Source organism: Melozone crissalis, unplaced genomic scaffold (genome assembly GCF_028551555.1).
Source record: "Melozone crissalis strain CALT ecotype California unplaced genomic scaffold, PUWL_Pcris_2 ptg000045l_1, whole genome shotgun sequence".
Taxonomy (NCBI): Eukaryota; Metazoa; Chordata; class Aves; order Passeriformes; family Passerellidae; genus Melozone; species Melozone crissalis.
In genome coordinates, this window is record NW_026535823.1 from 18,820,941 (window position 1) to 19,057,311 (window position 236,371).

A 236,371-nucleotide genomic window follows, 5' to 3' on the forward strand; every position below is an offset into this window, starting at 1 on the left:
GCTTCAGGAGGATTCCTCACTGGTGGGGCTGGGTGCAAACAAGGGTTTATTTGGGAGTTTTGTGTTAAAATATACATCAGTGCCAGCAACAGCAGGTCTGACTGTAATGAGCCTAATGAATGTGGCACAAGGGATGTTTCAGGTAGAGGCGAAATGTGGGATTTCTTGTGTGTATAATTAGGACACTTGGCAGCTGGGTAGGCTTTAATTGCCATCCAAAGCTCCTGATCTTGCCAAAGAATGAAGAGTGTGAAGAGAGCTATTGATTTCCATCTGGACAAACAATTTACTTTTTAGTGCTCATCAGCCTGATGTGTATCTTCATTCCCTGTCACTGCTGTGATCAAGCTGAAGCTGCTTTCATCGGCACATTTCAGGTGGGATTTCAGCTGAATATGTGGTTAGAATTGCAAGGCGTTAATGGCAAAAACTGACTCACTCACCACACTGGCAGTGCTCAATGTGCTGTTAGTTTTGAAAATCTCCACCTATCTAGGTCCTCACATAAAGTGTCTCTTTGTTGTAATGTCCAGTTGTGTCCCAAAAATAAAACAGGCACAGAAGGAGCTTTCTTCTCTCCCTGCTCAACACGAGAAAGTTAATGTTGATTTTATATGATGCATGTTTGTTTATAAATGTGGTGTTACTGAGCAGAGGATTAGATCAAAGCAGTGGATTTTGCATTTCTCTTTGAAGACACAGATGTCCATAGTCAACATGATCATTGCTGGGGGAGGCTTCCAAATTTCACGGGCTAAATGCCACATGTTTTTCCTGTCCTTGACAGTTTCATTGTTCCAGGGGGATGTAACTGGTGCAGGTCATGATCTTGAAAGAAAGAAACAAAGAGAAAACTATTACATAGTATTATGTAGTAATGCCACTAGGAAAAAAAAATAAATGGAGTATTTGGAAGAAAAGGTTGAGGAGAGAGAGAGGAGGTAAAATTATTTTTGCAAAGTGATTAAAAACCCACATTTGCTGCAGTTTGCAATATGCAAATAGCATTGTTAGGCACCAACATTTTTATACAGCTACTCAATCTAACTTTGTGCATGTAATGGAGATTGGTGTGCCCATGCAGGGTAGATGTGTGCACAGCTTTTTCTGATTTACCAAGAAAGAGCTCCTTTCCTACAAAGACAGGCTGAGAGAACTGAGGTTGTTCAGCCAGCACAAGAGAAAGCCCAGGGAGACCTCACTGTGGCCTTCCAGTGCTTACAGGGGGCTTATAAAAAAGAGAAAGAGCAACTTTTTACATAGGTGAGATAGGAGGCAAGAAGGAATAGTTTTAAGCTAAAAGCAGAGAGATTTAGATTAGATGTTTGGAAGAAATTCTTTACTGAAGGATGGCTATTCCCTGGAAGAGGTTGTGCAGAGAAGTTGTAGATGTCCCATCCGTGTCAGTGTTTGAAGTTGGCTGGGGCTTTGAGCAGGTGTCCCAAGCCATGGCAGGGGAGTTGGAACTAGAGGATTTTTAAGGTCCCTTCCAGCCAAGGACCTTCTAGGTTCCTTTCTATGAATCTATAAATGTCTAACATGGATTAATAGGGTTATTGACTTGCCATGTCTTGATATATTTTTTTCTTCCTTTAAGAAAGATTTAACTTGATGCCTAGGGAAAAAAGAATTAAATTCCAATAGGCCCTATTGGAAAGAGTTGACTTTAGTAACTAATCCTGTGGCCTGTAGTGGAAAGAAAGCCTTATATATGAACAAGAGAATAAAGATTAAAATGGTGAATTTTAGATTCATATTTTCCAAATTTAAAATAGGAAAATGATGTATTTTCAGTTGGCTGATGTTGAATTATGTCTTGCATTTTAGAATATTTTAGAATCACTACGTTACTTTTGTGTGTGTGTGTGTGTGTGTGTATTTCTTTCTAATCAGAAGGTGACAATATACCCAGCAAAAGTCACCTGGTACCTCAGACAGCTGTTGAAATCAACAGTTATTGATCCTTATCCCCTTTGCTAATCAGGGTTGGGTTATAGTCTCATTTTATACACAGCAGTCCTATTGTTGGTTACAAAATGCTTCCCACATGACACTGTCTTATCATCTTCACTGTTTCTTGAGAGAATTTGAGAAATGAGTCATGGTGTGGTATGTCCTACTTAGGATACTTCAGATGTTGCTTTTTACAAGTGCTTCTCCAAGCCTTTGACTTTCAAAGTCTTGAAAGAAGACTACTCAGAAGTGTAATCACCTGAAACCATTAATTATCCTTAAAAATGTGTCTTTCTCCTGTGAAAAATAAATGAAAGAATGCTTTCCCCTGTGCTATTAAAAAGCTGATTTATATTATTTGCAACTGAAAAGAATAAGTAAGTGTATAGTTCCATTCTTGCTGTTAATGCATCTGTTAAAGTGAGCAGATAATTATACTTTAGATCTATCTATCCATACTCTAAAATTATGATAATAATCATTAAATAATTATATTTTCTATAGATGCACAATAAAATTTCTTCCATCCCCACTTACTGCACTTATTACCATATGGTATTTCTTCCTTGATCCTGAAAGGAATAAGAATATGAGCATTTTGAGGCACTAGTCTATATGTATTTATAGCAGGAAGGAGTAGAACTGCCAAAATGCATGAAATTTTCTGTTACAGCTTTCAGAGAAATCAGTGAGAGCTCTCTGCTTTCAGTGCTGATTTTATCTTTGCAGTTAGATTGTAAAAGGCATAACTGGTCCTCTGCATTTGATTTCAGAAGTACATTACAAACAGACCTGAATTTACCTGGTCAGCAAAGTTACTGGCAGACATTCACTATGTGAACCAACTTCTCCTGGCTGTTTATTGAGACAACACTCATTTCTTTCCAGTAACATGGTTAGCAGTGTTTGTATGTCTACCTAAAATTAAAGCAGTTGGATTTCCACAAAATATTAAGTTGCTATCAAATATAGAAGGACAAAGAAATCTAAGTATCAACATATCAGACAGAAGTGTCAGCACTGGTGCAGAACACCTGCAGCACACAGGAAACAGTAATTTACAGGTCATCACAAGTTCTCAGGATTTCAGGGGGAAAAAGGGCTCGTAGCCATCAGTTTCAAGACAGGACAGGAAAAGGTGATTGAGATATTTTATTGGTGTAACTAGACATAGGTCTCTGGAGCTGAATACAGGCATATTTCCATGGAACTAAGAGGAAGCAGCTGATTTTGGCTAGAATTCCTCCTAAACAAGTGAAAGGATGGTAGGGTTAGTATTATGTATAGAAGGTTGCTGTTGAATACAACAGCAGTAAATCAGTTTAATCTACCTTCTTCTCTTTGTGGTTTGAATATGCTCGATGTGGAAATCTTCATTTTGAGTTGTACTGAAGGTATTGGTGGAAGAATACTGTATTGGTGGAAGAATTCAGATGGACCCTGTGAAAACTGAGCACTGGGCTAACAGCAGCTTCAAGAAGGCCAACAAGGAGAACTGCAAAGATTTGCAAATGGATAGATCTGTACACCACAGGAACTAACCAGGAGCCCTGCAGAGGAAGATCTGAGGGTTACTGAAGGCTCCAGATTCAAAGCCTGCAAATAGTGTACTGGGCTGCACCAGGATGATCATGGCCAGTAAACCAAGGGAAATTGTTATCCTCACCTACTTGATACTGGTGAGGCCATATCTGGAATGCTGTCTCTGGTCTGGAGCTGGCCCATGACAAGAGATTGAGAAACTGGAGGTTGCCCTGCAGAAGGCTTACCATGGTAATTAGGGGTCTGAAACATGTGGCACGGAAGGAGATTTGGAGAGCTAGGTTTCTTTGGTTTGGAAATGAGAAGGCTAAAAAAGGAACTAGAAGCAACCTATGGGGACTTGAAAGACAGTTAAAACACAATGGAGAAAAATTTTTCTCAATAGACATCGTGGGTAAATCAGGCAGAAGTTATGCTTTGAGAGGTTCAAATTGGGCATCATGACAAAGCTTTTGCACTACAAGGATACATGATTCTAATACCAAATACACAGAGATAAGCTCGGTCTTCTTGCTGACATTTGGAAAACAGACTTCAAAGCCCATAGATGCTTCAGCTCAGCAACCCCTCAGAATTAAACATTAGGTCCATCAAGGGTACAGGTTTATCTGCTGAAGATTTATCTGCTGCAGGCAGTGTCCTCTGTGCTGCCTCCAATCTCTGTCATGTGTGGTGGCACTGCTTGCCAGTGACATTGTTGGGAATAGTTTTGCCCCTTTCTGAATTGCACCTCAAGTGCACAATTCTTCCATTCTATTTCAGCTGGTGAGTTATATGCTATGTGTTTGATTGGCTATAAAAGCTAATTCCACTTTAACAAGTTTCATGTAAATTTAAAGCTTCATAGCTGCATTTGCAAGTTGTTGACCAAGCCAACACAAAAAATGTACAAAGCTTTTATAAATCAAGGCAAAAGATGCCTAACTGAAAAGAAAGGCTGTGAATTAATTTTCAGGCAGCTGGCTGCTAGAAGGAATGAGAAATGCAAACCATGAAAAGAAAAAAATGCTACAGCCAAATGTCACTGCCTCTTCCTGCTGAGCTTGCGAGGGCTTTTCAGGCAATGTGAGGGAAGGACAGCCTGCCCCACCTGCAGGGTGCTGCCAGCTGGTCAGCTGGCTCTACAACAGGCAAGTGGAGTCTTGGGATAAACATTAAAGGGTTACTCAAGTTACATTGCAAAGGGCTTGGATCCTTTCAAAAATACTAACTTGCATCCATCAGCATTTCTAAGCACTTGCTTTTTTAGGTGATGGAGACATAGTTTTGGTGATAGATATGAAGGGAAGACAAGAACACAGCGTATGCATTTTCCCTCTTGTATTAGTGCAGCCCAGTTTTGCAGCAGTGATTTAGCAACATGCAAATAGCATCATTAGGCACCAATATTTTTATACAGCTACTCAATATCCCACCCTTCCCTCAGGAAGCCCCACAGTGAGCACCTACAGCACTTCACAGCTGGTTTTGGATTCATAAGACCCACTGAACAGTAGCTGCATAAGTATGAGTGCCATGAACCATTTCTGCTTCTGTTAGAGCTGATGCTTTCTTGCCAAGCTTATAAAATAGCATACTTTATTAAAAATGCTGTTGATAGCAGAAATATTGCTATGTTGCAGTCATAACAAGAACCATTTGCAAGGCACTTATCCTAGCTCTGTCTCCTCCTTCTCTTAGCTGAAGTAGCATTTCTGGCATGTTTCTGGGAAGTCTGTCCATCAGGGACACAAATGGTGCATTTCTATCATTTTCTATAAGAGATATGTTAACTTATGTAATTGAGTATAAATTTCCACTGACTACTAATCTCATTTTTCATCTCATACCTGTGATACCTAACCTATGTTTTTTTAAAAATTCAAGGAGTGACTTTTCTTGCGTAGAAAGAAGAGTAAAAGTGGTCATAAGGCACAGTGAAGGTGAGGAGATAGGAGCACAGAGGGTAAACAGTCAGAATCCTGCAGCTCTTGCCTCAGTGATCTGTTTGCTCAGCCAAGAAAATCCAGAAGTTGATTCTGGTTGTACACAATAACTGCAATCTATTGTAACACAACATGTGGGAAGACTACAAATGTGAAGAATGCCCCGTGCCTCTGCATGTTGTCCAGGCTGCTTGGTGCCCTGTCACAGCAACAATGCTGCCAAAGCTGACTTGCAAAGAATCACCCTCTGACTGCTTTGTCTCCCAACAACTGTGTAGCTGTCAGTTCATGGGAATTCCTCCTTCTCTGCAGGATGCAAAATGCCAGCTGAGGAAACACCCAGATCATTATCCCACAGCAGACAAAATAAATGTCGTGTTTCCCCTGAACCAGCTATATATAGAATTTATCTGACCCCAGTAAGACACTGAGATAGCATGAGTTCATCTCAGGCAAGGGAAAATGCTCCCCAAAAGGTTTTCTCTACAGGCTGACAGATGCACTCTTGATTGATGCCATCCAGAAGAAGTTCTGGATGGCATAAATAGTCTCCTTCCAGAAGTATCTGTTATGGAAAGAAGAGATGGCAAACAAATCTTTTCAGCATTTAGAAAATGTAAAAGCACTTGGGAGCTTGTCCGTGCAGTGGGGTGAAGTGCCTTGTTCAGCTTCTCTAAATGATTATTATCTCTTAATGATTATACTCAATTATTTAGCAGAAATACTGACTCACTGAGTCACTGTGTGTTTTTTACAGTAGAAGAGCAGAAAGAGAAAACTTCTGAAAACTATCTGGGTGAAAACCCCTTTGAGTCGCTGCTAGTGTATCTAAGGCATGATTAAAGTAACATTTTTCTCTTCTATGGCTGTGAGTTAAGACCTGTGGTCATGTACCTCTTCTAAAAGCATGATTCATGGATCATAATGGGAGCTTTTCCAGCAGATCAGTGTTAATGATGTTTGGCTGTGCAGTGGTTGCACAGTTTTCTATCGAGCTGAAGAAATCACTTCAACTTGTCTTCCTTTTCAAAGTGAAATTCAGTGTCTTTCCATCTTTCTGGTGCAGATTCCCTTTCTTACAGTTGGATGTGCTGGTGACTAAATGGTTCACTTGCTGTCTTGTCCTGGCTTTTCACTCTCTAGAGTTTCAAGTAGCATTTCATTAATACTGTGAGAGATGTCCATTAAGGTTTTAGGGACAGTGGTGGTGTTCCAGCATTTCCAAGCACTGGGAAATGTTTTCCAACTTTGCAGCTGCCTATCATGCCTGAGCAATTGCCTGTGTGGTATGCATTTGTATTCAGCAGTGATCCTTTGTCATGGTCACACAAACAGTTCAACAGCAGTGGCCATCTCTGACCTTCAGTGAACCAGGTAAAGGTTTGTTCTTTTGTACTAGTCTCTCCAGCAGGACATAGTTGCAGGGAAATACTGGATATTCAACAAGGCAGAGAATATTTAAATACCATGTTGGTGCCTGTAGCTGACCTATTTTGCATTACTGCATATGATGAATTTTAACAGCACTCCCATAAGACTATGTGAACACATTTTATTTTGTAACATTAATTTGTGAGTAAACTGATATTTGGATAATCTTATTATAAATATGCACCATATTGCTCTGGGTGCATCTGTTCCTAGATTGTTAATGATGCCTTTCTATTCACCATAAATAATAGAACAATAATCACAATCAGAAAACAAATCTTAATTTGTATTTAAACTGCACAGTTTTATACATTTTTGGGAATACAGATGACTTTTTTCTGTAGTCATTAGTTCTGAAAACTTGTTTAAACAGCTACGGTATGTATTTCCAACACACAACTGTGTGTCTAGCATGCTCTGTCTCATAGCACTGTGTCTCACAAAGAGATTCTCCAGCCTTGCTGCCCAGAAAGGTATTAGGAGCTGTCAGAAGTGATACCTGACCAGTTCCCAGGGAGCAGCTGGGGCCACCTGAGCTGGACTGGGGACTGTGCCAATGGGGCAAGCCTCGCTGTCCCAGGGAGCATGTCACCTGTGTATGAGATCACAGTGTAGCATCACTTCATAGCCTGTAATTTCAGTGAGATCTAAAAATTGTCACCACTTACAAATACCTAAAGTGATTGTGGATGTCAAAAACGTCTGCATTGACTATAACTTTCCAATCCATTGGCTGCAGGAAACCTGGCAAGTTTTAAAATTACTGGATAGTAGCACTTTTTCTTCTGGCTGAAAGTGATGCCAACTAAAAGAAAACCAAACTGTGCCAATGGCTATATCCCAAATATGAAATAAGTCCAAATAGGCTTTAACAATGGTGGAAGGATTACATGTTCTACCAGATACAGTATGATACTACTCGTAGAGGTTTTTCAAGAATTTGAAATGTCCTACATGATAGCAACTCAATTACCTGTCCATTTCTTTAAGCAAAGTAATATTTGCACATTATTCAGTGAATGACATTTATTCAAATAACTGCACCTATGTGCATTAAGTAAAAGCAGCCTTTACAGAGTATTTGGAAAATATTTCTGTGAAAAATGCAGATGAAAATCTAGCGAGGTGCCATTTTAGAAACACACTTTGGTATTTCCTTTGTGCTATTCATTAACCATATTCCCAAATGCTGAACATCTGCAGATATCAGTGACAGCGTGGCCAAGGCAGCTGCCTGGGTTTTGTCTGAGCTCTGAAGGGAGAACACAGAGCTGTGTGCTAGCGGGGTCCCCTCCATGACCAGAGGGACGCTTGCAAAAGCCTTGCCAGCAAAAGCAGAGCTGGAAGGAAAATTCATATTTCTTCTTTTTTTCTTGTCTGCTCTGGCGAGGACAAACCTTGGAGGTACCTGGGTGGCTCGGGAGCAGGAGCAGTGCGGCTGAGGACTGGTGCTGTGAATGCTGCCTATGGCGCGAGGTGTGGCACAAAGACAGAGATGTGCTCTGGCAAGGGCTGGCCCTCCTCCGGGATAACCTCCAGTAAGGGTAAAACTGGAGAAAACGAAACCGAGGGAAGCGCTTGTTTAGGGAAAAGTGTGCGAAATCCTGATTGTTTCAGTCCCTGAGGCAGAGGTGGAAAGCACACAGAAGTGGAAACTTTAACAGCATGAAGGAGTGGGAGCAGGTGGACACGCTCTGCCCGTGAGTGCCCTGTAGACAGCCATGACATGAGAGCCGCCTGGGCTTATTTCCTTAGGATTTGTATTTGGAGCTGCCCTTGTCATGGGATATTCTTCCTTTGGTCACCCACATGAACCGCCTGCTCTTCAGCTGTGCCACCAGGGAAGGGGAAGGCAGCGGCAAAGGGTTCGCAGGTGGCCAAGCCAAGGCACCCCCTTCCCCCTGCCCACCGCAGCTGGAACTAATGTAAGAATGCGCCTGGACGCGGGCTTAGAGCGCTGTCAGCACAGCCGTACCCCTTCACAGACCTAGCGGAACGGGGCCGTGCCGCCCCGCCGCCCCTCAGGCCACACGCGGGGCCGGCCGGGCCCGCCCGTACAGGTAAGCGGCGCCGCGCGGGGGGCGGCCAATGGCGCGGCCCGGCCGTCGTCGCCAACCAATGGGGGCGCGGCGGCGGCGGCCCCATGGAAATGTGCCTGGTGGGGAGCCAATGGGGCGCGGCCGGGCCGCGGGCGGCGCTTTATGCGCTGCCAGCGCCGGCGGCGGCCGCGCGTCCCTCGTCCCTCTCCGCCGTTCCCGCTGTACGTCCCCCGCGTCCCTCTCCGCCGTCTCCGCCGCGCAGCATGGCCGGGCTGGGCGGCGGCCTCGCCGCCTTCGGGCGCTGCACGCACGCCGTGGTGCGGGCGCTGCCCGAGTCACTGTGCCGGCAGGCGCTGCGCAGCGTGGCGGGCCCCGAGGTAGACTTCGCCCGTGCGGAGAGGGAGTATCAGCTGTACGTGGGTGTGCTGCGGGGCAAGCTGGGGCTGCAGGTGCTGGAGCTGCCGGCCGACGAGAGTCTCCCCGACTGCGTCTTCGTGGAGGATGTGGCCGTGGTCTGCGAGGAGACGGCGCTGCTGACCCGCCCGGGCGCGCCCAGCCGCCGGAAGGAGGTGAGGTGCGGGGCGGTGAGGTGAGGCGGGCTGCGGTGCGATGAGGTGCGGTGCGATGGGGTGCCGGTGCAGGTGAGCTCGGGGTGCCGGTGCAGGTGAGCTCGGGGCGGCCGCACCGTCGGGCGTGTCCCCGGGCCCGCCCCAGCCCCGGCGGGAGCGGCGGAGCGGGGACCGCGCTCGCAGCCGCAGCCCTGCCCGGCGGGAGCGGCCCCGCGCCGGGGCTCAGCCCGGTACCCGCGGCCGGCAGCCGAGCTCGCTGTGCGGCGGAGCCCCGCTGTGCTGGGCTCACTGGGGAGCGATGCTCCGCTCCCGGAGACAAGTGGATGGGCAGTGTGAACTATGACTCATCCATTCTGGGGCGTGCGGGCTTTCGCTCCGTGTCAGCGTGCCCAATCCGTCCGGCGGGAAGAGTCGCTGGCGGCTTGTGCGGGTTTGTGTCCGCGGTGCAGCCTTGCTCAGTCCACAAACCCCATATTCGGTACACGTTGAACCCGAGCTCAGCCCCAGGCAGTGCATCACTGGTGCCTGTGATAATTGTATGTACTGGCCTGTGCACAAGAGCTGGTGTGTGTTTTGCTGTACTTGGTGCCAGCCTTAATGCCCTTGAACCTGATGTCGCCTTCCTTGTGCAACCATTGCAGGTTCCATGCATGTACGGGGGACTCAGGCCATTGAAGAGAGGTGTGGTGGATGCACACCCACAGGAGCCTTACTTTAGGTCTTCTTAGTACTTTCTTAATGTCTTCAGCCCATTCATAAATTAGTTTCATCAGGCAGTGCATGCATTGAAGTGCCACCCAGTTATCTTCTCAATGAGCAGTGACAGCCTGCCTTCCTGTAAGCGTCTTTTAATGTAACCCTTCTCATGTCTCTTTCAGTTCCCATCATTGGTACCATAGTGCATTGTGAGATCCACAGGCCTGTGCTGTTCTGCCTGTGGGACAGGCCACTAGCTCTAGTACAGCAATGGCTCGCTCCTCTTTGTCTTGGAGTATTTTGCATAGTGCCTTTCTCTTATCAATTGCAAGGTTTTCTTAAATTCTCCCCAGCAGTGTAGTATCTGACATACTGTGTACAACTTGTACATGTGCACTTCGTGTGCATTACCATGTGTATTTACTCTTTGTAACACCCTGAATGCTCTTTAAGGTGACAGCACAAGAGTGAAGTGTTTACCGCATGCTGCTCTCAGAAGCAGCTGTTTCTTAGCCAGAGTCCAAGTGAGTTTTCACTGGTCCTTCCCATGACACACTGATATGTAGCTCTGTGAGTCCTGCTGCCATCTGTACCATTTCCCCTTCAGGAGAAGGGATTTACTTGAGTGACTTGTCCAGGCAGAGTCACAAACAAGAGAGAGACAGAGCTTTCAGGCGTAATTTGAATATTATTAGTGTTCTTGAATGATGGAGCAATCCCTCCCTTGAGTTTTCTATGAAGTAAAACAAAGAAAAAATTGAACAAGTATCCTTTTAAAGTTATAACAATGCATGGCACTGCAGTGTAGTGCTTGTCTGAACATTTAACTCTTATTTACAACAATTCCTCCTCCTGGTAACATCATTACAGCAGTGTTTTGTGAAAAGGGGGAGAAGGGGCTCATTTGTGCAGGATGCTACCTGACTATTCCTGATCTCTCTCCTCTCCAAGGCATCCTCCCTTTCCCAGGTGGTTATTGTCAGTTTTGTTTTTCTGGAGTGTCTGTGTTGAGTAGTTGGTGACCAGGATGTCATATGAAAACAGTGAAATGGCAAAGGCTTTAGAAGGCAGGAGTGCACACATGCCTACCCAGAGCTCTGTGTGCTATGGCAGTGTGTGCCTTGGACATCTTTGCAAACATCTATGATAATGTCACTTTCATAGAGCCCCCAGAAAGAGCTGCTTGTTGTAGCTGCATGAGAGTGTATCCAGAGCTTCTCTGCTCTTATTGCCTCCAACTTTGGTTCTGGAGATACCAACCACAGGTGCTCAGGAACTCCAGGCACTGATGTATGTGAGCCCCCTGTGCCGAGGGAGCCCAGCAGCTGCTCCTGACCCTCCTGCTGATCCCAGTGAGTGTCTGTTAGCAGCCTCCCAAGATAATTTTCTGAGGCTTATGTTCAGTCTCTGAATTCCCCATTGAGATAGTCTCTGGAGTCTGGTGGCAAGTGATGTTGCTGCAGGGTCTGTCCTACCATCTGTCCTGTCAAATCTGCCTTTATCAGTGACCTAGAGGAAATGGAGGCATCTTTATTGAGCTGTGAGTGGCCCCAAACTGGGGCAAGGTGAGAAGTGATACCATTGAGGTCTAGGCTGTGCAGAGGGTCCTTAGCAGGCTGAAGGAAGGGGCTGACCCATGGAGACCTCATGGCTGAACAGGGACAGGTGCCAAGTGCTGCCCAGGAAAGGAAGGATCCTACATCTGTTGGCTGTTACGAAAGTGAACCAAGGCTGTTGCAGTGCACTGTCACTTGTACTGGGTGACAGGGAAGGAGGGTGGAGGCAGGCTGCGTAAGCACTGGTTTCTCAAACTGCAATCTCTTATTCTTTTTATGTAACATAAGTGCAAACCCATGAATATTTTAGCAGTACAGTTGGCGTATGCTTGGCTTAACCCAGTAAAGCCCAACTCCTGATCATGCACTCCTGAGCTGGCCCTTCCTATACAGCAGGACTCAGCTGGACTTGCCTTACTGGTCTCTTAACTGTTGGATGTATTTTTGTCCAGGGCAGGCAGGGGCAGAGACAGAAGGAAAGGATGAGGGTCATAGAGCGCCATTTCTGCCAGTAATTAATAGAGGGAGGGTTTGTGTCCAGGAAGCCTGCCAGAGAGGCATGTGGTAGGTTGAGCTCTGAAGCCTGCTCAGACCAGTGAAAATTGACGAGCACAGGGATTGCTGGGGTGCATCCCAAACACAACAGCCTGGTTGCATTCCCAGCTGGAGCAGTGCTGTTTCAGGTGTGTTGTGCCTTCTGATAAACTGTCTGCCAGATGCATGTACTGAGCAACACTGTCTTAATCTCCTCTGTTTCATGCTATGAAAACCTATAATGCAGTATTCAGGAAGGATCCAGCTTTTTCTTTCACTGACTAGACTCCTTATTCAGAAGGCTTGTCACCAATTACAGTAACACTATGCAGTAGACAAATTTCTGCACTAGTTTGTAATAGCATTGATTGAGCTTTCAGGCTTTATAGATATTATTGCTTATCCCCCCAGCACCACTGGATTCTTTACTGATTGTCTGTCTGGAACAAAACAAAATAAAATCTAGGGTTATGTCTGTTCTTGCTCCAAGTTATTGTAAGGAGAAAAAAAAGAATTGAATTAAATTTGGTCATGTTCAGGCAGTGCTGGGAAAGAGCCCAGTATTTTTTTAGTAAAGTAGAAAAATTAGTCATGCATTTAATGATTTGTTTGCAAATCAGACTTATTGCAAGGCATTATGTTTCTGTGTTATAAGCTTCTAAAGTTACTTTAAAATTCATAGTTTCTGTGGAGTTTTTATTTGGCAGAAAGGTAAAGGCTTTTGAAGTAAGCCAAAAGTAGATTGCTAATATGTCTAAACTGGTGTTTTGCTTAGCTCTGTGCAGTCACCAGTGCACTTGATGCTTAAGTTGAGTAAGTCCAGTGGAAATGTTGTGATCATTGATCAGATTGCCAGTTCCAGCACCTTTTGTTCCAGCAGTATGTTCTCAATTGTTTATCCCTCCTGTATAAACTCTCAACGTCACCTTCTGCATACAGCAGGGTTAGTTGCTGTGAAGAGCCCTCATCAGCACATTGCTCTTGCAGCCTAAGTTGTCTTAATGTGCTTGGGATAGCACAAAACAGCATTTCTACCATTTCTGTGCTTATGCAGACTGATGGAAACCCAAAAGCTCAGCAAAATGCACCCACAGTGACCTGGCCTCTTCTCAGCTGCCAAATAGAGAATGGAGAATTAGTTGGTGCTGGGAAAACTACAGGAGCTGCTGCAGAAGAGCTCAGTGTATTTCCTTCCTTGGTTAAGAGGAAACTTCTACCCAAGACTGTTGTTTTTCCCTACACCCCCAAGACACACTGGGAACACTTGTGACTGTATTCATGTAGTGTAGAAAAGCTGATCCTTCAGCAGTGAGGGACAGAATGAGCAGTGAAGAGCTGTGGTTGTCAAATCTCATCCTCTCAACAAGAATTGGAGAAACCACCTAAGTGCTTTTTCAACATCTCTTTGGTGTCTCCTCCCAAATCTACTTGCTGTGTGGCAGGATTTTGTCGACAGCCCATGCTGTGCTGGGCCAGGTAACCTGCTCCTCAGTGCTGAGCACCCTCAGGTGCCACCCCCTCCCACCCTGTGGAGCCTCTGCATGGCTGTGTGGCTGTGTATGAACCTTAGCTTGCAGCCTGCACTGGCCCCTGGTCCCAGCTGCAGCTTACTGATTGCAGGGATAGTTCTCACACCAGGAGGTAGAGGTTTCTAAAAAAAAAAACAGAAGGTTACTAAGTTATTTATGTATTGTATACACTGGGGTAATACAGCATAGCTGCTGCTAAATGCAAGACACTTTTTCCACTCTCTCTCTAGGTATGGATGGTCCTGCAGGTTAATGATGTCTGTTTCACAGTAATAGAAAAGCTAGGCTCAGGAGAGAGATTTAAGGCTCTGCTGGGCTCCTGAACTTAATTAGGTTATGGGGATTTTGTTTTACAGCATACACACGTAAGCCTTTAGAATCCTTTAGGTTTGAGAAGACCTTTAAGGTTGTGGGGTCCAACTGTTGAGTCAGCACTGCTGAGTCCACTACTAAACCATGTCCCGAAGTGTCCCATCTATGCATCCTCCAAATACCTCCTGGGATGGTTATTCCACTACTTCCCTGGGCAGCCCAAAGCTTGACAACCTTTTCAGTGAAGAAATTTTCCTAACATCCAATCTAAACCTCCCTTGGTGCAAGCTGAGGGCCTTCCCCCTTGTCCTGTTGCTTCTGATCTGGGAGGTGAGACGAATTCCCCCCTCACTACAACCCCTTTCAGGTATCTGTAAAGTGATGAGGTCCCCTCTGAGCCTCCTTTCCTTCAGGCTGAGCCCCCCCAGCTCCCTCAGCTGCTCCTCACAGAACCTGTGTTCCAGACCCTTCCCCAGCTCCATGCCCTTCTCTGGGCTCACTCCAGCCCCTCAATGTCTTTCCTGAACTGAGGGCCCAGAACTGGACACAGCCCTCGGGGTGTGGCCCCATCACTGCTGACACAGGGGGACAATCCCTGCCCTGCTCCTGCTGGCCCCACCATTGCTGATACAGGGGGACAATCCCTGCCTGCTCCTGCTGGCCCCACCATTGCTGATACAGGGGGACAATCCCTGCCCTGCTCCTGCTGGCCCCACCATTGCTGACACAGGGGGACAATCCCTGCCCTGCTCCTGCTGGCCCCACCATTGCTGACACAGGGGGACAATCCCTGCCTGCTCCTGCTGGCCCCACCATTGCTGACACAGGGGGACAATCCCTGCCCTGCTCCTGCTGGCCCCACCATTGCTGATACAGGGGGACAATCCCTGCCTGCTCCTGCTGGCCCCACCATTGCTGACACAGGGGGACAATCCCTGCCCTGCTCCTGCTGGCCCCACCATTGCTGACACAGGGGGACAATCCCTGCCTGCTCCTGCTGGCCCCACCATTGCTGACACAGGGGGACAATCCCTGCCCTGCTCCTGCTGGCCCCACCATTGCTGACACAGGGGGACAATCCCTGCCTGCTCCTGCTGGCCCCACCATTGCTGACACAGGCCTGGAGGCCATTGGTCTCTTGGCCACCTGGGCAGTGCCAGTTCATGTTCAGCTGCTGCCAACCAGGTCCTTCTCCACGGGGCAGCTCTCCAAACATGCTGTCCCAATGTTGTGTTGCATGGAGTTGTTGTGACCCAAATGCAGGATCCAGTACTTCGTAATGGTGAACCTCATAGAAGTGGCCTTGGCTCATTTGGTCCAGACCCCTCTGGAGAGCCTGCCTAGCCACAGGCAGTTCAGTAATGCCTCCCAAGGATTCTATCAACTAGTCACTTAAACAGGCCATTTTCTCCAATAATCAAAAAAATATTTCATTATTTCCATTCCTAGGGTGGCCTTCAGCCTCCAGATCACTCACCAGTCCTTTCTGTTCACAATCACCATATCCAGAGGGACCTAACACATCAGTAACCCTTTGCTGCCACATGGATCTGCATCCCCTGCTTCCACTGAGACAGCAAATGGCTGTCTCAGCAGCCTCACTAAGCACAGCATCCCTCAAACATTGGTGTGCTGCCCCCAGGCTTATCTCTAGTTAGCCTGGGTTTTATCTCTTTTTCTCTTCAAATCTAGTTTAAAACTCTAGGGCTCAATGAGCCCTGCCAGCTCCTCTGCAAGGAGAGAGACAAGTGTCTCCAGCAGGCCTGCTGTTGTGTAAACCTACCCATTATCAAAACCCAAAAATTCTGCTGGTGGCACCAGGCTCAGAGCCAGGTATTGATCTGCTGGCTCTCTTGTTTCTGCACTCATCACTCCCTGCAGTTCCAAAGCTTGTGCTCCTGATCCTTTAACCAGTGGTCCCAAGGCTCTGAGCTCTGTTGGTTGCCCTGAGACTTCTTGTTGGGACTTCATTGATGCACACCTGAAAAATCAGCAAGGGATAATAGTCTGAGGGCTGTAGCAGGGGAGGAAGCTTTCTCTTCCATCTTTAACCAGGGCCCCAGGGGGGCAGCAGGCTTCCCTAACAAGTGAGTCTGGTCTGCATGGGGGGCCTTCTGTTCCCTTCAGAAGGGAGTCTCCTCTCTCATGTCAGTGGCTTGTCTTTTTTCCCTTTATGGTGGCAGATTTGATGCTGGGCACAAGCTGACTAAACCTCAGCAACACCTCCAAGCTGGATGAACCAAGCAGAGGAGCTCCTGTGCTGGGCACCCCTCCCACAGGGATGCCCAGTGCTGAGGCCAGCCTGGGGGAAGAGCAGGGCACTGCCTGCAGCCCAGCTCAGGGTGACAATGTGCTCCCACTGAGCTCTGTCTGGGCAGTTCTGTCAGTCATGTGGGTGCAGAGCTTAGTCAGGCTGTGCCTTTCTGCTCCCTGCTTGAGCTGGCACTGTCAGGAATCTCTCTCCTTTCCACAGAGGATTAGCACTGGCTGGTCACTAGAGAAGCAAGAGATTAAATGTTTTATTACCGTTTTAAGTAATTCATGGTTCTTTAAACGGTCACACAAATTGTGGTAGTCCTTTGTTTTCACTAACCCTTTTGTACATCCTTATTGTGCTTTACCCTTGATGACCCAGACCACCTTGGTGTTCCACCTCGAAAACTTGTGATAGGAAGCACAGAGAGTACCACAGTGTAATTGCTTGGTACCTAAAACAGCAGGTTAGTAAACTTGGGCAACACTTTACATGAAGGCTGACAAAAATTGGAGATGTCACTAGGTACCTTTCCACCTTCTTATTAGATTGAGGTTTTTAATACCTTTCCTGTTCTATACTGAGCTATATGTACATACTCCTGTAGCCTATCTTTTCATAATATTCTCTGTCTAACCTTACAATTAGAGTGAAAGCATACAAGATACTGTCAGCATTTTTCTGTCATTCTGAAGACAAATTAAGAAGTACCAGCCAGACTTTGGATAAGATGCATACCTGAGTTTTAATGTGGGATTTGGTTGTTCTTTGGACCTATAATTGGCAAACCCAAATGTAATGATCTTCTACAAACTTAGTGTTACTTGGCGACTTTCTCCAGGATGGTGTGTGATGCCCATCATGGGTTACAGAAGGCAGTGAAGTAACTGATACCAGAATCTGCTTCAGTGTTTTCCTTTATCATATCAATAGCTTTAATTTTCAGTGTATTCTGTATTAGTACATAAATTAAATGAAAAGGATGCAGTTGAGGAGAAAAGTTTCTTAAACAGTACTGAGTAGTTTAAAAAAACCCCACTCATTTAGGTAACATCAGGTAGACCTTTATCAGGAGCCAGTGTAATTATCAGTATACATAAGAATGGGTGTTTTAGCCTCCTAAAGCAGACTATTTAAAAAATTATCTGCTTCACAATTTAAGTGATGCCTTGTGGTTTGGGCATGTGGTTCTTTGGTCTTAAAGATCATGGCTGATGTAGCTCTGACCCTGCATTAATGAGGCTAACACTTTGGGTGAACTGGCTATGCCAAGAACTGCATTTTTTCATTTTCAGTTTTCCTTCTGTGGTCCCCTTTTTAATGAAAATGTTAGGAAGTAGCTTCTAGTCAGATCAATATAAGTGGGCTGTATTCATTATAATTGATTTCTATTTATAGAAATGTAAAACAATCTTTAAGAACAGTCCAGGAGCAGCTTGGGTTTCATGCTTTTCTAGTAGAAGCCATATTTAGACCTTGTTATTGAATTGTGATGTCAGGACTCTCAGAAATATCCCAGTTGCTGACCAGAAGATTAAAAAAAGTCAGAACCCAAATTAAATGCCTATTTTTTAATCTCTTGTAGATACTTGATTATTATTGTGCAAGCCTGGTGTCAACTTCTGTACTTTGTTAATCACAGTTCCTTTAGCTGTGATAAACAGCCCTTGGTGATCTTATGGTTCAGTGCAAATGCTAAGGGGTTAAAGGTTCCCAATAACCATAAGCATTTCCACCAAGTAAAAAGATCCTGTGCTGCTGCTCTGACTTATACATGTGGCTTGGAGCTACCCTGTTCCTTCCCCCAAGAACTTGCTGCTTGGACTTTCAAATTGAACCTAAATAGTTGATGTTTTGTAGGGGTTTTTTTTGTGTAGCTTGGTTTGTTTTGGGTTTTTTTTGCCTTTTTTTTGTGGGGGGGGGGTTGTAACTGCCTTACTTAAAAGCATTGCAAAAACTAGTTTACCACAGTTACTTCTGGAGTTGTGGTTTCAAGATTCAAAGGTGAGTTCATAATATCCCCAGTGTAGTCTGCCTGGTCAGTTGTGTGCTTGAACTTCTTGTCTCCCACCATCCCTCTTGGTGGGGTGACTGGGGCATGCATCTCTTCAGCAAGCCTGGCTGATCTTAGCATGGGTATTTTTCATTAAAATAAATGCATGCAGACTTTAATTTCTGTTTCTGGTTATTTTGAGGTGATTCTGGAGCAGGTGCTCTGCCTCTGCTGCAGGCTCAGCATAGCTCTGCTGAGGATGCTGTGGGAAGTTACTTTAATAGCAGGTTTTAACTTGCAATACTCTGTTCATGCTGAATATTTAGTGAGCTTAGCAGCTCAGTCTGGGAAAGCAGTATCTATGCTTGTGTTTGTCAGTTTTCAGAGGATTTCTTGTCTTTGTCAGAAGTTTCCTAGTAAATAATGCTGGATCAAAAATGTAGATCTGGTCATTAAATGCTGACCTGAAATGAGAGCTATGTGTACAAAACAGTGTTCATTAATCTTAAATTCCACCAGTACACACACACATCTGTGTAGAAGTCATTGTTTGTGGCAGGCGTGCCAACCAGAGGCTGTGACTACAGAAAATATGTTCCTACCAAGAAAGACATTACTGTCAGTAATTACTGATCATTCATCCCTTTGAAAAATAAACCATTTGGCTTTTTTTTTGGTATTTATTATAGAAGCATATCCCTAATCAAGTTTATGGTGTAAGAGAGCTTCACTCTTGGTGTCAGCTCTGGTCAGTCACAGTTGTAGGGTGACGATAAATGATGTACCCAGAGCATGAGGTGACAATATCTTTGATTGCTGCCCCTTTTATAGCAGTATCAGGAGTTTGTCTTCCAGAAAAAAGAGTGAAATGTCTTATGGCTGAGCTGTACCTGAGTCAGGTCTTGCATTCATCCAAGGCTAGTGATCACCTAAACCACTCTGATGTGCTGTTTTTCTGTCTCAGAGTCAATATTAAAACCATGCAAGTAGATAAAAATCAGCTCATTCACGACTTGCAGAACTCATTTTCATGTCAATAGAGATTCAGTATTTGGCAGCATCTTTAAAAAGGGATTGTGATAATTTGTTTCTGGAGGGTTCATTATGTATGTTCACAGCAAAGGATCTGGCTATCCACGCCTGTCTCCGGATGCCAACTGAAGTTCTCTGGCAAGATGAAATCATCTATCTCAGTCCCAGCTGGCCACTGAAGCAAACCAAACCAAAACTGCTACATAATTGGACACTGTCGACAGTGCTGTGATTGATTTTGCATTTCTCTTTGCTTTTTCTGAGGCTTTTAATGTAAGAGCTGTCAGGAAGCTGAATCCTGTATCTCAGAGAGGGTGATGTTGCAGGATGAGAATCCTGCTTGTGCAAATGTCTCTGCATTTCAGTGTGGTTGATGTCCTTTGAGCTGCAGGCCAGCAGCCATGGAGATGGTCATCTCCATGCAAACCCAGGCTAGAAAGACAAGTGTTTTAGAGATAGAGCTAGTTTTTGACCTGCTCTCCAGAAATAGCAAGCTGTGTTTTAAAAAATAATTTAAATGTTAGTGGTAAACTGCAGACCATGCCTCTGTGTAGAAGTAGAGACATTTAGCAGCCCTATAGGAGTTAATTTTGCAAATGTTAAAAGCACTTTGAAGCATTTCACCTACTGAAGTACTGAGTGTGTCTGTCATCACTGTGCTTAAAATAGTAAAAGTGATGAATCTCACATTCTTCTGACATTTTACAGAGGAGAGGTGGCATGGCTATTGCTGGTCACTAGGTATTCACTGAGGTTTAATTCACTTGTTCTTTGAACCTGATAAAAGGCTGTAATGGAAATACTTGTGCCTGTGCTAGCAAGAGCTGGAGCGAGCTCTTGAGAGGCAAAAATGAACTGATAGAAACAATAGATAGTGATGGAGGATGATATGAATGGAATGCATGTATTTTCCAGTAGAAAAGTCTCATTGAGGGCTTCTGCAAAGTTTGCCAGTTTTTTTTGCAAAGTGGTTTTGGGTGACTCCTGTAGCCAGTACTCCTGTATTCAGAAACTTCAAACTATGGCGCTTCCTTGGAGTAGAGGGTGTTGGACAAGAAGGTGGCACAAGGTTGTCATAACCCTTTTCCACATTCCTTCTGGCTGCAGCAGCTTGAGATGTGTGCAGAGAAAGGTGGTTTTGGTGTAGGTTTCCAAAAGAAATCAAGCAGACGCTACTCTGGTGTTGCCCTTACTGATATTTGTCCCATAGTTCTCGATCCCTTTGATCTGAAAGGTAGCCCCACCAGCACCAGGGCAAGGAAAAGTCAAGGCAGAAGTCAGTGTAGCAGAGGCTTGCTGTCAAAGGAAGGGGTGGGGAGTGACCTGACTGTCTGTGTGGGGGAGAGCCCTTGTCAGCACTTCGTCTGTCATACAGGATGCCATGTCTTCACTGATGCTGCCATTCCAACTGGGGAAATCTAATCCATACAAAATGGAGCTTCTGCATTGCCATACAGAAATCTCTTACCTTTATGACCCTTAAAGCAAATGTTTCTGTTCTGGATTGTGATCTTACTGTCACATAAGATAATGTAAAATTAATAAACCATAATAAGCATATAATAATAAATAATAAACCAACATATAATAAACACATAATAAAGCAACCAGCTGCCTTGACCAGAGAGCTCTGGCTTAGGACAGTTCCTTCTAGATCAGCACTGTATACCTCCAGTATTGCTGAAAGGCCATTTTCTTGACTTGGCTCAAATGATTATTCATCTGGACCTGAAATGCTGTGTGAGGTTCTGGTTACCCATTTTGGAAATGTAGAATAAGCAGAAAAGGTGTGTGGATGGATAAGAAGACCTTGCTGCAGTGTAGAACTGTTTCTGGATGAAGCAACACTAATTAGATGCCTTCAGCTCAAAGTTATTTTGGGGAGGGGAGAAATAGGAGAGTTCTACAGTATCTCAGATGGTACAGAGTAAATGAACTGGGACTGACAGTATGGAAATGACATCCAGAGCAATACCTGGGCAGCAGATTCCAGCAGAAGGAAGTTCTTCATCATGCAGTGCACAACTGAGCTGTCAGAGTCTTTGCCAGGAAGTTGCAAGGTTGGGGGGTGGGGGGGACAAAAGTAGAGCTGGGTGTCACTATGAAAGAGATATCCATCAATAGCTGTTTTAACTCTCTGATCCAGATGCAATAGCTGGCTTTGGAAATATGTGCATTGCCTCTTACAATAAGCTGGGGGAGATATACTGGGGCCAGCAGCACCCTGTGCTTGTTGTCTGTGCTTGTCCCCTTCAGCTGTCAGTCCTGGCTGCTGCTGGAGTCAGGCTGCTGGGATGTGCAGTTCTGTGAGCCCTAAGCTGTTCATGTATTATGAATAAGCTGTAATACTGATAGCTGCTCAGCACACTCCTGGTGAGTCGCTTGCTGTGATCCTGAAGGTCAGAGCTGTTCCAAGCCTGTTTGGGAGGCAGATGCCCTGCCTTAACCTTGCACGGATCCTGCTGGTGTTTTCCTCCCACCTGGCAAGGGAAAACTTGTGTTCAGCCTTAATCAGGGCGTCCAGTGGCATAAGATGGGCCATCACTAGCACCAGCAATGGGTGGTTTGTGGTCAGATGTTGATTTATTTTTTCTTTCCTGCCTCAGGATATCCATCCTAGAACTGATAGCAGGAAATGGAACGATTCCACCATGAAGACAGGCAGAGATATTTTATGTCAACAGTATAAAAGAATTCTGCAGCCCCTCCTTGCCCTTAGCAAGTCAGATTAAGCCGAAGAAACAGTGCACACTTTGTAAAGCAGAGATTTCTCATTGGGAAATGTTGTTTCTAGCTTTTCCACATCAGCTGTGAAAACATACTGCCATCCAAGCTTTGCAAAATGATTCTTAGAAAGGCCTAGGAGTGAATGCTTGGCAAATAGAGGTTTAATATATTGAGAGTCAGGCTTAACGTTATGGAAGAGAGTGTCCTAGAAGAGCCTTTGCAGAAAGCTGCCAGGGGAGAAGAGTCTCCTGTGGACTCCTGGGATCTATTTTGTCGTGGGACAGCTGATGGCAGCTGATGATCTGCTGATTTGTGCTGTGGAAATGATCAATGGGTTTTTCCTGAATAGCATTTTATAGATAAATGAGCCTGAAAACAGCAGCATTGGTAATAGGAAGTAGGTATTCATTTTCTGTGCGCAAGGAGCCAGTTGGAAACGGTGTCACTCTTTTCTGATCTTATGCTCTGGCTTCAAGGATAACCCAATCACAAAAAATTGCAGACTAGACCTGCTGGTCTCTTTATGCCTGCAAATGGCAGTAGTGGAGCTGTTTTTGGGTGGGTTTGATGAATAGAGTGCCAAGGGTGGCATCTCATTGTGTCTGAGATGATGCCTTGAGCAGCCTGAAAGCCATTTCTGACAGGAGAGCATCAGAGCAGCTATGCATGGTGCAGGGCTGGCTGGAGAGATTTTGCAGGAGCAGGAGTAGAGCTGGCGTGGCCAGGGTTGGATGGTGAGCATTTTTCTGTACTTCCAAAGTCTTCACAGACACCAGCCCGTTGTGCTGAAGCCTGGTGTGGACCAATGACATCACTGATCAAGCTGGGGTCATGAGAGCCTTGGTCCCATAGGGGTTACAGGGCAGGGAAGGTGGGCTCTTGTGTTGCCCCTCTGCTTTGGTGCCTGTCACTTGGCTGCAGTAACCCTCCCAATTGTTTTGCCTGACCCAGCAGCTGGAGCCCTGGCTCCCCTGCAGCCCACATTGCTGTGGCTCTGTCCTGGCCATTCAGGCTGAGTGGGGAGTAGCAAAAGTAAATGCAGGGGAAGGTGAAACAAAGAAATCCAGGCACTGAACTAAGGCAGCGGTGTTTGTGGCACTGATGGGAAAATACTCCCATGGCCATGTCCTCTGCTGGCTGCAAGTGTGTCCTGTCTCTCCTGGGGCTTACTGTTTCATGGCCTGACCTTGATATTTCCTGAGCATGACTTTATCCTTCTCATTTCTCTATCCTGAGGGGAACTTTGGCACAGATGTCAGCAGCCACCAGAAACCGCCAAAAGCTTTTGTGCAGTAAAGATGTGCTCTGTCCACGCTTCATCCTAAGGACTAAAGGCACTGCTTATAATTCTGCACCAGGCTTCTCTGAATTTAACCTAGTTTCCACTTTGCTTAGCTTCCTTACCCTTTATACAAGATTGCTGCACACAAACCAGAAGCCTAATGGGAGCTTCTAAAGGCCTGCCAGTCCTCTAACATGCAGCAGGAGTCCTAAAATGTCTTAAGAAATGGGTTTGTGTTTTTCTGGATGGAATGTAAACCAAGGGCTGCTACTAATACAGTAGGTAAGGTCTTATTCAGATTTATGTAAACCCTGAAACTGTGTCTAAGAATAGTGTATTGTTTTGCATTCTTGAAAGCAGAATCACCACAAACCTGCATATGCCATGAACTGCTGTGCTGGTCACAAACTGGACTTCTCAGGAGTTGTATGAAAAGTACTGAAAACCCATTTTGATTTTATTAGTCCTACAAAATACACATGGACAGTCATGTTAAATATGATAACACTTGGAATGAGCTGCAGCTGTGGTTCTAGTAGGAGACATAGGATATGGGAATCTTCCTGGAGAGGAGTCCATCAGAGAAGTGCAAGCATTGATTGCCTGGTCTGGAGTAGGAAGGAGTATGGGGCAGCTAGATAAAGATTTAGCAAATCCTTTCAGACCAGAAAGAGTGAAAGAATAAAAACAGGCAATTGGTGTGCATTCTATGTGTTATGTTAGGTTCCAAGAGAAGGGACTTTTTCTTTTGACTGTAAGGCTTGTGCTTGTGACGCACATGTCTAAGTAGATGGGGCTTAATCCTGTAAGGTGCCAGTGCTTAATGTAGAGCTTGTAATCAGTCTTACTAGTTTAAAGCACTTAAACTCCTTCCTCCCTTGTGTCTGCTTACTTTACCATCTCTCTAAACTGGTCTCATGGTTATGTTTTTCACTGCTGGAAAGTCTGAGGTAGTGTGATGTTTGAGATGTAGCTGTACCTTTAAGGTGTTTCTTAGCCTTAAGTATTGGCTAGGCAATTTTGGGCTGCAGTGTGGTGCCTGTGAAAGCATGTGGTTAATAGCACAATAGAACTCACATCCATAGTAATGCTAAATAGAGCATGTAGCAATGTGAAATATATCCTGCAATTAGTTGTAAGAACAAGCTAAATCCACTTGGAGTGTAGGTCTTTAAAGAATGGATAAGCTTGGCCCCTTGCTTTTTGCATTCTCTTCAGGGCTGTCACGTCATTGTTGATACATCAAGCATCTGACATGTCTCCTGTATGTGTTGGCTGCTCTAGTAATGAGATTTTCTGTAGGTTTGCCCCTTCATACCTGGTAGAAAACGGATGCACTCATTTAGCTTTTTGGAAAGGCACTCCCAGAGGAGATGAGGAGGTGATTGCTGTCAAAATCAGCTTTCCTTGTCTGGCATACTCTGTCTGGTGCAAGGCAGTAACAGACGGAGGCACAAGTGATAACTCCTGTCGATGAGACCATCAACACAATGGTTTTAAAGTGTTCTAACATGCCTGAATAGCAGCTCACACCATGGTGGTGCCTGTCCTTTGACCCATGGCCAGAGCCCTGAGTGGCAAGTACAGGCTCAGCACTTCTGAAAGTCAGGCTCTTTACTCCTGAGCCCTGAGCAGGATTAAGGAGCCCAAACCAGCTATAAAATCTCATATTGGGAAGTTTTGGGCTCCGTTTCTAAACTCATTCTAAAAATATGAGCTTCCTATATGCTAGGGGTGTCATTTTCACGTTTCAAAAAAGTGCTCTTGCGCCCACTTCTCCTGTTTTTGCTACTGTAAGAAAGCTAAGCACGAGGCAGAGGAGCATGCAATCACATGCTGGAGGTTGGAAAGGTGTTTGAAAGTATCTTGACTGCTGCTTGTGTCAGCACAGTCTGTAGGAAGCTGCATTTTCAGTGAAAAACTAGAAGAGTGTCTGAGGGTCACCCCTCTTGAAAGGTGCCAGGACCTTCCACGCTTTCCATTGTGGTCTTTACTTCATGCCAGTGGCATGGGCATACATCCAGACTCTATCTACTGCAAGGTGAGACCTGGGATGAGAAGAAAGTATTTGTTTGAATGTATCTGTATGTGACCCAAATTCTGAATTTTCAGCAAGGCTTTTTTCCCAAGCTGATCTGTCAGTGGGAATTACATTGGTCCAGCAGTGACGCCTTGAAAAATGTTCTCTGAAGTACAGGTGTGAGCTGTAGCAGCCTACAAGTGTCTGAAATATTTAGTGTGAGACATTAGTCACACTGAGGGATGGCCTTGTCCAGCTGTAGTGCAGGCCTGCATGGTAATTCAATAGAAGAGACCAGAAAATATGGAAACTCTGGCTGCCTTAGTTCATCATGAGTAGCACTTTGAGGAGCATGCATGACAGATCTGTAGATCTTGCCTGAGACTCCTATGCAGTTTTCCTCAGCTAGGTCATCTTTATTGAAATGCTTACTGGAAGTATCCCAGGGCTCGTGGAAAACCTAATTCAGTGTACTTGGAGGGTCAGGCATTTGTTCTTTCCATAGTGTTTGCTTCTCTGGAGCAGAGTGCTCCCCCGCCCTCCTGTGCTGCTGTCCCAAGCTGTTTTCTGGGAAGCACATTTTTTGGTCATACCTTCGCACTGTAGTTTCCAAATTCAGTTAATCTCAGTGGAAGCAGTCTTGGAGCATGGAAGCCAACCAGACACCCACGGCAGCATGGGGAAGAGCTATTTTAAAATTCTAAAAATTAAAAAGTGTTTTTTTCACTTGCATTCCTGGGTCTTGGCCTGAGCAAGGAGTAGAGGTGCCAGAGTACTGCGAGAGTGTCTGTTGTTGCAGTATGTCTGGCTGAACCAGAAGCAGGAAATTCTTGTGAGAGCCTGTCTCATCAGATTGCCAGCCAGCTCTGAGCCTTGCTGCTTGTGAGTGTGAGTTGGTGAGGTGGGAATGTGGTTGAGAGAAATATTTGAAGGTAGGTAAAATGGTTCATTGGTAGTGATAGCACAGAATGTGTGTGCAGCATGGTGGTGGTTTTCAACATAAAAACAAGAAGCGAATACATGAAGCAAACTTGCATCACCCTCCTTCTTCCAGTGGAGGAGGAAATAGGGAAAACTCTTGTATGATTTGAGTGCTTCTCTGCCAGAACTGCTCTGCCTCTGTGCTCTGCCTTGAGGTCTCCCTCTGGCTTGAAGGGGACCAAATCCAGCCCTCTGGTTCATAACTTCCTTCTTAAAACTTGTAGGTCAGGAATTTTTTCTTACCCTAGGCTAGACTCTGCTCTAAAACTTTCCATGTTGTTGTGTGCAGAGCTGCCTTGGCAGGAGCAGGGATGCAGGCACTGCAGTGAGAGTCCCAGAGTTTAAACCCCCTGACCAGCAGAATTATTCCACCTTGGCCCCATTTCAAGACTATTTAAAAGACTGTAGCCAGTCTGTGCTGCCCATTTCAGCATTGCTGCTCCTGGTGGAGCTCTAACAGTGGGAGACTTTAAAGAAAAAAGACATAATGGAAGCTGATTAGAAAAGTGAAGAAAGTCTTGGGATAGAATAAAGCATTGCTTAAGGAAAGGCAGGAGGGTGGGTAAGGTGAGCCCTTAAAAGGCGTGTATTCCATCACAGCAGGGCAGGAAATAGCTTTAGGAGAATTTTTTCTTTGGTCCATTCATAACCTGGTTTGTACCTCATTAACTTTCTGTTAGTGCTTTTTTTCTTCTGAAATCCAGGGTAGTTTATTTCCACTGAAGTCAATGTGAAGAGTCATTCAGCAGCGAGCACATGAATCCTTTTGTGCCAATTAAACAAGAGAAGCTCCCAGCGTTGCTTTCATGCTAAAGGATGAGAAGCACATTGAGGATGTGCTGATGATGCATGCTTTATTTACCCCGTTTCCGTGGAGCTACAATGAGCTTCCCAGAGGTGCCTTTTCCAGGGTGCTTGCACCATTTTTCTGTAATTTACTGCATGATCAAATGACAACCCCTGTGAAAGCAGTTCCACTCTTGCCTGTGGTTGCATTAAGCCTGTTAGATTGTTAGAACTTCCTGGTTTATGAAGGAATTGCCATAAAAGCTGCATGGCTTAAAGTGCACCTGATAGAAAAGTGTCCAAGATCTTAAACACTGTCCGCCATTCCCTGCTTACTTAACAAATGCTGGATTTATGAACTCTTGTTCTGCAGTACTAAAATTGGATTCCAGGTAGCTGAAACTGTGCTTCATTATATCCTTCAAGAAAGACAGCTGGGGTTTTGTCTTGCTGATGAAGCCTAATTTGAATGACTTTCCTCATCAAGCCCATTTAATTAAAGATTCATTACACTCTGTGTAGTGTAACAGTGAAACACAGAATTGTCCTCTGGGCAGCCAGCTGCCAAAAAGGAGGGATTAACTGTAGCTAAGATAGGGTAAGAAGTTGTGGGATTAAAATGCAGCAATGTGCAGGTTTGAGGCTGGGGCAGAATGGGAGCGACAGTGAAGTGCCACTGTGTGTGTCTGGGGCCCTGGAGAGAGGGTTCTGTGTGATCTGTGGGATGCACTTTCCCTGCTGTGCATAAAGGGCACACCTCGTGCTGTCTGCTGCTTTCTAAGGCTTATTGTAGACAGAAGGAAGAGGATGGACTCTAGCAGCCTTTTGCAAAGCCTGTAAGGTTTGCAACCCATAACATGGACAATGGAAATCCATAAAATGATGCTCTGAGTTTGCAACAGGAGGACTGGTTGTACACCAACTCCTTGGCTTAGTTTTTGTCCCTGTATCACGACTGTGTTTGTGAATGGGGAAAATAATGGTTTGTTTACTTGTTGTTCAGCAACAAACACTTCCAAAAACACTGAAAATGTTTTATGATCTGATCCTTGGTGGTGGTGGGCTCTACACTGGGGAAATGCTTCATACAATTCCCCTGGGTGGAGGAGTGGTACCACTGGAGCATCCGTCCATGCTAAGTTGTAGATCCATCTGCTGCCCCAAGGCAGCAATGCACAGTTATGACTTGTTTGGCAGCAGAGGGGCATAGGTTAGGGGGTTTTGGTTGGTTGTTTTTTTTTTTTTTCTTGAAAAAGAAGATTGTATGGGTCTTATTTACATCTGAAAAGAGGAACAACTAACTTGGAGAAGAGCATTTTGCTATAAATCTCATGAGCCTGTAAAAAATTCAAGGCTGCAATTAAAAAGCTTGTTTGTACTCTTTCTGAAGTGCCTGTTCATCTTGTTTGCTCTGATCAAGAGGGAAAATCTTATATTACCAAACAAACCATGAGAAAGCCTACCATTGCTGGTGAGAGCTGCCATTCTGTAAGGAACCCACTAAAAACCAACACTTAACTTCTTCTGATCCCAGTTCTTTCTGTCTATTGATGTTTTTTGTTGAATTGAATAGCCTTCCATAGTCAGAGCAACAAAACAGTGGCACAGGTTCTTCTCTAGCATGAGCTTTATGGCTCTCACTTGGTTCCTTAGCACCTTTGAGGGTGCTTTGGTTCTCTGCCTGCAGAAGCCACCAGCTGGTGGCCAGGCTTCCCCCTGCCAGCTCTCCTTGAGCAGAGCTGAGCACCTGTAGCTTCCCTTGACTGAGTCAGCCAGGCAGGGATGCACCATTTCCTATCTATCTTCCCAAGATAATGAAGCTCCTGAACTGCAGGGCTGGGGAGGAATCATTAATTTCAGTAAGGGCACTTGAAAGCTGTTGTTTTATGTGCCAAGTGTTTGTTGATGTGACACTGGAGTTCAGCTGTAATTGGGAATGGAGAGATGCAGTTATGTTTTGGTTCTGTAGTCTGAGCCTTCCACAGCCAGTGTCTCTGGGTGAGCTGAGGGTGTTCACAGTTTCTTTGGGGGGCCGTAGCATCTCTTGGATTTTGGTAGGTGACAGTGTGCAGGGAGCTCCATGTTACTTTTAATGCTGTAACAGTCAGTATTTGGGGTCTGATTTGGTGTAGCACTAGCCCCCAGTCATTTGGATTAGAGGGCAGAGCATGAGCTTGTCCAAAGATCAGCAGCACTGTTTTTTTCAAGGAAAGATCATGTAGCATTTCATAACTAACACTGAAAGATCTGTTGGACAGCTTAGCCAATCATACATTTTTTTCTGAGATTTTCTCAATTTTATTTTTAACCAGATGAATGCAAACTACCAGTGTCCCAGGCACAAGTGCTGCTCCAGGTACCGCTCCGTGGAAGAGGGGGCAGCTGGAAAATTACATATCTGAAACTTTTCAGAACATGATCTGAACGTAGAGATTTCAGCTAGAGGTAAAGGAAACACAAAAATAGTGTTTTTCTGTTGAAAGCTCTGGCATAGTACTGTGACAATGACATGTGGTGCATCTCTGCTAGCATGGGATTGGCTACATCAGATGTGCTCTGTCTTGGGCAGCTTCTTACAGACTGTCTGTTGTATGCAATGGGAACTTGCTGTTCCAAGTAATATTGAAAATTATGTGACATCTCATAGCTTGTGAAAGTTCACTTCTCATTCCCACCCCCATCTGAAAGAATCTCATAGGTACAAATGTGTGTGTAGATGTTCACATGTGTGCATAGTGTATGTAATTATGTACATGTGGGGCTCTTTTCATTTCATGACGCTGCAGGAGCTGCTCATATGCGCCAATGTCTGCTGAGAATTAAGCTTGTCTTTGAGAAATAGTTTAGCTCTTGATCTTAGGCAGGTCTTAGACCTGGGACTCAAAGGTAGGAAGAGGAGTGTGCTCAATGATGACTGTAGCTAATTCTCAGAAATAGCATAGTGTTCTTTCTGCCCACCTTTCTCTTTCATCCTTCTCCTTGACTCTATTCCAGGACGTCTTGTGGAAAAAGGAAAAGTCGTTTCCGTTAGAACTGGCTGTTTTCCTTCTTTCCATAGATGTTTTTTTTACCCCTCTACTCTCAAGTTAAATGGGAAAACAAAGTATGCAGTATTTCTGCTGCAGAGTTAAATATTGATGAAGATTAAGATGCATTAAAAGACTGAGGAAATTCATGGCTCAGGAATAAAAATAAGCAAAACTCAGAAAATTGAAAAAAATGTTCAAGTGTATGAATAGGTCTTTATCTTTCTACCTTCCAGCATTACTTCCAATAAAATGTTTCAGCATCTTGATGCAAACATTCCAGTTTCACTGAGCTGGGGACAAGAAAGTGCTGTACAGTAACAGTTATGGGGGGAAAATGTTCTGTGCTGTGTTGGTCTTGGACTTCCTCGGAGTATTTTTGTTCCAGATGTTAAAGTGCTGTTTTTTTCAGAAGCCTTGTTAAGTTGCCAGAACATTAGGGGCTTTTTTTCTTGAAGGATTTTCCGAACCCCAGCTGATTATCACAACACACAAGAATCCAAACTTGGGCTTGGCTTTGCTGAGCTGCAGCAGCTGCAGCAAATCTGTGCGAAGGCGCAGCCTTACAGCGCCATCATGGAATGCCCTTATAGGGTAAAACTGGGAGCGAGGGAATTCTGCTCTGCTGCCTCTGCAGCGCAGGATTTACGTCAGCCACTGAGTAACATCAGGTTCCCCAAAGCACAAACAGCCTCACATACACGCTGGGGCCACGGTGGTAGCAGAGCTCCCAAAAGAGCTACAGCAGAGCAACTCAGGGATTGAAGGAATTCTATCCCTTCCGCCTCCATCCAGGCAAAGGATGATGGTCTGCTCATAGCAGAGGCAAAATCAGTCCCTGGTGTGTTTTGTTTCCGGCTATAACAGCATTTTTCTAGCTGACAGAATGTGATGGTGCTGGTAGTCCATGGCCCAGACTGCACATTGTTGCTCTACTGAAGTCAAAATGCCACCAGTGACTCCCTGACCCAGTGCCCCAGCTCCCCCTGGCGCTGTTGCTCACATTCTTTTCAGCCCTTTGAACTAATCCTTATGGAAATAGATGGAAAAATCTCCTAAGCTGTTTTGTCTAGTGAGGCTTGTCAGTAGGAAACTTCTCTTTACAAAAGCAATAAATGGATAAGCGCCTTCTACTTTGCTTCTCTCCTAACCTGCCTAATTTTTGTCTTTGTGCATCTACAGAAACTCTCAGCTATGGTATTTTTGTACTTGATGTGTCTACCCAAAGCTTACAGTACCCCCCCTGCTGCCTCAATTTTGCTTTTAAAGGATTGTCAGCCCATATGAGCAGAAACCTGTGAATATCCTAGTATTAAAGACAGCATGGAGCTCAATGTGTTCAAATTCTTTTCCCTAACCACAGTCCTCTTTTTAGAGGTGAATTCTGCCAACCAACTTGGGTGACACACTCTACTGTGCCAAAGAAAGCTGCTGACTTAGCCAAGCATATCTGCTGTACCTGGAAAAGGCTGCTTGAGGCTGCTGGAACAAGGCTCCTGCCTTCTGCAGGACAGATCCCCAGTCTGGGGGGGCTGGGGCACCACTGGGCTGCCAGGGCACATTGCCCAAGGGTGAGCAGATTTAGCACCCAGCAGTGTTTCACTGTTTTGGGTCTGTGCCTGGCCTGTGAGGACCGTGGCTCTCCTTCCTGGGAGCGAGGTGGGGTCACAGCACTCGTGTGGTGCCTGGGATGGGGGTGTGGCTGGGGCTCCCACTGAATGGCACCAGGCTGTCCCCTGCCTCAAGAGAGAACCACAGAACAAGGCCTGCTGAAAAAACTGGCAGGGAAAAGTGGCTAGAAGTCTGTATTTTGAAATGGGGTTTTGTTTGGTGGGTGCTAAGAGAGTGGCAGGTTGAGGTGGTTAAAGTAGGAAGATAACAGTGTCAGCTCTCTTCTGCTGTCAGTACTGATGTCTCAAGGAAGGGATGATGAAAAATAGAGTCCAAAATATGAGATATGAGCAGATGTAATGGCTCAATCACTATAAAATAAACTGAAAAGCTTTTCAGATCTCCAGAGCTGAAGTTTGTGCCACAGATCCAAAGGACCCTTTGCTGTAATGGCATTAAGATGAGACTGGGATGTTAGGGGAGGGCTGTCCCCATCTCCTGGGACCAGGCACTGTTACTCACAAGGGGTTTCACCCTGGTGTCTGGTGTGCCACAGGAAAAGCTCTGCTCATGATTCATGCTTGTAGCTGAAAGGGAAGAGTCAGTGACTTACCCTGTGTCACTCTGTGCCCTCTCTGTGTGGGCCTGATCCCAGGGGAGCTTTTCCAGTTTTGTTTATTTTTTCAATAGTATTTTGTAAAGGATTTGCTTGAGTCTGGTTTTGTGTCGGAAGATAGTCACATGGAGACCAGAGAGGAAATTCTTGCAGAGGAAAATCTGAACCTTGGAGTGAAAACTGGTCAAAGAAGGCAGAAATTTGGCTGTAGAAGTACAAACAATCTTGTCTCTGCTGTGGCAGCCTGATCCTCAACTGGGCTTTGGAGGGTGATAAAGGGAGGATAGCAGTGAGTCAGGATAGATAGTTGCACTCTGTTGAGGTCCTTCCTGCTATTCCCCTCTGACTCATGGATTGCACAGAAATCTCTAAATATTTCACATGCCAGTGGCCCCGGCAGCAGCAGGCGTGAGATTAAGCCCATTTTTTAATCACTGTGACTGGACAGACTACTCCCACTAGCATCCTCAGACTCTTCCTATTTCAGAGCAATGGAAACAGAAGTCATCCCTTATTTACACAAACTGATAGATTTGAACAGTTCTTCTTGAAAGGTACAATTTTCATAATTAAGTGAAAATAACCACCAAAAAGTCTCAATTCTCTTACAATTGAGATGTTGCAGTTCAATTGTATTTCCAGACTCGGGCAAGCTGCTGGAATGCATGCAGTTCAACTTTCCTCTATGATATAATAGTTTAAAAGAGATCAGGGTACATTTTACCATAGTGTCTAGCAATGTGAGTTTATTCAGACTTTTGGCAGGCAGTTCTGCACACTCTTGCTAAAACTGTGAATCATCCATTGTTGGCTGATTGCACTCTAGTTGCTAAGAGATCTGTCAAGTGCATACTGAGGCTTAATTCTACATTTGCTCTAAGAAGGGCTAAATGTATTAAATTGGAGCATGTCACATCCTTCCTAAACAAGTAATTAAGACACTGCTATGAGCCTGTCTGATGGAGAGAAGGAGCTGGGAACAGCTGGAAGATTTAACTTGTGTTGAGGTTGATCTCTCTGTCTGGGAATACTAGACTTATTGCATGTTGGATTTTCACAACCTGATGCATAGTGGAAATAGAAAGGGGAGGGAGACATTAAAAAAAATAGAATTTGCAAAAGAACTTGTTTTTCAGTGTCCTTATATAAACCTCTTAAAATGATCTAATGTTTTTTCACAAAGTGTAATTTTTAGTAATGGAAAGACAATACGTCAGTGTTTCCCGAGCTGCCTTGCCCCCCGTCCCTCCCAAGTGAACTCTGTCACTCACACTGCTCCTCCCCAGCTATCCCATCACTGGGATGTGTTGCAATGTGTACTGCAGATGCCTGGTGCTTTCACTCAGGAGTGTACTTTAGTATTCCTGTTTGCTAAGTACACCTGCAGAAGTGCTGAGTAAATGGTACTGTACGGTATCTTTAACCACCCTGTCTGTCCTAAATAAAGCTTTTCCAGGAGACCTTTTAGTACCTGCAAGAAGAAAGGGGATCCATTTGTAGGCAGTGAGCAGTGCACATTGTCTCTGCACATTGTTTCTGTGAACCTACTCCTGCCTGTGCGAGGATGTATAGCAATTATAAAAAAAAAACAAAAGTAAATGAAAGAAGTTCTTTAGTCAAGATTTTGAGTCCTCTGTTCCTAAAACTCTACATAATTTACACTGACATGAGCCATGTGCAAGAAGTGTCTTAGTTTCTCACCAGACTCTGTATCTTCTACCCCATCACTGAACAAGAAGAAAAAGTCATGGAGTTGTGGTGTCTGCCAGTCTTCTCTGGTACCCAGACTGGTGATGAGCTCCCAGGTTCAGCACTGCATGTATCACCTCCCAGATCCGTGCTGTCATACTGGGGTTGGGCTGCTTGCTGCCCATGGATGGCCCTCTGCTTGGGCTCCAAAGAAGGGAGAGAGTTAAACACAATCCTTGCTTAGTTATCTAAATGATAAATGATCTTCCTTTTAGAAATGAAAGTACTATTCCTGCATCAGCCATGGCTAATGGTTTGCCTGTACAGTGCTTCTAGGTGCTGTATTTTGTCAGAGCTTGTTACTGAATTTTGCTTCCTTGTGTATGTCTTCATAGACATGACTGAAGGCCTTCATAATCCTCTCTGTGATCCCCTGAAACAGATTGAGCTCTGTGAATGCTGTTTGATGGGGATTTTGGGAATGATGCATTCTTTCTGGTGGCTGCTCTCCAAGCTGCCTGTGACTGTGGGATGTTCTCCCTGGCTGGATGTGGCACTGGGGATCCACGTGGGGATGGTGGATCTGTCCTACAGCAGTGCCCTGCCTGTCTGTCCCACAGTCCCTTCAGGTGTGGGGCAGTGCTTGGAGCCCACGTGCAGACAGGGATCCTCTGTGGTGGCTTGGCTGACAGACTGAGCAGATGGGCCATCCCTGGCTGTGGCCCCAGGCCCTGGGCCAGCCAGCAGCCTTTGCACTGGCCATATGGCACCCTGGCTTGGTCACTTGTGCCCCCTGGGCTGTCCCTGCCTGTGACCTGGTTTGCTCAGGTTTAACACTGCCTTGGTGGCTGGCCAGTGATCACTGTGTGCCCTCAGGCTGCTTCTGTGGGACTTGGGTGACCTTGCACTGAGGGGCTTCTGTTTGAAACACACCTACTCAGCGGTGATATTCATTCTCATCAGGTCTTGAGATGTGTGAAAACATTCTGCTTGTATCCCAGCAGCTGTGTCACTTGTATCCAGCTTAACCTGCTACATCAGTGCTAGTGATGGTCAGCATTTCATCCAAAGCTGTTGTAAACTAGATGAGACTGACTTGTTAGAAACATATGATGATTGGTAGTAATAATTTTTTCCTTCTATTTCTTAGTACTCCCCTGTCAGTCATTTTGCAGATTTTTCCAGCATCCCCATAAGGATGATGAACACTACAGAGCTCTTACATTGGTAGGAATCATCCTGAGCTGCTGTTTTAAAACTGCTTGTTAATAGCTGCTGTATCTTCCTGTGTTATGGAAGGCATGGGATGAGAATTACTCTTTCTAATACTCTCTGAATATTTAACTGGCTTTTTACCCATGCAGAGCAGAAATATTTTCCCTTTTGGCGTGAATTTTGAAAGTTTCACCTTTTCCAGGTGAAGAGTAATTTCAGGTAGTAATAAATCAGAATTACTGTTGCTCTTCCTGTTGTTCCTAAGGTAGGGAAATGAAGGAGGGGAAAAGAAGATTCTCATGCATATTGATTCTGATATCCAGAGGTTTTTGCTAGGTCCTTTTGCTTGTATAAATTCTTGTAATTTCTGATACTTTGTTCTAAAACTTGCCATAATTGTTTTGAGGTTTATATCTGATTTAATTTCATCTCTGTACCAATTAACTTAAACTTTATCTCTGATCCTTCATCTAACACAGCATTATTTTTCACATGTGAGAGTCAGTTTTCTGGTCATTTAATGACATTTTCTTATAACTGCTCCTAGGCATCACATATTTTTAGTGCGCAGATTAGCTGCTCAGTGATTTAGCTCAAGTATTTCAGCTTTGTGAAAATAAGGCTTTTGAAAATTATTAAGTCTGTGTGTTACTAGGTCTGTGTTATGTAACTGCTTTTACTTACTAGGAACATCCATTTTGGCTATGGAATCTGTTACGTATTGGGTGTATTTTTCACTTCATCATTTGGTCCGAAAGAGAAAGCGTGCAGAGTATCATCTGTGTTCTGAACAGTTTATCATGCCTTTGTAATGTATTGCCCTCCATCCATGGGTTAGGTTTTTCAGGAGCAAAATCTTTCTGGTCATTGTAACAAGAGGTTTCTGAGGGAGCAGCTGAATGTCTTCCATCAAAGCAAGGGAGTATTGAGAAGTCTTGATGTGTCCCAGTGTATTGGAGGCTTGCTCCCTACCTTTGCCCATTTTATCAGCCTGTTACCTGCTGAAGTGGAAGCTGAATGTGAAGCAGACCAAAGAAAATACCATGTTCATTTTACTCTGACCTCACAGACTGTATTTTTTTCTTCAGCTTCTCTTCAGTGTTGCATAACTGCAGTTATAACTTTATTTTGCCAGCCAAAACAGGTAGGAAAATAAGATTTCTGTATTTACCTTGATCTCTTAGGACTTGCAGGACATGAAAAGCATTCAGCAGTAGGCAGAGACAGTAGGTAGTACTGACATCCACAAAGAATACAGCAGTCATTATTTTCCCAGGTTTCCACCTCATTGCTTGACCCCCCAGATCTGTTAGAGTGCACAGTGTGGAGTCACTCTGGTCCGCAGAAGACTCTTCTTACTGAAGATGCTAAAAAGACTTGCTGTACAGCAAATGCTTGTCTCTGGTCTCTGAAGTGTAACTCAGTGAGTGTGAGCAGTGAATGAGAAACTCCTGAGCTGTCTTCCCTACTTGGGGCTGCAAGTTTTAAAGCTATTTTTAAAAGATTTTTTTTCTTCTCCAGGGTGCTTGCAGGAGATGCACTGAGTGCTCAATGCCACAGTCAAAGGCAACTAGCTGTCCATGGGTCAGGTGCTCATGTTAATGTCCCCCATGCTTGCAACACGGTGCAGGCATTGTTTCCCTCCTCCTAGGTTGGGTGGCAGGGCAGGTACACAACTGAGTCCCTTTGCTGGGGGGCTGGGGCTTGCCTGGCTGGGACTGTGGTCCTCAGGGAGGCTCAGCCACCTTACACAGCAGTGACAGCTTCCCCAGTGGGGCAAGGAGTAATCAAAACCAGGAGCAGCTGCCAGGTGCTCCTGGTGGCAGGAGTGCACTCAGTGGTTTTCATTTAACTTTTTCATGAGTGACTGTCACTCCAGCACCAAGCTCACCTTCTGTTTGCAGCAGGTAGCTTGCATCCTCCTTGCCTGAGAATGCTCCAGTTACAAGCTGTCAGGTTTCTTCCAGGCTCTGATGGTGTTGATAGCATCTGCTTAGGTAATAGTTTCCATTTGGTAACAAATATATAAATTCCAGTGTTTCTCTTTATTTCTGTGTGGTGGTGAAGTTGTGTAGGACTGTGTGGAGAAAGGAAAAGCCATTAGAGTGGCTATAAAGTAAAACTGGAGTCTGATGTATGGTCAGCTCTTGGCTGCTGTTGCAGCAGATGTGCTCCCTGTTCCCACGGGAGTCTGGAAACTCACTGGGCTGGTGTTGCGCTGTGTCCGTCAGTCATGGCACTGCTGCTTGCTCTGTGCCATGGGGTTCCTGCTGAGCTCCTGGATGGCAGGGGTCACTCCAGACAGCACACTGGATCATGGCACCACAGTGTCCCCAGAGCAGGGCTGGCAGCAGGAGGGCAGAGCTCAGGGCTGCCCTGTGTAATCCCTTGGCATCATCGCTGCTGCTCAGCAAAGGGCGCCCACTTGGGTGCAGTGAAACCTGGGCATGTTCTGCCTCAGAGAGAGGAGGCATAATTAGGAAATGTAGGTCATCAAAGGCAATTAGCCCAGTGCAGTGTAGCTGGGAAGAGTTCTTACTGTATTTACCTCCTCCTCAGGGCAGTGCTTAATAAAGAATGCTCCAAGTGAAACCATCGCTTCTAAGATGCACTTTAAAGCCTGCAGAGAGATACTCCCCTCCCAAAATAACTTTGCAAAATGAAGTAGGCAGGTACTGAAGCTGTGTCCACAGTGCCCCAGGAGTGGGATTGGTGAGTGAGTGAAGGAGAGAGGGCTCAGTTGGCAAATGCACACCTTTTTAAAGGAGCATGATTGAGTTAGGAGTCTCATGTCTAAAGTGTCTTTCTACTACAAGAGCTATAATTAATTTTCTCCAGGTTATTTTCCCCTACATCTCTCTACATTACAAGCTTTCCTTTGTTTAAATCCACTTGTATTTTATGCATGAATACTGGAAGATGTTCCTACAGCAGCAAAGTGCGGACTGAGTTCCAAACATGGCAAGGAAATGTAGCTTGTTAAAATGTAACACTGTTTCCACCCCCGATTTCTCTGTACAACCTAAACTGACTGCAATATTTAGCTCTATTGAAAGAATGTGGTCTCAGGATCTGTAAAAGTGTGCAGCAGCTTGTTTGGCAGGGAAAGGAGCAAAACAATGAACCACATTGCACCTGTTAGTGCTCTGAAAGTGCTTTCCTTACAGGCATGCAGACATTTGCATTCTGCATTTATTGTGTCAAATGTAAAGGGGCATCTTGAGTGGGGGGAATTCATCCTCTTCTGCCTGCCTAGAGCTCAGGTCCTGTGTTCAGGTTTGGCTCTCCTAATTCCCACCTGCAACCACATGTTCTCCTGACAGATCTGTGTGGAATTGCAAGCATCATTAATGCAGGTAATCGAAGTGTCCTCTGAGAGTTGGAATGACACTGACTTGAACTTAGAATGAGCACCTAAACAATTTCTTTTTGAAAAAGCAAAAAGTGTAGTATCCTAATCTAGGTTTTGGGTTGAAACTTGATCAGTACATATCCGTTGCTAAGTATTAAAAGGATGTGTGCTGCATCTTAAAAAGAATGTTTCAAGTTCCCTACCCATGTGCCTATATTGCAGAAATTGTTTGGGCAAATTGTTTAAATGTCAGTACATTGAAACTCATGTAGACTTAAAGGTATTTAAATGCATGGCAGCCTTGAAGGAATTCCTTTGGCTTGTACCTCATTAGTATTTGTGGCACAGCTCAGGGCTGTGTAGGTCAGAGTTTGTGCGTGTGCCCCTTTTTGGCTGAGTGAAACATCACTGTGTCAAGAGCAGGTGGCTGTGCCCCTTTTCCAAGGATTTGGATGTTTGTCATAAATCAGAAATCCACAGTTCTGCAGGACTGCTGCTGGTGGATCACTTACATCCAAAGTGATTTTCAGGGCAGACACGTGTCTTTCACAGCCCTTTCAGGGGAAAGGTTATGGAGAGGCTTTGGGAAGGCTCCCGTGCTCCCTCCTCAGGGCTGAGGCCATGCTTCAGTATCTCGAAGGTTGCTGTCCTCTCTTGGGCAGGAGGACTGAACCTTGTCACGTAGGAGCTTTAATCACCATGAACTCCCTGTTCTGTAACTCTCTGGTCTTGTAATCTTTTGAGCAACAGTGTTGCAGTTCCCCTGAGACATTGGTGGGGGAAGGAGGGGAGGCAGGGTCTGAGCAGACTGGCTGAAAGCAGGAGCTCACTTTTGTTAGTGAGCTGTGTTAATATAATTAAATGTCCATTGCAGCGAAGGTGGTCTATGTGCAGTTGTTGGTGTTTTAAAATTAATTATTGTCTCTAGTTTTATGGCTTAAAAATGCAAAAGGTGAGGAGGAGGCATGAACTGCAGACCTGTCTCCAGAGGCACAGGAGGGTGAGGGATGTCCTGGCAAAACAGTCCAAGAGGTGCCATTGTCCCTCTCTGCATTTGCAGGGTGCATGGGAAGCTTCTGGGGGACAGAGGCTTTTCCCAGCCCTGTGCTGTGGGCTGGGCTGAACTCGTGATGAGCCTGCAAGGAAATGCAGGGCAATACATTGATTAAAGTTCCCACCTCTTAAAAGAGACTGCACCAACTGCTGTGCCTTGCATGTGCTCTTCATGTTTTTCTGCTTGCTGTTTTATCCTTGTTCCCTTCTTATGACTGTAAGCCTCAGATGGGAAGCTGGTGCCAAAGCAGGACTTGGAAAACTGGCTCTCTGTTTTCCATAGTCACTGTGAGCTCAAGGAGCAGTAGCCATGTTACTTGCTGCATAGTTTTCTTTAAGAATTCATTAAAATTGTCAGTATAGTACTAGACTGGTAAAGGTTATTTTCAGGTTGAAATGTCCCACCTAGCCCTGTGATAGTAAATTTGATCATTGGATGATGATTCTCTGTTTGCTTTTTTTATATTGAGATGTATTATTGACTGTTTAAAACCACTGGTGTGTCTTCAAGGCTTTAACTCCATTTCATGGCTTTCAGCAAACTTCCATAGGCCTGCTGGCATTACGCTTTTTTGCCTGCCAGTGGAAACCTTACTAGAACTAGCTGGGAGAAGGAAAATGGTCATGATTTAGATTTTCTGCCATTATTGTTGTTGTATATGTCTAGACACCTCAGGGCACTCTTGCAGCATGTGTTAGCATAGCTAAAATACGACAGACAGGTCAGCTTCTCTGAAAGCATGAATGAAACCTATTATTAGAGGGGAAAATGCTGGGTTAGTATAACCTCTGCCCGTGGGGCCCTTGTTATAAAATAACATGGGAGCAGCCGGATGCTCCTCGTGAAAGGCTGCTTGGTGAGTGAGTTCAGTGGGAAGAAAAATATTCTTTGTTGCCTCTGAGGATGGCCATTGCTCCTTGAGCTGAATTGGTTCCAGAGGGAGCCAGGACAGGCAGGTGCCCTCTGGAGCAATTGCCTCTCCTCCCTGCCCATCCTTGGTGTGTGGCAGATGGGGTGGCAACCACTGGGTCATGTCTGGAGCTTCCCACCAGAGAGACTGAATAGGATCAGATGTTTGTGATGATGATTCTTGGCCATTTGTGCAGCTGAAATCTGCAGGTTGGGTCCCACATACCTCAGAGAGATGATAGGAGATGTCAGAGCTGGGGTGTGATGATGCTTTCCTTCTGGGATGGAGCTGGGTGGGAGCTGCTTTTCAGCAGAGCTGGGTTAGTCAATATAAGATTAAAACTTTTAAATACCCTCTGAGAATGACACTGATATGCTTTTCAATGTTAAAAACTACAAAACTTGGAGCCTTGTTGGTACAAGGACATGTGCACACAGCAGATCAGCAGACAATGGCAGACCTGCAGCAGCTTGACAATTAACTGTGAGGAATCTAACAAAATCCATTTTAATGCAAAACAAATACTCTTGAAGTTTTTTAAAGAAGTTTTTTATATTTGATTGATAAAACTAAGATTTAGTGAAGAAAGGATGAAATGAGTTGCTGAACTGCAAACTCAAATGAAAATTCATCGCAGACCGAGCTTGGCTGAGCGCTAGTGAAGCTGGGAGGTGCTCATACCATTTACCACTGTGTTCAAATTGTGGGCACCTTGCTCAAGAAGCTGCAAAGCCCCACATTTCCCTGTTGAGGGTATTTAATTATTTTTCATTTTTCCTTTGAACAGACTTCCCTACCTTAAAATAAGCAGAGTATCCTTGCCAAAGATCTTTCAGCCTCTTTAGAATAGGGCATTTAGATTACTGGGGACAAAGTGAGTGTCTTGAATGCTCTGTGTCAAGGCAGGAACAAATGGCACAGAAACAGTAGTACAGTACAGAGTGAAACCTGACAACTTGGTGTTAAAGGAAAGGAATGCTACTGTATGGTTCGATTGTGATCAACTTATCTTCAAGTGGGTTTATTAGCAATTTAATGGAATATTGGTTATTCAAGAGCCATAATAGCCCTGGTTGAAATGTCCCTTCTGCACGGTTTTCCCATACCCTGTGGAATGAGCAGAATGTGACAGTTGAGCTTTCAACAGGCTTCATGAATTTTAAATACTTTTCAGCTGTAAAATGGGGCACATGGCGTTTGGTCAACGATGGACAAGGAGCTGGCAGCCGCTGAGGGTATTATGGGATATTGAGTGTCTGGGAGATAATGAATGCTTGGCTTATCCAGGTGCATTCTTGGCCTGCTGTGCATGTCCAGACAGAATGGAATATATTTCTCTGTCCAACATTTAACAATTGATCATTTTGTAATTGTAAGCAGAAAGTATTTAGAACATTATTTTCTCAGCATGCCTGTGTCCGACTTAAATTTCATGTCATCGTCTTTATCCGGCAAAATCTTCTCTGTTTTTCTCTAGCAATGCATTCATGCCCCTTAAACTTTTCCACTAACCTGATTTTATGCTTAGTGGATCTCAGAGAGTCTATTCTTCTAGTGACTTTAAATCTCCATCTTTTTAACATCCTTTTTTGTTTCCCAGTGAATTTTTAAAACCTGACTGAAATTATTTCCGCTTGCTGTGGGTTGAAATTTCAGCCCAACTTTTTGTAGTGAGCTGGTTGCTGGCTCCTGCTTTATGGGAAATAGTGTTCTTGATTTTAAAGGCTAAAAGGTGGAAGGCAGGAAAGAGAAACCCAGGCATGTTTTACTCCTGTAAACACCTCAGTTCTGCTTAGATATTAAAACACAACATGTTCAAAGGACAACTAGATTAATTATGTTTTAACTGTATATAAGTGGAAGAGGAGGTTGCTGCTTGTATTCCTGAGATCAGTGAGATTGAAGCTCCACTCTTGCTTGATCAAGAAGCTTTTCTAGGACAAGGAACCCCTTATTCTGGTTTTCCTGCATGTGCCAGGCCCTCTCTGTGGTGCCCTGGTCCAGCTTTTTCCATGTGTCCCTTTCCCTATTAGTCCCTGGTATGGTTCTGTGCTCACCCCAGTCTCAGGGCGCTCTCCTGGGGCAGTGGCCACTCCACACCAGGAACATCAGCACATCCCTTGAGACTGGTGCAGGAGGAGGGCACTAAGTGGGTTTGGATCCATAATTAGCAGTGCATGGGCAGTAACAAATGGGATCATTATCTCTGGTTCTTTCTGAACTCCATGGTTCATAAATGCCCAAAACTGTGCCAGAAACTGCACCTGCTTTTGGTGCAAGCTTTGATTAAGCATGAAATTGTCTTAGAGCTGCAATCTAGAGGCATTAGTGTGGGATCTGTGTATGAGGAGAAACTAACAAGCTGTCATCTCCTTGAGAGTACAGTTCAGGAGTCCCTTGGTGTTCTTCCTTGTCCCTTCTCTGCCCCTGTTTGATGAAAAGTGGTTGAGGCTTGAGGACAGGCTGTGCTGGTTGGTATTTTGGCACAGCCCCTGCGCCAGGAGAGGCTGATTGATGCTGCTGTGTAACCACCCCACCACCTGGTAAGGGCCTGGCCTTGGACCTCCATGTTGGCAGAGTGGCAGGCTATCATCAGCTGAAATGCCAGAAAAACCTTTTTCTGGGGATGTGATGCTCAGCCCAGTTTAGTGAGGTCATGCTCAGATTGCTCAGAGCTGAGCAGAGCAGATGTGATTTGTGTGGGTGTCTGGGAGCAGCATACCCACCCATGGCATCTGGGAGCACTGCTGAGCAGTGCTGATCCACTTTGGGACCAGGCCACTGCTGGTCTTTTCCTTTTCTCCCCTTCTCAAAAGAGGCAGTGGGATGGACACAAAGGCCCAGTGTGGATGAAAAGGGAGCTTGATTGCCAAAGCAAACCTGTCAGCTGGTGGAAGTGGGAATGGCAGGTACAGCCTGTCCTTACCAGGGTGTGCTGGTGGCTGTTTGTAGGACAGAGCTACCCTTTTTGTCTTGCTCTTAACACACTCTTACTGCATGACCTTCATTGAATAGCAGTTCTGGAGCATCTTGTTCTTACGCTCTTTTCCTAATGAGCTTTCAAGAGCCAAGGCCCTTTCTGGTATCAACACTGGGAAAATGAGTTGGAAACTCTGCCACAACCAACATCCCACAAATTTCTGAGATCAATATGCACAAGGGTGTGCATCTGACCCACTTAAAGCAAGAAAACAACCAGGAGTGGGTTTTTCTTCTCAAAACCCCTCAAAACTATTGCAGCACTGCTTTATTTTCTTTGAAGCCTGTGCAAGTCCAGAAGGGCAGTGCTTATCATCAGGAGACAGACTTCCCTCATGTCCAAATGGAGCAGATTCAGGCAGACAAGAACATGGATTATGACCAACATTGGTATCTGGTTTTGCAAAAAGTCTACCCTGTCCTGGCCCCAGATCTGTCCATCTCTGTTTATAGCCTTTACTCAGAACCTTGCTGAAAAATGTATTATATATGGACAGTGGCACTTTGTGAACTCAGAGCTAATGGCTCCAGAAATAATCACCTTTGAGATTATTATAGTCTAACTTTTGCATGGGTTAGGTCTGACGTTTGCTTTGCACAGCTATGAATGCCTACTTAAAACACAATGAAGTAAAGTCTGAAATGCAGTATTTGTGATTTAACAAGCTGGAGAAATGGGTGGTGGATGTAAACTTTCAGGAGACAGTGCAGTAGTGTGTCTTGGACTGAGAGCCCTTTTTGTTGGAGCTGTGGTTGGTCTCTGGAGAGCTGAGCTGTGAGCACAGGGAGCTGAGCTCTGCTAGCTTAGAAACCTCATTTCACCTCTGGATCATGGGATGGTCTTCTGCCCTCCGAATCCCTCTGCATCCTTTTCTTTAAGCCAGGGCTGGAGGCACCTTCCCTCTTTCACCAAGAGCTTGGAGACAAAGGCAGATCAGTCACTGCAGTCATTAGAAGATGCCTGATTTGATACCATCTGCAGCCTCTGCCAAGCCCCAGCTGTGCCCCTGCCCATGGGACATTTTGGGAGCCTGAGTGGCGCCTCACCCATGGCCCCACCACCCAGGGGAAAAGCTGCCCTGCTCTTGGCAGGTGTGAGATGGTGGCTTGCAAAATCATTCCCCTGTTTCCACTGTCTTTTGAAAAGATAATTTCCTTCTTCTGTCAATAACATAAATCCCATAATATGGTTAGTGCACAGGAGACCAGTAAATAATTTAGGAAGCAGCCTATGTTTAGAGTGCATCAAGTACTAATATAGAGAAGGAAAAAATCCCCACACATCAGTTACAGTAATTGGTGGAAGGCACCAGCCCGAAGGGTAATGAGCTCCATTTTTAAAGCACGAGGAAATTAGATTTTTATAAATGTCAAATGCAGTTATTGTCCTCCTTCCTTGAAACAGAGCTGAGCTGGCTGGAGCCCATTGTCTCTCAATCAGCTTTGATATGGATTAGACACATCCCATCTCACACTAGGAATGTGCTTATTAGAAAAATATCGCTGCACAAAGCATACAAGCTTTAACACTCAGCCCATGTACTAATGGATCCACGCACAACGAAACCCAATATCACGTTACAAACCTTAAGCTGACCTGAGATAATAAGGTACAGAAATTTGAAAAGTTGCAGATGAGTGCTCTCTTTGTGTGCAACATTTCTGACTACCAGGGATTTTAGTTTTCAAATAAAGGAGATAAAGTGAGGGAAGGTGACTTTTCCTCTTGGCTGCTTTTAAAAGAGCAAGCAATGTAAGTCTTCTTCATGGTGACAATGCTTGTAATCAGGTAGTGTCCAAATATTTTGTGTATTTTACTGGTGTCTCCTGGGTAACTGTGGTTCCACAGGGGACTTTTCCATCCACTGTTTTTTAGTTCTTTCCCGGAAAAAAGGAAGAGGTGGTTATTTGTTTATACATCAAAGGTAGCTCTGTGAATTACTCTTTTTATTCATAATGAATGAAAATATCACCAATATGATTTTAAGACACCACACTTGAGAAAATGGCTATCAGTTATTTGGAGAGCATAAAATGTGAGCAGAATAGAGGGCTTTGTAAAATCAACCCCCTTTCCTACATCCCTTTTTTAAAACATCTTCTTTGAGGATATCAATCAATCATCTGTCCATCTTTAGCTTGAGATTGTATCTCGTTCCCATCTGTGGAAGCTCTCTTAGAAAGTAGCACAGTACTTAATGATGTGGGAAGGTTTAAGGATGGAGCCAAGCTTTAGAGTCCCTTTTGCAGTGATGAGATAAAACTCAAGCTGCTTGTGTGGACTTTACCCCATGCTAACCCAGCTCTGAATGCAGCATGTGCTGTTTGCAAGGTGGGACTGTGTCAAAGACATTCCATGGACATGCAGTGTTGGAGGCCCAGCTCAGGACTGCTGCAGGATGGCTTTAGAGATCTATGGTGGGCATCATGTGAGTCTGTGCTGTCCCCTCTACAGGAAATTCAGCAGATGGGCTATTCAGTCCTGGTTGTTTTTCTGGAATCCTTTATTTACAAGTGCACTTCTTTATGGAGTTTTCTTTTTAGTTGTCTTTTTAATAATGTCAAATTTTCTGTTCAGTCTTCTTCATCTCTTGTGCTTTTTTCATCTCTGCTTCAACTGATTGAAGTTTCTGATGTTGGCCTATAGGAAAAAAAAAAAAAAGAGTAATTTGAGACTTCTGTTTTACACAAGCAAGGGATGTTGAATGATATTCCTAACATGTGCCATAGGAACATCCACAGCTCTGCTGATGCTTCTGCTTCTGGAGACGTGGTCAAGGAGGAGAGTAGGAGTTCTGTGGGAGAGTGGGGCATGGCAGGGCAGCCCCTGGCTGGATTTCCTCTGGCAGCCCAGACAGCTTCTGCTGGGAGCACCTGCCCAGCAGCACATCTCCTGAAAGGGCTTTCTCTTCCTGGTGTTTTGGCTTTGGAAGCTGCTGCGGGTTGTAGATTAATTGGAGATGGGTGACCATGCAGCAGGCTGGGTAAAGCTGTTTTTCATTGTCATTTGGCCTTCTGCCTTAAATACTCCCATCTGATGGTTTTATTTATTTCTTTATTATTTATTTAGTATTTATTTATTATTTATTTCTATCTGCCTGTGACTGGTGTCCCATTCGGGAGTTTGCCTGTCTGCCTCATGTCAGCACAAAAGAGTGAATCTGTGTTCTTGGAATGGAGCCCTGCTTTTATCATGCTGCATCTCCATTACTCCATATTAAACAATTGTTTTCTTCTTTGGGTTCCATTGACTCTTATGCATGTAGCACCTGCACAGTAAAACCCACTGGGCTTCACAGACAAAAGAAATCTTTCTGCTCTCAGCACAGGGATGTTATGAAATGTTGCCATGTTTGTACAACAGCAGTTTTCCAATATTACCTCAGCTGTTCCCCATTTATTTGTAAAACACCACGTGGGTCCAATCCACATTATAAACTTAATTTTAAAGAATGCTGGAGGTTAAACAACAAGACTAAGAAAGATGAAGCCTTTCTGCTAAGCCTGGAGACTCCTGAGTGCCAGGTTTCTGCCTGAAGTCACTTTAATATCAGATGAAAGATAGAGGAGCAAAAAAGAAGTGTTAATTGTAAATGGCATGCTGTAGGCTCATTCCAGGCTGCATGCCAAGGCCTTAGATAGTTCTCTGTGCATCCCTTGCTATCAGAAACCCCCTGCATGCAGTTCTGAGTTGCACTATAACCCATCAGAGTTCTGCAGGTGGCACAAAGATCTGTCTCTGTCCTTCACAAGTTTTAACTGAGGCACCTACTTTAACAGTGTGCTTGTCCAGGGATTTTTCCTTCCAGTGACTGGAGGATGAGAAGATGCTAGAGGAGAAGAGAAACCTCCAGAGAGCAGATGAGGCCTGGATAAAGTGCTGCCCCCAGTGTATCCCACACAGACCCACATCACCTGTCCTGGCAGCCCATGGGCACCTGCCCTTGCCTTTAGGGCTCAGGGTTAATGGGATCACTCACAAATGCCACATTGCCAGGTCATGGAAAATGAGCAGGGAAAGGAAGCTTAGGTGGATCATGTCTGGCTCTTTCCTTGTTCCCTGAAGCCAGCACTGCTCTTAGGAAGGTGTCAGCCAAACTGTGCTGCCCTTGTGCTGAGGCTGCCACAGTGAGAGTGAAAGACCTGTCACCATCCCGTGTCCTTCCTGCTGTGGCAGGGGTAGTTTGGCAAAGCCCAGGAGCAGGGCTGCTGGGACTGCCTCTGTTGTACAGTACTGAAAGACTAGTATGGTGTCACTTGTTTTAGCTTCACATGTTTTTTCTAGAAATGCTTAATTTAGCCCCTTAAATAGATGAGTGATCTGTGGGACATGCAGAATATAAAAGGAGTTCACTGTGTTTGCCATGTTTATTCATGCTTTCTGGGCACCTCTTGTTAACCATGGTGAGGAAGTTTCACTGAACATGCAGATGCCCCTGTGTGGGATCAAGTTCACATTTATATGGATGAGCTCTTATTTTTATGGACATTCTGCAAGTTGTAGGTTTATGCTTTTGATGAGTGGTTGGTTGTGTTTAGGTTCTTCTTTTGGCTTACAAGGCACCACAGTGATGCTGTTTGAGCACAGCCCCTGGTCTGGATGGCAAGTGATATGAGCCTCTATAGAAACAGATTCTGCTTTAGGCATCCTCATCAGCCCTTAGTGGGAAAGAAGGAACCTACTGAAGCTGCATTCCCTGCTCCTGACACAAGCTTCTTTCAGCAGGAAACAGGCTCTGCTTCAGCCACGTGTGGGGCTCTCCACAGCAAGCAGGAAGCCCCACAATGTACAGGCATGAAATGTCTTGTGATTCTGAAGCAGGGTAGCTCAAACATGCAAGAACTAGTGCCTAGTAAAATTGCAAAGCCATAAGGAATTTGAACATTTACTGACTAGGGGATATTTTTTCCTTTGGGCTGAAGAGGGGCTTGGGGTAAAGCTGGCACCTCTGTGGCTGGCAGAGCCACCTCTTGTGTCTGAGCAGAGTGGAAGGAATGAACCTCATTCCTCTGCTGCTGCTTCTTCTGGCCCAAATCTGAGGGACAAGGTTTGCAAGAGGATATTGCTGTGCAGAGGGACTGGACTTAACATGTGCTTTGGAGCACTTGTCTGTGCCTCCTGAATGCTGCACTGCAAAGACAAGAGCCTGATCTCTGCCCCTTGCCAACCCATCCCCCAGACCACAGAGGCTCTGACCACAGGTGGGGAACTGTGATGGCCATCCATCTTGCTAAAGGTGCATTAAAAGGCTTTAATTCTTGTTATTTATATGTATTTCGGGCAGGTTTTAAAAAAAAATTTCAGCAGTACAATATGTCCTTAATAACTTTCTTTTAAACAGGTTGAAGCCATGAAGAGAGCACTGGAAAGTCTCAACCTTAATATAGTTGAGATGGTGGATGAAAATGCAACGTTGGATGGTGGAGATGTCTTATTTACAGGTATAATAATCACAGGGAGTGAATTTGCTGTTTACATGTTCTGGCTGCCTTAAAGACTGCATGTTGTCTGATAGCAGCATAATAAAATGTCATTCCTGTGGTTTGCTGAATCTGTTGTTTGCTAAATGTCACGAAGGTTGCTGAGAGATGAGTTCTCTGTGCAGCCTTCAATGTCCAGCCTAATACCTGAATAAATGGAGTAGCAGTACGCACACTACAAAGAACAGCACTGTGCATACAGATTTTATTTTAGCTTGTAAAGTGCCAATAAGAAAAATGCTTTCAGTAGTCAGCCGTCTGGGGTTGTTTCATATTTCTTATTACAAGCAGCTAACATTCACCAGACTCATTTTCAGGACTTGTAAAAGCTTGATGCAGACAATTGTCACTAGTTCAATGAATTAAATGGAAAAAAAATTTTTTTTACTTTATCAAGGATGTGGTGGAGTTGCCTGTCAGATGTCATGAGCCTTACATGCATGGTTGACTTCAAAGATGAAGATACTGCCTGTGTTTTTTGTGTCATTAAACCCATTAGGCATTTTCTCCCATTGGCTGCACACAGGGCTGCTCCCTGCCCGTGCTGAATGAGCCTGTTTGTTTTGATCAGCATCACAGGAGGCTGCCTGCCTGCCTTAGAGCACCACAGGGAAAGAAGGGTCTCCTACAGAGGCAGGCCAGCAAGGGAGGCCTTCCTCAGGCAGTGCAGATCCAGCACTGATTTTCTCTGGTGCTGGAGGATGCTGATGACTGCAGATCTGCCTTGAGACCAGAGGAAATCTCAAAGGGAGAGGGAAATGGTTAATCAGTGGTGTACTAATCCAGCCCAGCTGTTGTCTTTCCTGACCCAATGACCACTGGAGAGATTTAGAAGAGGAAGCTATTTATGCTTCTGGTTAAATATCTCTTCTGGCAAAGGATTAATTGCTTTAGATTATCAGCTCACAATTGCAGGTTGCATTCTTTTATGCTGAATTTTCAGTTTAAATACTCATCTTGAGAAGAGAAACATATAACATGAAAATCCTTGAAAGATTGCTTCAGAATGTCTCTAAAACCAGTCTGATTTTTCATTCCAGGCAGAGAATTTTTCGTAGGTCTCTCCAGGCGGACGAATCAACGTGGTGCAGAAATTCTGGCTGACACATTTAAGGTTTGTAGATTCCTTCATGCCACAGGAAATAGGAGCTGTCATTCACTGAACTAATTGAACAATTGTGCTGGCTAAGATGTTTGTCATACTCGTGTACTTTATTTAAGACCTAATTTAAAGAACCCCAAAGGTACAAGTTGCTGAAAGGTTTGAGCATCCTGTGAAGTGATAGATGCTGAAGTTGGATCTGAAATGTGAGATTGCTGCATAACAATTAGTTGGATAGTGGGAGGCTGTTATTTTTTGAGAGCACATAAACACTCACGTTCTTCATGTTCTCATGTATCAGCCCTGTGTTCTTATTGCTGGTTCCTGGAGAGGTTTTATGTACCTACTGTTTAATTAAGCATTTTAGTGTATTTCTTTATGGTTGCAACAATAGAAGTATTTGAAACATGTTCTGGATTTTATGTCAGTCTCCAGACAATACAAGCTGGTCCAGACGAGAGTGTCATACTTAAGCAGTTGACACTCTGCCCCGAGGTAGATAATTTGCAGAGAGTAAAATTAATTATGGAATGTCTCCATATAATTATGGAACTAGGACACTTAAAAAATATTTATAGCACCCTTCTTTACTCCCATACAGGATTATGCTGTCTCCACAGTCCCTGTTCATGATTCTTTGCATCTGAAGAGCTTTTGCAGCATGGCTGGACCAAACTTGATTGCTATCGGATCAAGTGAAGCTGCACAGAAAGCCCTCAAGGTAAAGCACCTAAGGAAATATTCTAAACAGCACATCTCTTTCTGCTCTTTTTAAAATATTTGCTTAAGGATGCTGGAATTTTAAAATACGTATAGATCAGTGAAAGAGGAAACAACAACTTCGTGTTAGGGTCTCCTGTGTGTGCAAACCAAAAAGAATGTCTCTGTCAGGCAAGAGAATGGTGGTGTTGATTTAACTTCATTTTTCTGAAGGAAATAAACAGAATATGCAGGTTATTATTTACAGCTTTTAGACTAAAAATCTGATAATCTGGTGTTAAAAGGGAGGAAGGAGATATAGTCAGACCAGTGGAGATATTTACTTTGGATGTTGCCATGAGGAAACTTGTCTTTTAGAATTCACAGAGAGGAAGTGCAGGTTCTATCATGAAAGGAGGAGGAGGAGGCCCTACACTTGTATAGAGTGTTTATAAACATGAGCAAAATTCAACTACAATACTGGTTGCTCAGTGCTGCAATTTGAATTTGAGCCAGGGCTAATCTGAGAACTCATCAGTTTGATTAAACCCTTCTGCACAGCTCGGCTAATCATGTTAGCATCAATTTAGCCATTGTAACCAAAAGCATTTTTTGTCTAACTTGATCAAATATTGCTGGTAACTAACCATCAAGTAAACACCAGCATTAATCAAGGTAAAGTAATAAGCAAATACATTTTTAAAAGGACATGATAATTACCAAGATAATCTAGCAGTTTCTGATTGTTGGTGGATATATTTTTAAAAATAAATCAACTGTCAGCCTTCAGTATGTTTCTCTGCACTGGACATTTGCATGTGTCTGAGGATAACGTTTGCTCACACCCTGCCAGCTGAGGCTAGGGATTCTGGGCTGGAGCAGGGTTTTGTCCCCTGGCATGTGCTCTTCTCATGCTCCTAGAGAGCTGACAGGTTATATCAGGCAGCCATGTCACAGCAACATATGGAGTTACCCAGAACATGTTCCAGTGAGTTGGATCTGGCTGTTTGTCCAGGAGTCTAAATCTCCTATGAGAAACTATTGGCAAACAAATGGGTAAATTTTCTGTCTTGGAAATGATGGCATTTGCAGTGCTGCTGATCACCAGCTTCCCCTAACATTTGAATTCTTGCTTTCTGACAATGTGTTTGTGTTTGTTTACTTGCCACCAAAGCGAAAAAAATTGCAATCAGCTTCTTGCAGTCTTGTGGAAATACAAGTGCAAGAGGATCTTGGAGGGACTGACACTTGGAATTAAAAGCTGTTCCCTGGATTTCAGCAGATGAGCTGAGCTGCAGCAGTGCTGTCAGCTGTTCTCCTGTCACCCAGCAGAGTCTGTGGCAGTACAGTCCCCTGAGCTCCTGCCGAGTCTGTTGCCTGGCACAGCCCAGCATGCCACTCCTTTATTGTAATAATTTGTTATTTTAAACTCCTCCTTCATTTTTTGTGACTGGAAATGCACTCATACAAGCAAGATGACTGAGCTGTCTTTAACCATCTCTGGTAACTGAGTTGTTTTCACATGTCATCTTAGGCAACTGCTTCTAGAGAACTGCCATATCCTGCTACTCTAACATTTAACATTTACATTGGGTTTTATCTGCTTACATTCTTGTTTGAAATAGAGATTTTTCTTGATTGTTCTTACTGCTGCAACTTATGTATCCTTACAGACTTCAAAAATAGAAAAAGAAATTGCATCTGGTGCTCACATATGGCCAAGTGCAATTGATCTTGAGTTCAGTGCAGTATGTGTAATGTAAAGCTCTGCAAGTGAGCTGGGAAATGAATCCACAGAGTTTAGGATAATGGACCACATGCTAGAAGCAGATAATAAATCAGAAATGACATTTTAACCATTAAATCCTCTTCAGGGTTTGGCAAGTGTAGTGTATTTATTTGGACTGCAGCTGAAAAGTGGCACTTGAGGAAACTTGGTGAAAGAAAGAGACAGATGAAGTGCAGAAAGTACTGGGGCCTCTGGTGACTATCACATCTGAAACTTTAACTTCCCTCTGCTGTTTTCAGCATGCATTTAATTCCTTCTTCTAGTTAAACCTGTTTATAATTCCATACATGTAATTCCACATTTGAACATCAGCCATGGCTGTTGAGAGGATGAAGCCTGGGATTATTTCTCAGGTTCCTTGGAGAAGGCAGGATTTCCTGTAAACATGTCACCTTTGGGCTCTGGTCAGGCACTGCCAGAGTTGCTGACCTTTACTGTGGATGTGAATGAGGACAGATTTGGGCTGTGGCAGTGCCAGTCCCAGTGCAGGGAGTTGATGTGGCAGTGCTGCAGGTGAGCACCCTGCACCACTTTTTCCCCAACAAGGGACACAGCCCTGGGGTCTTGTTGGGACAGCAGAATAGCAGGAACTGGCCCAGGACATAATCCAGTTCAGGTTCCAGCAGCAAAGGCAAAAGCTAGGCAAGGTGACAATGGGAGCTGTGACACTGCATCTGTTGCACACTCCTTTCTGCATTCTCTTGCTCTATACCAAATCCAGAAGAGGCACATTTGTGGCTGTTTGTATTGGTTGATACAGAGCACAATTTCCCTCCACTTTGTGATGAGTGAAGATTGGACAGCAGCAGATGACTGTGGACACAGTCCTTGATCAGACCATCTCTGTCACCCTTTGGATAATCCAGTAGTAATCCCAAAGCATTTGAGGGTCACACATGTTGTTCCTGGCTTTGACAAGCTCAACTATTCCCTTGCAAGCAGTGTGGATTGTATCTGTAGCAAGTTCCTACTAAAAAGGTTGTCATCTCACTGTTGAGAAATGAGTCTGTCCTTTGGGTGGGCTCTGGTAGCAGGCATTGACCAAAGGAGCAGCCCTGGGGTGTCCCCACAGGACTGGCAGGGAGAGCCTTGGTGTGCATGCGCTGCTCTGGGGTGATGCAGGGTGAGGGGGGAATGCTGATGAATCTTGGCAGGGAGGGCACTCATCCCTCCATATGGCCTGGGCTCAGCCCTGCAGTCAGCTGAGTCTGGCCTGTTTCCTCTGAGATCTGGAACAAGGGAGTGGCATGTGAAACATCTGGGATTTCACTTGGTCACTTGAGAGAGTGTGTGCTAATTCAGAGGCAGTGTGGCTGTGGCAGATGTCAGGACTGAGCAGCACTGCCAGGCAGGGTGCAAGACAGAGCAGGTGATGCAGCTGATAGTGTAACCCCTCATGTCCCCTCACACACTTGTCCCAGCAGGACCCAGAGCAGTGGTCACATCTGCACTTTGGTGCTGGTCCTTGGTATCTTGGAGTCCAGCCTCATTACTCAATGGGATTTCTTTATGGTCAGGACTCTGTTGGAATATCTGCAGTAGTGCAATGCCATGACTTCAGTAATGTACCTCTCTTTGTTCCTCCTACTTTCAAAAAAAGGATTGGACATGATTGTCCCTCCTTGTTCTTGACTCTCTCATTCAGTATCTTCTGTTGGGAGTGGAGCTGCTCATTCTTCCCCTAAATTATTCCCTGGGGGATGCTATTGATAATGCAGCTGTTTTGACAGTGATCAAGAGAGGCTTATCAAAAACACATCTTAAGGATAATATAGAAAGGAGTCCCTTTTGGGTAGCTATGCCCTTGGTCTCTGTCCAAGCTGTGATCAGAGCAGAGCTTTTAAAGACTCAAGCACAAGGAGTTGTTCTCGCATTGGCAGTTGCCCCCATTCCTTTGATTAAATGCCTTTTGTTCTTACTCCATCTTGTGTAACTGAAGTGTCAGCAATGTGCCAGCTTTTGAAGAGCTGAGTAGTGTTTCCCTGCATGACAGGAGGGTTATAGTGCCTGGATAAAGCAGAGGGGTTCCCAGCTCTGCCACAGAAATGCCTCCAGACACCTAAGGGACAACTTCATCTCTCTGGTGTTCTTAGAAAACAGTCTGTACTGCCATGCAGCAGGAAAAGGCTCAGCTAAGTCTGCTTTTCCTATTGTCTGTCTAGCAACTGTCTTTTCTAGTAATGCACAAGTTCGCATGAAAACATTATCTCTTCTTCCTTAAGAATTCATCATTTGTGCCTCTGCTTATTCCCCACATGAAGTCATAATCCTCTATTTATGCTATCACAATGGGTTGCTGTGGAAATCATTACTAATATTAATAACCTAAAGAAGATGACATCAGGTAGGGAATTAGCAGAAAGTGCAGATGAATGCTGGCTTTTTTGTAATGTGGGAACAAAGAAAGTTTAGTGAAATATAAAGAAGTGTTGGGAACTTTCCCCTTTAAGCTAAACATTAAAAAATGAGACTTTGGTTCTCTCAGCCTTGTAGACAGGAAAATGAATCAATTTATAATCAATCAATACATGAATCAACTTATAAAATTCTATGTACTTTCCTTTATCTCCTTCTGATTCTTCATTACTTTATTAATTAGGGGTACCTACCATCTCAGAGGATGTAGGTCTTCACTGAGTGCCAGATGACCTCCTACTTTAAAAAGTCAACTCGTGTTTTACTTTGAATTAATTTTAGATTATGTAATAGCCACTGCACTTATCTGAGTGTTAGTGCTGTTCAGTTTGCATATGTGCAGAAGTATCTTTGGAATATAAATATTCAAAAGTATATATTTATATACTAGAGATTATTTATGAATCAGTTTTGTTTGTTTGTTGGTTTTTAAAGGGTGACAAAGTGTCCCTTTCAGTACATGTTTTTCCTCACCAGTAAGGCACAGGAGCTGGGTCAGAGGCTGACTGAGGAGATGTCACGTGCTGTGCGTAAATGGGGACTCATGTTTCTGTTCTTTGCTTCTTTTTTTTCCCTTTGACCATTCTCTCCCTGGGTTCCTGTTCCAAACGACAGGATGTTCATTGGAAGGCTCTTGCTTTCTCCACTGAGAACAACAGCCCACGTAATCTGCTTCCTTTGCTCCTTCTCAGGCCGTGGTTTCCCTTTGCGTGGTCCTTGGCAGAGCTGGCAGTCAGGGGACAGTGTGGCCATGAGGGATGGTGGCTCAGGGGGACACAGCAGTGCAGGTGTGCACGCCAATGACACTTGGTGCCCATCACATCTGTGGTGATGCAAAAGGTGTCCTGTGCCAGGAAAAGCCAAGGAGCAGGGTGGGAGAGGCTGCTTGTAAGAACTCTTCCTTCTGGAAAACATGACTGGGAGGGTGCAGCAGGGAGGCAAAGCCCAAAGCCCAGCTGCTGGGACCGTGGGTGTTGGGCGGAAATTAAAGCAGCACTCTGGCCGTGGATGGACTGAGAAATCTGGCGTGCTGACCATGGCACTGCTGGCTTCACAAAGATCCTCATGTGGTTTGTGTCTGTAGGTCTGGGCTGTCCTGTCCTGGATCCTTATCAGACTTCTTGGAGCCTGACAAGAAGGCTTAGATCATTCTCCTTTGATTTATGCTGCTCACAGTGGCTGTGATGGCCCCTTCCTACTGAGTCCACTACACTGTTGTCTCTTCTGCCTGCCTGCATGTCAGGGGAGACACTCCTGATAGATCTTGACATTCCAGCAAGGTTGCTGGCTTTTCCAGCTCTGCTCTTCTGTCCCCTCTGGCCAGCCCAGCCAAGGATTTCATGGTCACTGCTCTATTTCAAGGAAACTCTGAGAAGCTGCTGAGTCCTGTACGAGGCACCCAGCATTGTGGCACAGGTCATCAGCTCCACTCTGTCCTGCACTTTATTGTGCTGAACCCAAAGGCTGCTGCTTTCTCTCTCCATGCCAGTTGTTTCTCTAAATATGAAGAAATGAAGAAGAAACTCAAAGGACAGTCAGGGCAATAAATCAGTGAATGAATTTTGGTTTCAGTGTAAAGTGATGTGCAGCTGGTATCACTCTGTATGACAGCTGATGAGTTGAGGTCCTGGAAACCATGCACCAAATCTTGGTCACCTCCACTCCCTATGTTGGGATGCAAAAGTGGGTACCTCTCACCTGAGACTGGAGACACCCTACCATGCAGCACTAAAAAAGAAGCTCTTCTGGGTGTTGTGAGAATTTTTAAAAAGCAGATTTGGCAATCAGCAGTATTTTCCATTTGCAAGCATTAATTTACCTTTCTCAGCTGTCCCTCCAGATGGCAGTGGACTGGTCAGGTGCCTGTCCTCATCTTTTGCCTTTGCTGCATGATGACATAGCCTGACACTGTTCCCAGACAAGTGAGAAAAGAAACATGTTGACCTTCCAAACTCCCATCCAGCCTATTGCTCTTATTCTTCTCAGCAGTTTTAGTTGCCCTGCACCATAAAAATACTTCATTTTTGTCATTGTGGGTGAAACCTTGACATAGTGTAATCTTTTCTCACACCTTTCATTCTCTTGGATCCCAGGCCAAAGGTTGTTTAAGCGTCAGTGTCAAATGGGCTGAAGTGCTTGGAAAGAAAGAAAAGAGGTGGGATGGAAGAATTATCTTAAATAATTTGACATTACTAGTTTTCTTTTAAGAATACTTTGACTTGAAGGATTTAAGAAAAGATAGCTGAAAGCTGGTGAGGGAATGATCCCATGGGTGTAGCTCCATTTGAGCTTAGGTTTGATTTTTCTTTTAAGTGTTGGCAGTCAGGAAAACAGTGGCTAATCAATACAAACATCAAACCCTGGAAATCTGGGCTTCTCTGTCAGCATCACACAGGCAATTTAAGTGTGGTGCTCAATGCCCTGTTCGCAAGAAGAACATTCAGTGTATGTTTGGTTCTGCTTGTGGGGAGTTGGGGATAAAAATGTGCATTGCAGGTGGGTTTTGTCGCTCTCTGTCCTGCAGCAATCTGGATGTGAGTAGGTCCCAGAGTGAGCAGGAAGCAGGGCTCAGACTGGGGCCTTCCTCATGGAGGGGGGAACATTTGTAGCTAGGCTTGGCCTCTTTTAAAAGTGCATGCAGTCGTCTTAGTTCTGTCAGAGATAATGTCACACATACACTTTTTCCTTCATGTATAATGCTGCTTCATAGTTAGGATTATTTAGCTTATCCATTACCTCAGTTGTCTGAGGACACACTGTAAAAAAACTATAGAGAAGGCATTTTAGGCTATGTGGATGACTTCAACATAAGGAAAGCATGACTAAGGGCTGAGAGAATGTGCAGTGAAAATTACCCTCTTTAGGCTGAGGAAAATTCCCAGAAAAACGAGGCACGCGGGAAATGCCTGGCTCTTAACATAGCTGGTTGTACAATGTTTGTGCACAGAGAGCCAGCCCTCTGTATATAAATGCATCGTATTTTGGGATGTATCTGATAGAAAATACAATCAAAGGACCTTGCTTTTATCTCCTGTTCTCTGCCCTGGAGTCAATCTGGCCAGGCGCATGTACTTAATGACTTCACATAATACAGAAAACCACATGGGTCTGCAAAGTGCCCTGATTGTGTTGTGTTGGTGCATTTCTGCTGCATCCACAGCCTCCCTGTGGGGCAGGTTTGGGGTGTTACTGCCTGGGCACTCTCTCAAGTAAGTGGTTTTTGAAATTTTACTGCAACAGTCAGGCATAGTTATAACAGCGATGAAAGCTTGCAAATATTATTTCCTTTTTATCTTAAGAGCTGAGGAAGAGAGTAATCTTGTGTTGTCAAACCTCCAGTTAGTAATAAAAGCTTTTTTGTGGTGTTGTTCCAGCTAGCTGAGATCCCAGTCCCACTATCACAGCTGTGTCCTCAAACTCCTGTGCTGCTTTGTCTCACTTTCTCACTCAGGTTTTCTGATTTGTTTCTGAACTGATTCCACCACCGTTTGTGTGCTTTTTAATACTGAAAACAATCCTTTTAATGTGCCCTTGGCATCATCTCCCGGGATCCCAAAGCTGGTCCTTGAGGCACAGGGGCCCTGCCACTTGTCCTTTATCTGCTTGCTGGTGTATTTCCCACTTCAGCATTTTGCAGAAGCAAATGAATGGGAGACTTGTCTTTACCCTTCTGCTTAAGAATTCTGTCATCATTTCATATGGAAACATTTCACAGAGATTCACAATGTATTTCTGATGTTCCTACAAAAACCTACAATATCAGAATTGTGTTTTCAACAAGGAGTGGAGAAAGAACAGCTGCTTGGGAGCTTAGTGAAATCCAGGCATAGTGGCTTTTTTTCTACTGATACATGTATTTTAGTGCAGATTGAATTAATGTTTCCTTAGTCAAGACTTAAAAACATTGTATAGGAAGGAAAAGGGAAGCTGCAGGTGGAGGCTCTGGTTTCCAGGTAGAAGAGCCACACTAGGTGCAGGACATCTGCAACATCAAAGAAACAGAATAAAACTCATCCTGGCAACATAACAGAAACAAAATTATAAAAAAGAAAATCAACTGTGCTAAGCATATGAAAATACAAAATTACATCTGGTGAAGTAAAGGTGCAAGGATTTTTGCCCAGAGAAACACATTAACCTTTTAAGGAGGTAGATGTGTCCTTGGGAACTTGGGAGAGTTTCATAACATGAGAAGGAACAAGAAATGACAATCTGATAACACTTCCTCAAGAATGCATGGCATTCTTTGTTGAGAGTTTCATGTTCTCCACGGGATGTGGATGACTCAGGCTAGAACATGAAAAATGTGGACCTATAAAGGAATTACTTACCATAGGTGTGGGCAAGCATGAGTTCTTTGTTACTTCCCAGTATGTTGTGTAGACCCTGTTCTGAATCAGCTACATTTCCTTAGTAGTATTTCTTTAATGAATGAGAAGTAGTACAGATGAGTGACCTTGGAAGCAACTTAATGGCAAACTTAACTGTGCCTAAAATTGAAGTCTGCTTTCTGTGTGTGATATAAATCTCTGGGTTCTCCCTGAGAAGGGAATTTAGTTGAAAAATGTTGTTAACAAAAGACGAGGTTTTTCTAAAGATACTATTAATGTGAATATTTTAAGCTGAAAAAAAAAGCTTTTTCTTTCTGTTTGCATCTTTGCATGTATGTGGGAACACAGGTGGGCTGGAGGAGAAATGGAAACACTTGCAGTTTGCTTAGGCTTTCAGCAGGACCAAAGTTTTGGACTTTGAGTCTTGTTCAGTTCTGTGTTATTCTTGGTCTCTGTGAGGCTGAAGCTGATGTAAAGCTGGAATGCTACAAGTGGGAATCAGGCATCTTGTCTTCAGGCTTTTCCCATCCTTACTAAAATGGATCTGACCCAAAACATAGGATTGCATGCTTGTCGTATCCTGGGAGTCTCTCTCTCTGAAATTCCAGCCAGCCAGGGTCAACATTTGTGTATTTATACCCAAGCCTCTGCAGGCCAGCAGCTCTCCTGTGCAAGGCAGGCATTGTGCTGTCCCCCTGGGAACGAGGATTAGGCAGACATGCCTGCTCACCCCCCAGCACAGGTAGTTCTCTTAGTGAAAGAGAAACTGCCTGCAAGTTTCAAGAACAGAGGTCCTTGAAAAGAATTAAGATTGGGGTGATATCCGAGCTGGGAACCATTCCTGTCCTGTTTGGTTTAATTCATGCTCATTACATAAATACTGAACAATGGTTGCTTTTTTTTAATAGGTGCTGAGCACCTAGAGTCTCAATCAGTGTCAGGAGCAGTTTTGCATACTCAGTGTGCAATCCTCGAGGAAAACACCCCAAAGAGGATGCTTACCAAGTGCCCTGCTTAATCCTGCTGCTTGCAGGAACCATTGCACAAAGGTTTTCTACGGCTCTTTTCAGTTAGGTTTAGTAGATTCTTCCATAAAGGCAGAGATAAAAGGAAATATCTGTACTTGCTGCATAGCAAAATGGCCCTTGACTGCCTTGGCAATCACAATTAACTATTTCTGAAGATTCTGTTCTCCCATTACTTTGGGGCTGCTTGGTTTGATGTAAATAGCTGCCCTTTGTCTCCTGGCAGACCATGCAGCAGATGAGCGACCACCGCTACGACAAGCTGACAGTGCCTGACGACGCGGCGGCAAACTGCATCTACCTGAACGTGCCCAGCAAGGGCCACGTGCTGCTGCACCGCGCCCCCGAGGAGTTCCCGGACAGTGCCAAGGTGAGGGCTGCCAGCCAGGCCCAGCAGCTCCCTGCTGCAGGGATGGGGTGCTGTCAGTGCCACAGCCAGAGGGACACGTGTGCCACCCTGATTTTTAAAGATTTTCTAAGCCTTCTGATGTTTACATTCTTGTAGCAAACTTTCTCACAGGCTTTCTGTAAATAACTTATTGTTTTGCATTCTTTTATGGCGGAGGAGAAATCTGATGGACTGTTGGTTTGTGCAGTGTCGTTGGAGAGGTGGCACTTTCACTCTCCAATCCACTGTCACTTTTGGAAAACTATAAATGTTGGAGTCAGAAAATAAACTTCCCTTTTTTCTTCACCTTGAGAGCAGCAGTGTGTGCACTTGTGTTGTTTTGTGTCCTGTAGCGACACACATGCACCGTGGATGTTCCTGCTGATTACCAGTGTTGGGATGGCTTGGCACCTGCTGGCAAATCCATGTTCTGTAAATACTTAGAGAAAGGGGAAAACAGAGGTGTAAATGTAATGATTTTTCCCTTACATTTTTTTTTTCCTGAACAGGTATTTGAAAAGCTGAAGGACCACATGCTGATCCCAATAGCTGCCACAGAACTGGCCAAAGTAGATGGGTCACTCACCTGTTGCTCTGTGCTTATTAACAAAGCTTCAGAATGATGAGTTTACAGAGTCCCTCCCTTGTAACTGGCAATAATGTTACACACAAGGTAGATGAATCTGTATCCACACTTTTATTGTTTTTATTGACAATCTACTGTACCACTGTGCTACTAACCCTTGTTTACAGATTTTTTGCATTGTGATTTTTATTATGTCCTTGCAGATGGTATTTAAGGTGGATGTAGGGTTTGTGGGGAGCACATAACTCTGAAGTAAGTTAGTCCCATGGGCTAGCAGAAGGCAATTATAATGGCTAACCCTTAGCTTTAGTGATTTAACATATCTGTGTGAACATTTCATGAAACCTGGCTGATTCTCAATATTTCAAGCACCTCTATTGTCTTTACACTGTTCTCTTCTGTCTTCTTTTCTCTTGCTTCCCTGCTCAACATGTGTTTTTCCTTCCTCAGTCTCCTACTTTCAGTGGTGCAAAGTATTAGGGGGACTGAAGAAAACTCAGTGGGCTCATGAACCTTGTGTGGTAGGGAAGCTTAGCTGGGACACTGGGCAGTGGATTGGACTCACTGTCCTGGCCACATCACAGTGCTGCTGCTGCTGCTGGGCAGAGTTGTGGCTGGAATCCATTTCAGACACCAGGGACCAGCTTTGGAAAAGCTTCCTCTGATGGGAGCATCCAAGGGCAATGCCTGCCTGGGAAACCTGAATGACAGGAGAGAGTAGTGCAGCCACACAAGTTGTCTCCTGCAATTCAGGTTCCAGTTTCCTGATAAGACCATGACTTTCAATGTGGTGAGAATGGAAGAGGAGTTTTTTTTTAAAGGCCAGATCCTAGGAAGCCTCTGCACCACAAAAATTAAATGCAGAGATGCAAAAGAAATCTAAAGTATGGGGGAGTTAAATCTCTTTGTTTACATCTTAAAATTTGTTTCTCCTTTCTGTTTTCTCTTCATTTGGAGGCCATTTACTAGCAAAATTCAAAAGAAAAGGGTGATAGAAGGAGTTGAAGGACAGCTATTCCTGGATTATGCCCATGAATAAGGGAAACTATTTTTTCCTGGAAGATTGTAATTTTTTCTTTATCTGCCCTTGGGACAGTTTTCCTTGGAACAATAACATCTTATATTTTTTTAGTGGCATGAATATTCACAATGGTATTCAGTTAAGACAAATATAATTTTTGTAGCAAATTCCTCAACATGTTTACCCACTGAGTCATGGCTTTTTTTGCCACTGCAAAGTGAAGCACACACCATTGTATTCACATGCTTCTTATTAAATCATTTGTAAACTAAGGATGGGAGCAATTCCCAAACAGAGGCAGCAGTGGGAACTCTCCAGAGACTGACAAATAGTCTGAACATGTTATCAGCTTCCTAGACATCTCCTCCACCTTTCCTGAACCACTTGTGGTGTGTTGCTGAGGTACAGTAGGAAGTGAGTGAGGGGGCTTGGGCAGTGTGATCTGCAGGAAAGCAAACAGAATTAACCAGATGCCCACTGGGATACCCTTTGGAAACCTGTTTTGTGCAGCTGTAAGGGAGGAAACACAAGTCCTCATACTTGTAGGTTCTCTCTGGCACATCTCACACTGCATCTCAGTGGTAATGAGAGGAAAACCTCCTGGCAGCTGCCAGAGTACACCTGATGCTTCGTGGGTGCTCTGTTTGCTGTGATGACACAAGAGAAGAGAGCAGTGATGAGTGAATATAGTGTATGTGTAAAGAACATGGCCCTAAGGAAGTTCTTCAGCCAGCCAAACAGCAAGCTGGGGGGGTTTTCCTATTTATGGCTCTCCTGTCCCAAAGGGTGATCGTAATGTTCCCTCTTTGCCTCTTCCATTCCCATGCACCATCATTTAAACCTGAGCCAGGTGATCAGGCTCTCAGGATGTAAATGTTGCAGTGGGGGATCTTTTTCTGCCTTCCCTTGGTGCTTTTTAAATATTTGATAAAGTATCACACATTTCAAAATAACCTGACATTAGACAGAGATTTTGTGCCAAAAAGTGGCCCTGCAGTATTGAGCTGTGAGCTCCTAAAGGCAAGCTGTGCTCTGTTAAAAACCTGTGCAGCTGTGGGAGCTGTCAAAGCTGAACAGCCCCCCCATCCTGACTTGTCCATTTGTCCCTGGCCCCCATCCATGTCCTTCAGTCCCTCTTCCCTCCTCTTGCTAGGGAGCCAGAGCATCCAGCTATACTGGGAGAGTTAGGCTGTAGGATTTCTATTTTATTTATTGTGAAATATTTCTATAGTGTTGGTTTTGGTTTTTTCTTCCTCCACCCTCTCTCACCTCTCACCTGTCTCCTTCCTCAGACTCCTATTTCTAGTTTGCTCATCAAGGCATGCTATGCACTTTTCTCCTTTAATCCCAAGTGATTTTACCTTCCTGCCTCAGTTCTTACTTGAGTCTTTTTCTTCACTTCTTCTTCACTGTTCACTCCACAGTATCCCAAGCCATGATGGACTATCCTAAACTCACTCCCTCCTTGAGTAGGGGCCAGGAGAGAGGAAAAACTGAGGGGTCTGCTTTGGGTCTGAGCAACTTCTTTTGAGCTAGAGGGATGACAGCAGGAGCTGTAGATTCAGAGGGTAAGAAGGGTGGCTCCTCTTTTTAAGATTTCTCCAGAAAAAAAGAACCATTTCTGGTGACAGTGCTGTCACCCTGTGTCCTTGAAAGCCATAGAATGTGTGACAATGAATTCCTCTGATTCCCTAGGGGAGGGAGAGGAGGAGTTGGGATTTCAGAGCTGAGAAACAGCTGTATAGACAGAGAGATTGGTTTTTCGCCTTTTGCCATTTAGATTACTTTGGCTTCAGGGCTGCATTTTGGTATACAGAAAGCAAGGGAGCAGCTGATCTGAATTCCTGTAGTTGTTGTATTCAAACTGTCTGACTTCAGGCACAAAATTGAGGTGCTCTAAAACCACACCTGCTTTCTCTCTCTTAGCCTCAGTAGGAATCACAGCCTCTTAACATAGATGCTCTAAATTACATCTTAGTCTGATGCCAAAAGTTACCTAAGCTGGTTAGGGGGATCACCCTCACCTCACAGCTTCTCCTGTTAATCTTTATTCTGGCATTAGAAAAAAAAATATTATGAACACTTCAGTTTATGTATTTGCAGTATGGTACTAAGAACTAAAATCATGCCAAATGCTTCTTGTTCTTGCTGTTTGCTGTTTATTTTTCTGTTGCCCAAACAAAGAATTCAGTTGTGAGGACATTTCTGCAGTGACACATGTGCATCTAATGCATTTCCAGTACATTTTGTCACCAGAACATTTCTCAGATGCCTGATGGAAATCATCATCCTTGATTAATATAAATAATAAAATAAAATCCCAAACCAAAAAAGGAGATGAGACACTGAACACTGATAGCTGCCCACATAAAACTCTTGATAACAACTGTCAGGCTGTATGACAGAGCAGACCCATACTGAAGTTCTTGTGGTAACAGCTCAGCAATGGGGCTTGAATTACTCATCAAAGGATTTTTCCTTTCAGCAATCAGTTTAGCTCAGTTGAAATGAAAGAGCCAGAATGTGCATTATAGGTATTTCATGGATGTTATCTTTGCTGAGAGTTTTGGGAGCTGTGTGATATGTGGGTTTCTTTCTTCAACAGAATGTGAATACAGTGTCTCTCTCTGTAATGAAAATGTGAATGCATACTGTACCTTATGAGATAAACTTGAATTCTTCCATTTATGTATTCTTGTGTTTACCATGCTAATATTCCGTTCTAAATAGATGCCACTGTGTGAAGCTATGCTCTGATTTTTTTTGTGATTTCCATGTGATAGGAATAGAGCTCATTGGCACCAATATGTCCAGTTTTGGAAACAAAAAGCCAGTATACAGAATGCTGTTTGTTCACAGCAGATTGGAAAATATGGGGGAAAAAAGCTTTTGATTTTGTTCAGCTTCATATATGTTTTATCAATGAAGTCAGAGCCAAATTAATAGAAAACATCAACATCCACATGGAACCATTTGAGGAAGATAATTTACTATTTAAGATTGTCTATTTTTGCTTTTATCAATAAGGAAGCTGAAAAGATAAGCCTGCTTAAACAATGGTAATTGTTAAGTGATTGTGAACAAAGTATCAGTGAACCTCATGTATTTCAGAGAAGTTTTAACTGGACTGTGATGTAAATTGTATGGAGTTGTATGTGAATTGTGTTAGTCACTGTTTTACTTTGTATTGTTCTGCAGTGCACAAATGTGACTACTGAGCACAGAAGCATTACATTCATTAAACAATCTTGTTGCAGTATATAATTCCCCACTTTTTGTGCCAAAAACATCAATACATTCCATAATCAGTTCTAATAGAGGTTTGCACTTTGATTTAATTTTTTTTGTGATTCTTGCAGTTTCAATACTATATATCTCCATCATGAAGGAATAAAGTGTCAGTTGTACCCTACCCTGTGTAGTTCATGCTTCTTCTTTTGGAACTGAAAGTTTATGTATTTAATTTCATAGTGTTTCATGCTGTCTTTTTATTTCCAAGCTTATTTCATACCTAGAAGTAAAGCCAATTATAGACATTAGCACTAAACCCCTTAATTCTGTTAGAGGAAATCTTGACTCTTTAAAAACAAATTACTCTTAAATGTAGAGTCTACAATTATAATGTGTAGAGAGGAGATACAGCCTGTGAGTAGTCATGGTTAATTTTATTGCCGTCCAAGGTAACAAAACAGATGTTAGCATAGTACAGGATGATTCTCTGCAGTGCCTGCATTTACTGTAATGTACAAAAGGTGAAACTGCAAAGGTTTAGTGGCATTCCATTATGGTTAAATTACTCACACAGCTCTTGTGTCTTTTCTCCCCCACAATCTCAGGAGCGGCGACTGCACTGCAGACATTGCTTTGAGGTAGCCTGGCAGATAACTGCATGTGTTATATCTAAATACTCCTGTGCTGTGCTGCAGGCTGCTCCTGGGGCTGCTCTCTGCTCACACCCTTGGCTCTAATGCCAGCAGGGTGCAAAGCTGGGATCCAGAGCAGGGTGACCGTGCAGTGACTCTGGGCTCTGTGTGTGCAAGGGCTCGTGGGCCATCACTGCCATCTCCTGGCAGCCCGGGAGTCACTGGTTCAAGGCCTCAGTGTTGTTCCAGCTTTTTAAGAAAACCAAGATAATTTAACAGAGTAGGAATTCCTTAACAAACTGTAGCAAAATAATTCCTTTCAAACTGTATTTTGCTAGTATAATAGGACTTTAAATAAACCATCATCTGTTATTCTCCTTGCCAGAGAAGTAGGGACAAAAGATCTTAAACAGAGCCTTCATACTGATTTTACAACATTGGTTAAAAGTATGATTTTTAACTAATGTATTTAAATCAGTGCTGTGTCTAATGTGATTACATTTAGTGTGATGCAATTAGTATTTTAAACTACTTCATTTACATGTCTACAGGAGAGAGTTAGTACCAATTTACTTGAATCTGTTTCTTAATGGCAATGATTAGATGAGTTTTGTGCGAAGAGTAGTCTTCTTCCTGCTGCCTGCACCATTAAAGCCTGGTAGGGTGTTTTGGCATTAAGTCAGCTAAAATATATTCTGCTCTTGTATTCACTAACCACATGCTCTCTTCCTGGCTGCTGAAGTGAAATCATTCCAGTTTGTCTCCTACACGGCTCAGGAATCAGCAGCCTAACCCTCCAGACATCACATGGCTTTGAACTGCACCTCTTGCTGAACAAGGCTATTAACAAATACTCTAAATCCAGAATGCATGAGAGATGTTTTTATCAGCAGTGTTGTATGGAGCCAGCAAAGTCCACAATATAACTCACCTTGAAGGGGAAGAGCTGAAAGGCATGTGATATAATAAACAGGGGTGGGAGTCAGGGGCTGGGAACACGGCTGGCTCTGTTTCAGAAGTGCCACAATCAGTTCTCTTGGAAGCATCAGAGAAGCTGAAAACTTTCCATGTATTTCGGGTGCATAGCACAGATTGGGGAGGATCAATGTAGGCACTTGAACTTGGGAAAAAATGGTCAGCCCTGCAGCTCTCTGAGCAGGAAAATGGGAGATGAATAGGTTACTTTGCAGAGATACACAGCTTTGAGAAATTCAAATGCACTACAGAAAGGATTCTTGGGGTGGGAATACCAGGAGGCCATGGGCTGTGAGCAGGTGTGCCCCCAGATGAGCAGCAGCCAGGGCTGCCTGAGAGTTTGCACTGGCCAGAGGGGCCCTCACAGCAGTGGCAGGGAAGTTTGGGGATTGGCCCTGATTTTACACCCAGCTCTGCAGAGCTCAGCCCTCTCAGCAGGGGCCTAGTCCTTTATTTTTCACATGTCCTGGGCAGGATCTTCGTGTTTATTTTAAAGCTGGGACTGCTAGCACTGTAAAATAGATACTGTCATAATTAATAATTAATATTTCAAGTACTGTTGCATTTACAAAGCATGTTAATCAAAGACTCTGCAAAACTGTAAAACTACTATAAAACTGGCAGGTTTTCCTTACTGACAGCAAACCTCAGTGTTGATCGCTTCTACTTATGTTCATGTTTATCTGCTGAAAGGACAATTTTAGGAGTGCATAAACAGCCCGAGTTCCACCCGTGCCGGCTGCCAGAGCCCCGATTGCCGCAGTTCAGCGCTTCCTTTCCCTGGGGCGGCAGCGCCGTGTCCCGGCGGGGCCGCGGCTCCCTCTGCTGCTGCCTAGGAGCACGACCCCGTGCACGGAGGGGCTTTGGAACACCGAAACCGGCGGGCACCGCCAGCCGCTGTCACTCGTGCCAGCACCGCACGAGCCGCGGGCCCGGCACCGCTCCGCACGCTCCAGCCGCGTTAGCGGAGGGGCTGCCACAGGTCCCGGGAGGCCCGGCGGGGGCGGGGGCAGGGGCGGCTCCGGCTCCGGCTCCAGCCCCAGCCCCAGCCCCAGCCCCGGCGGCGCAGCCCCCGCGCCCAGCGCCCGCCCTCAGGCACCGGCACGGCCCCGCGCACGCGCCGCTGGGCGGGGCCGGGGCGGAGTGCGGCTCCTCAGCGCCCATTGGCCGGGCGGGGGCGGGGCGGGGCCGAGCTGGGGCGGGGCCGCGGCCTGTCCCGGCTGGGGGCGGGGCGGAGCGCCGGCTCTGAGCGCCCATTGGCGGCTGCGGGCGGGGGCGGGGCCCAGGCGGAAGCGCCGCCCCGCGCGGGTTTCCCCAGCGGCGTCGCCGAGGGTTCCGCCATGGAGGGTCCGGGGTCGTGGTCGAGCTCGGGCGGCGCGGGGCGGCCGCTGACGGAGGACGAGATGGCGGAGGTGAAGAAGGATGTAAGTGGCGGGCGGGCCCGGGGCTGGGCGCACGGCCCGGGCGCGGAGCGGCGAGCGGGGCCCGGGCGGGGGAGCGGAAGCGCTGTGGGAGCGGGCGGGGGACGCGGCGCGGGGGCGGCGGGAGTCACCGGCCCGGCCCGTGGCGCGTCCGGGAAGGCGGCGGAGAATCTCGAGCGCGGCTCTGCCCCCCGGGCTTCCCCGGAGCCAGGCTGATCATGACCCGCGTACCCCGGGCCGTGCCCGGCCGTGCCGTGTGCCGCTGCCGCCCGCTCGCCCTGCCGGGGCCGCGCTGCGGGCTCGGCCTGCGGGGCTCGGGCCGCCCGGTGCCTGCGCCGGAGGCAGCAAACGGGGGGAGTAACGTGGAACCCAAAGCTTGGCTGAAAGTGTGTGTGCTGCTCCTGGTGCCTGTAAAACTCTTAGTTAGAAAGCGTGGATTTCTACGTTATGTATACTTAGGGATTTTTTATTGAGGCTTATTGTTCTTTATTTTCTTGAGTTTTCCCCTATACTTATTCATTGATGTCTGGAATCTGATGGAAGACTTCATCCTGATTCGTTCTGGATTAATTTATCTCGACGTGAGACTGGGGAGCAATGTACTCACCAACCTCAAAAAGTGATTGCTTAATTAAAAAAAAAAAAAAAAAAGTAAAATCACAGTTTGTCACTTATTTATTGCCTATCCATTGTTCTGTTTGTAATTTACAGCCTCTTATGTTTGATTCATTGGGATTTTTTAATATTCTTTTAAAGTACAGTGAATACTGCTTGCAGTTTGGTTTTTGTTTCTTTCTAGTTTTATGCTTAAGTGATTTCCTTTGAATGCTTTGTCATAGTTCTGTGAGACATGTTTTCAAGCTAGTACTCGTTTCCACAGGGCAATACTGCAGTATTGGGTAGTTGCACCAAAAAAGGATAAAAGCCATTTGAGTCAGACACTGTAGGTGTAACATGGCAGGTGTGTCAGTGTGGGTCAGTGACTGAACCCAGGGCTGCAGCTCACAGAAATGCACGATTGTCACTTCAGCCCTTAACCTTACAGGTCCTGCCACAGTACTTGGAGGGGAAAGGATGGAAATCTTAGGTAGAAACAAATAACATTTTATCATCAAAATGCAGTCCCATAAATCTGACTTTAGAGCTTCTGCACTCAGATTTTAAATGCTGTGGCTTCACAGCTGACTCGGCTCTCTCAGAGCTGTTCAGGTAACACCGATGGGATCTCTGCAAGCCAGGGTGCTGTGTCACATTAGCACTGTGTGTGACAGGGGACAGCACACCTCAGGAAGCTACAGCTGCCAAGGATATCTTGGTCTGGGCAAGCTTGACTTGAGGAGGAGTTATAAAGCTTGGAGTCTTGCAGTTAAGAGCTGAGAAGGGTAAGGGTGAGCCACATAAAATCACTCATACAATGGAATAGGGTTACAAACGACACAAAGCAGCCACTGATGTTGTTGAGAGTACATACATTTATGGATGAAAGTACATGTGTTTTGGATGTCAGTAATTTGTTGAACCTATCAATAGTATAAATAAATAGGTTTAAATTTTGTACATAAATAGGTTTATTCAAACATTTTGAACTGTGAGTACGTTCATGCTGCTGCTTTGAGACCACTTTTGCTCAATGCACAGAAAACATCAGTAACTGCAGTATTTTGGGGTTGTGTCTCAATGTGGCAATCGGATGATCAGTGAAAATGGGTGTATTTGTAGACAAAGTGAGTAGGTGCTGTTTGGTATAATTTCATTTTTACTTGACTGTTTTGAAATGTGCTAACCTCAGACCTTATGTAATCACATTTTCTTAAGTTGTCACTTTATTTCTTAACAAGCATAGGAACTCCTGAGTTCAGTCCAAGAGTTAATGAAAGTGATAATTAGGGAACAGTTTTTAAAAAAAAAATTTTACACTGAGAAAAATCTCAACTAAGTAACAGAGCAGCAGCCTTAAAAAATCTCTTGCTAACCTGCATGAAAATCATATGTTCCAACAACAGGCTTCTAAATAATTTGAAATGTTGGCTCATAGCAGTTTGTTTTGCTTTTCAGGCTTTGGAAAGGATGCGTCCTTACCTGTGTGATAAGATCATAGCCGAGAGACACTTTGATTACCTGCGCTCCAAGAAAATACTCACCAGGGAGGACACAGAGGAAATTTCTGCTCGATCTTCCAGTAGGAAAAAAGCTGGGAAGTTATTGGACTACTTAGCTGAAAATCCAAAGGGACTAGATACTCTGATTGAATCTATCAGGCGAGAAAGAACACAAAACTTCCTGTTACAAAAGATAACTGATGTAGTGCTGAAAGTCAAAAATGAAAAGCTTGAAGCTCTTAAAGGTAACAAATTTTTAATAATGTTGTGTAAGACATAGGTTTTATTTGGAGGGGCTGCAAAATTAAAATCCAAAACTAAAATCTTCCTCTGGTATTTGGAACAACATGTTTGGAAATATTATCAGTTTGTGTTTAAGATCCTAGTGCATGTACCCTGGCTTTATCTGAAACATCCACCATAATAACAAGTAGCAAAAAAGTCCCCTATTGTATTGTTATGATGGATGAATCTGTCTCCACATTTCAGTTTTGCTTTTCAAAAATGGGTGGTTATGTTCCATCTTGCATTTCTCTTCAAGCTGTTTGCTGCAGGGGCAGGATGCTCTGGTTTAGTTAAACTTTGTGTCTCAGCAGATGTGCAAGCAAATGCAGCTTGAGGGGAGTTCCCCTGTATGCCTTCACTGCCACAGCTTTAAGGAGACACTGTAAATACATGTGTGTGTTTTTCCATAGAGGCTTAGAGGTTTTGTTGACACCCAAACCTTGAAGTGACTGTGTGCACTCATAGTTTAGGGCAGAGAAAGAAAGTATAGGCTTTCTACACCAAAAGTGTTACTTCCCCTTCCACACCCATCAAAAGGCAAATAAAGAAGGAAGAAGTATGGTCTAACCACAGAGATGAAGGGCCTGAGGTTTGCTCTGGCTTCAGGTAAAATAGCCTTAAATGCTGTCCATGTTGGAGCAGAACCAGCAGGTGAAGCTCTTAGAAGTTTGAAGAACACAGTGAGAAAAATCTAAAAAAAGTTGGACCAAAGGGCTAAAGTGACTTTCTAAAATGAACTTTAAGTTGTAGTGCATTTTTGTCAAGCACTATCTGGTACTGAGTACAGAGAAACCATTCATATCAGCCTACATAACCTGCATGTTTGTTTTCCAATTTGTCAGGAATTCTGGATGTCACAGGTGAGATGAAGGGTTAATCTGTTGAAAATATGGACAGTTGATTTTTGACAGTCTTACTGATATTAAATCACAGCACAGTTTAAGATGTCCTCATGTAATTAAATCCACTATCTGGTTTTTTGTCCTAGGTGTAAGCTGCAGCACCTGTATGACCTCACTGTATGGAGGAACAAATAATCTTTCTAGATCATTTTCTGATGAATCAAATTTCCTGGATAAAACAAAAGACAAAGAATCTACCCAGATACATCACCCAGAAGAAGATTACAGCACCGCCGCATTTGTGTCTGCTGTGTCTCTCCATTCAATGAATTTGCCAATTGCAGAGATGGGAAGTTCACAGTGCAGTGTTTTCTCAGCCACCCTCCCGGGGCCTGGGGACCCTGGTGCACCCCCGCTGCCCCCAGAGCTGCAGGCAGAGCAGCAGGAGCCATGCACCAGTTCAAGTGACAATTGCTTTTTGCCTCTAAGGTCACGTTCTGTTCAGCCACAGTGAACGCAGAGACTTTCCTCTGTTCCTCTGAATGGTACTGAAACTTTGTGGGACGGCTCATAGAGGCTAAAAAATGTTTTCAAACTGTTAGGAAAATTGGAGGAAATAATCTATGCAATTTCTGTTTTAATTTTGTAATTGTGTGATGCTGGTGCTGCTTGACTTTTTTTGTTTGTTTTGTTTTTAGGGAGCTTTGTACAAAATACTGTGGTGTTACAGCAACAAATGTTTGTTTCTTAAACCAATGTCTATAAGATTTCACATTTAGTGTATGAGATTTCACACCAGCAGATACTTCAGCTGGAATTACAGAACAAATGGGTTTTTTCTTTCTGCAGAAACTAACAAATCAACTTTTCTTAATGTTTCTGGGAAAGATGGTTAGGAAAAGTACTGAATATGGAAAAAAAATCTGAACGAAGAACTTAGGCTTACTTACCAAAAAGCTTAAACTCATTTACCGAGTTCAATGTTTCTCACTAGGATAAATTCTGCTCTCCATGTATATGTGTGCTGCTCCACTTGCAAAAATCCTCACAAATCTGGCCAAATCATGCTTATTAGCAAGGAGTTTCTTCCTTGTGTGAGCTTTGTCCTGCTGGTACATCAAGAGGCATCAGTATCACAAATACACTTCTGCAGCCCTCAGCCCATTCTTCTTGTGTATTAGTTAAAGATTCCAGATTTGAGATGCACTTTAAATATAAATCCTCTTTAGTACTGGAAAAGGAATGTAAACTGCTCTACTGGCATTGTGAGGGCTGTAAGAACACGTTACTGTAGGATGCTATTAAGGAGCAAAGCTTGTATGCTTTGTCCCACTAGGGAAGTGGAGGAGAAGCTGTGTGACACAAAAGTATCTGTACCTGAGGGACTCTTGGAAATGTGGCACTTCAAATACCTCCTCTTCAAAGCAGACAGACAGGTTTACATTTCAAATTGTTTAGAGTCAAATGCATTCTTTTTCAACATGGGAAGGTTCTCATTTCCTGCCACCATGTAACACACTGTATTCCTCTCATACTGGAATTGTAGCCTACCTTTTGTGCAGGTGCCTATAATAATTTCAAAATGACCTGGTGCATTCTTAATTTGACATGTGTACAGCTATGTTCTGCAGTACTACACTTTAAAGGGATGGGATGTTTTCAGTATATCAAAGGGTAGGTTTGTATTGAAGGTCCTCAGTTATTCTGGCTCTCATAGTGTGTACAGCCATGGAATGCCATTGCAGTGCACACCAGGGCAGTATTACTAAACTGTTCTCCTTGTGTGGAGACAGACCATCTGCAGGACCTCATGATAGTCTCCATAAATTGTTCTTCACAATTATTCTGTTTTGGAAGTAGATGAAAATAAAATGCGATGTTCAACTACCCTCCATCCCGAGTGTATGACCATCTTACACATGAGAAAGATGTGTTTATAAAAATCCTTGTTTTTCTTGTCTATATCTACAATCATATAGTGTCCAGGCAGTGAAAATGCTTTTCAGTGGAACTGCTTAGATGGGATGGCACTCTGGAAATTAAGTGCCTAAATATGCAAGCCAAACTTTGTTCTTTAACATGAAATTAAGGATAAGGGTGAACTCCCTGTCTTCCATTAACTTGAATTGTAGTTGCCTGTACTTGGGATGTCTAGAAAGTGATTTGTCTAAATGTAACCACTTAAAGAGCTCTGCTTAGGCTTGAGTCCCTTCCTGGGTTCTTGTAAAGAGAAGAGAGTGAGCAGGGTTGGCCTTAACAGAGAAAATGCACCAGCTCAGGGTGGAGGCTGCCTTCCTGCTCCCCATCCTGCCCTGTGCAGTGTGCAGGGACCACTCCCAGTGGAGCCTGCAAACCTGAGACCTTGAGTGAATGTATTGTCTTTCCAAATGTCTATAATGTGCCTTTTTAAAATGTATTTTTATCACAACTTTTGGAATAAATTCTTTTGTACAATTGCCTGTTTTTCTGTCTGCCTCTCTCATTTTAAAGATGTGCAGGTTGCAAGAGCAATTCATGCCATTACCTTGATGTGTGGTTTTGGTTTTGTGTGTGCGGGAGGCTTTTGTTCTCCTTGTCTTTTTAGAGAAGTCTGGTGGAAAGAGTGACTTAATGTGAAAGGCCTGTGCTGGTAGGACTGCACTTGAGAGCAGTCTGTAAGGAAAACATGCATGAGAAATCAACAGCTCTGCTGCTTAAGTAGTTTCTGCAGTTCATGACTACTATTACTAACCTGATTCTTGCTTTTTTTCAAATGACTCTATTGCTCAACTTCCTACGGATGTGAGAAGAGTTGCTTCCAACCACGCATACCGATTTCATTCTTAAATTAAGATTTTTATTAATAGCAGGGGAGAAACAAAAACTTTGAGTGCTGAGAAGCATGACTTGAAAAAGGATTTGCAAATGCTGCAGGCACTGTGGTGTCTCACTTCAGCGACTGTTTTCATTGTACTTTGTGTATAGGGCTTACTTCAAAATAATGACATGGAATTGATTATGAGAGATCAGCTGGATATGGTTTAGCATCTTTACAGTAAAGGAAGTGAGCATAGTACAACCAAAACCCCTTCCTCAGATCTTATCCTGCTTCTGGTAGTAGAAGTAATCTGAACATAGGATCATAAAATGTGCTGAGTTGGAAGGGACTCATGAAGATCCCGGAGTCCAGTTCCCAGCCCTGCACAGGACATCCCCAAGGGTGAGTGACATCCTGTGCCTGAGTGTTGTCCAAGCCCTTCCTGAGCTCCGTCAGGCTGTGCTGTGACCGCTGCCCTGGGGAGCCCGTCCCAGACACGCTCTGGGTGAAAAAGCTTTTCTGACACCCCACCTGAACCTGCCCTGCCCTCCCTCCCCTTAGAGCAGCACCAGTGTTTTAGCTGATGCAGTATTGTGTGCATGAGTCAATCACAAGGGAGGTCTAGTACAAACCTGGTCCAACAAGTTTGAAAAATCTGTTTTGGTACAGATACCTCCTGGAGCAGTGATGACCAGCGCTGTGCCTGCCCTGGGTTAGCCGCTGATGGGACATTAAGGAAAATGTGTTTTCCCCCCGCTTAGCCTGCAGGTGTGGAAAGGGAGAAATGAAGGTTGGCTCGGTTTCGTGTCAGATTTTCGCTCTCTGGTCACTCGAAGGGAAGCCCCCGGTACGGCGGAGCCCTCAGGCCCCGTTTCCCGCTCCGCCGGCCCCGCGCGGCCCCGGGCCGGGCTCTGGCAGCCGCGGCCCGGAACCCTCGGCGCGGGCGCGGTTTCCGCGGGCGGTGCGAGGCGCGGCCCCGCCATGGCGGCGGAGGGGGAGGACCCGCTGGGCTATTTCGCGGCCTACGGCAGCTCCAGCTCCGACTCGGAGCCCGAAGAGCCGCAGCCCGACGAGCGCCCGGCGGGAGCCGCCGCGGCCTCGGGGGGCACCCCGGGGCGGTCGCGGCTGCCGCCGCCCGACGAGCTCTTCCGTCGGGTGTCGCAGCCGCCCGCCTTCCTCTACAATCCGCTCAACAAGGAGATCGACTGGGAGAGCCGCGTGCTGCGGGCGCCCGAGGAGGTGCGGGGGGCGCGGGGTGAACCCAGGCGGCGCCGCGGCCGCCACGGGCCCCCCGGGCCGCCGTGACGGGCGCTCTGCTCTCTCCCGCAGCCCCCCAGGGAGTTCAAGGTGTGGAGGAGCAACGCCGTGCCCCCGCCGGAGACCTACAGCCCGCCCGAGAAGCCGCCGCCGCCGGCCCCCACCCTCGACATGGCCATCAAGTGGTCCAACATCTACGAGGACAATGGCGACGACGCGCCCCGCCAGGCCGGCAAAGCCAAGTTCCTGCCGGACGAGGAGCAGGAGCCCCTGGAGTCGGGTGAGCCCCGGCTGAGGCAGCCGTGCCTCACACGGAAGGAGGCTCGGGCGCTGCCGGAGCCCAGCGGGCGGGCGGGAGGCGGCCCCGGGCCCCGAGGGAGCTCTGCCGGCCTCTCCTGCTCCACCGCTGCCCACGGCAGAGAGCCTGGCCGCAGGGCTGGGGCACTGCAGGGCCGGTGCTTTGGCTGTGCTGGATCCAACACAGACCCTCGAGCAGCCCCTCTGCTCCTCTCCCCCTCTGTCAGTAGCAGGGAAGCATTAGAGTCTGTGGCTCTGTAATTCTGTGAAACCAACAGGTTCACTCATGGTGCTGCTAAAACAGAAGGTGGTGTAAAAGCTTCAGGTGTTTTACACTAAGGTGTTGGCCTTAGTTGTAGATGTAGGTCAGATTATTTCTATAACGTTTGCAAAATTGGGGTCCAAAAGAGGAATCAAATAGAAGGTCCGTGGGGCAGATTACTGAAGAAAATATTTACTATCCTGTTCACTTTCTGTGATGGTAAAAGCTGTAATGGTAGTTTAGGTAGTAAAGAAATGTTTGATAGGTGGGTGGATTTTTTTGTTTTTAATTGCTGGAGAAAGAGAATAGCAATAACCAAGAGAACAGAACCAGAAAAAGAAATTCTGAGCTTTCAGAACACAATGCTTTCATTCATTGGTAAAGTTGTGAACAAAGCTTTTCCAAAAGAAGGATTTTTTTGTTGTCTTGCCCGTTCTTTGGTTCTGGGTGTTCTTTCCCAGTAGCAGTTTTTTTGTTTTTCTCCGTGTGTTCTATGTTTTCCCTGTCCATGCATTTCTCTTAGTCAGCCTTCATCCAAAGGAAAAAGGTAAAACGTTAATTGATTTTGACATTATTTCCTGCTTCAAAAATGTCATTTTCTAGCTTTTTCTGTCAGCTAGTCAAATAATAATTTTTTTTAGAACAGGTACTGTACAGTATCATAAAGCCTCTTTTCAGTTACCTGCAGTGGTTTGTGGCAGTGGTAAGAAGTAACCATTCCTGTTCTGCCCACATATTGTCTGCATTCAAAAAATGAGGATGTTGTCAGTTAATGCTACAGTGTCTTTTTTCCAGCCGTCTCAGATGTGGTTAAGTCAGTTATTCTAAGACAGGGTGGTGTTTAAGACAAAAAGCTGGCTTTGCTGATCTTGATGAACTCTTTCTTTTATTTAAAGATGGTGAAAAAGACGAGGAACCAGCTTCTGCTAAGAAACGTAAAGTAGAGTCTGGAGAACAGGCAAAGAAGAAGAAGAAGAAGGTATAAGCAGGGTGTTTTGGATTTAGACATAATGAGAATTTCAAGGAACTTGGATTCCTCTGCTGAGATGGGAAACAAATACGTGTTTACTGCATTTCTCTCTCGGGTAGGGAATTTTATTTCTGTAGTGTGCTTGCCTTTTGGAAAGCACAAAATTAAATGGACAGTGTTGTGGTAAAACTTGTTTACTGACCAAAATTTAAACCTGTTTATTTGAAACAAGGATTTAGATGAAAGATTCATTGCCATGGATACTTGTGCTCATGCAGGTTACAGGGCTTCACAGTATTTTGTTTATCAAGAAACCTGGTAACGTGCGTTCTTCTGGACTGACTTTTCCATTGTGTCAAAACCTTTTATAAAGGAGTATATACTAAAGATTTTTTAGGTACTGGTCTGTGATATGTTCACATAATGTTGTTTTTAAATATATGTATAGACTGCAAATAGTCACTGGAATAAAACTACATTTGAAAACATCTATGGTATAAATATTGCATTGCATGCTTGGTGAATAGGAGCAATGAATTCTGTATTATATGCCATTCACTGATATGTGACGTAACAGATTCCTCAGGGCTTTTTTGTTCAAATAAATACACAACTACAAACTGAAAAAAAAATGGACCTAAAACTGAGTTTAATATTTTACAGTTATTTTATTGTTATGGTATGTTCATCAGTGAAACATGAGACTAACTGATGGAAGGAGAATTGAAGCATGTAATGTGTTCTTCCTGAAACAGAAAATAGAATCAAGATATTTATGTGGACAAAAATTATGACAAAGCTGTGATAGAGTCTTTGCTGCCAAATTGTATTTATTTCAGTACAAACAGTTGGTATTCCTCTCAAAGTGATAGCCAGTATATGTTGCATTTGTGGTATGCTGCTGAATGGGGTTTTGGGTCTGTATATGACAAGGTACCAGCAGGTATCAGCTTGTACTGGATTGGAGAAAAGGTTGCTGTATGTTTTCAGATAAAGATTCTGTGCCTTAGAAAATCTGCAGTGAGATTAGTGCCTGCTAATAGAGATTCATGTAATTAAATTGTTAATGTAAAAATTTTTGGTTTCTATTTTTCCTCTGTCTTGGACTAGCTTTACTTTAGCAGAGCAGATTCTGTATACATATGTGCTAATATGATGTTAATATTTCTAAGTGATTTTAAGAGATTTTTTTTTAACCTCAATATATAGAAATTGTGGTCTATTCATTTTCAGTGAATATATGAAGTTGTTAAGAAGTTATGAGTTATGCAATTGTAGCCTTGGCAGTGTGATAATGCTTTCTCTGGATCCTTGTCTACCTGCAGACTGCATCTGCTCCTTGCCACTTTCACAGGCTGTGGGGCCAAATCTGTGATATTTGACACAGATGAGGGCTCCACCTTTCCTATTGCAACCCAGACACCAGCCACTGTCCTAGCAAGCTGCAGGGTGAGGGATACTGTCATGGCAAAGCTTGTGGAGTGCCAGCTCTCTGTAGGGTTTCTCAAAATACTCCAGCTGCCTTTTTGGGTTTTACAGTAGTTGTGTTTGCTAGTGCAGTGCTCCTTGAAGAGTGTTACAGCTGAAGGTTAATGTCACCAGCTCTGGAGATAGGATGCATTCCCATGACTGCTGTGACCAACGAGGCTTTTGTCCATTCATTTTTTGCTATTCCACAGGGCAGCTCAGGAAGTTATCCTGCCAATTGCTCCTTTTGTTTCCAGACCATGTGATATATGTAGTATCCAGTTTTCTTGAAGATAACACCATCTGATACTCACTTTCCAAGGAGAAAACCAGCGTGTCTAGCTTGGGAGAAGAACAATTAATTGTATTTTTTGCAGGTTGAGGGAATCTTCATGGTAAGCAGAGACCATGGCAGCTTCCCTGTTCAGGAGAAATGGCACAAAAACTCTTTGCCTTTTTCTGAAGTAAGACATCTGAAACAAGGTTGTGAGAGCCTGTGTGAAGCTGAATTATCTGGATAGATTGGTTCTGTAACTGGAAGTTTTTTGGTAGAGATGCTTCAGTGCATCTTTAGAAAGAGATGATGAGAGAAGTGGTACAATGCTGCAGCTTCTGAAGCAACTCAAAAGACTTCAAGAAACAGAATTTTCTTCAGGTTTGGACAGCTAATAATGAAAATTTGTCGACACATCAGGTACTGTGAAATGTGAGTAAACACCAGCTTAAACTGATAGCTCAGATGTTCAGAAAATCTCTGACTATAGAACAGTTTATCCTGGATTGTCTTTCAAGGGAAGACTGTGATAGTGGACATACACCCTTGCTGACAAATGGGGAAGATTGCCTCTGAAAATTAGTGCTCTATGAACTCATCATTCTACTGTTTTTATGATGAATCAAAGTTGGTTACAAACATTATGTGTATTGGGGGGAAAAGGCAGTAAAATTGCATACAGGTTTGATTTGACGACATTCTCTTAAAAATCTGTCAAAATCAGAAAAATAGTGTCTGGAATGTAATTAATTTGCAGTGAGCACATTGCATTGCTTCAGATGGTGGCACAATAGCACCTGCAGTACTTGGCTTTCCTGGAGATGCAGGATGATCTGGAAAAGAAGAATCCATGTCAGTATAGAAGTAAAGGTAATGGTGAGGGTAATGGCAGGCAGTGCTCCTTCCCAGAAGAGCTGTCAGGGAGGTTGTTGAAAAGCATCCCTCTGTTACTGTGCTGTTCCTGTTCTTGATGCAGACCACTGCTCTTGAAGTGCTGATTTGTTAACAGATAGTTTGGGATAAGCTTAGTGTAGCCAATATCAAAGTAAGCCCAGAGAAATGTAGTGTGTTCCATGAGGAGTGATTTATTGTGGACCTGTAGCCAGCACAGGAAGAGGGGTTTTATCATTGGAGAGAAGGAGAAGCTGTGCAGTGCTGGCTCAGTCTGGTGACAGGAAGCTCCTTTGCCAGCTTGCTAATCTTAGAGAATCAGGACAAAAAGATGCAATGCTTTCAGTCTTTGAAGGCTTGAAAGGTTCTTGTTCCTGTTTATGTGTTAGTTTGCTCATTTTATCCAAGCCCATTTGGCCACTGGTCACAGATGTTTGTGCTTTTGTTTTGGGTGTGGATTGGATGTGAGAACAGTGCAGGACTGTCTTAAAAGCATGGAGGACGATTACAGCTGAGCTGTGTGTTCTTGTAGGATAAATGGTTGTACCAGGGAAAGGGACCCTGGCAATGGCTACAGCTGGGCAGCATTTCCATTTCCATGTTGTTTAGGGACAGCCACAAATCCTTGTTAGACTGGAAGAATCTGAAAGGTTGTTTTCCCAATGCTGGACAAACGCCAGGACCTCGGGCCTGGGCACAGCCATGGTGGTACCAGTGCCCTACAGAGGGGCACTGCTGACAGGCCAGTTGCTCTTGCAGCAGCTGAGTGGGAATGGCTGTCCAGGCATGCTCAGGAGGAGATGCCAACCCCTGTGTAATTCACAAGAGGGCAAATGTTAGAGGAGAAGAATTCTCAAAAACACTAGCATAAGATGTGATTAGAAAACCCTTGAGCAAATGGAGACACCTTGCTTAGAAATCTGATTCCATTACTGCCAAAGGCATTTTCTGGCTGCACTGACTGAGGTGAAGTCCAACAAATGATGTAGCAAGAGGCAGTGATTAGCTGGGCAGGCTGTGGCTGTCTCAGAATGTCAAGACTGAAGCAGAAGCAGATTTTTGTACAACAAAATATTGACAGAAAACTGCTGAGAAGAAATACTGTGTTTTCATTGCACAGGAGGCTTCCTGTGAGACGTGGGAATCTCAGGGAGTAGTTCTGTTCTGGGACAAATATGTTGGTAGCAGTGGGCTGCTTTCTAAATGTTTGAAAGTCATAATCAGGAACCAATAAATAGCAGGAATAATGGAGGGATAAAGATTGCAGTGAGCTAGTTCTTTATGCTGAGAATATCAGACCAAAAGGAACATCATCTCCAGAGGAGTCCACAGAATTTGTGTCACTGTTAGAAATGTGTAAAGATTGTTTGGGGCTGGAAGGCAGAGTCACAGCAGAGATTGGAATGGGTTTGTGCTGCTGGGTCCTTTGAACTGTTTTCTTCAGGGCACTTCTGAAAAAAGCAGGAATTTTCAGGGAAGCCTGTGCCTGTGGAGCTCAATTGATGTAAGAATGTAATGAATTCAATGAATGGAGATAAGCATTTTTAGTCCTTATCAAATAATTTTATCAAGGCTCTTCATTTAGAAGATGAAGTGGTCTTCATCTTTAGAATGCTTTAGTCTTGGTAGCTTCAGAAGACAAAGATGTATTTGCTTTGCTGTAGCTGTGAGCAGCAGCACAAGAACTCTGTATTTTCTTGTCTTCTTACAAAGTAAACTTGTTCTAAGGAGCAAACCCTGATTTTCCATCCCTTCCCATAACTGCTCCCACCCTATGTTTCTTGCTGCAGATGGACTGATACAGAAACAAATAGAGGATTAATACAGGGTAACCCCAGGAAATTGTAATGGGGACTTAAACCTAAACCACAGCACTTCTCAGGGGAGGATTAACACACTCTCCTCAAACCAAACCACCAAACAAACAGCCCTGCCAGCAACAGGCTCACAGCAAAAGTTATTGGGGAGTCTTTCTGATGGAAGCAGAACATGGTTCAGCTTTGTTTAAAAAGTAGCTTCTCTGACACTGGTGAGGGATGTTCTGAGGAACCAGGCCAGGTAATGTGAGAGACTAATTTCACTTCTGTTGCAGAAAGGATCACTACTATTTAATGAAGACCTAAAGAAGGGTTTTTTTTACACACACAAAAAAGTTTCTCAGTTAGGCTTCTGATCTAGAAATGTATCACTTTCTGTGGTAATCCCTTCCTTAGGATTGATAAAATTGTATTCTGTGAGACTAAGAGTTTATACATTGTCTGAAATGATTCAGAGTTGCATTATTTAATGCAATTACAAGGTTGGTAATGGCAAGGACTAGTTCAAAACCTAATGTCTTAATAGTTAGGGATAGTGGGGTTTGTACAGGATCTAAGGTTTGCTTACATTAGTGGCTTGTTCTCCCAGGAACATTTATGCATGGCTCTTGGGTCCTTGTAAAGAACCTGTCTGTCTGGCAGCTGTGTCACCAGGATCTTAGGCAATAGCAATGAAAAACTGCTTCCCCCTTGAAAACCTATTCTTTTTAAAGTATCCCTGTAAAGGCTGTTTGCAGGTTTTCCAGCTGTGCTGCTCCAGCAGAGAGCGCTTTTGTTACTGCTGGCACGGAGCCTGTTGAATCATCTGCAGCTCAGCTCCACTCCACGGAACCCAATTCCCTTCAATTTTCTTTCTAATGCTTGGTTAAGTGTCTCTTGAAACAGTACACATCTATTTTGTTTACTTTCTTGATATCTTGCCCTAGACAAAGGCATTTTAAGCAGTTTTTGCACTGTAAATTTCACATGATTTTTGAAGGCTGTGTGGGGAGATTACCATGATCTTTGCTTTTTAAAAAAAATAATTCTTATATTGATAGATCATGATGAAAAAAGTTATTTGGCACACAATTTTAGTCAGATGTGTTTGTCTCAACCAAGCAGTGAAAATCAGTATGAAAATAATGAATGGTTAAATGTTATGCTAAGTGTCTATTTCAGACAAACTACGGAGTTTCAAGGTTTCTGACTTAGAAGAGGAAAGCCTAAAAAGGGGTTTTTGATCTTGTGCTTGAAAAAGGTATAGTTGGTTTAAATTTAAGAATACTCAAGAAAAACTCTTCTTTCTGTAAAATGTGAAAGTGAGGAAGAATTGGCTTTGAAAAATTGCGTTTTTCTTATAATAGCACGGACTTCTAACCTTCTTTCATGGTAGGTTACAAAAATAAGGCTGGAATGTGCCTTCCCAAGGTGACCCAGCCCCTTGGCTGCCCCAGGCCAGCCAGGCCCACTCCATTCCTGTCAGCCTTCTTGGCTTCGAAGCAGTGCTGGAAGGGGAGGCAGTGATGCAGTGACAGTGACTGCTCAGAAGGGCCCCAGCAGCCCTTCTGCCTGTGCTGGCAGCTAGCTGCTTTAGTGAATCAGTAGAAACCAGCAAAAACATGCAGATGAACAAGAGAGTTTAACTTTCTTCATTTGGGGAAGCATATAACCCTCTCTAGCAACTCCAAGTTTCCTTGGAACAGATTTTTGCTGAGGATTGTGTTGCTGCTGAACTGGGGTATCTCTGGACAGCATTTAACACTAAGGCCCTGCAGTTCACTCAGAAGTTAAATTTAAAACCAACTTTTTCTTCTCAAGCTTATTCAAAAGGAATGAAAATACCATTATACTCGAGAGAAGCAGTGGGGATTCTAGAGATGGAATAAACCCACTATATGTGTTTAGGGTTTTATTTACAGGACCCAATTTAGTTTTTCACAACATATAGAGCTGAAAGATAATGATCTTGTTCACTGAAAATACCTAATGTGATTTGCTTATAGGGCAAATGCTTCCAGGGCTGGATATGCCATATGGTAGGAAACTTCACCTGATGGCTGCTTTGGCTGCAGCAGGGCAGTAATGCTGGGGTGATGCAGCTGTTTTCATGGACTGCTCTGAAATTCTGAGTTCAATCAATAATGTGAAGGGGCTTAGATTAATCAGCTGGTTTATATTGGGAATATATTGTAGATCCTGATTTTTTCTTCTTATGCTGCAGAAAGCCCTTAGATTTTAATAGCATTCTGCTGAAGTTAACTGAAAAACTGTCACATTTAATAACAGCACTAATTTCCATGAAATTCTCCCAGATTTTCTATCAGAACTGTGTTTATATTCCAGATTGTGCATACAAACATGAGCATTAAGAACCAGAAATACTAGCAGCTGGAAATTTGCTCCCCTGGCACTTGAGAAGTAATCCATTTCAGGTGATCAGTTCCATCTTGAACATTTGTTTGTTTTTTCCATTATATTGCTTACAGCTTTTGTTTGCTAAATTAGTAGCTCTCCTGTTTTATAAGAATAAGGTTTACTGACTCTCCTGGTTAATGCTATAGGGTTTGGGGATGCTCTATGTGAGTGGTTCTATTTCTGATATCTAAAGGATGCTCTTTAATCTGGGGCTCTATTTCCCTTAGTAAGTCACTCAGCACAACAGGGGAGTGTCTGTAACGTGGCCTCGTCTGTGCTGGGGGCTTGCTCAGCTTTGTTCCCACAGGAGCAACACCCAGCAGCCATCCAAGTGCATTCAGTGCCCTCCTAGAGTGCATCCTCTGATGGCAGTTTCATGTGAAAGGAATCCAGCTGGTGCACTCTGGAAACCGAAGTGGAGTCTGCCAGGCTGATAGGGAGAGTCACTTCAAAAGCTGCTGCTGCTCCAAAGCGAAATACCTGGGCAGGCACACCCTGCCCGTGCGAGGGCCCGCTCGCACAGCACCCAGCACACGCCTCTGCCCCCAGAGTACGCCCTGCTGGGAAAACAGCTCTCTTCAATGCTTCTGCTCTTGGTAGCACGCCAATACCGCCCTCTAAAGTCAGCTCTTTCCTCACCTTAGCTTGTCTCTTTCATAGCAATTGATTCACTGGTTCTTATATTACAAAGGGTGGTGGGGGAGAGTAAATTGCAGCGCTGCTCATTGCTTGTGGGTTCCCTGAATGGTAACGTTTTCCTTAGAGGTGCTGCATTCATTCCTGCAAGAATCTACACATGTGGATGCAATTCAGCTATGTATTAATCCCACCACAGGCAATGGAAATTCTGCTATCTATGAACTAATTCACATGAGAATTTACAGTGCTGGGACAATAGCAGTGAGCCTCTGTTTCTTGATGGGGGTGATGCTTTGTTGTGCACCTTGCAGCAGAGTAAGGAAAGGGATTTGTGCTTTTTTACTCCTAGAAAGAATGGATTCCTTTACCTTTCTATGCTTTCTTCTCAGGAAAACTTTGCTGAATTGTGAAAGCTTACAAATGCATTTTTTTCATTTTAATATAGATGTCTTAAAAGATTAATTTCTCCCTGAAGACATTTGGGCAAGGTGAAAAGAGAGATTGATCATTTCCAGATGTTCTGCACTGACAGGCAAGAAAAATTCTGCTTCAGGTTAACGCTTATGAATGTACTTTAAAAATACACATTTTGTATACAAACCTGCCAGGGAGGGCACAAGCCAGTGCAGCAAGGACTGAGATGCACAGATTTGCAGTGTCATAGCTGCATTAATAAGGTAGGGCTTGCCCCTGCTGACTGGGCTAAAAGCCTTGGGAACTTCCCTCCCTGTAATCTCCTGTGGACAGGCAGGGGAGATGCATGTGCTTTTCAGACAGAAACACCACGTGCAGTGTGCTTTGAGGTAGACACTTGGCTCCATGGTGTTTGCTGAATCAGATATATTAAAATAGAAAATTCACTGTTTCTTTGATGTTCTAGGAACATTTCATACTGGGATTCCTAAACATGGCACACTACATTCTGGGAAGACTTGGCCCAGTGAATGACAAGTAGTTTGACTTCAGGCTTCTGGGAAGTACCCCAAATTAGCAAAGCAGGGGGAGCTGGTGTCCTACATGTCCTACATGTCACCTGGGAGGACAGGCAAGCCCATGGAGCAGCTGGGCCCTGGTGTCCTGCTCCCTGTGTGTCTGTGTGGCTTCCCAAGCAGCACTGCAGCATCACCCCTGCAGTTCCTGCCCCCTGCCCCATGGAGGCTCACCCTGCCACTGGCTGTCTTGCCTTGCAGTAATCTCCAGTGGCTACAGCCTGAGGACTTCTTAGTGGGGAAAGATAAACATCAATCAGTTCTGCAGGAAACCCTGATGCCTGGGAAGTGCAGATTCTTCAGTTTGTTCTGGTCTCTAAGGCAACAGCAGCCTGAGCATGAGACATAACAGAGCTCCTGCCTGTCAGCAGCAAAGGAAGTGCCTCCTTGGGAAGCAGTCCTTCCTCACAACTGTTGTCCTTCTCAAATGGTGTGTGGAACCAGAAATGCCACTGGAGACCAGGATGCCTTCATGAGTCACAAGCTGGTTTTCACTGGGTGGGCAGAGGAGGTGGGGGCAGTCAGCAAACCAGCCCTGCGTGTTGCCTCCATTGAATCCTGAAGGAATAGGTTCCATTGGAAGCTCAGTAAACCTGTCTGCTTTCTGAGGTTGCTGACTGCTAGGACTGTTTTAAGTAACTGACAGACGAAAGACTGATAAACCCATTTTCCTGCCTACAGAGGCCTCTGCCCCTGTTAGGGGCAAAGCTCAGAGCCCTGGGAGCATTACAGGCAAAGCCTCTCTGAAGGCCTAAGGAACAGGAGTGTGAGGACTGCCATGGATGTGAGGTCTAGAGATGGTGAAGGTCCACTTCAGGAAATGAATCTTCTATGGAGATGTGTCACGGCACTTGTCCCAGTGTCCCAAACATCAGCTATGACAGTAAGAGAGAGAAAGGCAGGAAGTAAAACTAAGTGGGGCATGATTCTCTGGGATTTTTCAGGTAAACATCTATGGGTCCTCACTGAGCCCCTATATTCTTTAGAAAGGAAAAATATGCTAGCTTAGGGCATTAATTGATTTCTTGTGTCTCAGGAGCAGGCAAAGTAGATAGGGAAGATGACTTTGAAGTCAAATTTTGGAGTGTTTTCTATGAAAGAAAGATGTTGATAGAAGGAAGGAGCAGGACTGGGGAAGTAAAAGGAACATTCCAGGTTTTGTCTGTAAAGAAGGACAATGTGCTGTGCAAAAGAGAGCTTTGAATCCTGAGACAAGGTGTTGATGATACTGAGGTGTTAAAGTTCTGAAACTTGATACAGTAGTTAACAAAACATCCATTTTACTGCCTCAGTAGTGTTGCTGAACTGATCTGTCAGTTTTGGGATTGTTCAGAGAGCAGTGCAGGAGGCAGTCTCTGGTGTTTGCTTAGGGTTCTTTTTTTCCCAAAATACATGTATGAAGATCTGAAGAAGCACATTCAGGGTGTGTTTCCTCAGGGTTTTCCTTTCTCAGCCTGCTTTGCTGCACCGGTAGCTGCCCAGGTGGGGTCCTGCCTGTCACACACATGTGCAAGGTGTCAGCTCAGAAAGGCCAACTGGTGATGGGCTCTCAGTGCATGATTCAGCCTGTGACACCTGATGAACTGCATGCACAACTAGAATGTGCTATTTGGGGATACATCTTCCAAAATTTGCAGCTTTACAATTTTACCTGATTTTCTTTTGTTGCTGGTCATAAAGACAGAAGCCACTACACAGTTAAAATCTGTTTTGGTTGGGTTTTATTTTGGGAAGAAGTGGGATAATTTTAGTTCTTCAGCACTAAAAATTAGATCAAAATCCTGGCAACTGTACAACATAAATGAGCAACCTTGCAATAAAGGGGTTTTTGTCACCTTGGAAACACAGTTTGAATAAGCTACTTGGAGTAATTTTAGTTTCAGACTTTCCTCTGCCCTTGTCCCTCCCATGCAAATTCTGGTTTTACACTCAGTATATCCGGTTTAAATGTGTTTCTTTCATAAATAGACAACAGGGGAATTTGCCAGACAAAAGTGGAAGTACACTGAAAATGACCTCGCACATGATGTTTCAGAGCAGACACTGGTGTTTGGGAACATACAAAGTTAAACCCATCCAAAAATAGATTTTAAAATCAGTCATTTTAGATCTCAGAGCTCAATGTAAAAAACCCAGAAGCTTAACTTTAAATTATTGTTTTTTATATACAGTGGGTCTTGTTATTCTGGAGAATCTGGCATTTAGGAAACAAATTTTAGCACTAAGAAGCAAAGCTGAGGGGTTAAATAAGGAGAAATACACACTGAAAAGTTGATATAATCTATTAGATATACATTCTTTCAGAATCCCCAATATTGTGATACTGTGATATTGTGAAATTTGTTGTATTAAAATGCTGTGGGTCTTTGTTGTCAATGTTACACAGATTATCCTGGGGCATAGCTGGAAACTCAAGTAATTAGAGAAGAGATTAGGATAAAGTAGTGCTTCTATCCACTAAAGAATGTAAATATTTTGAATATTTTCAATAGCTCCCACTTCTCTAACAGGTCTCACCTGAAGAGTGCCCTTACTGTGAGTGCCCACTAGAGAAGCCTTTGTAGCCTTTTCTGAATACTTGATCAGCTGAGACACAGTGACTTTCCTCTCCCATGGAGATAATATTTCAATTTACTCTTTTAAATAATTGATTTTCAATTATTTAAAAGAGTAAATTGCATTTGAATATAGATATTATTGTCCAGGTGATATCCCTGGAAGCTCAGAGGAATCCATGCAGCACTGGCTGGTGGTCCCTGGCCAGTGCCTGGTGTCACCTCTGCCCCCAGCAGAGTGGTTTGCCAGGCTGGGCAGGGAAAGGTGCCCCCCAGGACCATGTGCCATGGCCTGAGCAGCCACCAAAGACCAGCAGGAAATTACTCCAGTTCATCATGAGGCACGATGAGACAGAACAGCTGACTAACATTGGGTTAAATACTTGGAAATGCTTCCTAACTACATGACCACAGGACGAGGTGAGGTCGTTGGGATAATAATAGGACCACATAACTCAAGATATTTAAACCCAGATTGATTTGAATACGAGCAAATGGAGGACATGTGTGATTAAGGGAGCACAAATGAGATTATAAATCTATTTTTCACCTCCATTTCTATGGATTCTGTTTCGTCTTCCAGGAGTGATTGAATGTTATGATGGACATCAATAATGCAAAGAAGCTTGACCATAGCACCTTCCCATGAGCTGCTGGCTTTTACCATTCCTTGTTATCACAGCAGTGAGTGAGTGCTGGGAGAAAGCTGTCAGCAGACAGTAGGCAGCAACTCTGGCAAGTTTGCAAATAAGGGACTTTCCCTGCTGCAGCCAGCTGGCTCAAGTATTAATCTCCTTGCTGCACTGCTCTTTACAAGTCAAAAAAGCTCATCAGGTCAAAACATGTATCCTACACTGGCTGTCCCAAGCAGGAAAACTCTTTCTCTGATGAAACACAGTTTTACTTGATAGGTGCATTCCAGGACATGCAAAAAAACCCTCCATGGTTCCTCACCATTAATGTCTCTGATTGCTCCATTTGACATACACACAATAGAGAGAATGAAGAGAATATTTCAGGTATGAAATTCCACAGATCTCTCAGCAGCCTAAGGTGATATGCTGTGTTTCTCTGGCTTTTTTTACCCCCACATTTGTTTTGGCTTTGTAACATACAGGATAACTATAATGAAATTATCTTTATGCACACTTGTAAAGTTTTTTGAGTAATAAAATTATTTAACTTATGTAAAAAGAAAAATAGACTAGGTCCTTTCACCTTTTAAAAGTCATTGCCAGATTTTGCCTACAGAAACATCTGTTACTTAAAATTTAAGATTATGAAAACACATCTTTAAGGCATCCTTGTGATTATCTTCAGTATTTAGAGCACCACACAGTATATTCTGTTCTTTAAAAGGATCAGTCTTTCAACTGAAGGATGTTTCCACTTTTTTTCCTATATATTGCTTTTCCTGATACCACATTCAGAAGTCTCTTATACTTTGTGAAACTTTGTCTCTTATACTATGTGAAACTTTGAGTTTGAAAGTTGATTATTTGAAAAATGGCTATTTCTAAAGGTAGAAGTGGAAGAAAGGGGAATCTACTTTCTGAAAGTTCCTAAGAAGATGCTCATTAACTGTGTTCCCCCATCTGGCACTGTGTTGGCTGATAGTAGGTAATTGGAAGTCATTCAATTCGTACAGGGTTGTAAGTTTTGCAGACTTTTTAATAAGTAAATTTTGCATATGCTGCATGCTTTAAGGCCCCATGCATAATGTGATTTATGACAGGTGGATCTTGCAACATCCCCTGGGCTGTGTTGGGTGGCCTGGCAGAGCCAGCTGTGCTAATGGGTCTGCAGGTGTTACAAGCTGCTGTTCAATATTAACAGGGACACAGCTTGAAAACCTTGTAGCTCCAGCTAAGTGGGGGATGAGAGTCACAAATGTTGTATTTAATCTAAATTTGGATTAACAACCAAATTCTGTGAGAGCCTGAATGGTGGTGGAGACTTTGTGAAGGCACAAGGCCAAGTAGAATGATGGACCACAGGTGGACATGGATGAGAGCTCTGCTTCTTCTCTGCCCTCATGGGGCAGAAATGGCAGGACCATGAATATGACATGACAGACAAGTGCTTATTTACTGTTTTCATTTCCATCACAGAGAATCTCCTGATGTTTTGAGCAAAAGTTTGGAGCTGTTTTTCTTTTGACCAAATATATTACACTATTTTCTAGTATTTACTTTCACTTCAGGCAAGGTTGAGTGCCACCAATCTGCTGTTTTTGTCTCCATGTTAGGAGAAGGTAATTGTGGTGATGCTCATGATACGGACTATTTTTACTGTGTGGGTCATGCTTTGGCTTCTTTATACCCAAAATACTTTGGTATTTTTAGCATATCTTCAGCGAGACTGACATCCTACCACAGCACTGGCATGTTGTAAGACTGCAGGCAGAGGTGGTAATGACAGCCCTGAAGTTCAATGACGTGTTTTGAAAAAGTCATAGAGATGTTAACTTGCATTTTCTAAAACGTCAAATGCTAACTTAAAAAAATACATGTAAGATGCTAAAAAGAGCATGAATTACTGTCTTATTTCTGCTTAAGCAAAGCACAGAAGGCAGAGCTGTGAACATTCCAGGTGGTTAAGTTAGCTGATAACTACGAACAGAAGAATTTCCATCACATTGCTCATTTGACTCTAGGTTTACCTTATATGGCTCTTCAAATCCTTTCCTGTTTCATTGTAATTACAGTTTACCAGGACACGTAGACCATGCCCCTGGAAGCGATGGGCTCAGCACTTCATGTAAAGGCAAGGTAGGCATCCTGATGCTGCGGGTCCCATTGCCAGAGCCCAGGTGGCCCATGCCACTGGGGTCAGAGAAGGACTGATGGTGGCAGTGGCTCCTCAGAGATGTGTTACCTCCTGGTGACAAGGCACCCACGTTTTGTTGGACATGGCCAAGGAACAGCAATACACATGCAGCATACCAGGTGTAAGATCTTGGCAGCAGTGCCTCAAAGCTGTTCTGGTTCAGGAAGGTGTCTGGCAAGGATGCTCTCTACAAGGAGGCAGTGGTTTGAGCCAAACACTTCACTGCTCTTGGAGTCTCTGAAATCTGCTTTTCAAAAGGGCTACTCCAACTGCAAATCTTTCCAGTGACCAGGAAGCAGATGGTGGACCCATTTTGGCAATGAACACCTTCAGCTTTGTCCAGCCTGTTGTCTATCAACCTCCTCAGGTTTAGAATATAAATGTTTTATTCTCCCATTGGTTTGTCTTCCTAAGATAAGTAGCTGTATTCTGGGCCTCTGGGGTGCCTTGGCTGGCCAGTTCAAAATAGAGTATGGGGGTAAAAAAGGTCTGGATGACTGTAGTGGTGTCTAGGTCTGAGAGAGATCAGTCATTTGGCAGGCTGGAGATAAGACACACAGCTATTAGCTGCCTGATAGAGTTTCATGGGACTCTGATTTCAGTCCATTTTGATGTCAGGAAGGCAGACGCTTTCAACAAAAAGAGTGCTCATAGATTTTATTGGGGCATTCAAATGCTTCCAGTTCCCAGCTGTCATCAGCTCCACTTTAGTCATATAGTTGTCACTTTATCCCTCTGTCTGCAACAGGTCTTGAGAGAAGAAAGATACTGATTTGTTAAGCTTTAATGAAAAGGAGACTCATTCATGTTTGCAGACACTTTTAGCTTTACTCACACAAATGAATCCCACTGAAGGAAAATAAAGTACATCTTTCCACAGGTACATCCAAAATTAATAAGAAACTGTCATTTCAGATCCATCTGAGGAGATCTTGTACGCTGTGAGGGATGGAATTTTCTGAAGTCAGACCGGAGCAGTTCAAACCCAGTCCCCAAGTGTGTACAGAAATGAAAGCCTGTGTACTTAGGAAAACACAACTTCTGCTGAGGCAGAGCTTATTTCTGGTGCTGTCAGCAAGGCTGGAAAAGGTTATTTTTCAGTCTTTCATGAGGAAATATTTAGCTGCATAATTTCATTATTCAACTATATCAGTGCCCAAACATTGCTACCTATGCTCCAGCATCTTCACCAGGGATATTCTTCTGATAAATGCATTTTTTTTTTCAACTTAAGTTGGACTTTTTGCCTGTTCAGTTATGTACAGTTCTTACATTATCAGCTTGTAAAAAAATTAGTAATTGGTGAAATCTCAATCTGTTAATGAAAAAAACTTTTTAAAAGATTTCTCTTTGTACTATCAGAAGAATACTGTTTTCTCTTTGCTAAAAGTTACACTGTTTAACTGGTCCTAAATATTTGCCCGTCTCCTGACAAGAAGCCCCTTCAAGTCTATGCAAGCTCTAGTCCCATTCTCTTAAAGTAGCTTTTACTTTTTGTAGAAGGCCAAAGAAAAGGACTCACATTCAGCACTGTGTGCTTTGCAGCTCCTGAACAAAACAGGCTGAGCTGAAAACAAAAGCTCAGCTTTGACTCTTACTCCACTGGCTCAAGTTAGCTCCAGCCAGATCCTTAATGTTACTTTATCTGCAGTTTGGGGTTTTAATGTGTGATCAATGCCAACACTGTTGGACAAATACAGGATGCATAGGGATGTTAAAAAATCCAGCTGCCAACAAGAAAAAGTGCTTTGTAACCATAGTTTGGAATGGAAACAATTTTCTAAGATACAGATCAAACTGTGTTTATAGACTCAACTATTGGCAGCTTTTCACCAAGCTATTTCCTGTGTGCCTATTGCATAGAGAAATAATCTAAGTGCTTAAACTAACTTTAAAACCATACAGAACATGAAGGAAATACTGTGTGAAGCAGCATGGAAAACACAATGGTGTTGAATTTTCTTTTGTTTTCATAGCTAAAACTGATGGGAGAAGGCAGTAAGTATTGCACACCAAATGCCAGTACTCCAGTTCTTTACAGGATTTGGTCCTTACTCTGGCCAGTACTTGCTTTCTACTAATATTTTTGTAGTTTTAATTGCTGAAATATCCAAATAACAAGCATTTTCAAAAATGCTTCCTGAATTAGACAAACTCACTAAATGTTATGTAGTTGCTTTAAGTGCAGTAAGTTATTACTCCTTAGTAAAATAATTCAGACAATCAAATGTACACATGAGCAGAAGGAATCTGATTTCCCATTAGAACAGGTGGAAAATCTGAAAGTCTGAAGATAAGAGTCAAGGTAGACATAAACTGGTTTGCTCAGTTTGAAATGGTTGCAGCAAAAGTTTCTTGCAGAAAAAGCCCAGAATTCAGCTGGTAGCTGTTTGGAAGCTGTTTGGTGTTTTTCAGTGGGGCAGGTTTCCTCTCCCAGATTTCAAATTAATGCCCTTTGCTTCAGGCATGCATGTGCTGGTGGCACATCTCACCTCCTGACAGCACCTGTAAGGTCAGGGCACTCAGGCTGCATGGTGCCCATGCAGAATTTTAATGGGGTTTTTGTTGCTGATGTTCTGCTTGGCTGGGCTTCATTCCTTTATCCCAGCCATGTCTCAGCTGGAGAGCATGGCAGCTCCAGCAGAGGGAAGCTTTATGGTTAGAGGAGTAATTTAGGTTGGATGGAACCTCTGGAAGTTGTCTGGTCAGCCCCAACACAGAGCAGGAGCCGTGCAGGTGACTTTGGCCAGGGCCAGACAAGTTTCCAATGTCTCCAGGATAGAATTCCCACAGCTTTTCTGGGCAACCTGTTTTGGCATCTAATTATGACATGCACAACAAAAATATCAAATTTGTTTATACTTTCTTCTTCCTGTATCCTTACAGATCAGTTCTGGGAGGTATAGTAAAAGGCTTAGCTTTACATACTGATTCCAGCTAGAAATTTTTGTTGGGAAAGAAAACCACCTAAACAGGTAAGATCAATTCAGGTGACGGGGTGCTGGGCTTTTCCTTTACCTGGGCCCTTGTATAATGAAGAAAATATAATTGTGGATGAATTTCCTGGAGACAGATGCATGCTGGAGACAGACATGGACTGTACACAGCAAGTGTGCTGTCAGGAAAGCATTGCCAGTTTTGGCTTTGTGCATTTCTTGCACTCTGATTTGCCTGAGATGCAGTTCCAAACCAGTCCATGGGTGCTGCAATGCAGCTGCCAGAAGGAGCAGGATCTGAGGCTACGGGGGCAGATCCATTGGGACTCACAGTTTCCCATCTGCACAGCAGTGAGTATTGGGATCATTCCAACCACCACCATTGCTTCTGGGATTTTTCCCAACCAAAGGCATTCTGGAATGGTTTCACATCTTGCTCTGAAATATGTTTATGACACAGTTATTTCACAATATGTTTATTTAAAGGAATGCAAATGGTTTCAAAAGACTGGATGGCAAAATAGCATTTCAAGTTGTTGTGCTGTGATATATGGTAACTACTGTGAGATTTATTTTAGATGAAGAGAAAACACAACTACTCTGTAATGAGTTGTTTTTACTTTGTAGAAATACAGGTATTACTGGGTTACTACTGTTGGTGTATCACATTTAAAGATTCAAAAATTTAATCTAATTTGGTTCTTCAGGAAGATTTAGTTTCAGATGAGCAACTTGTTAGACCTTCCTCAAAATCTAGTAAGAGAGGAAATCTATGAATATGTGCAGGGCTCTTATGTGGCATGGTGCTTTCTCCAGAACCAAACAAGCACTTCCTTTGGTCCAGGACTTGAGTGCTGTGCTGGGCATGCAGAATGCATGGAATGTCTGGCTGCTCCTGGCTGCCTTCCACAGCGAGGTGACAGCCAACGGGTAGTAGATGGCAGTGGTCCTGTGCTCTCACCCACCACAAGACAGGTGTACTGCAGATTGTTTATAAACTATGCACATAAAAAGCTGCAAAATATGGTCCTGAAGTTGTTAATTATGAAATTAAATATAGGAGGTGTAGACTCAGGTACACATTAACCAACAAATCCGTCTCAGTACTTTATCTTGGTAAAAAATCAATGCCGTATCATTTCCTAAGATCGGTTTTGTAGGGCTGTGCATTTACTAATGGAACCAATGCAGGATGTAGCTGAACACCACGTATACCAAAACTGGATTTTTGCCCACTCGAGCAGCCTGAGCACACTATTTGCCCTGTCCTAATGCGGTTTGTCTTCCACCGGCGTGGCATTTGGGCTGGGCCAGTAACAGCTGCTGAGAGCGAGGCCAGCTCCATCCCCACACGCCAGGCCCTGCGATGAACCTGCCGGGAACTGAGACCTGCCACACGCACAGCCTGAGCCCAGGAGCAGAAATGGGTTTTCAGCCCAGGGACTTGTTGCTTTGGGGACAGGGGGAGCCAACAACAAGGGAAAACAGGTATTTAAAATATGCTGCGATTCTTTTGGTCTTGGTCGAGAAACGCCACGCACATGGTGGCCGAAGGAGATGATGACACTTGGGGCCGCCGTGGGGAACGGGTACCGATGGGGAGTCCGTGCCCGCACAGCGCCCGGGGCCGGGGGTACGGCACTCCCGTCTCGGCTCCGGGGGCTCGGCACTCCCCCGGCGTACACGCCCGCCCCTCAGCCAGCCCCCTTCCCCCGGGCCGACCCCGCGCGCAGGCGGGGCGGGGCGGCGGCGCATGCGCGGCGCGGGCGCCCTCTCACCCCGCTGAGCTATGCCAAGTATGTGCGCGGCGGAGCCGAGGCCGGGAGCGCGCGGCGGCGGCGCCATGGGGCGGTCGGGGTCGGGGCTGCCGGCGGGGCGGCCACGGCGCTCGGGGGCTGCGCGCTCCCGCGGGCCGGGGGGCAGCGCCCGCTGAGCGCGGCGCGGAGGCAGCGCCAGGCATGGCCGAACCGCTCCGCAGGACGCTCTCCAAGCTGCGGGGCAGAAGGTCCCAGCGAGGCGCGGCGGCGGGCGCCGGGCACCGCCACGGCGGGGTCTGCGCCCCGCAGGGTAAGTGCTCGGCCGCGAGGCTCCGGCTGCCCGCCCGCGGCCGCTCCTGCTCCTCCACCTGCCGGCCGGCGCCGGGCGGGGGCTCCCGCGGCACCGGGATGCTCCGTGCCCGCTGCCCGGGGCCGGCGGGAGCTTGGGTCGCGGGTGGCTCCTCGGCCGCGGCAGCGTGCCATCGCTACCTGCGCTTCTTCTGGGAGCGGGAATTCCGTGAAAGCGAGAGCTCCTGGCGCTCCGACCAGCGCTGGGTGCGCGTCCCTGCTCCTTGTCTTGGCTCCCACATCTGCCTGTCACTCCTCGGCTGCTGTTTTCCCGCTGGGCTTGGTTGGTTTGTTCGCTTTTTAAAGATGCACTCGGAATCTTACAGATCAATTTTCAGTTTTGTCGTTGTTCCATTTGAATATATAGTAGTTGTATCTTACACTTTTGTTAGAAAACTTAGCGAAAGAGAGCGTGTTTAAATATCTGCCAGAAGAGCTGAGACTTGTTTGATCCTTATATGGAGAGGCTGGATAAAGCTGTTCCCTGCTTCCATGCAATCTGCGAAGCAAGGCATGGGATCGTGGTGAAGTATTTTCTGTGCCCACGGAGTTGGCATAAGGTCAGCTTTGACTGCAGTTAAGTTGAAGCATTGTAGCTTTGATTTCTGTGCATACACGTGTTGGCACAGCTTAACTTGAAATACTGATTTATTTAATTTTTCTGTCAATGGAGTGAAAGATGAAGGAAATACCTGACTTTTTTTTTTTCTTGAACACCATATTGAAGCCTTTTGTAAAGGAACTGTTGTCATGTTTGGTATTTGTGTGGAGACACGGTCTTAACTATATTAAATGTAATATTAAATAAGTATGTGAAAATGCTAATAGTAGGCAGCATTCTTCTGAATGAAGCATTGCTCTAGAACAAAAAATATATTCCTGACCTGTATGTCTCTCAGAGCTTTGTATTTATTTAAAATTGACTCACTCCTTTAACAGCTAACAACATTGAAAACTAGCTCTGTGATATTGAACCACTGGTTGTGCAGATACTTGCATGTGAACCAGTTTGTTACTAAAATAAACACAGGCATAAGGGCTTTCAGGATCAGGGCCAAGTTCGAATAAAGGCAAAGCAGTGCTTGCAAATACTGCTAGCAATTGCAGAAACTGCAGCTGGGAGACGTAAGTGTATAATGTGGATAAGTTTCAGTGGGCATTTCCAATCAGTGACCTCTGGCAGCATGTGGCTGATGAGTTGGGATCATCCCGAGTCCTGTGGAAGGTGGAGTGTCCCTGTGGGCAGCCTTGGCGGAGGAGGCTGGAGGCTCTGCATTGATGGCTCTGCACTAAGCTTTTGCAGATGGCTCGTTATGGAGATACCTGGGTGGATGTTGAAAACAAAGTTTTCTGCTGCTCAGGCTGAAGGGCAGCCTGAGGCTCACACCAGATGTGTCCCTGGGTGTGTGTTTAGGCACACTGTGCTGCTCGGGAGCTGTTGTTTTGGGAATTGCAGCCTGCCCTAAGCAGTGCGGAAGGACCCGTGTTTGTGCAGCAGAGCAGGAAGTAGCAGATATTTTTGTTTGTGGAAATACAGCTCTCGGATGCTCCATCTATTTATGTCACCAGAGCAGGGACCAGCCTTGGAATGAAGCAAGGACTTTGGGATATTTGTCACTGGCAGGAAAATGCCTGCCCGAGAAGTCCCTGACCCAAAGAGACTTCTTGGAAACGTAGGCATAGCCCTATGCCCATTGCAGATTAGTTTCCTGTCCTTTTGGTTAGTTCTTACATGAAATTGTAGTGTGACGGTGTGGAAGGAGGAATCATTACAACAGCATGCTTCCATTTCCAGGCTGTGGGTGGGGGCAGGAGCATGATTGCTGCCAAATCACTGAAACTTTGACAAGACATCTGCATGCACATTTCCCTCAAATTCTGTTAGCTGCCTGACTTAGGCCCCAAGTGTAGCAAAGCACTTCAGTGGAGGAGTGCAAAGGCTTCAGAAGGAGCATGATTAATTCTGTTAATTCTTTGAAACAAGTTAGTTCTTCTCATCACAAACAGTGATAACACTGCAGTTGAGCTGAACAAGCAAACTGTATGCTTTTGAAAAATCACCAAATGATGAATCTTTCATCAAATAAAATGGTGGTGTTTCAGATCTTATCAAGGATCTCTTCTATCATTAAAGTACAAACCTAAAAAGAGGGTCAAAGGGAAGGTGTTCAAATGAGTCTTTTTCATGTCTCCCTTTCTATAGCAAACTTGGCTGGATTTACTGAGCTGCTCCATGAATCCTCCAGAAAGGTGCCCATATTTTAACATCCATTATTGGTGTGAAAATAATTCTTTGCTAAGTATAATGTTCAAGCAGTAATGAATTGCTGCTTCCATCTCTAATATCCAGTTGCAGAATGCTTCATGTGAAAAGAGGTTGTCTGTTTATGTGAACCCCAGTATCCCCCTTCAGCCTCAATGGCTGACTGAGCCCAGTGTGGTGTGTCCTGGTGTGCAGAGCAGCATGAGGGTTACCTGACCTGCTCCCTGATTTTAATTTGGATGTGTTTGCAGCTTTTCTTCCAGTCCTAGTGCAGGCGTCATAGCTCCCCAATGTGCTGCAGCCAGGGGGGTATGGCACTGCTGCTGAGTGGAGCTTGGCTGTGCTCTGACAGGGGGCTTAAGTGTGACCAGCACTTTTCATGGACAATTAAATGTTTGTTGCTTCAATGAAACTCTCAAGTTTTGGGAACAGTCAGTGGAATTTGTTTACTTCTTGTGTGAAATTTTTGTTGTTTAAAAACTTCTCTACATTTCTTCTTTCTCCTTCCTTATTTTCATGATGGTGTGGTTTGTTTTATTCCCCCCAAATCAGGGGATGCTTCTGTCTTAATTGTTGGATAAAGCTGGTAAGGACAGGAGGCTGAAGGTTCTGGTGTAGGACATATCATCACCTTTATACAGAAATCTAGAAATTAATATATGTGGGGATTTTGTAGCCATTTAAGCAGTACATTGGGACTGTTTCTTCATTGGCATAACTAAACTGGAGAAGTACTGTAGTAGTAACTTTTCAGACTGATTGCACCTGAACTTGGCAGAAAAAAGCAGCCGTTTCTTCGGAAGTATGCATGACCTTTCAGCAGAGCTATCTCACTGCCATTTATCTAAATTATGTGGTGTTAAAAATACAGCCAAACATGCCTGGCTCTTTATTAGTTATGTGCACATTCTGCTTTGATGGGTTGAAATCTAATTTTGTGCTCATATCACCTTATCTTTTGTCCTTTCGGATGAGGTCTGATGCAAGTGTTGTACGACAGCAAATGTGTTCATCTGTCAAAAGCCAAACGATATTCTAAACATTTGTCTTTCCCTCTCTTTTTGCCTTCAGATTTCATAGAAAATGTTTACATAGCTTCGAGAAGCAGGAAGGAGCCCGAGTGCCCCCAGGCCGGCGAGGTGCCCGAGCACAGGCCGCAGGTGAACAGCATCACCGTTTCCAAGAAACGCAGCTGGCTGCAGCAGAGCACCCACCGGCGGCCCCCTCCTCCCCTGGAAGAAGAAGATGCCTGTCAGGAAGTGCCCGGGGCCGTTGTCCCGGTGCCCAGGTCTCCCGTGCCGCTGCCGGAGCCCGCCGTGCCCTGGGCTCCGTGCAGGCCGGCGCGGAGCTGCGCCCCGCCGGGCCCGGCCGCGCTGGGCAGCGCCGCCCCCGACTGCGGCGAGGACGGCGACGCGGATGATGAAGGAGAAATATGGTACAACCCCATCCCTGAAGACGATGAGCCCGACTTGCCCGGGGTGCACCCTTCTGCTGTGAATAGCCTTGTTGCTGTGGGCTCCCCGTCGGTTCGGTACAAAGCCCACACCGGGGGTGACTCTGGGACGGCCGCGAGTCCCCATGAGGGAGCCGCACGCCCCGCGGAGGGCGCGGGGAGCGGCCGGGCGGCACAGCCCGCTGAGGGCAGCCCGGCGGATGGCGCCCAGCCCGGGGAGCACACACAGCAGCCCCTGCCGAGGTTTGCCTGCAAGGCTCCCCCTGTGCCAGCAACAGAGGACAATCCTGCCTTCAAGTGTCCTTCCACAGGTAAGACTGCCCAGGAACATAGGTGTTCCTTTGTTATGTCTCTTTTCTTTTTCTCCATCTCTTACATTACCAAGTAAACTTTTGGTGGAAGTGCCTGTTGAGTGTATTGAAAGTGACTGAGGTTGTGAGGCTGATGCCTGCTAAGTGCAGAGGTGCACAGTTGTTTTCCAGTCAGTTTGTTCAAGGCATCTCCAGGTGTGCTTGGCCTGGGTTCTCTCTGGCCCCCACCTCACTGAAGACAAAGGTTTTACAAAATGAGCCTGGTAATGTGAGGACACACTGGGTTTCCTTTGTCAGCTGGTGTCTAGCCCTGGCCTTGGATTCCTGCCTCAAAGCTGCTTAATGTCTGCAGAAGTTTCTTTAACTTGCTGTCTGGGACTTTTTAATAAAGACCTTTTGGTAGACCATGTAAATGCTATTCATCACGTCCCTTTCTGTAATTACTGTCTTGTTGACTGTCTCAGGCTAATCTAATAGACTGCAGAAGAGTGGTTTTCACTTTCAGAAGGCAGCCTCTTTGTTCCTTGTTATCTTTGGCTGTGTTTGATAGTCTCGTTTCCATAATTCCATTAGTGTGTGAATTCAGCATCATATTAAGGATTTTTCCCACTCTGTTAAAGAACCCCAAACAAATATAAAACCACACCAAACAAAAGTAAGTAGAAAAAACTCTCCCAACCCTTTCCAAAAAGGTATTACTTTTAATTACTTATGTGCCTCATATTATCTCAACCTCCTATTCAAAGTTAGAAACAGCATAAAGTTCAGGAGACAGGGAATGCCAGGTTTCTTTCTTTGGAGAAAGGTTACACTTTACACTGACATTTAAGAGCCTGTCATTCTGCCTGGTTCCTCAGAAAGGACCTGAAACTTTGGTGTGGAAGGCCAGGTGTGCATTGCCTTCTGCAGGGGCTTCTTTTTGGGTTGTCCCCATCCTGGCAGTCTCTGGCCCCATGTCCCTGTGTACTGGGAGCTGCTGTGCCTGGATTCCTGGTGTAGAGATATTCCTTCTGGGGATAGGGTTTGTTTTCAAAGCACCAGAGCAACTGCTGTTAACAGCAGAAGAAAAACCTCTTGGTCTTCTGGGGCTCACATTTTGTTCTTTTCATGGAAATGCTGCAGATACAGGCATATTTTTAGTTGCAAAGTGTGTTAAAGTTTTTGGGCATTTATTACAAATAGCTCACTTTATAGCTGTTTAAAATACCTAGACCAGTTTTATTTGCTTGCAAGACAGATGAGATAATATGTTCTTTGGTAGATTTTTGTTGTTGTTGGGGCTCTAGATGCTTTGCAGAGGTCACTAAGTGTGGTTATTTAGGAAAGCTGTGTGTGTCCTGCAAACTGCTTGACCTCCACTTAGTTGGTTAATCTCTCCATACGTGGGTGACTATTTCTTTTTTAAAAGAAGTTAGTCCCTTTCTGTAAGAAGAAAAATGTCAAACTTGTTTTCATACTGCATTTATTTCTGAAAGCAAAGTTGTTGATTTCAAGAGTTTCCTGAAGCTGGGAGGGAAGTTACGAATTTCACCTGATAGTTTGTTATGCATTTAGTTAATTAAGGTGCTTCAAATGCAGCTCTCCTTCTCCATGTGTTGGGTGGTGCTCACATTGAATAGATTAATTGATGATGAAGTGGATCCCTGCTGCTTGGTAATTGGCTTTATTATGGAGAAGTGGCTTAGTTCTTTTTAATCCAGTTAAAGTATCTACAGTTATTTTCAGTCAAATTTAAAATGACAGCTCATCCATATAAAATTACTACATGAAAGGCACCATGGCCAATTTCACTTTATTTGTGATAGGACCTTGTTTGAATTATAGAGCTGGTATGAAATGGATGTCTCTCTTTGCAGAGAGCTGGTACATTAAGCAGTAACTCCTGTCAAATAAGAAATTAAAGCTTTGGGGAAAAGTCTGCCTACCTTTCTTATTGATGTCATATATAATATGTCAATACTGGTTAGCATTGGAGCCTAAATGTTAGATTTCTGGAAGCACAGACAGAAAAAAGTGGGGCAGTAGAAAATCCAAGAAAATAAATATATTTGTTTATTTTGTCATTTGGTATTTTGCTCTTTGGACAATGGAAACAATTTTACCTTTAAAATTTTTGCCTTACTTGGATTTCCAAATTGTAGAGTGAAAATAGTAATGCCTTTTTTTTCGTTTTGCTTGCTTTTTTGAGTCTTTATTAGACAGGAGATTTCTTTATGAAAAGAATAAATGATAGAATTCTGTTATTGTGGGTCTTTTGAAACAGAGCACCAAATAGGTATTTCCTGTAACTGGAAATACTGTTTCCAGTACAATGGATCATAGTTGTAGAGGTGCTAATTTGTCCCATAGTCTTAATTTACATTGCTAGCTCCTGGTATTAATCTGGTTACTTTCTACAGTAAATGCCATTTATGTTAATAGGATTTGTCAGGTAATTCCTTAGTGAATAATTCTAGCCTTGTTGGCTTTAAAAAAGAAACTGACTAGAAATAAGGTATTCTTATAGCAGAGCTTGGGAAAAAAATAATGTATTTTCTTTATAACCTGCATTCAAAAGATAGGAGTAAGAAGGTAACTTGGTTCCAAGTTAATAATGTAGAAATAGCCCAGCTTAGGCTCTTAGGTCTGTGGGAGAAGAATTTAAGTGGAAAGAACCCTGGAGGCTGTTTTTAATTATGTGTCTCCTTGCACAGACAAAATGATTATGATTGAAAAATAGAATTTTTTTTTTGTTACAAATGCAAGATGAGAATTTTTTTCACTGTAAAATGTTGAAGTAAATTTTTTTTTATAACTCTTTAGGACTGAGCTCTTAACTGTGTGTTTTTATTGCTGTGTGTATCACCTGCAAATTATTGAAGAAAAGCATCCCTTTGTAATGTTGGCTCCTGAGACAGATTTACACCACAGAGCTCTGAATAGTGCCTTCTGTTTCTTACAATATTTACAATATTTTTGCTTTTGTGGAGGATAACTGTTGGTATTAGTGCCTGCCTAAGGAATGGAATAATCTTGTGTGTCTGTATCTGAGAGACATCCTGGTAGGATTGGTGCATTGAAGGCTGCCAGGAACTAGATTGTGCTTTTGCTACTAAAAATGTACTTGAGTTAGTTGTCTGGGTGGAAAATCCTGGTAAGAGTCACTGTAAACAATTTCTTTCCAATGTTATGGCAAGTGAAGATGGATCCCACATTCCCACTTAACCCTGATATGTGCCAACTGGAACTTGGCTTAATTCCTATTAAAACTACAGGGCTCTTTCTCCACTTAGGCTGTGACCATTATCCTGGTTTCCAAATACATCTTTTGGGGCCAGTGTATGCAAATATTTTGCATGCTTACATGTTGCAGGCAAGCTTCCAGCAATATACATAGAGTGTACTGGGCAAAAAATGCTATCTACACCTTTCCTTTCACATGTTACAAATACTATTTTTGAAATTTAATGCTCATTTCCCAGATGGGAGATGCTTTGTGGTTTACCTGTTTTTCAAGTGCAAGGAGCTTTGGTTTCACAAGACAGAAGTGCCTTGATGTGAAATGAGTTCATCACAACTTTATTAGTATCAGTGTGTATAGTAATCAAAGAAAACAAACTATCTTTACAAAATTCTGAGATTTCTTTTTACCATTTTAATAATTTCTCCATTCCTTGACTCTGAAGCAGTATGTGAGATAGGGACTGCATTGGTCAAAGTAGTAATTTATATAGAGGTAAAAAAGACTTTTCTTTATGTGTTAAATGCAGAGATTCTTCTATTCAATTAGATAAGTAATTAACATTTACATAGAAATAATTGTTTTTTACACAGTTTTTAAAAGTGCTTTTTAGTTTTTTAATTTTCTTTTGCCCACTTGCTGATGTAGATAGAGGTGATGCTTACCTTACATCTTGATTGAAGTTGCTTCAATTTGATATATCATGAGTTGTTCTCTCAATGCCATTTACAGTTCTGCTCTGAAGTTTTATATCAGAACAGGTCTAGAACTGTGCCTGCACCTGAGAAACTTAACAGCCTTTGACATCAGTAGAGCTGATGTGCAGTGTGTCAGCTGAGGATCCACATCAGTATCTCCTGTGGATTCTGCCGCAGAAAAACAGCAGCCCTCTTTCACCTATTGTTTGCTACAAGAATGGTTTTGAGATATTTGGGCTCTTCTATTTTGATTTTCTGCTTTTTCACTTTTAATACATTAACTCAGCATTTCCATTAGGTGTGAGAGTGGCTGTTTGATACTTCAGTAGCTTGGTATAGTAAGCAACTGATAGCTTTCTGACCAACTTATTCACCTCAACTTGTTCCCCAAAAATAAATTGCAGGTTTTCTGAGTAACTTTAAAATAATTCAGAAACCCTATCTTAAGCAATGGGGAATGTGGCATATATGACAGGGTAGTCAAATGTGCCTGTAAAACAGCATGTGTTGCTGGCAATGGATGTGACAGTGATAAATGTGCCCAAACACATAAACAGCATGAAACAGGGGCAGACAAGCATGTTTACTGTGCTAAATCACTGCACATGTCTGGCAGGGCCTGTGTTGGAGGTGCTTGAGTCTGAGCCCTCTCTTCCCTTGGGGCAGTGTTGTGTAGGGGTCTGCTTGGCTGAGGGGACACTGGTGACTGTCCTGTGGACGCCTGGATGGATGGGCTGGCAGAGGGGCCTGGTTTGTGAGGCACTGTGGGCTCTTCATGTTTTGTTTCTGTGGCCATGGAAAGGCTCTTTGCTTTCACAGAGCCACAGTGCTGAGCAAAGTAAAGGGTGGCTTTCTGCTCAAGCTGAACCCACAGCTGATGTTACACACTGTTACTTAGGGTGTCAGTTTGTTTTGACTTGGATTGCATTGTCCTGCAAAAGCTTTTTTTTTTTTTCTGTATTCATACTGCTGAAGTGTCAGAAGGCACAAGGCAAATATATTAAAGCCAGTATAATAGAACAGCCCAGGCTGGAGAGGGATCAGATGATCATCTGGCTCACCCTTCAGAGGAACAAGGAGCCTAAATGAGACCACCTACCCCACCCTGTGCAGCTGCAGCTTGGAAACCTGCAGGGGTGAAGACTCTACCAGGTCCCTGCTTATTTCCAGGGGTTGAGTGTTCTCACTGTAAAAGATAAATGTTACATACACAGGGTCAGCTGTGTATATAAAACTGACCATCCCCATGCTGTCCTGGTGCAACAGGTGCCTCTGGCCTTTCACCTTCTCCTATCACCCTTCTCTAAGGATATTTTTAATGTCTGACTGCTGTTTGCAGCACAATCTTGTAACTTGGATGAGAAAAGAGGTGCAACTCTCAGTTTTGCTGTCACCCTTGTGAGAAAGCTGGGTAGGCTGGGCAGTGAAGTGTTACTGGACTGTGCTACAACTCCTCCTGCAGCTTGTTCAGAGCTGTCATGTACACTCTTTTAAAATTGCGTGCATACCTCAGCACATTGCTGGCTTTAGTGGAACAACATGTGGCTCAGTGCTGATGGGAATACCATCCTGCATAATGCTCCACTGTTGAGTTTCCTCCAGCCGCATATTTCACTTTAACTGTTTGCTGCTGAACGCAGCACAAGTTGGACACAGAAAAGTCATAGTGTTAGAGTGACTCTTTGGTTTTAATGAGTTGGGGTGGGGGAAGTTTAATTTGCTGGCTTGCTTTTGCAAGCCTGTGCCAGAGAGTTTTGACAGAAAGGGGAGATTAATGTTAGAGGCTGCAGTGTGGCAGTGATTGCTGTAGAGCGCTCCACGCCAGCCCACCAGTGGGACCGTGCGGTGATTTGCAGTACAAGGGAAGGCTTTGTCTGCCTTTATCAAACACCACATTTCTAACTAGCTGCTTGCCAGAAAAGCACAGCAGGCGTGCTAGAAATAGCCCTGCCCCTGCAAGGGAACTACTTCCATGAGATGCAGGATTAAATGAATTTTCTTCTGTTCCTCTGGAAAACAGATTCTATGCATTATTCTTCGTAACTGAAACTTCCTTTTCTAAAGGTACTCTTTTAAGCCACCGTCTGCAAAAGTTACTTAATCCAAACTTCTATTGAGACTAGAACTAGCCTTTGTAGGGTTTTTCTTGGAAGGGGGCGAGGGAACCAAAACCACAGCAGATGACTTTGGTCAAAGACCAGATTGCCTGATGTAGCTGTTAAGGCTTGGTGGAGTATAAAAAGTACATTACAGTCCAGTGGTGAAAATTAATTTGAATGCACAAAGCACTTGTAAGAATCACTTGCTGTGGACTTGAAGTGGTTAGTTTAGAATTAAAGTAGTAAGTCCTTGGCAAATCTGAAGGAGAAACTCCTTTAAAGTATGGTTTACTAAGCATCTTGTGAAAACAACCCTTCTTTCTGTCTTTTTATATGCTGTAAACAATCTCCTTTTCTGTGGCTAGCAAAGGGGAATGATGGATGGATAAAGGTGTTTGAGTCTCTGTGAGCTGCCTGGGCTAATTGCTTCACACAGGATTGGTGTGTTTAGGGGCTCTGTAGAACCCCAGCCTGCACAGGCAAGGCTGTCCAGTCCTCTTGGGAGCTGCTAACATTTGAAAATGATGATGGGGATGGCTGTTGCTAGCAAGAGGCACTCTTTGTTTCTTAAGGGGAGGAAAAGTGACTCTAAGTGAAAGTAATCATGTAATTTTATTAATATCTATCTATCATTCTGCCCTCAGCTTCCCTCCTGCATTGTTTCTTAACTAAGGTAAATTGATCAATTTTCCTACAGTTATTGCTGCCTCATGCTGGTAAACGTGAGAATGACGTGAGCAAAACTTGGTATTTGCATTTTCTTGGGTATTAGAGCATGAGGTGAGCCTCAGGTTCCTGTCTGTGTGCAGTACTGGCTTATGTCTAATTGTGTTCCTTAATTAACTGTTCTTTACTGCTGAATTGAGGAAGTGTTGGTTTGTTTTGTTTTGGTTTTTTTTTTTCTTTTGCTCTTTTTAGCCTCAGTGCTTGCTGTTATATATTTTTTTTCATTTTGGTACCTTGAAAGGGGAGTGATTTCCTGTGAGGATGTCACTTGGGAGCTGTCTAACTTTAAAAACTGTTGTGGGGTGGTAGTGCCAGGAAACATGGAAGGTTGTTGGCAGGCAGTGAAATGAGGCAGTGCAGGATGCAGCTTTTGGAAGGAATAAATCTTACATCATGCTGTAGAAAGGAGAGGCTGAGAAAAATGAAAGAAAAGGTGTGAGACTGCCTGCATCTACACAGGAGAGATTTAGGGCTCTTTGAGGTAACAGAGGGACGCAAAGAGCCACATTCTTTCCTAGACACAAGTGTCCTTCCTCTAGACATTAGAGTGGCAGTGCTGATGTGTTGGCTGTGTAGCTAACTGCTCTGCAGACAAGGGTGCCTTTGCCATATTTCCAGGCTTTTTTCAGTCTGGTTTCCTTGCACTTGTGTCCCAGGAATGTGGCTGTGTGTGCTTGTCCGGGGGATGCAGCACAAGTGGCTCGAGCTGAATGCAGCGGGTGCAATTGCTCATTTGTTTATATGTAGTTTCTGGCCCTTTCATCTCCATAAAGCAGAACAAATCTGGCTTTTGACAGTGAATTGCCAAGTTTGGCTGATCGAGTCAGCAGAGCGCAGCTTTCTGAACACTTGTGAACATCTGAGTGAATGAGTGAAGGGTGTCTGAATGAATTGTACTTACCAGGTTTATGACAAATCATACATGTTCTCCCCAAGTTGAAGTTTTATTTTTTCATTGCTGAGAATTGCAGTTTGAAAATGATTATTCCTTTTCTTTCCTTCTAAAGGGTTTGGAGCTGCTCTTGCACGCAAACCTGATATACCCTCCACAGAGGTTTCTCCTCCAAGTCCCAGTCCCCTGAAAAAAAGCGGATCAATCAACTGGCCTTTCCCTGATAGAATTAAATCTCCCAGGACTGTGAGAAAGCTTTCCATGAAAATGAAAAAGCTGCCAGAGCTGAGCAGGAAGCTGAGTGTGAAGGGAAGTTCAAGCCATAGTAGTTCAGATAATCCTCCCTCCCTGCTGAAAAGTAGCTGCCGGGATACAAGCCATACAGTGTCTTTGCCTTCTTCTGGAAACTCCACCACAGCTGCCAGCAGGAATGTCATAAGCCGTTACCATCTCGACAGCAGTGTGTCCTCACAACACACCTACAAAAAGAAGAGCTTGAGGAGCTCCAAATCCTTCAACAAAGGTGGTTACCTCAGTGATGGTGACTCTCCTGAACTTATAACAAAATCAGGTAAACACAGACATGACACCAAGTGTGGGAAAGGAAAGGAGAGCCTTCCAAGTAACAGTGGTAAACCCGAAATAGATATCGATGCCTTCAGACACTACAGCTTTTCTGATCAACCCAAGTGCTCTCAGTACATCTCTGGACTCATGAGCATTCACTTTTATGGTGCTGAAGACTTAAAGCCACCACGAATAGACTCAAAAGATGTCTTTTGTGCAATACAGGTTGACTCAGTAAACAAAGCAAGGACTGCCCTGCTCACATGTAGGACAACATTTCTTGACATGGACCACACATTCAACATAGAAATCGAAAATGCTCAGCACTTAAAGCTGGTGGTGTTCAGCTGGGAACCCACCCCACGGAAAAACAGAGTGTGTTGTCATGGAACTGTGGCTCTTCCCACTCTCTTTCGGGTCACCAAAACACATCAGCTGGCTGTCAAGCTGGAGCCCAGGGGGCTTATTTATGTCAAGCTGTCACTCATGGAGCAGTGGGAAAACTCTCTTGATGGCCTTGACACAGACCGTGAGCCTGTGATGTTTGGGGTGGATGCTCGGAAAGTTGTAGAGAAGGAAAATGCAGGCTTGATGGTGCCGCTTTTGTTGCAGAAATGCATTCTGGAGATTGAAAAGAGAGGCTGTCAGGTACTGTGCCTATTTTTTAATCTCTTTTGTCAATATTTCTGTGTTGAGATAGCTGTTGTTGCAGTGTAAATAGCGAGTGGAAATGGGGGAAATTAAAAACGTCTTTACAAGTCAATTTTTTTTCCTTTGCTCTTGTGTGTATTGAACACTGGCTATTGTAATGTGGGAAGAACAACAGGACTGTGTGCAGTCAGCACTTCCAGCTTGGCCTTTGTAGAGGAGAAGTACACTTGCTCGTGGGAACTGCTCCCAGCAGAGCTTTAGGAGTGGGATTTGTGAAACAAGCCTGCAGCCCCCAGTGTGTAGAGTCACCCTTGGAAAGCAGAGATCAGCTGAGAACTTGAGAATGTCTGACCCCTGAGACATGGGTCAGTCTGTAGGGACACACATCTAAATGCCAAAAGGACATGGTTCACTGTTTGCTCAGACCCAAAGCTGAGACACTCTGTGCAGGGACACAGTGAGCCCATCTTTTGGTGCAGTCTGAAGCCAGTGTGCCTGAGACCCATCTCTGTCACCACTGTGTACACAGCATTAGGGTGAGTCCCTGAGGGGCTGAATTAGTTCTTTCCTCACACCACTGCTCCTTGTCTTTCTACAGGTTGTCCTCAAAATTGGGAGTGCTGCAAAGCAAAAGTGCCCAGTGGTTTTTTTTTCATCCCATTATTGGTTGATGTAATCTAATGAATAAAAATATGCGTGAGAAATGAGGTATGGAAAAACATCACTGGTTGTGGGTGCTAGACAAGAGGTCTGTTAAGAATGACTATGCAGTCTTAAGCTCAGATGTTCCCCTTGGCAATTAATTTGAAACTGGTGGGAGGACTCTTGCCTGCTGTTCCACAGCATATGTGAGCCCTCCTTGTCTTTTGCACCTGTTCTCACTCAGGTGAAATTGAGTAGTAGTCACACCTACCAGTGTTACTATTTTAAATTGCTGACAGGTTGGATATGCTTGCAGGTGTGATGAGATTAGCTCTGCTGTTTATAACCCAGGTCATGAACTATAGAGGGAAATGGAACTTCCATGTGGCTCTTGCTGAAAGTCATCACTGGTATTAGCTGTGTGATTTTTCTTGTGGATACTTCTCCTAACATGCAATTACTGGAAAAGAGAAGTTTTATTCTTTCTAGTATATGTGTCCTATGATTTCAGCACTTTGTTATGGGTTTATTAGCACCTAGTCATGCAAATGATATTGGGTAATCAAGGCAACACTGGTAATGAAGCAATTGGGATTTGAGTTATCTGAATGTACTTGATGCTTTTCACACTGCAACAAGCATGAAATCTATTTTTGTATTTGCACCGAGAGAACCAAAACTGCAAAATATACCGTTAACTTCTTCTTTTAACCACATGCTTGTCTGACATTTTTGACTTTCCTATAGACTAGAAATACTGTCATGGTGCATAATCTCCACCTGAATTTCAGATGTGGCATTAGGAAACTTGAAAGTTTTAAAAGAAATTTTCTTAGACATATACTAGGTCATATTGGTCTTGAGAACAGGGGATACAAATTCCATTTGGTATCTTTCCAATTAATATACGACCAGAAAAATGCTTTTGCTTTCATACCTTCATTCTCATGGTTTTAAAACAGTACAGGTGGGGTTCTTTTGTTTGGCTTGTGATATGGTTTAGGCCTGGCAAAGCCAGAGCCCCCATAAATATACCTTTTACCTGATATCTGCTGTGAGATGTGGCCAGGAAATAAGCAAAGCAGGCTCCAACTTAAACATAAAGAGAAGTTTATTAACTAAACTACACACACAAGGAAAAAAAAAAAACACAAGGAGAATGAAAACTACACAGAAACACTTCCTTATCCTCCTCCCACCAAATTCCCAAGCACATTTACATTTCCAAAAATTATCCACACTCGGTCTGGCACCACCCTTTAAAAAAAATCAAATCTTCAGCTCATAAGGGATAGACGGAGTCCTTCCTTGTGCCACAGACTTCTTGTCACAATCAGCAATCCGCCCGGAGTCTTGCTATCTCGTGACATCTCCTTTCCATGCCAAGGTGCTCTCACCACCAGGCATGGGATGGGGCAGGGGCCTGCCTTCAGGGCCTTTTAAGGATGCCTCGTCTCGTTCCAAGCAGAGCACAGTCTCATCCCTGGGACCTTTGTCCCCCCCATGTCTTCTATACCCCCTGGGCCCGAGGGGTCTCAAAACCAAACTCTCTTGACTCCGAGCCTCCGCTTCCCCCTGCAATACAGCCTCTGCCTCACCAGGAAAGAGTCCATGGATATACAACAAAAAAGAGTCCAGCAAAAACTGCCACTCCATCTTCCTCCATTCCTTCAACATCTCTCTTCTCCCTTTGCCAGACCCCCCTTACTGGCCCGGTTTCTTCCTGCATCTTCAACTCCTATCCCTTTCCCGGGAAAGGCAATGTTCTGCGAAGCCTTCATTCTCCACAAGGGTTAAAAGCTCTCCCAGGCGGCTGGACTGCCCGCTGCACCCCCATCTCCAAAAGGGGGGAGGGGGGATAAACAGGTCGCTCAATGCTACGACACCCTTCCTCCGAACCCAAACCCGGGCCTACCGTAGATGGGCCACGTGGCTCTTCCCTCCCCCAGCCCAGCCAGCAACTGGGCCGGGGGAGAGACTCCATCCCAAGAGAGCTCCGAAGGACAAGAGCCCTGCTTTTAACCCTTTGGGTTCGTAGTCTCAAGAGGCGCATCCAAATGCCCCACTGGTCAAACTAGGTGCTCATCTTAAAATCCCACCACCCATTGGTAACCACAGCAAAACAACATATCCCAGATGTCCCATTTCCGGTCAAACCACGACAGCTTGGTTTTGGATAATTTTTTGTATTGAGTCCATGGTAGTTTTGAATTAATCTTTTACTGCTCAATACACCTGCTGATAATGCTAATTAAAATAAAATTAATATTTCTAAGAATTAGTTTTGTAAGATCATAGTGGTACTTTACATAAATGGTGCTGATGAAAATAATGATAAAATGGAAAATTTCAGTACATGAAAGTGCATGATTTAAATGGCAATTTAGTTCAAGAATGGTGCAGGTTTCACTCCTGTCACCTTAAGCATGCTAAATAATAGCTGTTTTGCAGAAAATTTTTAATATAATTTGAAACACATGGAAGTCAGCATCTTATCAACTTTTAAAACAACATCTTATAGGTGTAATAATGGAGTAGTCATAATTTTCTTGAAATTGGTTAAGGGTATAAAACCAATTTTTTTATTTTTTACTATATAATATAATACTGTAGGAAAATGCTTTCACTTATTTTGGGTTTGTGTTGGTATATTAATTGATTTGTAACTTTGCCCATTTTTAGTATGGAGTCAGTTGTGTGACTTTTCCTTCTGCTGATGATTAATGACTGTATTTGTACTGCAATTTTGCTTACATAAAGCTCTAAACACTTCTCACTTCTTTCTGCTGATGTTTGAATTCTATTTTGTATAATCAAACAATTATGCCAGGAAAAATAATGATCTGCATAAGTAGGGTGAAGAGCAAATATATGCTTAATCTGTATTTCTTTCCTGATTCTGCATAAAAGCAAAACATTAAGCCATTCCAATTTAGGACTTGTGTTACATCAATAAAACACTGCTCAGCACGTTGACTGTTGAGAACACAGGAGCATCCTTCTCTGAGTGCTCCCAGCCCCTGTGTCCTGGGAGGTGTCTGATCCTGTGTGGGGTGATGGCACAGCCTAACTGTGCAAGCCCAGCTGCATTCCCAAACAGCTGCTGCTGCTGGGCTCTGATGGCACAGCACACAGGGCATCACCAGCTGCTGCTGCTGGGCTCTCTGGTGGCACAGCACACAGGGCATCACCAGCTGCTGCTGCTGGGCTCTGATGGCACAGCACACAGGGCATCACCAGCTGCTGCTGCTGGGCTCTCTGGTGGCACAGCACACAGGGCATCACCAGCTGCTGCTGCTGGGCTCTGATGGCACAGCACACAGGGCATCACCAGCTGCTGCTGCTGGGCTCACTGATGGCACAGCACACAGGGCATCACCAGCTGCTGCTGCTGGGCTCACTGATGGCACAGCACACAGTGCTGCTGCTGGGCTCTCTGGTGGCACAGCACACAATGGCAATCACCAGCTGCTGCTCTCAGGCTCTCTGGTGGCACAGCACAGGGTGCAGTGACTGGTCCCCAGGCAGGCAGGGCTGACATGGCTGTGCTTTGTGCTCGCAGGTGGTGGGGCTGTACCGGCTCTGTGGCTCGGCAGCGGTGAAGAAGGAGCTTCGAGAGGCCTTTGAGAGGGACAGCAAGGCTGTTACCCTCTGTGAGAGCCAGTACCCAGATATTAATGTCATAACAGGTAACACATTGACTTGCTTTTCTTCCAACAGAGTTGTGCCATGTTCCTCACGTACCTTTAAAAGGGGGAAATTGTGCTTTGAACTCTTTTTCTGTTGTCATTTTAACAAGCTTTTAACTTCTGCTGAAAGCTGGGTGGGAATGAGTGCAGTTAGTTACTTTGGGGATGTGTAAGTATGGATGAAGCAGCAGTGATTTTTAGGGAGGGGAAGACATGGAAGGACCTGCTTTCAGTTACTGGTCCACCAGGTACAGAGGGACGTGGGAGTCTGAAAGGAGCTGGGGTCCTGGAGCTGGTTAAACCTCTGCATTGGTTTGTATTGGAGAAGATCTGGAAAAGCTTGGTTGTGATCAGGCCTCTCTGCTCTGCTGGTGGATCCTCACCATGTCACCCAGGGCTGCCTTGGAGCAGCTGTTCTCCCCTTTATGTTGGAGACTGCAGGAGTTATGGAAACAGATTTCCCATTGTATTGTGCTGGCTAGTTAGAGCTGCAGGAAAGTGCCTTCATTTGATCACTGCTTTTTTAAAACCTTGCTGGGCTTTCTCCTGCTCCCTGGAGTGGCCCTTCACTTGGTGTCACTCAGCAAGCTCCAGGCAGAGGTAAGGCTGCTCCTGGGCAGCCTGTCTGCATCAGCTCCTTACATGGCTCTCTTCACAGGAGTTGCACTGCAGAACTGAAGTCAGTTGTTGAGGTTTTTCTGGTTTGCTAAAAACTGGAACAGTTTTATAACTATTGATATTTGATGTAAGCTAAAGTTGATCTAATTTCAGGCATCACTGAGTAAGCCAGTTGCTCTGAGAAATTAGTCAGAAGCATTCACTGCCTGTATATCAAGGGATGGAAATTGTAGCAGTAGTTGGGGTGTAAATTTTCTGTGCCAAAACCCTTTGTGTGATAGCCAACATCCAGCTGTATAGAAGAGTTATACCCTGTTTGGAGGTTTATTTAATTTCAATGTACTGGGAATTAATTTTATTCATTACATTTTATAATGATACAACATATCAGAAGATGCTACCCGATGACATTTACTGAGTTCCATAAACCTCTTGGTTCTGGGTGTGCAGCCAGTCAGCTTGCCTTACTTGCCTTGGCTGATTTTGCTGTGGGTTCAGTGTTGTTCATAAGTACCAGCATTGTCAGCATCAGAAACTTGTATTTATAGAATCATAGAATTGTTATGTTGAAAAGACCTTTAAGATCATCAAGTCCAACCTTTAACCCACCAGTGTTTCACTCTGATGTTATACAGTTTTTTAAACAGGGTATCCACTAAAGGTAAAAAGTATAAATGGTCTTTTAAACTGGGTCATTTTCTTCTCTTTACAAATAAATTAATGAGAAAAAATGGTGAGAACTTCTAATATCAGATTGTTCCATGAAATCATTTTGCATCCAGAGTTTGCATTGCAAGAGTGAAAAGACCACAGCTTTGTTTTCTGCCTTACAGAAAGTCTATTGGGTGTCCTTTAGTTTGCCTTCTCTTGCAAGAGCTAGCTTACATGCTGCTTTCCTTACAAGGGAAAAGAGTTTAAAGGAATTACACTGAAAAGCAGCTTCTTTGCCCTGGTAGCCCTGCAGCTGTGCTGTGCAGGTGCCTGCAGTGCCTGTGTCAGCGTTGTGCTGCAGGGACTGACTGTGGGGGCTCTGTGGGCTGGGGAGCAGGGAGGGAAGGGCTCCTGGCATCTGTACCTTCCACTGACCAAATGCAGCCACTCCAGTTATGGGAACTGCCTGCTGTGGATTGACAGGGGAAACTGCAGTTTTGTGGACAGCTGAGTTAGCCACTGTGCCTAGTGCCAGGAATAAGAGAGCCCACAAAACTCACTGCATGTGCTTAGGGAGTTGGGTTGAGAGGGAATGTTTCCCCTGATTACTTAATGCTGAGGCTGATGCACATGATTCATACTTCTATCAGCCAAAACATGTGTTCCACAGAATATGAATCCTCAGCATAAATCTTGGCTGATTTGAAGAGAAGTGCTGCCTTATGTCCTTTTTGAAATTTGAGTAGCGCTCCTTTCCAAGAAGATGAATAATATTTTTTTTGACAGCTCTCCAAAGACTAAAGAATGAACATCAGTTATTAAATCTTGAGTGAGAAATACTCTTGGGGTTGGCACAAGCTGACACACAATGAAGTGGGCTCATGGACCAAACTGATGCGTGCAGGCAGTTCATGGAACTGACCTGTAGCCATGTTGTTGCATCGTGTCTGTTGGCATCCACGTGAATTCGTATCTCTGCTTGCAATGCTCTTAACAGTTCAGTGGGTCAGAAAAATGAGGAATTAATGAAGTGGATGGCAATTTCTGCTCTCTGTCTAAATTTGTTGTGTGTGGTTGTGTCAAGAGGAATGTGCTAGTGGGCTGGCAGCGGCAGGAAGCGTAGATTGATGGAAAAAAAATAACAGCAGCCTCTTAGAGGGCTAATTTAGCTGAGTGAATGGCAAAAGGATTTAGAAAGGTCAAGGGGCATTCATGGCTCTCAAACCATCCTGTTATCTGGAGCTGGACAGGAGAAAGTCCTTTGGCAGGTGGCAGTCCTATGATTGTGGATGCTATTGCAGGAATTCCTGCTAAATAATTATTAATAGACAGTTGTGTTTAGTATAAGCTAATTTGATTAGAACATATAATTTCCTACTGTAAACTGGTTTTGATTTCAGCCTCTGCCTCCAAAAAAAGCACAACTGAAAGAGATCTTGATAGAAGTCAGCATCTCTTGCTAATATTTTGCTTATGAAAAAAGGAAAATATCCCAGATCATGTTGTACAGCATCAGCATCTGTCACATTTGTTTCATAAATATTTTAACCAGCTAATCCACATAGGGAATCTGAGCCTCTAAATTCAGGGAAGAAAAAATATTTGGTGGGAAGGGAGGAATATGAGTAAGTTACTAAACAAAAACTAGCCACTTTAGTGGCCAAGTACCAATAGTGCATATTCTTTTTAAAGCAAACAAAAAAATCCCACCAAAACACCAGGGGAAATATTTTTTCAGGAAAAAGTGGTTGTTGTCATATTTTGTGTTCCTGAGGGGATGTTCCCATTCTGAGCACAGAGTGAGCTCCTGGAGGCCGTGTGGTCTCTGCAGAGCTGCTTTTGCCTGGCTGCCCCTGCTCGTGCTGCAGCAGGAGGTGATGGGCAGCTCAGGTTCAGGGCACTGCTGCAAGGGCAGGATGCTTTTTTAAATGAAAATATTTCTACAGGTAGAAGACAACTCTTGCATGCATTCTGCATGTGAAGGATGAAATGTTAACTTCTGTTCCCTGTACTTTGTTAGAAACTACCCTGTAACAAAGCCCACCCTGTACAGTTCATTTTACAGCTCCATTACACAGGCTCGAGTTGATGAAAACTGTTGCTTTGTTAAATGGCACAGTGTGATGGTAATTGCTGTGATGTGAGATTTTACAAGGTTGTGAGCAGGGCCTGGTAAAAAAATCTGCCTTTCAAAGCAGCCTTTACCTGTTTGGAGGACAGGCTTGTTATCTGCAGTACCTACTTTTGAACAGCTTCTTTTAGTCCAGCATTTCTTCTTAACAAAGTATTTAAATGCAGTTGTGATCTAGCTAAAATTAGTAGATATTTGTAGCACAGAAAGCAAATTTTTAAGGAAAATGAAAACTGCTGGGAGGCAGGCTTGTTTCCTTCAATTTTTTGTTGGCTGTATTGGATATTGCTCCTGGATAGCATCCCACTACGTCCTTTCCAGAGACTGCTGTTAGAAGCCTTAATATTTTGGGTTATTTTATCACTGAAACCCCTCTCAAAATGAAGTGTCAGCCAGGTTCCAAAGCCAGCTTACAAGAATGCAAACCTCAATTCCTCTTTGGAAAGAACAGGTGTTAATGAGGTGCTTGCCTGGTTGTTGCCGTCCCTGAAACAGCCTCTGCCCCAGCACACCCAGCTGCAGAAACGCTGCAGTATTTCTGTGCCCCAGGGAGGGCTCGGTGCTGGGCACTTGAGGCAGTGCCTCCTGGGGGTGTGGATCACATCTGTCACAGCTGGAGGCAGTGGTGTGCTGGGGCAGCAGGGGGCTGGTGGCTCTCTCTCATGAGGACATGTTTGGTTTGTGCTTGGCTGGGTGACAAGGCACCATGTGCTTTGCTGTATGTGCCCCTGGCACTGGGATGTTTGCTCATCATTTTATAGCTGAAAATAAACTGAAAAGAAAAACTAACTGATTGGCTTGTATAAAAGCTGGACTTTGATGTTTGTAGGAGCTCCTTTCCTTGGATTGGAGGTGGACTGCTCTGAGTCCTTTCCTTGCCTCCCCTCACCCTGAAGGAGGGAAGCTTGGGGAGATGCTCACCTGGTGCCCAGTGTCCTCACTGCTGCACACGCAGCAGCCCTGTGCTCCTGCCCCTCTTTGCTGTGCCCTTTTGGTGCTGCCCTCCCATCCCTCACTCCTGAGTGCCAGGTTTGGCACTGACACAGAGGATTTTCTTGTGTAATGGGTGCAGTTGATGTGCTTTAATGCTCCCAAAAATTGCTGCAAAGGGAATCTGCAGCTTGTTAAAGGTGGCTGTTGTGTCCCATTAGGTGTCCTAAAGGATTATCTGCGAGAGCTGCCCTCTCCCCTGATAACCAAGCAGCTCTATGAAGCAGTGTTGGATGCAATGGTGAAAAATCCCTTGAAAATGACAGCCAGTGGTTGTGAGAATGACCCAAGTGACTCTGAGCACACAGCAGCCCTTCTGGATTGCCTGCCTGATGTTGAGAAGGTGAGTTATGTTAGCACGTTCAAGTAAATCACAAGCTTCAGAAACTAAAGGAACATTTTCACACTGGATATGAAATGTCTCACAACACTTTATCAGATCATGGGGCTCACTTGTATTTGTGATGCTCCACATATGTGAAAATAACTCCATGCTGCAAGGAACTGGAGGATCTGCATCGCTGGACTTGCTCTAGTTTTCATTTTATGTTGTTTCTTTAAAACTGAATGAAAGGCTGTGATCTCTACTTTTACAATATCAGATAAATGATAATTCCTGTGTGTTATCCTGCTCCACTTCTGCAGAGCTCTCTGATCTGTATGTTGGAATTGCCTGGGCAAATCCATTCCTCTTTCTTAAGTTTATGCAATAAAGCCTTTGCTTCCCTTGCTGTGCACTGTGAGAGAGCTGTGTATTGTTACCTGCCAAATTCCTGTGTAGCACCACAAACCACAGCCCCTTCTGGGGGGAGAGGGGAGGGAGCAAGGGGCCTGCACAGTATCTGGAATTATCTGGAAGCTTGTTCAGATGCTGACATCATCTCGAGGGTTTCTTTATTTTCTAATGTACCTGGATCGTCTGTGCTGCTTCTGCAGCCTCTCCTCCCTTCCTGATGTACTGTGAGAAAACTCATCCGTGTGAAAATGAGTTCAGATAAGAAACAAACTGAGTTTTACCAGCAAGTCTGTCTTAATTGGTCTGCTCTGTCATAGTCAAATAGAGCTTTTCTAATTCAGCACTTGGATGTTCTGTTGATGAGTGTTGGTGGTAAAACCAGAGCTATCAGCCTTGATATTTTCCCTCTAGAGCTGTGACCTGCACTACTGTTGTCTAGTGTTTGGTTTCCTGAGCAGTATTTTGTTTCTTCAGGCTACCCTGACGATGCTGTTGGATCACCTGAAGCTCGTGGCTTCTTACCACGAAGTGAATAAGATGACGTGCCAGAATTTAGCTGTGTGTTTTGGCCCTGTGTTGCTGAGCCAGAGGCAGGAGACCACCAACCATAACAACAGAGTCTTCACAGACTCAGAGGAGCTTGCTAGTGCCCTGGACTTCAAAAAGCACATAGAGGTTCTTCACTATTTACTGCAGCTGTGGCCAGGTACTTTCATCTGATCAAGGGAAAAAAATCAAACCATTGCTGTGTGTTTGCACTGTGTGACACTGTACATTAATTCACAGGATGATTGAGCAGTATCAGAATTCTTAAAATGTGAGGTACTATGGCATCACTGTTAATCTAAAGAAATGATGACAGTTTCTATTTGGGCACTTTGCTAAATGGGAAGTTTGTTGCTTTAATTACTTTCTTACCGTATGGCAGTGTTTGAGTATAATGAAAGAAATAGTGAAGAATTTATGTGAGTAAAGACACTAGAAAACACTAACTCAGTGACATTAAAGTTTCCACATCTATATTAGAGAAGTGTAGGATTTTTTTCCCCTGCTCTTCAGCTTTGACCTGATAAGGTTAATTTATTTCCACTCTTGTAGTTTGGCAGAGTTGAAGATATCCTTAGAGTAAGGGGTCTGCAACTTCTACTTGTTTTTGCAGAGCTTTGAATAAGGAAAAATGTTGCTACTCCATGATGGGTTGAGGTGACTGAAGGTGCTGCTGCTCACTTGTCAGGTGCAGGTGGGCAGCTCCAAAGCTGCTGATCACCAAAAATGAATAGAAGCTTTCAGTCAGATGAGTGAGTGTATGCAGGAGAGGTGGGGATGTAGGTGGAGGAAGAGGGAGACCAAGAGCTGTTTGGGCAGCAAGCACTGTGCAGAAACTAATCCTGAAACCCTGGGGATGGGTTATGGCATGGCTGCTGTGGGCTGCAAAACCAAGTGGATGCAACTCTGCCCATGGGAGTGTGTATTGCTCTAAGAGGGTAGGAGTAGGGTAAGTAGTAGAGTTTTCCTTCACTTAGAAGAAAAAGCTGAGTCCTATCCCTTGGCTTGCAAGAACTGTGCAGGATATTGTGTTAAAAGAGAGGTAAAACACAAATGCAGAGACCTGAGTAGGTGAATACCACACAGTGTGAACAGCACACTTGGATTGAATGGAAGGATCACAGTCTGGTCCCCTATATTTAATCTCCTGCAGTTTGAGACAGCTTGATAACCAACGTGTTGTGCAATCCTTCAATTTCCGTAGATTTCCAGGCGAAAACAAATAGGCCTTGTTTGGCCAGCCCGTGTAACACTGGCAAGTTATTGTTAACCCATGGCCCTTCTCTTAATGGAGCACAGTCTAAACAGAAGGGGTTTGTTATAGTAAGGGGGGGGAAAGCAGTGAGAGTTATTGCTTGTTACTGTGCAAGACATAAAGCAAAATCCCCTGGAGAGGCCTTACTGTGGGTCCAGAAGGAGAAGGATTGGGCACATTTCAGGACTGAAGCTTTGTGCTTGCATGTGGGGAGTCTAACAAGGAGGGGCTCACGTGGTGAGCTGCATGGGTTTGTGTGCACTGCCTTGTCAGTGGGAATAGGAGGTCTGTGCTGCTCATTACAAGAAGCAGTGGTGTGTATAAACCAGAAGTTTTGCAGCTCAGATGCTTACTAGGCCCAGGGCAGTGAGCAGAGCAGTGCTGTTTGCCTTGGGCTGCAGGTCACAGCAGAGGAGCCTGTCAGGGACTGTGCTGTGCACTTGTGAGCTCAGGTAACCCTGCCAGCAAACGTGTGAGTGTTCCTCTGCTTGTGCTGCCCAGAGAAATTCCTGCAGGGCAGCTCCTTCAATAGCACAGAGCATCAGGGCACAAGAGAAGCGCGAGAGCTCAGCTCAATGTGTTGTCAGCTTCTCTAGGGGTTTCTCAGAGGTGATGTTTTGTTGTGTTTTAACTCTTTTGCTGTGCCTGCTTTCCTTAGCCTGGGTGAAGTGTGTGAACTGAGCAGTTTGCTTTTCTTTGACCAGAGCTGAATGGTGATTAACTCATACAATGAATGTAATTGGTGTTCTGGGAGTTTCTACTTTTAGAAAGGCTTCTCTATTGTAATTTGAATCTGGCATGAATCTTCAAATTAGGAAAAAAGTAGTTTTTCTTAATTATTTTATATCAAACAATGGCAAAAAGTGTGCAATGTGTTGGCTGTAAGATTGCATGTATTCATGCATGCTTAGTGGGACATCGAGGGATGACATTGGGCAGCTGCCATGGACTTTTGTCTTGCAGCATGGGTTCAGTTGTGACTGGTTTAACTTCTCTCTTCTAGTTCGTCACTCGCCTGCCAAAGAGCCAGCACATCTGAGTGTGTTTCCTGAGCACTCCTCTTGCCTGAATTACCTGAGGCCCAAGAGGCAGAGACCGCAGGTGCTGAATCTGAGCAGTGCCGACATGTCGGGGGTGCTCAGACCGAGGCCAGCCGGCCTCGACAGCCCGTCCAGCAACCGCTATGCTGGGGACTGGAGCAGCTGTGGGGAGAACTACCTGTTAAGCCCCAAGGACTGCCTGGGGGAGGCAGACTATGATGATGTCCCTTCCGAGGGCACGGAGAGCGGGGAGGACAGCGGCAGGGCCGAGGAGCCGGACGGCCCCGCGGGACGCCCGCAGCCCGGCCCCGCAGAGCTCCCCTGTGGGAGCTGCCTGGCAGTGCCAGCCATGGACTCTGCAGTGGATCACAGAGCACACCTCAAGGACCTGCAGGAAAGTATTGATACTCTCATAGGAAACCTGGAAAGGGAACTCAATAAAAACAAACTAAATATGAGTTATTAAATCCTGTCCTGCACGACATCTCCTTGTGCCTCCGTGCCCCTTGTTGGGCTTCCCTGGCTGAGTGAGGAGTGATGGTGCCCCTGAGCACCCCGTGGTAAGGCCATGGCCCACCTCGTGTTAGCACATTTGAAGCCATTCCGTAATGTTTCTGCCTTTCTCCTGGAAGGTGTTGTCCTTTTTGTGTTGGAGACAAGCTTAGGCTGTGATGTGATTCCACATAGTGACACTTCTCCCCAAAAACACTATGCACTTAGGTGGCCTGGGCAGTACCTGGTAGAAGATAAAGCAACATCTCTGCTGGCAGTGGCAGCAGAATTCCTCATTCCTGAACTCCTGGCTCTGGTACAGATGTTCCTCTCAGAAGAGGATGAACGCTGCTTGGCCTGAGTTTTGCAGCAGGGACTTCAGATAGACTTGTTTTACTATATATGCAATGGCTGCTATGAAAAATGCTTTATATAATATTTATATATAAAGTTTTAATTGTACAAATATTAACGTATTACTGTATTAACACTTTTCAGTAATTATTTAAACAAGCAAAAATAAATATTTTTCTAACCTTGTTTGTATATATCTATGTATAAATGTGCATGTGTCTGTAGCCATCTTTGTAAAGGAAAGGTCTCAGAATTATGAAATGTTCCCATTTCCAGGAAGAATGTTCAGTGATGCCAGGACAAGGTTACCCTTTGGGTAACACAGCATTTGATTTATGCACAGAAACATGGCCAGAGAGAAGGTAGGGTGAATGATTAATGTAAATGACCTTGTGTATTGCAGGAACAGCCGTTTGCAGGTGTTGACTATTAACTTTCACACACACACACATCACCCTTTCTCTGTTTATTTGGTTTGGGTTTTTTTTTTCCTCCATTGTTTGTTTCTTCCTCCATGGTTTTTTTCACGTATAAAGAAGGTCTGGAAGGTATTTACTTTTCAAAAAATATTTTTTGTTTTTCCTTTATAACATCTTGCTTTGTTTTTTGATGTTTTGGTACGTTTTTCTCTTTCCAGAGTTTCATGTATTCTTCTTGCGGTACTCTTGGCTGCTGCTGATAGTTAGATGCATTTGAGCCCTCTCTAAAGGGTTGTGGCTCTGGAGATACAAGTTCAGCACAAAGCCAGTTACTTTTTTTTTTCTTTTTAAATTACTCTCCCAAAAATGGAAGCCAGAGTTGTCACATGAGGTTGAAGGGGTGGAATGATATTACTCCTGGGGAGTTTGGGTGGGATTGCAGTTCACTGTGACCTTATTAGATTCAGCTATCACCATCTGGTCAGAGCCTCTTTTATCTCTAGTCATTTATGGTGAGCCATTAAACATTTCCTGTTAAGGAAACACATTCTTGATTCAGGTAAAAATAGTCACCAAGTTGTATACAGGTGTTTTGATAGTCCAAACCAAAAGGATGTACACAGTCATTCCTTGTCCTCTACAGGTCACATACACACCCCCAAGGAAGGGGGATTTGGGCAGGTGGGGCTGAGAAGGCTTTGGTGTTTTCAGAGGTCAGTTGCTGCCAGCTGGCAGGGTAGAAATTAATTCTACATCTTTTTGGTACGATTTTTGACATCCCACCATGGCTTTCCATTCACCTTGTGGGTAAGTGCTTTTCTGCTAACCTGTACTTCCTTATACTCCTTAATTGAAGAGTTATTTATTTACAGTAGCAAGGAATTAAGAATTACTATGGCAAACTTCACCCCTCTTTTCTAAGGAATTATTTTAGCATGGTTCCAATGGGTTATTCAATCTCACTAATTTATTTTTATAAGTGTTAAAAGATGCAAAACAATTATTGCAATATAATGATATGAATGAAAATGTAAATTTAACCTGAAGCATTTATCAATAAATCGATGTATTTTTTTAAACTTTTATACCTACAGAATGTGCATACTTTTTAAACTATAAATTTAAATTCTAAATAAAATTTGAATTAAGAACAAAATCTGTCTGTGCCTAGCTCGTGATTATTTAAACCTGTCCCAACTGATGTAATCCATTTGCACTGGCTGAACATGTGAATTAATTATATAAAGACATTTAGCTTTTCAGATGTTTTGTTCTGTTGTCATGTCCAGATTGACCCAATGTTTGAATTAGGTAATTAAAAACAAGCCACTACTCCATTAGCACCCTTTGAAAGATGTTTGCATTTAAATTTACTTATTAATCTTTCATTGCCTGTAATAATCCAGATGAGGCAAGTGGTCACCTCTTGAATGCACGTAAGCTTTTCCTCCAGGACGGCTCTGTAACTCTGTCAACTTTAGTATTTTAATATTACAACAGTGGAAATTAGTGACTCCATAAATTGTATTCATGTTAATATCATGAGGTAATTAAAATACATTAATATATTGCATTACTGTAACATTTCCTGGTAATTTAGTCATAACAATTTGTAAAACACATCTTATATCTTAGAAATCCTCCTTTAATGAGATATTTCCCAAGTGGTATTTTGTTATGTTATTCCTTATATATATATATATTCTTATAGAGACTGTTATATTTCATATAGTGAGTTATAGAATCTGGTCAAGCTGCATTCTTTTTGTGATTGTTACAGATTCTTAAGGAACAGGATTACTGTGGGAATTACCTTAATCTAGGAACACTAAATTGGGAGATTAAAACAACCTGCTTCTGCCAAAGCAGTAATTAAGTTTTTTACACAAAAGGGCGGCCTCTGGCTGTGTGTGGATGCAGGGCAGAGCTCCTCCAGCCCTGTGGCCACAGCCAGCAGCCTCCTTTGCTGCGCTGACCCGTGCTGTTGGCTGCTGGGTGAGACTCCTTTGGCACCAGGAGCAGCTCCTGTTCACCAGGACTGGAAGAGTTAACAGCAGAGGGACAGCCTGCAGTGGAGTTCAGAGAGCAAATTGTCCTTGGAGTCCGTGGACTTCCTTCAGGTGTGACCTCTGCTTCCAGGTAAAGAAAATGGGTGTGGGTGCTTTTACAGAGGCAGTTGCGGGGCTCGCACCAAAATCACAAACAGATGGTTTTACCCAAGCACAAGCCACTGATGGCTATGTGCAGGGATGGGTCACAACCAAGAATTGTAGTTTGTAGTCCCCAGGGAAAAGCAGAAATGCAAAGGTAGGTCTGTGCTTTCTTTGCTGCCAGGGGTTAGGGATATGATACACTTCAGTGGATTTAGGAGTGAACTAGGGCCATTTGTAGAGTTTTAATCCTTTCCTGTTTGTTTAAATAGGATTTTCCACATTCCAAACAGTGTTGGTGCTGTGTGGCTGATCCACCTTTTTGCTTTTCCCTCTATTAGCTTCCCAGAGTGCTCATTACAGGAGCATGCAAGAGGTAGGTGGGGATGGTGTGGGGTGGCATGACCTCAGGCTGGCTTAAGCCACTGGGGACCTACATGCTCAGAAACTTCAGATATTTACATTTGTCTTTTCCAAATGTGTAACCTATGTGTATGTTTGTTAATGCACCAGACAAGAAATGGATCTGCAGTTTAGACACGTTCTAAAAACAGAGGGAAACATCCCCAATGGATATATAGGAGTTTTACAGAATAAATCTATAAATCTGATAAAGCAGAGACATGTGTGGTATTTCCCCTGTCAGATCTTAACCCCTTCCCCTTCATCCCCATCCCAAGGATGGGGATATTGGCATTCTCGACAGGAGGTGTATTTTGGTATCGGAAGCTGTTGTCTCACATTCTGCAGCTAACACCAGCTGAAAGATGGTTATTTGGGGTGTGAGGGAGACTGATGTTACACTGTCATGTAACTGATACATTTTATTTAAATGTCATCCTGCATAATGAATTTACTGTTTCCATTCTGCTTAGAACCAAGCAGGAAAACCTGTGATGTGCCTTAACATCTTCAGGGCAGAGCTGCAACGGCCCGACGGGAGATGATGCAAAGCTGGCCCTGCAGGTATTTGAACATCTAGAAGTGTGTTAGATGAAAGGATCCTGGTGGGATGTCTAATCTCATGTCTCCTGTGTTACTTGGGAACAGAGATGAGGAGGAAAATGGCTCTCAGGAAGATGACTCCCTTTCCATTGGTCATTCCTGCAGCTCCCCAAACTGCTGTAGGGAGGGATTCTGATAAGCAGAATCCTGATCTGCTGTCTCTTTGGCCTTGCTGTTAGGAAAGCCCATCTGAAATCCCTCTGTCTTTTGGGATATTTTTTAAATCAAAACTGTTAAGAGTGCCTCTGTGGTGGGGAACAAGGCTCCTATTGAGGCTGCTGCCTCTTCTGGGGAGTAGTGACAGAGCTGCAGTGGAGGGGGTTGGCTGGGCTTTCCAGATAAGCCATGGCCATCTGATTGACTGATTTATATGTAGTTTGCAGCCCTGTTAATCAAAAGAAATGTGTGGAAGATGCTCTGAGGTGGTGTGCTAATGAAGTCCAAGCCTGATAATAGGTGAGCTTTTTAATTAGTCAGTTGTATGATGTTTACATATCTGTGTAGAGCAGGCTGTTTGTTAGTTAAATATTGATTTAGCAGAGGAGCAGTGTTCTCTTCCTGTTTGCACTCTGACTGCAAACAGTGTGCTGCAGGTGCTAGGGATGTGCTTGTTGAATTTTCCTTGGTTTTAATTTAGAACTAGTTCAACGTGAGGACAAGGAATATTGCTATAATATTTAAACTTCAAAGTAACAAACAAGAGACCATTTTTCAAACCAAGTCCTATCTATTGGCTCCAAACCTCTCTTAATCTGACCAAAGTTCAATCAAAGTGCTAAAAGTACATGATAGAGAGATCCTGGCTGTAGAAAATTGAAGGGCCATGTCTTTAACACTGCCTAACCCCACTTTGCAGTGTTTATTTTGGGATGCAGGAGCCTCACACTGATCCTGTTTTCTCTTTGGCTGTGCTTTACTCTGATGAAGCAGAGCACTGGCGCTGGCTATTGCTTGTCAGCTGAAGATCCTTTCTGCAAATCCCCTGTGTGTCAGTTGTCTTTTGTGCTTTAGTGTCTACTGTGACCACATGGACATTTGTTTGACAGGAGTCTGTGACCCTCAAACAGTTTGGTGAGTCATGGAAAGAGTGAACTCACCCGTATAGGGTTTAATCTGTCCTCCTCTGATAGATTTAATTTCTGCCTGACAGGCTCTGCTCAGTTACATGGTGTCTGACCTGGCTATTGAAGTAGCAGCAGAAGCACTTACCAGAGAGTCCTCTCTGGATGGAGAGTGGGCATTAATATGCATGAGCTGTTACTTATTTACACTGGTAAATATTAAAACTTCTGTATAACACCATTTGATCTCTCTGAGGGGTAATTGTCTTTTGACAGAAATGCACAGCTACAGTGAGCTTACTAAAAGCTGTTTCTTCTAAATAATACTGATTTATTTGAGGGAACAATATATTTTAATGGACTTGGTTTTCTATTTGTAAGGACTTGCCAGGATTAAGTAACAATATGTTTGTAAACTGATGATAGCAAGTAAAAGTAGTTCAGAGTCCTGACAGAGCTTTGAAAACTATTATTTAAAGAGAATATTCATTATAACAGTATTAAGGAAAAATAGTGGGGAAACTGGGTCCAAATCAATTGTTCTTTAACCACACTGTGAGCAAACAAATAGATAAGGTTAATGAAACAATAATCTCTTGCTGCAAGATTCTTTATTTCCAAAGCTAAACACATTCTGCTGAAATAGAGGTCTTTCAATAAGAAGCTTGCTGGTTTTAAGGGGGATAATGGGCTCTAAGCATCCAGTGAGGAAAGTACTTCTTGTTTCTAAATCCATTACTGTCTGCTTCTCCATCTCTAGAAACACAGTATAATGTGCATTTTCTTGATCCTCCATCTCTTCTTCTCTTTTCTGCAGTAGTCATAATCTGGAAGCAAAGAAACAAACCAGGCAATAATGCACTGTTAAGCTTTGAAACTGTATGTGACCCCATTGCTTTTCTAGTGGATTGTGCCAGTGCTGTCACAAATTAATGAAAATAGGCATCACCATGGGCTACATCAATCAACCAGAGAAATGGCAGTTTAGTTATTATGACAGTTTAGTTATTTAGTATTAAACCGTTTACCAAAAAATGGATAAGCAAAATTTTTATGTAAAGAAGTGAAGGCTGGAATCCATCCTTGCTTGAAGGAGCAATAGGGAAGTTTATAGGGAAGTTGATAAAATGTAATTCTTTGACCAAGCAACTGGTGTAAAATGAAAAGCAAATTTATAGTTGTTAATTGTCCATAGGCTCTAATGCTCTTGCAGGGGGGTTCATTTGACCAAGAAATGTACCACATGAACTGGGACCACCTTTTCCATTCTTAAGAACCATAGATATGAAATAAAGAACTGCTAAACAATTCTGATTATGCCCATCCTGATTTTTTGTGGAAAATCCTGTCTAGCAATACAGGTGCATTTTAAAGATAAAAAGAAATATAGAACATTTTAATTCCAAATGTAACATACTGTTTTCTGTCTCTCTGTCTCCAGTTCAATTTCATTTCTGTTTTGGCTTGAAACTTTTGATACTCTTCAAACTCCTCTTCACAGTGCTTCAGATATTTGACTTCTCTTTTGAAGTAATCAAGTACTTTGGCATGCTGTAAACACAGTGACAAACAAGGGTCACTACGTGCTGAAAGACACAGATCTCTTGCTGATGATCTGAATGGTATTCATATTTTATCCAAATTGGAAATAGAGATATCTCTATTTATCCCAGTAGTTTGCAGAAAAACAATTCAAAGGTGTGACAAACTTCAGGCACAAAGAAACCATCAACTACCATACTTTGGTAGTACATTTTGCATTTATTTTATCTGGGATTCTGTGTTTTACTTTTTATTAGTCTCTTCAACAGCCTAGTGTTTTTCAGTGAATACTTCAGTTACAATGAACATAATCTAAATATTAGTGGCTGTTCTTTGGTTGATAATTCTGCACCCTAAAGAGTTTGGTTCCAAAGCACAGGTAATCTGAAGCAATGTGTTTCCTCAGATCAGTCAGCTCCTGCCTTGCTTTGGAGCAGTTGTTTTTACTAAAATGAAGCTGCTGATGAGATGTTTTATTGCTGCCTACTGCATCTCTGTGCATGGCAAGCCTTTATGGGATGTTTACAAACTATTTAAGTGGCTACATAAACATTACACTGCAGGAGAATGGGAAGATGGTTTTGTGGTGTAAGAGTAACAGACTAGGCAGGAGGCAAGACTGCTAGACTGACACACTAGCTGGATCTTTGTCTGGGAGGTGGAGGAAAAGAAAAACTGAAAACTATGTAGAAAAAAAAGGGAAATTAAAACTGCTTGCATTGTTCCCATGGCCTTTTGGTACAGATGGTTCTTATTTCAAGAGCGTGAATGAGTGGGAATGTTAGTAACAGCTTTCAAAATGTGCTTTCACTGAACCAGAACCAGATATAAAGACATGTAAATTGAATGTCCAAATTATAAGGAAAAAAAATTAACACAAATGTGGACAAGAATGTGTAAAGATAAAATAATTCAATATATATACATTGCTATGCACTCTAAAACATTGTTTTACTGCATGAAAGGTGTCATTTTATGGATGTGACAAAAATGCTGGCCTCTTAATTGTGGTTTCATGTAGCCAGGTTGGAACAGTGGAATTCTGCCACTTATCACTGAGATTTCCTTTAGCTGACTCTTATCTAAGCTCTGTACAAAGCCAGTTTGGCTACAGGTGATCTTTGGAGAATATGGCTGTACTGATCTCAGATTAATTGCCATTATCTGAAGATGCAGACTTGTTTTTGTGTTGGAGTTTTCAGGATAAAGTGTCAAAGAGATTTAATAAAAATTCTTACTAACCTCATTACTTGGAGGTTGACATAATGTTTGACAGATTTCCAAAATGTGCAGAACTCCAAGATTGTCAGAAACAGCCAGAAAATGCTGCTCTGCTGAAAGATATTTGACAAAAAAAGTATAAACAATCCAAATTCCACCAGCAACGTGAACATCCACCCAAAGACAAGCTACAGACAGTTCTTGTTTTTTTTCTGGTCTTTTTAGTTTGTTGTTCACTGCAGCAAAAAAAACAACCTTCTTGCTCTGTTATTTCATTAATCCCTTTCAAGTTTTTCTTTTAAAATACTTTTTAAAAAAATTAAATATTTTTAGTTGCCTTTATGCCATGATAGTACACTTAGAACTGAAGTATCCATTTTTGTATGTAGAGTGTTAAATTTGTGGAAGTATGTACTTATATATAAGATCATTTGTAGTAAGATTTGTGTAATTCAGAGTCATGAGCCATTTTGCAAACAGTGTAGCACAATAAAACACAATCACCACCCACATACCTGAGGCAATGGAGGGGCTGATGCAAGTGATGATTGATTTAGAGATGTTCTGGAAATGAGATGGCTCATGAGTTTTCTTCAGTAAGTCCCAAATATCTATACTTCCATTGTCTCTGCCAAGGAAGAAAACTCCTGGTCTTGTTAAGGACCATTGTCCTGCAGTGTATCTTCCTGCAGAGCAGCTTGACTGAAGGATTGGTCCATTCTTAATTTTTTTTGTAAAACAAAAGATAGACCAGATAGACAATTAAACAGCACTATCAAGTCACTATTTCAGATCTTCTGTCTTGGAAAATGCTCACCATTTAAATGGTCCCATTACAAAAATTATATCAATGGCAAAATTCCTGCAACCTGCTGCAGATAAAAAGGATTGTGGGGAAATAAAACCCCTGGTATCTCACTTCCAGTCTCTTCAGGTAATCTGTCTGTCTGCTGTTAAAACCTGGGGTCTGGAGATTTTTTCAGGTGCAGATAACCTGGGTTCCTGCATGAGACCCTTAAAAAACCCCCACGTTTCTTTGTTTTCATGTGCTGAAATAACCTTGTCCTAAAATACAACTTCTTCAGATTTGTTCAGCAGGCATTTCCCTAGCAGGAGAAATGAATAGTTGGTAAGCTATGCCTTTTACAAGGTTGGCATTTAAGAAAGTCACTTCACTTTTTCTGTAAAAGGCAAGTCTACTGAGCTCTATCTAAAATAGTTTTCTGATGTGAAGATGGAAAGCTTCTTTTATATCTGTTTGAAGATATGAAGCTTCATGACTTACATGTTTCTGAAAATACAGCCTCTGAGCCTGTTATAGCAGGACTGTACTCTTGTACACCTATCACAAATGTTACAGCTGTGTTAAAGTAACTTACTGTAACTCCTTCTTTCCAAATGGCAAACCTCTGGCCTCCAATGCTTAGAAGGATGTCTTTAAAAAATGGAGATTTCTGGAGAGTGTTGATAGTTTCAGTGTGGAGGGAGTATTTCTGGGAGTGCTTCTGACCTATTGGAGGAAAAAGGCAGTTGCTTGTTACTAGTGCCTTAGGGATCAAGAAACAGGAGTGCAGGACCTACCACAGCCCTGGAAGATATCAGCCTCTTCTTTTTACTCACAAGGTACAGGAATTGGATTTGCCACAAATCTAGTTACTTTCATGATTTGTGCCAATATCTTTGTACTATTTTCTCATGCCAGCTAAAGTGCTTGCACTTTTGAGGGTGTACTGTTAAATCCAGGTGTTATCAGTGAGAGAGACTATTAGAGCTATGAGTAAGAACCTTAAAAAGATGAAGTATAGACACAAATATTTTCAAGTTAGTCATATATTAAGGCTTAAACAAGCATTGAGAAGCTTGAACTTACTAACTGGTTTTGCTGTATTAGCATCAATTTTCTTTTTCCATTCAGAATAAACAACTTCTCCATCCTGTAATGTCAAAAAATCAAGCAAATGCTAATGTTAGAGCTTGGTGGCTTATTTCAAAGTGACTTGTTTTTAAGCTGAGACTTTTCTTAATTATAACCACTGATGCCAAGATGATTTTTTGCTTTTTCTTTTATATACTTTTTATATAACTTTTATGTATCTTCAGTATTCTTAGCATGCAGACTTGTAATTCCTTAAGTCTAATAATTTAGCACAGTCCTAGTGTTCTGTTAGGCCAGGAGAGCAAACATCCTAAAGGCCTCGTAGTAGGAGGCTGGAAAACCCCACACTAACCTGGGAAACCAAGGTCCTGTCTAGAACATCTCCTGTAAACTGGAGATTTGGCCCATCAATGGGGAATTTCTCAAATAGGGGAATATAATGCCATTCATCCAGGTCTCCCATTTGGGATAAGCTAATTTGGAAGGTCTATAAATTGTATGCAAGATCTGTTGTATGTGTGCATTGGGTCACATTGGCAAAGTGGTGCACCAGTAATGAACCTTATTACATACTGAGGTAAAAACCCCTTATCCCTTAACCTTGTCTGGCTCTCTACTTTTAATACCAGGCAAAGACATCACCATCATTAAATATGATCTGAGTAAATGAGAACCTGAATTTGCAGCCAGTGACTGAAAACACAATATAGTTTTGCATCACCATTTTTCAGTTATGTATTACCAAAACAGCTTTACTTGCCATGATGAATGTAGGCAGTCCTTTCTGCAGAATCAGGTGTTTGCTTTTGATAGTTCATACTTTGCTCCAGTATTTGGGGAAAAGCTGACTGGAAGCAAAAAGGAGTCTAATTTTCCATATGAATTCCATATGGAATGGATGGATTTTAGTAGCATATGGTAGGTAGCAGGTTATGAATAGTTGGAATTTCCTAATGGGAAATTAAGTTGGGGGGCAAACTGTAGAATAAATGTTTTCATATGACATGTGGGGAGACACTAGAAAAATTACTAATCTTATGTGTTCTGGAATAAGGAAATACTCTTTGGATCCTAATAGGTGGTTAAGCTCAACATATTTTGGAAATGTCTTCTAATTCTGCTCTTAAAGTAATGGTTCATAGTCTACTGAATATTGGAGGTTTATTATTTTTAAGCATGTAGCTAACAGTATTAATAATGTAATAATAATATAATATTAATAATGTATAAAGTGGAAGTAAAAGGTGGCATGTTCAGAGAGATCTTTTCAGTTATACCTGAAGAAAACATGCAAGTCCATACATTTGTGAAAAGTCTGTTATTTAACTCTTCAGTCTTTCAGACATCTTGGATTAATATTTTCATTGGTAATTATTATTTTCACTTACTTCTTTTCCAACAAAAAAGTCTGTGGATATATTCTCTAGCAGTTCCAGATTTCTGCTTGAAGAAACACTCATCTCTGCACATGTGCTCTCTTTGACGGATCCTCTTAGTGTGCTCCGAGGTCTTACCCTCCCTGGGAAATGACAGTGACATCTTTTTGTTACACACTGGAAAGGTGGTTTGTGGACAAGGGGAATTTCAAGAAGTTCTGTAGGTTTACTGTTTCCTGGTGGATTCTCCCCATTGCTGCAACTCTGAAGTCAGTGCTTCTTATACCCAGTCAACGCTCAGGGTGTTGCACCATCCTGTTCTGTGCCAGTTTTACACAGCACCAGTGTCCCAGTGGGAGCTGCCCTTACACATCACCCATAGCTGCCACAGCCAGGAGCTAACATCTCTGCTCCAGGGAATGGATTATGTTTCTAAAAATAGTTTTCTGTAATGGCTGAAAAGGACATATTGTTTCAGGGATAAAGAGATTGGGTGAGGGATTTGCATAGGCTTTTAAGTGAAGCTGGATAGAGTCACTGTGTATATGGAATTGCTCAGTTTGGATTTTTGCATGTACATCTCCTCGTAGTCAGTACATGTAGATGACACACTGAATACCACTATACTTAAGAAATCTTTTTCTCCAGATGTGTTAGGCTATACAGTATTTTGTTGCTCAGCTTTTATTATGTATATACTGAAATATAAGCTTATTAAAAACATTTTCCTCTGTAAGTAAGGTGTAATAAAAATGTTACCTGGGGGTTTGAAACGATACTGCAGTTTCCTGAAACTGATTCTCGTGGGACCATACTCTGTGTCGTTATCCCTTTCACGCAGATTGATCTGCTCAGGAAGAAGTGCATTTGCTAAACCATTTTGTCACATCTTTGAGGTACAAGTCTAAATCGCTTTCTGCTGTAATGGAACAGAACTTTGCAGTGTGTTTGTAATACTCCACAATCAGTATTTGCTGCCTCACATACAAGCATGGAAAAAATGGTGTTTGTGTTACCTCCTTCCTGTAAGAATTTTGCTTTGTTTCTGGCAAAAAAGCCCAAACAACCCAACTTTTTGCTTGTTCAAAAACTGTATCAGCTGCAGGTATTCTGAGCAGCACAGATCAGCATGTCTAAAATTATAACTTCTTTTTCTTACCTAACATTGTTTCCATCCTCACTTTTTTTTTCACAACCTGCTATAACTGTTTTTATGAGACTGAATGTTGGTTTGCTGGTAATTATGGTTCTGCTGATCATGACCATGTTGCACTATTTGGAACCCCCTGAGATAGACAGTAGAGCATCTGAAAAGGTTGACAGGAATTTACAGTATTTACACAACTACTTTTGCACCTACTGCAGTTTTTTAGAAGCAGTCATGCTGTTTCTCATGAATTAGCTTTTCAAAATGTATTTTATTGAAGTTTCAAAGGAATGTTGAAGTATTTAATTTCATAATCAGAAAGAAAATCACAAGAAAGTCACAATTTGCTGGAAAAAATAGAGTTGGGAAGCAAAATATGTTCCTATGGAGTTCTGGCCATATCTACAGTTTGGCTCAATCCCTGTGTTCTGTATTTGTGGACACTACCTTTATGAGAGGTTTCCAGGAGAGATCTAAATCCTCATCAGTGTCATCATATGCACCAGGGGGCATCTGAGATCTTTTCTCCTCCTTTATTTTTGCAGATAAAAATTCTTCACGACGTTCCGTGGATGGAATATCCCAAAATAATATTGAGCTGCAAAATAATTGTATAATGTATATTTTAGAGTGTTTTGGTTTGCAGCTACATGCAATTTTCCTTACATTTTAAAGCTTGAGGTTTTTTTAAGCTATTATCTTCAAGCCTTATATAACAATAGAGACTGAAAGTCAGACAAAGGCTAGATAATTAATTGCTTCTTTTGCAAATGATGAAATATATTTCTTCATTCACCCTTTCAGTATTCATCCAGTTTGCTTATGGACAGTTATTGGGTGAACTTACTGGCACTGCCTGGGTGAAATTCCTGAAGGCTGTAGCAGGTAATTTAGTAACTCAAACTGAAGTTCAGTCCCAGTTTTTGTGTACCAATTAATTTGCTGATGTTCAAGGCAAATGGTCCCACTCATATTTGTCATCTCATTGGACTCTTCAGCCCTCTGATTGTTTCTTTTGTTCTACTCTGGACATTCACTCACAGGTTTGATATAGCCAATGAAACTTTCTTCATTGCTGATATCTCTTTCCCTTTTCTAACAGGAGTTGCTCAGGGACATGTGCTCTTCAAGTATGACATTACAGTGACTTCCCTGTTCTTAACTTCAAATACTTTCAATTTGGAATCCTGGTGTGTGAGTAGTAAAAATAATTTCTTCTATGTGTATTATTTATATTACACTGCAAACTTATTAAGAACTGCATTTGCAGTCTTCTCATTTAATTCTTCAAAGTCTTCTCTGTTATTTGATTAGGAAAAATAACTTAGCATCATTATAAAATTTTGCTCTCTCTGACACTCCCTTTGATGTAACTAACAAATATATGATTGAGCCCACCCATGCAGCCTTGATGCCTTAAGCCTTCTGACATCATGAAAGGTAAACATTTATTTCCAATTTTTGCATTCTGCCTGCCTTGCTAGTCTTTCATACAGAATAATAATATAACTATCATGACTATTTTGTCCACAAAACAGGAGATTCACAACGAGTAATTCTGCCAGCTAAGTCTCCAAATTTATATATAATTTAAAGTATTTCTGTAGAAATAAGCCTTGGAATCTTTTAACAGCTTTTTGTGCATGTCATACAAACAAATGTAAGTGTGGGGATGTGGCTTTCCAGGCTAATGTGTGTGATCAACACTCTTCTGAAGGGGGTACACAGAATATAAGCATATGTATGCAAGGGTTTTCAGTTAATAAACTCTTAATGCCTTTACTCTAAAGGGTTTAACTGGGCAAGAATGCAAAGTGCTTGTCTTCTGCATACAGAATTTCAGCCACTCAGGATTTGCTGATAGGAATCCAGAAATGTGCCAGTTAAATTATGGATTATGCCTCATAAATCTTTTCAAAGGAAACTGGAAGATTTCTTGTAGAGTATGTATTGTACTTGCCAATCAGGGGAGCAGGTTACAAGCTGCAGTTTTTTTTCATCTTTGTGTTCAGAAGTACCACCCTTTTGGTTTTCCTGAAAATAATGGTAATAATTATTACAGGGGAAGAAGATGATGAAAGACAAAAATCACACTCTGATATGTAAGTACTTCAACACATAAAACAGGCTACTAGAAATTAAGTCACTGTTTCTGCTTGGCTAAGGTTTGGAAATCAGGGCTCATTAATCTGCAGTTATAAAGTCAAGGTATTTTACAAATATGCTTCGAGTGAACTGATACCAGCTTTGCTTGCTTCACATCTAAAATTCTAAATGAACTTAACAGGATAAATACTTACCTCTTTAATTTTCCATATTTGTAACTTCTATTATGCAGTTTAACCAAAGAGCCAGTAATTGACAGTTCAGTGTAGTGGGAGTGATGTGTCTTTGCCAAGTTTATACCATGGGTCATCTATCTTAAATTATCACTTGGCTAGACCTCACTGTGGGATTGTAGTGGTGCCCTCAAATGTTAATTATTAATAGTTTAGTTTTCGTGTGTGGGGTTCTGCAAGTTTTATACTATTTATTATTTACCAAGTAGTTATTGGTTTATAGCAAATGAATTTTAATTACTCAGGAAAATAAATGAAAGGTGTCAGAGGTAACAAGGGATTATAAGCTAATCAAATCTACCTTCCAGTATATAAAACCAAACATATTTTGGGAAAAACTGTACTTACCAAGTATGTGGCAAAATTTCGGCTATTTTTTTAAAGCCAAATTAGGCTTAAAAATCAATTTGTCTATTTGGAATCACAATGGTAGTAATGCAGGCAGGCAAAGCTGAATTAGATTCTGGATATAACTTTGAATACTTCTTAATTAATATGTAATTATAAAACTGCTGATTTCAGGAACTGGGCCATAAAAGCTGCTGTGTTGTGCAAAGGCTGACACATATTCCATGTTTATATAACAAAAGTATGTCCCAGTAATGTTGCTAAATCCTGGCAAAGTGACTCCTTTGTCAGTGTTATTTATTAAGCATGGGTCTCCTGTATCTGTTATCCCAGATGAAGACAAAAACAGCCTTCTGAGCCTAAAGTTTGACTAAAAAACCCCACCCAAACAACAAAAACCACAACAATGTTCTGCTATCCAATCCCTTTCTTCATGCTTTACATCTGGTACCAGTTAGTATCCATGACTATTACTGTATAAAATAATAATGAACAGAGGGATCAGCTGACATTTCATGATATATGTGTCCCCCTTTTCTCACTTTTCTGGAAATGCCACTAAGGACTGTAGTGTCTGTGAAGTTTTAGATTTTTTTTCAAAAATGAATTGATATATAATTTCCATAAACCGTTTAAAGATTTCAGTTTTCTTCTTCTTGGCCTGCTTTTCCACTGTCATTATTTTGCATTTGACTACATTTGCATTTCAAATGAATTTAGCACCATTTGCAATACTTTGATAGTAAATCAGTACCCAGTGTTCCTATAGACAATAAGCACTTTGGTGCTTTAAAACTATAATGGAAAAAGTAAGGTGACTACAATAATGCCATTCTTGGGTATCCAGATATTTAGGTAATTGAAGTTATTGCTTGGAATTCTTAGTGACAGTCTAGGTTGCTCATTGTAGAAATTCAATACATTTTAAATATGGAAAGCTTACTATAATTTTGAATTATGCTTGTCCATAAAGTTATGGAAATTTTTCCAGTATTAGTAGATTCATATCAGACTGAGAGCACAGCACAGTTGTAAAGCACAATGAACACAACAATAAGCACCAGATTATTAGTATTTACTAAATGCAGTGAGAAATAATGAATACAAATAATTAACTCTCTAGTATTTTCTCTTGAGTTTACATTAGGATTTCTGAGGTAGTAGATTAGAAAAGCAATAAAAAGAAGAGAAATTAATTTTTAAACTCACCTCAACATTACATGGTAGCCATTGTACATCTGTTACTGGCTTTGTATGACAATATGGTGTGGGAGAGGCTGCACAGTTTCTCACTAGAGCTGGCTCTGTGCTATTGTACTGGGCTTGCTTCTTAGGTGATGGCTAGAAATGTTTTAAGAAAAGATACCTTAGTGTGTTTTCAAAATAAAATAGTAGATCAAAGAATAAAAGGTTACTTTGCATTCTGTTAACATTTTTTCATGTATTTCAGATCAGTTTATAGCACTTTTTAGGGGTCTAATACCTTCCATTTGAGGAAAAAAAAAAGGAAAGTATCAAAAAAGGCCTTTGGATATAAAGCTCTAAAAAGATTTCCAACACGCCTCCACACATATGCAGACATCATTAATGTCTCCTCTCCTCTTGGGGCTTTCTTCTCCTTGTCCTCCTAACTGTCTTTTTCTACTGAAATCATCTTCTCATCTTCCAAGCTACCTTTTCTCTGTTCATAAACATCTAGAATACTTTCAGTATTTTTTTCAGTAGAAACAATATGTGTTTGACAGGATTTGTAAGGTTAGAATGGAGGGTATATTGGTGCCCATTGAAGAACAGACTCACTAAAACATAAGTTGCACAAAATGCAGTAAACCTTTTAAGCTGTACTAATCAGGTAGGAATTATACCATGATAATTGTGATAATGGTTTGATTTCATGAACTCATCAGGTTTCTTCTCCTTTCTAGTGTCTCATTGCAAAGATTATCTACTCCCCTCTTTTGAGTCAGGATACCCTCGCCTGTTTTTCTTCCACAGACATACAGATACACTGCAATATACTTATAACAGAAGCATTTAACATATTAATAGCTGTTATCTTGATTTCATAGAATCATAGAATGTTAAGGGGTTGGAGTGGACCTTATAGATTATCTAGTCCCAGCCCCCAGCCATGGACAGGGACATATCCCACTAGACCAGGTTGCTCAAGGCCTTTTCCAACCTGGCTTTGAACACTGTCAGGGTTGGGGCATCCACAGCCTCCCTGGGCAACCTATCCCAGTGTCTCACCACCCTCACAAAACAAACAATTTCTTCTGAATATCTAACCTAAATTTCCTCTCTTTTAATTTTTAGCCATTACTCATTGTCCTGTCACTACAGTTGCACACCAAGAGTCCTTCTCTGGCTTCCCTCTAGATTCCCTTCAGATCCTGGAAAGTTGCTGTGAGCCCTTCATGCAACCTTCTCCAGGCTGAACAGCCCCAACTTTCCCAGCTTGTCTTTGTAGAGGAGGTGCTCCAGTGCTCTTATCAACTGTGTGGCCCTTCTCTGGACTTGCTCCAACAGTTCCACGTCCTCCTTGTGTTGGGGGTACCAGAGCTGGATGCAGTGCTCTGGGGGGGACCTCACCAGAGCAGAGTATGGGCCAGAATCCCTTCCCTTGTCCTGCTGGCCACACTGCTTTGGATGCAGCCCAGGATCCAGCTGGTGTTCTGTGTGCCAGGCAGGGCTCCCTGCTGGGGAACCCCTGTGCCCCATATCCACCCATCAGCACCAGAGTTACCTCAGTCACCACTGCTGCTGTTGGCTCACCCTCTGCAGAGTCAGTGACTTCCTCAACAACAGGCTTTGTACTTTCCAGCCTTTCTTCGTGTTTAGAAATATCCCACAATACAACCTACAATGATAAATTATTATATTACAAATTATATTTGTATATGTGTATTAATACAATGTGCATTAATACACTTTTTTTTTTTCAAATCATGGAGGTTTGGGGAAACAGAAGAAATTCACTTTCTGCACTAGAATTTGTGAAGTCTTTAAAGTATTTTCTCTTCAGCTTGATGCAATCAGAAGAAAGGTTACATATGTCTCTAAAAACAAGTCTTTATGACTTGACCTATTTATCAGTACAACAAAGAAGCATTGTATGGTAATGGCTCAGCTATGGAATAACCAGACATAGCTTCAGTCCAGGATAAGAGAGCTTCAGGACTCTGTGACATCTGTCTTCTGTCTGTCACTGTGTTACTATGGATGTTGAGTACATCTCTTCACCCTTATTTTTATACTGGAAGAAAATACAGAAATATGCAATTTTATTTTTAAAGATTGAAAAACCTGTCCATCAACACAGCCACCAGCAATGAAATTTGGATTGCTTGGACTGAACTGAAAGCAGCAAATGTCTTCAGGAGCCTTCAACACCAACTAGAGAGAAGAAAAACAAGATAGTTGAGAAATAGTCACACCATTTGTTTGTTCTCATGTTATTTAAATACTTGGCATATTTAAAAGTCATGATTAAATACCTGGAGGCAGGAAGGCTCAAATATACTCCAGAGAAGTATAACTGACTGTAGCAATGATTTATTAGAAAGGTTTACTTTTTCTTCATACGAAGGCTGCTCTCTTGCTGACAGTGCTATAATCCCTAATCAAAAGAGAAAATAAATTTTCTTAAAAGAGACAACTCAAGTTTCAACACATTGATAATTATCCTAAATTACTTATATTTATACCTTCTGAATACAGGGAAAAAAACCCACCAAGCAGGAAAGAAACCCCAAACAAACCAACCATGTATATTTCTTTTTTTTCAGATCAGCTTTGAGGAGACTATTTTCGTTACTTAACATTAGGTTATTTTAAAATGAGTCATAGAACCTATGCATCAGGATAAAACTCCTCTTTTTTCACTCATGCTCCTCAATGATGTAATAGTGCACCTGAAATGATGTGACAGACATGTAGACCTGGCCACCCACCATGAAAGCAAATCTTTGTAACCCAATTCATTTTCTTACCCAGGCTGCAGTGTTGGCTAGTAGTATGCTGGGAGCTGGGGCATTTTTATGGAACTTAACTGTGCCTTTGGGTCTGGTTGTGCAGAGCAGTGATGCACAGCAGGGAGCAGGAGTTATATTTTGTGTGTCTTGTGATGCTCCCTGGCACTGGCAGAGCTGTGTCCCGCTGTGGCTGTGACATTCCTCACCAGCATGAGGCTGCTGTGAGAGCCAGGCATGGGCACAAGCACAGTGCTATGCAGGGCCATCTGAAGAGTCTGGCACCACAACCCTGCTTAAATGAGCCTCATGGGGGGAAATTTCTCTTACCTATAATCTCCACTTGTACATTAGGGTAAAGGACGTGGCATGGCCTATATGAATTCTACAAAGAGTTTGTCTCATTTTTCATTTTGCCTCAAATTGGCAATACAAACAGGGATACTAAATCAGTTTTGATTTCTTTTTAAATTTAAAAGTTGATGATTTTATGAAAGATGCCTATTTTATAGCTGTCATATAAATCAGTACTATAACTGCATTACCATAAATGGTTGGATGCCAGCAAACACAGCTAATGGTTCTGTTCTTGAGATACTGCACATCTGTAAATGTTTGGTATTCTGTAAAATAAACATCTGGCTTGCCTTCTTCTTGGTCTTCTGCAAGGCCCTTCCAATCATCAAAAAAAACGTTCATAATTTCATTTTGCTGCAGTGCAATTTCCACTCTGTTTTGTGAAAAGAGCAGTTAAGACTTCAATAATCCAGATGTGACTACTCAGTAGTAGAATTACAAATATTTCTGTAAAGAGGTCGTTTCTGTTTTTCACAAAATTATGGTCACATTAGTTTAAAAATCAAGCGTTAATTCCTCAGTGCTGTATCACTGCAAGGAAACAATCTTCGGTTTAAGCAGAAATAGCTACTGTATCAAGAATTTAGCTTCAGTTCTTTGTGGGCCAAGTACAGAGCAATTGTCCAATTCTTCGTGCAAAAAATGTCATTAAGTAGGATTTGTCCCACTTAATGGGACATGGCTAAGGGCATAGTCAGGGGTAGGACAGCACCTTTGCTCACTGCACAGCCATCTGATGAGTGGGAAGTTTTGCAGTTTGTTTGAAAACATGTATCACTATTAACTTTAGCAGTTCTGATATCTATGTAAAGCAACATTCATATCTGTATAGCACATAGACATCATGGTTATTTTCACATAAAGAAGTATTAAGTTATTGTTTGTTAATATTATAATAATAAAAAAGGAAAAAAGTATATAGAAACATAAAATAAAATTGGTCTTTGACTAGACTAATGATCCATTCAGACAAGAGTACTTGCTTGTGTTCTGTATTATTTCAGGTAGTCTTCAAATGTACTGCTGCAATAATTTTACCTTAAACGTACTGCTGTAAGAAATTTTTTCAGCCTCTGAGATGACAGACTCTCTGCTTTTGCTTCATTTGACAACTGCCTTGGATAATACTGCGTGGATGCATTTTTTGGATACGTCCTACCCAGTTGGAATAAATTTGAATGTAAGTATAGAAAACATTTCAAAGACACAAGCCTATGTAATGTGTAAAATTAAAATACATAGTTTTTCTAGACACTTAAAAATATTTAAGAAAAAATATGCAAACAGAGCATCCAATTTTTTTCTATTAGTCAGTTTATAACTGAGTAACTCCAGAATTTTAGTTGAGATAAGAAACAGTGCATAGCTTAATAAATCAGCTGATAAATGTTTTCTCATGCTTACCATTTTGTCTGAGTAGTAGCTTCTCTTAGTTTTGGAACCATTTGCACCCCCACATCCCTTTCAAGCAGTTTAATACTGAAAGTATTGTCTTCATAGGCTGTGCATTCAGCATAGCTCTCTTTGTCATCTGCAGCATTCTTGTCAGTAAATGTAATGGGTGCACCAAACTGCCTGCGAACTCGAGAGATCTTGTACTTAATCTGCAAAAGATACATTTCCATAGCTGAAAACAGAGAAAGCTTTTGGAAAGCTCATTCTTTAAAATGGCTGCATTCATATAATGGTAGAATTAGTTCCCTTAACAATTTCTGCACTGAGTTTATTCATATTTCTGCATTTTGAAATTCTGAAGTGCTCTTATAAATAAACTACATATGTAATAGAAGACAGGTTTGTATTTGTAAAACTAGAAATTGTAGCATTTTTGGATTACTGCTAGGAGGAAAAAGAATTACATTTTCTAATTCATCCAGTATCAAAACCGCACACTTAATTAATTGATTTACAGAAAGCCTTATGTAATATGAATTAGGCTTCCAAAATCTAGTTTTCAGCTCTTCCCTTTTGGTGGAAGTTCAGAGGAATTTCCTTATGCTGAGAAGGTTTCCTTATGTTGAGAAGGATGTGTCTTGACTTCTGTCCACAAAGAGAAGTAGGCACTTGATTTCAGGCAGTAGAGAGGTGTTGATTTGTCTTGGTTTCATATCCAGGTACTTTTCCCCAGCACCTCCCACAGAATTGGAAAGGAAAGTAAGCTAAAATACTTGTGAGTGAACCTTGCCAGCAATGCAGAATGCAGAATATGGAATTCTTGGACTGTGCATGTATTAAATTAAATGACTATGAAATAGCTTTAGAGCAATCAGACATTATTTTAGGTGTATGCAAGATGTTCAGTTGCTGAGAACTATCAAAACTTAGCCAGTCTTCCCTGAAGAGGGACTTGGGTACCAAGTAAAAATCACTCATGGACAGTTAGATACTTAGAGATGCCCCACACATCACCAATTAGCTGACAGCTGTGAGTGGATGTAGTTTTTGGACATATAATCTCTTTCTCTCTCTCTCTCTCTCTATATATATATGTATAATCTGTAGATGTAATTAATCAAATATGTCCTTCTGTAAAGTCAGCTTATAATACCTATGGATACTTAAAGACTGTTGCATGTTACTTAAATGCCATTCATGTACTAGAACTGTTCCCTGAGCTACATGGAAACAGAGCAATGACTCCCATTGGCATCTGGCCACTTGGTAAATTGAGCAAAAAGTGGCAGAGCTGCCAATGAGCAAAAATTATCAGGACTTCTGACCTTAAGCCTTAAAAAGTGGTTATGTCCAAGGTGGTGATACATGCCTAATTTGCAAGACTTAGAGAATAGAGTTCAAAATAAAAGCTTCTGCAGCACTTTCAGCTTTTGTTAAAAGTTTAGATATGTCTGTATTTCTCTCTGTTAGTTTTCTTGAAAAACCTCAAGAAAAACTAGGATTGCAGCTTCCAAGTTCCTGACTTGTTGCTTTTTTAAAATAAACATAGGAGTTTTATATTTATTTCATTGACTAACATCTGTTGATTCTGACCTTTGTCTCCCTTTCTATAAGAGATTCTTCTTCAACTTCCTTTTCGCTGCCAAGGGAAACCCAAGGTTTGCGGGGCTCTGGAGTTTCCTCTATGTTTTCTTCTTCTGTTTCTTCTTTTTCTTCTGCAGCTTCTAAAGACTGTGATATCAAACAGTGAGAAATGGTACTTTTTCAAAAAATTGTTACAGAAATGTAAGTATTAACTAGAAACTCAGGTTTCAGTCTTAATCACACATTCTTTATTTTGTCTCAGAGCAGTGAGTCTGGGTATACTGTGCCCCTGGGCAGGGCTGGCTTAGGTCCTGTTCATTTGTGCATTAGAATTTTCCAATAATATTTAATATTTAATTATTAAAGAGAGACTGTTGTCTTGAAAGCAAATAATTTTTTATAAAAAGAATTTATAGTGATTTTTTCCATTAGATCCTCTAGCCTGGAACTGCATTTTATTTTTCTTAATTTTTTCTTCTCCTCGTTCCCTGATGCTGGATGGCAAACTCATATTCAAAAATTATATAATCTTTCTATAAACATTCTCCTATGATGCAGTGTACAAGTTCTATTTATCTGGAGCTGTTTAGAACTCAAGAACATTTTCATGATTTGAAGAATATATTAATAGATATTATGAAATATAAGTATAATACTTCTTTGAAAACGCTCTATATGTTTATTTTCTGTTATTTTTATGTCTGAGAAAACTGATTATTGGCAGAGAAAATGAATGCTTATGATAAAAATGTAGCAGTGGGGGTTCTACTGGCCCTCTGAAGTAAAATGCAAAACCTAAATTTAGCCCTTCTCAGAATAAAATATGTCTTTACAGTGATAGACATATTTTTCCATTATCAGCTTAACCATTAGAGAAATACTGGGTGCTTAAGAATACTATTCCTGACATCTTTGCTTAAGACTAGATTCTAAAATATTTATAGATAGAACAATGCTCTGTTATACTTGGATTTTACCTTTAGAAAGTTTTCCTTGGCTTCTTCAGAAGCAACAATATAAAAGTTCTGTCCATACTGTGAGCTTGGATCAAAAACTACCAAGAGTTCTTCCCCTGGATATTCCTATTTTAATGAAAAAAATTAGTGGAAAACTGAAAACAAATTAATACTCAAAATAAACATAAAGTTGTGACTGGAAAAGCTACCACCAATTTAGTGTGTTAGGTTAATTTTGTATTCTTAGTGGAGAATTTAATGTGCCAATTGAAAGGAATAGATGGGGGTTTATTTTGTAATAAAAATAAGTCTGGGACAAAACTAATCTTTTATACAGACAATTAAACAGAAAATAAACTGTTTTAATGATTCTCAATACATAGGCCATGAATTAGAGGAAGCCAAATGTGTGGAGCTCTGTCAGTTCACAGAATCAAAACTAATAGATGTTACTTTTAGCATATTTTCAATCTGAAGCTGGTAAAAAAAAAAGCATGGCAAGCCATGAGAAACTTAGAGTCAACAACAGTCCATGACCTCTAGCACTCAGATATTACAGCATCAGTGTGTTTACACAGAGCCAAACAAGAACAGACCCACTCTCCAAAAGAATGGACACTCTGAGAGCATAAGTCTTAAAGAGAGAATGAAATATGCTACATACTAGGATAACTTTTTTGAAAGGGAGGAAATCAGAAGATTTAGCTCTTGTTTTCATGTCTTGAATTATGTCCTCTTTTTTAATACACTTGAAATTATTTTCTTCTGTGACATCTTCGTCAGGTCGGCAATTAAAAATTTCTTGGGTCTTTTCAGTCAAAAGCAAAGGAAAGATTTCTGGGTGGCCTTTGAAAAAAAGCAAAATTACGTGAGTGTTGTTTAAACATGCATGTATACTTTGATAAGTCTATGTCTTTACTGTTTCTAGCATAATGCCTTTGAATCTCTCACCTATGCCTTTGAATCTCTCGGCTTTGTTTTTGGTATTTTGGAAGGCGTGAAATACAAATTATATTTACTTTATTAATCTTTGAAAATACTCTACCCAACATTTTGCACATAATGAATATGATTTCCCTGGTATGGGGAGCTTTTTTTCTTTTGATGAACAGGTAATTAACAACTTCAGTGAAAAATCTTTAAGGGGTTGGTTTTAATATATTAAGGGCAAAACTGCATGGTTCTGACTTAAGAAAGTCTTTGAATAAATACCCTGTGGTCCTTCCTTATAGGGCAGCACCACATTAAGCCAAATCTAGGTGAGGATGCTTTTCTGATTTTGGACTTTCATCTTGCTTCCATTGAGTTCAGAGTGCAGGAGAGACTATTCCTCACCAATCAAATGAGACTAAAGCAAGCTCACTGAGATTAAAGTCGGATATTTATTTTCAGTTCTACTGAAGAATGTTGTTTTCTACACACACGATGTCTGTTAGGTTCATTCATATTAACTCAGAATAAGATATTGCTTATCTTTGTGCTAGCATGGATATCTGCATTGTTTTGGGGGAGGCTGGATGCAGTTAGGTGACCTGTCAGCTGTGCTCTGCCAACACTCAGTCTGGGGATAGCATGCAGTGCTTCTCACTGTGTGTGCCAGCTGTGTGTGAGTAGGGCAATGTGTGTAATGCTGGCCTTTCTTACACCTCACATCTTCTGTCTCCAGCTGCATGACAGCTCTAAGGGGCCAAGATCCCTCTAGGCCCAGCCAGTAGATTCCTGCCCCTGAGACTCCTCCTTTGCTGCACTGCCCTGCTAGCAGACTCATGCTCTGTCTCAGCTGCCCAGTAAGAGCATTCCTCATGAAGGCCACTACATTTTTGCCTGGGCAGGTTAGGAGATGTTCGTCTTTTTGGTGAACTGGAAACTAAAAGACTTAGGGATGTGTATACTGTTTTACTGAACTGAAATGTGCTGGCTGTGATAATAGGTGATACTTTCTCTCTTTGTTTCAGTCTCTTAGTTTAAATCACTTAGTATTTTATCCTAATTCCCGGCACCTGTGGGGCTTTTCCTCTTTGTGCATGCCTTGAAGAGAAGTTGACATACCTCAAATGATGATTGTGACCAGCTGTGTCAGCATGTTTTGAGAAGTCATCTCTAATCTAAGCCAACAAGGACTCACAAAATGGTAAATCCTCCTTAATCTCTGCATAATCCTATCACATAATACATTATGTTTGATGAATCTGACATTTATCCTTTAAAATCTTTCAGTGCTGCTACTCCACTGCATCTGCTCTGCCACAGTCATCACTAAAATTAATGGCATGCCTGATGTTTCTGGTGCATGCTGCACTGTTCCAAGTATGGATTACTTAGTGTCCACTACTTATTTCATAGCACATACAATCTGTAGCATGCACAGGCCATTAGTTCACTTTCATCACAAGCTGTAATCAATAATACATGATTTTCCTTTTTGATATCTTGGAGATTTCCAGGATTTCTGTGTGGATGCTTCCAAAAAATACAGAATCATAGGGATGTTGATTGCAAAGACCTCCAAGTCATCTGGTCCAAACTCACTGTTGGTAACACCAGACCTCAAAAATCCCAGCCAGGAGTAATGTTTGGTTTAGACATTATTGTTTGTTACAATAAGCTTTTATGGTGCTGTTCTTTAAATGCTGAATCATGTGTAAGCCTTGTGCACAAATGCTAATGCTGAAAAAAATCTTTTTAAAGAGCTGTAGGTTTCATTGCCAAATGAAACAATACAAGCATGCATTAAAGTTAAGCAAGAATACAATGGACATTACTACAAGAGGAAACAGAGTAATACAAATACTCTAAGTACATTTTTTTCAACTCCCTATTGCTATAAGCCCAAACTAAAAACAAAGAAATTATCAGAATTAAAATTATACCTTTCAGTCTAAAGAATTAAAATTCTATATTGCAGAATATAATTTTTAACAGAATCTATAATATAAGGAGCTGATACTGGAGTTCTTACATTATAAATATTTTTATTGAATGCTCTTTTCCAGTAAAAAGTGTGTAACATCTGATCATAGGCTTCACGTTGTTTTTCTATTTGTAAATTATACCTGTATCATTTGTAAAAGCAGCTCTTAGTGCTAGGAGATCTCCATAAAAGACCAAGAAACTCTAAGGAAGAAGTAAAGAACACTTGCAGGCCTAAGGAGTGTGTGCACGGTGTTTAAATCTTGCACAGGCAGAGTTTGCTTACAGCCGTGTTGTTTTCCTGCTTTCAGCACCAGGTTCCTGGCACTGGTTTAGCTCTTAGATCTCTAACCTTATTTGCCAGCAGGTGGAGGTACAATTCTCTCTTACTATCTCCTGGAACACTGAAAGCACATTTTTAAAGTACCACTTTAATCATCAGAGGGATCACTTTTTGTGCATTTTCATAAACTGCAGCTTAGCCATTTTGGTGATGCTAACCAGAGAACAATTTTCACGCAGTGCTCATAGGATTATGGAGGAAAACAAGTGATTTACAGTTTCTTTTAGAATTCCAAGTTTGTGTACCCCTTGTTTGCCACTCTGTTTTAGCTTTTAACAATAAAAGCTGTATTGTTGCAAGCCAATTAATAAGATAACCCTTTGGACTGTTCCTGTAAACGACAGATAAATTTTACTTTGGTATCAATTGAAGTTATATCTGAGGGATAATTGCACAAATTGGGTCAGAAGAAAAATACAACCAGAAATATGGAAAATAACAAAACATTGGAAATCATTTGGTGTCTAAGAAAAAGGAATATATTTAAATTTGGATAATTGCATACTTTTAGCCCTTAATTATGGCCATGCTTAAAACCTAACTTTACTTGAACATAAACCTAATTGTGACTTTTAAATGGTTATTTTTTTCCCTTACAAAGAAAAAAAAGATGCTAATCAATGTCTATTGGTATCTATGATTAGGAACCACAAGTGGTATGCTAAAATAATCTTTTCATGAAATTTAATAATGGTTCGAAAAAGATCAAAGATTAATGAATTATTAAAATAATCATGCTTTTCCTTCATTTGCTAAACTATTTCTAAATGCAAAGATTTTGCACCCTATAATTCTGTTAGGATGCTTATTTCCCTCTATCCCAACTCCTCTCAAACCAAGAAAAAAACCTCTTCTAAACCCCAAACCTGTTACCTGCTGCACTGCCTGCTACTCAGAGAGCCACTGTAATTACTGTGATAGCTGCATTTCTAAATAGTTTCTATTTTTCCCATTCATTAAAAAATATTTTCTTTTTATTCTCTGCATTAGTAACACTGAAACTTCAAACTGCTTTGAGTATTCCAGAACTACTGCTTTAAAGCTCAGTCATCATAGCACTTACCTATACTGGCCATAGAAAGATCAACTTCATCTTGTTTACCTGAAATATAAGGACATGATATTATCAGTGTTGGTTACAGAACTATAATGAGTAATTTTACCTCTCCCAGTTATTTATATAAAATAGCATATTCTAATTGATCTCATGTTTTTTTAATGCATGGGGCCCAAATAATTAAGGTAGCTCTCATGTGAGCCCAGGTTGGTGCTTGTTTCATTTTTGCTGTACCTTACATACCAAGATGTGTTTCTTTTTCCTTTTCATGATTCCTTAGCTTTGTTTTACCTTTTTGTTTCTTTGTTGCTGGTTTTGAATCTTTCAAGGTGCTCTGGCTGGATCTGACACTTTTTGACATTTTTTCAGATTTCTCTAGAGAAAGATAAATATTAATAATTTTAAGTAGACAACAGAATGCACCATGTATGAGTGAAAATTTTGTCCGTGACTTTACGTAGCTTATCATTATAATAATATTTTCATATGCAGCTAAAGGTATGTTTCATAGTTTTAAATCATAAGCTGTATTTTCATATCATGTGTAATAGATGGAAAAACTTCTTTAGCCCAGGGTGTTCAAAAATGAACGCTGATTGTCCAAAATACTAGCAGGTTAAATGAGGATAGAGGTTTCCCTTAGTGAAAGCTAAGGATCTGAGATAAAGTGGGAAGAGCAGTTATAAATGTTTGTCCCAATGTTTGTAAGTGTCAACCATTACCCAGCTGCACAAAGCATTTCTATTTGCAGTTTATTTTTCAGTGCAGCTCTGCAGAGGACAAACTCGGGAAGAAGATATATGCCTGATTAAATGTAGCAACCACACGGCAGGAGATGATATTGTATAGAAGGCTTGTTGTTTCATTTGCTCTCCTTCATCCCAATATCTGGAGAGAGGATTAGAACAGAACGGCAGGAAAGACTCCGTTCCATGGCAAGAAGAAACGCGGTTCAGCCTCCCGCTGCTCAGGCTGGACAGCACCATCATGTGGGAGGTGCTCACATAGCAGCCGATGGAACAACTAAATCAGGCTGGCCCAATTCTCTTAGCAGTGTTAAAACTGTTTGATGTTAATATTGAAGAGCCAGAAGTGTTCAGATGGGATGAGCACAATGGGGCTCTCACTTTGCTTGTATCCTCCCTCTCCATGTTCAAACTCTCCATGTTCACACTTGTATGCTCCCTCCCATGTTCACACTGGGAGAGGAACCATTTTTTAAATGTCTAGAGAGCACCTACAGTATTTGAGTGCTATTACAATTTTACCACTAATGAGAGGAAAGTAGATGCAGACAGGACAGAAAGAGATGGCACCTCCAGGAACACTGGCATGGCATAACTATTTCTAGTGATCTCTTACAGGAGCTACAGCCTGTCTGCCTGTGCACATGAACAGCACATTTTCTGTCAAGATGCTTAAAGTGAAAAGGTGAGTTTATAAAATGAATGTTCTATCTTGAGGGTTTCCTTATGAACAGCCTAAAATAGTGAGTGCTAAAACAAACATGCTGTGGCCTGTACATTTGCAATTTCAGTGGCATACCCAGACTGAGAAACAGTGGTTTACTGTTTTGTAACACAGTTCTCAAATACTCCAGAAGCAAGCAATATAATCTTAGATTCTGATCTCAATTTTAGCATGGAGATGGCCACTGATGACAACATACAGGTCATGGATTATAGCCTGATGGAATAGCTGAGGTTTGGGATACATGTTGGCCTCCCATGAACTCAAGATAAATTTCAGTGTTTGCTTTAATGTGAGGAGTCTGACACTCTTATAACAGTTATGTCTTTTTCTTTTCCACTCCAATCAAAGTAGAAAAATATACTCTATAAATCCTCAAACTCTTTCCTGTGTCATACTGGATCTTGCAGGTCACAGGGGCCATCCATGGCATGTTAGTGTATTTCTCTCTTGTTTAATCTCTCTTGATTATGGCAAATGCAGTCCCCTTCATTAATCTGTCTGAAGAACAGTAGCAATTTAATCTTCTGCTTCTTCCAAAAAGCAGTGATGATACCAATGCAAAGAAAATTAATGTTTCAGAATTCTGAAACTTTTGCTATGTGTGGGATGATGTTTTTAACCCCCACCCCTGCCCCCACAAAAATTAAATATAATTAATCTAAGGAGAAAGTTGGGACTTTGTTCTGCCCTCCTTCTCACGGTATTTTTGTCAATACAGGAGTTGAAACACTGTTAACACAGTTCTGTGTAAGCCTATATATATATATATATATGTATTTTTAATATATTTTCATAGATATGTATAATCTTTCAAATGAGTCTATACAATGTGCTTAGGTTATAGCTCTGAAACACTCACTGAGAGTGCACATCAACTCAGATGGTCAAAAGAGACTAATTTTTCCTTATTTAAAAAGGAAAGCTGTGCAAAACTGTTTCTTATCTAGCTTCTTGCATACTTTATGTATAAAAATTGTGACCCATTTTGTAAATAGTTCTGTGACTATTCTAGTTTGAAACCAACATTTATGCTTCTGTGTAAAAGAGACAGCCCTCCAGGATCCCCGCCAGGAGGTGAGGGCAGCTGTTGTAGAAATTAGTTGAAGGACAATATAAACCATCTCATATATATATTCCAGTCACAATGTCTTAATTCACCATTTCATAATTATGCACTGCAACAAAGCTAGTTTGGAAATTTTGAGTGAGTTCCTCTGAGTATCCTAATCTCTAGGTCACATGAATGGAGCAAACACTGAGAAGGCTGACAGAAGTCACATCCTATGTTTAGTAAAATAACTCGCCCTTTCAATGGATTTCAAGCATATTTCAAGCAATATCCCCTTCCTTTCAATGGATTTCAAGCATATTTTTCCTATAAAAACAGTTAAAACTCTTGAAAATGGTGTCCCAGTACTCAGTTCCTCCTCCATCACTGGAAGGAGGAGGTACAGAGGTGGTTGCAGCAGCACAGAGAGCAGGGCCATGGTGGTGATGTTGGTGTCAGTGCCTGGTGCATGTATTTGCATTTGTTAATACAGAAGTGCCCTGTTTAAGGGCTGCAGATGAGCAGAGCAGCCAGTGGCACTGCTGGTGCTTCCCTCTGGCATGCTCAGGGCCTCCCAGCCAGAGAGCAGATAGGAAATTGCAGACTGCTTATCCTCCTCTGCAGCATCCCCAGAACCCTATCGCCCTGCCCCTCCCTCCTCCTGTGGCCATGTGAGCGGCAGTGCTCAGGAAACAGGGAAGGCCTGCAGGAAAAGCAAAGGCAGAGCTTCCAGAAGCTTCTCTGGAAGCACAACCAGCCCACAGCCACTCACAAAGCCTCGGTGCAAAGTTGGTTTTTGCACAGGAATATGGCAACCTCCAGGTGCTCCCTTCAGGAAACACACACACCAAACTTCCAAATGTGTATTGGGGAGAAGCCTTTTGTACCTCCCCTCTTCCAAAAAAGGATAATAGAACAAAAGTCCCAATATGTAAGTTAAATGTTACTATTTTCAGTAGATACCTCTTAGTTTGGGGGTTTGCTCTTTTCCCCCCTAAGTTTTTATATAAAATACTAAATGCTATCAAGAAAGCCATGAAAAAATAATTCTATATTAGTGGACTGTCTGAAAATGTGACCAAAACAATTAATTTTTTAATCTATGGTTAGTTCCTTTTCTCTTAGGGGTATTTCTATACTGCTTATTTAAAAAGTACTGGTCAAGGCACACACAAATGTATTATGCCTTTCCATTATGCTTATAAAAGCTCATGATTCCATGATTGAGAAGAGGTTGGAAACAACATTTAAATTAATATAATTTGAAAATTTTAAGAGTGCAAAATCTATATAAAATTATAGCTTTTGAAAATCAATTGTCATAAATATTGCCATGTATTTTATTTTTAGAAAGTAAGTAATATTTTGTTTCATTAATTATGTTCAGTCTAGTTTTTCAGCAATTTTTCAGTGGAACACTTATATTATGTAATTGCTAAAGTCTGGATAAATATTTGACAACTTTGACATTTAATAGCCTAGCTTGTTTAAAGATGGCTCTAATATTTTGAACATTAGGCTTAAGAGGAAAAGATAAGATCAGAGTGTTCTCCTAATCATTTAACGTACTGAAACATTTACAGCTAAAAACAAATCCGTGAAGTTGCTAGGTTCTGCAAAAGGCAAAAACTAATTAGCTATCCGTTCTGCAAAAGATGCTGCCTGATTTTAGGACACAGAATGATTCATTAGTTGCCTAATTGAATTATTTAAGGTCAAGTTTGTATGCATTACTATTTCAGGACTGTAATTTGCTATAATTTGGAATGACAGAAGAATTGGATGCATGTCCATTTTACAAAAGCACTACAAGGAAAGGATCAAAACCATGTGCTAATTGCTTTTTTTGTTGCGTCACTAACAAGTTAAAAACCACATTTCTGTTGGCAAACATTTAGGAACCTGGTAAAATATAATTTTGAAAATAACTTTGTCTCTCCAGAAATTCACATGCAATGCTGCCTTTAATTAAATTTGTTCTATTTTGCTCTACACAAAGAGGAAATAATACAAAATTATTAAAAAACTATTAATAATCTTGTGCATATTTGGACACAGCTTCACTGTATAAGTTGTAGGGAGTAAAGCTGAAGTTTTGGTAACTGCCAAATCATTTCAGCATATAAATAGTTCAATTTGAATGTACCTGGTTTCACACTTACAACTTTTCATTAAATCAGGCTTACTTGAACCTGGTGTTGATTTTGTTATTTGATAGAAACCAGTAAGTGTAGTTACAGTATCTGGGATGGTGAGTACAATATGTGTAAAAAAAGGTTATGAATTAATAAGAAAGCCATAAGAGAACAAAATGGAAAACTTCATTAGAATGTTGGCTAATACTGTGTTCTGATTGTCTTCTTTCTTTTACTCAAAGAGAAATAGATTAAAATTGAAAAAGGTATAACAAGAATGACTGAAGACATATTTTGTACTGGGAGTAAACTAGCGTTATTTTTAGCCTGAAAATGGTATGATCGAAGTCAGCGAAATCACAAGAGACACAGAGAAAGTGACCAGGAGATGCTGATTCATGGTCCTAACACGAGATCCAGCTGGCATCACATGAGCTTGTGGATGTGGAACAAACAACTGGGAACAAACAACAGTACTGCAGAAGTGTTTCATTGCACAATAAGTGTGTGAATTTGAAAATATACTGCCTGTGGACAGGACAGCTGCCAGAAGCACACAATTTCAGAATGTAACAGGGCAAACTGGCAGATGAAAAATTGAGGGCTACTAAAAATAATGATAAGACATCTGGCTGTAGAAATTGAACCACAAAACCAAAAACCAAAAACAAAAACAGAAACAACAAACCCCAAAAAATAAAAAGGGTGCAAAAAGTGGAAATATGGCTTTGCTATTATCTTACCCGGATAGAACTTCTGGTATGAGCCAGTACAGCTGGTTTAGGTCATTAAAATATTGTAACAATTTGGTTGGTACTTAAAAAGTTACTAAGTATGACATAGAAGTTGTCATAACATGGTGCTGCCAGGAACAAAACAGTAACATATGTTGCACTATCGGGACTTTTGAAACAGAAACGCTATATTGTAAAAATTTACATTAGATAAGACTTCTTTAAACAGAGGTAAGAAAAATGACCATCTCATCTATGAACTGTGAGCTGGGTCGCTGTGCAAGATCCCGTGTAGGTGTGGGTTTGCGGAGTTTGCAGCAGCCGGGGGCTGTGCGAGGCCGGGCAGCGCTCGCAGCCCCAGCTCCCCTCAGGGCAGCGGGGAAGGAAGGCGCCGCCTGGGGCCCGCTGGCCGAGCCGCGGGAAGGGGCGGTTGGGCCGCACGGGGCAGTGGCCGGTTCCGCACCAGCGGCTGTGCCCTGCCGGCTGCTGCCCGGTGCTCGGGTGTCGGGCATTTCAGCGCTGCCGCTGCCACAGGCCGGGTCCCCTCCGTGCCCTTTGTCCCCTACCTGCGCGGGAACCCCGAACTCGGCCCCGGCCCGGCGCGTCCCCGGCAGCGCGCGGTTGTCATGGCGACGGGCCAGCCGTGATTGACGGCTCGAACAGGCAATCAGCGCCCTGCTCTGCAAACCCGGCCCCGCGGCGGCTGCTTGAAGGGACGCGCCAGGCAAGAACTACTTGTCCCAGCATGCCGTGGGCGGGAGGCCCACCGCCGGCGGGGCTCTGGGGCGCGGGGCATGATGGGGTCTGTAGGCAGCAGGCGGCGGCAGTCCCCTTGCAGCCAGGCTAGCCGCGCACCCCAGCCCAGGCAGCGCCTCGGTGGTTGCCGGACAGTGCTAAGGCCGTCTGCCGCTGGGATTGGGGCGATTCGATGCGGTTTGCTAATATGACGATTTGTAATCTATATATTTTGTATTTTGGATGCATAAAAATAATTTAGTTTTCCTTGCTGCAATGTAAAACGCAAGGAGCCCCGGAGTATCTTCCTCCCTGTGCGGAGCACCTGATGCTGGTCCTTGGTGCCACTCCGAGGTCCATCCACCCCTTCTTATGGTAAGCAGGAGGGTCCCTTCTGTCTTCCTTGTCAACCTGTACAGCCAGGAAGTTCCCTTTCTCAAAATGCCCGCTACTCTCCTTGTTTTGGTCTTGGCCTTTTTTTAGCTTCTCCTTTATACCAGTGGCACAAATTAGGCAGCTGAAGACTATGCACAGTTATAACCCGAGGTTTTTCCTCTTGTCAGGCAGCCATGCCAAAGGGATCATTTCCGCAGTGCAGTGGGACTGGCACAGACCCGAGGCTGGAGTCCATTCTCTTTGAAGTTCAGTTAATAACTTTAATAGCTTAATTGTGTAATGAGTAGAATGACTTCAGTATATCCACTGTACGACTAGCTGCCCTTCATAACTACAGTTCTGTGACCTGAAAGCGATTTTGGGGCTTTTTTTATTTATTTGGGGTTTTTTTATGACGCGTGCGACACGGCTATTTATAACAACATTACTTCCCCTTGGTGGAGAAGCCTAGGTCAGTAAATCTGGAGCCGGCATTCCCGTCCTATAGGGAGTGTATGACAGTGTGGAGAGCCGCCCGTCACGTGCGGCAGGAGGGAGATGTGCGGCACAAGGTGTCAGAGGCCGCGGGTGCCGGTGTGCACGGCACAGCACAGCCGAGCCTAGCCCGGCACAGCTCAGCACAGCCGAGCCTAGCCTAGCCCGGCACGGCACAGTCCGGGGCCCGGGGCGGGCTGGCGGAGGCCGCGGCTCTCCCGCCCAGCCGAGCGGAGCCGGGAGGCAGCGGCAGCGGGGGCGGCAGCGGGCACAGCGCTCCCCCGGCCGCCCCCGCGGTGGCGGCGGCCCCCGGAGGCCGGGGAGCGGCAGGAGCGGTGCCGGTGCAGGTACGCGGGGGCCTTTAGCAGCGGGGAGAGGGGCGGGGGTGCGCCCTGGCCCCGGCTTCTCCTTTGGGTGCGGCGGTGAAGGGGTGCCCAGCCCTGAGGGGAAGCGGCTGCCGCGCTCCGGCCTGGCTGGGGGCGGCAATGCGGATGGGGATGGCTCCCGCCCCGGCCCTGTGCCATCCGCAAGGCTGCGGCAGCCCGGCAGCGCTGGCAAGGGGAGAGCGGCTGAGGGAAGGGCCCGGCCCGGCCCGGCCCGCTGTGACCGCCCCGGCTGCCGAGACCCCGGCCGGGCTGTGGGGGAGCAGGGGGCTGCCTTGTGGGAACGGCGCCTCGAGCCCACCGTGAGGACCAGAAATGCGTTTGGGTTTGTTGGTGTTTGGTGGTTTGTTTTTTTTTTTGTTTGTTTGTTTTTTTTTTTTATCTAGCACTGATATTGACAGGACTGTTGCAGGGGCAGAGTAGGGCTTAATTTTAGAAATGCTGGATCAGCTGTCAGTAAGGTGAGTGGAAAGCACAGCAGGCTGTACTCTATCCTGCAGGACAATGGAAGCCTGATAAAACAGGAGCTGAACTTTTCTGGCCTCTGCATGGGCCTGTTCTTAGCGCTGCAGTGCTGACTCCAAACTTTTGTTGCGTTCCCTGACAGCTGGGGAAATTGAAGGTCTCGAATCATGTCTGAAACAGACTGTTGTTCTTCTGTGTGCAGGGGCTGCTGGAGGAGACTGGATGTGACTGGACATTTGTCTTTGATCAATATCTTGATGATGATTTTTTGTTTGAGATATATACAAAACTATTCTTATGGGATTCAAAAATAAGCTGCCCAATAAGGCACACCTTTATTCACAGCCCAGGCAGTCTTCTCTGTTCTTAATGTCATCTGAAAAAAAAAAATTCCTGGCTAGTTCATTAATAATTTATAAAGCATTTATAAAATGTTTGGGAGTCTTTATAAAGCATTTATAAAATGTTGAATTTAGTAGCAGATCAAAATGTAAACATGCTGAATACTATGCAGAGTAATGTCTTTAAACACGTTTATAAGGTTCTCATCTAATCTTTTCCCCTCGTACGGAGCTCAAATGTGAGCCTCTGGCTAATCATGATTCCATTACCTCTTGGTCTTTTTGTTTGGTTCATTATCACTGGTGGTTTGCATTGGGTCTTTTATGGCAAAAGAAAAAGACATACTCCTGCCAAATGACAAGTTAATGCTCTCAGGTGATTTATCTGAATTGCAATTTGTCATGCTCCATTTCCCAGAGTAAACCATGCTAATAGTAATGTATAAGAAAACCTCTGCCTCTCTTGAAAATTCCATTTCTTCCAGGAACTGAACATAGGCTTGTAGGTGTGGGGGAAAATACTGGCTACAGCAGTAGATAATTTTTCCAGAAGAGTGAATGGTCATGAGAGGCTTTTGGTGCTGCTCTTGAGTCAGGATATTTTGCACATACGCTGTGTTGTCAAGTGAGAGAGGAAGAAGTTTTCAGGAAGTGATCCTGTAAGTCCAAATGGACAGAAATTCCACTATTAAATAAGTGTCCTGGCAGCCTAGCTGTAAGTTTAAGAACTTGGCCATATTTTTCTTGAAATTCTGCAGAAAGTGTGCGCTAATGTGTGAAAGGTCTGAAATTCAGTGTAAAGTGTAAATGCCTTTCACAGAAGATAACACCTGGAGTCCAGGTTGTTAGTGCAGACTGATCTGCTGCTACTCTATTGATGCTAGCAGGTTTTTCAATGGACAAGGGCTGCTTTTCTTTTCAGAAATGGAGAATCCTGAGGTGGCTGTGAGCAGCTGCAGTGCACATGACGATGAAAACCTTTGCAGCTACAAACGACACTCATCGGTATCACAGGAGGCACTTTTGGAAGACCAGCTTAGAAGGAAGTTAAAATTTTTCTTCATGAACCCATGTGAGAAATTTTGGGCCCGTGGCAGAAAGCCTTGGAAACTTGGGATTCAGCTACTCAAAATAGTAATGGTTACAGTCCAGGTGAGTACCTATGGAAGCAGGGACTCAGCTTATGGGAAGTAAGATGAATGCAGATGATGTGCAATTCATGGTGTGGTGCAGAGAAAGGGAAAGGATAGATTGCAAAATGATCTTATTTGCATATATGTGGCTAAGATCTCAGGTGGCCTAATTTTCTCATAAAACTATGGACTGAAAAAAATAGCCTTCCTGTACAGATGAAAGGAGCTGTGTTTAAGGGCTCAACTTGACCTCTTAGTTTACTTTCTTTTTCTTTGCCATTTCTCCCCCAAAGGATGATGCATCTGTTACCCCAATACCCACTTCACTGCTGTGTTTGAGGGAAGGAGAAGTCGTTTCTGTTTCAATATCACAGTGATAAGAACTGAAATTGGTGACTTTTTTCTTTTTTTTTTTGTTTCGCTTTTAACTTGCATATGGCATACAAACTCTTGCATTGAAAAAAACCTCAGAAATTCTTCCTCTCACCCAGCCTTGCACCAGAGATTCCATATAACTCATGTATCTACTGCTCAAAACACAATTGTTTGTCTCAAAGTTCTGTGGTTAAGGCAGAAGAAAGTTTTCACAAAACCTTTCTAAGTCCTCAGATGATCCTTCAGAGTTGCCCACATGTGATTTCTCTTTATGGTCATGCCAGTGCTATGGCAATACATGTATAGGAAAAAATGTTTTCTTTCCATTTGCATGAATGGTGGCACAAACTGCAGAAAAGTTATCCTGCTGTGCATCTGGCAGCATGTTTGTGTCCCTTACTGTTTCATTTTTAAATGTGTCATCATTTTCTCATTGTCATCTCTCCCATTTTGCAACTAAAAGTAAAATTTGATGATGGAAGAATCCAGTAAGCAAGGAACTAATGCTGATTTCATATTTTCAGAGAAAATCTGCCTTGTGGTAATTCAGTCTGTGCACTGTTGGTTTGCTGGTGTATTCCTGTGGGCTGAGCTTGCCTACAGAGCATTTCAGTATCTCTGTAACTGAGTTACCCTTATCAAAACCTGCATATCCAGTTTGCACCATGGCCATAAATCTGCAGAGTACTGATTCAGACTTATCTCTGATGAGTTTCTTCACAATACACCTGACACTAGATTTGAAACAACAGTCAAGCAAATGTGAGCTCCCAGAAACAATACATCTTGTGCTTCTAGAAACCTTTTCCAGTCTGGATAGCAGCTAACAGTTTTGTGCTCACTTTCCATGAACGGTTGCAATATATATTTTTAACCAGCTTCAGGTGTTACCCTGTTACAAGCACAGCTTACTGTGGTGAGTTATTCTCAAAGTGCTTTTCACTGAAACTTGATTGAGAGATGTTTGTTTTCCTGAGTTGTCCTCAATTTCTCTTTTGTGGGCTGGAATAAGGACTTCAAAGTGGGGTCTTGTTAAGTCTGGTCCTGCCTTTTTGGCTGAGGAACAATGATATTCCCCCAGGGCAAGTCAATTGAGCCAGGCCGAGCTAGCAAAACATTTGTAACAGTATATAGGGAGCTCAAACCTGAGATGGTATCATTTTCCTTGTGAAAATTCAAGTCCTTGGCCAAGATGCTGTAAACATGTTAAAGACACATTGTGAAACCCACTGTTTCCTTAAAGTCAAGCTTTCGTTTCAGCAGCTGTGGGATGGAGCAGCCTGCATGTAACTGCTGTGTCTACCAGTGAGGCAAAAGGCTGGCTGTTCATAGCACAGGTTCATGTGTTAATCCAGAAGCCAACTCTGTCTTTGAACAGGAAATATATGTCTTTTTCAGCTGGTGGTTTTTGGATTGAGCAACCAAATGGTGGTTGCCTTCAAAGAAGAGAACACTGTTGCATTCAAACACCTGTTCTTGAAAGGATACATGGACAGAATGGATGATACCTATGCTGTATACACACAAACAGATGTCTATGACCAGATATTCTTTGCAATAAACCAGGTAGGAATTGCTGCTGCAATATGTACAATATATATGATCTTTGCCTGGGTACCCCTTTTTGAATTGACCTTCTGTGCCAATTGCTTAAGACTAAAACATCAACTCATTTAGGTTTTCTGTCATTGCTAGAGGACTAGTGTGGTAACATCCTTAAAGCTAATCGGTGTACTGGTTCTACACTAAAAGCACTCCTTGGATTTTAGCCAGAATCATTTGCAAGTAACAAATTAGGCTTTCTAGTAAAGACTGGAAGGAGAAAAACATAATATGCAAAAAGGTATTTAGATCCAAATCCTGTACTTAGTGTTTTTGTCAAATAACTTAAGATATTTGAGGACTCTGCTGTTGTGTGGTTTAGATTTCACAGTTCTTTAAATGATGTTTTAAATAAAAGAGATGGGTTATAACCAATCCAAACACTTCTGCTTTGCTTTGTTTCATTGTTTTGTTTTGCTTTGTTTTGTTTTTTTTTTTTCTCAGAGACTAATAGTTTTGTTGCTACTTAAATTGGTTTGTTTGTTTTGGACTTTAGTACCTCCAGCTGCCCAACATCTCTGTTGGAAATCATGCTTATGAGAAGAGGGGAGCAGAGGAGACACCTCTGGCTGTTTGTCAGCAGTTCTACAAGCGAGGAATCATCTGTCCTGGAAACGACACCTTTGATATAGACCCAGAGATTGTGACTGGTGATGAACCTGATCTATTTTATCAGTTCTTTGGGAGGATGGGACCTACATTTTTGATAAATTCTTTTAAAAACTTTACAGTATGGTATAGTCTTATCACATAATCTGTATTGAATTTACTACCAGCCAAAACTGGTAAGAAAAGTTCTGTGTAACTAACCCTCACCTCCAATGTCTAATGCCAAAAAGAAGCGATGGGCCTTTGGCACTGGTGACCATCTAATAGAAGTGTTTGGGGTGAATTTTCAGGAATGATCCCTGTGAATTCTTGATGAGTAACTTGGCTGGTATTGAAGGAAGCCAGTGTATTTGTCAGTTGGCTTCTCAGATGACTCCTCACTCAAGTGTGCTATCTTGTCTGGTGTAGCCAACAGCTCATAACAGCCTCGGGAGTGGGACAGGCAGATTACAGTTAAAGAGCCTGATAATCCATGAGATATTGTTGTGAGTCCTTATCCATTCCAGACTGCTTGTACATTGAGCCAACGACTTCTCTGCACAACGCCACGATGGGAAAGCACAATTTGAATTTCACTCTGGATTTCCCCAGGTGAGGAGCAAAGAGCACCTCCTGTGCTGGGGTTTTGGTGCATTCTCCCTGTGCAGGGCTAAGCTGAAGCTCTGTTGCAGGCTGGTGGCAGTGCAGCTCATGTTCAATCTGAAGGCAATCAACCTCCAGACCGTTCGTCACCACGAGCTCCCCGACTGCTACGATTTCACTCTGCGGGTATGTGGAAGCCTGCCACGTGTGCTTCTGTTCAAAACCAGAAAATGACTTCCTGCTTTACTGCACACAGTCAGCACAGGCATTTTCTGAAGAGTGTTGAGTACCACTGGGTCAGTGGTGCCTGGATTACTCTGGTATGGCTTAGTGTACCCTGTAAATAACCAGCAGTTGTCACTGTGGGAGGTTAAGCTTTGAGTGCTCCTGATGTGGTCCTGAAGTACTTGCTTGGCTTACAGCCACTTGTGCTCTAATCCATCTCAAGTATAATGGAAGTGTAAATCTCTTTAGAGATGCTTCTGGGAAAGGTTGTTTTCAGATCACAGAGGAATGAGAATGCAGTAAAAAAAAATTCACCTAGTAACTAGTTGATCAAACAATTTGTGGGAAATACATGGTTCAGCAGATTTGTCTTTCAGTTTGACGCCACTTATTTGAAGATACTTGAATTAGTTTAAGCTTAGAAATGTTTTGTCACTTCTCCCCTAGGAGAGTTATTCTGCATCATTATGCAGGCTTAGCAATACAGTGGGCTACATATGTAATTGTTTAACTTTATAAAGACATGCATCTTTTCTTCATTTGTTGTTTTTAATACAGATCGTGTTTGATAATAAAGCACACAGTGGAAGAATTAAAATAAGTCTAGACAATGACATAGCAATCAGGGAATGTAAAGACTGGCATGTTTCTGGATCAAGTAAGTGACATAAATGTGTTCAAATTTTCATGCTGAAATTTAGTTCATTAGCACAATGTTTGTTAAACTTTTTCTTTATGGAAATGTGAGACACCATTGACATACAATCTCTAGTATGTGCAGTCTATATCTGATTTTCTAAGAATTTGTTGTTCTTCAACTCCTCATCCGAAAACCTGGGAATCCAGTCACACCATTACTTTCTGTAGCAGTTCTCAAGGCTTGCACCACTGATAATGTCAAACCAAACTTTGTCAATGCCTCACTGTGCATCCTTCTCTCTTTTGCTACTGAACACACTGCTCATTTCTTAAGGCAGAGTTGTGAAATGCTCTAGCACCAGGCAACAGGACACATGATAGTGGTGGAAAGTTGAAGCTGGTTTACTCCTATTTCAGGACTTAGCACCAGGAAAGACAAGGAAGCATTGTTGGTAAAGCTTGCTGGAGTGGAATGGCTAGAAACTCTTCTAATTGTTGCTTAAATGCCATTTGCTGTGTATTTGGCTATCACTGAGGCCCACAGGATATTTAAATTTCTTATGCAGTCACTCACAAGAATGAGCCACCTTTGTTGGCAGATATTTGGCCTGGTCAAAACCTCATCTTTTTTCATTAGCAAGAAGAATCCCTTTGGCAGTCACAGCCCCGGTGCCGGGCTGGCGGCTGCCGTGCCAGCAGTGCCCAGCAGGCGGCGCTGCTGCGCCCGCGCTGCTGCCGCAAACACGGAGGCGCTCCCGGAGCCCCTCGCTGACCTCCTGGAATCTTTCAGCATTAAACATCTAATCTTTCTGCTGTCTCACCTCTTTTCAGATGTATGCTAGGTATTAAAAACAAACAAACAGAAATATTTGGTGCAATGTTTAATATTAGATGATGAAGAATGTAAATTTTAGTAATGTAAGGGATGGAGAACTCATGTCTAACTCGATGCTGATCTTGACTAGCTGAGCAATAGTACAAGTTATCTGCACTGCCCTAGGACAGAAAAAACTGATCATCAAATACTGATCTGAGAGGGAAGATACATATAATAATGTTCCTAGGATTTAAAAAAAAAATCTGAACAGCTCTATGACTCCAAAGGCCATTCCAGTCCCTGTAAAATGATTAACTTTCACCTGTAATTCTGCAGGGCTGTAAGAAGCACTCACACCTTGGTATATTTTTGATGTGGCATCAACCCTCCTAAATTTATTGAAGTGGTATCTGTAGTGCAGATGCACTTCTGTCTCTCATAAAATATGTCAGATAAACTTTTGTTGGAAAAAATACTATAATTTTTCTTAATTCAGTTGTATAAATATAGTTAACATCAAAACTTGATTTTTTACTTCAGTGATGATCAACAAGAATAAAGGCATTGTAAACATGTACATTTTTGTTCTTGCAGTACAGAAGAACACTCATTACATGATGATCTTCGATGCTTTTGTCATATTGACCTGTCTGACTTCATTGATCCTTTGCACACGATCAGTGATTAAAGGAATTTGGCTCCAAAGGGTGGGTACAGCTCCTTCTTTGGAAAGCCTTGTCTTGTGTAAGCTTGATTAACTGTTTTCTTTCCTCCTTTCCCCTAGGAATTTGTAAGCTTTTTCCTGTATTATTATAAGAAAGAAGTATCTTTCAGTGATCAAATGGAATTTGTCAATGGATGGTACATCCTCATTATAGTTAGTGATGTCCTAACTATTATTGGATCAACTCTAAAGATGGAGATACAAGCTAAGGTAGGAAAGCTGTTTCTGTCCAGCCTAGGTTTAAATCTCTCAGAGGACTTTAGGCTGGCTGTACTTGCTTCTGAGTGGCATGACATTTTAAAACTCTACCTTCTCCAGAATTGCAACTTATGCATGTTGTTTCTACTAGCAATATTTAAAAACTCCAAATATCACTCTATATTATAGTGCTGAATTATCTTTGCTCCCTGTGACTCTGAGGAATAAAATGTAATTCATGTCTGACTTCCTCCCTTCCTCACTTATATTTGCTCATTTGATGAATTTCTTCAAATTTAGGATTTAACTTTTGGAACTCTGTTTACAAGTGTTTAACAGAGTCTCTCTCCTTAAATATCACTTTGCTGCTTTCCCAGCTTCTGTTTTCCAGCATGTATGTAACAGTCAGCCACAGCAGGGTCTGGGCTTTCACTTTCTAAAATAGACTTGATATGGACAAAACTCAAAACTTGTAAAACATTATGTTCTACAGAATTAAGAAAGAAAAATTATTATAATATGCTATCCTGAGGCACTTTGATATTCAGATAATACTGGTCTTCACAAAGTCTGTAGCAGACTTTGAAGTGTGACATTGCAACATAGTGAACTTTGGACACTCGTGATGAGAGGATGGGTCTGAAATCCATCTGCTGACAGCTTGGCTATCACAAACACCCTGTACAAATTGCCCTTCTCACCACAGGACCTATAAACTCACTGAGAGTAGAAAGAAGCTGTGAGGAAGCTGGCCAAGACAAGAGATAGCTCCATCCTGCTTTGGGAAAAGCAAAAAAGAGAACGAGATTGGAATAAGACCTTGCCTTTGGGATTCCTATATCTTATATATACATCTACTTATATATGTAAGAGTATTTTACTAAAACTCCTCTCTACAGGTACATTTTGGTCCATTTTTGCAAGCTTTGTGGACCATAATGACAAGATCCTGTTCCATGTTACTGTATGAAAGTGGTTGAATCACAAGTTCACATTAAAGTAGCCTACATTTTTTTCTTGTTAAGTTCTAAATGAATTATGCTGATAGGAAAGATTAGTCAATGTCCATTGCCAATATCTATTATTTTTGTTTTATTCTTAGGAGAATAAAAACAGAAATGAATGAAAACTTCTTTTCAAATAAGCTGTCACGATCCATGTCAGAGTAGAGCTGCAGTTCAGGAACAGAGTACATGCTAATTTGGATGAAAACAGGCCAGTATCTATAGGTGGAAAAACCAGCAAAATAGAATTCAGATAGAATTCATTAGAAGCTAATTAGTCTTCTCCTTGATAGCTTTATATAGCTCATAGTTCCCAACTACATAACAAGATCCTCCTGAGTATTTATCTGAGCAATGCTGACGAGTCATGCTGGTTTTTACAAAGAGCTTTTCCTAACTAGTGGAAGAACTTTATTTGTTCTTTGTCATGTTCATACTGTCCATTGGGTTGCAGTGCAGAGATTCCTAAGATGCTCTGAGGAATCTGTCAATGCAGATTCTAGAAGCTGTTGCTGCAAGTCTGGAAGCTGCATGAAAATGTTTGCAGTGCCACTGCAGATCTTGGTGAGCTGGGTACAGAGGAGGTATTTGTGCTTCTGCAGTGCACCTGCACTCTTGGCCTTGCAAATAAACCTCATCTTGTTAGAATCTGTTTTACAAACAGCCATGTGTAAAGGCACGAGCAACTCATTAAATGAGTTGCACTTCAAAGTGCCCCTGCTCTTTCATGGGACCTCTCTCTAATGTATATTGCCTCAAACTAATTTCTAATTGGAGAGAGTTTGCCAAAGGAAAAATGTTTCTAAACAAATCTTTGTGATAATGAGAGTCATTATTTAGAATCTGTCAGTTGTTACAATAATTAATTCTTTCCTTTATTATTTTTTTTTTGCTTCTTGTTTCTTTTCAGAGTCTGACAAGTTATGATGTCTGCAGCATACTCTTAGGAATATCTACCATGCTTGTGTGGCTTGGAGTCATTCACTACCTAGGTTTCTTTCAGAAGTATAATGTAAGGATCTCCTGGGATCTTCATATTGTTGGTATTTATTCTGTTTGTTGCTATAAGAGGACTGGAAGAAGTTTCTGGTTGAATTCTAACTGTTTGCATTGCTTTGTGCAGCTTCTCATCCTAACACTGCGAGCAGCATTACCCAATGTAATGAGGTTCTGCTGCTGTGCTGCTATGATCTACCTGGGCTATTGCTTCTGTGGATGGATTGTACTGGGACCATACCATGTGAAGGTAATGTTCTGACCATGAGAAAAGATAGTTTGAATAACAGAATGAGAGGTGACTACTGCTGTTTTCTAGTTCTCCATGTCAAGGCTTCCCTTAATGTAAAAATAGTGCATCTTCAACATGATGCTGCTCTGTTTGAGGAGTCTGACTTCCATGACTCAGTCAGACTTTCCTCAAGTTATGAAAGCTCCAAGTCAGAAGTGGAGGCTGCCGTGACTCCCAATCACATGCTCATATTTTAAGAAATAATTTCCATTTTGCAGAACACGAGTATCAGACTAAAACTTAGGAGACATTATGCTTATCCCTCTTATGAGAGAAGTTTGCTTATCTGAATTGAATGTGCATGCATATAGGAGGTGCCCAGCTGTTTGTTCCTCAGATGATTTACTGTTTGCACCTTGTCATCCCCTGGGTGTAGGAAGAGATCTGAGGCAGCCAGTCATTTCAGTGAATGTTCTTCATGTTATGTACAGTCTTTGTGTCCAAATAAAGCAGTGACACAGCCTTGTCTCCCCTCCTGTAGTTTCGCACTCTGAACATGGTTTCTGAATGCCTTTTTTCATTGATCAATGGAGATGACATGTTTGCCACCTTTGCACAAATGCAGCAGAAAAGTTACTTGGTTTGGTTATTCAGTAGGATCTACCTCTACTCCTTCATCAGTCTGTTCATCTACATGGTGCTGAGTCTCTTCATTGCACTCATTACAGATACATATGAAACAGTCAAGGTAAGCACAGACTCTTCATTTGGAATAGCAGTGCAAGATTGGTGCTATCAAACTGTCATCTCCCTCAATCTTTTAACTTGCAGTGCATGCCAATCTAAAGAATAAATATAATTGCTACTTCTGAGGGTGCAAGTTGATGATGGGAGGGTTCTCAATCTCTACTTTGTTTTTCTTAAAATGTCTGTTTTTCTGCTCCAATGGAAGCTAAATATCAACTAAACAACACTATTTTCACATTAGGTTCTGTTAATCTTCCAATTTCAGACTTGAGCAGTGTCAAAAGTGGTCTGGAGAGAATTTGGGTTGGTGTAGGTTTTAGCCTTGTTAAAGGTTTAATGAATTATCAATTTTTAGCACTACCAGCAAGATGGCTTTCCAGAGACAGAACTTAAGAAATTTATATCACAGTGCAAAGACTCACCAAACTCTGGGAAATACAGGTTAGAGGAGGAAAGTTCTGCATCTCTCTTCTGCTGTTGTAATGGTATGTATCTGTATTAAAATTATCTATTGAGTATATTCAAAAACAATGTGCTAAAAAATGTCCCTGGTACAATGTTTATGAAAAGTACTTAAATTTTGGGGGAAGTTGTATATGTGGGAGAAACCCACACAAAAATCCCAAACTATTTCTAATGAACAGAGAACTTCAGCAAAATGTCTACAGCCAACAATTTTCTTAGAAAAGGTGAGGGAACTTCCAAATTAAGAGGCACTTAATGTGAAAAATTATACAGAAAGTAAGATAAGATATACAGTAACTTGGGAACCCCATAAGTGTAATGTGCAGGCATTAACATTTCCTTTACTCACTGTGGCAGGCAGGACTAAGAGAACTCCTTTAGTGTCCTCTTATCCACTTTGTAATCACACCTTGTGCAGGTCACAGGCCTGAAACTTGGGAGAAAATCAGCTTGTCAAGGTTTTAAAACAGCAGGCAGTTTAAGATACTACCACAGCACTTGGAAAACATTGCCTAACTTCCATTATGGAGGGAAAATGCTTCAGTTATTTGAAGTTGTGTTTCTTCATGAATACTGATTGCAGGATACGTGGTTTATATTTAACCTGCGTGGCAACAAGTCTGAGTCTTCCTTGCTGAAGAGCCTTTTCTTGGGGAAGCTGAAAAATATTTGCCTCTTGATTAAAAAGATCAAATGTGCAACTCCTTGGTATTGGGCTTTTCTGGTGGGCTGTGTTGTTACATGCCTGATAGAACACATTTATGAAAGGGAGGAGATGGGGATGTATTTTGGAGCAAGGAGATGACAGAGCCTGCTGTGAGCCAGCCCCTGTTCTGAGCGAGTGTTTTACTGGAGATAAAGTGTGGGATGAAGCAGAGCAGGGCATCTTGCTCCTGGGTGAAGGGCATGGACACATTAATATTTCCTTTTCTGCACACACCTCTCAGTTTAACCAGACAAGAAAGCCAGCAGAAGATGGGTCAGGGTGGGGATGTAATAATCTTCCAACTGACTGTGCAGTGGGAATCAGGCATCTAGGAGAGCAGTCTCATATGCAGAATATTTTCTGGTGGTTCATACAGTTTCTTGTCAATGAATGTCAAATTATTAATAGTTCAGTTGCATTTTTAAGGCTCCTTGTACAGTGAAACTATTATTTTGATGCATGTACCTGACAACTTCCCCCTCCTCTCTTGTACAGGTTGTAGTGGACATATTTAATGGATTGTGGGAGTGTATCATGGAGGCTTTAAAGCAGCACACATTGCAAGAACTTGACAATGGAGTTGGTGGAAAACCTTATTTCAGAAGACTTAATTTACTTTTCTCAAAAAACAGTGTAAGCCTATGGCAGAAGTTTATGCTAAACTTACAGACTTTTGATTTGACACTCACTGCTAGTTCAGGGGGTTTGGGGATGGTTTTTAGTAGTTTTATTCAATTTGATTCCCTAGCTAAATTATGCTAGAATGCAAATGGCATAAAAACCTGTTTGTGTTCAGAGACTTGGCTAGATTATAAAAGTAGAATATGAATGTAGTAACTTCAACTCTAAGTAGAGCTAGTGCCAGACAACTTCAGCTTTGAACACCAATCTAGCCCTCAGTACTGCAGGCATTATCTGACCTGTTACTGAAGGAATGAAAGCTCACTAGAGCCCTCAGCATTTTTTGGTTTTTTGCACTCACAGTAAAAATAAATACTATGAAATTTGGTGTAAGATGTTTCTGGAGTCATTACACTGAGTTGATACACAAACCACTCAAATATAGCTGAAAGCACAAAATAAATATTTCTTTAAACACAAGTACCACTGGATGTAAGTGGCAATCTATTCTCAGAGAGGCTGGGATGTGCCAGGCTGAACTGAAGTTCCAGGGATGAGCTGAGTGGAGAAATGTTCTCATGTATCAAGCACTGGGCAGAGTCAGTTACAGTCTTCAGCTTAACAGTGTTTGGATCTTACGTTTTTAAAGGGAAATTGAGACAAAAACCCTTTCAAAATACCTATTTTTTAAAAAAAAAATTGAAATCTTCCTCTGGCATACGAGTCTGTAAACCTGAAGTCTAAACTGATTTAAAGACACAGGGTATATGTTTGAGTCCAATCTCTCCACACTTTAGAAACTGGATGTTTCCTAGCAATCTAATAACCTGCTGCTGTCAGTGGCTGGATGGAACATTAGCTCTTACAGAAGTTCAGTTTTGACAACTTAGTTTATATTCTTTGTTGATTGTGATACTATTTAATGGATGCCTTATTTTATAAAGTCTATTCACTCTGGGAGCAGAATAGAAAACTAAAGGGAACCATATTTTAGAGAATTTGCATTTGTGAGCAGCATTGCTGCAGCTGTGTGTGACAATGTATAATGCTGTAGAGGACACTAAACATGTTCTGTCTGAATGCTTACACATTGTAAATGTGCTACAATAAACACTTGCAGCTGCAGTAAGTATTGAGTGTGTTAGAATTCATCTTAAGAGTAAATTTGTTGCCAGGTTAATATAGGAGCTTTGTTTTTTAATAATGCTATGCAATCTCTGGCATGAAACGGAGAGTGGAGTGTGTGAACTTGGATTTCCTATGGCCATGCTAGTTCCTGTGGACCCTGGTGAGGACCTGCTTCCAGCTGATGTTTAACAGCATTTCAAAATTTGCCATAGAAACAAATATTCAAGTATTTAACCTTACACTAAAAACACTCCTCAAATTCAGCAAAGGCAAACCAAAGGCATAGGAAGAACAGATTATTCACAGTATCTGAAAGTTTTGTGTACTGAGGTCCTTCTCTTTCAACACCTAAGACTGAAGACTTTTGAAACTTTTCAAAAAGACACAAGGCAGTCTTGCCTCAAAAAAGCAAATATGAAGTGACCATGTTTTCTCTTGGAACAATTAACTCCTTATGGATCTTTGACAATGCACAAAATATAATGTGCATATCACTATTGTGTACAGTAATTGATGTAAGGAGCTCTGGCAAGGGTGGCAAACACTTTAAGATCAATGAAATGCAGAAGGCAGACTTGCATGGCTTTTTCATACAGAGTTAAGAGAAAGCAAAGATTAAAAATTCACTTAAAATGCAGGAACATTTTGTAAAGAGCTATGGAATACTTTGCCAATACAATTATAAGGCAAAAAATGGTCTGATTTCATTTAGAAATGGGATAGAACATGTGCTTTGTCACCATTAGCTTACTGACTTGGCAGCAAGTTTCAAGAAAATTTGACAGAGCTCTAAAGTATCAAATTCTTACAGAGTTTTAGAATAGCAGAGAGAAAGCATGTTAATAGTAGCCTGCAGCATGAGCATAAGGCATGGAAATCAACAGGTGACCACAAAGCAGGAAAATACACTGTATATAGAGTCTTCCTATTACTAATACATGTGGTGAAGCCTTCCACTGAAGATTGGTTTCTGTTGCCTGAAGTGAAGCACTGGAAATCCCTGGTAGATCTTTAGTGATGACAGGTGGTTGTGCTACAGCTAAAAAGTCAATAAACTGAGATGCAGAAATTACTTGGAAAACCAAGGTCTGTGTTACTGCTGCTGGATTCCATAACTTTTAATTTATCATTGCTGGGAGTTGTGTGGGTTTGGGGAGGAAAGAGTTGATAAATTACAAGTTGCCTTCAGACAGTAATGGGCAGGGGCAGACTGTGAGGCCAGAGGGGAGGGTTAGCTAAAAGAATGAGAAGGATGTTTAAAGCAAGGATAGGATGGGGTGAGGGGAAAGAAAGGGACTGCTTATAAATTTAGCAGGGCAGCAATCGTGTATTTCTGGCTGTGTGTGCAGGCTGTTACACTGGGAAAGAAGAACAGTACCCTGAAAGGTCACAGGCTTGCAACTGCTCAAAATGTCCAATTCTGACTGGGAAAATAAATGCTGCTTGTATTATATTTCTGATACTTAGATTCTGATTATTTTTAAAGAAAGAAGCAGACACTCAAACTTGCATTGTTCACCTTGGTGCTACCCTTGGCAGTCTAAGTGCTTACTTGTCCAGGTTTCTGACCTGTGTGATCCTTGGTGCTAAAGATCTTCATCTGCCTGACCATTTTGCTCCCCTGAGAAGCAGCCAGTCAGTGCTGTGTTCTCTAGCCTGCTAGCTGCTTTTGAGGTGAAGTACAGCTCAGCCAGATCTGTGGCTGCTGCTGTTGTGTGTGGTGAGGCTTTTTAATCTTATCAACATATGATGTGCTGGTTATGGCCTTGCAGAGCCAAGATGTGTGACAATGACCTTATTCTAAAAATCCCTTGTGACTTGAGTATCAGTGATCTCAGCATTAGCAATGCTGGTAGCACATGTAAAGCTGCATCCTGGAGACATGGGTATCTTTATGCTGATACAATCAAGCAGGCACAGACAGAGCTGTAAAATGCAGCTGGAGAGAACAAGGAAGCAGATAAAGCATCTGATAAACTCATGCTTAAATATGCCCTCCTGACCAAGAAGCTGTGGAGGGGTAAGAGATTTTCTTTGTTCTGATTCTCACTGGGCTCTGGAAAGTCCAATAGTCAGTATTTCCTCATGAAAATAAGTCACAGAGTGCTGTATTGGGCAGCAGTTGTTCTCCTACCAAGGCTCATTTCAATGCCAATATTTTGCATATACAGTTAGGGAGAACTTCTTGTTTTCAGCGAGCCCAGATCTTCTAACATAATGAAGTTACACTGAGAGGAAGAGGTGGAGGGCTTACTTGTTTCTAAGTACCAGTTTCCATGTTGGATTGAAGCACATTCTCAAGAGAAGGTAAACAGTGTGTACACAAAAGAGTAAGAAATCAAATTCAGAGGTATGAGCATCTATCCAGTATTAAAATGTGTAAAGGCATAATTTATCTGGCAGATGGGGGGACAGGAATGGAAACAGAGGTAGGACAACACACAGACACTGCTGTATAAAACAAAACCTGTGGCTGCACCTGTGAGGAGCATCCTCCTGCCTCAAGCAGTAGCTAATGCCAGAAGAAGCCTTAAGAAAATCTTCATGCACGAGCTGACACAAGGCTCTTGCAGCTAATGTTGAGAAATTGCATATGGATGTTTGTCTGGGCTTTTGTTCCTTCTTCTCCCTCACAGTGTGACCACAACCAAATACAGCATGATCTGAGAGCATTGTGTAAGAATCCTGTGCTGCCCATGTCCCCTGTGTGGGCAGGTAGAGAGCTCAGTTGCTGCTATGGTGCCTCTTACAAGCCTACATTCTGTTCTGACCGCTCTAGTTTGGAGTAACTGCATTAAACCACATTCTCTGAGGAACTAAATACTTCTTGACCTGCAAGACAACCAACTCTGTAGTTCACCTGCAGTCTTCCCTGCATGCTATCACCGTGCCTACAACTACTATTGGCAGTAAGGCAACTCCTGTTATGACAGAGATTATGCTGAATTGCAGGGGACCCACAAGAATAACACAGCCCAACTCCCAGCCCTGCACAGGACATCCCCAGGAGTCACACGGTGTGCGTGAGAGCCCCGCGCTCGGGCCGGGGCAGCGGGGCCGGGCGGGCTCAGGGCACGTGTGCGGCGGGGCTCCCTCCTCCGCCGGGCCCATAAAGGCGGCGCGGCCGGCTGGGCAGCAGCGGGGTCCGGGCTGCTCCGCCGCAGTCCTGCCCCCGCCGGGCAGCGGCCGAACCCCGCGGCCCATGGAGATCCCCCTCAAGTCCCTCCCCGGCGGGCGGGCCGCCGTTAGCGGGTGAGGGAAGCGGGCTGGGCTGAGCTGGGCTGGGCGCGGTGCCGAGCCCTCTGGTCAGCCCGCCCGGCGGGCAGCGGGGTCAGGGCGAGCCTTCGCCAGCGGCTGCGGACCGCACCGGGCTGGGCTATCCCATCCCATCCCGCCGGCCGGGGCCGCGGTAGCGCCGGGGCACGGGGACGGCGGGAGCCGCTCGGGAGGCACAGGGGGGCGGCGGGCGCGGGTGCCTCGGGCTGCACAAGGTAGGTGGGTGGGACGGTGGGTGCTGCCCGCCGCCGGGACGCTGCTCGCAGCGCAGAGCTCCGTGCACGGCTCACACCGTCACTGCCCCGGCGGCGGCCCTCGGCCCGCGGCTGCCGGGCGCGTTTAGCGGGGCAGGGACGGCGTGAGCCCCGCACGGGAGCGCTTTCCCCTCCGCTTCTGAGAGGAGCGAAGCGGTGCCGTCCTCTGGTAGAGTGCTGAGAGCTTAGTACAGATCGGGAAGGTGAAGCTGGGATTGCCCAGGCTGACGTGTAGAACTCAATTCAGTGATGGCTTTTTCCCCCGGTTTTTTTTCTCCTTCTTGCCCCCTTAGAACCGCAGGGCTCTCGTTAATAGCTCTCCAAGATACAGAGCTCAAGCAAATAAATGTTGCTGATACGGAGCTCTGATGGGCACTGTCAGTGTCGCTGCTCTAGTGAGTTACTCATTAACGAAAGTGACTGCGATCACTTACTAAGCGCATTTTAGCTCTAGATTCAATGGTGCTTTTTCTGCTGGGTGAAGAGCTAACTACTACAAGTGTATTTCAGGAGTAGGTAGCTGTAAATTGTAGTCCTTACTGTTGAAACCTCCTTGTTGAGTGGAATGCTGAGCTCTAAAATGCCTCGCTACAGAAGAGCTGAACAGCAGACTGTCCTACCAGGTACAGCAGTGCAGTGCTGGTCACAGCAATGCAGCTGCTAGAACTGAGTTAGTGCCAGTTGTATTGAGACACATGGCACCTGGATGTGCACCTCAGCATGCATTATACAGTTAGTCTTCATTCACAAAAAAAATTTGAATGTGTCGGTGCTTCACAAAACACGCGGTGGAAACCCATAGAGTGGTGTAATTACACTACTGTGTCAGGATTTAATTGCTTCATTGCTCTGTGCTGAGCTGGGTACTGTGTTTCAATTAGGTTTAGATTACTAGGCTAATGACCCTGTGATAGACTTAGATGGTTTGTTTTAAATATGGTAAATCAGTGGTAATCTCTTGGAGCTTTTAAACTTCTTCAGTGCTTTGGTTGAAGGTTCTAGTTCTGCTGATTTAAGGTGGTCTATTTGGATGTAATTTTTAATCTATCCTAGAAATGAATGAACTCAAAACCAGTTGATCTATTTCACCTGTTGCCCTGTTACCTGTTTCACCTGTTTTAAAATGAATTCTTAAATACTACACCAGAGAATGCCTCTTTTTTAATTGAAAGACAAAGTCCAACAGTGATAGAGGCTTGAATCTTCGGTCTGTCTTAAGCAAAAAAAAAAAAATATATGCTGCTTTCTTTGACAAATTTCCTGCTCATAATTGCTACAGTTAATTAATAAAGGGAGCTAAAGACATCAATGAAAATAATCCTTACCCACAACTGAGAGTTGTGTAAAGGTGAAAGTGCTGTTATTAGTCAACATCAATTTTTTGGAATATCTGTAAAGTCTTTACACATCTTTGGAGTAAGCATTATGTTTTTCATGCTATGTATTTGAATATTTTTTTAAAAGGCTTATTATAAAGTTTGTTGTTTGATTTATGAGGGTTTGGCCTATGTTTGTTTGCTTTTTTTATTTTTAAAGATTTGTCACTTCTGATATGCTTTTACTGGAAGATTAGGGAAGGATTTTGCTGAAGTCTTGGCGTGGTTCTTATGTCATACCTTCATGCTTTAAAATGTGACCAGATTTGGCTTAACCCTGTTCTGTTTCCTCTTTCCTGCCCACCTCCTGCTGTCAGTTTCACTCTGGGTTGGCTCTTGCTCTCTGTGTGCCCACACAGACGCTGCTGCCTGTGGGAGAGGCTGGTACAGAGCAGTGATGGCTCTGGGGGTCAGTGCAGGACTGAAGCATCCTTGTACCTGAGTCCTTGATCAGGGCTCACAGCTGTAACTATCACATCCTCTTCTGACAGGTGTGTTTGCATCTTTCAAAGTTTTTGTATCTTAGACGTTACTGAAGCCAGTCCAGTGTGTTTTTATTACAAATTTAAATAGGGGTATGCTGCCAACAGTTTCTTTTTCTTGGAAGCTTCCCATGTTTTTCCTGCTTCAAAAACCAAAATGGTCCTGCCTCTCATCGTCTTCATGAAAGATTGATTTAAGGCCATGATGGAAAGATAACTTTTGAGCTTTTGATATTAAAATAGATTTGTTGTTTTCACTTCCTCTTCTGAGGAAACCCCACAGTGTCAGCTTTACTCTGCTTCTTTAACTGAAGTTTCTCTTCTTGTGGGACAGCTGGTTCTAGCAAATCAAATGTGCTTTGTGATCTACAGTTTGAGCTTAAATATCTGTGCATTTCAGACAGGTGAGGACACAAAAGGTAAAAATGAAAAAGTATCCCAAGTACCTGAAAACTTGGAATCAATGCTTTTGGTTTTGAGCCTCAGACAAAATGTTATCCTTTATAAAATTCAGAACATTGGGAACAACATTCTGAATGGTAAATGGGACTGATAATCAGCTGGTGTCAGATATGATCCTCTTAACATGTAAAGAGAGAAAAAAAAATTACAAGGTGTGTTCTGGTCTGTGTGTAAAGTAGGAAAGTTCCGAAAGTTTATGGCACTGGAAAACAGGGTTAAAATGATCAGGAGATGGGTAAAGTTTTTTCAATGTCCCAGTCAGTTGAAAAGGAGAAACCCAAGATGATTTAAAACACAACAGTCCTTTGTACTTGGTCCTCTGATTTTTACATGACCAGGTATTTAAATAAATAAATGCCTTTGAATGTAGCCCTTGAAGCTGCATGTTCATAACAGAAGTGTGTGTAAAGCCTGCTCTGGTTTAATCTTTAAGACACCTTTTTCTTCTGCTAGAATGTGGGTTATTCAGATAAACATGTTAACAGTGGTCCCTCTTTGTTTCAATTACATTTTAAAGAGAGTACTAGCAAGTCTACATTTCTTTCTGTTACAGACCCTCTTATTTAATGCCTATTAATTATTTGTCTAAATGGTGTGTGTGTGTTTTAATGATCAGATGTGTTTGAATGCTTTGCAATTATATGATCACAAGAAAATTTTTTTGCATTTCCATACGATAACCCAAAAAAACATTTTGGACCTTTTATGTCTTCTGGTGATCTGAGGTGATACTGCAATGAGGAAATTTTCTGCCAAAATGTTCTGTTTGTTTCTAATTAATATGGTTTTTTTGTGCCAGAAATATGATGACTCAGTCAGATTTAGATCTAAAAGAGGCGGCTTTGAAAGAGGATTTGAAGTTTTACTTCATGAACCCATGTGAAAAATACAGAGCAAGAGGTCAGATACCATGGAAATTGGCTTTGCAGATTTTGAAGATACTTATGGTTACAACACAGGTGAGCCTCTGGTTTCACTCTTAGGGTAGCAGTGATGTGCAAGAGAGGCAGGTCTGTGCTCCTGGGCCTTGGCCATCCCTGGGTGCTTGTTACTGGCTTGAACCTCCCACTTCAGTCCATAAAGGAAAAATACTATAGAAGGTGTTTCTAGTGGGAAGAATAACATAAATTATAAAAGCCTCCTGGAGATTTTTAGGGTAGTCATTGCTTTAAAGTATTTTTTTAGGGCAGTAATTTGCCTTAAACTATTATGTCAAATTTTTGCCATTTTGGACATACTTTAAAGCAAATTACTCTTGCCACAAAATTCAACACTGTCTTCAGGCTTATTGTCACAGTACTGCTTTTTGTTCCATTCTTGGATTACAGTTTCACTGGACTATTTAAAAAGTGATATTTCCTGGTATCTTATCAGGAAATTAATGTGTCCATGTTCAATGTGAAGATGCTCTGGTTTCTGATGATGATGGGATGGCTGGGCTGCAGGAACTGGATGTGCCTCTTGCTTCTGTCATCAAATAATGCATTTGAGAAGTCATGTACTGTTTGAGATACGTGGAGGCAAAGGAGAGGGTGTTTGTAAACTGCACTGGTACCACAGTGCAGTTGGTTATGTTACAGTCCTCTAACAGTGACTGCATGTGGAAGGAAGCAAAATGGGACACGCACATAGGTAGAAATCACTTTTTCTGAACCTTTGAAATGCAAGACTGACATCTGAGGGTTTGCAAGAACAGCTAAATATACAGGCTGGGTTGTTCCTCTTCCTTCAAAGACAGGACAGCAGACTTTGCATGTGAATGATACAACATTCACAAAATGTTGTATGACACAAAATACAACTTTACCTGTCTCTGGAAAGATTCAGTACTGCCACCTGTACTGACATACTGACTTCCATTTCTGGGGCTATCACTGGACATGTAACATTTCTGTCTGCTGCCCCAGTCTCCCACTGTCCTTTGTTAGCAAAAGGAGTGCTCTTCTGCTTGGTTTTCAAAGGCCACAAGATTTTTCTGGGCTGCTGCTTGAGACTTTTCTTGTCAGCCCTTGGTTTTGCTCAGATGTCAGGCTTGGGGATATCCTCCTGCTACTGTGCCTATGAAGAAGCTTTTGTGGAAAACCAAGCAGTTCCTAGGCTCTATTTGTTTTTCTTGGTGGTGGAAATGGGAACATCCATATGGCAGGGGAACACAAGTCTTCAGTAACTCTGCTGTTTGCTGTCCCTGCTTGTTACAGCCTCCTTAAGCAGCACCTGGGTCAGGCAGGTGAGGCTCTTTATTGCTCTAAGCCTGTGCCATGCCAGGGGTAGGAAAGGAGCAGGAGTTTGTCCATAGCAAAGCAGAGCCTTTCAGGGGTAGCAAGGTGTGCTCTTAAATTGGCTTCTCTGCCATTTGCGTCCTCCACAGAGGTTTTTGCAAATCCCAGCTGGAGTTGTTGGTCCATGAGATGTAAATCTGCAAGTGATGGAGCTGTCTGCTCAGCTGCTGCAGTTAGAGTCTGTTTCACTTACCCTGCATGTGAGAACCTTGCCTTTGGGAATCTTGTGCCATTGGTTAAAGGGTGCTCTGCTCCTGCCAGAGTTACAGCAACAGTTTTTATTTATTGTAATTTAAAGCTGTTTCCAAAATGCTGGTGCTTGACTACTGTTCAAAATTCAAATCCATTTATTTTTTTTTTTTCTCTTGTTAGCTTGTTTTTTTTGGTTTGAGTAACCAGCTGGTGGTCTCATTCAAAGAGGAAAACACTGTTGCTTTTAAACACCTATTCCTGAAAGGCTATTCTGGAACTGATGAAGATGACTACAGCTGCAGTATATATACACAACAGGATGCTTATGATAGCATTTTTTATGTTATTAATCAGGTAGGTGTGAATTTTAATTTAAAAGCCTGTATTGATACATATAACTTTGAGGTTTCAGTTTGCTTTCTAATGCAAAAAAAAGATTGCTTTCTCTAACTTCTATTTCTGTTTTTGTTTTTAAACTAGTACAGGAACTTAAAGAACATATCCCTGGGGACCCTTGGTTATGAACATGAAGAATCAGGTCTAAAAATCTGTAAACAGCAGTACAAGAGAGGCACCATGCTTCCTTCCAATGATACTCTGAACATAGATGTTTCTACTGAAACAGGTACAGTACTGTTGTACTTAAAATGTCTTGCTGTGGAGTACTTGAATTCTTGTTCTAAAGCTTAAAACAAATAGCTTTTTGTGAGGCAATCTCAGGAACACCACCATGCTTCTTGCCTATTTCCCTCTTTGTTTTTAGCACCTGTCTGGAAAAGACAGCTGTGATTATAAGGGGCTCTCTTCAACCACCTACAAATCCTGGCAGTTGATGCTGAGGTGGTGTTTTGTTGTTCTTTTTCTTAAACACACCTGCTCCCCTCTGTGCAGGAGGTTCAAATAGGGAATTCTGGATGCTGGGCAGTCTGTACCTTCCATGGCTGGGTGCCCTTTCTGCCTCTCAGCTGAGTCCTGGCTGCTCACGAGCTGGTACACAAACCTGCTTCTGACCCCACTAGCTGGGCCTCTGAATAGGTTTGCTCAAAATTCATGTTTTGCTTCATTGTACACACTGATCATCTCAGTTTAATGCCACTTTCAATGTGAAGTTTTTATGCTGACGTATTTTCCTCTTGTCTTTCCAGAATGTATCCTTTTAAAGCCAAAGGAACTAACTGGTAAGAAGGCAGAACTGAAGCTGAACTCTTCTTTTTTCAATCTTGAATTTTACAGGTAAAGAGATGAGGTTCTTTAAATGATCTCTACTTGTTTTTTCATATTAATATGGTGGATTCTGATTTGTGCAGTCTGTGTACATTTCTGTGATATTTAAATCTCTTTGTGCACTTTTTCAAATATGCAGGCTTATACAGGTTGAAATCTCCTTCAAGCTGAAAGGCATTGCTCTTCAGACAATCCATGCCCGTGAATTGCCTGACTGCTATGCATTTCAGAACACTGTAAGTGAACATGGGCTGAGGCACTTCCATCCCCGTTCATGTGAGGAGGGCTCAGGCTGGGGTGGAGGTATCACCCTCACATCTGGCCTGCAGGAGCTGCACAGCTGAGCATGTGCTGGTCCTACCCCTCCTTCCCAAAGGCTGCTGGAATGGTGCTGCCATGGGACAGTGCTGCTTTGTAACATATTCCAGCTGGTAACCTCATAACCTGAGAGAGGATAAGGAATTGTTCTTTACCTAAAGACTAAGGGTGAAGTTTGTTCTCTTGGAATACTGCTCTGTAGGCAGTACATGTCCTCTACTCAAATTATGCCTCATTTATGGTGGCAACTTTCTTAAAGCCTCTCTGATCAACAATATCAATGCATGCTGTGCCCAAGGCACTTAGCAGGATTTATTTTTCTGGAATGCAATCTTGCTACTCCTGTTTCTGATGTAGCTCTGTATTTTCAGATAACTTTCAACAATAGAGCCCACAGTGGAAAAATCAAGGTCTATTTTGACAGTGACACTGAAATTCAGGAGTGTAAAGACTGGCACATATTTAACTCAGGTAAGTGTGGTGCATGTGTGTTTGCAGAGCAGCACTTATGGGTGTCCCTTTGCTTTCCCTGGTCTGTGGCAGTCTGTCCAGCAGGACATTCCCCAGCCTGTTCATCCCCCTGCCTGTAAAACAATGCAACTTGCCTAATGCAATTCATCACCTCTTGCTAATCAAGAGCTGGGGAATAATCCCTTTTGTGAGGGTGTTGTGAGATGACATGGTCACCTCTGCATGCCAGTGTGTGTTACCAGTGAGCTCCACCTGCAAGGAGGGTGAATGTTTCTTCCATAGATTTGTAATTGTTGTGCTGCTCTGAGATAACTCAATTTAACCCGCTAACACTGGATACATTTCCAACTGAAGCCTCCTACCTCTTTCAATTTCATTTTCTTCTAATTGATTGAAGCATGCTATTTCTGAAAAGCTTGCTTTTGCTGTTGGCGCTTTTTTTGCCCCTGCTGGTAGATGAATGATGTGTATGAACAAAGGCTGGCACCTGCCATGCATTTCCAGTGTTAGGGCTTGGTCTGACAGCTCAGAAATGTGCACTAAAGGGCCCTTAAAGAAACAGCAGCTGTGGCAGACTGCAACTGCTTCTCCCATGTGGTGACTTTCTGTAAAGGACTGTGATGGAACAATATCTTTCAGTGGGCTATATAGTATCTGGATTAATAAATACATCAAGTGGCCTGCATTTTGCCTTGGCAAAGGCAGCTTTTCTCTGATAATGCTGTGTTGTACCCATATTAAAGTGGTAATTTATAGAATATTCTGAATAACCTCAAAGTGCCTTGCCTCAACTACCTGTTCCTGAGTACTTTATTTTGTGTCTAATCACCAGCTGAGGGAGCATGCATATTTCAGTAATAAAGGTGAGCTGAAGGGCTATTGCAATTATTAAAAATGAGTGTTTGCCTCTTTCATATAGTTAAAAATGTATGCTATGGAAAAGATAGGGACTGTTGATGTGAGGAAGCAAAGGACCTAATTTGTGTTCACATTATGGGTTTTAAATTTGTGGATGAAAAGAAAACAGTACGGAAAGTCCAACAAGTTTATTGCAGACTAAGGTGGGAATTTTTTAAAAATGTAATGGTGTTGATACAGACCAAATCTGCATTTCTTTTGCCTCATGTAGTTGTAACACTGTGGAAGCACAGATGGACAGGTAAAATGGAGGATACCTGTATTAATGTACCCATTTTTGGGTTTATTTTGAAGAACTTGAACATATTTTTCATTCTTGTGGCCCAGTCTCCATGACTGTCTTGATGTAATTCTCTGCTGTGTTCAAGATATGCTTGCAGGAAGAATATAGCTTGTAACCCATCTGCTTATGGGGTGAGAGTATTTGAATTGTTGCAAAATGTCACATAACTTGCATTAAAAGAGATGTGGAAAGATTTAACCTTATTTCCTTGTCTCTTCACAGTTCTCCAGAAGAACACTCAGTATATTCTAGTCTTTGATGGGTTTGTCATATTGAGTTGCTTGGCCTCTCTCATCCTGTGCACGCGATCCATCGTTCTTGCCTGGAGGCTGCAGAAGGTGAGCGCAGGGCTCGTGGCCCTGGTGCTGGATTGGTCTCTGCTGCTTTGCTGCTGGTCTTGTGAGGGGAACCTGCTGAAACATGGGGTATTAAAGTGAGAAAATCTCCTGCAAGATGTCCCTCTTACTGTTATCTCTAGGAAGGATGTGCAGGTATCTTGGTGGACAATTGCTAACTGCAAATGGATTTTATTTCTGCTTGTGTGGTGCTGTAATTTGAAGTATTTTGTTGTATCTCTCCATGGGCAAAAGAAGGATAATTTTTTTTACCCTGCCAGGATTTTAGACAGAATGACTTCTGAGTTTTTGTGCTGCAAACAGGCAATGTGTCCTGCACCTCCAAACCACAAATCTTTCTTCCCTGGCTTCAGAGTAGAATTCCCATGGAGGTCTAGTTATAAATTAATGCCTTAGTGAATATCCCTCAAAGCCAGCTCTAACTGGAGAAAATGTAAAGCACAGCACATAATCTAACTCTGGCTGGTTTTTTTGTAATCATGTGGCTCATGAGAGTTAGAAGAGTCCATGGCAGGTAGGCTATGAAAACACAAATACTTGTTTGTATAGCTCAATACATCCTCTTTGTAGCTTGGAAACAAGACCAAGAGTCAAGAGGACATGATTCAACAAAGGCATTGTCAAACTGCTCTCAGGAATAGGCACTTCACATTTATTCCTGAGCAAAAAGAGCAAGGGAAAGCAGATGGGCTGTGCTGGGCATAGAGGTGATATTGTTTGCTCTATTGGAAATGAGAGCTCTTGCCCTGTAGTTGCATTTGAGTTCTTTTTCACTTCTTTAGTTGGGTGCCTTGCTCTGTTAGAGGTGGATAGAACCTATGGTAAAGGGGATAACAGGCCATGGTTAGCTTGGTGGGAATGGATTATGAAATCAAGTGTTCTGTGGAAAGTTCATTTTCACTGGCCTAAATCCATCTTAAGTTTTTTCCTATTTATTTCTGTTGCCGTTGAGAATCAGCTTTAAATTACTATTCCAGTGAATACTATAGGAGAATGGGTTGTGTGGAACTTGAACATTGCCTTGTTTTTCATCCAAGGTGACCTGTAACTAATGATCTAAATGCTTGTCAACAGAGATTTGTGAATTTCTTCCTGGAGAAGCACAAGCACCGCGTGTGCTATGCTGACCGCCTGGAGTTCCTGAACGGCTGGTACGTCCTGGTCATTATCAGTGATGTCATGACAATCATTGGGTCAATCCTAAAAATGGAAATAAAAGCCAAGGTAAGAATCTCATACTTCAGCTAAAAAATTGCTAGTCTTGCTGCAACCATATGTAACGTGCTTTAATTTGGGGACAGGTGGAAGTGAGCTATAACAGTCAATAGTCATCTGTTTGCTTATTTCAGTCCATTTCCTAGTTTATCTAATAACTGCCTTTAGTCTCTCTTCCCCAGAGTCTTTCAGTAAGACCATGTAGGCCATTTGAACATCTTATTTCCAGTACTAAGACCCCGAGTCCCTGGTATGGGACCTGTGGTAGACAGTTCCTAACAGAAAGACCCAACAATCTGAGTTGTTCATTCTGTAAGAAGTAGCACATACAGGACTGGGGAGCCACGAGTCCTCCCCTTGAATGACACAGGGCTCTTGATGGCTTGTGGGGCTGGACACACAGCTGTCCCAGCCTGCTTTCCTGGCCAGCATTGGCACAGATAGTGTGTGACCTGCTCATCCTTGACCTCCCTGCCTGGGCTTGCTGAAATCAATGTGCTTTGTCCAGCTGGCAGGAGGATTTTGGGGTTGATTTTGTGGTTTTTTCTATTTTTTTTTTTTTTTTAATCTCCAATAGATGTGTGTCAACAATTCATGTGTCCACAAAACTTTGTGTTCTGGGAAAAGCAGAGTAGGTGGTGTGCTGCTCCTGCTTCATGTGTACTGAGGCTCAAAGGGCAGATCCCAGAGCGGCCTTCAGAGGAAGCACTTGGGAATCACTGGCTGTAGGTTGAGATGGGGATTGAGGGTAGGAAAACTTGAGCTAAATGGCTCTCTTGTGCCCACTGCAACCAGTTCTAGCCTTCTAAAGTAAAGTGCAAGTAGGTTTGGTTGTAGTAGAAACAATGCTGATGTTCTGATCTGCTGGCAGAGAACCTGTTCAGAGATGTAAATGCATGGAAGCATGGAAAGAGCTGTAGTCCCAAGGGTCACTTTTCATGTAAATGATGGCTCATGTGTTCTAAATAGTGAATGAGAGCTTCTTTGCCCAACAGCAAATAGTAACCTTCTTTTTAAACAAAAGTTTGGAGTTATCCAGTCTAATTTTGAAACGGTGTTGTAACCAAACTAAGGGCTTTTTTTCTTCCAGACTTTGTGCTTCATGTAAAATTTCAAGAATATCAGCATAGGTGTACTTCCCAAGTATTTGCAGTACTGTTGTGTTTGAATGATCTCAGTAAATAACTGCAGCTCACATTGATCTGATTTTTGTGATGTAGCAACAGGCTTTTTCAGTATTAGACTGTCCTGCTTTGTTTGTTTGAACTGCTGGAACTTGAATAGCTGTCAAGCTGACATATCTACTGCTTTGTAACTTGACCACCTGCTCTCTTTGGATCCCTCAGAACCTCACAAGTTATGATGTCTGCAGCATTTTACTTGGGACATCAACTCTGTTTGTCTGGGTTGGAGTCATCCGATACCTGGGATACTTTCAAACCTACAATGTAAGGAGAGAATCAAATGTCTAACAATTAAAGCTTATATATATATATATGCTTTTTTCCAGATCTCTGATTTTTTTTTGCTTTTTTCCCCCCTTCTTTGCTTCCCTCTGACTTGTAGGTGCTCATTTTGACTATGCAGGCCTCGCTGCCAAAAGTGCTGCGGTTCTGTTGTTGTGCTGGGATGATCTATCTTGGCTATACTTTCTGTGGCTGGATTGTCCTGGGGCCTTATCATGAAAAGGTACATCAGCAGTATCTCTCCTTTTGCGGTGTAATGATGGGAATATCTGTGTATGTGTGTATAGATCCTAGCCAAACCAACAGAAATGCGTTTTAAATGGAAATGTCTGTTTAATAGCTGTAATGTGAACATGGGAGTCATTCCATCTGTACCTCCTTCTACCTGCTCCTTTTAACAAAATAACTATTCTTGCTTTTACTGCGTGCTCAGCGTGCTCTCCAGCACCAGGCCGTTTTGGTGAGGGGATGGTTTGCCCGGGCCATGACCATTGGTCTGTCTCTTCTGCCCTCTTCTGGCAGTCCCACTTCAGCTGGGTTACAGAGGCACTAAATAGTTCACTGGAACTTTTTTTTTTTTAATCTCCTTGGCTCTGGCCTTGTTTTTCCAAATCTTTCCCGTGGCATGTAACTTCAGCTCTTAAATTGTGACTCATAGAGGGATGGATGAATGCTTGTCTTGTTTGCTTTGCTTCCTGTGTGGGGGCGTGCTGCGGGTTTGTTTGTTTGTTTTCTTAATGTTCATATCAAAGTGTGTGCCTGGTATGTCTTGTCTGCAACCTGGGTGCAGGAGTAAGGCTCTGTATATTCTAGAGCACAAACCAAAACAACCCCAAAGCTTGTTTGCTTTTCCTCTTGGCAGATGCTCTGTGTGGCAGTTTGAACAGAGGCAGATTCCTGTTGTGGCAAACTCTAAATGTCTGTTAATGACTAACAAATGTCTGACTCCTCGTTCTGGATTTCTGGGTGCACACAGTGTGTGTGTGACGGGGACATGCTGCAGTGCTTTTCCAGCTTGCTCTGCCCCCAGAGCTTGCATTGCTCCAGCTTACTGTAACTCCCCCTTTGGGCAATGAAGGTGTTCAGCCTGCATGTTCCCCCCAGAAATGACAATCCATTTCTCTGGGGGATGCTGGATGCAGAGGGATCTTCTGCCACATTGGAGGCTCAATTGTTTATAACATTATAAGGCACAGCATAATTACTGTTGTAACCTCCCTGCAACAAATACCTTATCTGAGCCAAAGGAGGGACATTCAGCAACATGCTTATCTATGAAAATGTTACCTCCTCCCTAAATGTCATGGATCAATGTCAAGGGAAGCAGCTGGAGCTCTGGAGGATTCCCGTTCCTGCCAGTTCCCCAGGGTCCCACAGGAAGGCAATGTGGCACTGTGCAAGGCAGCCCAGCCCAGGGCTGCCTCCCCGGGGCTCTCCAGCACTGAGCCCTCCTGGAAGACATGGGAAGAGTCTCCCTCGATGTGCAGAAACACTGGAGAGCTCCTTATGCTCAAAAATACAGAAATATACCCTCTGCTAGAGTCAGAGAGAGGGAGTGGGTGTCCTGCACTTCGTGCTATGTCAGTCAGGGGTTTCCAGGTGAGCAGCCCTTAGCAATGTCCCTGTGTCAGTGCATCAAAACTTGAGCTGCTCAAAAATTACCTGTGCCATGCCTCCTTTCTCCCTGGATAATGTACTGCTGAGTTGCACAATGGCTTTAAAATTAAATTCAAAAAATAGTAATAAAATAAGGCATAGGTGTGAACCAGACCTGCTGTTCTTGTGCATCAATATATTCTCCTTACAAGCATATACCTCTTGACATCTTGTTTTCATTGTGGGGCCACAGTTGTGTTAGTTCATTGATAATGCACAATGTTTTAATGTGGCTAAATATTCATATTGTCCATTAAATTAGAGTTAAGAAATCCAGTTATTTGGAAGGGCAGAGCAAAAGGGGAAGTGGACTTACCTGGTAGCTTCAGGACACATTCCAGTTTGGGGAAATGGAGTTGGAGTAAGAGACTGTCCTTGAAATTAAACCATGGTTTTTGCACAGAGTATGCTCCAGTAGCTTCATAATAAAGCTGTAGCTTGTACTTACAGCTCATAGAGGTCTCCCTGAGTGACAGATTGTTAATTCAGCTTGGACCATTTGAGTTCTGAAGGCTGTGCTGACTCTGGCCCCTGAACACAGTATTGATTTGTTACCCATACTCCAGTAATGCTGCAAAGCTGGGAAGCCAGAGAATGTGGGTGTGTTCCCAGCATGCTACCACTAAATAACTGTATAGGTTCTGTGAAATCACTTCAGCTGTGCTTTGGGAAATGGAATGATACTTTTCTGCAGGTCCAAAATTGCCTATAATTCAGTAGCTTGCTGTGGTGGTCAGTTATTGACTGTTCTGCCTGTTGAGCATCACAAGTTTTATTTCTTGATAATAAAATTTCTTGATAATAAATTTTCTTATGTCTGATCTCAACACTTCATGCTTAGTCAAGATGATAATTCTACATGTTTCTATTACTGATATATATTTTGGCCTGAATGGAAAGTGTGGTAGCATTTAATTGCCTGAGTTGGCTTTTTTGTCTGCTTTGAGTAAAACTCAGTCTTTGAGTCTTGATTGATCTTCACATTCTGCTAATAATTTGTACTCATTTTCTAGTTTGAGGATCTGAGCACAGTGGCTGAATGTCTGTTTTCTTTGGTCAATGGTGATGATATGTTTGCAACATTTGCTCAAATCCAAGAGAAGAGTTCCCTGGTGTGGATGTTCAGCCGACTGTATCTGTACTCCTTCATCAGTCTGTTTATATACATGATCCTCAGCCTTTTCATTGCACTCATTACTGACTCCTATGACACCATAAAGGTAAAGCATTTGTTTTCTGTTACACTTCCATTCAGTTTTGCATTCATTCTTGTTAATCACTCAACACCATGCCATCTACCATTGCTTTGGATGTGTGATGGGATTATTAAAATATTTTCCTTTAGTCTGTGGCAAAGGGTGGCTGGGTTTGCTTACATCTCAGAGATGTGCCTTTGGCAGGAGTTTGGAAAGGTTCAGGCAGATAACTCTAAAGTCATTTAGGTGTCCAGGCCTCCTTAATGTGCTGCTTAGAAATGTGTGGTTAAAAGGAAATGTCTTCTGAGAGGTGCACTGCTTCTCGTTCCAGTTAGAATTGTGCCATCCATTTCCAGTATGGACTGCCTGAAAGTGAACCTCAGTTCTCAGTAATTACCTTCTGTTCTGACCTCAGGTGCTCTCTGCCCTCTGTGCTGCTGGTGGCCTCAGTGGCCAGTGGGGAGGGAATGTGGATCCCACCCTCCAGCCCTCATCTCTTGCTTGTCTTGGTGTCACACACAGGCCAGCAAAATAATGCTGGTCTAACATGAACTACAACTTCCAGGCCAAGCAAGAGATTTACTTTTGAAGAACCCCAAAATATAGCTTAATTGTCTGTGCTTCTTAGTTTACTGGATGATCTGATCTGCAAAATGGTGTTGTACTGACTTCCCTCTGAGCATTTTACACAGATCAATTGGGAGTTGTCTCAGTATGCTGAACTTGTTTTTTCATAGCATTTCTTCAGCATGGCAATATTGAATAGTCACACTGGAACCCTTCAAATGCAGAATTAAAGGTTTTAGGGAAAAGGAGCCCAGGGCACTTGCAGTGAGAACAGCAGCTCACTGTGAACAAGGGAGAATCAATACCATCATGGCCTGAGATCACTTGCTTGGCCTTATGGACAGCAAACAAAACATAAGAATCAGTAAACAATGTGAATTTACACTGTTGGTGGAGCAAAGCAAGCTATGTAGTGTTTCTAGGATGGGAATGGATTCTTTCCTTCCTACAGACATATTGAATTATTGAACCAAATAATCTGGCTTAACTGTCACACTCTAGAGGAAATTTTAGAACGTTTCATGCCCAGTAACTTCTCATGTGTTGTAACTGAAATGCTTTTTCTTTCAGAAATACCAACAAAGTGGTTTTCCAGCAACAGATTTACATGAATTTCTAAAAGACCATAGCAGTGCTGGCTACAGAAAAGACAGAACTTCTTTTCCACTCATCTGCTGCTGCAGGAGGTCAGTAGGGTGTTTTTAATGAGTGTTTTCCTGAGAAGCACTACAGTTAGCTTCTCACTGCAAAATGCTGCTTCACGAATGCTGGAGTACCCAGAATTCAGCCTGGAAATATTTGGGTGCTGCTGTTCCTCCTGCACTTTACTTCATGTTAGATCTTCAGTCAAAGGCAGCAGTTCTGAGCTTGAACATGTTTTAACTATTACACTCTTATGAAAACTGCTATGCAGAAGCTGATGAGAGGACTGTGGGGTACAGCATAAACTACCAAGGGTTCTGGAGCAAACCAAGTCTTTGCTTCAAGCTGTCTGTTTCTAAAAAGCTTTGCTACTAAGCTTGGAGTAGTAGCAGAAAGTGAGAGGGTGATTCAGCCACAGGTGCTTGATCCCAAAACTATGCAGTGTCAGAGGCACACTGTTGGAATACCATCTGCCAGAATATTGGAAACTCACTGGTAAATGTCTTCTTGTAGGCATTGTGGCAGGGGTCGTTTTTAAGGTGGTGGTGAGAGACAAATGCCTCATCTGGTGCTTGCTGGTCTGCTTTAAATTCTGTTTCTGAGGCAGCATAACACAGCTCTGAAACCTGTTAGAGACAGGAGGGGCCTTGTCACTGTCCCTAGATAGTCCAGGATAATCCATTCATGTTCACAGAATGGTTGTGGGCACTGTGCAAGGAAGCCAGGCTGTGGGAGAATGAGCAGACTATAATGTGAACACTTAATCACAACTGGTGTGACAAATCCCTTTCTAGCAGTAGGATTGTTGTCTAATGATATACTGATGCTTTTGGGAGATGCAGTTTTATACTTTTGGTGTACCCTGGCAGAAAGGGACCCATAGCCACAAAAGGAACATGTGAGATGATGATGATGATGATGGGCAGGTATCCTGCTGGGGGCACACAATGAAAACCAACTAATTCACAAGAATTCCAGCTTCAGGTTTCACCTGCAAGTCACTGTGCAGAGTGAGAGATTTGTGTGCTTGAGCATAATAAACATAGACCATAATATGCTGTACAGTACTGAGGGCACAAGCCTGGTGATGGAGTGATAATCTTTAGCTTTTGCTGCTGTGGGAGGTTTTGCATCATTGTCCAGTGCAGGAGTCAGAGTTGTATGTGGAAATGGGAGAGCAGAGAACAGAAGGATCAAAACTGAGCTCATATGGGTAGGTGCTTCCTGTTGCATTTCTTGCTGATTGGAGAATTGTGAATTTTTTCTTTGCAGACAACAGAGTGATGACAACTTGATACTTATCAATTGATGGCTGCACATTGAAATTCACTACTGATATATGCAAAGAGAGTATAGTGGTGTGGAGAAGGATAATTCTCCAAATTGCAGTGGAACCTACCCTCTGGGTCTGCCTCATGAACAGACTTGTCTTAGCTAATTCAGGTTTTGGGGGAGAAATCTATTGATTTGACAGCAGCTGGCTGACCAACAGGAGACCCAGAAGCTGTGTCTGGAGGAGAGCTGTGAAGAATTCTGTATTCTTGCCTCAAGTTCTGTCATGTTAGAGAAGACTGATCCTTGAGCATTGTCTGTGGAAGCTCTGTTGGCTAATGACATTGGGGAGGAAGGAAAATGGCCTTGAATCAACTGCTGTTAATAAGAAAAAGAATTATGCAAAAATAATTTTTAAAAAATAATCCTGTGTTTAAAAGTATTAAATAAAAAGAAGTCATGAAGGGAGGAGTTTATCACTTAACTTGATGCATTCAGCCTGTCATTTCTACTTGGCACATTTCATTTTTTGGGATTAAATTTATGTAAAACAAAAAAGCTGCACAAAAGTGGAAAATAACTGTTGTTTTCCCTCATGTATATAATTTTACCACAAACCACTTATAGGTCACAATCTTTTCTTTAACAGCTTTACTAAAAAGCAGTTTGTTATCCTTTTATCTTTTTTGGCTGTCTTTTCTATTATACCCACAGTATTGATTTATACTGTGTCCAGATTCAACTTACTGCTTTAGCTATAATTAAATACTTTTACAGGGTAGAAAACTTTCATGGTAAGCCTTATCTGAAGACTGCTGGAAATATTTTTTTTCCTTCTTTTTTTTTTTTTTTGGTAACATTATACTGTTGTATTGTCATAATCCAGAGGACAAATTCAGACAAAACCAGTGCCATTGAATTTTGCTTCTATTTCAAGCACGTGTTAATTGGAAGAAAATATGTGGCAACTGAGCCTTGCAGTTGGTTTGTTCAGGTGACTTTCTACCTGTCTTTGGGATGGGCAGCTATAAAGACTGTACTTTCCTTTTGCCTCTTTATAAGCTTTATTCAATGAGAACAGACAACTTTGGGGAACTTTAAAAGCACTTCCAGGATAGTAGTGCATAAATGTTAACCAGGTACTTCTGGAAACTTCCAGGGATGCTGGCAGTTCCTGGGGTGGGTGTACTATTACATGAGAAGCTCCACTTGTGTCTCTGCACTACTTGCTCTCTAAAAAAGCCACTCTTCAGCAGGTGATGTCAGTGTGTTGGTTTGGACCAGTCTTGCTGTGTGTTCTTAACTGCTAATGGTGCTCTCTGCAGCTTCTGCCTTGTCAGTGTTTCAAATGGCAAAGGCAATTCAAAATGCTGCCCTGATAAGAGTGAGATGAGTGGCAGCTTTTTTTTTTTAGCCCCTTTCTTTTGTTTATTTTAATCTCCTGCCTAGTGTTTACATTTGTAACTATTATACTTCTATTGTTATTGTTGAAAGTGAATGCCATTGCTTTGGCTGCAGCTAGGTGTCTAGAACAGATTTTTGGTGTCAGGATTTTGCTGCATCCAGGTTCTGCACATTTTAATGCTTCTATTGCTGAGATGTATTTGGGACAGGGAATTTTCTTTCCATCCCAGATGTGCAATGTGTTGCTGTGGCCATAACTGAAATTGCTACCAATAACCAAGACATTGTGCTCTTAGCAAAGATTTTCTCTAACAGTCTTTTCATAAACTGTGTGATCTAGAACAGAGCATTGCTGTCTTCCACTGTTGACAGAAGAGCCAACCTTTCTACTGGTGTTTATTTGCAGAACTTGTTTGGGGCAATGTTAGTATTTTGGTGTGTGCTCTGGGGCCCTGGATAACCCAAGAACTCTTCTGCAGACTGCAGGAGGGTCAGCATCAACTGGCTGCCAAGGTTCCCCTGTCCCTTACAATGTGCAGTCTATTTGGTGATGTACAAGATGCTGATGTTTTCTGAATTTGCAGCTATTTTACTGGTTAGCTTTCTGGAGTGCCTCTTTCTAAATCAAACATTTTAAATCCATCATGTCTGAAAATGAACTGAGTTTTCCTTACTGCTGTGCCCTCTGCCAGTACTGGCAGAAATCTTGGGTTAGAGACTGGAACCTAGCAGAAGCAAATGGTAAAGCAAGTGTGTGGGTAATTAGTGGTGTAAGGCATGAACAATGTAACAGGCTCATCCCCTCCAGGGGCCGGCGCCTCCTGGGGCAGCTGAGGTGCCTCCCCTGCCCCTGACACCGAGCCATGGTGCAGGAGCTGTGGCTCTTTCTTAATGTGACCTGCCAAAATCACTGCTCACATGAATACTTGTTCGTGAGAGAACCCCTCAGGGAATGAGGGAAAGCACTATCAACAAAAGAAATGCAAAGAATACTTAATAATTCTTAAATGTTTTTAAGACTTGATTTCTGTAATGGAATCGTAAGGCTTTCTTGTCCAGTATTGATTTTTTATTATTTGAATCATATGAAATGCTTGCTAGCTAGACTGCTGCTTCAGCCCTACCATATTGGAGCAGGTCACTAATGTGCTGTAGAAACCACTTTTTATCTTCACCACCTGGTGTTCTGGTTTTTTTCCTCGTGAAAAAGAAGATAAGACACACTTGCTGGAGGCTATTACTGTCTCTCTGTTCCACAGAGGTGAAACTTAACAGGAAATCTGGCATATGTTGACTCTGAATTCTGCACATTAATACAGATTTGAACACAGTTGCTGGCTAATAGGTGGTCCCACTCCAGCTGCTAAGGAGGTAATGCACAATAATGGAAGCAGAACTGGAACATAAACTTTTGCAAAGTGCTCTAAAAAAGGGATGTTGCCTTTCGTAGTCTAATTCTTTGGGAATAGGAAGCTTTTGCTAATTGCTTATAGGACTTAACAAAAGGAGGATAGAAATGGATGAGACAATGAGAAGCTTGATGAGACTTGGACAGGAAAGAAGAGAAGATAATTTCCTAAGCCATCTTCAAGGTGAGCATTCAAGTGAGGGGAACAGGGTCAATAAGATTTCAGGCTCTTATTCTGAGGTTTTTATTTTCTTTTTTGTTTAAAACAGAAAAAAAATTCACATGGAGTCTGTTTGGCATTTCATATATAATGTTCACGTGCAAGGTTGTGCCTAGGCTTTAGCACCTAAGTTTCATGCTGTAATTGTTACCAGGATTTCTGGGAAGTGGGACAGAGATCTTCTGCTGAGATTTTGTTTAGTCAGTTCAGCTCTGAGCAGAGCTGTGCGTAGGTCTGCGCTATTGGGCATATGCCTGCCCTCAGTAAGTGATCGAGGTGGGTAACAACGGGTCAGATCTGCTTGATCAGAGGCATCAGATAAATGTGATTCTGTACTACCGTCTACTTTTGAATTTGGCTTGTCTTTGCAAAGCTGTGTGTGCTCACTCCGGCCCCTTGGAGGTGGCATGAGCCGCCAAGTTTCTGTATCACACTGCTGGGTGTGAAATGGTTCTTGTTTGCTTTTTACTCTGTGTTTCAAAGAACAGCTACGTGTGGTGCTCTACTGTCTGTACTGTCCGGATGTATTCGCAGAAATTATTGCAATTTTATCTGGGTTTTGCATTTGTTTCCTAATGTGCGAATGATGATGGACCTTCTGACGGGCTTTTCGGGCGGCACAGCCCTTTGGGCTTGTGCAGCTCGGGGGTCTCGCTAGCGTTCTCCTGCCGCCCGTGCCGGGGGAGAGCCAAACCCTGGTCCCGGGGAGAGAACGAAGTCCTGGGCGAGCTCTGCCGGTCTCGGGCCGGGGGCAGGTGCGGGCGGGGCCGGACGGGTTAAGGCGGCGGGGCGGGCCGGGGCGCGGAGCGGGGCGGGCGGGCGGGCCCGCGCTGGCGGCGGCGCTGGCGCTGCTCCGCTCGGACCGGGGCTGCCGCTGGGTGAGTGGGGCCGGGGCTACCGGTGAGTGGGGCCAGGGCGGGCAGGCTCAGCCCCTGCCACCGACCGGACCGCGGGGCCGGGCCGGCAGCTCGGTGAGGGGGCAGCGGTGGGAAGGAGCGCTGTTACTGCGGGCTGGACGGGCTCCGCGAGCAATGCGCCTTTGCTCTACGAGTCGGGCTGGTAAAACTTCTTCACTTCTGTAAAACTCTCTGCGGTGGTAGCGGAGCCCCGGGCCGTGCCGGGGAGCGGAGCGGGCAGTGCCCGGAGCCAGCCCGAGCCCGGCGGGGCAGAGCCCGGAGCGCCGCCCGAGCCCGGCGGGGCAGTGCCCGGAGCGCAGCCCGAGCCCGGCGGGGCAGAGCCCGGAGCGCAGCCCGAGCCCGGCGGGGCAGTGCCCGGAGCCAGCCCGAGCCCGGCGGGGCAGAGCCCGGAGCGCAGCCCGAGCCCGGCGGGGCAGTGCCCGGTGCCTGGAGCCAGCCCGAGCCCGGCGGGGCAGTGCCTATAGCCAGCCCGAGCCCGGCGGGCACAGCCGGGGCTGTCGCTCTGTCCCGGACAGACGCCGCGGTGTGTGCGGGCACGGACACGCGTTCAGGAGCACACACGTGAGTTTCCAAGCATTCGAGACTCCCCTCTCACAGCCCTGGGCGCGGGTCCTGCCCTGCTGGGGCGCGGGCGGCTCGCACGGACTGCGGGCGCCGGCAAAGGTCTCGTGTTAAGCGGTTTTTTAATACGGTGTTATCTTATTCCATGCAATACACCGAAAAAATACACTGCGTTATTTTGCAGGATACATTCTTTCCCTTAGGGAAACAAAGTCGGGGCCGGGGGTAGAGGGAGAGGAAGCAGTTTTGTACCCTTGGGTTTCCAGAGATCATGTACTTGGGTCTGCTCTCCTATCTGTGATATGAGTTTAGAAAAAGACGTTTCTTGTTGCAGACTGGTAAGCTGCATTGCTGTAGCTTTGTTCTTTAAGCTGTGTATGTCGTTTCTTGCATACTCTTAAGGTCTTCAAAAAGTGCAGTAGAAAGCATAACTCAAATCCAGTTATACAGTGAAAAATCTGATTTCACTAAGCTTATCTCTGTACTGAAAATTAAACTAAAAGGAAACAAATCAAACAGCCCCACAAACCAAATCTGCATGATCAGTAAAGAAGCAGCAATTCTTACCACCATGCAAAGCTGAGAGATGTATTTAGGTTTTTTTTCAGAATGCTAGGTAAAAGTTTCAGACAAATTAGACTGGCTGTGTCCTTATCCTCCAGTGCTACACTGACCTTTTAGGAATGTCTTACAGCATAGGCTTTATGCTATCAGATAATGCAATAAAATCTGTGCAGTATATGATTTGATGCTCTAGAGAATGTGTTTATCTTGGGTGTTAAAGACTGACATACCTGAATTTTACGATTATGCCATTAGGCTAACTTCTATGTCTTGAGCAAAAAGGTCTTGGAGTGTTTTATTTCTAACAGCTCCACTGACACATTTGCTTGTGAACCCAGGCTCTGAGTCTCTTAAGAGATCAGATGCAGTCAAGTAACTTCTTTTAATCAGCAGTGGTGTGATTTAGGTCCTCATCAGTATGTCCTGAAAATAAACAGTAAAATTGACTTGTTTGGGACTGTGCTGAAATAGTCTGTGTTGCATTCTGTAGGCTTTGTAAAGAAAGCTGATTTGTTGAATGGTAAAATGGAGCTGCTAGTGATCAGTGAGAGGACCTGGAAGTTCTGCAGAAATGGGAAACTTACTTTAGAAGCAGAACAGGTATTTTCTTCTAGGCATGTTTCACAATGTATAGGCTGTTTGAATGACTTTTAAATACTTCAAATGCTGTGTCTGTTTCCGCATTATAGGATGACCTGCCAGCTCCTTCCAGAACCACACTTAAAGGAGACTAAATGAAGGCTTTGCAGCAAAGTTTTTAGTTTGAACTCCATATATAGATCTAGTAAACCATAATTTCAGAAAGTCTTAAATTACCAAAGTCTGAAGTCTAAACTTGTGGTAACTAGTGAGTTACTTGCTATCTGTCCCTAACAAATTCCTGCAATGTATCAGAGCTTTCAGACAATTTAGTGCATTAGAGCAGCTTTGTGCTAAAGGGATTTCAGGAGCTGGAGCCTGAGCTTTGTAGTACCTAGGTGGAGGTGCCCCTGTATCCCTGTGTCACAGTTCTATTGTCAGTGACAGCCTGCAGCAGCTTGCAGAGGAACAGCACTGTCACTGACATGCACAGGATGACTCTTGTGTGACAGTGATTTTAAAGCCTCTTATCAGACTGTGTGTACAGAGCACTGTGGTTTGCGGCTGGTGGTGCTACTTCCTCTCTCTGCAACTCTAAATATTTAGTCTTGAGAGTTTGGTAGGTTTAATACTTTTCTTGAGGCTCTCTATTTGTACCATATTGCATTGGTATGCTATATGGTATCTTTTACGCAGGATGTATGGTAAATAAAAACCTTAAATATTTCTTTCCACCACAGATAATTAAGAGTTGCCAAAGAGTAATCTCCATTCCTTTTACCCCACTCCCTTCCCAGTCCAAAAGATGACACCACAGAAATGGACTATTACTGGAAATATCCAGAACTGTGGTGGAAGTATGAGTGCTGCTGTACTTTCCATAAGTTAACATTATGTAAATGAAACAGGCTTGGAGAGAAAATGGATGTGGCACTTTGCTCTCCTTAGTCTAAAAGGTATTGAAGACCAAGGTAGTGGGATAATGCTGCTTGGGAGTGATTGGTTTGAGTTCAGCAAGTTATCTGAACTTGGAGATACTACAGTTAAAGAAAAAAATAAAGCCAAACAAAACCACAAGTAGATTCCCTTACTTATAAGCAAGTTGTCTGGTTGAAAAACTTATTCATTTGGCCTCATGGTTTTTTAGTAATAACTTTTTTTTTTTTTTTAAATTTGTAAAGCTGCATTTAAAAAATGTTTTTGAAAAATGACATTCTCAGGTCCTTGAAGTGTACTGTGTACCATGCTGTTTCAAGTACAGGCAGTGCCTGTACGATTCCTGTAATAAACAAAATGTAAAACAGTTGCATTTCTGAGATAATTTGTCTCTGTAGGATCTGTTAAATGAATGTTGGCTTCAATAACGTCCTCTAGTAGTACCAGATGAAAAAAAAAATCTTTAGTTTAGATATATTTGTATGAATAATTTTGTGTTCTTCATGTGCTTCCTTTCAGTTTGTTTCTCTAAATTGATTTTGGTTATAATATCAATAAAATATTAAAGGCAATTAAAAGTGAGCCAGAGCACTTACCTCACAAAACTCTTCCTTACAGTTACATATTAACATTTTTGGCTTCTGCTTTGTTACACACCCTTTTCTGCACTGGTATTTCTTTCTAAGCTGAGGTAACCTGGATGGGTTTCTTGGGTTACTGTGCAATCATTGGGTTGTGTTTTCCTCCCTGGCCATACATGTAGCAGGGTGTGGAGGGGAACAAGGAACCAATTCCCATTGTGAGCTGGTGCTGCTGCTGTGGCTGCCCAGCGCCCTGCCTTCCTCCTGCCTGTGCCTTCCTCTGGGGAACGAGGTGAGCGAGGGCTTTTCAGTAGCGAGAAAATCAAAAGCAGCAGGGGTGGTTTATCCAGCAGAAGAGGGCAGGACAGAGGGTGTCTGTGTCTGCCTGTGGCACAGGGTGCAGGCAGGCAAACGTTGTGCTCTGGGGAGCCCTGGCTGCAAACCTCCAGACACGCCTTTTGTGCTGCTCTGCAAGAGCCATCTGCTGCTTGTAGGGTAGATTTAAACAGCTGAAGGAATGTGTGCAAGCAGGCAATTGCTGCTGATGTTTCTCTGCAGTGACAGTCTGAATGTGCAGAGAGTATTTCACAGTGTGCCACCTGTGCCTGTGATCAGTCATTGTGATAAACTCAGAGCAACTTTTGTGATAAGTTTCAAAATCTTTTCCGCAGAGCAACTTTTGTGATAAGTTTCAAAGTCTCTCAGAGATCTGTATGTAATGCCTGGTCTGTGCTGATGGAGAAGGGGAGCCAGGAGGCCCAGTGCTCGGGCAGGGCTGGCAGGCTGCCGGCTTGGCAGGCTGAGCGTGGGCACAGCTCTCTGCTCTGCCATCTCACAGAGCTGCCCTCACAGGGCTGTGCTCCCTCTGGGATCTCTCCTGCTCCACTGTGGCTCCTTTGGCTGTTGAACTACCCTGAAATTCTGCACAGAAATTCCTGTGCCAGCTCAGTGAGCCAGGCTGCAGTTCTGCCTGGGCACACACCCTCCCTCTCCCCTGAGATGGCTTTCTGCCCTGCTAAAGGGCTAAACCTCTTTTGTCCTCTTTGTAGGCTCAGTTTTGCTCTCAGGACCTTTCAGTCCATCGCCAAAGCTGGCTTGAATCCTCTCACTGTGACTTTCTGTCTGCTCCTTTTGCATTTATGCAGAAACAGGACAGAAGCCATCAAAGCCCCCCAAACTGACGCCAGCCCTTCAATAAAGTTGTAGCCAATGTATTGAAACATCTTGGTTTTTAATGGACAGGGAAGAAAACCATGGGAATGTGCCTTGAATTACATTATGGCTTGCAGGCTAAATTTTATAATGACTTGATCGTTAAAATACTATTTGTTTTTTTCCTTCAGAAATGCTTGCATTAATAATGAGGAGCTCAACTTAGAGCTGATTTACAGGCGAGATTTAATTTTTAATCAAAATTACTTAAAGCTAATTTTAATCACAGTTTCAATCAGCAAAATCCTTGACTTAAACCAGCAAAATCCTTGACTTAAACAGCTGATATTAAATCTCATTATAAATATAAAGATTTTCAGTGAATTTATTGAAGCAAACAAGATTCCAATTGAATAACAACCATTAAAGCATGCTAGCTTGCAACTAGCCAAACCTTTAGTCAAAAACATAATTTAGGTGTTGTTTTATTTCACTAACTCTTTATTCAGGTAGCTGGTGTAATATATTCCTACACAATCATGCAAATTCTTGACTTTTATTTAAAGAACAGTGAAGAACATATCCTGACTTGGTAGGAGTTATACTGTCATAGAGGAATTTATAAGCAATTAAAATATATACATCTGTCATTAAGACAAATAATGCTCAAGATGTTATATATTGGGAAGAATTCTTGAAGTGTGCTTTTAAGTTTGAAAACAGTTTAGCTAAAATGCCAAATCCTTTGAGATTTTTGGAACAGAGGATTTTTCCCACTCAAAAAAGAGAAAAAGCTTGAATGTTTACTCAAGAGCGGTATTGGAAAATGCAGTTCATAGTCCATCAGTTTGTGGTCTTTTTGGCTACTATTGGTCGAAATGAGGTAATTAAATAAGTTGAAATGAGAGAAAGAACCTTTTAGACAAGTGTATGTTTTTGGCACTTGACAAGTTTTGATGTATTTGCCTGCAAGTAAAAGAGCAAGCTGTTAGCTCAACTCCCCTGCAGAATATGCAGTATGTGATAACTGCTGGAGTTCTGCATGAGGGGATAGGAAACACCAAGTGGTGTAGAACAGGTGAATAGAGATTATCTGCTGTCCTTTCTCATAAAAACCCAAGAACTGTCAAGCTTGGGAGAGCCAATTTCAAAGCAGAATAAGGCAATTCTTCTTTAAGTGAGTAGCACAACAGGAGAGCTCTCTGCTGCAAACTCTGGATGACTCTCCTGCCTTTTTGAGTCTGGACTGACAAGTTTAGCTGTTTTTTTAATAACTGAACAATATTTCGCCTGAATACTCAGATTCTTGTGTACTTAATAAACAGATCTGAAATATGTAATATTTTAGGATTATTTTTAATAAAGGGTTATATTTAAGGGTTATTTTTTTCTTCTTAAGTTTAAACCTGCCCTGATTAAGGTAAACATCTCTGATCTGACTGCAGAAGAGAAGACCTGGAGAAGAAAGCCCTGCCAGGACGTGTCACATGCCAGGAACTATGGAATATCCCATCCCTGTGCCTGCTGTGGACTGGGGCAGGACCACTGAGGATCCAGCTGCATAGCTCTGTCCCAGCTGAACCAGGCTCGTTCTGCTGGGAGGGCTTCAGATGAAGGTGTGAAGAAAACCTTGCACTGTCTGCAAGGCCTCTGGTGTGTAAGTGCTTTTTGCACCCAGGCTGGTGCAAACATCCGCGTGCTGCATCTCCGCTTTGAAGGACTGGGATGTGAACTTGCTCCAGTTCAGCTTCTGCTTTGGTGCACCTTCCATGTGGAAATCTCCAGGGTCTGCCCTGTGACTCTGAGACCTCAGCTGGATGCTTTTGTGCTCCTTCTCATCTCACCTCAATACCTCAAGACATCTCTTTCAAAATCATTTGTTGTTTGAGCTCTGCTGTGTGACAGTAAGTGTTTGTAGTGTAATTATTTCAGTGGAGAATTATGGATGTGTGAATGGGTCTTTTTCTTTGGTTACTACTTCAAATAAGGATGGGACCTCATTAAGCTGAAGTATTTAGAATAAATTCATAGCTGATATTTTGGATTTCTTTAAGCTTTTAAACAGATGAGATGCAAAAAGCATCTGTAGATTTCTTTATTCTCCAGTCACTGCAAGCAAGGGATTCATCTGTTGAGATGATTACACAGTAAGATACAACATGTTCAGAAAACCTTCCCTGTAATTTTCACAGTTTTGGCTTTTTGGGATTTTTTTTTTTTTCTTTTCCCTGCCATTCTTGCCCAAAATGCTGCTTCTATTTGCAGGCATTTGGGCTGCTCTGTAAAAGCTTAATGTCAAGCTCAGTGAGTCCTTTGGTGCCTTGATGTGTTAGAGCAGAGGCTTCTCTGCTGGCAGGGTTCCCAGCACTGGGCTACTCCAGTAGCTGTTGTCTGCAGCTCCTCAGGGACTTGTGGTCCCTTACAGAGTGGATTTGATTTTTGAGTAGCTCCTAGGTGAGAATGGGGAATGTGCTGACTGCCCAACTCCCCCTTGTTCCCTGAACAGGGAGCAGTGGGCGTTGAATTCCTGTTGACTCATTGCAGTGGATCTGCATTGCTGAGGCTTTTTTATTTTTAGATGGATGCTCTGTAATATTTCAGCACAAGGGATGATTTACTTGTTTCCTTCCACTTCATGTCCTCAAGTAGCTGTTCTTAGTTCTGACTATGTGTTTAAATTTGATGCTTTAAGTAATAGTCTTTTGTAAAAAAAGTGGCTGGCCAGGTTCTTGAGGGTAATAAAATGGACAATGTCAAGTGGCCTGCTTTCATGTTGACTACTAGGTGAGAATTAAGAAAAATCAAGGAAAAAAGGCTAAGGAGCTAGTTCAGAAAGATGGAATATTAAAAAAAGATAAATTTCCTGAAAATATTCACTATGGAATAGTGTCATTTGATGTAATATTACTGTAAATATTGCATGAAATAACACAGGTAGCATAGCATAAATGATAAAAGATGGACCATTTTAGTTCAAAGCTTGGAAGGAGCCTTTAATATAACAGAGGTGCATTAACCAGAGTGCTGAGGATTGTTTAATTTGCTTCCCAGTCCCTGGGCAGATGAGATTTAACTGTAAAATAACCACAGGGTAATAACAGGCTAAGTGAACCTGATGTTTATCTGCTAACAATTTTAGCTGCAGAGGTAGCAGGCCTATGCTTTTAAAATCTTTCTGCCTGTAACCACCTCATCTAGGTTTTTTGTTGGTGCCACTCTGTATAGTATCTAGCATTTTGTGCCATGGCTGTGTTCCTGGGTTTTGCTAAAACTATACAATATCTCTTAATGAACTGTTAAAATCTTTCCTCAGAAACTGACAGTGAATGTGAGGGATGGTGATGGTCAGACACAAACTCTCCCTTCTGAGCTATGAGACCCTGCATGGGCTCCAGCAGCCATGAGTGATTGCTGTCAGATGTCCTGTGTGAATTAGTGCAGGTTCCGTTTGGTTCATAAAAAAGGCAGGGAAGTTGCCAAAGCAGCTGACATTGACCTCATCAGAGCAGCACAAGTGTGATGTAAGCTGGAACTTGGACTCCCTCTCCATCATCAGGTTTAATAGCCCTGTGTCCAAAATAGTGCTGAGTGGGTAAATAAACCCCAGCACTACTGCTGCTCCTGGGGCTTGCTTTAACCTGTGGTTGTGTAGGGAGCTGGGTTTTAGTTTTAAAGATAACTGGGCTGTGTGGTGCTTGAGAGCCCAGTAAAATAATTCCTGGCTTTAGACTAGTCAAAGATCTAGAAAATATTTTTCTCTTTTCAGCACATTTACTGAAGTTCTCTAGTAGTAAATAACAGATATACACTCAGAATATATGTGCATGTAGTATCTTATATACATACCTTTTTACATTTATTAATATATAATTGAAAAACCAAGAATTAATTTTTCTGCAATGGGTCTTTTATTACTTAGTCAGTAGAGTGGAAGGGTTATGATTTATGCTTCCCTATCCCAACTGGCTGTACTGAGAAATGGAAATAATGATGGGCCTGTGGCTCAAACATGGGATTTCACAGCAAAAATGGCTTGGCTGTTGCTCAGATTTTCTCCATGACCTCCAGAAAGTAATTTTTTTAACTTCTACTTTGTTGCTTGTACAGTACGACTGCTAGTGCAAAAGAACTGTGCTGGAATTTTTTAAGTAGGAAAATCTTTTTAAATTCCTGATTCAGCCAAGCATCATGCACTGTGGTCCTCCAGAGTATCTTCTGTATCCACCCTGTACAGCTTGAATTTTTACTTCAGGCGTCCCGTGTCAAGCACCCTCTCATGTCCCTGTCACAACCCCTTGTCCCCCAAAAAGGAAGGTATGGTGGTTGAAGCAAGGACTATTAGCTGATTGTCAATCTTCCCCCTTTTTCCCTCCCATCCTCCCTAGGATGCAGGGCCTTTAATCCAGGATGAACGAATGCTACTATGACAAGCGCATGGACTTTTTCTACAACAGGACAAAGGCGGACACGGCGGATGAGTGGAAAGGGCCGCAGCTCATCGGTGTTCTGTGCTTTGGCACCTTCTTCTGCCTCTTCATTTTTATCTCAAATTCCTTGGTCATAGCAGCTGTGGTGAAGAACAAGAGGTTTCACTTTCCCTTTTACTATCTTCTGGCCAACCTAGCAGCTGCAGACTTTTTTGCTGGAATCGCCTACGTGTTCTTGATGTTCAACACGGGCCCGGTGTCGAAGACGCTGACGGTGAACCGCTGGTTCCTGCGCCAGGGTCTGCTGGACACCAGCCTGACGGCGTCCCTGGTGAACCTGCTGGTCATCGCCGTGGAGCGCCACATGTCCATCATGCGCATGAAGATCCACAGCAACCTCACCAAGAAGAGAGTCACCTTCCTCATCATATCCATCTGGGCCATTGCCATTTTCATGGGCGCCGTTCCGACCCTGGGCTGGAACTGCCTCTGTGACATTACTGTCTGCTCGTCCCTGGCACCCATTTACAGCAGAAGCTACCTGGTGTTCTGGAGTGTCTTAAACCTGGTTGTCTTCTTCATTATGGTGGTGGTTTACATAAGAATCTACATGTATGTCCAGAGGAAAACCAACGTCTTGTCTTCACACACCAGCGGGTCCATCAGCCGGAGGAGAACCCCTGTGAAGCTGATGAAGACTGTCATGACTGTCTTAGGTAAGAGACCACAAACCATGCTGGGCAAGGCTGGCAGTGCCAGTGAATTGCCAGTGTTGGTTTGGTTTAGTTTTTATTTGAAACAAACCAACAAAAAACTCCACAAAAATTGTTCCGCCCTCCTAACACAAAGAAACCTCACTGAACTTTTAAGTGCTGGAGGCATTTAGGCTTCTGTTTACTTTAGACACTGAAAGAGCTGTTGCACTGTGCAGAAACATGAGACAGAGGACTGGTCAACACATAGAAGAAAAGTGTAGGCACCTTGTTACAAAACACAAATTTTGAAGGTAAAGGTTTTTGGCTGTTTTTTTTTTTTAAGCAGGAAGATACCAAATCATTTTAGATAAAGGCTTGTGAAGGTTTATAATTACTTAGTAGAACATTTTCAAAGTAATATTTTTTAGTACTTGCAGAAGGCCATGAGCGCTAATGTTGGATGTTGATAGTTTTCTTTGCACATCTTCCTCTTGGCTGTTTCCTGGGCATGGAAACTTCTTCCCCCTGGAAATGCACCCTCCCCGGGGAAAGGAGAGAATGGCTGGTGGGTCTGTGACTTTGGCAGAGGTTTGCTTTTCAAGGGAAGGATGCACCTTCATTCTGTGGATATTGCATGGTGCAACGTACTTTTAGATAATGATGGTACAGTCTAGCCTTAGATCTCTAAATCATAGCATGAGATTTGCCCTGGGTTCTAGCCTAAAGGCACTGTTGATACTTGAGCAGCTCAGATCACTTCATCAGGGAATTGTGATGTAGTGCACATTAAATTAGAGATGAAAGGATCAGGTGACTGATCCTTGGAACAAATACCAGCTGTAGCAGTCGATTTTCTCCAGAATGACTTAAATCTGAGCAAGATGTGTCCTGGAAACCAAATATTATGTCAGCAGGGCTCCAGGTGCAGCTGGGGATACGCTAAGACGTTTGTGAAGCTGGGCTCAGGTGGTGGTGGACTCTAACCCACAAATATGGCTTTGTTGCTCTGACAGCTGTTCTGAGGTTGGATGAGCCAGTGCAGCAGAGCTGGAGCTTTTGGGAAAGGTGGTGGTCATGTGTACCTGGTGTGTCATACTGCAGCATGGTAGTATTAGAGAGCTCTGGGAGAAAAGTGTAATTTTTCACGGAGGTAGGACTTGCCAGGGTAAGAAGTTCAAGTTGAGGACACTTTCTTTCCCTTGCAGTTTTTGGATGCTCTTTGAACTGTTTGGTATCTGATTTTATTGGTTTATTTCTGAAATAATATCTGCTATTTAATCAGATATCTGCTGCTTAATATCTTTGTCTACCAAATGATCTCTTAAAGAGCTTCAGAAGCTGAAATCCATTAAATTTCACAGTGCTTGACCTTGTAAAAGAAAGTATGTACAAGGTTCTCACTTATACTTCTGTGTCTTCTGGAGTTGGCTTGTCCGCTGCCAAAGCCTTTTCCTTCTAAACCATCTCCCAACTGTTCTTTTTTGAGAGTCAATTTGGTGGTTGTTCCTGTCTCTCTGCCCTTGACTTGCAGGAGCAAGATTTAATCTTTTGCCCCACCTAAGCTCCCGTGCAGTGAAACCTAAACCATCCACCTGGAAGGAGAAAATCCCTGCAGGAAAACTCTGAATTGCTCCAAATATGATCCTGCCCTAATGCATAGGGATGAGTAGACTCTAGATAACTGCTGCATTGGACAGAGACAGAAAGCAGAGCACTTTTAAAAAGCTGTTTTCTGGGCATTTCTGCTGAAGGCAGGACTGCACCCTGCAGCCAGTGTGGGAGCTGGAGGGACAGGGGTGGTGGCTGCCATTCCCTCATCCCTCAAGGTCCTTCAGCCTGGGCAAGCCTTCAGTGTTCTCTGTGCTGCTGTGTGGAAATAAACCCCTTAAAATCTCATTTTGAACTTGTTATTTCTTTTCCTAGGGAGTGGGGCCTTAGGACTATGGGTTGATCAGAAGTTCAGCATTATCTTCCTCTATCTCACAGCATATGGCTTTTCAGCCATGAAATTGAACTACAGTTCAGGCAGAACATTTAATGTTATTGTGTGCTGGACTAGGCAAATTTAACTCAGCCTGCATGCTGCTTTAGAGATCCTAATTTTGTATATTTACTTTGTCAGTCAGAAACAAAACTGAAACAGAGCCTGCTTCCAAAGAAGTTAAATTGGTGCTGGTGTTGCTGGGTGTACAGTCTACTGCAAGCTCATGGGTCAGAGGAAATGTGTCTTGGCATGTTCCTTCATGTCAGTTCTCCAAATTTTGACTCTGAGGGACATTTTATAACCATTTATTTCCAAAAATGAGGACTTATTTTTTTGAACAGTTTGAAATGTGCTCTCCTGGCCAAGTCATTCAAGAACTGTGTGCAAAACGCATTAAAAACCAAATAGCTTGTTTTCTGGACTTTCCAATTACCAGGAGTCACCAAATGTTATTCTTCCAAAATTCTGCTCATAACCACTGATGCAAGAGCCTAGAGCTATATGCAGCTCGGGTTTCACCCAAAGCAGTTATTTTAAATGCTTTTTTCTGAAATATCTGAAAATGCTTTGGAGTACAGACCTGATACCCTCTTAACTAAAAGCCCATTCCAAGATGCTGTGCTGGATAATGCATAATAATCCCCAATATTGTTGTTACCACATGGCTCTATTGTTTTCATGGGAGATTCAGGATTCTGCTGTGCTGCTGTGTGGGAGTAGGCTGTGTGTGCTGGGTACTGCTGCTCCTGCCAGCTTCCTCCTGCTCCCTCCTTGGGAAGGCTGGGCTGTGCTGGCTGCCCCTCCAGCCAAACATCCCTGTCCTCCCTGGGTGCTCCCCTCCTGTGGCCCTACAGCCGAGAGTCGGGGGAATTGAGATTTTAGTGTCATTTCATGGATTCCTGGTGACCACAGCTTGTGGTGGGTTTTTGCACCATCCCTTAGGCTTGGAGGGTCCCTTCCAAAGGCTGGGAGCCAGGTGTCTGTCACTGCATATTCCTGCCATGACCCCTGAAATGGTCCATCATGGCACGGGAGTGAGGCTTTCCCCTTGGCATGCTGAACCACAGGGTGTTATCTCATTGAAACTGGAAGATGTGGAACCAGGAAAAAGGGGCTAAAATCCTCTTGGGCTGACCTTGTGGCACAACCCCAGCCCAGCCTGTGGCTGCAGCTTTGAAGAAGAGAGGCTGCAGGTCTGTGGGTGTGTGATTTTCAGGTGGTTGTGTATGTGGTAGCTCCTCTGAACCTGGCAGTGAGATTCCTGCTGAAATAGCAGCTTTGGAGGGGATGATTTTCAGTTTCAGTGAATTTATAGTTTAATTGGTAACTTGCTGTTTTAACTTGGTCGCACATGTGGCGTTGGCATCTGGAACCTACTGCAATTTTTTTTTTTTCTCTCAGTGTTGGCATGCTCAGGGACAGCCTTGATGTGCAGGAGTTTATGAAATGATGCTGTTGAAGCATCAGTAGTGCTTCTGGATCCACAGGAATTAATTTTTAAACAGAGATGATGTAATCTGCAAGAAATTCCATGGTTAAATCTAATGGAAAATCCTCTAACTAACCTTGAGGCATGGTGATCTCTGTCTTTGGTGAAGACACTTGGAGTTGTTCTAATCTATGTGGCAGTCAGGCTGTATTTCATGTCACTTTTGTGAATTTTAATGAGTCCCAGAAGTTAAACTATTTTTAGAGTGCGTCACTTTGTCAGGGAGGGGAGCTCCTATGGGATAAATATTCTGCAAACAAGAAAATTGCTGAAGGGCTGAGACTAAGGTATATTTTTATGCTTAACCATGGCTCCCTCTGAAAGCTTGGTGGTAAAAATAACAAAATCTGAGCAAGGCTGCGAGTCTGAGACGTGCCTCACTTTCATCTCTAAGCGGTGCTAAGAGCAAAATGTGTTTTTGATGGAGTCAAAGCAACCCCAAGAAAGCATTATCCAGTAACTTGGACACTGCATTGCCCTGTCCTTGTTTTCGGTTGTGGGAAATGTGTGGAGACATGCCTGAAGGTGTCTTTTATCTTCCCTCACTTTTGAAACCTTCTAGGATTTTGCTTGTATAGATAGACAGGAATACATCCTGTGAGTTTGTGACCACTCCTGCCTGCAGTTTTGGGTTCTGTTTAAAGGAGAGATTTCTGTGTCTTTTGTTAAATGTGCCTTTTGGGGTCTCTTTCCTATCCTGCTGGCTTCCATACAAGCGTGTTGCACCTTGCACTCTTTATGGTACAATGGTCAAAATGCTTTCAGTGTCTGTTCTAAGGAAGGTTTGTTACCATCTCAGTTTCTGCAGGGAGCTGGTGCATTGGCAGTGCCACTTTGCCAGTGACCCTTGTTAGTGGAAGCTCTGTGTCTGAACACTTGCTGAGACACTTAACCAGGCACAGTATTGTCTGGGTGGTTGGTTGGGTTACAGCACTTGTTAAAGCTGATAGGATTTGCTGGTGAACCCCAGGACAGCAATTCTGTGCAGTGTTTTGTCCATTGTAGATGATAAGAGAGAGCTGCTCTCAACTGCTTACTCAGCATGCAGGAGCCAAACCAGTGTGTAGCACAGAGACTGACCAGGGAAAACAAGTGTTGTGGTAGCAGCATGCAGCTCCCAATGCCAGTGGGCAATGGAGGAATGTTACTGATGTTAACCAGTATCTCAAAACTAACACCACGAAATTAGCACTTAGCATCACAAAAATCTTGGTACAGCAGAGGAGAAAATTCAGTTTCTGAAGAAAGTGGTCTCTTGCCTTTCTGTTCAGAAAGAACAGAGTAAATCAGCTGAATTTTGTTTGTAGTCCAGGAGCAAAAGGTTGCAGCAAGATCCACAATACCATGTCCTGATCCATTTTTCAGCAACCCTAGTGCTTGCTAAATCCACAAATCCCCTTAGCATACCATCATGGCCTGCCTGTCCCATGGGCATTGCTCACCCCAGTCCTCAATGGGGAGCAGTCTCAGTGCTGCTGACCCCAGCCCGTGTGTGCAGCACTGCTGGTGGGTGCCTGGCTGCGCCTGGGCACTGCCAGGCTCCCTCCCTCTGCTGCCTTGCCCAGCTTGGAGATGGGAATATCCAGCTTTGAAAGGATGAGGTGGACTTGCTTCTTCTACCAAAATTGTTAAACAGATATCCACATCCCCAGAGAGCTTTTAGGCATGTAGATGCTATTTGTTGAATTTGTTTTTTCCTAAGGTCCAAAATGGGGAAACTCTGCTGTGATAAGTGGTTGGAATTTCCTTGGTACATTGTTCAAACTGTGACTGCTGGGCAGAGTTGTAATTTTCTATTTCTGAATGTCAGACAGCAATTGTGGCTTGTGCTAAGTTAGTATTATCATGCATATGGCTGCTCCTTCCCTGGGCTCTGGGCAAGGGATCACGGGGTGCAGTGCAGGGGGAGACCAAGGGGCAGATGGGGCAGGGCAGGGCCCCTCTCCAGTTGGTGCCTGAGGCTGCATTTGCTGGCAATGTTACCCCTGCTCACCCTCATTTATGGTATGGTTGTTCAGGAACACGGGAAGGTGCAAATGTAATATTGAACTGCCTTCTAAGTTGTGGTTTTAATGCTTTCTTTGTGCTGTGTTCAGTCTAATATCTACCTCATTCTCCCTTTAATTTTTTTTTTTTGCCTCTCACAGAGTTTTCTCTTCCCCCACCACTAAGCACTTCCTCATACTTTTTCTGTTTTGCTTTTGGTTTTTTTTTTCCACCCCTTCATTTCCCTTCACTTCACCTTCACCAATTCATCTATTTGTTCCTCCTCTCTTTTCCTGTGTAGCTAATTTTTTTTCCTGCAGCTGAATTAGTGTGTCTGAGCATGCAGAGCCTGGGAGGGAGCAGAGGAAGGAGGTGGGCTCAGCTCTGACAGGGAGCCCACAGTGCTGGTGTGTTGTAGGGAGAGGCCCATCCTACACTGGCTGTGGGTTTCCCTGCCAGGACATGTGTAAATTATGTGACACCTGTCTTATTAATTGGCACTGCAGAGTCAGCTGTGGGGTGGCTCGCCTCTTTAGATCATACTATGGCAGTGGCGGAAGTGAACCACTTGATATCTTCTCCTCCAGTACATGAAAGAGATGAACAGAGGAAATGTGTTCCAGTGTCAGTTCTCTGATTTTAAATGCTCCAGAGCTCTTGTTTATTTATCAGCATGGATAAATCATTGCTGTGATGACCTTCTCCCATGTGTGTTTGAGTTGAGGCTGTCAGCAGCTCAGATTCTTGCTCCCTGCTGTCTTCTGAGAGCTGCCCTGCCTCCTGCTCAGAGAAGCTGTAGCAGACATAATCTTGCTACTGTCATTAGAATTTTGTCCTCTCCTGCTTTTCTCACTTTTGTGTAGAATTTTGACAAAATCAATAATCTTGTAAGATATTAAACATTCCAAAACCAACCCTAGAAGTTTGAAGTCAGATTTGGTTTTCTTTTTATTGTCTCCTATATTTCTAGGTGCCTTTGTTGTCTGCTGGACCCCTGGCCTGGTCGTCTTGTTGCTTGATGGGCTGAACTGTACTGACTGTGGGATTCAGCATGTTAAAAGGTGGTTTCTTCTCCTGGCCCTGTTGAACTCTGTCATGAATCCAATAATTTATTCATACAAAGATGATGAGATGTGGGCTACCATGAAAAGGATGATTTGCTGCTCCTCTGAGGACAGGAGCCAGGACAGACGCTCGTCCCGGATCCCCTCGACAGTTCTCTGCAGGAGCACGGATATCTCGGGCCACTACATTGAAGATGGCATTATTCAAGGGACAATTTGTGGAAAAGGAGATCTTGGTGACAAAGGAAACTCCTGAGCTATGCAAGGGACTGACTTGGCTGGAAAAGGAGAGGGGGAAGGGAGAGGTTTTGTAAGAGGAGATCGACTGGCAAAGCTAGTAAACAATATATCCACTTTGTTCCAGAGCCTCAACTCCAGTGTTAACAAAAGTTCTTATAAATAATTGCCTGATGGAAAAACACTTTGTAATGAAGAAAACTTTCTGTACTGCCATCCTTTTTGTCTTTCAAGTACATGAAATTGTTTTTTCATGTGAATGGAATAAATACCTCTTAGAGACTTCTTGTGCATGGAAACAAAGTGTAAGCAATGTAAGGAGACCTTCCTTAAGCTCCTACAGAGAGAAGAAACTTGCCTGACTGTGCAGGTTTGGCATTCATTGAGTATTTATGCTTTGAGTAGTTTCTGTGCATCTTGAGGAGGATTGCTGGCTGGGTTGGACAGAATTGTGACCTGTTTTCTTGGTTTGTGAATTTCATGAAAAAGGTCATGCTTACCTCTTCTCTTCCTCCTCCTTATTTTGCTTTCAAAATAGGTAGTTTGATAGTTTATTAAAGCTATGCCAGAAACCTGGCTGTGACGGGAGAGCCAGACCAGGTGTCAGTGGGTGTGAGTGTCTGACCATGGGCTGCCAGGATCTGAGAGTACAGAAAGCACAAAAGCCATTTTTCCTTCACAGAGGGGTGAGTACTGCAGGCAAAGACAGTGCAGTCTGCTGCTGTTGTGCAGGCAGGCATGGAGGGTGGATTGACAGAAAAGCAGTAAGGCTGTGCTCATTGTGCTCATTTTTTACTTCCCTAGACAACATCAAATGGGTGTGCTTGCTCCTCTTTACCTGCTATGCCACTGAGAGAAATGAGATCCAAAGCTCTGGTTTACAAGGGAACTTTGAAGGCAAGTTTAAATACACTCAAGCTATTTAAAAAAAGAAATTAATTTACAGGCAAAAAAAAGCCTGAAATCAATCTAAGCCCCTACCACAGTACACAGTATGCATTGATTGTCAGGCCCTGTCTGGACCATATTTAACCTCTGGTTTGCGAGCAGATCTTACTGGAACAGGCACTTGGGGAAGGGGCCATGAAGCAGCGAGCCATGGAGGGCTTTCAAATCTAGTGCTGATGCAGCCACAGCCCAAACAGCTGGAGTTTGATTCATGGACTATGCTGTAACAGAGGATCCAGCAATACAGAGCTCTATGGTAAACTTCTATTTCAACTTTCAAATTAAGAACTGGATTGTAATTTCTCAGCACTCTGAAAGGCTGATCCATGCTGCCTGGTTTCAACAGCAGGGAACTCCCTGTTGCCATTTTAACTTCAAGAGGAGTTTCCTGTGTTGCCTCCTAGGGAAAGTCTGATCCCTATATCAAAGCAGGTTACCACTACCAGAGGTCACTTTGAAAAGTTTTGGCCACTTGGAATTATCAGAGAACAACACGAAGAGCCAACAGCAAGGACATATTTTATGAAGCTGGAAGATAAAGTTCAGCTGTGGTTGGGACAAATCCTTCCTTGGGTGCCACTTGCACATGGATATCTGGACTGTGTTGGTCAAAACAGAGCCACCCTTGGCTCAAAGGCTGAGCAGGGGGTTTGCAGAATGCACTGGGGGACCTCACAGCAGCCCTTAGCATATCTTGCAAGCACAGTAAGGCCCTGTTCAGAGAGCTCTCCTATAGCATGCTCATCCCATCCCAACTGGTAGGGATGTGCCCAGTATTCAAGGCAGATGCTGTATTTGAGCAACGCTAAAAATGTTTACACATTTTTTTGCTATTATAATGCAATTTTTGTGCAAATACTACTTCACTGCTCTGGTGTTCTGAAAAGCATGTAAAGTGGTGCTTTTAGAGGCAGTGGTGTGGTGGGCTGAGCCTGGCTGGAGACCAGGTGCCTACCAAAGCTGCTCCATCACTCCTCTCCTCAGCTGGACAGGGGAGAGAAAATAAAACAAAAGGCTCAAGATAAGGACAGGGAGAGATTGATCACCAATTATAGACTTGACTTGGAGAAAAATTAAGTTATTACCAATCACATCAGGGTAGGATAATGGGAAATAAACCCAGATCTTAATACTTTCCTCCCATCCTCTGTTTTTCTTGGGCTTAGCTTTACTCCTGATTTTCTCTATCTCCATTTCACAGTGGTGCAGGGGGACAGGGAATGGGTTGGTTCATCAGTTGTTGCCACTCCTTCCTCCTCACGGTGAGGTTTCCTCATATGTTGCCCCTCTCCTTTACGGGGTGCCTCCCACAGGAGACAGTTCTCCTCAAATTTCTCCAAGAGGATGGGTCCCCCCTGGAGTCACTAGCCAGCAAACCTGCTCCAGCATGGCCTTTCCACATGCTCACAGCCTCCTTTGGGCATTCCCTTCTCCTGCATGGGATCCTCCACAGGCTGCAGGTACATCTTTGCTCACCATGGGCCTCCATGGCCTGCAGGAGAAGCTCAGCTCTGGTGCCTGGGGCGCCTCCTGCCCACCTTGGTGTTGGCACAGTTGTTTCTCTCACAAATTCTCACTCTCCACTTCAGCTGCAGTTGCACAGGTTTTGTTCATCCATCTTAGATACATTATCCCACTGTGGCTGATGGACTCAGCTTTGGACGGGGTGGGTCTGTCTTGGAGCCAGCTGGCATTGGCTCTGGCAGACACAGGGAATTTCTGGTGTCCTCTCACCAAAGCCACCCCTGCTTCCCTCCCCATGCCTCTAGGGAAACCTTGCCCTGCAAAGCCAGCCCAGGTGGCCTTGCCAAGGCACCCCTGTCCCTACACCCCTACAGCTACTGCAGTGCACAGTTGGTCTGAGCTAGGCTGAGGCTCTGTATGCAAACCTAATAGAAAATAAAATGGTACTTCAAAATGCAAGTCTTGTTTTGCCTCCTGTTTGAACGGTGAATGAACAACAATGGGGAAATGTTTTATGTTACTGTGGGTCCAGGTGGGAGTGGGGGTTGTTTTAATAAAATTTTCCTATTTACTAGCAGTACTGGCCAGTGTATTGCTTGGTTGAATCAGGCCCTGAAGAGAGCTTGGATGAAGATCTTGAGCATCTGCAGCAGGGGAAAAAACATTAGGTCTCTCCTGCAGAGCTTGGGATTTAGGATGCAAAATAAGTACCTGTGGCTGATAATTCCAGGTAAGCAGGAAAAGGTGACTTCTGTGAAGGTAAAGGACTTAGTTTTTTTTTACAGCACTTCATCCAGTGGTCTCCTCATCTGGGTTAAGGTCTGAGAGGTCTTACCAATCATTCTGCTGCAAGTAAGTAGAAGGGTTTGAGGTCTCTAGCCTTTCTGTTGTCTAATTAAGGAGAAAAATAAAAAAGAAAAAACCCCAAAAGCCTGCAAATGGGTGCTTGGAGAATGGTACTATTTGCAGTGACATGCCCTTTGTTGCTGCAGAATGCTCTCCTTGGAGCTGCTACAGTCATGGTCTACTGCTATAAATTGCAATGTGACATGAGTGGAAAAGGAAACTGATGTTGCATCAAACTTTCCTATGAACTGCTACAGCACAGGCTGTGTAATGTTTCCAGTATCAAACCGTCTAAACAACTACCTACTCACAGAGCAGGGAATTCCTTATTAACTCCATAAACATTTGTCAGAATAGTTTGTCTCAAGGAAACCATTAAAGCACTATTTACGCTTGAGTAGGAAAAAAAAATAATTAAAAGAACGAAGGGCAGTTGGTGAAGGCAAGTTCTGCAGGGTTCCTTTGTTCCCTTTTCCACTAATATCCCCAAATATCTGTGTCAGTTGACTTGGCATGTGCCTGCTCCTATTCGTATAAGCGCATTCTGCTGGGGAAGGCTTTAGGGTGAACACTCACAGAATCCCCAGGACATTGGTTCATGGGAGGCAGTGGAAGGAAAGGGAAGAGTTACCATTAGGTCAGATAGTTATGAGATTCTGCATGTTCCTGGTGGTGCTGGAGGTCTTTCTGCTTTTGAGAGCTGCTGTATTGCAGGAAGCAGCAAGCAGATCCTTCTAAGACAACATTTTCATAGCAATTATGGTTTGAAAACCTATGTGATATTCTCCTCTTCTTTTCTCTCTCCAGCTGCTCCCAAACCAAAGTTGCTTTTCCAGTTGATCATAGGGTCCAGGAAGAAACGCTCCATGGCTTTTCCCAGGCAAAGATGTATGGTCTGTCCTCTGTGATTTGCTCTCCCATAAAGCCTGTGTGGTCACAATCATTAGAGATGCTTTTCAGAGAACTGTTATTAAAAGCTGGGAACAATGAGGTTTTACTTTACACGAGAGATCTTTTGGATCTTTCTGGATAAGCAGCTAGGCTGATCCTTGTTTGATAGCTGTGTGCGTGGGAGAGAAGTTTCCCTGATATCTGCGCTGTCAGTCTGACCTAGGTGGTGTGGGTGATGAGTCCCTCTGGGACAGCAGCCAGATTGCCAAAGCTTGAGTGCCTTTAGAGCACGACCCTTCCACTGCTTTGGGGCTGCTCTGCCATGACTATGTTTCCCTCTGTGTAGGTTTTTTGTGAGCTTTTATTTTCAGTAATTCCTGCAGACTGGTGAAACACATCTGTATTTGTGCATATGACAGCTTGTGTGTGTATTTGAACTGCAATAATTACTGCAGCTCTTTGATGGTGCCTTTCTCTGATCAGATCTTTATTTCATACATATTTATATTTTTTTCCCTTAAAAAAGAGGAATTTACATATCTATATATATTCTTCCCTTAAAACTCTCTCCCAAGTAGCAGTGAACTATAGGAGCAATACTTCTGATACGATTCTTTCACAGTTTTAGTGAGCTCTGAAGATGCATGAAGATTCTAAAATACTGGTTAATGGAAGATGACAGAGGAAGGGTCCTTTTAAGCTTGACATATTTCTTATGCTTTTTCCCTGTGGTTCTGGCTACAGGTCACCATCCAAGCAGATGCAGGGCAGGATCAGCCTTTGGTCCTGCCCAAAGCAATGGCTTGCAAGACTAGAGCCAAAAAAAAAAAAAAATATGGAAATGTTAAAAAGAAGAAGGCAGGGACTTTCTGTTATTTACCCCTATAATTCTAATTAAATCACTTAAAAGAAGTGATCCCATTTTCCCCCATGCTCCCACTCATGCTGGCACAGCCATTTGTGAGATCATATTGTGAACTGTAGTAGGTCTGAAAAATAACCCTGAATGTCATATTTTGCTAGTAACTGCAGAAGATTTTTTATTTGTCATGAGTCAGCAGCTGCATTATTTCCTCTGCTTGCTTTTTGGAGTCACGCAGATTATTTTTTTTCTAGAAATCTTTGTGAAACACAGTCTCCCTTAAATGCTATACTTCACGGTGACTAGGCATGCTTCTATCAGGGAAAAATAAATCCATCTGCAAATGAGGAATTAGGTCATGATAGTTCCTCCCCACCCACAAGATCTTTTGGAAGACAGGGAATTTAGACTCATTTGCTTTAAGCCATGATTCAAAACATCCTGCTTATCTTTCAAGTACCATTTGGTCCCTGGCTTCTTTTGTACACATTTTTATAGTACTGAGAGTGTTTTTTCACTGCAGCAGGCAGAAGCATCTGTTTTCATCCAACCCAATTAGAAGTGCTGCTTTGCAGCTCACAGGTATGCTGCTGTGAATTATGTTGTACGTGCATCCATGCATCTCCTCCTGTGGGAGCTGCGAAAACCAACACTTAAACCACCCTCTGCTGTACTTAGCACAGACAACTGTGCTAGGCACAGCTTTCTTCTCTGAACCAGCCTTTACTAAAATCCCATTTGTGCACTTCTGATTCTGATACATGGCACTCTAAGAAAGTCAACATGCAGAATAAGAAACCCACAAATCACTTGTTAATCTGTTCTGAGCAATAGCTGTATGTTAACTTAAATATTAATTTCATGGAAATCATAGATGTGGCCTAACTTCTCTAAAAAAACCCAAAGCAATAAACAAAACCTCCCATTAAAAAGGCTATGGCAAGCAAAAGTCCACCCCAAACCCAACATTATGCATATCTGTAGGCCAGGAGTAAGTCAGCACACTTATCATCCCTTTAGTTTCCCTGACTTGCTCTGAGATAGATGAAAATCAGGAATTCTTGTTTCTGAGCACAAGTAATTGCTTAGGGGTTTGGTATGTGATCTCCTGGGGATGTGCTTCTTATCTAGACAGGTTCTTTAGCTTTCCTCCTAAAGCTTCTGTGGAAGGTGGTGGGATACTGGCCTGGGAGCATCGTTGTTCTCCCACTATTGCATTTCACATGTGCAACTGGTGAGAATATATTATCTACTATATTGTCCCTAAATGTTAAGATTCTTTTGCTTATGCTAAAGACTCTCACAGTTCTGTAGCACTAATTTTATCCCCAGGTTCCATTTGTATTTATGCAAACAAATGCTTGGTGTGTTTGCTTTACTTAGATTTCTGTTAGCAATATGCTCAGTTGCTAAAAGATGTCAAAATGCACAGAAGTGAAAAGGCTTGATCTCCAGAGATGGAAATGTTATTAATGCTTAAATGACTCTATTCAAATCCCAGTTAACACATCAGTTGTTATGAATGTTAGTGTATTTGCTTGTGCAGGGCACTCTGTGATGCTGGGCTGGGATTTTCCCACAGGTACAAACGAGTTAATTTAATTAGAAATGGAAGGGTTTGTGCCTGTAGGGCTGGTGAATGATGAACTTGCAGTTGCTCACCCCCATGCTTTAACTGAGTGCCCTTTTCTGTGAAAGGAGCCCTGTGAGTGTCTGCAGCTGTGGGGTGAAGACATTTAATGGTGTGGTTAGATGGAAAGTCCCTGCTGTATGGGAAACTGTCCCTATAGCAAGAGGCTGGCTGACAAACACACCAGCCCCTCTCAGACACAATTACTGATGTTAAAGAGGAGACATTTGTGCTCATACCCACAAATTTACAGTATTGGATCATGTCCCAGATTTGACCTACATTGTTGTATCCTGTTTTCTCCTTTATAATCTCTTTGCATGTAATTTTTTGTGTGTTCTGCTTTGTTCTTCAAAGCACAGAATAAGCACACTTCTCTCTAAACAGATAAATTCCAGCAGTATTGGGTCCTATAGCAACCCTTCAATTTTACAGACCAGAGAGCCACAAAAAGAAATAAAGATGGTTGAGCAGAGATTTTAGTCTTGAGTTTTTGCAAGGTCAGAACACCAAAAATAACAAAAAATAGTTATGCTTGCATGCATTAGTTAAAGATTTTGGAGAAAAATACTTTGTCAAAAAAGAGGAAACCCTGAGCTTATGTCTGATTTTTTGCAGTTAAAATATGAGTAGGAAGTTCTAAACTTTTAAATTGTGAGTTTTCTCAACAGAAGCAAAGAAATCTGTTTTCTGATTGGTTTCTTTGAACTGGATAGAAGCTGCCATGTGCATTTATCTCCTTCCCAGCACGAGGGGATCCAGGCAGGAGGGAGATCCCCTGAACCCCTTCCCCCACCCAGACCTGTGTTTCTGTCTCCATGGGCTCTAGAAGCCTTTGCTGATTCACAGAAACAAGACCAAGGCCAAGGATGGAGGAACTTCTGCAGAATACAGTGTGAGCTTTGCCTGGAGACTTTCTGTTGAGTGCTTGTGCCTCCTGTCCCCAGTGGTGGCTGAGATTGCTCCATGCTCCTTGCTTCTCTGGAGCAGACTCTCTGCCCAACTGGTTATTTTCCCCAAACCTGTTGGTAAGGCAACACCTTTAAATCTTTGCTGCTCAGTCAAGTTTTACTGAAAGTGAGTGATGATTTCAAAAATTTCAAGGACTAGTCAGGCAAAAAGTGGCACACTGCCCATGCCTCATTCCATTCAGAAATCAGGATACAAGTGTTTTATGGATGCAATTTTATGCTTGCCTATGCATAGGTGAGGACTTGAAGGAAAAAAATTATGAAGGCCATCTCCAAAGTGGCTTCCCAACAAGTCCCCAGCACCCTGATATCCCATCACTGCTGTGCCTCTAATCTTTGCCCCCAACCAATGCCAGGAAAATGCCAGTCTGCCATCTTTATCCAATTTGTAGTCAGCAAAATTGTTAAAGAATTATTGAGCTGAAGTAGTCTTGGCTCCTTCTCTTTGCAGGAGTATGAATATGGCTTGTCCAAAAGGTGGCAGGATGACTTGCAAAGAGCTGTGAGTCCATCTGTCAACACAGAGCTGTATGTGAAAGAAAATCAGGCTTCTGTGGTTGCTCACCTTGTGTACGGTGTGCTTACTTTGTGATGCCTGAGGTTCAGAGGTTTTGCAAAGTGACTTGAGGATTTACCTCTGTGTGAGTTCTGAGACCTTTCATTTGGTGGAAGTGGTTCAAATGAGCCAGAATCACAGAGGGATTGACATGAGGGGGCTCAGGGGACGCAGATGGTCACAGGAGATGCCCAGTGCAGAAACTCTCCTTGTTAACAAAATCTGCTGCTACTGACTCTTCATTGCACTGTTTGTGTACCAGCTGGGGTTGTAAGTTGTGGTTGTGGTTGTTTTTGTTTGAATGGGACAGGGGTAGCAGGACCAGGTGCTGGTGTTCAGTGCCCTGACACAAGGGTAGGAAGCTGGAAGGAATATTGGGAGGTGACTTCTCAGTATCTCAAGGGATTTAAGCCCAAATGGCTCACTGAGGGTTTCTAGAAAGGAATCCCTGGTGGATGACAATTCACTTCTCTCTCTCTCCCCTCCTGTCTTGCCTTCTGTCCTTCCTCACCCTTTGCAGCAGCAGTTCAAGCTTCAGAGTTGAAGTACAAAACCTTTTGGCCAGTCAAGCCAAACGTTGATGAGAAGAGGTGCCAGGGATGAGATAACACTCGGATTTGGTATGAGAAGTTCATCCTCCCCTGAGGCAGTCAGACTGAATATTTTGACTTGCTACAATAATTTCCTGTGCACTGATAACCACTGATTCAGTACAAATGGTGGTAACAGGCTCCATCAGGAGCTGTCCTGAAGGGCTGTTGATTCATTTAATCCCACAATGAAGATTGAGCGGGCCATTATTTCGAAAGGCAAGCTGGATCCAGCGTGTATTTGTATCAACACGCCAGAGATGACACAACCAGTGCCTCACCCAGCCCAGCAAAGTGGGGTTTTGCTAATGTTTTATTTGGTCTCCATGTTTGGCTGGGAGACAAGCAACGCTCTTTAGATGTGTTGTTTCTATGAGCAGCACACTGGAAACATTCTCTGTGAGAGGGTGGCACTGCTGTGCTCTGCTCACTCATTTCTGTGCACCTCCCTCTGCATGGGTTCCAGTGGGAGACGTCACTGTGAGAGTAAGGACCTGGGGCTCCTGGAGCTGCCACAGTGGCTGGCACTGCTTGTCTCCAAATGCAGCTGGGAGCTCCTTACAGCTCCTGGCACACTTGGGGAGCAGGAGGAGCCTGAGGGTGGCCTTGCAGCCCTGGTGGGCCTGGTCAGACACGGCGCTGTAGCTGCCTCCCTCCTGCATGGGGGCTCCTCACAGGCTCCTCGTGACTGCTGTCCTGGGACAGCCCACAGGCACCCAGGCACCTTTCCAGGTATGAGGTTTGAATTTTTACCCTTTAGCTTTTAAGGAACTTTTTTGACATTGTCAAAGTTGAAGCAACTGGAGCTTTCTCTGATCCAGGAGTGAAGTTGAGTCAGCTCTGCTTTGCCCAGTTTTATTTAAAGACCATGACTACTACTTCTGAAACATTACTCATGAATGCTGTTATTGCATTATCTGCTTTTCCATCTGTTAGATGCCATGGCCCCAGCAGCACAAATACCATAACAGTAGCAGCTGTCAAAGGTCTATTTAGGCATCTTCAAAAAGTAGCAAAACCTGATACCACTGCAGATAAGCCAAGTTTTATTACAATAAAGTTTTCTTAGGGTCTGATTTTAAAAATGTTACTACTTTGAGCACCTCTGAAATTTTATTTTTGGTAGGAGGGAGGTTGTACTAATCTATTATTTTAAGAAAAATTATTTGCTTATTCCTGGTTTAAACAATGTTGTGTTATTGTCTATAACTCATGTACAAATATATAACCTTCTGTTATATCTGCCTGCAGTGTTCTGTTTGGTTGCTTCCCAACTCAGGGAGTTCACATAGGATAAAAAAAGATCACTTGGGCCAAACCCACATCTCATCTTCTGGGTAACCCCCATGACTTCATGACAAATCAAAAGTCTAATCATAAGCATAGCTCATGAGGCAGGAGATGCCCTGAACCAAGTCCTGTGTATCACTCAGAAATGTAAAATTACAATTCTGTAGTTAATAGTGCATTTAAATATGAATGATAATTGCAGCAACAAATTAACCTTGTTTATGCTAATTGAGTGGATCTGAAGACTCCTTGAGGACAGGTGTCCCATTAATAAGCATTGCCTAATGGACTGCAGTTCCTTCAGAGGCCTCACAGTCTTGACCAGGCACATGGAAACATCCAAGGAATTCTGCAACACCACAGCTCCATGATGCTGCACACAGACAAGCTGCATGTCTGCAGGAGGCCTGGGCACCCTGCTCCTGCTCCTGGCTGCTCTTACAGCCCTGTCCCCACGGGCTCAGCCCCTGCTGGTCCTTCAGCCAAGCTGGAAAACTGCAGGAGAGCGCAGTTCTTCCAGCCCAGGAGGGACAGGGGTGATGGTGTAATGGCCACCAGCTGCTCTTGGGGTTTGGTCTGCCCCACAAGTAGTCCCAGAGGTGAGTGGTGCCCTGCAGCAGCTGCACATTCCCTGAGAGCTGAAGGACACAGCAGCAGCACCAGCAGCTTCCCCAGCATTTCCTGGGCATCACCCTGCTCACAGCTGTGGATGTCTGAAAAGCACATTGGAGAAATGCATGTTTTAGGGCTAAAACCAGAAATGGGAAGCAGTTTGCTGGGGCCCAGGCTCTTCCTGGTGATGACAACCGCAATCTGTCAGGTAAGGAGTGCCTTTGGTGTGGCTGGTTTTTCCCTGACAGGGCACCCTCGGTGCTGCCGTGGGGCAGCCGGCAGGAGCCACTCTGGGAGGTGGCACGGCACGTTCCCTGCAAGGTACACGGCACTCCTGTCCCCTCCTCCCCGCTTGCCAGGACAGCCAGCCCCTCGGTGGCACTGCTGTGCGGTGCCATGCGCCACCCCAAGGGCTCCTCCCCACCTTGGGGACTTCGCACAGGGCGCTGATCCTGCCCAGCCCTCGGAAGCCCCTCAGCAGGGACTGGGCAGGGGTGGTGGGTGCTCTGGGGAGAGGGCAGGCAGAGCAGTGTAAAGATGGGGTTGTTGATAAGGCTCCAACCACCAAACCGGTCTGGAACCGTGTGATTTGGCACAGGGCGCGGAGCTGTAGCTAACAACACAAAAGATGAATGATCGCAGGTCATGGCATTCATTCTCCGAATTTAAAACTGATTAAGCTCTCGGTGAGGGCAGGCAGCTGCAGGTTTGGGCTGCCCTTGTCCCCCCCAGCCGTGGCTACCATGGCACTGACGTCCTCTCTCCTCCTCCAGCTGTGCCCTTTGCCAGAGCAGGGCTGCTGCAGGGCCCGGCTGTGCCCCTCCTGCCCCGGGCTAAGGGGGGATTGTGCATGGTGTGAATGCCAAGGGAGGTTCTGCTGCCCCCCAGCTCCTCCCCTCAAGTTGTAGAAAATATGACCAGTGAGGAAAGTCTGCAATAATCGAGCTGGACCCTAGGCCTTTCTCATTAGAGAGGATAAGCATCATTAATGGGTGTTTCAAAAAGAGATGGGTGTGCTTGTTGGAGCCTCAGGTGTGGTTAGGTGCATCTTAAACAGAACAACCTTAGGTTCCCTCCAGTACTGTGTTCTGGGATCTTCCTGTGTTATTGCAGATGCTGAACTGGGGTTTTAAACTTTTCACCCTTCTTGTTTTGCAGGATGGAGTGGGAGGAAGGCAGGCTGGCAGCACAAGACCTCACAACCACAGCTCCCAGATCCCACTGCTGGTTCCACTGCTGGTCCCGAGCAGCATTTTCTGCAGGTAATAATCTTACAGTCCCTGGACTTCTCAAAGGGGTTAACAGCTAAACTCTTTCCTGAACTGGACTGAGGTCTCTATGTGAGTGGAACTAAAGATCTGCTAAGTAATATAATGTTGCTGTTAAGGCGGCAGGAGGGATAAACTATCCTGGCTCATCTATAAATATTTGCACTTACAAACAGGAGCAAGGGTAACTGAGGAAAAATGTGAAAGACTCATGTTATTGTTTTTTGAAGTTTTCTGTCCTGCAATGAAATACCTTTTAAGTAACTCCATGGCAACCACAGCATAACAAACCCCCCATGGCCTTCTGCTCAGCTACTTAGACCAGCACCAGAATGCAGGTTGGAACCTCGATAGCGGCTGGTGTTTTAGCCAAAGCACAAGTCTGCAGGAGCTGGGTCCTGCTTCTTTCTTTGCCCTGTTTAAGAAAATAAAATTAAAATAAAAGATGTTATACAGCAGGCAGTTACAGCAGGAGAGATACAGAAATAACCTGTTTTATTAGTGAAAGATTGCTCTGAGCATCCTAGTATTAGGCTCAGTAATTAAAAATCATCTTAGAACCATGAACCAAGCTGGGCCTTACACACTCCCATTTCAGACCTAACAATTCTAGAAAACAGCTTAAAAGAGACACTAAAAGCCGCAGACATCCAGTTAATAACCATAGGTACATTAGGCACATTAGGGTACATTAGAGGTTTGCCTGTTTACTTGCATTTTTTCTGGCATAAAGAAATAACAAACTTCATGAGCCTCTCCTCTCCAGGCTGAACGTGCTGCACACATCCGGTTAATAACCGTGGGGTACATTAGGCACATTAGGGAACATTAGGAAATAAGAGGTTTGCCTGTTTATTTGCATTTTTTTGGCATAAAGAAATAACATTGTTCATGAGCCTCTTCTCTTCAGGGCTGAACGTGCTGCTGGTGGAAGGCTGAGATGGGAGATCAGCAGAGCTTCATGACTGCCAGTAGCAAATCCTGTAGAAAAAGCAAAGGCAGAGTTGTTAAGGATCATCTTCTCAGAACCAGGACTGGGAGTGGTGGACCCTGGAGCTTCTTCCTCCTTTACCAGCATCTTGTAGGTGGGTGAGATGGGGTTCAGTGCAATGAATCTACACAGAGCATTCTGGAAGGAGAGGCTATCAGGGCAGGAAACCTCTCCTGCCCAGCAGAAGAATGAGGCTGTGGCTCAGGTGGGGCAGAGCTGTCCTCCTGCTGCTCTCACAATCATGGGTGAGGTGGGTCTGGTTTTGCCAGCCAAGGCAAATGCAACTGCTCTTGGAGATTAAAACAGGTAGAGGGTGAGCAGGACCTACGAACCAGCACCAGCTCTGAGGCAGAACTGTTCCTGGCAGTATATTCCCAAGCACTTGATCAGATTTAATTTTAAACGCCCCTCTCACTGTGATGTTCTCTGCTTCCTCCAAGAGGTTTGGTTCATTAGGTCCATTAGTGCAATTAGGGACTCAACACAGCAGGCCACTTGAAAAATATCAGTCCAAAGGTCATCTCACTGACAGCTGATGTGGCTTCTCTCTTACTGCACCAGAAAAGCCGCAGGAAAAAGTCTGAGTGTGTCCTTTCCATGAGAAACTTCCTTAGCCATGAAAAAGCAAAGTTGTTCATGTGGTGCTGCAGTCTGATGGCAAAGCAGAGCTTACAAGGCTGGGCTGTGTGGCAGAGCATCCTGGGGCCCAACCACTGCTGGATCCCCCAGCCCTCACATCCTGGTGAGACCACCATGCAGGAGGAGCTAGGATGGTCTCTTATCTGGAAGCAGAACATGAATAGCTGGAGGAAATGCTGATCACGTAATGGGGGTCACCATGGCCTTGTATTCATTAAAATGTGCCTGTGGGTCAGTGGCAGCACACACAGCTGTCTGCTGGAGATGGTGGATGTCCATCATGAGCTGCATCCTAGCCATGGCTGCTCTTGGAGAGCAGGGGGCCTGGGAGTGAATCAGGAGTCAAGTTTTAGCCCCCCTTACGCATCTCTTTTCTTCTCTCACACCTGGAATGGAGCTGGTCAGGATGTGAGGCAGCTCTGGCACCATTTCAACCAAGCTGCAAGCCAGAACTGAGTTATTTCTTGCTGTGTGCATTTGGAAGAAGCCCATTCTCCATATTGTCCTGCTAGTAATCTGCTGAATCAGAGGACAGTCAGTACAATGAGAGGAAAATCACTTGTCAGGGAAAGAGTGGTGGCATATGCTAAAGCTGTTATGGGAATTTTGCCTGGTTTTGGACAGCTAGTTTCTGTTTGATAATGTGGGAGATCATCAAGATCCACTTTTAGATTTCAGTACAGAATAATCTAAGACAGCAACTCTTGATGTCAGTGGGAAATGAGCCTATTTGTGCTAGACAGAATTTGGGCATGGCAGACCAGAACAGCCATATGTTGCACAGTATTATGCCACGCTCCACGTACGTGTCTAGTTAGTTCCCTACAATTCAATATGCTCGCAGTAGAAGCAGGCTGTGCTGTGTTTCAGGAACTTGTGCAAGCAGCAAATCCTGTTAGGAGAATAAAGCTGCCTAACCCATGGATTGCTTGTTGCACGCTCGGCACCATCAATCACAGCAGCTGGGGAAGGTGCCAGAAGCGTTCTGGCAAAGGGCAATGCCAGCAGGGCTCATGGCCACCCCTCAGAGTGCTGCAGCCACAGCCCCTGGGGGACACCTGGCCCCTGCCATGGACGGATGCTTTGGTGGGAGATGTGGCTGAAGGGAATGTTCAGCTCCCCTGAGCCACCACATTTACAGCTTGGTGTGCTAAGCTGGAGCTTGGCAGGTTTCCTCTTGTGTGAATATGCAGGGCAGTCAGCTAGGGCAGCTGTTTGGCTTCCAGGAAGGGCAGGACATTCCCCTGCATCTGGAATGGCTCCAAGGGCCACAGCTACATCCAGCTGCTGTTCAGCCTGCAAACAGTGTGTGCAGGGCATGTACCTTTCAAAAGGCTGTACTGGCTTTTCCATTAGTTGAACCCTTAGGAATCTTCCAGAAGTTTGAGTATTTTTCTCATACAAACCTTATTAAATTGCACAAATTCTTCCTGAGACCATTTGTCCCATCACATCCACAGTCTATTCAACCTACTGTCAGTCACCACATTCCAGCTTATAAACCTGGCCAAACAGCTACCCCTGGCACTCTGCATGCACAGTGTTCCATGGGCTGTCATCCCCTGCCAAAGGCTGTGAGCAAGTCAGAGCTGAAGAGAAACAGAAAAAGCACTTCCTTTAAACAAACAAACAGGCAAACCAAAGAAAGAAAGAAGATCAGGTCAAGTTTCTCCTGCAAAGGCTTGGGCTATAACTAAACTGCAGGTATGGGAACTTTCTAGACAATAAACACTCCTACAAAGACTTCTTTTATTGAATCTTTGAAAAGCTAAATTGTACAGTAACACACCCAGCCAATTAATATAATATTTCTTTTTCTATTTCATTTACTTAAAGGCCTGCAGTGGAGACTAATTCCTACAGCTGTGTGGATTGTCATCAGCCATGCCCTGCACAGGAGCCAAACATTACAGCCCTCTGTAAGACAACTTTTCAGACAGCTGCATCTCATGTTGCCATGGAAATGGACCTGATCTCACTGAAAGCTGGGTAATGGGCTCTAAAATCATCATTTCTTATATTGAAAAATTGCTGGGGGGACCTTAAGTAGTAGTAGTAATACTAATAATGTCTTGGCTTGTGGAACATTGGTCTTTGTTGGTTTTATTTTGTAGAAGTGTTATGTTCATGTCTCTATTTAAATTATCTGGTCAAGTACAACCCTTCCCTTTGCATTGCACTGACTGACTACAGTGCTGCAGCAGTCAGATGCCATTCAGACCCAGCAGCAGGGAGAGCATCACTGAGAAAATGGAATTGAGAAGGAGGATTGTTTGTTTTAACTAACCAGGCATATGGACACAACTGACCTTTCCTTTTATCATGTCTGTCCTGTTGCACAACCATTTTCCATTAATCCAGAAGTGTTTGCTTGATCCACTGCCATTACAATATATGATAAAGTTCAATAGTGTTATGCCCCACATTAATGTCCTTTCACTTTGCTGTGCTCAGCAATCTTCAGCTTTGCCCTAGTTTCACAGTGTTCTAAATTGTACTGGAAATGTTTGCCTCTAGCATCATAGTAACATCTTACTAATCAAACAATACTGGCAAGGAAAATTTTGCTATGCAGATAAACTTGACCATGAGAATTTAAACTGTAAAAATATTTAGAGCATTTAGGGGAAAATTGTTCCTGTAGCCACAGGGTGAAATGCAGGGCTGCAAACAAAGAAAGTAAGAGTTGGAAGCCACCTTCTCAGCCTATGGTTTTGTGGAAAGACCTGCTACATTTACAGAAGTCCTGCAAAAACAAAGTGCTTATATGCCAGTCTTAATTTTGAGATATTTTAATAGGTTGCTTTCAAGTTATTTAACTTTATTGAATTAGCACAAGGGTAATTTTTTACTTTTATATTCGCTCTAGAGAAACAGCATTGTCCACCAGAAGCTAGCTTTTTTTTATTTTTTTTATTACTGTAGCATATCAAGATTTGATGTTGAAATTATTTTAAATCTGGGCCTTGAGCATATCAATATATTCTAGCAAATTGAAGTATGCACTTCAAATTCCTGGAAAAATCTCACTCCCTTGATCTGCAATCACCATACACTGAAATACTGCTTAAATTAAGAGCATGTATGTACTCTCCACCTTAATTTGTGACATGCTCATTTTTATTTACTGATCAGCTGATTTGTGGGTAGATTCATGGCATTTCAGGCTATTTTCTTTCAATGTGTCCTTTGCCAATGCTCTGTCAAATTAAAGAGAAAATTTTGTAACCATTTCAATGCATTTCCCAAATCTGACTTGCCTCCTTCTGGTGCCTAACAGCATTTCTCAGCAGTATTTCCAGCCCTGTGCAGTGTTCCTGCTGTATCTGTTTAGGAAGATGCCTGAACTTGGTCCATTATAGTCAGAAGAGCCCTGTGGCAGAGATGGGCTTTGCACATTCAGAGGGGAGGCTGCTGATGAAGGAAGCTAACACTTCTGCAGTAAAAGTCATTAGGCATGCAGCCAAATTCACATCTTATAATCTTCCTCTAGGCCATGCTTGTGAGACTCAGGGTTGTTTTAATTATATTGTTTCCTTCAAGTAGATTTTATAGGAAGAGGATTGCTCTGTTTTCCTTCAGTGACTACTTTTCTTCAGGGGCTCAGAGGTCAAGTATAAGATCTCTGGTGGTTAATTAATTTCTGCATAACCTTCTCACACCCATTATTGTATGGGGTTCATGTTCTAGAGTCAGATTGTGACAGGGAGAGCTGAGCTGGTGCAGGCTGCCCCTTGCAGAAGAGGAAGGTCTCTGAGCCACTCTCCAATCAGCACAGTCACTGTTCACAGCCCCTGCCAAACCAAAACAAGGCCCCTTGATGCTCAGGAGATAGGAAGGGCCTGTCCACAGGGCAAGGGTGGTCTCCAGAATAGATAGTCAGCACAGAGGTCTAGGAAGAGTGTTTCACAAAATTTGTCTGTCTTTCAGCATGGTCTGAAAACTGCATCCCCTTTTCCTCACATTAGCTCCCAGTTTCAGTTTGGATGAAGGCAGGGGCAGATCTCCCACTGACTTCAAAGCAGCAAAGTCTTGGCATTTAGAGGGAAATCAATATGAAGAATAATGATGCAATATAAACACTTCTGTTATAAATGCATAATGTAAATAATACTCTTTTATAGCATTTATTTAAATCCCCAGGCACTGGTAGAAAATAGGTCTCCAAATAACCTAAATAGTTTGGCACATTAAGCCCTCAGTCCTTACAAATATTGGTAGTGTTGCAAAGAATGCATTTTTAAGTGAGCAATAAAAAGCAATTAGGCATGTAATTGTTGTTTTAGAGATTTAATCCAATTCTCACTGCAGTCAGTGGGAGTCTACAATCATTTCAATGGGAACTGAGTTGGGACCTTACACATATGAAGGCAGGGAGGGAAAAAGAAGGGGATAGGCAAACCTGAACAAAATCATAATTGGGAATTTCATAAGCCTAAATAAAATGCTAAAAACATTTGACACAGAAGACATCCTTTTGTTGGGCAGAAAGGATCTACTAACCACAACTAAAGATTTTCCCCCTCCCCTCCACACAATGCCCCTCCTATCACATGACAGCCATATAATTAAATTATGGGATAGAAAACTTTTCTGAACTTCTCAAAGAAGACAACTCAGTTTTTCTCTGTCAGATATCACACCAGCTAATTATAATTAATTGTATTTCTGTATTTGTCAAGTAGCACAAATGCTGTTAAGAAAATGTATAAACCTGAAATGGGTAAACACTTATATTTAAAACTTATATTTGACATATTTAGGATAGACATGAATGCTATCAACACAGGAGGATTGAAAGCTTCAGCATATTTTATGTTATTATTTTCAATTAAAGTAAAAACTGTGTTTAGTTTTTAAGGTGGAAATTGGAAAGATACACTGTTCAGAACATTCACAATTACTTGTGAGGGTCATATATCAATATATCAATATATCAATATCGTATATCAATATCTACACTGCAGAGATCTGAGTGCAGGTTGCTAAGTTTTTGTTTTCCCCTTGGCTGATGTGCAAATATATTATGACTATCAAGTAAGATAATTCAAAACCAAGTTCCCTGTTTGAATCTTTAAACTTTTGTCAGGATTATATCTGATGGGAAAAAATATTATGCTTGTTACAAGACTTTAGAGTAATTTTTTTGCATTTTCCCCCTAGGTATCACAGGATCTCATTTACAGCTTTTTGTTTCCTGCAGGACTGAGACTGCAGGCAAATATTTTGTCATTACTGAGACGGGGTTAGGTTCATTGCTTTGGCTGAAATCTGAATGGGTAAACAGAAGATGGATGTAAATGGGTTACTGGGAGCTCTGGTGGAGAGAACACCCCCTTTCTTTTGGGGCAGGAACAGAGGCAATGGGCATTGAGATGATCAGCCTGGTGTGAATGGAAGCTCTCCATCCACAGTTTAAAGATAAAGCTCTAAAACCAAAGAGGGCAGATCATATTATCTTTAAACATGATTTTGGGCTAGGAAGAAATGCTATAAAGCTACACGACACATTTTCCTAATAGTGAAATGGCCAGTAAGGAGACATGATGCAACTGACTTCAGTGACATGACAAAATGAGTTTCCAAGGATTTATAGCAACCTAAGTATTACTTCTGGTGATTTATAAAGCTGCACACAGATCTTCCTCCAGACAGCCAGAGGAACCAAACAGAAGACAGCTGCAATGATGTGTTACTGTTTGTTTGACCTCATTTGTCACAAGAACAGGGCCTTTAGAGCAAATGTATTTGCATCAAGGCCAACTCTGCCCTCCCTACAGCTACTTGCCAACTGGAATAGGACCTTGGAGAATTAACATTTTAACTATTGGACTTTAGAAAATGTATTTTACTCTTTCTACATCAATGCAAATGCACTCAATTTTCAAGGAAAAGTACTATCTACCACCATTCAAAAAAAAAAAAAAAAGGTAATCAAGGACAGACCATGAGCATATCACAGTATCTCAGTGAAACCCTGGAGAAGCAGGGCTTTGAATTTGCTGATTGACCACTGGATGCCACTATTGTTCCACTGAAAGGAAGTGCAGTCTTGTCATATTCTGACTGGCTTACTATCCCAAAGAGGAGAGTTCAAATAGCACTGGTATGTGCAATTTTCTGTAGAAAACAAGCAATTAGATTTGAAATTATTAATGCCTTTCAGTGTGTTTAGAAATTGATTTTTCTCCAGGCTTAGAGCCCTTTCCCTGTGGGAATCTCAGCACCAGTCTCTCCCTTTGAAGGCCCTGGCAGACTACCTCCAGGTTTTGACTGAAGAGAAGCATTTACAAATCCACACTCTCTTCATGCAGAATATTTAGGCATTATTCAGGAAAAGAGGAAGAGATGAATGACCTAACATTAGCCTCCAGAAATTCAGAGACCTGAACTGGGGAGATGGTCATGGTACTGTGCTCCCCAGCTGGAAAGCCTCTGTCCATGATAAGCTCAGAGTTGGATGTCACAGAAACATTAAGATTAGAAGACAACAATGTTAAACTATTGTGAAATTTTCTCTACATGAATAGGTCTGGGTTATCTTGCTTTTAAAATCTGTCCTGTTTTTACCATTTTAAACTGTATATATATGCATTTGAAGCCAGACCAGTTCTGCCTGTCTGCAGAATCACAAGACATGGATTGCTGTATTTCTCACCATCCTCAGGCCTGTGTGTGCAGCTTGTGAAGATCTCTGGAATCCCACAGGGAAGCCCTGTGGCGCTCAGGACAGGGAGCAGCGCTGGGGTGTTGCCATGACTGCTCTGCAGCCTTCCCCCCCAAAGGGCTTTCCTTTCACCCTTGAGATAAACACAGGGCATAGCACTGCACCCCACGACACTGGATCTGTGCACTGTCTCATGCTGATGTTTTCCATGATTAAATTCACATTTGGAGCTGGCACTGAGCCCTGCTCTAGTAACAGAAAGTGTGAGCAGCAACGCTGCTTGTGAGCCCCTCTGCTCTCAGCTTTTCCTCATTTTCCTGTGCAAGCTCTCCACACATCAGCCATTAATCCCTCACTGTCTGTGCCATGGAGCCATGGTGTAGGTTTTTCTCATTTCCAGGAGATAACTCTGTCAGGAAGGAATAGACATTCTCCTCTTAACTGCTCTACTTGATATTCCAGAGGCAGTCACCTCCAGCAAGAGGTGAAGAAAACAACTGCAGGTAGTAATGTCTCAAATCCTCTGCTCTAAAACTTTGCACTAAATCAAGGAATTATGTTATATGCTGGCACCTCACTGTACAACTAAAAAGAAGTTTTTCCCTTTCCTCCCTTTCCTCCAGATAGTATAAGAGGAAAATATAGGAGCTTTCTTCCCTCATGAAACCCATACACATTCCTTCTATCGGCAATTTCACACACAAAAAATACTGGATTTTGAAATTAAAATCAAGATTGCTGTATTCTAGCTGTGGACTCCCTAACCTCATTTTTCAATTGCCTTTCAAAATCCAGCAAGTGTACTCGAGTCACCAGGGAAAGATAACTGCCAGCTATGTGGATATGGAGCCAGAAATAACAGCATAATTTATGATTGAACCTAAAACAAATCACCCTGATTTTTTTCTTTTGCAGTTTTCAGCAGTTCAAGTGATTTCAATATGACAACAAACCTTCCCCACCATGTTTTGTGATCAGTTTTATTAAAGAAAATCCCTTTTTATTAATTGTGGATTCCTTTTATGCTCCAATGCAGATGTTTAAAAATATTTATTTGGTTTCACTTCAAAAGGGCACTGTTTAAATTTTTGTAAATCCAATTTTACAGGGCAGAGCACCAGATTTCAGTCAAAAGGAATCTGATATAATAATAATAATCACCATCATCATCTAAGTGTTCTAGAGCACATCACAGTCTGGACAATGACTGCAGAAGTACATAAAAGACTTGTTACCACTCCCACAGCATACAAGATTAGATGTCATTTCTGCAGATATTCAAAGAAATAACCTAAGCTGATGGAGTGGAATATTCATGTGTTTCCTGGAATGCAATTCCTGATAACAACTTTGCAAAAATTATTTCACTCAAGGAGATTTTTAAACATCCATTTGTTGGCCTCAATCTCTTTTGTTGGTTTGTTTTTTTTTTTTTTTAAGTAGTTCACATTATTTCTTCAAATAACAGAAAACTTTTTTTAAAACATTACCTTAGAGATTGGTAAGAACAAGTTGCTCATCACTGTCTCACCAGTTCTGGACAGAGTTGTTGTACCAGCTGTATTTATTGTGTCTGGACTGTATGTGCTGGTGAATGAGAAGTTTCTTTGTGCAGGCTTCAGATCAAGAACTAAGAAGAAAACAACTCACATTACCAAGACTTTCTTATTATCTTTAAACCTTTAGATTTAAAAATACTTTCTTAAGTTTTTGGCCTTTGCATTTCTGCTGCAGGCCAGCTCTCAGCAGAGACAGCATGTCTGGGCAAAGATATCTGAGAGACACTGCTCTCCCCCATATTGTTGTCCCTCAAATTTGTTTTAAACCATGTTTGATTATATTTGAAGATATTAACTTGAATATTGCATCTCTTCTAAATAGTTAAAGAGCCTTTCAGATGGTAATCGGTCTTGAAATTTCCTTTTTTCCTTTTTTCTTGAAATTTCCTTTTTTTTTCAAGTGCAGGTGATGGCACTTGTGCACATGAAGTTGTACATGGGCATCTGAACATCAGCACTTGCCAGACTGAAGAGTGATAGAGAAGCACATACACAATTGTTTCCTAAATTTTTGTTGAGCTCAAAAAGAAAGGGTTTTGATTTAAGTGCCTTTAACTCACCCTAGCTCAGCCACTCCAGCGGAGTGACATGAAGCACCTCTCTTGAGAGAGGCACAGTTCAGAACTAGTTGCAGCTGAGAATGCTTAAAAATTGGAGTATCAGCTGTGTTCTGTGTGGACAACTGCAGTTTAATGGCTCTGCAAGCTAATCAGAGATCAGCTAAAGGGAGACAGGATTGAAATGATTACTTTATGCTGCTTTTCTAACGCTTTGTGTTGCTTTGTGGGCATCAGACTGGTAGGACAGTGCTGTGGTGAAATATGAGTCTAGAAATTTTATTTTCTTTAAAATTTCACTATATGGTTGATTGTTGCATTGGGTGAAAGCTTTTAATTTTTCTCAACAAATTATGCTACAGTAAATTTTCTCAAGGAAGCAGAAGATTGTATTTACTTGCAGTGTCCTGGTAGCTCTGAGGCCTGTGCTGCTTCATTGGACTGAAAAATGAATGGTAAACTCAACTGAGTGTGTCAGGAGCACATTTTAATTGAAATTTAATGTTCTAATGATCTGAAATTGGAACTAAGAAAATAAATTGCAGCCCTTGGTTATAGAATAGGTTTCTTTAAAGATACGCTTAATACTTTGGTGCTTAATTTCCCACATGTTTAAAATTGACACCACTCCTGCTCCCTTTTCTCTGATAACTCTACAGAGTTTGGGGTCGTGTGTTTATTTTGGGGTGCTGAATTATGACATAGATTTATTTGCTGACAGCAAAAAAGGCTTGTTTTTATGACTGGTGAGAGATCAGATAAACCACACATTGTTCCTGCAGGCACCAAACCAACACACTTCATTTATTGCTTTCCCCTGAAATGTTATTTTGCTGCTTTTCACAAGCTGTGGGAGCTTCTCTTCCTTTCCCTGGAGCTACCGTTGGCTCTTCCTCCTTTACAAATACACTACAACAATTTCAAACACTTCTGAGTGCCCTAGTGTTTGGTAATGGCACTTGCACAACTATTTCAGCAGCTGGTCTAATGAAGGAGAGCAGTTAGATGCACAAGATTCAGTGACATTTGGCCCTGCCTATAGTGATATTTCACAAGTGTGAGATGCTGAACAAATTTTTGTCAAGCTTTTTCAGATGGAGATTGAAGCAGACATGCAAAATATTGCACATATTCTCCAAAGATGATGTATGTGTAGTACAGGATAGGGTGGGAAGGAGAACAGCTGTTTCATGGCATGCGTTGCTATAGCTACTAACATCAAAATTTGTCATGAAATATCTGCATCACTGAAACTCTTCAAAACAGTTAAACTAAATGGCATTGCCTGTGCTGCTCCTTACTTCATGGAAAAGGTCCCTTGAATTACTGTCTGAATAATTTCAGAAGGGAACCTGAGTTCCTGCAGTCATTGTAGCCAGTTGATGTTTTATCTTCCTCCAAAGGTCTTTGGGGTGAATTCAATGAAAGCTTACCTAATGCCTGCTTCCCAAAATGGAAGAAAAACTTGAGTGCCTATGGTACCCTTATCATGTGTGGAGGTAGTTAAATGAGGGAAATATCTGCTCCCATCTTTAATCAGAAATAAGGTTGCAGAGAGAGAAAGTGTGGTTGTGGTTCCCTGAAAGGGATTAGCATCTAATGCCTCATTGACACTAAAACTGTGAAGTCCCATTCCTCTCCCTGTTCTTTCTTTTCTCTTTCTTCTCTCCTAGATTGTTTTGTACTTGCTCTAGCATATTTGGATCACCTGTGAGCCAATTCTCTTGCTAAGCTGCTGGAAATCTAGTCCGACAAAAAATTAAAATAAATAGAATTAATGAGCTGAACTGACTCAGATGAGAATGCAATAAAAACCAGGGCCTGTGCAAAAGTATAACTATGTAGACAATTTTGGGGAGGAGCAGTGAAATAGTAGCAGTCCATGTTTTAGTTGGCATCTTGTCACTCACCCTGAGGCAGTCCTGTTCAAAGGTTTTGGCTGTGGTTTCTTTTCTGTGGAGTCAGCATCCTTTTTGTGTCACACCCACTTGGATTCCTGAAGCTTAGCTTGTTTTCCATGGCTTTGGCTTGGCACAAAGACTTGTTACTCTGACAGGTAAGAACACCATCTCATCTGTGGATGTTTTTGTGACTGTTGGTGTTCTTGGTCAAACTCCTGAGGAAAGACAGGCATCTTTCTCTCTGCTTTTTTTGACCTAACAGGGATTAGTCTGAAATTTCACTGTCCAAGTGCAGGAGCAGAGGAAAATTTCAGCCAGAAGTTGAATGCCTTTTAAATACTGAGCCACGGGACTCTCATGTAGTGGGACACTGGGGGAGAGGAGGGAATGGATCACACAGGTGGGCTTAAGAATGTAAAGTCCTGTAACCTGCTGTTGGTCTCTGCATCTTTGGAGCCACCAGTGGGCTCCAGAGACATCTTTTAAGATCACTGCATGACAGGAGGCTCTGCTGTGTGAGCTGGAGCTGAAAGCAGACCTTAAAGCGCTTACCAGAGCAGAGCACAGCCCACAGACTGGCTTATGAGGTTATTTTTACACATCTCCACAAAGAGACACCAAAGCCCTGGGAGCTGGGCTTTGTTGAGATGCAGTTCTTACACCAAGGGACAATGAAGGAGTCACAGGCTGCCACTGGTCTATTGCATAACCGGATCAGACATTTTAATGAGCTTCTGCTCGCCCAGGCTCCATCAGCCCTGCTGATTGGTAATCAAGCAGGACACTGCTATAGAAACCACTCCAGCAAACTGCAGTTCTGAATGTACTTAAGAAGATGAGTTGGAATTGAAATGCAAACAAACTGTGGATCAGCCCCTCGCTTTCTGAGTTGTAGGAGCCTGTTGTCTTACTGTTCATGTTACGGTTTAATCCAGCTTGAATTTAAGTTTTGAGAGGTATTTTGTACATTTCACTTCATAAAGCAGTTTCCTCTAGTTCTTTAATTTTCTTCCCTTTATAATTCTTCATCCCAATTCTTAGCAAATAGCTACAAAGAAGCAATTATAAATACATCTTCAAGATTTCTCTAATAATTTATTCTATAAAGTATGTTTATAAAAGAAATTGAACTACAATCAATTTTTAGGATAAGAGTCTATATGACAGAGTGGAACAGCTATGAAATAACACAAATTGTTTGTTTATTTTAAAACTGAATTGTAAAGCAAAATAAAAGGAGACTCCAGATAATTCAGTTGATTAGACTCAAAGAAGACCAAGTAAAGAAGGAAAAAACTGTTTAAGGAGTTACTCTTAAAATTTGGGTTGTTGTCAAAGACCTGACATCCACTACAGGATATTTATGATATTACTTAAGAGAATACAGGAAATAGTTGATGTTATCCTTTACTGTATCCCTTAGGACCCCAAGCTTCTAAAGATACCAGCCTTTCTCTGTGCCAAAATCCTCCTCATGTCACTCTGTTAAGAATCACTTTAGAAAGCTGTGTTTTACTTCTCACCCCAGTTTACAA

The 236,371-nt window shown here is 43.0% G+C and overlaps 8 protein-coding genes across 10 annotated transcripts; 7 read left to right on the top strand and 1 right to left on the bottom strand.

Annotated features, from left to right (window-relative positions):
• Window positions 1–9,122: 9,122 nt before the first annotated feature.
• Window positions 9,123–65,862, top strand: DDAH1 (dimethylarginine dimethylaminohydrolase 1). The gene is made up of 6 exons (XM_054286017.1): window positions 9,123–9,459; window positions 48,956–49,055; window positions 50,135–50,208; window positions 50,798–50,917; window positions 60,682–60,825; window positions 61,353–65,862. The coding sequence occupies exons 1-6, from the start codon at window positions 9,154–9,156 to the stop codon at window positions 61,464–61,466; spliced, it is 858 nt and encodes a 285-aa protein (XP_054141992.1). The 5' UTR covers window positions 9,123–9,153; the 3' UTR covers window positions 61,467–65,862.
• Window positions 65,863–68,619: 2,757 nt separating this feature from the next.
• BCL10 (BCL10 immune signaling adaptor) lies at window positions 68,620–74,341 on the top strand. The gene is made up of 3 exons (XM_054285910.1): window positions 68,620–68,712; window positions 70,765–71,053; window positions 72,082–74,341. Exons 1-3 carry the CDS (start codon window positions 68,629–68,631, stop codon window positions 72,447–72,449), a joined length of 741 nt encoding a protein of 246 aa, XP_054141885.1. The 5' UTR covers window positions 68,620–68,628; the 3' UTR covers window positions 72,450–74,341.
• Window positions 74,342–75,713: 1,372 nt separating this feature from the next.
• CUNH1orf52 (chromosome unknown C1orf52 homolog) lies at window positions 75,714–78,723 on the top strand. The gene is made up of 3 exons (XM_054285977.1): window positions 75,714–75,971; window positions 76,062–76,269; window positions 77,445–78,723. The coding sequence occupies exons 1-3, from the start codon at window positions 75,714–75,716 to the stop codon at window positions 77,531–77,533; spliced, it is 555 nt and encodes a 184-aa protein (XP_054141952.1). The 3' UTR covers window positions 77,534–78,723.
• A 17,547-nt stretch (window positions 78,724–96,270) lies between these two features.
• SYDE2 (synapse defective Rho GTPase homolog 2) lies at window positions 96,271–123,954 on the top strand. The gene is made up of 7 exons (XM_054285821.1): window positions 96,271–96,379; window positions 99,752–100,444; window positions 108,195–109,294; window positions 113,502–113,628; window positions 118,180–118,361; window positions 119,229–119,460; window positions 121,559–123,954. The coding sequence occupies exons 1-7, from the start codon at window positions 96,271–96,273 to the stop codon at window positions 122,059–122,061; spliced, it is 2,946 nt and encodes a 981-aa protein (XP_054141796.1). The 3' UTR covers window positions 122,062–123,954.
• A 3,713-nt stretch (window positions 123,955–127,667) lies between these two features.
• Window positions 127,668–149,871, bottom strand: DNAI3 (dynein axonemal intermediate chain 3). The gene is made up of 21 exons (XM_054285799.1): window positions 149,790–149,871; window positions 149,505–149,543; window positions 145,853–146,034; window positions 145,210–145,314; window positions 144,242–144,379; window positions 142,658–142,857; window positions 142,292–142,408; window positions 141,442–141,626; window positions 140,423–140,544; window positions 140,232–140,321; window positions 139,672–139,785; window positions 138,135–138,266; window positions 136,199–136,272; window positions 134,686–134,836; window positions 133,851–133,938; window positions 133,104–133,234; window positions 131,710–131,773; window positions 131,219–131,349; window positions 130,355–130,559; window positions 129,861–129,952; window positions 127,668–127,903 (listed from the first exon to the last, which is right to left on the bottom strand). The coding sequence occupies exons 1-21, from the start codon at window positions 149,857–149,859 to the stop codon at window positions 127,751–127,753; spliced, it is 2,583 nt and encodes an 860-aa protein (XP_054141774.1). The 5' UTR covers window positions 149,860–149,871; the 3' UTR covers window positions 127,668–127,750.
• Window positions 149,872–155,741: 5,870 nt separating this feature from the next.
• Window positions 155,742–170,756, top strand: MCOLN3 (mucolipin TRP cation channel 3). 3 transcript variants are annotated; one of them, XM_054286012.1, is made up of 14 exons: window positions 155,742–155,998; window positions 158,605–158,834; window positions 160,589–160,756; window positions 161,289–161,442; window positions 161,908–161,992; window positions 162,073–162,169; window positions 162,767–162,866; window positions 164,259–164,371; window positions 164,449–164,598; window positions 166,501–166,602; window positions 166,714–166,836; window positions 167,360–167,566; window positions 167,921–168,050; window positions 169,232–170,756. In XM_054286012.1, exons 2-14 carry the CDS (start codon window positions 158,607–158,609, stop codon window positions 169,249–169,251), a joined length of 1,677 nt encoding a protein of 558 aa, XP_054141987.1. In that variant the 5' UTR covers window positions 155,742–155,998; window positions 158,605–158,606; the 3' UTR covers window positions 169,252–170,756. The 3 variants fall into 3 exon arrangements, with proteins under 3 accessions (XP_054141987.1, XP_054141989.1, XP_054141988.1); XM_054286013.1 differs by lacking the exon at window positions 155,742–155,998 and adding an exon at window positions 156,788–156,840; XM_054286014.1 differs by lacking the exons at window positions 167,921–168,050; window positions 169,232–170,756 and having other exon boundaries at window positions 166,501–166,633; window positions 167,360–167,467.
• Window positions 170,757–173,687: 2,931 nt separating this feature from the next.
• MCOLN2 (mucolipin TRP cation channel 2) lies at window positions 173,688–190,427 on the top strand. The gene is made up of 14 exons (XM_054285993.1): window positions 173,688–173,737; window positions 177,135–177,294; window positions 178,987–179,160; window positions 179,287–179,431; window positions 179,952–180,039; window positions 180,170–180,266; window positions 180,720–180,819; window positions 182,243–182,358; window positions 183,451–183,600; window positions 184,938–185,039; window positions 185,158–185,280; window positions 187,727–187,933; window positions 189,047–189,162; window positions 190,391–190,427. The coding sequence occupies exons 1-14, from the start codon at window positions 173,688–173,690 to the stop codon at window positions 190,425–190,427; spliced, it is 1,665 nt and encodes a 554-aa protein (XP_054141968.1).
• Window positions 190,428–200,403: 9,976 nt separating this feature from the next.
• Window positions 200,404–211,451, top strand: LPAR3 (lysophosphatidic acid receptor 3). The gene is made up of 3 exons (XM_054286022.1): window positions 200,404–200,616; window positions 203,098–203,855; window positions 210,264–211,451. The coding sequence occupies exons 2-3, from the start codon at window positions 203,120–203,122 to the stop codon at window positions 210,611–210,613; spliced, it is 1,086 nt and encodes a 361-aa protein (XP_054141997.1). The 5' UTR covers window positions 200,404–200,616; window positions 203,098–203,119; the 3' UTR covers window positions 210,614–211,451.
• Window positions 211,452–236,371: the final 24,920 nt, after the last annotated feature.

Excerpts from the sequence above, each read along its gene's own strand:
- SYDE2 (XM_054285821.1), top strand. The coding sequence starts at position 96,271 with ATGGCCGAACCGCTCCGCAGGACGCTCTCCAAGCTGCGGGGCAGAAGG. Across the intron at positions 118,362-119,228 it reads GCCTGCCTGATGTTGAGAAG|GCTACCCTGACGATGCTGTT; the intron begins GTGAGTTATGTT and ends TTGTTTCTTCAG. Across the intron at positions 119,461-121,558 it reads TTTACTGCAGCTGTGGCCAG|TTCGTCACTCGCCTGCCAAA; the intron begins GTACTTTCATCT and ends TCTCTCTTCTAG.
- BCL10 (XM_054285910.1), top strand. The coding sequence starts at position 68,629 with ATGGAGGGTCCGGGGTCGTGGTCGAGCTCGGGCGGCGCGGGGCGGCCG. Across the intron at positions 68,713-70,764 it reads TGGCGGAGGTGAAGAAGGAT|GCTTTGGAAAGGATGCGTCC; the intron begins GTAAGTGGCGGG and ends TTTGCTTTTCAG. Across the intron at positions 71,054-72,081 it reads AAAGCTTGAAGCTCTTAAAG|GTGTAAGCTGCAGCACCTGT; the intron begins GTAACAAATTTT and ends TTTTTGTCCTAG.
- MCOLN3 (XM_054286012.1), top strand. The coding sequence starts at position 158,607 with ATGGAGAATCCTGAGGTGGCTGTGAGCAGCTGCAGTGCACATGACGAT. Across the intron at positions 161,993-162,072 it reads TTCACTCTGGATTTCCCCAG|GCTGGTGGCAGTGCAGCTCA; the intron begins GTGAGGAGCAAA and ends GCTCTGTTGCAG. Across the intron at positions 167,567-167,920 it reads ATACATATGAAACAGTCAAG|CACTACCAGCAAGATGGCTT; the intron begins GTAAGCACAGAC and ends ATCAATTTTTAG.
- DNAI3 (XM_054285799.1), bottom strand. The coding sequence starts at position 149,859 with ATGTCAAAAAGTGTCAGATCCAGCCAGAGCACCTTGAAAGATTCAAAA. Across the intron at positions 140,322-140,422 it reads TTGAGCCTTCCTGCCTCCAG|TTGGTGTTGAAGGCTCCTGA; the intron begins GTATTTAATCAT and ends TCTTCTCTCTAG. Across the intron at positions 139,786-140,231 it reads GTGGCTGTGTTGATGGACAG|GTTGTATTGTGGGATATTTC; the intron begins GTTTTTCAATCT and ends TTATCATTGTAG.
- DDAH1 (XM_054286017.1), top strand. The coding sequence starts at position 9,154 with ATGGCCGGGCTGGGCGGCGGCCTCGCCGCCTTCGGGCGCTGCACGCAC. Across the intron at positions 9,460-48,955 it reads CGCCCAGCCGCCGGAAGGAG|GTTGAAGCCATGAAGAGAGC; the intron begins GTGAGGTGCGGG and ends TCTTTTAAACAG. Across the intron at positions 49,056-50,134 it reads TGGAGATGTCTTATTTACAG|GCAGAGAATTTTTCGTAGGT; the intron begins GTATAATAATCA and ends TTTTCATTCCAG.
- LPAR3 (XM_054286022.1), top strand. The coding sequence starts at position 203,120 with ATGAACGAATGCTACTATGACAAGCGCATGGACTTTTTCTACAACAGG. Across the intron at positions 203,856-210,263 it reads GACTGTCATGACTGTCTTAG|GTGCCTTTGTTGTCTGCTGG; the intron begins GTAAGAGACCAC and ends CTATATTTCTAG.
- CUNH1orf52 (XM_054285977.1), top strand. The coding sequence starts at position 75,714 with ATGGCGGCGGAGGGGGAGGACCCGCTGGGCTATTTCGCGGCCTACGGC. Across the intron at positions 75,972-76,061 it reads TGCTGCGGGCGCCCGAGGAG|CCCCCCAGGGAGTTCAAGGT; the intron begins GTGCGGGGGGCG and ends TCTCTCCCGCAG. Across the intron at positions 76,270-77,444 it reads GCAGGAGCCCCTGGAGTCGG|ATGGTGAAAAAGACGAGGAA; the intron begins GTGAGCCCCGGC and ends TTTTATTTAAAG.
- MCOLN2 (XM_054285993.1), top strand. The coding sequence starts at position 173,688 with ATGGAGATCCCCCTCAAGTCCCTCCCCGGCGGGCGGGCCGCCGTTAGC. Across the intron at positions 177,295-178,986 it reads TACTTATGGTTACAACACAG|CTTGTTTTTTTTGGTTTGAG; the intron begins GTGAGCCTCTGG and ends TTCTCTTGTTAG. Across the intron at positions 185,281-187,726 it reads TGGGGCCTTATCATGAAAAG|TTTGAGGATCTGAGCACAGT; the intron begins GTACATCAGCAG and ends CTCATTTTCTAG.